At 37.6% G+C, this 288,358-nt stretch overlaps 1 long non-coding RNA gene across 1 annotated transcript; it reads left to right on the plus strand.

Moving 5' to 3' along the window:
• The first annotated feature begins 114,092 nt into the window (after nt 1-114,092).
• Nucleotides 114,093-193,090, plus strand: LOC143664551 (uncharacterized). The gene is made up of 3 exons (XR_013166473.1): nt 114,093-114,343; nt 114,833-114,941; nt 192,788-193,090. It is a non-coding gene; the product is annotated as an uncharacterized LOC143664551 (long non-coding RNA).
• Nucleotides 193,091-288,358: the final 95,268 nt, after the last annotated feature.

A 288,358-nucleotide genomic window follows, 5' to 3' on the forward strand; every position in this document is an offset into this window, starting at 1 on the left:
TTGGGATTCAAAGGAATTATTTTCTTACTTTTTTCTATGTATTTAAGTCAGTGTGGGTGAGTTTCTGTTGCTTGCAACCAATGGTTTATTAAAACATTTATCTTCATAGTGTAAATGAGTATATATATAGAAAATGAGAATGGAAAAAATATCATGGAAAATTAATAAAAAGACACAGGTACAACTTCTTGTTGCTTTGCTGGCCAAACACTATGGTTATTTATTTGTATTTAAGCATGTTATCTATATGTATCTCAATAGTTATTAGCTTTTAACCAGAGCTGTTAGACCAGTATCTAAGTCATTCCACTCGGAAATTAGAGATTTTTCTTAGCAACTGATTGAGATGGAATTTTGTCAGATACTGGAAAACTACTTTTTTCCACCTAAATTTTCAGAGCTAGAAAGTAGATGGAGAGAATAAATAAGCCAACATGCTGGCCCTTTGAATTGCAGCCTGCATCTTCTACTCTTCTAGATATTTTCTGTCTGAGGAATAAGCCTCCTTTGCGGGACTGGTGTCTTCTGCCATAAAGAAATGTATGTCGTGGGGAGATAAGTAGTTGTAGTTTTTACAGTTTCTTCTACACTTTTATCCCTAGGAAAGAAAACACCACTAAGTTTCCTCAAAAGTGACTACTTTAGGGCTCTGTAAGCCATGAAAAGGCTACTTTTTTTTATTATTCATACAAGATGAAGATATAGTAGGTATAGTAGGAAAAAATATCATCTCCCTGTTTATGAGTGCCTAATCAGAAAAAACAGAAACAACTCTATGTATTTCAAAAGACGGAATTTAACGGTAAAGGGAATTTATTACATAGGTGATGTAAAGTTGAAAGCAAAGCCAGAGGTAACAGACCACTCAGGGATTAGTAGGAAGCTGCTATCAAATGTAGACCTGAGGAGGCCACAGGAGAAGGGGGTATTATCAAAGCCAAAATCATCAAGCAGGAATGAGAAGCATGGGCTGGGCTGTTCTGACAGTTGGGAATCTGGAGAAAGGGGCTCTTAAGCAGGAAGTCAATCTATGAGGGAGATGCTGCTTCTGCCAGAGTAGAGACATTGCGGAAGGCATAGTAAGAGACAATTGAATGCCCTGACTTCTCCCATTAGCCCACTCTTTATTGCCTCTCATTGGGTGAACCTACCCAGAAGGTAATTGGCAAAGAAGACTGGGAGACGTAATTCCCTGCGATACAGAGCAGAACAGGAAAAGGATGGAGAATGGATCTGAGAGCAAACAAGCAAAATCTGCATGCAGTTCATGCATTTCTGGAAATCTCAGTCATTTCTGAGTGTTCTTATTTATACTTTCTCAAGGTCAAATCAGGAGGCACATATTTGCTTGTCAGTTTTAACAGGTGGTGGTATTACTCTTCCAGGGGATGTTGGAAATATATGAGGCATTTATTTTGCTACCACAGTGATGGGGAAGTGCTACTGTGATTTAGAGAATGGGATCCAGAGATGCTTCATGTCCTAAAAGGTGTGGAACAGCCTTGTGAAACAAAGAACTGCCAGTTCCAAAATGCCAGTGGTTTTCCATTGAGAAACATAGCATTTTATGTTTCAGAATCATCTGAAGTAAAAAGGATTGACTAAAAATCCAATAAGTTCATGATCATTGAAGGATTCCAAGTAAAGGCTGGAAAACTCTTGGCAGGGATATTGTAGAAGGGGTTCAGAATTCAGAGAGTGAGAATGGAGGGAAGGATTGAGATTCAACTTGACCCCCTAAAGTCTTTTCCATCCTCATGATGTTGTAATATTCTTGATAATGGTAAAAATAGCTGATAATTATTCAATACTTGGCCTCTGGAATGTTAATTTTCTGACATATGACCCTCCCTGCTGTTTCTGTGGCTGCCCTAGAGTTAATTTATTACTCATCCTGAACATAAATTGGCACTTATGACCAAGTGTCCTCTGTGCTGAACGATTGTGAAGCAGGGGTTTTAAACAGTCCTTCTCTTGGTTGAGCTTTTATTCCACATATTTCTCCATATGAATAGTGTAAATGGAAGTTAGCATAACCAAATTCCTGTATCTTCACTCATTCATGCAAGGGTTTATGAAACAAGAATGGTGTAGGAGGCATGTATATGAATGCAGACCTGGTGCTCAAATCCCATGAATTTTATGGTCTTGATGGTGCACTACCCAGTGGAACTCTCTACATGTCCAAATAGTAGTCACCAGGCACATTTGGCTATTGAACTCATGACATATGACCAGCACAACTGAAAAAGTGAATCTTAAATTATATGTATTTTTAATTGTCAATTTAAATGTTGTGCATGGCTGATTACTACTATATTGGACAATGCAGGTCTAGAAGGAAAAGTAGAACATATGATAAAGCATATATAGTCATTTAACACTTATGCCATGTCTTCAAAGGGCTAATAAAAGGACAGAAAGAGTAAGACTTGGCATTTCAGAGTTCACATACGAGGGAGGAGATAAGCAGTTAAGTTGATATTCATTGTATGTGTAGATTGCAGTGAGTGTTGAAACGGAGATGGTGAGGTAGTGGCTGATTGCCTAGAAGAATCAGTGACTGTTCCACAGAAGAGGAGACATTTGAGCTAGACCTTAAGAAGTGGGGAAACTGGTCAGATAGACAATATTCCTGGTAGAGCAGGGTTTTTCAATGAGGGTACTATTGATACTTGGGGCTGGATAATTTTCTATTGTGAAGGGCTGTCATGTGCATTGCAGATGTTTGATGTTTAACAGTATCTCTGGTGTCTACCCATTAGACGCCTACAGTATTCCTACTTCAACCTCAAATCGTGACAACCAAAAATCCTGCAGACACTGTGATAAGGTCCCTGGGGAGCAAACATACCCTCCAGTTTGAGAATTTCTGTGAGGGGAAATGCTACATGAAAGCCACAGCTGTTACATATGGAGTAATGGATGACTTGTGAGGCTGAGTGGCTAAGGAAGATGAAGCCAGCTACAAGTGGGAAGATTAGTAGGGGAAGATATCAAAGAATCTCAAACACCATCTATGGAATTCAAACTGTCCTGTAAGAAGCAGAAATCTGGTAGAGATTTTCACAGTAGGAGACTGACAAGATTAATGTTATTATTTTGAAAAGCAAACCGGAAGTGTAATTTTCTCCAGCACATTTCTCAAGGTTGGGAAAATACCAAACAAAACAAGACAGGGTAGGGAGAGGTTAAAAGCAGGCAGACAGGATAGGGGCTGGTGTCATGGGCCATGCCAGACAGATAGGTCTTCACCAAGGCTGGGACAAGATGAGGATGAGGTCTTCATAGCTAGACAACATTTAAGTGAATTGTATGTGTCCACTAATGTCTTGACTGTACAAACTGGCAAAGAAATCCTTGGAATGATACGCTTTGAAGAACTTTAGGTAGTTTAGTTTTTATTCTTTATTCTATCTGGCCACATACCCCTATACGACACTTCTAGAACAATTTTACATGTCTATTTGTTGAATTGATATTAGAAAATATTTTCTTACTTTCATGGTTAATACTTTATTGAGACAGGGGAGGAAAATATGATTTTCATCATCATTTACCATATGTCATCATGAGGAATTTGAATATATATATGTATAATATGCATGTACTTGTGTGTAGGGGTATGAGATAAAGAATTTTAGTTATTTTATGAATGGTTTGAATATTGGGAGTAAAACCACAAGAATTCAAATTGTGTTTTAATTCCCCTTAGGCACCAACTTGTGTTTTAAATAATCATTGTATTATGTAATAAATATACCTGTGAATGGGAAAAAATTTGCAGTAAAATAATAGAAACCCTGTGGTTTTTAATGCCATTGCCTCTTTTAGAAACATTTGTTCTTGAATTATTTTCACTTTTAAATCATATGACCGCTTCATGTAATTCATAACATCTGCATAGAATAATTAGCACAGAAGGGTTTGTAAATTGAGATTCTGAATATTCAGGACTAGATTGACCTCTAAGTCACAGATTATGTCACCACTGAGACCTTGACAGTGAATGAGTAAATAGATGTATAAGTAAAAACACATGTGCATAGTAATAGATACATGCATTATATAGAGAATTTTTTAAAAATTTAGTTGGTTTTCTTAAGTTATTGCTAAATGTTAAAAAGAAAAAGAAATGTCCCTATAAGTGTTTCTTTTTCTGGGGTTTAAGGGCTTGCTGGAATAAAGAGCAGCCTTTCCTGACTGAATTCCCATCAATTGCTCATTGGTCCTGGTGGTTTATTTCTTGCTTTTATTCTGTCCTGTCCGTTTAAATCCTTGTAAATAGTGAACTGGGGGTGCACTGGTGGGTCAGTGGTAGAATGCTCCCCTTCCATGAAGGAGACCTGGGTTCGATTCCTGGACCATGCATCTGAAATAAACAAACAAAAAAGTAAATATTTTTTTTTAGAATAGCATGTGAGAAATTGTATTTGAGATCATTATTTCATTCAACTGGTTTTTTGGTTTGTATTTTATTATAGCAGAATTTGTAGGTTAAAGAAAAATTATAGGTTTAAAGAAAAATCTTCATTTAGTTGGCTTTTGTCTCCACAGCAAGAGAATAAACTACCTGAAGACAGGAGCTATCTCCAGTATCTTCTTCTGTGAGGTTTTTAGATAACTACTTGGGATTCACTTGTGTTTTAATTGCCTTATGCACCAACTTGTGGTTGATATGTTTGAATGTCAGGTCAACCAGTGGATCGTGGGTTTAAAAACTAAAACCTAAAATGCCAAACTGGCAGTAAATTGTGTTGTTATGATAGAGCTATGATTCACTGTTTGGAATAAGTCCATAAACCCCATAAAACACTCGCCCCAAGCCTTTTTAGATTAGTTTGTTGAGCATAGCCTATAAAATATTTCTTGGACATTTCAAATATTTTTGTGAAATAAAGTTTCCATTGTTTTATGATATAAACATTTGGTATGTTTATGGGAAACTGGTGCTTATCTATTTGTTCATTTATAGTGGAATATAGTGGTTCAGAAAGTTTGGAATGTTACATGCCACTCAAAAGAAAAAAAAAAGCTTTGCACAGAGAGAGGATAGTTTTCTTTTTTCCCTTTTAGGTTGGTCTCAGTAGAGGTGAGACTGTGACATGCTCCACTGTTACATAATTAGGAAAGGAAGCTATTTATTAGTAGATTAAAAACAGTACCTTACAGTCATAAGAAGTTGGTGCTCTTGGATATATATTAACTGAAATTGCTTTCAGCAACTTATATAAAGATTCAGCTTTGGATGAAATGCACCAGCCTTTGGCAACTGAGGCCCCTTTAGCAGTTCTGAGGGCTTTGTTCTCCCTTTATCATTTCATCTCCCCGACTTGTTTACAGTCAGAACACACACCCTGTGAATCTCATTGTTTCCATTCAGAGCAAAACTGAGGGTTGACATCTTGGCTTTTTGATTTATCCTCACTTTTATGCCTTGTTTTGAGCATTTTTAAAATCTTCATTTCCAAATTCTGTTATTTCTGACCATTACAAAAGAACACCCACCAGGATGCTGTTTTAAAAGGTGCTTGTGTAGAATAAGCATGTGCTGGACGGCAAATCCATCTGGTTGCATTTTGTTCTTATTAAAATTCCATACCCACCCTTGTTGGACGAATGTAGAGGAGCAGTCATGAAGGGAGGGGCACAGAGGTACGGGTACTCCCTGCCATCAGGGAAGACGCCACAGTCTTCATACAGTAGGCACTTACTAACGTCTCTATCCCAGACTTTCTTCCTATTTGGGAAGATCCAAGGGCAATGAAATGGTAGGACAAACTATCCCATCTGCAGGAAATAGATCAAAACCAAAGCCAGCTACTTGAAATTGAAGGAAACTTTTAGAAATTATCTGCCAAGTGGTTGATGGTTTTGATTTTAGTAGAACGCCTGAGCAAGTAAAATCACTCATAAAGTAATAACATTTAAAACAGTAATGATTATGTGCGCATAAACATTTATTGAGTTTGTTCCACTCTGACATTCATCACAGAAGACACATGAGGATGGAAGTAATGTATGTGCTAAGCTCACAGTTATTGAGACAGAGCTGGGTCCAGGATGATGTTCTTGAGCCACTTGAACCAACCCAAAAACTCTCTACTTCTTGGTATATTAGAACATTAAATGCTTTCATTGCATAAGCTATTGTCAATTGGTTGTCTTATGATAGCTGAACACACCATAAAGAGTACTTGTGAGAGAAAACACAGGTCTACAACTGATAATCAGCCAATTATCTTTAAGTCTCTGAACTGTTTCTGAGGGCCAACCTGGCAAGGAGAAAATCCAGGCACGGTACTGGGAGTGTTGTCTCTGCCATTCTCAAGGAATTCATAGACTCATGCCAGAGATAGTACAATGCATAGAGGAATTAGAATGGTCACAGTTGGATATAAGAGAGAGAGAAAACATGTCTAAGCATTGTTTTTCATATCACTGCTAATTCAAACAGGACAAGAGCAGAGCTTATTCTGGTGGTCTGTTTAAAATTACTGAAATGAACCAAGAGATAATTTAAGGCTTGGCAGTGTAAAGGGTTATAGTTGTTTAATTTTATTTATTTTTTAATACTTTGAGGTTCTTTCTTTGACCAATTGCATATCTATATCAGTTGTCTTTAATTCAGCTACAATTAACCTTCCTAAGTTAAATAAAGATAAAAATGAAGAGTTGAGTATTGATAAAATCCAGCAAAAGTGTTTTGTGGAAAAACAGTCCCCCAATGAAAAGTACATATCTGAAAACTTGCAATAAAGAGTAGATAAAAAGATTTCTCTTAAAAAATATTCGTCATGTGATTTTGTGGTGCAGAGAGATTTTCTCTGATTAATTCTCCTTTAATGTCTGCTTTTCACTGATAAACTCCGTTCAATGCTAGATTGCCAGCCCCAAGAAACTACCAATAAATCGTTACATTTTCCAAGAAGGCTCTTTCCTGCTTGTCATTTACCTGATGCTGGATATACCAATATATACAATAGTGTAGCATGAGATGGCAGTTTCATGAAACTAAAAACAATTCTGAATAAAAACTTGCTCAAATCCTGAAACTAGCACCCACTGAAAAGTGGTAGACACTTAAAATGTAGTTGAGGAATAAAACTTGATTCCTATGAAGAGACATGCTCCTTGGAGAATAAATGTGGCCAAGAAAAAAGTATCAACCCACGGTCTACTATTCAAAACACTGCTTCATGCCAATGTCAGGCTGACCTCAACATGATAATTTCTTATTGAAGATGTGAAGCTAGAGACAAGCAACCTCAGAGTGTGGAAAACCAAATAAACCCCCATGAATTTGTATTCTAAAATTATTGTCATTTCTCAATTTCCTCAAAGAATTCCTGGTTGCCAAGAAACTAGATGTCCTGGTTTGAAAGTGTTGTGTAGCCCAGAAAAGCCACGTCATTTAATCCGGATTCAGTAGTGTAGAATGGAAACTCTTTAGATTACCTCCAGGGAGATGTAGCACTCCCAGTTGTGGGGGTGACCTTTGATGAGATTATCCCCATAAACATGTGGCATGCCCAATTGTGGGTGTGGTTTTTGGTTAGCTAGAGATGTGACTCCACCCATTCAAGGTGGGTCTTGATTAGTTTATTGGAGTCCTTTAAAAGGGGAAACATTTTGGAAAAAACTGCAGAGCCCACACAGCCAGAGACTTTTGGAGATGTGAGAGGAAAATGCCCCCAGTGAAGCCTAATGGAATGAGAAACTGGGAGAGAAAGCTGGCAGACACCAGCCATGTGACTTCCCAGCTGACAGAAGTGTTCTGAGTGGCATCAGCCTTTCTTGAGTGAAGGTAGCCTTTTGTTGATGTCTTCATTTGGACATTTTCATGGCCTCAGAACTGTAAACTTGCAAGTTATTAAATTCTCTTCTTAAAAGCTGTTCCATTCTGGTATATTGCTTTCCAGGAGCTTAACAAACTAATACATAGATATGTGGCTGAATTCTGCCTTCTGCATATCAGTAGAGAAATAAATTAATTAGAAGAGCAGGATTTCTAAAATATAGGAAGTTTACCCCAAAACTGCTAAACAAGATTTCTCTAAGTATCACCTTTTGGGCCACTTCACTAAAACACATCTATGATGCTAATTACAAATGCAGTTTCTCAGGTTCAATATAGACTGTTCAAATACAATATTTGGGAGCATGCACAGAAGTCTACATTTTTAACTAATTCCCTTTAAGGAGTTGTAAAGCTACTTAAAAAAAATCATCACTATGAAGTATCACTACCATGGCTTTAGTTGGGCAGTCATCCTGGGAATAAACCTGATGTCATCACAGTTCTGTTTTGTACAAGAAACTTTTTAAATGGGAGAACCTCTGATATTTGTTTTAGACAGTTAAGTTTCCTGTGTCTTTAGTCTGCAAGGTATTCTGTTTTAACTGGAGAACCAATTATCTGACAGTAGGTGAAGACAAAAAGGAAGAAAGAAGAAAAAGAAACAAATGGAGCTGATGTGTCTGTCTCTGAATCTGATAAGCAAGAGAGTGGCTTGATCACAGTGAACACTTGGGGTAGGTGGGGAGGGAAGGTGAGACAAGCATGTGGGGCAGGTGGGAAGTATGGCGTATTCCAATGCAAGCTTGAAAGTTTGTCTTTTATTCTATAGACGATGGTGAGCTACTGGAGGTGGAGCAGGGGAATGAGGTGATCAAAGTTTGTCTTCAAAAATTAAAGAAAGAAAGAAAAAGGTAGACTATCAAGTGGTATACAATGAAGAAGGCAATATGTTTGAAACCTTAGAAAATTTTTATTTGCATGTTAGAAAATAAAAGGCCTCTGCATGCATGAATTCCACTGAGGGAAAAGGACTAGCAACAAAGCACCCCCTGATCATAAAAACACCCTGGGAGCAGGTCCTAATCAAAGCACTAAATTTCGTCTCTGCACATCACCCTCCCAAGTCACTGTTGGAGGACAGCACTTTTCTTCTAGATATTGTCTGTGTTGTTAAGCTGGCATGCTGCTAGGGAAACTTCTGAAGGCTTATGCTGCTTGACTCTATAACCTCAAAACATTTGCTTATGGTTTGATAGTTGTCCAGGGAGGCTGTTGGGATCCTGTCCTGGCCAGACTTTTGCTTTGATTTTGGAGCAGTCTACTTTTCTGGCAACATCTTAATATTTTCCTTTGGACATTGGTTGTGATATATTAAGTTATTAATTATATATAAGTATACATATTTTATATTACATAGTACATATTTTATTGCCGCCATAAAACAGTAGTGGCTGTTGTAATCTTCCCTCTCCTACCCCCACTAAATCAGAGACCTGGGTTAATTCAGAATCTATTCTTTTGATGGAGAGAACAATTCTTCCTTCCTTCCATTTCTCCCTCCCTCCCTTCCTTTCTTCAAGCATTATTCAAGGTGCTAGGATGATGAAATAGGAATATTCACCATCAAACATGGAGGACCAGGCTTTATGCAGCTAATTATTGGTAACCTTTCCTCTTGGGACAAAATCACAAATCCTCAGTTTGGCATATCAGGTCCCATGCCTTCTAGCCCCTGCCCAGTTGCCAGGCGCATTTTGCCCCACTCTCCTCATTTTAGGTATGCTGGATGCAATGTTCTTTTTTCATAGCACCCTGCACATGCCAAGATCCCTTCCATCTTAGAGTTTTCTCATTTGCTCTTTCTGCTTCTGGGAACAAATGTTATCCCTCCCATTTGTCTGGCTAGCCTCCACTCAGCCATCAGAACTCACTTTTCCAAGAACACCTTCTTTGTTCTTTGGGGCTAGATTTTTCACCTCTTGCTATATAATCTCATAGCTCCTGTGTTTCCCTTTATATTAGAAGTATAATTGATTATTTCTAGAATTGTTTAATATCTATTTTCTTTTGTATGCTAAGCTTCATGGGGGTAGGGACAGTGGCTGAATCATTCACTGCAATGACCTTAGCACACTGCCTGACCCATAAATGGCCCATAGGAAACATTTTCATTGATACTTGGATGAATAAATATACAGTGTTGAATGCAATAATAGACTATGCATGGGGACATAAAAGGGACACACCCGAAGCCCTGTTACCTATGCTTTAAACCTCTTATTTATTCACGCCAAAAATAATGGCCTTCTATCTCTGCAGGATTCTAAATCATTAACCACAACTAAACCCTGTTGACAATACTTGCTAAAATATTGCTAAGATATGTTGTCTTTTAGGAAGAGTTTCAGAAAAGTTTGAAACAATATGATCTTGGGTGGAAGTGTTTTCTTTGTTGTTGTTTTTTTACTTTAATAGACACAATAATTTATTCAGTGCTTCTATTTAAAAATAAACTTTAAGGCCAAAATCACAATTGTGAACCTCTTACTAATGTCTTTCTGCTATTGTGGTAGCTTGACATTTGTAAAAAAATTTTTTGATTAGAGAATTTACAGAATAATGATTTAGAGAATTTACAGAATTAGAGGATTTACAGAATAATGATGCATAAAATACAGGGTTGCTATATACTCCCCTATTATTAATACCTTTTATTGGCATGGTACATTTGCTACAGATGATGAAAGCATATTTTTATAATTTTATTGTCAACTATAGTTTGTAGTTTCACTTAAGTTTAATGTTTGTTCATGGATTTTTTAAAAAAATTATATACTAGGAAATGTAAATCTCAGTTACAAGTAAATTAAAATATCCAAAAGTTTTCCAATCAAAGGAAATTTTCATTTATATATATAGTGCTTCATTCTACTATCTGATTTAATAATACATTTCTTAAGAACTCATATTATTTTCTTCCATTAGCCTCAATTTTGTGTTAGTACACCTGTTGTAAGTTATTTCTATCACTTATTTTTTTTATTTCAAACATACCTGCATCACTCTCCACCAGCTAAAATTGTATTCTAATCAGACTATATATTTCAGATTTCCGTATTCATTGAGCAAATTATATTCGAAATCTATGAAGCTGAGATTAATTTTCTACACTCACCATAAGGTTAGAATACAAAAGACTTACCTAGAATATTAGGTGGACAATGAATGAAAGCTTATACATGATGTATAGCAAAAACACATTCATTGGAACCATTATTCCAGCATGTCAGACATGTAGGTATATTAGCAGAAAGTATAAGCAAGTGTTAGGTCTGAAAAGCTAAAAGACAAGCCAAACGTATACTGGTTTTGCACACTGGAAAACATTTATTGGTGGTTGTATTTACAAGCAAAATGCAAGATATCTTGAGGCTAGAAAATTTAAGGGTCAATCCAATGAGCAAATTTACTACATATTCCCTTTATAAAAGCCATTGTACTTGGCTTAATTGGAAATGGTGATGAAAAAATAGAAGACGTTCTCTTGAGAGTTTGAGATCTGTTTAGGAAGAGAAGAACATGCATAATCTAACAACTGAAGAATGCTTCCAAGTGCTGTATAAACAAATAGAAATACATACATTAATTATTGAGCAGATAATGAACAATTGGGCCATCTGAATCTGTGAGAACCACTCATTGAAGGAAAGCTTCCCGGAGGAGGTGAGTTTTGAGCAAAACATGGAAAATTTTAGAGCATATGAATTTATAGGGATAAGGCAGGGCTGTAAGCTACTTAAACTTAATTTTAAAGTAATGAATAATTCATATACAAGTCCCTAAGCTTATTAGTTTAGTTAATGAGGGCACCACTGTAGAAAAACAAAGAAATTACGTGGATTCGTGAGAAAATGGCTGATGTAAAAATAGCTTGGATAATGAAAATGATGGTTTTCTAAGATGTTTTGAGAGCATTATACATTTAAAAAAAAAAAAACCCTTATTAGCTTGATGCCTGAACTCAGCTCCTGCATGTTTTCATTTTTATATATTGCTCTTGAATCTTTCACTGCATATGTATATTTTACTGTACTGTTTTGTATTTTGCATTTCTCATTTAACTGTACATCATAAACATTTTCTACATTCTATGCAGTTACAATAATTTTAACAGTATAAAATTCCATCATGTTGATCCATTGCAATTTACTAAATCATTGCCTTATTGTTGCATATTTAGATTGCTTCCTGGTTCAGTAATGCTGCAATGAATACTGCAGTAATACACTATTTTAGCCTCTGTTCAATTATTTTTGGAGGACATTCACAAAAATAGATTTATTGGATCTAAGGGTGAGAATATTTTTACAGTTTTTACTGTACTGCCATTCTGATTTTAGAAGGTTTCTGTCAATTTTACTCTGCAGCCAGCAATGTATATGGGAGCTGACTTTCTCATATCTGTGTCAACAATAGTTTTCATCTTAAGGAATGTTTTACTAATTTTATGGGCTTAGACTAGCACTTTAAGATTGCTTTAATTGGGATTTCTCTCTTCCTTGTGAGGATAACTTTTAAAATTTGTTTGCCTAGTGTTTGTATTTCTACTTTTATAAATTATATGCTCCTATCATTTGGCTGTTTAGGTAATGATCTCTTTTTTTCCCCAAAATAACAAAAATTATTTAAAATACATGCGGGTTTATATTGGACCAAGAGGGAAATATTAGCTAAAGAACAAAACAGGAGAAACTTTTTTATACTTTCCATATAATGGGAACTTGATAAATTTCAGCTTCTGTTTCTGGTTGAAATGGTGGGTAGTTAATCCACTTACTTTAACTCTTCCTTTCCATCCTGGCTGCTGAAGCACCTCGGTATAAGAAGCATTGCTATTATTTTACAGTAGGAGGTACATATACCTGAAAAATAGTCTATGACTGAGGCTCAAATAAGTTGAAGTAAAGCAAAAATCTCCCCTATGCTATTAGTATAGCAGGGGTGGTAAGATTTGGATAGAAGTAGCCATAAGATATAGGGCTACGGTAAAATTCTCATTGTTCTGGAGAATAAGTAAACTGGATTTGGATGTAGAGGATCAAGGGAATATTTTATTGGGGTATAGGGCAAGCAGGATATATCTCAAAGTATCGGTAGTGTCCTAATAGTCAGAATTCAGGGTTGAGGAGAAGGTACACAAGAAGAGAGAGCAAGAGGCAGGTCATGGCTTCAGGGGTAGGAGGGGAGATCGAAGGAGTGGACAGGGTTCAAATTTGCCTGGATATTGCTCAGATGAGAGTGCCAAGACTGGAACAGTCTTGGGAAAACAGAGGGAGGGAGGTCTGAGAGTTGTGGCTTAGGAATTTAGGTCCATGCTTTATGAATGGAGATGTTTGAGGAGATCGCCAGGATAAAAAAACATCTTTGTATGACTTTCAGCATTGGTTTTCATTTTGCAGCTTCTATTAATATACAATTTTTAAAGAATGTTTTGCAAAATTTTTGTAGGCATGAGAAATAACACAAAATTTGGTGTAAAGAGAATGAGGCTACCATTCATGATATTGGATTATAGACACAGAATTCTGGGTTATTTGGACTAAGTAACTCCATCTCTCTGGGTCTCAGCTTCCCCTCATGTGAAATGAGAAGAATGGACTGGTTTATTTCCAAAGTTCCTTCCAGCTCAAACATTCTAAGATCTCACGTGTACTCTAAGATTCCTTAAGGATCCTTTATGAAAATCTTCTCCATCAACCTCAAATTCTTCCTTGAGAATTCATTTCTTTGTGTTTCAGTTTGTAACTCTTTGGTAGTTGTCTCTCCTCAGGTAAATAACCTACGAATAATATGCCAAATCAATTGGTCATTCTAAGTTCTGCAGAATTTAGGTATACTAACCATATTCTCACTTGTCAGATGGGTGAATGGGAATGTGCCATGAGAAAAGTTACTTGATGGGATAGACTAAAAAAATAACAAAACCAAACATTTACCATGTGCTTTCACATGTATTAAGTCACCTGATCCTTACAACCGTACAGCATTAATACTAGTTCAGAGATAAGGATATTGAGGCTGCAGATTTATTGCTTGCTTAAGAGAAAAAAACACAGTTAATTAGTGGCAGAACCAGAATTTGAACCCAGGAAATATGATTCCCAGAATCCAGGTATTTAACCACTGCACAGTACTTTTTCTCAAGGGTCTGTGGAAAAAATCATCTGCACAACTGGGTTCTGTTCATGGAAAGCAAGAAGAGCTCAGTCTGCTTAGGAAAGAGTGGGGGACTTTGAAAGAAGATACAAGTGTGCCAGTGACACTCTAGTGACCTCAACATTTTGCTCAGGAGTCTAATTATAACTGATCAAAGCAATGTAAGTATTTCTCTTACTTGCAATTCATTTTAAAGCATGGAAATATAGTCATACAAGTGAGACATGCATCACTTTCAGAGGGATTTGAAGGTGGATGGATTTGGTTGTTATTTGGGGCTCTTATTATAAGATCAGTATAGCCCAGCACCATGGCTCTGAAAATGGACAGTACCAGTTGGTTTTCCAGTTCCTGGCCATGAATTTAGGAACCAACCCTCCTTTATGCATTTCCCAACACTGATCATTGAAAGGCCATGCTTCAATCAAAGTCCAAGTCTTTTGCTGCTTCCCTTTGAAAAACAGTTTTTCCATAGAACTTTGTTCTTTGTTTTCCTTGAGTTCGATTCTTGGACATATATCCAATGCAACGTGAAAAAGAAAGATCTAGTCTTCAGTAGAGGTGGAGGTGATTTGGTGATTAAAGTAACATATGTGGAAGTGCATTGTGAATAAATTACCAACAGATACAGAGTTATAGGTTTATTGACCTTAGCATAAATACTCCAAGTGACCACTCCTTGAGATTTCTCTCTGTTGAAAGGCAGCTGGAAGAGTGGTCAGCATCACAGCTCTGCATGAAAAGCAGACCAGGGCTTCGATGATTAGCTTTATGCTTAATGCTCTGTATGCCACAGACAAAATGAAATTAACACCCTCCTGACACCATAGGCTTTTGCAATAATTAAATGGGATAATGCGTGTGAATTTCTGAGCCCAGGCCTTGGGAAGTACTCTATAAATCTTAGCTTTTAATGCTAGTAGTAGTGATAGTAATAGAAAAATTATTCTAAAGTGTGAGCCAGAAAAAGAAATAGAACAATGCTGAGTAAATTATTCTGCATAAACTTGAAAACTTTTATCACTTTAAAGCAGAAGAAAAATTAAAGGGTAAATGTTAAGGGGGAAAAATGTTTATCTGGAGTCTTTAGAAGCTCCATTCTCTTTGACTCAGTTATTGTATATCTAGGAATCTATTCTAAGTTAATTATCAGGAATTAAGACAAAGGATTATTACAGGAATAGTTATTTTTAACAGTGAGAATTAGAAGGAGCCTAAATATCCAGCCAAAGGAGAACTTTTATATATTAGATCACAATTCTGATGCAATATAATATTTATTTTGCAAATTTTAATGTATGTATATATCAGAAGACTGTGTAGTGACAAGCACTATTTCTTGTTTCATATTTCAGGGAGATCGTACTATGATTTAATACTATTAAATATATCAAATAAGTACATATTTGAATTTCCTAAGCTAAAGAATGATGATAGAACTAATTATAATGCCTACCTTATGGGGTTTTGTGAGTTTATGAGGATTACTACAGGCTTGACATATAAATAGAGCTCGTTATATGTTAAATTTACAATTAAAAGTTGGTGTGCTGGTTTGAAAGGATGTATGGACCCTAGGAAAGATTTAATCAAAACCCATTTCATAAAGGCAGAGTAATCCCTATTCAATACTGTATGTTTGAAACTGTAACCAGATCATCTCCCTGAAGATGTGACTTAATCAAGAGTGGTTGTTAAGCTGGATTAGGTGATGACATGTCTCCATCCATTTGGGTGGGTCTTGATAAGTTTCTGGAGTCCTATAAAAAAGGAAACATTTTGGAGAATGAAGGAGATTCAGAGAGAGCAGAGAAGAACGACATAGCCATGAGAAGCAGAGTCCACTAGTCTTTGGAGATGAAGAAGGAAAATGCCTCCCATGGAGCTTCATGAAACAGGAAGCCAAGAGAAGAAGCTAGCAGATGATGCCGTGTTCACCATGTGCCCTTCCAGATGAGAGAGGAACCCTGACCATGTTCACCATGTGCCTTTCCAGATGAGAGAGAAACTGTGACTGTGTTTCGCCATGTGCCTTCCACTTGAGAAAGAAGCCCTGAACTTCATTGGCCTTCTTGAACCAAGGTATCTTTCCCTGGATGCCTTAGATTGGACATTTCTATAGACTTGTTTTAATTGGGACATTTTCTTGGCTTTAGAACTGTAAACTAGCAACTTATTAAATTCCACTTTTTAAAAGCCATTCTGTTTCTGGTATATTGCATTCCAGCAGCTGTAAACTAGAACAGTTGGCTAACTTTACCGTCCTTTACTGATCACCTATATTCCAGGCTTTGAGCTAGATGTTGGGGTTACAGAAAAGAGTGAATAGGTTCTGTGAGTAGATGAAGCTTCACATTCTGGTGGGGAAATAGGGGTAAATGGATAACTAAAGGAAGAGTGAACTTATATCTAAATACTTCATTTTTTAAGTCACCTACTAAGGCGAAAATCGCCTGTAATCAAAATAATCAGGGCAACGGTTATTCAATCTGGACCTTTTGTGAATTTTAAAAATGTGGCCCCTTTTTGGACAAATGAATGCAAAAAAGGTGACTCCGCCCCCTCCCAGCTGAGCTGGCTACACAGTAGGGCAGAGTCTGGGTTTCAGCCCCCATTACCTTCTCAGCCAGGCACATTCTTGCTGGATGCAACCTGCTCAGTTGTACACAGAGGCCCTGACAATACCCTTGAAATGTCCTGAAATTGACCATGAAGCACAGTAAATAAGATTTGGTGTCTTTAACCCTGGACAGTAATTATTTTGCACCTGAGAAATATGAACTAGATTAGATGATGGAACAAAAAGAAAAATCTATAGGCAGTTGTCTATATAATCCTTAGCATTGAGTGAGAGATGGATGGAGAAATCTAAACTGCTTCTCCTTGACATCAGGGCTCCATTACATTTAAATATTAAGCTTCTATAACTTGAATAGATGTTCATAGTTTTATTTGTTTTTATGAGTTGCATAAAATAATATGTGGGAACGTATCCAGAACAGGGATTGGCACATAATAGGGCATTTACTAAATATTAATTGATTTAAATTTCAACCTTGTTTGATCATAGTCACATACATATTGCACTTTGAAAAAGTATAGAGAGGTGTTTAACTCTTGCTTCCTGCATTTCCCAGTTGAGACCCCACTAAATCTCTCTAGTAGTTTTCACTCCCAATCTCCTGGGCATCTTTCTCCCCTTTTCGAAGCTCAGGAAATCAGCCCATGAGGTAAATGGCATATGATGTGGCTTCACTGGATTCTGGAAAAACTTTAAGGTGCTCTGAGGAGGAGCGAGCCAGATTAGTTTCTGGTGAGTAGCTGCACATCTACTCTTTTGCTGTAAATTAAAAATGTAAGCAGTGGCTATAAACGTTGGCTTCAGGATGTTGACGAAAGCATTACACAGTTCTTTGTCCCTTATGGTATCATTATCGACAGTTCGTCTGTATCTAACTTTCTCCTTCAGGGAGTTTGGAACTCTTCAGCTGCAAGTTCATGTTTGATGTTTCTGTACTAATCCCAGATTACCGCATGAAGACAGCAGGAACAGACCGACAGAGACGAACTCTTAGAGGGAAGGAAATCATTAGCCTGTCATGAGTCACCAGGACTGTCATGGTGAAAAGTCAGATTAGGAAGGGCTGAATCTGCTTTGGAAGGCCAGTGAAACACCCTCAAATATCAATCTTGAATGTTTCCATTCCACTAACACAGCACAGGAGTATTTTAACATTCACCAGAGAGGTTTTACCCTTCAAGAGATGATATTTTTCTGTAAAAAGAATAATGAATTATTTGAGAATTGATTTTCAGGATGGGTGTAGTCCTGCATCATAATTAAGGGGTAAGCTTGGGAGCAGAGCTGTTTGGATTTGCATCCTCATATTCAATTGACAAATTCTTCACCTCGCTATGCCCCTGTTTTCTCATCTATAAAAAGGGAATTATAGCTACATCTGCCCCCTCAGGGGTTTTGAAGAGTAAATGAGTTAACACTTCAAAGAGAATCTGGTAAAGGCTAAGCACTCAGTAAGTGTGAAATATTCTTATTATTATATTAATATATTATAAAAGTTGGTAGGTCTTGGTGGATTTATTCATTATTGAATATCTTTATTAATTACTTGAGAAAATAATTAATAAATGAGAAAATACTTATTCTTAAGAGGCAAATTGCTTATAGGCAAAATAAATTCAATTATTTTCCCCATCATTTACGTATTCAGGGTTTATTTCATTTCTTTAATTTATACTGATTAGTCATAAAATATAGTTTTTAGAATCCCTTCATTTGCATTGCTCTCCCCAAACTCCACAAGGGTGGTGAAGCTGAGGCTCTGAAAAATTGTGTTCTTTTATCCAGGGTCCCTGATTGCTGAGTGGTTGAGCTCAGACTTGAATCCACATCTTCAGACCCACATTCACCACTCTGCTGCTACAGTGAGCTTAGGGGAGTGTGACATAGAGGAAGTGCAGAGGCTTCGGAGTTGTTCCAACTGCAGCACCATCACTTATTGTAGGCCATTGTGGAAACATAGCCTGATTGTGTTGAATCTCAGTTTCCTCATCTGTAAATTGAGAAGGCAGTATGTTCTGTAGCCTTGCTGGGCAGATTAAATAAAAATGGAACACATGTAGGAAAGGAGCTAGCTGAGCTCCAGGTCCATGGTAGTACTCGGTTAAGGTAACTTCTTCCTTCAGTTTTCAGTGTTGTTAATGTGCCAGGCACAATGTAAAACTGTCATTTCCTACCAAGCAAACATTTTCAGACAATGAGAGCCTTGTGCCAGAGTTTGATTCAAGTTACCCCAAGGCCTCCTGTAATCCACATGATTCCATCCCAGACTTCTTTGTATTAATGCACTTTGCTGAAAAAGATGACATAAGGAAGGGAAAGAAGGTAATAAAAAGTAGGGAAAGGAGAACCAGCCTCGTCTAGACTTAGAGAGCTTGTCGACTTCATTGGCAGCTAAGCAGCAAGAGGAAAAGGCTCCCAAACAATTATTTCATCTCTACTCCTGTAACTAGGTATTCCAGATGTAAAATTAAGGGAAAGGTGAGAATATGCGTTAGAAGGTCAAGGTGCACTATTAGACCATTCTGATGATGTTTTATAATTTATGCAGAATTAACATTTTGATTATAAAACAACTGCTTGCTGTTGGGGGTTTTTGGATGAGGCTGTGTGCTCCTATTACTTCATTTCCACATGGTGCTAGGATTTTAAGGTGAAATGTTAGAAAATCAGGAAAATGATAAAGTTGTTAGGCATATGTCAGAGAGATGGAGGAATTTTTCCTGTCTGTAAAGTAAAGTTTATTTTGCACATTGATATTTTAATAGTCAGTCCAGGATCAAGGAATGCAAATAAGATATTTCCTTAGCCCCTTGACTCTTCAAGTAAGTTTCAAAGGAAGCCCCACTGAATAGGTGACTCCTGTTGCTGCTATAAAATGCAACCCAAGTCCAGCGACTCCAGCCCTAAGATTTGTACCAAATCTGCCCATTTCTCTCCAGTCCACTGCTACCACAGGATCCCCGCCACCATGGTATCTCATCTGGGTGACAATATTGGCCTCCTAAAACTGGCATCCCTGCAGCTCCTCTCTGAGTCTTCTAGTCCATTTTCTATCCAGCAGTCAGAGCAATCTGACTCTTACTTCCCTGCTTTAAAATCTTTTGGTGACTTCCCATGTCACTTATTCCATTTCTAATGAAATCTAAATGCATTATCATAGTCTACAAGTCGTAATAGAATCTGACCCTCCTTTCTCTCTGACTTTTTCTCTTATTATGCCCACTCTTACTCCATACATTCCATGCTTGCTAGCCTTCTTTCTGATTCTGGAATCAGCTAGAGTTCTTTCTGGCTCGTATCTTTTCATTTCCTGTTCTCTGTCTGAATGACTGCCTCCTTCTTGGAGTCAGCTCAAATGTCACCATTTCGAATAGATCTTCTCTTTCCCCCCCGTATGAAGGGCTTTATCTCAAAAACCCTAAGTGAAATTATTTTGTTCATTTATTCGCTTGCTTCTTTTTTGCTTCTCTCTCTCCCTCCACTATAGCATAAGCCCTATGAAAACAAGAATGATGCTTATTTATGCTGTAGTCTCAATAACTGCATCTATATTGCTAGAATTTTTTTTTTAATCCAAGAAACTGCATAACACAGTGGACCCTAAGGTAACCATGGACTATAGTTAATAGTACAGTCATAAAAATATGCCTTCATCAATTGTAAAAAAATGTAGCATACTAATGCAAGATGTTAATAATAGGGTGGTATATGGCAACGTTCTATTTTATGCAGATTTTTCTGTAAACCCACAATTTCTCTAATGAAAAAAGAATACAACGAGACTGTAAGATACTCGAGGTCAGGAGGTGTCCTTATCTCTGTGTCCTCCCTACTACCTGCATATAGGTACTTAGGCAATATCTGTTGAATTGTATTAAATCAAAGCATTATTTTCCATTACAGTGGGAAAAACTGTTCCTTATGTAAGATGAAATTGAAAATTATGTTTTAATAATCCTCTTCTGAGAAGAAGCATTTTGGGGCGTTGACTAAGTAACTCTGTTTGTTTTAAGATTAAGGAATTTCCATAGTAGGGGGGACAGTAAGTCTCCCTACATGCTTTCCAAGAAAGTCCTGATGTAGCAGTTAGGAACTGTATTTAGTTGCTAGTAACAGAGGCCAGAAGAAACAGCATTTCAAATACAAAATTTATTCCCTCACATAAAACAGGTCCAGAATTGGCACTCCCTATTTGTATGACAGCTCCAGGATCATTCCAGATGCTTCTTTCTCAGTGCTCCACCAGCCTCGGTATATGACTTTCATTCTCAGAGTAGCCTCATGTTCCAAAAAGGCAGCAGAAGCTCCTTCAGCCATCACACCTATATTTCAGAGAGGAACCTAAGGGATAAAGAGGGTAAAAAAAAGGCATATCAGCTGTCTGTCCTTCACTTAAGGAGAATCTGTATGTCCCATTTAAAATTTTCTGTAGCTAAAGAGAAGGCTAGATAATAAATGATAATCTGCTAGCTGAGCACATTGCCTCTTTGAATAATTCCAGTTTCTGCTACTAAGAAAGAGAAACTGAATATAGACACTTAGCATCTCCTGCCATATCTAGATTCACCACTTGTTGACTTAGGGGCATCAGGAGAGTTGCTTAATTTCTCTTCCCTTTTTTCTAAATCTCTTTTATGGGTATGAAATCAACAACATAATAGCAATAGTTATTTAATTTGCTTCTTCTATCTGTCAGTCATTTTATACATTACCAGTCATTTTCGCAATAACTCTGCAAGGAAGGCGGATATTATTAGCTTCATTTAGATGAGGAGAATGAGGCTTAGCTGGTGGTGGTAAAGCTGGAATTTAAACCCAGCAGAGCAGTTTGTGTCAACACCTATTCCTTCCATTTTATTTTGCTTAGTACCATATAGGTTATAAAGATTAAATGAGTAAAAAGAATATAAACTGCTAATTATATAAATTGTGAGGTAAATCAAAGCAGTTACCCTGTACAGAAAATATTGTTTTGAGTTTTCCAGTAGCAACCACAAAAATGCAAAGCACATATTAAATGTATATAGGAAATGTCTTGATGGCCTCTCTAAGTCCCAGCTAGGTCTGATGAACAAAGATCTCTCTCCCCAGCTCCCCACCCCTCCCCCAGTGCCTGCGTGTATTGAAGACGTCTCCCCACCAGGAATCCTCATGTTAGTTTGGCACAGATCACTTCTGGTTTATCTTTCTCTAGCCCTAACCCCTGCTGGCCACTATTTTTGAAATGCCACTTGAAGGCACTTCTCCCTCTTTCCTCTCTCAAAGTATTGGAAAGATGAAAAAAGATTTCCTTGGGATTATTCAAAGAAGAAAATTCCCTAAGGCTGGGAGTAGATCTTCCTTGGCATTTGGCAATAAAAGTTCTAGGTAGGACTGCTCATTCCTTTGGCATTTCTGTCTTCTTCATGAGTCTGTAGTCAAACAAACAGGACCCCGTTGTTCCAAGTTAAAGGGCATTAACTTTTTTGAAAATTCATGAAGTATTTAAAAGTCCCCTTTTTCAGAAACCTGCCACAGGTGTCATTCTCCCAAATAATGTCTTGAAAATAGCTAATGCCTGACTCCTGGAAGTTGCACTGGGCTCTTCCCTCCTCCCAAAACCTTTCAGGGGATTTTCTCCCAGACACGTTGAACCCCTTCTTAAAGGGAGAGAGCAGCACTTATTTCCAGGAAAGCAGGAAGAATATTCCCTTTCTCCTATTTCCAAGGAGGCTGCTAGTAGCTAAGTTCAGAATGCCTGGTTTCTATAAGATAGCTAGGAGCTTATTTGGGAACTGTTTTGGAGGATCTCAAACAGAAGATCAAGAAGTCAAAGTAGCAGTCCCTTTGCGTTTCATTGTTCATTGTTTTCTTTTCCTTAAATGTTCTTGTTTGGAAAAAATGTGAATGGCACATAATCTTGGAAGCTAAAATTTCATAGAAGTGTATTAGAGGACTGAGTGCAAAAATACCCTGGAATAAAGAGTCTCATGTTGCATTACTGATTCATATTCATAAAAATCATTATTGAAGTTAACATTTATCAAGGGCTTACTATGTGCCTCTCAGTCTGCTAAGATCCTTAAATGCAACCTCTTACTTAATTCTCCAAATAACCAAAACAAAGATGTGAAGTGGACAGTGCCATAATTTGTCTTTCATAGATGGGGGAATGGAGGTTCAAAGTGGGTTAATATTTAGCTCCAAGTGTCTCTATTAGAAAGTCGTTAAGATAGGATTTGGACCCACCTTTGCCTGCCTTTTGAGCTTATGAACTTAACCACTATTCTCAGCTCTTGCTCTGATGGTAGAACTTTGGGTTAAAATTGTCATAACTTTTCTGGCCCATAGTCTCTCATCAGTGAACAAAGGTATTGGGTTATTAAGTTTTTAAAGACTTTTCCCGCTACAAAAAATAAAATGAAAAATAATAAAATAACTCATCAACAGATTCAGTTATTAATGCTACACAAGTAAAATAGGGTCATTTAATGATTAGATATCATTAGTGATATCTTCCATGAAGATGAGAATGTATAGAGACTTTCTCTCTGGCCATGTCAGACTTTCATTCTGTACTGACGGTTTTCAGTGGTGTTATTGGCCACTGTTTTACCAAACACAAAAGAAAGCAATTTTTCTTCTTTCTTACAATTTTATCCAACAAACGATTATTCCATTTTTGATGTGTGTCAGGCATTTTTTTCTGAGCTTAAATTCATTGAATGCTTGTTCTGTGTTAGAGACTCTCTGAAGGCTATACATTCATTGTAACTGATTTAATCTTTCAATATGCCTATGAGATTGTGCTGATGGAGAAATTGAACATTTCTATTGTTAAATAATTTGCCCACGGCCAATTAACTAGAAGAGATAGAGCTGGTACTTGACTTCAGGTCTGTCTGATTCCCAGGCTTGGTTTCTTAGACCTTAAGCCACTGAGATGAATGTTTGCTACTGCTTGTGGAAAGACTATGCCTTTTCCAGTTTTTGCGGTTTCGATGTGTGTTCCCATTAGCTGCTGCTGCTTGGTGACTGTGCCCTTCCCTTTTTTCTTATTTCCCTGTCCTGGTTCATTTCATCTTGTGTGATGCATACAGTGTGAAAGAGGGAGATGTGCCTCTGTTTTTACTCTCGACTTTAATTGTTTTGCCTCTTTTGACCTCTTGCTGATTAAGTAGTGTCTAATGTGGAAATATGTGTCACATTTATAGAAGAAAACAAGCTGAGAGGTGCTCTTGCTTATTGAAGGATGCTTTCCTTTTTTGCTGACATTACCTGGACTTTTATATGCGATTGCTTTGTGCTTTCCATCATTTGTAATCTTACCTTGGAATTAGAGCTTGTGAATTGAATTGCTTTCTCTGAGGAGCTGCAATTTCTCTACTTGGCATGTGCCACTTGTACCCTCCTCTTGCTCAGCTGAAATTAATATGGTTGATTTTATTCTCTTGCACCGCGAACTGTCTGGTCAGTAGAATCATGATCACACTTAGTAATTGCTTCCACAGAGTTTGTAGGGAAAGTGAATGTAAGTGGTGCTTCAGACAATGAATCTTGGGGATTAAAGTGAGCTGTCCCTCTTCACTTGCACTCAGAAGTCTTCTGGTGTTTGTAGAAGTCTTAAGAACCTTGCTTTTGGATATGTTCTCTTTGGAGTTAGGATAAATCCAGATACTTGCTTATTTGTCATCTTTCCGAAATGCTGTGAAGGGACACATATAAACATTGGATATTTTAGCCTAACCCCAGATCAGTACTGGTTATCTTTATTAGTGAAATTTACAATAGCTAGCCAAGTTCTTTAGTTCCAGGTTTCATCTCAAAAAGTTAAATTTCTTTTAGTGCCACAAATGATAGTGGGATTAGCTTTGCATTTAAAGACCCAAGAGTACAAAATCAGTCAGCGTAACTGTATGGCTGGTGAATGTCAGGATGCCAGAGGAATTCAGAAATACAGACCTAAATGATGTCTAAGATCCTTTCTAAACTTGAGATGCAAGATTCAGCCTCCTCCAACCCCTAGCTTCCCCTCTCACTATTCTCCCATATGGCAGCCCCTTGTATCTCTGAAATATTGACAAACCTGGTGTCCTTACAATGCCCCAGTCTCTTTTATGCCTCTATGCCTTTGCACCTCCTCTTCCTTCTTTCTGGAAAACTATTTCTCTGGTCTTCTGTATGGCTAACTCCTACATATTCTTCAGTACCTAACCCAAGCATTAGTCCTTTCTAATAAATGCCCATCTTCAGGATTGAGCATTTAGAGAGAGCTCTGCTTCTCTCGAATGTAGCTTACCTCTGTGTGACACTATCATAATTGTTGTCTGACTTGTCCTTTTCCTGGTAAAGAGCAGTGGTGATGCTATATTCATTTTTTTAAAAATCACATGTCCATAATAGGCACGCAGTGTTTAATAGGTGAATAAATCAAAGTAGCAATTGATGAACTTTAAGTGTCATGCCATTGCTCTTGAGCACAGATGTCTACATTTTGAAAATATATTAGTTTGAGTAATAGTTTACATTTCAGTAAGACTATTTTTAAATCTTATGGTGCCTCATTTTCTCCTGTATGTCGTATTCCTTTTCAGCTCTGTTCCTCCTAGGAATCATGCATAGTTTTCATGGACTCTTGTCAATGAACATGTATATTAGTTTCTCGGAAAGGAAGAAGGGACTGAACTAAAGTCTAATATTTGATATAACGAAGCAATCATTATGTAATGCTTATTTCTTTTGTAAAAACATGTTTATTTGTAATATCAAATACAATGGATAGGAAAATTAATGAAATTTCACCAAATAGGGAATATACCATTTGAAGAAAGCTTTAATGAATGATATGATGCAAACTTTCATTTGGAAATTGGAAAGGTTTTTCTGGTAGTATTGGGCATTCAAGAGACTTCCTTTCCAGGAGAGGGTACTGCTGTTCTACAAACTGTGCTGGATCCCAACAGATGGAGACATCAAAAGAGTTGTATCACAACTGGCTACTTAGAATTATGATTTAAGTTCAGCTGGACCCCAGTTTTAAAACAAGGGAGAATAAGACTGCCTATTCATTTTGCAAGCTCCAGTCTTGTTACATGCTAGGTTTTAGGACTTCTCAGGTTCTCTTTAACTATAGTTAGTCTCAAGGAGCTTTGTTGTTAAAGCACCTCCTAAATTGCCCCTGCATGATGTATGAATGAATACCTTTGCTTTTCAAGGAAACTACATTTACCAAGTGCACTTCTATTTGACTTTCTCTTTCTAATAATTTCTCACTAGATCTACCTACATGGCCTCTGGCTACATGAGAAAAGTGAATATGGAATGTAAAATGATTAATAGTTTCAGTGAATGGTCTAGAGAATACATTTTCTTAGAGACCTGAAGCCAAGTTGTAGAAGAACCTCAGCATTCTTTTCATGCCTCCTTGATTTTGCTCATGATGTTCCCTTAGCCTTGACTGCCCTTACCATTTCTCTGCCTATTAAATTCTCATCGTTCCTTAGAGTCCAGTCCAAACACCCAGGCAGAATAAGTAACTCTTTCCCAAATACTCCCTCAACTCTTTTCTTATAATTTTTGATAGCATGTACCCTATTCTGGTTTATATAATTATTGTTTACATATTTCTCCCTTCTTTAAGACTGTAAATGCCCTAAGGTGGGAATTGTGTCTTATTAATGTTTTGTATTCCTCAAATACCAATAGAAAGTACATAATAGGTGTCCAGTAGACATTTATTGATCTGAAATGAGTGTTTCTTAGAACTGCGCTGCATTTAAATTTTGAACCTAGAATTATTTAACAGTCACTGCCCCATGGACACTTTAGAAATGAAGTTGTTTATAAGTGTTAAGAATAAAATAATAATAAATATATGACAGGTAAGATGCTACTAGTTTTGTGGTGAGGTTGGAGTTGGGGTTTCAGTTTAGGAGGTAGCATTTCATGGCAAGGTCTACAGAAGACTATGCAAGGGTTTTATTTATTATGGTTTTTTCCATCTTCATGAAAAATTAGTGTTTATGCTGTTGCAGAAAATATGGGCCTATAACGTGCTTTAATATGGTTCATGTCAGGTGCTTTTGATAATTCTTTAAAGTTTTTCAGAGTTACGTCTTTTTTTGTGTGACAAGAAAAGTCACCCAGACTTTCCCCATTATTCTTCCTTGACATCAAGTTTATGATGAGATTGTATTTACCATATAAATGCACTGTGACAAAGAGTGTGGCACCACCAGTCGTCTAGGGAATATTGTGTGAGAAACTTTGGTTTTAATCATTGTTTTTCATACAAACAAAATCCTTTATCACAAAAGGAATACGTGCTCAATGCGGAAAAAGGAAATGATCTTACCATAGTATAAAATGGCTTGAAAAATGAGATTCTTCCTTCATACATTCTCCAAATCCTACTCTGACCCCCAAATCCTCCAGAGAACCACTGTTTCTATGCATTAAAAAATGTGTCCCACATGCACCATTATTTCTTTATAATCACTATTTTGATCACCCACTTCACCAAATGGCAGAAAATGCAATTATAGTCAATCCTAGCAAAATTCTTTCAACTTTGAGTCCTGACTAATTATATTTCCCCTACCTGTCTATCTTTCCTGGGGATTATCTAATGCTGGAAATTGAGTGTTCTGGCTTGCGTGGGGCAGGGGTGTGAGGTGTGGAGACAGCTCACCCTCTCTGGGGTCTGCTAACAGAATTTGCTAGATGTGCATCATCCTGTCAGGTTCCAGGTATAGCCCCGTCTCTCGGCACCCAGTTAAGTATTGGCAGTGTTGTGTGGTGCTTGGTTATTCGTCTACGTCACCATCTGCTGGCGGTCACCATCCAAGATCCATTCAGGTGCACATGCTTTATTCCTTCTCTCTGCTAATGAGAAACAGTTCTTCAAGGATATGGGGAATTTGGTGGGGTACCTTGGAGCTGCTCCATCACTGCCCCCACCACCACCTTTCTAGCCATTCCTGTTCAACTTCCCTCATCCCATGGTAGAGCAAGGAATTCCTTTGTATGTACTCACTGCCAGGGTTCCAAGGGAAAATGGGCACTGGACGTAACTACTCTTAAACCCTGCACTTGTCAGAGGGTTCCGTCTCTTCCATCCCATTGAAGTTAACCTTGGGGGAAGAGGCAAGGTACAAGGCCTCTTTGCAGATATCATGACTAGCTTCTAATACTCTTGTTTCCCTTCTTAGTTGTTCTCCTGACCGGGGAAAGGTGTTTTCCCTTACTTCTTCTGGCATGGAAAACCAACAAACAGAAAGTGGTTTAGTAAATGGATTGTTTTACACATGGATCTCAGCTTTTAAAAATTGAAATGCCCAGAATTGGATGTCTTTTTCTAGCTCCATTTCTGCTATGACCTTAAAGGCAATGGAGTACCCAATGGGTTATAGAATAAAAGGGAGTTTGGAGAAAAACATATTCATCTATAACTCACAGAATCATCCAGATTCATGTGCACAAATGCATACATGCACACATGCGTATTGTTTCTATTGTCTTGTTTTTATCATCTGTTCTTCTTTGCATAAGTAGGCTCAGCTTAAAGAGCATGCTGTTTGCCCTTAAGTGATATGTGGTGGACATATTTTAATTGCTGTATGGTGTTACATAGTATCGAACATGATTAAATTATTTTTGTTATAGACGTCAACCCTTTATTGTAGAAGTTATAAATACTATTCCCCAATCTGTCACTTGATTTGAAAATTATTTATAGTATTTTCTATTACAAAGGATTTTTTTTTGTATATAACTTTTGATTTGACAGGTCCATCATAAAAAGTATTTATAACCCAGTGTTTCTTGAAATTTTACTTAGAGGAATAAAAGTCATGGCATCCAGTAGCCTTGCTGCCTGCCATGCCCTCTCAGTCCTGTGGTCCCTTTAACTTCCCAGCTCCTTGTATTAAAATGCAAAGCAGACATGCTTAGAAGGCCTATGGTTATAAAAACAGTCAGGATGCAAGCTCAATTAACATAATTCAGTCTGTTTTCCTTATGTAGAAATCAACAAAATCCCTTTCAAGTCTCCTTGCATAGTCATTTCTGAGTTGATAAGCAGTAGCCATCTTGTAGGGTTTTGAAACTGCCTTCTCGGCTTTCAAAATGTATTTAAGACCTGGGGAATTGCTTGGCCTGCTCGGCACCAAGTTCAAGAGGGAATAGTATCATTTTTTTCTTAATTTTTATCATGTACTCATTATGCAAACATTGAAACATATACAAAATTGGAGAAAATAGTGGGATGAGCTTTGTGACCCCATTGCCCCATCTTGACTTTCCCTTATGCCTCCCAATGGATTATTTTATAACAAATCCCAGATAACGTATCATTCATCTGTAAGCATTTCAGAGCAAGCGTATCTAAAAGATAAGCACTTTTTGATAAATGTGACCAAAATGTCATTATACCACTTAAAAGATTTTAACAATTTTTAAAATTATCAAATATCTAATCAGAGTTTAACTTTCACAATTGGGTCATAAATCAGTTCTTTTAATTGTTTTGTTCTTATCAGGATGCAAAAAAAGATCCTTTCATTGGATTTGACTGGTCTTTTAACCTATCATTTCTTCCCCCTCAATTTCCTCCTGATTTTTTTTGTTGAAGAAATTGAATCATTGTCTTGTAGGGTTTCCCATATTCTGATATTTGTTTATTGTTTCCCTATGGCACCATTTCATGTTTTTCTGTATATTCAGTAAATTGGCAGACAGATCTAGGACAGCAGTTTTCAAAGTGTGATCTGGACGGGCTGGCATCCTTGAGACACTTAAGAACCTCATGAAGTCAAGACAATTTTTTATAATAATAGTAAGATGTAATTTGCCTTTTTCATGCTCATTCTCTTACAAGTGTACAGTGGTATTTTCTAGAAACTATTTGACAGGTCATAACAGATTGAATGCGGGATAAGAGACTCAAGCTATATTTTATTAAGCCAAACATTAAAGGGTTTGCAAAAATGTAAAACAATCTACTTCTCATTAACTTTATTTAATTTTATAAAATGTAGCTACATTTCATAAAAATATGCCATTTAAGTTCATATGTAATAGACATGTTTTTGTTATTGATAAATGAATTAGTTAATACGTAATTTAGAACTTTTCATCTTAGTTTATAATATGGTAAATATAATGGATGTAATTATGTAAACAAAAGCTGCTTGATGACCTCAACGATTTTAAGAGCTTTAAGGAATCCTGAGACCAAATGTTGAAGAGCCGTTAGCTTAGAAGTTTGATCAAATTCAGGTGCAATTTGCTTTTTCATTTTGTATATGTGTGTGTAAAACCTCTTCGTTGGTGATACTCTTACTTTGTCTTGCACAGTAGGAAGCCTGTGGCGAAGTGACTGTTTTTTTCTTTTTGCAATGCTGACATTGGTTGGTGGTTTCAAATGTTGACAGCCTAGTCCATCCGATATCAAGTTTCCTCTTAGCTTTACACTCAAAGAATAATTGCCTACATCCATTCTTTCTTTAGGGGTTGAAAAGTGGCAATATTTTAAGTCTAACATTTGGCTTTTTTTATTAGTTGGAATTATTCTCAAAGAAAGATTTTTTTCTGCTAACTAGTTTCACTGAAGTACAATTCATAAGAAAAAGACAGGACAAATCCTTGATTCTTTTCCTTTATCAGTTTTCAGAATTATTGCTTACTTAGAATTCATAAAATATGAACAACAGGGTGGGCTTTTTTATGAGTATTTTGTAGTCATAGATTTTTAAATCTTCCATGTGTTTCAATCCATTGCAGATATTATTGTTTTTGGTGATTATGTTATCCTACCTTAAGCCACTAAATCCCCTTCAGTTTGGTTCTTGTGTCCTGTTGGCCCAACTCCAGTCATGTTTGATAGTTTCCTTGCTCTATCTAGTATGATAAAATGATCCAGGCTCATCTAAATTTCCTAGCCCAGACCTAGAACCAGCCATTACTCCAGAGAAGCCTGTTTATTTTTAGTGGGAATTGGTAATTAGATACCACAGTCTCAGGACCAGGATTGCTCATTGCTGCTGGATTGAGCTTTGGTGCTAGTTGTCCTCTGTGAACAGAGAAAAGAAAATCAGATTTAAAAAGACACATTAGGAGTGCATAGTGATATCTCCAATTCCAGTTTAGGTTCATACCATCCTTACGTAATTTCTCTGATTCCTGAAGTGTTTCTTTCTTCTTCTATGTCATAATTCTAACGCTCAAAAATACCAACATGTTCCCTTCTTGCTTATCCTAGAAGACAAATACAACAGTTCCAGAATAATAGAAGTGTTACCATTAAGAATATGATAACTGGGCGGGCCGCGGTGGCTCAGCGGGCAAAGTGCTTGCCTGCTATGCCGGAGGACCTCGGTTCGATTCCCGGCCCCAGCCCATGTAACAAACAAACAAAATACAATAAAAAACAAGAAAATGTTTAAAGATGTTTCCCTTTCTTCCTCCCTTCCTTCCTTCCTTCTCTCTGTCTTTCCTTCCCTTCCTCTCTCTTTAAAAAAAAAAAAAAAAAAAAAAAAAAAAGAATATGATAACTAAAAGCAATTTAAGTTGAATAAACAATTCTTTTTCTATAGCCTATATCCCACTAGAGATGTACTATCAATTCACTCTGTTCTAAAATCTGTGTGGTTATGCCCTGATGTTACTCCACAGGTACATTTGCTTCATTTTGCTCTATTTTTAAATATGACTTAAAAAAACATGGTCAAATATAAATTTATTTCAAATTGGAACCTACATCAGGATATGCCTTTTATATTCTAGTGAACGTTTTTACTTTGTATATTAAAGCTGCTCACAGTTGCTTTGAACTTTTTTTTTATTAATTAAAGAAAAAAAGAAATTAACACAACATTTAGAATTCATTCCATTCTACATATGCAATCACTAATTCTTAACATCATCACATAGATGCATGATCATCATTTCTTAGTACATTTGCATCGATTTAGGAAAAGAACTAGCAAAACAACAGAAAAAGATATAGAATGTTAATATAGAGAAAAAAAATAAAAATAATAATAGTAAAAAAAAAGACACAAACAAACAAGCAAATAGACAAACAAAAAAAAAACCTATAGCTCAGATGCAGCTTCATTCAGTGTTTTAACATGATTACTTTACAATTAGGTATTATTGTGCTGTCCATTTTTGAGTTTTTGTATCTAGTCCTGTTGCACAGTCTGTATCCCTTCAGCTCCAATTACCCATTATCTTACCCTGTTTCTAACTCCTGCTGGACTCTGTTACCAATGACATGTTCCAAGTTTATTCTTGAATGTCGGTTCACATCAGTGGGACCATACAGTATTTGTCCTTTAGTTTTTGGCTAGACTCACTCAGCATAATGTTCTCTAGATCCATCCATGTTATTACATGCTTCATAAGTTTATTCTGTCTTAAAGCTGCATAATATTCCATCGTATGTATATACCACAGTTTGTTTAGCCACTCGTCTGTTGATGGACATTTTGGCTGTTTCCATCTCTTTGCAATTGTAAATAACACTGCTATAAACATTGGTGTGCAAATGTCCATTTGTGTCTTTGCCCTTAAGTCCTTTGAGTAGATACCTAGCAATGATATTGCTGGGTCGTATGGCAATTCTATATTCAGCTTTTTGAGGAACCGCCAAACTGTCTTCCATAGTGGTTGCACCATTTGACATTCCCACCAACAGTGGATAAGTGTGCCTCTTTCTCCGCATCCTCTCCAGCACTTGTCATTTTCTGTTTTGTTGATAATGGCCATTCTGGTGGGTGTGAGATGATATCTCATTGTGGTTTGGATTTGCATTTCTCTAATGGCCAGGGACATTGAGCATCTCTTCATGTGCCTTTTGGCCATTTGTACTTCCTCTTCTGAGAGGTGTCTGTTCAAGTCGTTTTCCCATTTTGTAATTGGGTTGGCTGTCTTTTTGTTGTTGAGTTGGACAATCTCTTTATAAATTCTGGATACTAGACCTTTATCTGATATGTCGTTTCCAAATATTGTCTCCCATTGTGTAGGCTGTCTTTCTACTTTCTTGATGAAGTTCTTTGATGCACAAAAGTGTTTAATTTTGAGGAGCTCCCATTTATTTATTTCTTTCTTCAGTGCTCTTGCTTTAGGTTTAAGGTCCAGAAAACTGCCTCCAATTGTAAGTTTCATAAGATATCTCCCTACATTTTCCTCTAACTGTTTTATGGCCTTAGACCTAATGTTTAGATCTTTGATCCATTTTGAGTTAACTTTTGTATAGGATGTGAGATACGGGTCTTCTTTCATTCTTTTGCATATGGATATCCAGTTCTCTAGGCACCATTTATTGAAGAGACTGTTCTGTCCCAGGTGAGTTGGCTTGACTGCCTTATCAAAGATCAAATGTCCATAGATGAGAGGGTCTATATCTGAGCACTCTATTTGATTCCATTGGTCGATATATCTCTCTTTATGCCAATACCATGCTGTTTTGACACTGTGGCTTCACAGTGTAAAAAAGATTGATCCTTAAAGTCTGGCAGCGTGAGACCTCCAGCTTCGTTTTTTTTCCTCAAGATGTTTTTAGCAATTTGGGGCACCCTGCCCTTCCAGATAAATTTGCTTATTGGTTTTTCTATTTCTGAAAATAAGTTGTTGGGATTTTGATTGGTATTGCATTGAATCTGTAAATCAATTTAGGTAGGATTCACATCTTAACTATATTTAGTCTTCCAATCCATGAACACGGTATGCCCTTCCATCTATTTAGGTCTTCTGTGATTTCTTTTAACAGTTTTTTGTAGTTTTCTTTGTATAGGTTTTTTTGTCTCTTTAGTTAAAAGAATAAAATACCTAGGAATAAATTTAGTTGCCATTGTAAATGGGATTCGTTTCTTGATTTCCCCCTCAGCTTGTTCATTACTAGTGTATAGAAATGCTACAGATTTTTGAATGTTGATCTTGTAACCTGCTACTTTGCTGTACTCGTTTATTAGCTCTAGTAGTTTTGTTGTGGATTTTTCCGGGTTTTTGACGTATAGTATCATATCATCTGCAAACAGTGATAGTTTTACTTCTTCCTTTCCAATTTTGATTCCTTGTATTTCTTTTTCTTGTCTAATTGCTCTGGCTAGAACCTCCAACACAATGTTGAATAGTAGTGGTGATAATGGACATCCTTGTCTTGTTCCTGATATTAGGGGGAAAGTTTTCAATTTTTCCCCATTGAGGATGATATTAGCTGTGGGTTTTTCATATATTCCCTCTATCATTTTAAGGAAGTTCCCTTGTATTCCTATCTTTTGAAGTGTTTTCAACAGGAAAGGATGTTGAATCTTGTCAAATGCCTTCTCTGCATCAATTGAGATGATCATGTGATTTTTCTGTTTTGATTTGTTGATATGGTGTATTACATTAATTGATTTTCTTATGTTGAACCATCCTTGCATACCTGGGATGAATCCTACTTGGTCAAGATGTATAATTCTTTTAATGTGTTGTTGGATTTGATTTGCTAGAATTTTGTTGAGGATTTTTGTATCTATATTCATTAGAGAGATTGGTCTGTAGTTTTCTTTTTTTGTAATATCTTTGCCTGGTTTGGGTATGAGGGTGATGTTGGCTTCATAGAATGAATTAGGTAGCTTTCCCTCCGCTTCAATTTTTTTGAAGAGTTTGAGGAGAGTTGGTACTAATTCTTTCAGGAATGATTGATAGAATTCACATGTGAAGCTGTCTGGTCCTGGACTTTTCTTTTTAGGAAGCTTTTGTATGACTGATTCAATTTCTTTACTTGTGATTGGTTTGTTGAGGTCATCTGTTTCTTCTTGAGTCAAAGTTGGTTGTTCATGTCTTTCCAGGAACTCGTCCATTTCGTCTAAATTGTTGTATTTATTAGTGTAAAGTTGTTCATAGTATCCTGTTATTACCTCCTTTATTTCTGTGAGGTCAGTGGTTATGTCTCCTCTTCCATTTCTGATCTTATTTATTTGCATCCTCTCTCTTCTTCTTTTTGTCAATCTTGATAAGGGCCCATCAATCTTATTGATTTTCTCATAGAACCAACTTCTGGTCTTATTGATTTTCTCTATTGTTTTCATGTTTTCAATTTCATTTATTTCTGCTCTAATCTTTGTTATTTCTTTCCTTCTGCTTGCTTTGGGGTTAGTTTGCTGTTCTTTCTCCAGTTCTTCCAAGTGGACAGTTAATTCCTGCTTTTTTGCCTTTTCTTCTTTTCTGATAAAGGCATTTAGGGCAATAAATTTCCCTCTTAGCACTGCCTTTGCTGCATCCCATACGTTTTGATATGTTGTGTTTTCATTTTTATTTGCCTCGAGGTATTTACTAATTTCTCTTGCAATTTCTTCTTTGACCCACTCGTTGTTTAAGAGTGTGTTGTTGAGCCTCCATGTATTTGTGAATTTTCTGGCACTCCGTCTATTATTGATTTCCAACTTCATTCCTTTATGATCCGAGAAAGTGTTGTGTATGATTTCAATCTTTTTAAATTTGTTAAGACTTGCTTTGTGACCCAGCATATGGTCTATCTTTGAGAATGATCCATGAGCACTTGAGAAAAAGGTGTATCCTGCTGTTGTGGGATGTAATGTCCTATAAATGTCTGTTAAGTCTAGCTCATTTATAGTAATATTCAGATTCTCTATTTCTTTATTGATCCTCTGTCTAGATGTTATCCGTTATCTTCTGCTGGCGTCTAGGCATTTAATCAGATTTCCCTGGGTGTTGGACCCAACAGGTTGAAAGATTTTTCTGTGAAATCTCTGGGCTCTGTTTTTCTTATCCTGCCCAGTAGGTGGCGCTCATGGCGCTCATCTGTCTGCGGGTGCCACCAGTAAAAGATGCTGTGGCTCCTTTAACTTTGGAAAATTCTCACTGTAGGGGGGAGTCGCCAGCCGAAGCGGCTTGGGGGAGTGCCGATCCGAATCTCCCAGCCGGCCCGGGGATCCACGTGTGGGGAGGGTCGCCGGCGTCCGTGGCTTGGGGGAGTGCCTGTCCAAATTTCCCAGCCGGCCCGGGACATCAAGCGTGTTGGGGGGGCGCCAGCCACCGCGGCTTGGTGGAGTGTCTTTCCACCATTCCCAGCCAGATCGGGAAGCCATGTGTTTGGAAGGGACCCTGGTCGACGTTCTCCGCGGCTTTGGCATCTCCGATCCAAATCTCTCTGCTGGTCCGGGGGGCCGCTCGTGGGGTGGGGGGCGCCAGCCGCTGCGGCTTGAGGGGACTGCCTGTCCAATTCTCCCAGCCGGCCCAGGAAGGAAGGAGGGAGGGACTCCGGCCGCCTGCCGCCCTGGCCCAGGGAAGCCCGCGCCCGTCGGCGATCTCACCAGAGCGGGTTCTCCCAGCCAGTCAGCCATTCCAGAATGGGGTATGCTGTCTTCTTGGTCTCTGTCGTGGCCCCGGGAGCTGTTCTGTATCGTTTCTACTTCTCTAGTTGCTGTTCTGGAGGAGGAACTAAGACCCACGTGTCTTACTAAACCGCCATCTTCTCCGGAAGTGCTTTGAACTTTTTTTAATATAGACTTTTCTTTAGAACAGTTTTTTAGAAGTTTTTTTTAATAGATTATCTTTTAGAACAAAAAAATAAAGAAATAGTTAACAGTTCCCATATACCCTGACTCTGGTTTCTTCTCTTATTAGCATGTTTATATTAACATGTTACATGTTACAGTGTTCGGGTACATAGGTTGAAATTAATGAACCAGTAGCAATATATTATTTAGTAAAGTCCATTTTGCTCATATTTTCTTAGTTTTTACCAATGTCTCTTTTTCCATTCCAGAATCCCATCCAGATACTAGATAACATTTGTTGACATTTGTCCCTAGACATTTCTTGACTATGACAGATTCTCAGACTTTACTTGTTTCTGATGACCTTGCTAGTTTTGAGGAGTTCTGGCTGGATATTTCATAGAATATTCCTCAGTTGGAGTTCATCTGATGTTTTTCTCATCATTATACTGATGTTATAAGTTTGAGGAGGAAGACCACAGAGTGATATTTTCATTACAGCATCTCAATGGTACATACAGTCAATCGGAATTATCATGTTGATGCTGACCTTGACCACCTCACTGAGGTAGTGTTTTTTTTAGGTTTCTCCACTGTAAAGTTGCCTTCTGCCTCCCTATTAACCTACTTTTCCTCTTTGATGGATATTATGATATATAGCTGTGCTGGTTTGAAACCGTTATGTACCTAGAAAAGCCATGTTCTTTTCATTTTAATCCAATCTTGTGGAGGCAGACCTGTTGTTTGGGTGAGACCTTTTGATTAGATGAATATGTGACTCCACCCACTCATGGTGGGTCTCAGTCCTTTTCCTGGAGCCCTGTATGAGGAGAATTAAAGGTAAAAAACATCAAGAGAGCTCAGAGCCAGCACAAAAGGCAGAGACACGAAACCAAGATACAGTCACCTGGAGATGCAGAAGGAGCTGAGAGCTGTTTGAACCCAGAAGCTGGAAAAGAAGAACAGCAGATGTCACCATGTGCCTTTCCATGCAACAGAGTAACCCTGGACCTGATCAACCTTTCTTGAAAGGAGGGATCCTCATGGTACCTTGACTTGAATATTTTTGGGGCCTTAGAATTTTAATTCATAACTTAATAAATTCCCTTTATAAAAGCCAATCCATTTCTGGTATATTGCATTCCAGCAGCTTTAGCAAACTGAAAAAATGGCTTAATCTTAGAGATCAGGAATCATGTTCCACTTCCTTGAGGATAGAGTATCTGTATTTATATCAATATGGACTCATAGTTATACATTTTATACTCTGGATTTTAATTCAATGCTATTTCATATATTTTGTTCCTCAAATTGTTTTAGCTTTGGCTATTGGAGTCTTGCATTTGGGTCCTGTGCCCTTTTGACATTGCCCTGATGTGTGGGTGTCTGTTTGTTTTAGTGATTCCTTAATTTCTGGCACTACGAGATGCTCCAGGTGCTTAGATTCTTGTGCCCCAGTTCTAAAATCAGTCATTTCTCTAAGGAGCCCTGGCTTCTTTCATCAGAAGATGGTATTAAAACCAAGATCTGAGTACTAGGTGTGCTCTTTGCTACTCAGGTATTGTCTCTTTTAGTCCCTCTCAGCTAACAGAGTAAATAAATATGAATGTATACTAGCCCTTGTATATATATATATATATGTATAGAAATATTCCTATATGTGACCACCTGCATCTATATTAAGCTAAACATGAGTTACTACTGATGTCCCCAATTCTAATCTGTTATCACATGGCTCATGCTAGCCTCCTTCCCTTGCTTATCTGTAAATTTTAATTTTAACAGTGAGAAATCTGGCTCCCAATATTCACCATCTATGAATTTAATTATTCAATTCCAGTATACATGTGTAGCAGTACCAGTACCTCTTTGGAAAACAACTTTAACAATTAGAGTGAGTATTTATATGCAGTTCTTTTGTCCTTAGTCTCACAGGCTTCACTCATTTCCAGAGTCTATGCCTGTGTCATTCCATTTCTTTCAGTGAGATTGTTAAATACATTAGTAGTATATTTGGATTTTTTGCCATGGTCTGTGTTCCTTCATGGGAACCCTAGACTTCTAAATGATCTTATTTTAAATTTGCGCACTTTAAGATTCACTCTCTGGACTATAAAGTTCTGTGGCTTTTGACAAATGCATGTCATGTGTTCAGCACTGCAGTATTAAATAGATAGTTTCACTGCCATAAAATTCCCTGTGCTACACCTATTTAAATATCCTCACCTTCTCCTGAACTCCTAGCTACTACTATAGTTATTCCTTTTCCAGAATTTCATATAATTGGAATCATGCAGTATGTAGAAAATGTAGTACTTCCAGAATGGTTTCTTTCATTCAGTGCTACACATTTAAGATCCCTCCATGTATTTTTATGGCTTTATAACTCATTTCTTTTTATTATTGAAGAATATTCCATTGTATGGATGTATCATAGTTTGTTTATCCATCCAATATTGAAGGGCATCTTGTTTGTTTCCAATTTTTGGCAATTATGAATGAAGCTGCTATAAATATTTGCATGTGGGTTTTGTGTAGACTTAAGTTTTCATATCAATTGAGTAAATACCTAGGGGCACAATTGCTGGATTTTATGACAAGAATATGTTGAGCTTTGGGAGAAATGGCCAAACTGTCTTCCAAAGTGGCTGTACCACTTTGAATTCCCACTAGCAATGAATAAAATGTTCTTCTTGCTTCACATCTTTTTCTGCATTTGGTATTGTTAGTTTTGTTTTGTTGTGTTCTGAACTTTAGCCATTCTAATAGGTATGTAGTGCTTTTATCATTGTTATTTTAACTTTTAATCCCCTAATGATAAATAATGTTCAGCATCATTTCATATGTCTACTGACACCTATTTTCCATCTGTATTTCTTCTTTGGTGACGTGTCTATTCATATATTTTACCCATTTTTAAATTGGTTTGTTTTCTTATTCCTGAGTTTTAAGTTTCTTCGTATATTTTGGATACAGCCTTTATCAGATATGTGATTTGAAAATATTTTCTGCCAATGTGGCCTGTCTTTTGCTTCTATCAACAGTGTTTTTTACAGAGCAGAAGATTTTAATTTTAATAAAGCCTAACATATCTTATTTTTTGTTTTCTCTCATGGATTGTGCTTTTGGTGTTAAACCTAAATTCTCATTGCCAAACCCAAAAGCATACAGATTTTCTCCTTTGTTTTCTTCTAGAACATTTATAGCATTACATTTTATATTTGATGTATGATTCATTTTGAGTTTTTTTGTTTGTTTGTGAAAGGGATAAGATCTGTTTTACTTTTGTAATGCTACTGGAATCCAATACACCAGAAATGGACTGGCTTTTATAAAGGGGATTTATTTAGTTACAAATTTACAGTTCTTCTGAGGAAGGGAAGCTGGCTGTCCTCTGGCTTCCTCTGTCACATGGGAAGGTTCACAGCAAGGTCTGCTGAACTTCCCTCCTGGCTTCTGGGGTCAAACTGTTTTCTCTGGAGTGATTCCATTCATCTCTCCAAATATTGGGTCTGAGCTGCTCTGAGCCGAGGTGTGCTGGGCTGCTGAGCTCTTCTGAGCTCTCTTCTGATGTCTCTCTTTTAAGCCTCCGGTTAATTAAAATATCACTCATTGCAGAAGGCATTCCCCTTAGCTGACCACAGATATAATCAGCCATAGATGAATTTGACATGCTGCTGATTTAAGTCCCTAGCAACAGAACAGCTGGGCCCCATCACTTGGCCAAGTTGATACCTGAACTTAACCTACAAGGTCTGAGTCTAGATTTATTTTTTGCATATGTCCATACATTTTTCCAGCAGTATTGATTGAAAAGACTACCCTTTCTTCATTAAATTGATTTTGCTCTTTTGTCAAGATCAGTTGACAATAAATTTGTGGATCTATTTCTGTGCTTACCATTCTGTTCCATTAAACCTATGTATCTATTCTTTTACCAATACTGTGATGTCAGTATTGTAGCTTTATAGAAAGTCTCTGAGCTAGGTAGTGTGAGACCTCCACCTTTGTTATTCTTTAGTATTGTGTGGGCTATTTGGGAGTATTTTACCTTTCAATATAATCTTTACAATCAATTCATCATTAGTCACAAAATATTTACTATTTTGAGATAACACTTTTGTAAATTTGAAAAAATAATTTTGTAAAGCATTTTCATGGTTCAAAAGTCAAGGTTATAAAACATGGTAAATTCAAAGAAGTCTAGTTTCAATGCCTGTCCGCTCCATATTTTTACTTCCTCCTCTGAGTGGATGTACTTTAAATGTATGGTGTGTATGTGAGTGTGTGTGTGTATTGTCAGTGGCTGTTTCCCCACTTCTTTGCAAATAGCCTTATAAAACTTTCTGATTTTCCCATTTTGATGGGTGATAAAAAAGTTTCTCAGTATAGTTATAATTTGTATCTCTCTTATTATGAGCAAAGTTGAGCATCTTTCCAAATGTTTAAAGACCATGTGCATTTTATTTTCTGTGAATTCTATGTTCATGTCTGTCCATTTTTTCTGTGTTGTTGGTCTTTTTCTTCTCTACTTTGTAAGCAGAGATTTTAAATTAGTGATGCCAATAATTTGTCAATCAGATACGTTCCAAGTATTTTTTCCAGTGTGTCGTTTCTGAAAATTTATTTTGAGGCTTGTAACAGCTAGTATGTTTTTCCATTCTATAAGTTCTGCAGGGAAACTATCCCTTTATCATTTGATAACAATCCTGTCCAATCCGTATAGTTTGGGAGGATATGACTACCGCTTCAAACCCAAAGGAAAAAGAATAAACAAAGAAAACCCAGAGTTTGTTACCTTCTTTCTATGACTCACCCCCTTCCAGGCCTGACCGATCAGATTACACATCTTTCTAGACATAATGATTGGTCTGGAGTGGGAGGTAAAGGGCCTAGGGCACATGGTCCAACTAAGACCAAAAGCAACACTTTTGCAAAGAGTGGAATGGATGCTGAGAGGCGTATATGATTGTATTGCGATGAACCTTTGCTACCCCTTTGGAACAGTCTGCTTGAAAATATAGCCAACATGGAAGAAAGAATAGAAGAGAGACGGGGGAAGAAAAAAGGAAAGATACTTAAAGGCAGCATTTGAACTTTTGGATCTAGCTATGCATCCCTTGTGGATTGCCTTACCATATGATCCAGAAAATTCCTTACTTTTAATTAAACTAGTTTGAACTGAATTTTTTCTATAACAGAAAGACTACTGACTAAAACATAGTTCTGTTTTGTTTTTGTTTTTTGTTCTATTTCAAAGGATGCCTTTTGGTGTCTAGTGGTGTTGGATAATTTCTGTTCAAATGAGCAAGTATATAATCATGAAAAGTATCTGGCACTGAAGAATTTTAATAAAATTAAACAGGATCACACAATATTTTCCAATTAAGTAAAAGTAAAAGTATCCAAATGTGTTTGCTATTAATCCAAATTTTTTATAACTGTGAAAGTAAAACAACACAAACTAGAAGTATCCACAGAATTTGTGTGTTCTTCATTAAAAATAATTAATTATAAATATCAGTGTATCATTTTTTTCTGCCTTAGTTAACAACTTGATTTTAATGGTGACTGATGAATTGTTAAATGGATTTTTCTTCAACTTTACTCCAAGTTTATATACTCCATGTAGGATAGTCTAATTTCCCTAAATCCATACTCTTCATAGTCATCTTTAATGCTATGTCTTTATTCCATGTTCCATTTCTCAGTTAATCGATTGCCATTCTCAAGAATGGGTGCTGGTCAAGGAGACAAGAAATACAAAGGAAGGGCATCTTGTATGAGAATTATGTTAGAAAATCTATCTTAAAATGTCTTAATTCCCAGGCTGCTATTAAAAATACCAAACAGTTGGCTTAACAGCAGGAATTTATTGGCTCATGGTTTCAGAGACAAGAAGTCTTGCTTCTTCTTAGATTCAGTAGTATTTTGCTTGGTTGGAAATACTTAGGTTCCTGGATTTCTTGCCACACGCCAATGCATCTAGCAGTGTACTCTCATTTCTTTCCTTACTTCTGCTGACTTCTGGCTTCCAACTCGTTCTCATGGCTTTCCCTCACTATGTCTGAATTTCTTCTGCTTATAAAGGACTCCAATAATAAGATTAACTCACCTTCATTCAGTTGGGCCATACCCTAACTAAAATAATATCTTCCAGAGATCCCGTTTACAATGGGCTCACACCCACAGAATGCAAAGACCAAGAGCATATGTTTTTTGTTTGGTTTGGTGTTGAGATACATAATTCAACCTACCATATAAGGTAAAAAAGACATACAACTGAACTTGACCTTGAAAAGTTCAAAATCTTCCATTTTGAAAACTGACTTATTATCTCACTAAGTTGAGCACAACCAAATTTTCCTATAGTTGTGGGCCTTGTGGCTGTTTCTGTAATTGAGCACTAAAATACTTGGCTTGGGTCTAGGGGAATGTTATAGGACAAATACATATCTTTAAATTCTAGAACGATGCTCATCAAGCAGTGAGATGTTCATGCTGAGGTGAACTGAGATAACAGCTCATTTCTGTCTTCCAAATTGTGCATGAATTGGGATGTATGCTCACTGAGTAGATCAGCCAGCAAAGCTGTCCTCACTTTCAAAATGATTCCCTCTCTCTCTCTTTCTTCCTCTCTCTCTCTGTCACGTATGTACAGTTAAAGTCTCAATAATTACGTGTACAAGTGTTATGAATTAATTGGACTATGTGACCCTTTCCTTCACCCATGTCGAGAGCAGAATGGATCAGGAGGGGTGAGTTCTGACTCAAGACAAGACAATCTTATTTTATTTCCTTTAAATACAGAAGGAAATTAAGAAGCTGATGTTGAGTATGGGTGCTCCAGTTAGAATATGACATGGCCCCAAGGCTGGACCTGCACCCCTGACTGCTTGTGGCTTCCTAATTCTATGTCCCAGTCACTCACAAAGCACAGAAATACTTCTTTCTCTTGGATTCCACTAGACACTTGTATCCTTCTGGTAAATCCAGGGCTCATGCTCGTATTCTTGTACTAACAGTTTGGCTCAAGCTACTTGAAAGGTAAGTTTTTGGTATATCCAAAAGACCTTGAATAATACAGTGCTATGCTGTGAGTACAACCAATTATTCTTATGGTTGTATGAGTATCTTCTAATGGTGGAACTGGTGTTTTGAAACTCAAATTAATTTCTCCTGAAATTTAGAGTAAGTGGTAATATTATAAGAAAATAAACCACCCTCAGCTCATGAAGATCTTGCATTTATTAGGGGCTTGTTGTAGTTTGCATTATTCCTCTATTTAGTTTTCCCTGTTTGCACATAGTCTGCCCCTGCAGTTGACTGTTGTAGCCTCCTGACTTTTGGCTTTCCCTGGTTCCAAAGACATATTTTTGCAAGATTTATATTTTTCTAAAATTTCCCCCTTTATAGTAAACTCCCCATTTTTAAAATAAAGTTCTTTCTATACATATTGAGTAAAAACTAATCCTAAGTGAGCGTGTTAATTGCCAGAAGATGTTGCTAAGGTTTAGGATATGATTTTATTTTCATAAGCAAGGCTGTTTATAGCATGTGAGAAGACAGTTGTGACTCAGGGATACTGGAAAGTGGTGTGTGGTTCATTAATAAAAACCTTCTTGCAGTGTTAGAAGGAAAAAAGATTAAATAGTAGATGGAAGAGAGAAAAGGAAATGAATTGTACAGCAAGTGTTTTCCAGTCACTTCTTAATTGCTTTCCACCAAAATTTAGTTGAGGATGTCTGGTGCCATTGTCCTTACATTATAAATGCAAGTGACAGAACAGAATATAAGGAGATGAAGGTCAGAGACTCACTTTAAGCTATATGCTAATTTAAAACCAGCATTGTGAAGGAGCAATATACACACTGATTAATTCTGGGTCATCCGATCCATGACACTTACTGGGTGGTATTAGTTATTTCACATCTCAGTGCTTCAGTCACTTTATCTTTAAAATGAAGCTAGTAATAGTACCTTTCTGGCATTAGTGACATAATGCATATGAAACATTTGATACAGTTATTTTTAAATTTATAATGACTATTACCAATTTTAATATACAAATTCCTGATACTGTTATCTTCGATATCACATTTGTGATGTAGTAATTTAATTATTATAGTAGGAAGATGTGGTATATGTGCCTTCTTCTCAATTGATTTTGCAGAAAAATTAAGGAATCAAATTTTAAGGCACATGACTAGTTTTGCAGATTCCTTTCCCTTTCGTTTTCGTCTGCCAAAATATTCATTATAACACTGAACAACCTTAGTACAACCTGCCTTCTTTGAAAGTGTTGTAACCTTTCCATCTGCACTTAACCTTCAACTGGAGATAGAGCTTGGGAAATATTTCATAGTTGTAACCATAATGATAAGATGGAAGGTTTTTAGGCAAAATGTCAAATGGCTTTTCACGTTCCATACAACTTCTCCCAGAGGTGGAAGTTGGGGTAACCTGCAAAGCCAATGTATTATCTGCAGACCCACTTTCCTGTCAAGCCAGAGTTCACAGAGGATCAGGAAAGGCCCTATCTGAGTTATGCCATCTCTCTTTAATCTTTGATGCTCTTCTCTGCCATGTACATCTTTTCTTGGCCACTTGGCAATGTGCTATGGCCTGGGTAGATTTGCTTTTTTTATTCCACATATAAACCTGAGAAGAGCAGAACACATACTTCCCCAATAGGAAAACAATGAACCTTGTGGCCATCCATGGAAGATAATGCCTGTGGTTGGAACCAGTATTCTAAGATCATCTCCAGCATTGAGTAATAACTTGAAATTCTTATCCACGCTTGAAGGGTTTTATTAAAGATAATTTCTTTAAACTTGAGGAAAACACAGGAAAATTAACTCTACCATGGCATTTTCCATGAACATATGGATTTGGTGACATTAAAGCTATTATTATTGCTAACTCAATTTGAGAATGTACTAGATAATCTAAACTTATTGACCACTAATCCCCAAGTCAGTCTGAAAAGCATACATCTGTCACTTTGCATGAGTCTCCTTTAGATTTTCAGTAATTAGCTTTTAAAAATAAATATAGGGTTGTGTGACGGTGGCTCAGTGGCAGAATTCTCGCCTGCCAAGCTGGAGACCCAGATTCGCTTCCTGGTGCCTGCCCATGCCAAATATATATATATAATTCTGCAATGAAGGGTGTATGCCTTTCTCTTTTTTGTGTGTCTTATGTTTGCTTATTGTGCTATGTGGTTAGTAGATTGAGTCAAACAGCAGCTTTGCTGGTGTTCTAGTTTGCTAGCTGCTGGAATGCAATACACCAGGTATGGAATGGCTTTTTAAAGGGGGCAATTTACTAAGTTACAAGTTACAATTCTAAGACCATGAAAATGTTCCCATTAAAACAAGTCTGTAGAAATGTCCAATCTAAGGCATCCAGGGAAAGCTGCTTTGATTCAAGAAGGCCGATGAAGTTTCTCTCTCATGTAGACAGGCACATGGTGAACACAGTGTCATCTGCTAGCTTCTTCTCCAGGCTTCTTGCTTCATGAAGCTCCCTGGCAGCCTTCTAGTTCTTCATCTCCAAAGGTCACTGGCTGGTGGACTCTGTAGTTCTCTTGTCATTCTGTCGTGGTGCTGTGGCTCCCTCCTTGTTCTCAAAAGGAACTCTCTCCAAAACGTCTCCTCTTTTATAGGATTCCAGTAAGCTAATCAAAACTCATGTAGAATGGGTAGAGACACGTCTTCATCTAGTCAAGTTTAATACCCACAATTGATTGAGTCACATCTCCGGGAGATAACCTAATCAAGTTTCCAACCCATGGTACTGAATAGGGATTCGAAGAACCATTGCTCCCACAAGATTGATTAGAATTAAAACATAGCTTTTCTAGGGTACATAAATCCTTTCAAACCAGCAAAGCTAACTCTACAATCTCTGTATTTTACACATCATTATCATCTGTGCTTAACAAAGAACTTCTATTAATGTCCTGTAATATCATGATTCCCTATAAAAATTGAAAATGATTTTTAGAAACTCACCAGATTTCTCTATGGTTCTAGGGATTTATACTCACTTTACCCACAAACACACCATCGGCATCTTATGCCATTCCTTATCTTGAAGGGAAGCCACGTGTAATTCTCTGCTTAATACAGCTAGAGAAATATGGAAAATAATATTCTAATTTTAATGCTGCTGTCTGGTTATGTTTATTTTATATCTTTTAGAATGCTATCATGTGGGCTAATAATTATTTTTCTTCTCTCTTGTTTTCTTTTTTGTTTGTTTATATTCAACCTCTCAACCTCTCCCTCTTGAGCTGCTGTTTACTGAGTTTAATTTTTTGCTGAACAAGAATTTAAATTGCTACCACTCATCTCCATAGATATAAGAGTGTTCAAAAACGCTTATTTCTAGGTATGAAGTATAAAATTGTTGAGATATGGAAAAAACAATATTTACTCTATTTTTACCATTTTCAATGAGAAATTAGTATTTATTGTATTCACCAGGTGCCACTATCTAGGCTAGGTATGAGGTGTGTGTATGTTTGTGTGTGTGTGTGTGTGTGTGTGTGTGTGTGTGTAAAAACTGCCATTTAATTCTTAAAACAGCTCTATCAGGTTGAGTATAATTATTATCCCCTTTTAAAGATGAGGAAACAAAAATTCAGAGTGCTTAAGTGATATACCACATATCATATACTGCATAAGCAATGGTATCAGAATTAAAATCATGTCCATCATACAACCACATCTTGCTTTTGATGCCAGCACTGTTGCCTTAACAGTGTGTCTTATTCTGCCTCATGGTACAGGTAATGGGGACATGGTTAGCTGACTGTGGTGGATTAAACATGCTGCAAATTCTTTGACACTTCTCACTGAGATGGGTTCTATCGCCCTTTTCCTTTAATCTGTACTGGCCTGTGACTATTTGGACAAGTAGTGTACAGTTGCAATGATGTTAGGCCAGTTCTGGGACTAGCGTTTATGTAAGGATTAGCAGCTTCCACTTCCATCTCTTGGAGCCCTAAGTTGGTGAGTAAAAAGTCCACCTACCTTAAGGCTGCCTTGCTGTGAGGAAGTTCAAACTGGCCACGTGGAGAGGACTTGCGGAGAGAGAGAAAGCTGCCCAGCCAGCCCATAGTTGTCCCAGACCCCACTGTCCCAGACCCCAGCTGTTGAAGCCATTTTAGCTCAGGTCCAAGACATCACAGAGAAGAACTGAGCTAACCTCTGCTGTTCTCTGACCTAATTTGTGACCTATAGAATCATGCAGTATAATAATAATGTTTTGTGTCAAGCCACTGAGTCTTAGGGTAGTTTGTTACAGAGCAGTAGATAACCATAACACCCATTTTTGTGAGTGATAATCGCTCTGAAAATAGGGATGTTCTCTCATTCATCTTATGTATTTAGTTCCTAGCATGGTAATATACATGTAGTTGGGGCTTAATTAATTTAGTTGATTGATGAATGATTAAAAGTGTGACCGAATGAATGTAATGAAGCTTTTGGGAGGAGAAGAAACTAGTCTCATGGAGCTTCTGTTCTAGATGGAGCAGGGAGAGGCCGACAATAGACAGACACTCTCAGGTGATGCTGAGAACTATGAGGGAAAATAAAGCAGAAGGACAACTTCTGTGCAGAGATGGACTGAGGTAACTGGATGTGCCAGGCAGTGCATGTCTGCCACCAGGACTTTGGTGTTTGTACTTAAAAACCAAGAATGTAGCATCTTTGTTCTGTTTCTGAATATCCTTGGGTTAATGCAGTATCACATTTCAGTTCCTGGAAGAGGGCTGGTAACAGCAAATAGAAAGTCTGGGTAGGAAAGACATTAGTTAGGATACCCCTCAATAAAAGCTACCCCTGGAACATGTATACTTTCCTTTGCAATTGTTTTCCCCTCTGCAAGGAATCTTTGCTTCCAGAAGTCCTCTCATCTATTTTCCTGTCAAGTGTTCCATTCTCAGACAGAGAAATCTGGTACTCAACTGCTCTACAGATTTGATGTAGCAACACCTCTCTTTAATGCTTGCTCATCCTCTCTAATATAAAAGCTGTCCAAATGGCTTTTATATTATATTTTAAATAGCATCTATATTATGTTTTAATTCATATAGATTTCCCCCACTATTTACGAAATCACTGAGGGAAAGGCATAGGTGCCCCCATCATATATATACTGTTGCATTTAATGCAGTGTTTTGCTATAGATGATGCTTCATGTATGCTTGTTCAAAGCAAAAAACAAGAAAGTAATAAGTAACTTCATTTATGGAAAACCTGACTTCTAGAAAATATTCAATAAATAATTGATGAATGCGTGAATTAATTAATGCCTTACTACCTAGTGCCATTTTTAGTATTTTGGGTCGTAAACACGTTCATTTTTGTCATAAAATCCCCCCTACTAAATTCTCAAGGGCAAATATATTTCCGTAAGTAGTGAGTTGTTCTCATTAAAAATCTTTCATACTGGACAAAATGACCACATTTCCTAGTGCTGTAAAAAATGACCACCAGAGCATGTCCTCAAGTTCTGTACAATCAATTGAATTAATGTTATAACAGATAACTGATTCTTTCAATGTGAAAACTACTTCTGAGTAGTAGCTTAGGGATTTTTAGAAGCTACTGTTCTCAATCCCTCTATCTCCCTCACTCTTTTTCTCTCCCTCTCTCTTTCTCTATCAGGTCAAAACCTAACTATTAAAGTCCAATGCCTGAAATATTACTGAGCTGAAAAACCTACTGAAACTGGAAGTTCCCATTTATATCTAGGGAACAATTTAGGCATTAGAATGCATTAGATGCTATGATATGTAATATGTACATATAAATTTGATCATAAGTACATTTTAACTATTTAGTTAACTTAGTTTTAAGTAACAGTTCTACATAAAACTCTGCCTTCTTGGGTAAACTTTTGGAAATTTGTTGACTAATTAGTAGAATTAACTGTGCAATTCTTGTTTAAATAGCAGTTTGGATCACATAGTGTGAGATTTAGAGTATGTAAAATATGGCATCAGATATGTCGTCGTCACATTAAAATGGAAATGGATTCTGTTTATAACATTCCATTATGTCAGAGAGTATTGAGTAGCTTAGATTTATTAATAGATACACAAAATGCCATCTCTCCCTTTTAAATATCATATCTGGCAGAGGTACAAATGTTAGTGAAGGTGCAGAACTGATTCAATGAAAGAAAATGACCTTGAATGAGTTGACACAGTTAAAAAAATAATGTTCTAGTTCAATACACTTGAAGAATTAAGTCAGATACTTTTAACTGGGGCATTGGAATGAATGAGCATATCATTTGCTATATAAATACCAGAATTGAAGGCTTGTTTGTTATTTGCTGCTTATTTAATTGGTTGGTTTCTGGCTGTAAAGAGAACACTGGGCTCATTCTAATTGATTGTTTCCCCATATTCTTTAATTTTGGATTCAAAGCTTGTATGTAATCCATTTGATGGTTTTATTTGCTTTTTCTGTAATGCAACATTGCAGACTAGGAACTGGTTTACTCTTTCATGTCTGAAGGCTCTGATAAATTGAGGAGCTTAAGCAGATAGCTCTTTTATCCAAGCACCCTTACTGGACTGATGATAGTGCTGAAATCTGCCTAGACTTAAAATAAAATAAAATAAAATAAAAGACTCCAGGAAGGATAAGAGACTTGCAGGGAGGAAGAAACAAGGGAAATTTTGCAATGACCTCAGGAAAAAAAGAGTAATGAATTCACTCACACAGAGTCTGTACCAAAATAAGAGAATGGGAGTAGGTTTGTTCTGCCTTGGCTGATGAAAGGATGGTGAATTGAAAAAATGATCAAAAGTGACATTTTGGGCCAACCAAGAAATATCAAAGGAGACTGTACTGCTGATCAGTCACAGAATTCACCCATCTACCAGGGAGCAGCTCCGCGATGTTTGCTGAGTGATTATGCAGAAACTGTAGTAGGTGGTATGGCAGATGCAGTGATAATTCTTACTGGGTTGGATCTTCCTTTTCTCCTTCCCCTTTCCTCTTGACCTTCCCTCATCCACGGATGGAGCTGTATCAGGCACATTCTAGAGTTACACATGCCTGAGACACAACTGCTGTACTCAAGGAAATTTCAATCTGATCAGAAGTAGGCTTAGAAATATTTACCTGTAGTTTTGTTTTGCTTGAAAACAGATTCTGATGAAATTACAGGAAATCAATGAGGTGGGAAGGGTCTTTTTATCTTAATAAATAAGCTGTTATTTTTATTATTGTCAAAGTGTAGCTATAATATCTGATTTATTCTATTTTTAGAGTGTCAGCTAATTAGAAGCTTGATTAATTACAGTTCAAGCAGCTGGTATCTTTCTCTTTTTGAGAAATTCATTCTACATTTCATCTTTTGCCTCTCTCAGCCACACTGATCATCTTAAGGCTTTGGCTTGTAAGTTTGACATGAACATGGCACAACACAGTATGTTATTGGGACTAATCTGTAATGTTTTCAGGTGATCTGAACTTAAGAAAAGTTTGTCCCTTCCTAGAGTTATGGAGAAACAAGGAGTACCTGAGGAGTTCATTGCGTTCTTGGATGGAGGAGAATGGGGCTTGTTTGTGGGAGTAAAGCAAAGCAAGTTTCAATTGTGAACTGTCATCTTGGTGTTTTTTTGTTTTTGATTTTTTCCTGGCTGCCTTGAACCAATGCATCATCAGAAGCTCCAACAATGTCTTTGGTCTCTCACTTCCCAACACACATTAGTCAGTTAGTGGAGGAATACAATGTTAGTCCTTATCATCAGTGGAAACTTCTGGTAGTTTGGGGGTTCTGGTTGGTGAAACCTACCTGAGGTTGGTGAAAAGTGGCCCCAATATTACTACCCTGGAACAGCACAATTCATTATAAAGTGCTGTCCCTTTGTCTGGAAATCTCTTATCTACACATTTTCTGCATGAATAAATCATGCTGACTCCATGTACATCTGCTGTCCTTGCTCACTTAGAATCTATCTCTTCTTCTTCCTGTGACACCATTTCAATTTTTCTTTTGGAGCTCTTCTGCCTTAATCTGAATCTGTGAGAAATGGTGTAACACAGGGTTGAAATAGATGGTCTCTAGAGCTAAGCCTCTATCTCTACTAGCTTTTCTCCCATACCATCCTGTACACATTCCCATCTTTAACATAATAGGAGCTCAAGGGTATAGCATTTTACATATGCCATCCTCACTCATCAAAGTTGATTTAAAATTTGTTTTCACAAGTTGAAGTGTAAAAAATTATATCTCCTGCCACCACAAATATCCTATCATTACTCGTGTTACTTTTCCTTGTCATTTTTTTTCCAAATGTGCTATATAACATGGTATCGAGATCATTGAATGCTTGGAGAGTGGTTAAAATAGTGCAAGTCTTTGGAAATTGTTAAAAGACTTGAAGTTGTAGTAATATTGCCATACTATTACTAATTTAATGTTTTTATTCAATGTAGACAAAGTCTTTTGATGAGTTGAAAACTTATGAACAAAAAAATGCTTCTTGGTTTGTTTGTTTGGTTTGGTTTATGCCATTGTGATGAAGACTTCTTGAAAGTAATGGTATCCCTACTTCTCTATTGTAAATAAGATTATTGTAAGGAAGAATGTTTTTCTTCCCCAACTATTTACCACATGTTTAAAGAGGCAAGAGACTGGAACAAATTGAGATATGAATTTTATTTACAGTAGACACAACAGTTTATTAAAAGCTGCCTTGGTCAAATAAATGGTTATTGACATTTGGAAAAGGGAAAAATAAAGGAGAAAGGAATTTAGAAAACATATATAATTCATCTCTTTAATTGGTGTATTAATAAGCTTGTAACATGCTTCTTTCCATTGCTATTTTTAGGCCTTATTAGGTACTGATGTCTTACATCACAGATGCTAAATCATAGCTCAGTGTGTTTTTAAGTGCTCAAGAAAGAGTTGTCCAGGTAATAGAGGAAAAGTGCTCGCTTGTAGGGCCCGAGTCTTGAATTCTGAGTGACAGCTTTCTTCCACACCTCTTATTTGCACTTTGTATGAATTGAGGGAAGTTCCTAATAATCCTTTCTCTGACTGGAGTCAATTGATTTCATTCTGGATTTTGATATGTTAAACGTCCAAGCCCTAAGTCTGGAAGGATACCTGTTACAGTATAATGGATGGAAGCATCAGGAAAATCTCAACAACATTAGTTCTGTTATTTAAGAGTTGATTATTAGCGTATATTAATAGATATTTCATAGATTGAAAACTCAGAGCGCTTAGACACTTGGATCACATCTTTTTTAGCTTGTTTGGAGAAGAAAATGCGTTTTGAGCTCTTTAGTCTTGCTTCAACAGTGCTGTAACAAAGCAATCTTACTAGAAAAAAATGGATTTGAATCACAGTTTCTTCTTGAGATTTGTAGAATTTGTTGTTTAGGAAAAAAAAAATACCTTTCTGAAAATGTTTGCTTCTTTTCTTACATGTTCTAATCTCAGTTCTTTATGTTATTTGAACAGCTGTTGACATGCCTCCTTACCTTCCAGTAGTTAGGAGTACAAAACATTCATTCTCCAATTTTTATTTTGCTCTTGTGCCTTTAAAACTTGATTAAAAGTCAGCAGGTTGCTCAGAGTTCTAAGTGACTAGACATTGTCATTAGTCCTTTGATAATGTGTATGGTATTCTATAAACCGAGCAATCAGGTTTACCTTGTAGCTGTTGTATCAAAATTCCCAGAGGGTATAGTCATGGAAAGAAAAGGGAAATTTTTGTCATTGTAGTAAACCACTGTTTTGCTTAAAATAATCTGAAAATGAAAATTTTAGTCCCATGTTTTATAGTTCTGACCTTAGCTTCCTTCGGGTCCTCTCTGTCATCATTTTAGCTATTTCAAGTCAGGGAGAATTAACCAAGGTCATGTCTACTCCAGCATTTCAATTACCTGGCTTTGTTGATGATTTCTTGAAATTGCTTTCATCTGGTAGGATGAAATACAGTGAATTTATAGTAAGAACATCTACCTAGTATTCAGAGGTTTCTTGATATGCAGTTCCTTTCATAAGAAGACTATTTTTCTTAACATTTTAAAAATATAGTATTTTTTAGCTGATTAAAAAACAAAATCAACTTATACATCAAAAGGAGTTTTTAGGGCGACAGGTGGTTCAGTGGTAGAATGCTCACCTTCCATTCGGGAGACCCGGGTTCGATTCCTGAACCATGCACCACCACCACTCCCCCCAAAAAAAGAAATTTTTATTTTTTAGAGCCCCCAGTACCTATGTTATTATAACATATACTGTAAAATTAGGGTTCTTCAACCTCAGCACATTTGACACTTGGAGGTGGCTAATTCTTTGCTGTGAGGTACTGTCCCATGCATTGCAGAATGCTTAGCAGTATCCCTGGTCTTTGTCCACTAAATACCAGTAAGCACTTCCTCCCCTAAGTGTGACAATCAGAATATCTCCTGACAGTGCCAAATGTCTTCTGGGGGGCAAAATCACAGAATTCCTTCTTGTTGGGAACCATGGCTCTAAATTATAATTCTGTTCTTATTTTTTTTTGTTGTTATTATTTTGCCCTATTTATGTTACCATTTGGTATGTTTTTATGATATAGTCAAGTTTCATGTAGATTTTTCTTAAGAAGTTATTCTTTCTCTTGGGTGCACAAATAAGTTTTAATCTCTACTGATAATTTTCCTTGTATCACAACTTCCCATATTATTTCAGCTGGTTCAATTACAGATGGGTTATTCTAATTCAGCATTTTGGACAGGATGTTCCAACTATTAAAAACAAAGCAAAAATTATTTCTATACAGGAAATTTTTAGTTTAACACATTTAATAATGTTTGAATTGGGACCCAAAATAAATTTCCTCTGGTGAAGACTTTCCACACTGATATTCTGTGATCTAATATGAATATCATGTATCATGTAAATTTTACAAGTTTAAATATAGCAATAGTAGAAAGTATTGTAACAGTGGCTGATATTCACCAAGCATAAATAGGGCCATGCAATGTACCAAAGCTTTGCTTACACTGAGTCATTTAATACTTTTAAGTCCTCTGAGGCAAGTAGTATTGTCATTATTTTATACACAGTATGAAGAAGCTTAAGAAAAATTTAGGTACTTACCCAGAGTCAACAGTTGTTCAAAGTTAGTGTCAGGACTTGACATCAACAATTGTTCAGAGTTGGTGTCAGGACCATAACTTGAGTTATGGTTTCTGACTCTTTAAGATCCTGTACTCAACTCCTTTACTATTCTGCATACCACTCTCTTCTTCTCTCTAGCAAATGGTGTCCCACCCCCTCCCCTCAGGCTGTACTCTGGACTTAGCTGCCAACATCTGCACTTCTGTCTAAAGGTTTTCTTTAGCTGCAGAGACTGCCCAGTTCACACTCAAGGCAGGCCAGTTGTTCCACTGAATTAAGGCCTATCCCTGCTTTAGCATTTCTCACCTAAGGACTGTGTGAGAGTTATTGAATAATTACCCTAGCTCCCTTAAACCTAAGTAGAGATACCTCTGAAACATTTCTGCACTAGATCCCAGGGTTCCTCACTGATATTAAACTCCCTCTGACTATGACTCCAGGGAATGAGCCTGGCCCTGGCATGGTGGGAGTGAGAACGCCTTCTTGATCAAAAAAGGAAAGAGAATTGAAACAAAATAAAGTTTCAGAGGCAGAGAGATTTTAAATAAAGTTGAGAGGTCATTCTGGAGGTTGTTTTTATGTAGTATGAAGATAGCCCCTTTAAGATTTTTATGTATTGGAGTAGCTAGAGAGAAATATCTGAAACTGTTGAACTATAATCCAATAACTTTGATTCTTCAAAATGATTGATTCTGTAGAGCTTTTAAGGTATGTTCATGTGATTGTGAAAACCTTGTGACAGATAAAAATCCTTTATCCAATGTATGGAAAAATAAGGAAAAAAATGACAATAAATAAATAAATAATAGCAGGGAAGGGGGTTATGGTATGTTTTGGGTATTCTTTTTCACTTTTATTTCACTTTAAGAGCTCACTTTTTTCTCCCATAATTGATTGTAAGTTTCTTAAGCTCATTCTTACTCTTAAGTGATTGAAAAACAACACAAATAATAGCAACTTATAATTGTTCAGAGTTTTATTTACAAGGGACATTCACTTATAGTGTTAGGCAGAGTGTATAATGGAAGGACTTCTGGACAGAAAGGTAGGACACCCTGGTTGTGATCCCAGTTTGGTTATTAACAGGCTATATATGTTGCCTTGGGAAAATCCCTTAACTTCTCTGGGTTTCAGTTTCTTCATCTATAAAAAGAAAATGTAGGATGATAAATTCCTTCCCAACTCTGAGATCTTTTTCTTAATCTTCCTAACTACCTTGGTTTATGAATGGAAAAGTTAATGTTCTTGTTGTCTTACAAATTCATGCCCAGGGAAGTCATGACTTGGCTAAGGTCACAACAACTTCTTGATGGCAGATGGTGGTTTAGAAGCCAAGTTGTCTTACATCTAAACTTGCACTCTTTCTATAACAAGAAACTTTTCTACATGGAAATCTACTTTCAAGTGTTAATAATAGAAATATTAATAACTCTCTTTAGTGGGTACCTACTAAAATCTAGACTTAGGGATCTCAATTCTCAAGGTACATTTGAATCACCTGAGGAGCTTGTAAAACTACTAATGCTGGGCCCAAATGCCAGTGATTATGATTCAAGTTTTTTGAGGTAGGTCTCAGCATTAAACATTTTTTAAAAGTTCCCCAGGCTTCTTTCTATCTCTAAGCCAACTCTGCAGGTAAACTCACTGCCTCCCCCCAACATGGGATATGACTTCCAGGGGTGTAATTCTCCCTGGCAACATGGGACATGACTCCAGAGGACAAGCTTGGCCCTGGCATCATGGGAGTGAGAAAGCCTTCATGACCAAAAGAGAGAAGAGAATTGAAACTCAATGGCTGAGAAATTTCATTTAGAGTCAAGAGGCCATACTGTTGCTTATTTTTATGCAGTATGTGGATATCCCCTTTACGTTTTTGTTGTTTTGGAGATACTAGAGGGAAATAACTGATACTGTTGAATTGTAATCCAATAGCATTGATTCTTGAAAATGATTGACGATCTAGAGAGCTTTTAAGGTGTGTTCATGTGATTGTGAAAACCTTGTCACAGACAACCTTTATCCAATGTATGAATGGATGAGTAAGGAAAAAAATGACAAAAAATAAATAATAGGGAGAATGGGGGTTATGGTATGTTTTTGGGTGTTCTTTTTCCATTTTATTTTTGCTTTTATTCTTTTTTTTTTGGAGTAAAGAAAAATTTCAAAAATCTATTGTGATGAATGCACAGCTATATGTTGATACTGTGAACTATTGATCATACAATTTGAATGATCATATGGTGTGTGAAAATATAATATATCTCAGTAAAACTCATTTTAAAAAGTTGCCTAGATGGGCGGGCCACAGTGGCTCAGCAGGTAAGAATGCTTGCCTGCCATGCCCGAGGACCCAGGTTTGATTCCCGGTGCCTGCCCACATTAAAAAAAAAAAAAAGTTGCCTACAGGGTGCTAATGTGCAATAATGGTTGAAAACCACTCATCTAGACAATGTGCTAGATATTTTTATGTAAATTAGCTATAATCTTCACAACAATCTTCAAATATAAATTAAGTTGGAAATCTTTGATATGATCAAAAACAATTGATGAAATAATCAAGCATGCTCTATTGATACATTAAATATTTTAATTTAGCAAAGCATGTAAATGTGCATATACCTATCAATCTTTACTTAACTTTGTATTTTGAAATGATTTCCATCGTTGAAAAAAATACTGAAAATCCCAAATAGAGAAGTTCAAAAAACTCTCAGGTACTCAGATCCACCAACTTTCAATATTTTGCCACATTTTCCATATCATTCTTTTTATTGATCCATCTATGCATCTGCCCATCCATCCAACTGTATCCATTTACTAAACATACAATCGCTTGATGTACACAATATTTTGATGTATAATCAAGGCCCCCTTTTTTTTTTCAGGGTGTATCTGTCTATGAGGGATACAATGTTTTCTTTTTTGCAATACCAATCATCTGTGATTTTCATCTCTGGTTCTTAAAGTAGAAAAAGAAATTAAGAAAATCACAGAGGAGTTCTTCTGTTTTCCAGGACACAATAGCAAGTGTAAGGTTTACTATCCCATTTGAAATAGCTAAGAAAAATTGTAAAGCGTATGACATCAGACAGCAAATGACAATGATCCCAGAGACAGAAAACAAGTGAAGTGATTACTACAATCAACCCAACTCACCGTTTGGAGAAAATTTTCAGCTATAATTAGGGGAGAGAAAAATCAGTCAATAGTTTCCCTGAATCAAAGATATGGAGCTTGGAATTCAGTGAGGCAGATAGCCAACATTTTCAGGGTAGAATATTAGACAGGAGAGATGTTCACAGAGAGAACAACTCTGGACATATTTCATTGACGTACATTAAAACAGTTACACATTTATTCCATTTGTTCAAGAAACAAGAGGAAAGAGTGACCATGGAAAGTAGAGACATGGAAAACTAAATCCAAATCAAACTTTTATACATAAACATTAAAATATTGGAGATGAAAATTATGCTTTATAGGATTAATGACAGGCTAAATGCTGCAGAAAAAAAATAATATTAGTGAGTTGAAAATACAGCAATAAAAACTATCCAAAATGAAATAGACTAACAAAATAAAACATATACACCTACACACATACACACACACTCACAGCATCTGTGAGCTGTGAGATGATTTTAAATAGATTAATATACATATACTTAGAGTCCTTAAAGGAAGGGGGACAGAAAAAATACATAAAGAAATTATAGCTGAAATATTTTGAAATTTAATGAATCTGTAAACCCATATCTATTAGAAGCTTAGAAAATCACAAGACCAAGAGCCATAAAAAAAGTACCCCAAGGTACCATAATCAAATTGCTTAAAGCAAGTAATAAAGAATAAAAAATAAAATTAGCTACAGAAAAATATGTATTACATATAGAAAAACAAAATAAGGATGACAAGTAGATTTTACAAGAAATCTTACAAGTAGATTTCTTATAAAAAACAATGCAAGCCAGAAGAGAGTGGAGGAGCATCTTTGAAGTACTCAAAGAAAACCAAGTCAACCTACTATTTTATACCCAGCAAAAATGTCTTTAAACAATGAGGGCAAAATAAAGAATTTTTTCAGCACAAAATCTTAAGGAATCCATCAACATCAGACCTCCACTATAAGAAATTCTAAAGGAAGTTCTTCAGATCAAATAAAAATTATACCACATTGAAATCTGTTCCTACATAAAAGAATGAAGAACACTGGAAAAGGTAACTACTCCAGTAGATAGATATAAAATATATTTTTCCTATTATTTAAATCTCATTTTAAAAGTAATGTATTGTGTAAAGCAAAATAATGCTAATGCCATACACATAGTAACAGTAACCCAAGGCTGAGAGAGGAGATGGAAGTAAACTGTGATAAAGTTCTTATAATTCAATGGAAGTGGTATAATATCACTTGAACATAGACTTTGATGCATTAATGATATAGAATATAAACTTTAAAGAAACCAGTAAAATAACATAAGTTATAGTTAATAAGCCAACATAGGTGATTAAGCAGAATCATAAAAAACTCATTCCACACAAAAAAGGCTGAAAAGGAAGAAAAGAATAACAAAGAACAGAGGTACAAATAGCAAACAAATAGAAGATAGATTTAAACTCAGTCATATTGATAATCACATTAAATGTAAATTAACTAAAAACATCAATTCAAAGACACTCACTGTTAGTTTGAATAAAAGAAAAAAGACAGATCCAACTATATACTACCTACAAGAAAACCACTTTAAATAGAAACACCAAAAAGACTATCTAAAAAAGAAAGAAAATTATAAACTGGACTTTATTGAAATTAAGAACTGTTCTTTAAGATGCTGTTGAAAAATGTTAAAAAAAAAAAATCAGGTCAGAGAGGGGCTGCAAGGGTAGTTCAGTGGTCGAATTCTCACCTGCCATGTGAGAGACCTGGGTTTGATTCCCGGCCCATGCACTTCCCAAACAAACAAGCAAACAAAAAAGAGAAAAACCAAATAAACAAAAACTCAGCAAATGGTGCTGCAATAAGGGGATGCTCACATGGAAAAAGAATGAAATGTGACCCCTACCAAAATAATAGGCCAAAGATTTCAACAGACACTTCAGCTCAAATATTATATGGACAGCAAATAACACAAAAAGATGATTAACTTAATTGGTCATTAGAGAAATGCAATTAAAACCACAATTAGGTGCCACTACACACCCATTATAATGGGTAAAGTTAAAAAGAATGACCATATCAAGTTTGGTAAGGATGTGAAGCAACAGAAATTTTATTCACTGTTGGTGAGAAAGAAAAATAGTACAACTACTTGATAAAAAAAGTTATACATTTATCTGCCATGTGACTCAGGCATTCAATTCCTAAGTGTTTACTTAAAGAAACCAAAGTATATGTCAATACAAAGGCTTGTACATGGATGTTTGTAGCAGCTTTATTTGCTACAGGCAAAAATCAGAACCAACTCATATGTCCAATAGCAGGTGAATGAATAACAACTATGGTATATCCCTGCAATGGAATACTTTTGAACAAAAAGAAAGGAATGAACTCTTTTGACATCCCCCAAAAATGAATGAAACTCAAAATTGTTATGCTGAATGAAAAAAAGTCAGGCAAAAAATAGTACACATTGTATTAGTCTGTTTATATAAAATTCCATGTAACTACAAGCAAATCAGTAATTGCCTGGGGATGGAGGAGGTGGAGAGAGATAGGGAATGGGGTGAAGCTGGAGGGAGAGATAGAAAAGGGCACAAGGAAACTTTAGGATGTGATAAATAGGCTCATTATGTTGATAATGTTGATAGTTTCATGTGTATATGCATAAATCAAAACATTTCAAATCGAACGATTTAAATATCTGCAGTTTATTTTATGTCAGCTATAACTCAGTAAACCTGCTTTTTTATAAAACACAGTTATAAAGCAATCTGTGCACAAAACCTTTCTAATTTTTTTACAACTTTTATAGTCTTCTTGCCCATATTTAATTTAAAAGCATTTGCTTTATAAACTCGCCTTTATTGAGTCTTTACAAAATACTCAACTCGATTTTCATCAAACCAAATCTTTTTATACTCACAACTCATTGTTTTATGTAATATTTAATTACATTATCTAATTAAAATAATGCATAAAACTGACAAACTTTTTTGATGCATCGAAAGCAATCAAAGCCTCTTGAAGGAGAGGGTTTGAGTCTCAGTTTCTTTTTGTTGAAAGTGTATCTGTAGATCAGGAGCAGCAGCATGACTTGGGATCTTTTGCGAAATGCAGAATCTCAGACCCCATCCCAAATCTGTTGAATTGGATTCCCCAGATGATTCCAATGCCATTTAAAATTTGATAAATGTACTTGAGAATAACCTACCAGCTTTGAGCATTCAATATATTAGGGCTATCAGGCAATGCATTTGTTTTTTCTTGTGAAAATGGAGGACTTGAATTCCAAGCATCACTTTAAGAGGTTGTAATTTACATATTTTCTATTGCTATAATTCTCATTTTTCCCATACAGTTTTCATTGCAGTATAATCACATGCATTAAAATTCACCTTTCATGTGTACAAGTCAATGAGTTTTGACAAATATATATAGTAATGTATCTGCCATTTCCACAATCTGGATAGAGAACATTCCCATCTCCCCAAAATGTTTCCTAGTGGCCCTTGCAGTCAAATCCCTCACATTAATCTTTGGCCCCTGTGATCACTGATCTGCTTTCTGACACTGTACTTTTACCTTTCTGGAATTTCATGTAAATGAATTACCTTGTGTTTCATCTATTATGTTTCTTTCACTTAGCATGTGCTTTTGAGATCCACTCCTGATGCTGTATCAGTAATTTGTTCCTTTTTATTGCTGAATAATATATTCCACTGTATGAGTCTACCTTAGAATTAGGGGTGGGATGCCTGCCTGAGCATTGGGTTCAGAGAACCCAAGATAGCCATGCAACCCTATGTGGCTGCAGAGGCTGCTATGGCTGTGACCTTAATAACAGAGCAGATAGTTGTAATCGTGGGTTCCAGTAGTGAATGTAAGCATTTGCCCCTCCCTTAAAATCCAGATGATAGTCAACCTCACTGGTCATCAGAACAGGGTGCTGGTCCAGCCATTGCACAGTCGCAGTGCCTTGAAGATCCAGAGAATTTCCCTAAAGTTTTGAAAACCCCCTTGTCCCTTGCCATTAGGAGGCCACTAGAGGCACAGCCCTTCCCCATCATACATACAAATGCCATTTGAAAAGGAACATGAGTAGGGAGAGACAGAACAATTTATTTTGAAATGTTGAGCATTTACCTAAAGTTTTTTTTAAACATTATTGCATGGAGCAAAATCAGTTGTTTTCTTTTTCTCCAATACCAAGTATGTAGAGCTACATGAGGAAGGTCGGGTCAGTCAGTAGGAAAACAAAGATGTGGCATTTTCTTAGGAAGCCTACCATGCACTATAAATTTTGCTGCAATAGAATTTATTTTAGAAGGTTGCTAGAAAACTCCAAATGGTTATTTCATGCTTTTAAACTGACAATGCTAACATTAAACTTTCTTAAACTATTGGTACATTTCGACGTTTTAGAAAGTTTGTGTCAGGTTTTCATTGAAAAACTTGTTTAAAAGTCAGGTTTGATTATGGGCTTATTTAAAATTACCTTCCCTAAATACTCTCTTGTAGCGATAATAATTAGCTTCTGGACAACCGTATCAGTTAAGAGTCGGGTGCTGAAACAGGAAAGATGACAGTTATCAAGGAGGGTTCACAACTGATTACAATATTGAATTTCACCCCTGTCTTTGAAAGAGTCATTCCTGTTTCCAAGCTGTTGAAATCTCATTTTACTAGATACCTTGCAAAGTATTCTCGATGAAATGCATGCTTCGTGGAATCATTTTTTTCCATTAAATTTGGGTATACCTACTTGAGGTCTCTCAAAAGATTCACTTAAGATTTTCAAGACTTCTGCATTAGCTTTCTTAAAAGAGTAAAATAAAAACCCAGGGAATATAGCTTTTGAAGTGGAAAGTCTGAAACAAAAACAATTTGATGACTGTCACAGAAAAACACCTAGAGCCCTAAAGTGTAATTCAAGGTTTTTATAAACTCCAAGTTGCAGGTTACTGTTTGGCAAATAAAAAATGAGTTTTGAATCCAGAAGTGCTTTAGTCTGAAAACTTCAGTTGAATTCAAGAACAGAGAATTTGAAGGTAGAAAACAGCCAGTGTATATATTACACACATACACATACATATTAAACTGAGTTCATTTACTCAATTAATATTTATGAAGTACCTATGATGTGCCAAACATAGTCCTTGCTATTATGGAATTTACAATGTATCAGGGAAGACATAATAAATAAGTAATTAAAGCAAGTATGGTAAGTGGTGGTACTGAACGATGTATCAGGAGGAAATAGTTTAATTTAGGAGTCAATGAAGACCTCCCTGAAGAAGTTATGTTTAAACATAATATTCCTGCATAATGTCTTCCTATTATTCAACTTCCAGCGCATGTTAGGGATGAGGAGAGTTCAAGGCTCTATTTCTCATGCTTGTGGAATCTGTAGACCATGTGGAAGTCACCAACTCTCTCCATCTGTGCCCAGACCTTTCTGGCTTACTTTGAATTCCATGGAAAAAAGATCTTATACCCATAAGACTTTACCAGGCAGTAGGGGGATCTTGTTTAAATTAACTCAATGAAGCCATGGCTTCCCCCTTTCTCCTGGATGCCTCCTGGTCATTGTTTTGCCACTAGAAGCAAGTCACATTCAGACTTTCCATGAGTCTTTCTGTGACACCCCCTACAGCCTTACATTGTGTAGTTAAATAAACAAAAACAATAATTAATAACGATGGCTAACATTCGTTAAGATTTTGCTTTATACCAGTTGCTAAGGTGTGTAATTTATAGAAGAACCCTTTGTCCATACATTTAAATGTGTGTGTGTGTGTGTGTGTGTGTGTGTCTGTATATATATATTTAACTGTCCATACATTTAACTCTCCAGCTTTACTCCCCCCAACCACTATCACCAAAAATTAAATAGAGAGAGAAATAAAACTTAGCAGCCTTGGTATGCTGCTTGCAATTTCTCCCATTGAGCACCTGAAAGGTGTATCTTAGGAGACTTAACACATTCTCTATGGTGCTCCCATAGTTTGAACATCTTACTGAGAAGGGCTGTGTTTTGAGCTAGGGTGCAAGAGGTATTTTGACTCTATGCTAGTTTTTCACTTCATTTACTAACCTTAGAATGCAGCTCTGCATACTCACGTCCCACATGCTTACCTTATCTCAATTATTTCTTCCAGCATTTCTATAAGATAGAGACAAGTCTGGTCTTTAAGGGGAAGTGGAAGTGATGCCAAGAGGTAAATATCTTGTCCGTATCCTGTAGGTGGCAGAGTGAAGATTTAAACTCTAGGGCTCCCCTGTATGTGTTCCATGTGATTCTATCTACTTATTGGCAATTTATTGAGAAGCCCCAAGATTTTTGTTGGGACACTAACTAAAATTCTAAAACTGTTAAATTACAGAGAAGATACAGGAGGAAGGTGCCTCTTTGTACCGTTTTAGGAAATGTTATCAGGGAAGCAGTGAGCTCAATCTCTGTTGAGAGGAGCTTCAAAAGAATCTTGGAGAGCTCTGAATATATCTTAGAGTGGACGCTTGGGATGCTGTGGCTTGACTGAAGGGGATGGGTGCCAGCTATATCTAGAAGACAGATGAATTATAAAATCACCGAATCTGAGTCATTCTCCAAGGGCTTGGTGGCAGCATTAGATGCAGATGCAGAGTTATTGAGCAGTGTCTGCCCCTGACTCCTGGCTGCACACTTGGCCATATTTTGAAGAAGCAAATTCTCATTATGCTTTGCTCATTTTGTGTGTATGTTCTTGAAATTGAATTAAATTTGCTTCCTTCCTGGTGTGTAGATTTTTAAATGACTTCCTGGTGGGTTTTCTTCAAGATTCTCTCCCTGTTTAGGTACAATACAATGCAAAATGTTCTCAGGGTAAAAGTGAGGGATTCTATCTGAGCAGAAAACAACGGATGATTTTCTTTCCTTCAAGTTTAACCAAAGATGCAGCATTTTGCCCGATCATGTTCTTTATTTCCATGAGTGACTTTTCTTTCCTGACTGGGATGACTTAAGTCAATTACCACCCACTCCCTGAGATGCTGTTAGTCTTCATTTGCAGAACAACGAAATCATACCGTCCTCCACAAAAAGTGCCAATCAAATTATCGTGTTTTCCATAGCTACTGATGCACTCTCCATGGGAGGTTTGGAGAAGAGGGCCAAGATCTCCTTGTAAATGTATTCCAGGGATTGTGTTTGGGGAAAAACTCTTTCACTTAAGTCCTTGAGAAGGGATCTGAATTGGTAATGTCTAGATAGTTGTTCCTTTGCTTATTCATTCACCATCCTCTCTATATTAGTTTGGTTGAAGTTGAAGTATTTGATGAAAATCTATATAGCAGGAAAGAAAGGAGTATTTTAATTTCTTTTTCACATCATTGTGGACATGGTCTTTGATACTAAACTTTAAACTAAACTTAACAAGTGGCAGTTTCTAGAAAGTTACTTGTAACGTGGAGCCTGAAATATATTAATGAACTTCTCTTACTCTATTACTTTAACATCTATTAGGCACCATGCACTTTACCCATGCATAATGTTGTAACATCATATACTGATCATTAGGAAAATACTGGTTCACTGAATTATGCAGATCTTCCAAATGTTTACACGTCATTGTATAAAATCAGAAAAACTGTCACGCGTTATTCTCGCCAACAGTCACATCAGAAAAGCCCTTAAATTTTGAGAAGGCATCAAGCTCACAGTAGGAGATGCAAGTTTTGCAAAATTCTGTTTGCATTTGACACTTCCTTGAAGTGCTGGGCTTGATTCTTTCACTTTCAAGAACATATCTGCCAAATATCCAAATCCCAATAAACACAGTTTGTCTCAGCCATTCTTTCAAGGAAGTATGGTGTTCCCTGAAAAAGGCTGCTAATTCAACTCGCAATACAAGCAATTGAACAAAGGCTATTTCCTCAAGACAACCATCATCCTTCAGTGGCAGCAGAAACGTTTTATGCCTATTTCCCATTTTGCCACAGATATTATTTTTTTTTTATTTTTTATTTTTGTATTAACGGAAAGAAAGAAAAAAGAAAAAAAATAAAAATAAAAAAAAGAAATTAACACAACATTTAGAAATCATACCGTTCTACATATGCACTCAGTAATTCTTAACATCCTCACATAGATGCGTGATCATCGTTTCTTAGTACATTTGCATCGGTTTAGAGGAACTAGCAACACAACAGAAAAAGATATAAAATGTTAATATAGAGAAAAGAAATAAAAGTAGTAATGATAGTAAAACAACAACAACAAAAAAACCCTATAGCTCAGATGCAGCTTCATTCAGTGTTTTAACATGATTACTTTACAATTAGGTATTATTGTGCTGTCCATTTTTGAGTTTTTGTATCTAGTCCTGTTGCACAGTCTGTATCCCTTCAGCTCCAATTACCCATTATCTTACCCTGTTTCTAACTCCTGCTGGACTCTGTTACCAATGACATATTTCAAGTTTATTCTCGAATGTCCGTTCACATCAGTGGGACCATACAGTATTTGTCCTTTAGTTTTTGGCTGGACTCACTCAGCATAATGTTCTCTAGGTCCATCCATGTTATTACTAGCTTCATAAGTTTATCTTGTCTTAAAGCTGCATAATATTCCATCGTACGTATATACCACAGTTTATTTAGCCATTCTTCTGTTGATGGACATTTTGGCTGTTTCCATCTCTTTGCAATTGTAAATAACACTGCTATAAACATTGGTGTGCAAATGTCCGTTTGTGTCTTTGCCCTTAAGTCCTTTGAGTAGATACCTAGCAATGATATTGCTGGGTCGTATGGCAATTCTATATTCAGCTTTTTGAGGAACCGCCAAACTGCCTTCCACAGTGGTTGCACCATTTGACATTCCCACCAACAGTGGATAAGTGTGCCTCTTTCTCCGCATCCTCTCCAGCACTTGTCATTTTCTTTTTTGTTGATAATGGCCATTCTGGTGGGTGTGAGATGATATCTCATTGTGGTTTTGATTTGCATTTCTCTAATGGCCAGGGACATTGAGCATTTCTTCATGTGCCTCTTGGCCATCCGTATTTCCTCTTCTGGTAGGTGTCTGTTCAAGTCTTTTTCCCATTTTGTAATTGGGTTGGCTGTCTTTTTGTTGTTGAGTTGAACAATCCCTTTATATATTCTGGATACTAGACCTTTATCTGATATGTCATTTCCAAATATTATCTCCCATTGTGTAGGCTGTCTTTCTACTTTCTTGATGAAGTTCTTTGATGCACAAAAGTGTTTAATTTTGAGGAGCTCCCATTTATTTCTTTCTTTCTTCAGTGCTCTTGCTTTAGATTTTTTTTTTTTTTTTTTTTTTTTTTTTTTTTTTTTTTTTTTAGAGAGAGGGAGGAAAGGAAGGAAAGACAGAGAAGGAAGGAAGGATGGAAGAAAGGGAAACATTTTTAAACATTTTCTTGTTTTATTATATTTTGTTTGTTTGTTTGTTTTTTACATGGGCTGGGGCCGGGAATCGAACGGGGGTCCTCCGGCACGGCAGGCAAGCACTCTTGCCCGCTGAGCCACCGCGGCCCGCCCTGCTTTAGATTTAAGGTCCATAAAACCACCTCCAGTTGTAAGATTCATAAGATATCTCCCAACATTTTCCTCTAACTGTTTTATGGTCTTAGACCTAATGTTTAGATCTTTGATCCATTTTGAGTTAACTTTTGTATAAGGTGTGAGATGCAGGTCTTCTTTCATTCTTTTACATATGGATATCCAGTTCTCTAGGCACCATTTATTGAAGAGACTGTTCTGTCCCAGGTGAGTTGGCTTGACTGCCTTATCAAAGATCAAATGTCCATAGATGAGAGGGTCTATATCTGAGCACTCTATTCGATTCCATTGGTCAATATATCTATCTTTATGCCAATACCATGTTGTTTTGCCCACTGTGGCTTCATAATATGCCTTAAAGTCCGGCATCGCGAGACCTCCAGCTTTGTTTTTTTTCCTCAAGATGTTTTTAGCAATTCGGGGCACCCTGTCCTTCCAGATAAATTTGCTTATTGGTTTTTCTAATTCTGAAAAGTAAGTTGTTGGGATTTTGATTGGTATTGCATTGAATCTGTAGATCAGTTTAGGTAGGATTGACATCTTAATTATATTTAGTCTTCCAATCCATGAATACGGTATGCCCTTCCATCTATTTAGGTCTTCTGTGATTTCTTTTAGCAGTTTTTTGTAGTTTTCTTTATATAGGTTTTTTGTCTCTTTGGTTAAATTTATTCCTAGGTATTTTATTCTTTTAGTTGCGATTGTAAATGGGATTCGTTTCTTGATTTCCCCCTCAGCTTGTACATTACTAGTGTATAGAAAAGCTACAGATTTTTTAATCTTGATCTTGTAGCCTGCTACTTTGCTGTACTCATCTATTAGCTCTAGTAGTCTTGTGGATTTTTCCGGATTTTCGACGTATAGTATCATATCGTCTGCAAACAGTGATAGTTTTACTTCTTCCTTTCCAATTTTGATGCCTTGTATTTCTTTTTCTTGTCTAATTGCTTTGGCTAGAACTTCTAACACAATGTTGAATAATAGTGGTGATAGTGGACATCCTTGTCTTGTTCCTGATCTTAGGGGGAAAGTTTTCAATTTTTCCCCATTGAGGATGATTTTAGCTGTGGGTTTTTCATATATTCCCTCTATCATTTTAAGGAAGTTCCTTTGTATTCCTATCTTTTGAAGTGTTTTCAACAGGAAAGGATGTTGAATCTTGTCAAATGCCTTCTCTGCATCAATTGAGATGATCATGTGATTTTTCTGCTTTGATTTTTTGATGTGGTGTATTACATTAATTGATTTTCTTATGTTGAACCATCCTTGCATACCTGGGATGAATCCTACTTGGTCATGATGTATAGTTCTTTTAATGTGTTGTTGGATACGATTTGCTAGAATTTTATTGAGGATTTTTGCATCTATATTCATTAGAGAGATTGGTCTGTAGTTTTCTTTTTTTGTAATATCTTTGCCTGGTTTTGGTATGAGGGTGATGTTGGCTTCATAGAATGAATTAGGTAGTTTTCCCTCCACTTCGATTATTTTGAAGAGTTTGAGGAGAGTTGGTACTAATTCCTTCTGGAATGTTTGATAGAATTCACATGTGAAGCCGTCTGGTCCTGGACTTTTCTTTTTAGGGAGCTTTTGAATGACTAATTCATTCTCTTTACTTGTGATTGGTTTGTTGAGGTCATCTATGTTTTATTTAGTCAAAGTTGGTTGTTCATGTCTTTCCAGGAACCCGTCCATTTCATCTAAATTGTTGTATTTATTAGCGTAAAGTTGTTCATAGTATCCTGTTATTACCTCCTTTATTTCTGTGAGGTCAGTAGTTATGTCTCCTCTTCCATTTCTGATCTTATTTATTTGCATCCTCACTCTTCTTCTTTTTGTCAATCTTGCTAAGGGCCCATCAATCTTATTGATTTTCTCATAGAACCAACTTCTGGTCTTATTGATTTTCTCTATTGTTTTCATGTTTTCGATTTCATTTATTTCTGCTCTAATCTTTGTTATTTCTTTCCTTTTGCTTGCTTTGGGATTAGTTTGCTGTTCTTTCTCCAGTTCTTCCAAGTGGACAGTTAATTCCTGCATTTTTGCCTTTTCTTCTTTTCTGATAAAGGCATTTAGGGCAATAAATTTCCCTCTTAGCACTGCCTTTGCTGCGTCCCATAAGTTTTGATATGTTGTGTTTTCATTTTCATTCGCCTCTAGGTATTTACTAATTTCTCTTGCAATTTCTTCTTTGACCCACCTGTTGTTTAAGAGTGTGTTGTTGAGCCTCCACGTATTTGTGAATTTTCTGGCACTCTGCCTATTATTGATTTCCAACTTCATTCCTTTATGATCCGAGAAAGTGTTGTGTATGATTTCAATCTTTTTAAATTTGTTAAGACTTGCTTTGTGACCCAGCATATGGTCTATCTCTGAGAATGATCCTTGAGCACTTGAGAAAAAGTTGTATCCTGCTGTTGTGGGATGTAATGTCCTATAAATGTCTGTTAAGTCTAGCTCATTTATGGTAATATTCAGATTCTCTATTTCTTTATTGATCCTCTGTCTAGATGTTCTGTCCATTGATGAGAGTGGTGAATTGAAGTCTCCAACTATTGTAGTATATGTGTCTATTTCCCTTTTCAGTGTTTGCAGTGTATTCCTCACGTATTTTGGGGCATTCTGGTTCGGTGCATAAATATTTATGATTGTTATGTCTTCTTGTTTAATTGTTCCTTTTATTAGTATATAGTGTCCTTCTATGTCTCTTTTAACTGTTTTACATTTGAAGTCTAATTTGTTGGATATTAGTATAGCCACTCCTGCTCTTTTATGGTTGTTATTTGCATGAAATATCTTTTCCAAACCTCTCACTTTCAACCTATATTTATCTTTGGGTCTAAGATGCGTTTCCTGTAGACAGCATATAGAAGGATCCTGTTTTTTAATCCATTCTGCCAGTCTGTGTCTTTTGATTGGGGAATTCAGTCCATTAACATTTAGAGTTATTACTGTTTGGATAATATTTTCCTCTACCATTTTGTCTTTTGTATTATATATGTCATATCTGACTTTCCTTCTTTCTACACTCTTCTCCATATCTCTCTCTTCTGTCTTTTTGTATCTGACTCTAGTGCTCCCTTTAGTATTTCTTGCAGAGCTGGTCTCTGGGTCACAAATTCTCTCAGTGACTTTTTGTCTGAGAATGTTTTAATTTCTCCCTCATTTTTGAAGGACAATTTTGCTGGATATAGGAGTCTTGGTTGGCAGTTTTTCTCTTTTAGTAATTTAAATATATCATCCCACTGTCTTCTAGCTTCCATGGTTTCTGCTGAGAAATCTACACATAGTCTTATTGGGTTTCCCTTGTATGTGATGGATTGCTTCTCTCTCGCTGCTTTCAAGATCCTCTCTTTCTCTTTGACCTCTGACATTCTAACTAATAAGTGTCTTGGGGAACGCCTATTTGTGTCTAATCTCTTTGGGGTGCGCTGCACTTCTTGGATCTGTAATTTTAGGTCTTTCATAAGAGTTGGGAAATTTTCAGTGATAATTTCTTCCATTAGTTTTTCTCCTCCTTTTCCCTTCTCTTCTCCTTCTGGGACACCCACAACACGTATATTTGTGCGGTTCATATTGTCCTTGAGTTCCCTGATACCCTGTTCGAATTTTTCCATTCTTTTCCCTATAGTTTCTGTTTCTTTTTGGAATTCAGATGTTGTATCCTCCAAATCACTAATTCTATCTTCTTTCTCTTTAAATCTATCATTGTAGGTATCCATTGTTTTTTCCATCTTTTCTACTTTATCCTTCACTTCCATAAGCTCTGTGATTTGTTTTTTCAGTTTTTCTATTTCTTCTTTATGTTCAGCCCATGTCTTCTTCATGTCCTCCCTCAATTTATCGATTTCGTTTTTGAAGAGGTTTTCCATTTCTGTTCGTATATTCAGCATTAGTTGTTTCAGCTCCTGTATTTCATTTGAACTATTGGTTTGTTCCTTTGACTGGGCCATATTTTCAATTTTCTGAGCGTGATCCGTTATCTTCTGCTGGCGTCTGGGCATTTAGTCAGATTTCCCTGAGTGTTGGACCCACAGGTTGTAAGATTTTTCTGTGAAATCTCTGGGTTCTGTTTTTCTGATCCTGCCCAGTAGGTGGCGCTCGTGGCACACGTTTGTCTACAGGATCCACCAGTAAAAGTTGCTGTGGGTCCTTTAACTCTGGAAAACTCTCGCCGTAGGGGAGGTTTGGCAGCCGAAGCGTCTTGGAAGAGTGCCAGCCGGCCCGGGGGTCCGAATGCGGGGAGGGTCGCTGGCCGCCGCAGCACGTGAGAGCGCCCGACCAAATTTCCTAGTCGGCCCGGGGCGCCAAGCGTGGCGGAAGGGCGCCAGCTGTCGCAGCCCGGGAGAGTGCACTGTTCCCAGGCGGACCGGGGAGTCACGTGTTTGGAAGGGACTCCCTGGTCACCGTTCCCCACAGTCTGGGGATTTCTGACCCAACTCTTTCAGTTGGTCTGGGGGGCCTCGCGTGGTGGGGACGCCAGCCGCCACGGCCTGAGGGGACCGCCTGCCCAATTCTGCCAGCTGGCCTGGGAAGGAGGAAGGGAGGGACTCTGGCCGCTTGCCGTCCCGCCCAGGAAAGCCTGCGTCCCTCGGTGTTCTCACCGGAGCTGGTTCTCCCAGACAGTCAGCCATTCCAGGATGGGGTACACTGTCCCTTTGATCTCCGTCGTGGCTCCGGGAGCTGCTCTGTATTGTCTCCACTCCCCCAGTAGCTGTTCTGGAGGAGGAAAGGTGAGGGCGCCAAGGCTGTCGAGGCTGGTGGTGGAGGAGCCGGTGAAGGCGGGAGAAGAGGGCACTGTGGTGGTTGGAGAGCCACCGGAGCAGGAGGGGGAAGAGGGGAGAAGGAGGGCAGGCGGGTCGGCTGCTGCGGGGCGTGGGCGCCGCGCGGCGGGTCGGCAGAGAAAGAGAGCCACAGATATTATTTTAATATTCTCTGTGACAAAGTGAGGGTGAGAACTCATGGGGAGAGATTTTATATCATTGATCACTATCATGGTTGGGTTCATATGTCACCTTGGCCAGGTGGTGCCTGTCTGAATGGTTGGGCAAGTGCTGGCCTGTCTGTTACCATGAGGACATTTCATAGAATTGAATCATGATCATGTCGGCTGCATCCACAACTGATTCCATTTGTAATCAGCCAAGGGAAGTGTCTTCTGCAATGAGTAATGCTTAATCTAATAACCGGAAGCCTTTAAAGGAGAATTCAGAAGAGACAGGCTCTCTTCCTGCTTTGGCTGATGTGCCTCTCCTGTGGAGTTCATCCAGAACCCCCAATGGAGTCATCAGCTTTGCAGCCTGTCCTACGGATTTTGGACTCTATGTTCCCACGATTCCATGAGAAACTTTATAAATTTTATATCTATATATATTTCCTGCTGATTCTGTTTCTCTAGACAACCTTAGCTAATACAGTCACTCTTCCTGATTCATTGAGGGCATTCCTATGTATCTATAAACACTAACCACCCCCCCCCCCCCACACACACACACACTCTCACTCTAACTCTCACTTTCTTGCATTTGACACGTAGTTCTTCGTGAAGAATGTGATGGTTACTATTAAAGTTTGGTGCTACTTCTTCAATTCATGTCAAGATGCCATCAATTTTATTCACCATTGCTTCCACACAATCAGAGCAAATGCCAACCCAGTGAAAAAGGCAAGTAACATCTGAATGTTATTAGAGAAATATTTCTGATCTTGCAGACCCCTGGTAGGATCTAGAAAGGAGTTCTCTCCTTTCTTTCCCCTTGTGTTTGTGAACTACACTTTGCGAACTGTTGCTTGATGAAATCCATGTTTTACAAATGAAGAAAATGAGTCTTGAGAGGCTAGGCAACTTGCCTAAGATCACATGGCTTGTCAGAAACAGAGAAGAGACTGTGGAGCCAGACAGCCTGGGTTAGAACCCCATCTCTTTCCTTTTCTGCTGTGTGATCTTGGACAGGTTCCTTAATTTTCTGTGCCTCAAGCATCATCTGTAAAATATGGATAATTATAGCACCCAACTAACGAGTTATTGTGAAGACTAAACGAGGTAATATTTGTAAAGTGCTTAGAACAGTGCCTGATGCTTCTAAGTGGTGTTTATGCTAATAAATGGCATATGTTATAATTACTATATATATATTATTTTTTGCATAGGCAAGTACCGGGAATCAAACCCGGGTCTCCAGCATGGCAGGCAAGAATGTTATAATTATTAAAGTCACATTATCAGTAAATTGTCTCTGAATTTTTACTTGAACACCCTGATGGATCATGACTACCCAAATCTTACTTACATCATTTGTTTTTGCCTCATCCCTCATATACTTTTTTGTTTTTGTTTTTGTTTTTCTTCATACAACTTTTAAAGGACCTGCAAAAAATAAACTTTTACGTTCAGTGTTTTCTTGTCTTTTCTTTGTTTGCCAGAAAGGGCTGGAAAAAGTCTAATGCTAAGCAGAAAAAGAGGAAAAGCAAGGATTTTAATAATCTGATGGTTATCAGGATATAACCATATCACATTATATCACCTGCCCTGTCCCTGTGAAGGATACCTTAAAAAGAATATTACTTCTTAATAGCTCTTATTTAGATTCCTCTTTTGCCTACTCCACAATTCCTATTACTAAGAAACCCATCGTGCAAGTATTCTGCTCCTATTTCAAAATAAAAAACTGGTTTCAGAGTAGACAAATGAAAGTATCTTATTGAAATGCTCTCTAGACAATGTCTTTTTGGAGATGACCCTTGTTTGAGTTCCGTTGATTTGATTCAGAGGTTGCTGCACGAGATTATTATTTTAGCTTATTATTATCAGTGGAATGAACAGAGTCCATTTTTACAATTGTTGCTTTCAAAATAAACTACTTGAGGTGAAAATTTCTCTAGGGTCAAAAAACAGACAGACATCCTGAGCAGTTGATGAGTACAACACAATGTAGATTTATCTGTGTTTGTAAATTTTCAGGGAAGGAATCAGAACAAAAAGGTCCGGAGCCAGGGAGAAGCAGCAGCACAGGTATTTGTTGTGAATCCCACCTCTGTGGTGTAAGGGGCTGTTTATGCTCATCAGGGTGGAACACACTCCACTCAGCTCTTGATATTTGGAACCCTAGTTTATAGAATAATAAGTTTTTCTTCTGTTTTTAAATGTACATATATATATATATATCACAAAAATTCCCATTTTAATCAATGTTTGTTTATGTATTTATAAAGAGGAGGTTTACAGAAAGATCATACAGAAAAATATAGAGTGTATACCGCCCATCATGCACATGGTTTTCCCTATTTTGTTAGTACTACCCCTTAGGGTGGTATCTTTGATGAGACAATATATTATTAGCCACAGCCAATGGTTTACATAAGGGTTCGTTGTTTATGTTGTACAGTCCTATGGGTTCTTTTTAAAACATTTTTGTATTGTGAAATATGGCATATATACAAAAAAAGCAATAATTTTCAAAGTACACTTTAACAAGTAATTTCAGAACAGATTTCAAAGTTTGTTATGGATTACCATCCCACATTTTCAAGTTTTTCCTTCTAGCTGCTCCAAAACACTGGAAGCTAGGAGAAATATCAACGTAGTGATTCAGCAGTCATACTCATTTGTTAAATCCTATCTCCTCTCTATTATAATTCCTCTTTTTCCTTTGCTCCTATCCCCAATCTATATGGAATATTATGCAGCTACGAAAAAGAATGATATTATGGAATATTATGCAGCTACGAAAAAGAATGATATTATGAGGCATGCAACAAAATGAACAAAACTTGGGGACAATGTGTTATGCAAAAAAAGTTGGAAACAGAGGAACAAATATGCTATGGTCTCATTCAGAAAATACTTATAAGAAAATTGGAGCCTAGATTGTAAGCTCTTATAATAGCCACACTTAGTCCAAAATTATAAGTGTATTATTTCTAGATTCTGAGATACTGAGCTATATGTGTACAGGGTGGTATTTTCCTGGAACTTTGAGTACCTCTGTGACACCTAAGATTCAGAGCTGGAATTCTGTGGAAGTCAGCCTTGCTACATACCATAACAGTTAAAGTAATCGAAAAAGAGATCAGGCCTCAATTAGAGATAAAAACGAAGCTGATTTATTTAGGACTAAGGTAAATCCAAATACATGGCAAAAGATGAGAGTGTATATACTCTTTTTAGAGCTTCACATATTGTATGAGACCAAAGGCAAAGAAGTTTGTTGTGTCTAGAACCTAAGTTTTCTGTAACACTCCATCTAATCAACCTGTCTGGATAGCTCATAAAACAACATGGAGCCCAGATTGAGAATGAATCCTTGTAATCCTGTGTAGCTTAATGTAATACCTGGAGATATCCCAGACTATGGTGGGCTGAACATTAAAAAGTATTAGTAGAGCCCCTTGAGGTACTGGAAAAAAATATAGAATATTAAATTTTCTTATCTTGGAAACTCCTGCCAGTCTTTCAAACATTAGGGATTCCCAAGAAAAATAGGCCCTGCCCTTGATTTTGAGGCTTGCCCTTATGAAACTTATTTCATTAGTGGAGAAGCTAAGACTACTTATAATTATGCCTAAGAGCTGTTTCTAGGAAACCTCTTTGGCTGCTCAGATGTGGCCTCTCTCTCCCTGAGACCAATTCTTTAAGGAAAATTATTACCCTCGCCCTACATGGGATATGACATTCAGGGTTGAAAGTCTCCCTGACAGTGGAGGATATGACTCCCAGGGTAGAGCATGGCCATCCTACTGAGGAATCTACAATGCCTTCCAGACTAAAGGGGGAAAGGACATGTAACAAAATAAACTATCAGTGACTAAGCAAGTTCGTATGGAGTCAGATGCTACTCTGAAGCTATTCTTATGCAAGCTTCAGCTAGATATTGCCAATTGCCATGGTTTGTCATGCCCTTATAAACATCATTCCTGTTAAACCTAAAGAAGACCTAGGGCTCTGAGACTCTACAGAAGTTTTATGTACTTAGTTTACTTTCCTGAAACCTATCACCTCCAGAGGATTCCTAGGTCAGATATGTCCTGAAACTCAGAGGAGCCAGCCTCTCCAAAAGTATCAGCTAATTCCATCCCCCTATCCTATATTGTTGACACCCCTTTTCAACATGAAAAAGTTAGAATGAGCTGAGTCCTATGGGTTTTTTTTAATTTTTATTCCAGTAACATATATACAAACTAAAACCAATTTTAGTGCAAAATTCATTGATGTTAATTGCTCTCATGATGTTATACTACCATCACCACCATCCATTTCCCAAAATATTTCATCACCCCAAACAGAAAGGATACCAATTAAGCAATACCTCCCCATTTCTCCTTTCATAGCCCCCAGTAAGTGCTAATCCAATATCTGTCTTTGCAGATTTACTATTTCTAGGCATCTCATATGAGTGACACCATACAATATGTGTCCTTATGTGTCTTTGCTTATCCCATTGTGCATAATGATTTCAAGGTTATTCCATGTTGTAGCATGTCTCAGAACTTCATTATTTCTTACAGATGAATAATATTCCATTGTGCATATGTACCACATTTGGTTTATCCATTCATTTGTTGATGGATACTTAGTTTGTTTCTACCTTTTGGCTACTGTGAGTAGAGCTGCTATAAACATTGGTGAGCAAGTATTTGTTTCATCACCTGTTTCCCCATTCTCTGGTTATATACCTAGAAGTGAAATTGTTGGGTCATATGGTTATGCTGTATTTAATTGAGGAGCAAACATGTAGCTTTCTATCATGCTGTACCATTTTACATTCCTACCAATAATGAACTATAGTTCCATTTTCTCCACATATTCTCCAGTGCTTGTTTACTTTTTAAATTTTTTTATTTTTCTAATGACTAATGATATTGGGCATCTTTTATGTGATTATTAACCCTTTATGTATCTTCTTTGAAAAAAGTTCTACTCAAACCTTTTGCTCATTTTAAATTGTGTTGTTTTTGTATTTTTGTTGTTGTGGTATAAAATTCTGTATATATTCTAAATATTAAGCCTTATCCAGTATATGGTTTGCAGTTATTTGCTTTCTTTCTGTTTGTAGTCTATTCACTTTTTCAATGGTGACCTTTGATCTACAAAAGTTTTTAATTTTAATGAAGTCAAAATATCTGTTGTTTCTTCTGTTGATTGTGCTTTTACTGTCATATCTAAGTATACATTCTGAATCCTGGGTAGTGAAGATTTGCCCCTATATTATCTCCTAAGAGTTTTATAGTTATAGCTTTTATATTAGGCCCTTAGTGTATTTTGAGTTATATATGTAGCTCAGATTTGCATAGGAATATCCACTGTCCCCAGCCATATTTGTGGAAAAGACTACCCCTTCTCCATTGCATTTATCTAGTACTCTTGCCAAAATCAATTGGCCATTGATGTGTGGATCTATTTCTGAACTTTCAGTTCTGCTCCACTGGTCTATATGTCTATCTTTAGACCAGAAGTGCACTGTTTTGATTACTGTAGTCTTGTAATACAACTAGAAATTGAAAACTCTGATCCTGCAAATTTGTTCTTCTTTCTCAAATTTATTTTGGGCCTGTTGGTAGTTAGGTTCATATATCAACGTAGCCAGATGAAAATGCCTAGTTCTGTTGCTGTGGACATGAGCCAATGGCGTGTGAACTTCATCTGTTGCTAATTACATCTGCAGTTTGCTAGGAGGCGTGCCTGCTGCAATGAATGATATTTGATTTAATTGGCTGGTGCTTACATGAGAGGGTTTAACATAGCACAGTCAAACCAGCTCAGCATACCTCATCTCAGCACTCACAGCTCAGCTCATACCTTTGGAGATTCAGAAAGAAACCACCCCGGGGAAAGTTGTTGGAACCCAGAGGCCTGGAGAAAAGGCCAGCAGAGATCACCCTGTGCCTTCCCATGTAAGAAAGAACCTCAGTTGAAAGTTAGCTGCCTTTCCTCTGAAGAACTAATGAAATAAATCCCTTTTTATTAAAAGCCAATCCATCTCTGGTGTGTTGCATTCCAGCAGCTAGCAAACTGCAACAGGCCCCTTGCATTTACATATGAATTTAAGGATTGGATTTTCTAGTTCTACAAAAAAAAAAAAAAAAAAAAAAAAAAAAAAAAGGATTACTGGAATATTGACAGGGAATGCATTGAATTTTTAAATCACTTTGGGTAATATTGACATTTTAACAATATTGAGATTTCCAGTCCATGAACATGGGATGTTTTGCCATTTATTTAGGTCTTCTTTTGTTTCTTTCAATAGTGTTTTGTAGTTTTCAGTGTATAAATCTTCTATATAATTGGTTAAATTTATTCCTAGATATTTTATTATTTTAGATGCTTTTGTGAATAGAATTATTTTCTTAATTTCCTCCTTGGGTTGTTTTCCATATGATTTTTTTATGTATAAGATCATGTCATCTGCAAATAGATCTCAAGATCATGGACTGTCATGCCTTAAGGATTTAGTGAGGGTCCCTCCTATTTCTCTCAGTTTCCCAATCAGTAGTCATAAAACTTAAACTTCTTCAGGGGTCCATTTTAATCCAATATATTTATGATCTACTAATTTATTCTAAAATAAGGAAGCATATGAGGAAGACTTCCTTTCCTCTCTAGAGGAATTGGCCAAAGAGGGGCATAAACCATAGAAGGATAAACTACAATTTTGTCAAAGGACTGTATATTGTTTACATAATCTATCTCAGGAGGGAAAAAGATTAATTTCCAGTAGACTCAGCACCATTATAGAATTTCCAAGGCCAATCATGAAGAGGCAGATTAGGGGATTGTAAACTTAACTGGCTGTTGTCAGCACTAAACAGATCATTTCTTAGCTCTAGCAGCCTCATTCTTTGACCTTTCTAAAACTAGTATTCCAGAACCCCTTCCCTTGGACTAATGATGCAGAAAAGGCATTTATGCAACTAAAGACAGGTTTATCACAGTCACCTTCTCTGGGACTTCCAAATTATGATAAGAGTTTCTTCCTAATTGTACATAGAAGAGATGGACATGCTCTGGGAGTCCTAAGTCAAAAGCACAGAGACAAGCAGAGATCAATCACTTATTGTAATCTCAACCTTGACCCAATTGTCAAGGCCTGTCTACCTTGTTTTAGGGATGTTGCCACAGCCACCAAATTGTCTGAGAGTTCAACCTACATGGTTGTAGACTCTCTCCTACTTCTAATGGTTACCCCATGCACTAAAACTCTTCTTCTTCTAAATGTAAACACCTAACATTTTTCTGCTAGCAGTTGACCTCATATAAAATCCTTTTACTGACCCCAGATAACTGTCCATTAATGTAATACCCTCAATCCAGCCGTGCTTCTTCCTATTCTGGAGGCAGGCATGTCAAATGACTGCTTGGCCCTCATTCATGAAATTTCTACTCCTAAGCTGGATCTCAGAAACACAGTCCTCCAAAATCCTACGTAAGGACTGAAAATGGTAATTATCACGGAGTCTATGCAATAACTGCTTCATAGGAACCTCTTGAATATAAACCCTTACCTGAGGTTAAGTCCACAAAATAACTGAATTAATAGCTTTGGAGCTTGTAAATTGTCAGACTCTCAAAGAGTAAACATTTATACAGACAGTAGATATGTTTTTAGTGTAGTCCTGACTTTTAAATGCTTTGGAAAAAAAAGAGATTCATGACATCCTCAAGGACTCCCATAAAAAATGGCCTTCTTGAAATGACCTAAATAGCCAAGATAGGTTGCCACTATATAAATAGAAGCTCATTCAAGGAGTGACACTGAGAAACATGAAAGAGATGCTCTGGCTGATCTCTATGCTAAAAGGGCAGCGTAAACATCATCAGGTCAACAGCTTATAATTTTTTAAACTGCAGACATTTTAAGGAAGATTTTCAAGGGCCCCCTGAGTACAATTGAACAATTGGCTTCCAAAAATGAAACAAAAAATTAGTTTAGAGCTGGATATGCTGTCTGCTCTGATGGGCTCTCATGGTCCCAGGATGGCTGGCTGCTGAAGCACCTGAGTCTGTAAAATGGCTCATAGCCAAGACCTTATGTGAATACACCGACCGTGGTCCAGAAACCCTCATTTTGACTCTAAAACATCATTGCTGGGTGACTAAACAAGAAAGACAAGTATATGAGCTGTGTTCTACCTGTCAATTATATAACTGTGGAGATAGGGCAGGGTCAAATCCTTTGGCAAACAAGGCCTGGTGAACATCTTTAAATGGACTTATTAGCTAACACCTTTTATGGATATAAGTATTTCCTTGTTATTGTATGCTTATTTTCTGGATTGATACAGCTTTTCCTTGTCACAAGGCTCTGTGCTCACAGTAGCTACAATCTATTAGTCTTTGTTTTTCCCACCTGGGGAAGTCCTACTATTTTTCCCAAGCAACAGAAAATACCCGTTTCACTGGAACTGTAATCAAGGAACTTACCAAGGTCTCATCCATCAACAAAAACTGCTTCTGTTTTTAAAAATGATCTGGTTTTCCATGCTGCTTTTGGGGGTCCTGAATGTAATGCTGTACTATGCAAAACTGACTCCAATTTGTCTTTTGACATGTGAAAATGCTGCCCCCACAACTGGGCTCAGAATTATGTAGGATAACCAGTATAAATGTGGGGCTTAGCCACTTGGGCATGCCATTGAAGTTAAAGCATCAATTTACAGCAGCTAGAAAATGTGGTTGATACAAATGGGTTGTGGAATTTGGTTTGCTAGTATTTTGTTAAGGATTTTTGCATCTTTATTCATAAGAGAAATTGCTCTGTGATTTCCTTTTCTTGTAATGTCTTCATCAGGCTGGCCTCAGGATGTTGCTGGCCTCATAGAATGAATTAGGAAATGTTCTTTCCTTTCGATATCTTCGGAAGAGTTGAAAGATTCTTATGATTTCCTTTGATTCAAAACAGTTTTTACTTTTGATGAAATCCAAATTTTATATATTTTTTCTTTTGTTGCTTGTGCTTTTGGTGCCATATCTAAGAAATCATTGCCAAATCCAGGGTGTTGAGCATATTTCCCTCTGTAGAGTTTTATGGTTTTAACTTTTATATTTAGGTCCTTGATTCATTTTGAAATAATTTTTGTATACTGTGTGAGGCATCCAGATTAGAAAGGAAGAAGTCAAGCTATCTTCATCTTTTTTCATGTAGATGTCCAGTTTTCCCAGCACCATATGTTGAAGAGACTGTTCTTTCCCCATTAGTTGTCCTTGACACTCTTGTGAGAAACCAGTTGGCCATAAATGTGTGGGCTTATTTCTGGATTCTCAATTCTTTTCTATTGATCTGTTGTCTATTGTTCTGCCCATACCATACTGTTTCAGTTAGTGTAGTTTTGTAGTAAGTTTTGAAATCAGGAAGTAAAAGACCTCTGAATTTGTTCTTTTTCCAGACAGTTTGGACTATTTGGGACCCCTTGCAATTCCATGTGAATTTGAAGAGCAACTTTTCCATTTTTGCACAATGTCTGATGGCATTTTGATAGGGATTATGTTCCATTTTGTGTAGCATTGGCATTTTAACATGAACATGGATGTTTTACCAATTGTTTAGGTCTTTGATTTCTCCCAGCAGTGTTTTATAGTTTTCAGTGTACAAATCTTTCACCTCTTTGTTAAATTTATTCCTAGATATTTTATTATTTTCTATGTTCTTTTAAATGGCATTGTTTATTAATTTCCATTTGAGATAGTCCATGCTGGAATATAGGAATATACCAGAATTTTGCATGGTAATCTTGTACTCTAACTTTTCTGAATTTGTTTATTAGCTTTAGTAGTTTTCTTATGGATTCTTTATTGTTTTCTATACACAGGACCACATAATCAGCAAATAGAAATAGATTCAATTCTTCCTTTCAAATTTGGTTAGCTTTTAATTCTTTTTTCTTGTATAATATTTTGAAGCAAAAAGTTTTTAATGCAATCGATTGCCACTGTGTTGAGGAAGTGGTACGTTGTTAAGGACCATTGATGAAGTTTGGGAAATCCAGGTGTTTTCTGAAATCCAGGACCTGCTTTTATATCTTCAAGATTTCTTAGTTGCCTGTCAAAGTACTTATTTATTAAGAAAATCTTTATTGGAACTTGTGTTGTGCCAAACCTTGGCCCAGACAATGAGATGAATGCAATGCCTGGCTGAGCTTCTCAGTCAGTCTGAGGAGCCAGGTAAGGGAATAATTGTGGTTAAAAGATATGTCAATGGTATAAACAAAGTTTGTGGGACCACACAATGAAGATAAAATGAAGAAAACTGCCCCTTTTGAGTATTGATATGTGCCAGGAACTGTGCTTTGGAATCGGGGACTGAGAGAACAGAAAGTGGAGAATTGCACATTTTATAGGTAAATAGGTTATAGATGAGAATTTCCTACTCAAAAGGAAAATGTTGAAGGAATTGCTGGGCATAGCAATAGTGTAGAGGAAGAGAAGGCAGTGAAGGGCTGGAAGTAAATCTGAAAAGGTAGATTAGACCCTTTGGGAAGAACCTTAATACTATGACAAAGAATTTGGACATTTTTTTTTACCCACAAATGTTTGCCATCCAATGTTTAAATGCAGAGGACATGCATCCTTATATGTGCATTGTAAAAAGATAACTCTAATGATAGCTTGGAGGATGGGTTGGGGATAAGAAGCTAAAGAGTCAGAAAATCCATTTAGGAGAACATTATGGTGGTGAAGACAAAAAATCAGGAGAGCTTGGTGGTTGTGTTGGAGTGGATAAGAGGCAAGTGGACAGAGGATTGAAGGAACAGGACCTGAAAGCAGATTTGCAGTAGTCAGTAAGGGAGAGGAATGGCTTTCTAACTTGATATGTTGTTGGGTGATGATGTGGTTATCAAAGAAGGATGTGGCAGAGGAAGGAAAAAGCAGAAGTTAATAAATTACTATTTCCTGGAGGAATAGGGACCTACAGCCTTAGTTTTCATCCACACAGTGAGGATGAGAATGCCTACAGTCAGGTCGGTTGTGAGGATGAAATGAGATCATATGTGTGAAATCTCCCTGACAGTCTCTAGCACACAATGACACAATGCCTCATAATAGATGTTTATTATTTCCAAATTGACACGTATAAATGTTAGAACATTATGAAAATATATGTATTTTCACAGAAAACTCTGTAGATTCTTGACATCTTAAAATTCCTGTCCCAACATTTAAACTTATTTTTAATGTTCAGAGCATAATTTTAAAAGTCTAATAACTTAAATTTTAAATGTTAAAACATAGACGCAATCAACAGATAGTGACTTTGAATAGAATTCTTTCCCAGAATTGTGGATGAGAGCTGGAGAATGCCAGTATTTTGTAAGGAAACGGTAATGTACATCATGTACATTTCTTTTGCCAGCTATTGAGCAGTTTGGCTATTGTCTTGTTTGTCCTAATTTTTTTTATTAAGTACTTCTCTGAGTACCATATGATGCCAGATGCTGCAGCAAGAGAATTCACTGACATAGCTGTGAAATACTTCTCCTTGTCTGTTAGTGGACTAACATTAAAGTTGAAAATACAGCTTTTCTGGTGTGGGGAAGATTTAGGTTTATAGTCCAGTCCAGGAAAATGTTGGGATTTAGTATTTGTTGTTATTTGAAATGTTCTTATAATCAGGGCAACAAATCTATATCAAAACTTTATGGATAACAACAACGACAAAAAACTGTTGTGAAAAAGGCTTGGGCATCTTTTTCAAAACTAACTAGATATCCCCTTCACAAAAGCCAGTCTCTGGGCAGATCTCTACAAACTTGCAGCCTCATTAGGACTTGCAGCTTCATTAGAGCCTGCCTTACCCTGAACAAGAGCACAGTGTACTGATCAGCTCTTCAGGGAGCTGAGCAAATGCTACAGTGTCCCCAGGGCATCTTGCATCGTTTCAGCCATCCCAGGTAGACCCTTCACTCCTTGGTAGAAATCTGAGCTTCACTTGGTAGATGTCCAAGCCAGTTGCCACCATTCCAGCATGCCTCGTTAGCCAAGATTTCCATTAGCAGCCTTGTTTTCCCACTCAGAAGAGTTAATGCTAACTCCCTCTTCCCGTGGGACTTTTCTCTCAGATCCCCATATTGCCTGGGTAATCAGAATTTTGTAGAAACTGGAGTAGTGTCATGAGAAGAAATTCTTTAGGAGGCATAAAACTTGAATTCTAATGCTACTTATTAGCTTGTGACCTTGGGCAAGGTAAGCCCCTCTGAGCCTCATTTTCGTTACTTCTGCACTGTGGATTATGATGCTTAGTGTTCAAAATTATTGTGGCATTTAAATGAAGATAATGCATTTAAGGTCTCCTACAACAATGCCTGGCACATAGTAGTTACTCAACACATGTTAGATGAATTGGTTCACACAAAGTTAAGAGAACTTTATTTTCAGACCTGTCTGTTAGGGAATCAAGTTGAAAATCTTTACTGAGCCAATGAATGTCATATTTTTCCCTGAAACGAAACCTGAATTCAGAGTTTACAGATCAATTGAGTTAGAGACTTCTCAATATACACTCAGCGTTATCCTCTGGGCTTCAAGGATTTTAGTTTTGCAAAATATCATGATAGTAAGGCAAGATGCTTTATTATGGCAACAAATATAATAATGGAAATACCTTGCTGTTTTGGACAGTTTATCCATCGGTATAGGTTCTCAAAAATAACATGCACAAGAATTATGACAGATTCTATTTTAAGAGCTTTTTATGCTCCCAGCACTGTGCTGAACGCTACATGCAAATTTCTGCTTATTCCTCCCCACAGTACTGTGAGATGGGATTTCTTCTCACAACTCCCAATGTTATACTACCATCACCCGCACCCATTTCACAAAGTTTTTCATCACCTCAAACAAACTCAGTACCCCTTAGCAATAATTCCTCATCCCCAACTCCAACCAATCTACTGTCTCCATCAGTCTTGCTTCTCCCAGTTTAACAGATAAGGAACTTGAGGCTCAGAGAGATTAAGTGAATTTCCCAAGTTCTTACAAATGTTAATTCCAGGACTTGAACACAATGTCTGTCATCCAAGTACATGATCATTTCTTTGCCTACTTCTTATTTTCAAAGCTATGACTGATACAGGCTCAACAAAGGAGGGTTGCTGGTAGCTTGTTGATTAAAGCTTTCACTCAGCATGAAGAGAGTAGTACACAGAGAACAGTTTCTGAATCTCAGCCTGTGTTAAGTTGTAGATACTGTCCCTAGTCTAGGAAGGTTGGCAGAATGGAACCAGATGTTATAAAGGATTTGTGAAGGATGGTTGAAAGGAAGACATCTTTCAGTAGTGTAAATGTGTTCAGGGGTTGAGGGGTGCTGCATCCTGTCAGTACTCTCCTCTCTAGTCTGTGTACCTGCAATGCTGCAGCTACTGTTAGGAAGGGCACTATTTTCTAAATTGCATAAATGCACTGAAATGGTGTGCAGTGGCCCTGAATCAAGCTCGTTTTGCAGTCATGCCCTCCAGCACACTATCATATCCATGCCCCAAACAACATGATGAACCCACAGCCGTAAGGAGGGTAAAGGAAGAGTGCTGATGAGGAAGCCCAGACCCATTCTAAGGCAAATGGAGTTCAAAGCGTGGCCACACAAAATATTTAGCACAGAAAAATAAAAGGTAACTTTATGTCTTCAAGGACTGAAAACCTGCCAAATGAATACTCATCTAGTGTTTGAAAGGTCCTTGAAAAATATAGGGAAAAATTGCCCCTTACAGTAGAAACATGCCTATACATCCAGTAAATAGCTACCAGCATAAGAAGCATAAAAAACTGTAAATATTAATGAAGTGACAGGGAAAGCCTTTTAAAAGGACCTTTTTTCTCTGAATATCTTTTGTAGAAGGAAAACAAACAAGCAAAAAAGCTTTAAACTTTAGAAGGATGCTTTTTATCTTCTGTGTACTGGAGGTTTATAAAACACTGCCTTCTGCCAGAAGCTCTATAGTAGACTTTATATTCCTTTGGAGAAAAGCATTTGTAAATCTGTAAAGACAGATCGGGCCAAAGGTGTTATGAATTTACAGTAACAGAAGAAAGAAAGAAAGAAAGAGACAAACCCAGACAATACAAGAAGATGAGCTAAGATTACCTTATTTGGGGATATGATGAAATTAGGGAAACAATGGAAGAGTAGTAAGCTAGTTAAGCTGTGTTTTGGGAAATCTCAATAAATGGAAAGCATGGAGATGTAAATGAAGAGATGGTTAAAACAGTATGTGAATTCATGTTTTCACTTCTGATGCTTATTAAAAATAATCTGTACTTGAATGATTTTCTGCCCTTTAATGTAAATTCTTAAGAAATTTACGTTCTATATAATTAGCTTAATAAATCCCTATTTCTATCCACAATGTGTATGTATGTATGTATGTGTGTGTGTATGAAGAAATATATGGAAATCCCCAAAATATATATATATATATATATACCTCTTATGCTGGCCTCCTCATTAAATATTTTTAATGCTAGGATTGACAAAAAAACAGTCTCTGAGAACCACTGTTATATTTTATGTATTTATGTAAGGAGTTGTCTATTACAAACATTTCATATTAATGGAATCATATACTATATAGTCTTTTGGGACTAGTTTCTTTTATGTAGCATAATATTTTCAAGGTTTATTCAGGTTTTAACATGTATAGGAACTTAATTCCTTTTCTTGGCAGAATAATATTCTGTTACATTGTTTTGCAACTTTTCTTTATTCCTTTATCAGTTGGTGGACATTTGGATTGATTCTACTTTTCTATTATTATGAATACTGCTGCTATGAACATTTGTATACAACTTTTTTGGTGAACATGTGTTTTCATTTCTCTTGAATGTGTAATTAGAAGTGGAATTGCTGAGTCACATGGTAATTCTATGTTTAACTGTTTTGGTTCACTGTATCTTTGAATATAACTTTTGCCCCTTTCTCACTTTCTTATCCTTCTGTGGCTACCACAATGCATATATTGGTATGTCTGATGGTATTTCCTCAGGCCACTTGGGCTCTGTTTGTGTTCTTTAACTTTTTTTCCTGCTTCTTAGCCTGGATCATTTCAATCATCTTCTGAATTTTCAAGGTCACTGATATTGTCTTCTGCTGACTCTAATTAACTGTTACAACCTGTTGGGGAAATTTTCACTTCAGTTACGGTGGCTTTCAACTACAATATTTGTTTGGTTCCATTTTTAAATTTTCTGTCTCTTCATTGAGATTCTCATATTGTTCATTCATTGTTTCCTGATATACTTTAGTTCTTTCTCTGTATTTTCCTTTACTTATTTAAGCATATGGAGAATTTTGTTATTTTTTTAAATCTTTGTCTTATGTGTTATGTCTGGTCCTTTTTGTTTATGATGTTTGGATTTTATCTTATTTCTTTGAATGATTCATCATTTTCCTGTTCATTTGTCTTGTAATCTTTGTTGCACACTGTACCTTTTAGTATTTTAAAGTGCTAACTCTGGGATTTAGTACCATAACCGTCTATTCCTTAAGTTCATATCCACCTAGTGACATGAAAGAGATTTCCTTGAGTTCTAGGAACTAACACACAAAAATCAAACTAATGCAAAAACAAAAAACAAAAAAAAACAGTCAAACAAACAGTAAAGCACCTTTTATAGTCTGAAATTTGGCTCTGCTTTGGCTGACGTTGTCCTACAGAATTTAACCCTACTTTCAAGATCAGCCTGACCTGAATGTAAAGTATGGGACCCTTACTGTCTTTTATGAATTTCTATTGGGTTTGCACTTGTTCATGGCTTTTTAAATTTCCTGTCTGCTAAAAGAAATCTCATGTAGTGGGTTGGTTTATACAACAGAAATTTATTGGCTCATAAATTTGAGGCTAGGAGAAGTCTAAAATTTAGGCATCATCAGTGCAACGCTTTTTCCCAGAAGACTGTGGCATTCTGGGGCTCACTGCCAGTGTTTTCTCACCTCCCAGCTGTTCTATTATATGATTGAAAGCAGATAATCTTGTCCCAAGTTGTTTTGTCTTAATTGTTTATTACACTGCTTTAACTGTCCATGGTTGCTTTTGCCTGCATGGCAAGGTCTGGGAGGGCTAACCCAAGATGAGTTTCCTGCTCAGTCTTCCAGCTTGCCACTGATAGATTAACAACGGCATACAGGCATATGTGCCTTGGGGTTGCTCTATTCCCTTCAGATCAGTACCAGTGACTCACGGTGATATCCCAGCCTGGCTTCACACTGTGCCTATAAATGAAGTGGGGTAGGACTGGGAAGGGAGCCAGGGGCTTCTCCAAATGTTTGTTGTTTTTTTTAGAACAGTTTTATTTACACATGATATAATCCATCCTAAGTGTACAATCGTTGGCTTCTGGTATAATCCCATAGTTACACATTCACCACTGCAATCATTGTGAGAACATTCCCATTTCTTCTGAAAAAAATAAATCCCATACCTCTACATATATCCCCCTATTGTTGACATTTACTCTGGTGTAGTGTCTTTGTTACAATTAATGACAGAATATTATAATATTACTATTAACTAATAGACCTTAGCTTGCATTAATTGTAGTTTTTCCCATAAGCTACCTCATTATTAACATCTTGTAATAATTACGTACATTTGTTTTAGTTCACATGTAAACTTTATTATTCTCCATTCATTTTTTTTTGGAACACCACATTTATTAATTAAAATTACTAAGTGCCTTCATCAGATAAGGTTTTTCTTATTTATTGCATTCTATCAGAGAAAGATAATGTTTTTCTTTCTTATGTCTAGAATTAGTATTCACTGCCTCCAAGTGTCCTTAAGGGGCCAATGCACAAAAAAAGTAGAAAGAGCACTAGCCCAAAGTTGGAAATGCTAATTCTATTCCCTGGACTGCCGTTACCTGGCTGTGGGCACCTAAGGAAGTTGCATAATCTGTATTCTAGTCTGTGTAATGCAAGGATTAGACTATATGATTTCTAAAGTCTCCTTCAGTTCTCTAATTGAGATTTTTAAAAAAGCATTTGTATTGACACATCTTCACAAACATACATTCCATGGATGGTTTACAGTGGCTCACAATATCATCACATAGTTGTATATTCATCACCATGATCATTTTTTAGATCATTTGCATCACTCCAGAAAAAGAAATAAAAAGAAAAGAAAAAATTCATGCATACCATACTCTTTACCCTTCCGTCTAATTAGCCACTAGTATTTCCATCTACCAGTTTATTTTACCCCTTATCCCCCCTATTATTTATTTATTTTTTATCCATTTTTTTTTACTATTTTTTTTTGGTCCATACCCAGGATAAAAGGAGTATCAGACCCAAGATTTTCCTAATCACACAGTCACATTGTAAAAGCTTTATTTTTAAACAATCGTCTTTAAGAATCAAGACTACTGGAACACAGGTCAACAGTTTCAGGACTTCCTTCCAGCCACTCCAATACGCCATAAACTAAAAACGGATATCTATATATTGCATAAGAATAACCTCCAGGATAACCTCTCAACTCTGAAATCTCTCAGCCACTGAAACTTTATTTTGTCTCATTTCTCTGTTCTCCTTTTTGTGCAAGAAGGTTTTCTCAGTCCGTTGATGCCACTTCCTGGCTCATTCCGGGAATTCTTTCCCACATTGCCAGGGAGATTTACACCCCTGGGAGTCATGTCCCTCATGGGGCGGGGGGGGGGAAGGAGGGCAGTGAGTTCACTTGCTGAGTTGATTTAGAGAGAGGCCACATATGAGCAGCAAAAGAGGTTCTCTGGGAATGATTTTTAGGCCTAATTTTAAGTAAGCTTAGCCTATCCTTTGCAGGAATAAGTTTCACAGGAGTGAACCCCAAGATCGAGGGCTCAGCTTATTGATTTAGTTGTCCCCACTGCTTGAAAGAATATCAGAAATTCTCCAAATGGGGAAGTTGAATATTTCCTCCTTTCTCCCCAGTCCCCCAAGGGAACTTTACATATACTTCTTTATTCACTGCCCAATTACTCTGGGATATATTGGGGCATTACACTAACCTGTACAAATTAAGAAGATCCCACACCCTATTCAAGTTTCCATGTAGTTATGGCGATCGAATAAACTAATGAAACAAGTTAAATTAGATAATGCACTATCAAAAATATAAATTTTTCACCAAATGAACATCTCTCCCTTTGGTCTCACACAGAAGTTGAAGTTAGAAAATATGGATGATATCTTCCTTTACCCTGTATTCTGATTTACTGTAGTCCTATCCAGATCAGCTTCATTCATATGTCTACTCAAAGTCTGATTATTTTTTCAATTTTTTAAACAGTTCTTATATGAGGTATTGTTGACTTTCATAGCTTCAGTACTCTTACTCTGAGTCTCAGGTGTCACATAAATACCTGGAGTTTCTGGGAAGAACCAGGTTATATACAAAAGCTCAGTATCCCAGAATTTAGAAATAAGAGTTACAACTCCTAAATACATGTGACTGCTGAATACATGTGACTCCTTACAATCTAGGAGCCTTTACAATAAGCCCAAACCTGATAACCCATGTTCTCAACTTCAATTCACCAAGTTTTTATATTATAGTTAATCCATATGCATGAGGCATGATAATATTTGCCTTTTTGTTCCTGACATTTCATTCAACATATAGTCCTTAAGGTTCATATACCTAGTTGCATGCCTCACAAATTCATTATTTCTTGTGGCCGCTCAGTGGTCTATAGTGTATGCACACACCAAAATTACCCCTTATATTCCTTAATCATTATACCCTTAGCCCCCCTCCATCCACTGTGAATCATGAACACTGCTGCCATAAACACCAGTGTGCAGATGTCCATTTATGTCCCCACACTCAGTTCCTCCTGGTAATTACTTAGCAGTGGGGTTGCAGGAGCAAATGGCAACCCCACCCCTAGCCGCCTGTGGAACCACCAAACCATCCTCCAGGGGCTAGACCTCTCAGTTTCCCTACCGACAGTAAATAGGCAAACCTCTTCATCCACATTTTCTCTAGCACTTGTTTTCCAACCATTTTTAAGCTGTATTTTCGTTCAGCTCTCACTGAGTTTCTGCAACACTTTACCTGTTTTCTGGAGTTTTGAGGGAGATGTCTTTGCTAGTTTGTGCTAGTTATTCAAAGATTCTGTTGGGGATTTCACCCTGGAGCATCTTACACCAAAATCTTCATTAGCCTGAAACCCTCATTTTGGTTTTGACTTTCTTTTACAATTTTGCTATGTTAAGCATCTATTAATGTGTTTATTGTCCATTACACTACTTTTGAAATGTAATAACTTGTTAAAAGAACATAAAATAATATAAAAAGAATATCAAAAATTTCCCAGATGTATCTTCTATGTTTGTCAAGAATTGCTGATATTGTACTATTCGAGTTATCTATATCTTCTTGAATGAACTTTGATAACTTGTATCTTTCAAGGAAATTTTCCATTTCATCTTTTATGTCGAATTTATTGACATAAATGTGTTCATTAAAGTCTTTAATTATCATTTTAGTGTCTGTATGTTCTGTTGTGGTGTCACATCTCTCATTTATGATGCTCTTAATTTGTGTCTTCTCCCTTTTTACTTGAGCACTCTGACTAGAGATCTGCCAATTTTATTGATCTTTTTCACAAATCAGGTCTTGGTTTTAGTGTTTTTCTCTTTTTCTGCTTCACTGATTTATGCCTTTTATTTATTCCCTTATCTTGTTCTTTTTTCTGCTTATTTTGATTACATTTCCTCTTATTTTTCTAGTTTTCTGTGATGAAAACTGAGATAATTGTTCTGATACATTCTTCTTTTCTAATTAGGTGTTTAGTCCTATAGATTCCCCTCTAGCGTTTCTTTGGATGCACCCCACAAATCTTGATGTTTGTGTTTTCATTTTCATTCGGCTCAAAATACTTTTAAAATTTTTCTTTGAATCAAGGATTATGTAGAAGTATACCATTTTGTTTTTCCCTTTAGATTTATTGAGACTTATTTATGGCCCAGTATATAGTCTATCTTGGTAAGTATTATATGAGCATTTGAGAAAAATGAGTATTCTGCTATTGTTGGGTAGAGGTGTCAATTAAGTCAGATTGGTTGATAGTTTTGTTTATGTCTTCTATATCATTGGTAATTGTCTGACTCCTTGTTCTATCAGTTATTGAGAGAGTGTTGTTGGTCTCTCTGCCTATAGCTTTGGGTTGAACAATATTGTTCTTATACAGAGATCCCATTCATTTATTCATTCTTTCATAGTGTTAATTTCTGGAGATGGAAAGATGAATAAGGCATAAGTGGACCTGTGGTCATGGAACACATTGTCCAGCACAGAGATTATTCTTTATAATATCTCCGATTCAGTTGTTGGGGTCTTTTGTTTGTGTCCACTGGCTGTCCCTAGTCTGGACCCCTCTACTTTACATTCAAATTTCTGCAATGATGTCTCTACTTTATCCCTTCTTTTCTAATCCATTCTTTCTACCACTGGAGTATATGAATACTCTGTGCATATTTATCATCAATATCTTGCACCTATTCAAAAACTGTTTATTTTGTCTCTTTGTCTTCCTATAGTGCTTTTTGTCCAAGATTTTAGTTTTGAGATAATCCCTAAATTTAGCCATGTTTGATTGATCCTAATTTTCTGCCACTTTGTAATATTAAAGTTTTGCTCTATACACACCAGTTGTAAATCATCTATCCATTTCCTTACCTCTGCTTTAGATGTAGTCCATAAGAGGTGAAACTTCTTTTCTACTGATAGAACATCTGAAAGATGTTAATTATTTAACTGTGAGCTGTTTGAGGGCAGAACTTATGTGCCATTCATTTCTATATCTCTTCTGTGGCTACAGCTATTGCTTTGCACATCATTTGGTTCTGCACATAGTAAGAAATGAATAAAATTTTGTTGAATTGAATCAAAATATGATCTACTATTTTTCAGGCATCCACCACAGATTTCTCTTTGAAAAGTGATTAGCAAAAGCACAGACATATTTATATATTTAAAAGTATGCCTCACTATAAAGTTAAAATAGCACACTACTTTGTAGCTATACTTTTATGACCCACTTGAGGAAAAGTACTCGTAAAAGGAAGGCAGAGAGCAGTTTATCCAGAGTTTAAATTATTTAGTCTTCGGTTTAAACACCATTTCAGAAGATTTAACATGACATCTATTTTTAATGTTTAAAATCTTCCATCTTGTTAGTCAAGATATAGTTTGATCCAGTAACAACACTACAAGGAAACAGCTCCCTACCCCATAGACTTCTTTCAGCTTTCACATGACTGCTCCTATCAGCAGGAGACTGCTGGAATTCAGCAGTGATGTTAATAACCATACATGTCTTATACAATTTACACATTTTTCTTCTTTTTATATTGTGTTAGTTTTTCAAAAGAAGGAGCAAAAGGATCCCTCATCTCATAAAAACCAAACATTGCCCTCTAGGCTGACTTGGCTAGACTCACTCAGAACAAGTTTTCCTGGTTATGTGAAAGAACATAAAGAGCACTTTCTACAGTTTTATCACAGTGTGAGGATAGGTATGTATTATACATAGCAACAACAACAAACTATTGGGTTTCTAGAAACTTCTTGGAGAAAAATCTTAGTGACTGGTTTCGGCAAAGATTTTTTAATATGACACAAAAGCACAAACTATAAAATAAAAATAAATTTAGTCTTCAAAAAGTATTGGTTAATCTTTTGTTGCTCAGATGTGGCCTCTCTCTCTAAGACAACTCACTGTTCTCTCCCTTACATGGGACATGACTCCCAGGGGTGTAAATCTCCCTGACATGTGACACAGATTCCCAGGAATGAGCCTGGCTCTGGCATCATGGGATTGAGAAAGCCTTCCTGACCAAAAGAGGGCAGAGAGATGAAACAAAATAAAGTTTCAGTGGCTAAGAGATTTCAAATAGAGTCGAATGGTCATTCTGGAGTTTATTCCTAATGGATTATATAGATATTCCTTTTCAGTTTTTTATGTATTGAAGTAGGTAGAGGGAAATAGCTAAAACCATTGAACTGTAATCCAGTAGCCTTGATTCTTGAAGATGATTGTATAGCCATGTAGCTTTTATGGTGTGATCGTGTGGTTGTGAAAACCTTGTGACTGACACTCACTTTATCCAGTGTATGGACAGATGAGTAAGAAAATAAAGACAAAAATAAATAAATAATAGGGGAGCCTAAGGAGTCTGAGATGTTTTGAATGTTCTTTTTCATTTTTATTTTTATATTTTTGAGTAATGAAATGTTCAAAAATTGATGGTGGTTATGAATGCACAACTATATGATGATACTCGGAACCACTGATTGTATACTTTGGTTGATTATAGGGTATGTGAATATATCTCAATAAAATTGCATGTAAAAACAAAACATAAGTCATATTTAAGAAGATGAACAGGCAAGGCACAGGCTGGGAGGAAATACTTGCAAACGTACATCAGACGAAGGACTTGTATTTAGACTATATAAAGAAGGATTATAATTCATCAGTAAGAAAAGAAGGGCAAAACTTTGAAGAGACATCTCCCTAAAGAGCACATACAAATGGAAGCATGTGAAAAGATCACTGTCAGTCATTATATAAATACAAATTTAAACAGCACTTATATATTGATACACACTCTAGAAAAGTTAAGTTGTTCTTTTTTTTTTTTAATGAAAATACCAAGTTTGTTGAGTGTGTGGAACAACTGAAAATCTCCTACCTTATGGGTGGGAATGCAAAATAGTATAGCTGCTTTGGAAAAGAGTTCAACAGTTAACCAAAAAGTCAAACATTCATACAATTAACATTTGACCTAACAATTGCATGCCTAGATGGTTACCCAAGAGTAAAGAAAGTAAATGCCAACAGAAAGAACTATATATGAACATTTATTGCAGCTTTATTTTTAATAGCTCCAAATTAGAAACAACACAAATGTCCAGTAAGAAATGATGGATAGGAAATTTATGGTTAGCCCACACAATTGAAAACTACTTATCAATAAAATAAACTAGGGTGGTACAATGGCGACTCAGTGGCAGAATTCTTGCCTGCTATGCTAGAGACCCATGTTTGATTCCCAGAGCCTGCCCGTGAAAAAAAAAAAAAGAAGAAATATTGATACATACAACAACATGGAAGAATCTCAGATTGATTATGTTGACTGAAAGAGGACAAAAAGAGTGCATGTTGCATAATTCCGTTTAGATAAAACTTCAGAAAATGCGAACTAATCTGTACTGACATATAATTCATGTCAGTGATTGCCTGAGGGGGAGGGGGTGACAGGAGAGGGGTGGGATAGAGATATTGCAGAGGGACCTGAGGAAACTATTAAAATTGGATGGGTGTATTCATATTTGCCGTTGTAGAGATAGTTCAGCAGGTGTGGATAAGCATCGAAAATTATGAAATCATATCCTTGAAATCTGTGCAGTTTAATGTATGTCTCAATAAACACTTTTAAAAACCAAAATGACATAAATGAGGATGAGAGAAATGAGCATTTTGCAGAGCATTTTATTTAGGAAATTTATGTCAAGCCTAACAACCTGGTGCATTTGCTCTGAAGATCTCTTGCAAAACCTGGAATTTTTTTCAGAAACTCCATCTGTCTTCTACCAAGCTGTGACAATTTGAAAGCATTTCAGTATTCTCAGAAGCCAGTGTATTATTTTTAACCAGAACTCATATTTTTGAGACTGTCCAACCATTCTAAGTTGTTGTGGCCTCTTTGCTGTCCTCTATCATAGCAGTAATCTCAGGTCAGAGGGTGTCTGTCTGGGGTTCCTGTGTCAGCTCTACCTTAGTCTTCTGAGGTGTGGCCAAACTTTCTCAACACCCTCTGCTGTGAACAAACTTCTGTTATAAATTGACGCATTGGAGCCTGCTAGGATTGTAAAGATGTGAAAATGGACTGCACGTGATTGTAATATTTGAAGATTGATAGGCACATAAAAATGAAAGCATCTCAGCCACCATCTGCCAAATGGATCTTTAACCTCCACCCACCTTCCAGCCCCCACTTCAGTTTTCAGTGTTGTTCTGAGGCTTCCGTGGGATGAACAATTATATTTTGAATGGCATCAGTATGAGAACATCTGCATATCTTTCCATTTTAGGAAGAGCAGCACACTTTTAAAAAATAAAAAAAAAAAAAGCAAAACACATTGAAAGCACTGCATGAATGGAAGTGGTTGTGTTATATTTATGTGCAATTTACCTTCCTTCTAAAGTGATATAATACATCATTCTGTATGAAGGAGAAAGTTGGAATCTATTTTGATAAGTAATATTCTTTGTCAGAAAAAACTTTTGACTATAGAAACAAATTTTGTTTGTTTTTAAGCATCACAAGTACAGTTTTGTCATCTAAAACATAGCTTTCTCTCCTAATGTCCTCTATTTACCATAATACATGTGCATATACCTCTTATCATCATGGTATTTGGCTATATAGATTTATGCACACTATTAGAATGAATTTTAATTCCAGATTGCCAGTCAAATAACAAATAACAGACTATTCAAATATATGAAAGCATTATAAGGATACTGATAGTCTGCTTTTATTTGGTGGACTTCGCTGGCTTTCCTGGTATGTGCTAGTGACTTAACCTAAATGAGTTTCGAAGATCAGTGTGTATTTCTATGTCGCAATTATGTGAAAATGCTACATAAAGTATATACTACTAAAACACGGAGCCGGGTGCATGGGTGGTTCAGTTGTAGAATGCTCGTCTTTCATGCGAGAGACCTGGGCTCGATTCCCAGACCATGCACCACCACCACCACCCCCCAAAAAAGGATCAGTAGAAACCAACTGCAAAATATTTATATTTATTTTTATGCCCACTATATAGTCAGCATTTAGGAATGCATTTCCTGTCTTCAAGAAACATATAGTTTGTGTTGGGATGCTCAGAAACCTTTTAAATTTCAACTGTTTTTCCTTTCATTTGTGAAAGGCCTGCCCAGCTCTGATGGACTTTTAAAAATTCAAAGCTCAAACAATCCCAAAGGATCCCTACAAGTGCAAATGCTGGTAAGAGTTACTTGTGCCAGATTTAAATGAATACCACTGGTGTCTTTAAGTGTCTCCAAATCATACCAATACTGTACATCCCGAAGGACTCAATCCAGGTTTTAAGATGATCATTGACACAATTTCCATGCACAGTCTTCAGATAGGGTTTGCCAAGTTACTCATGGTCAAAGTAAATCAGTGTGAGTAAAGTGCATCTAGCCATAGGATTTGGCAGTTAGTTTTAAGTATACGATGAAGTTCTCCCTTTTCAAAACTGTGAATGGTGTGAACAGTGTAAATCAGAGGATAGGAGAACCTTTTACCTTTCTATGCCTCACCTTCCTCATCTGTGTCATGAGGTTCATAATAGTATCTTCAAATAATGAATTTAACTGTTTGTCACAGAGCCCAGCCCAGAGTAAGCATTCAGTAATTATTGGTTATTCTTAAACATTTGCTACAAATAGGAACGATTAAATGGTAAATTTCTTCAGTACCTTTTGTTTCAGTATACATAATTTGGAATTCTTATTGTACTTAATGTTTCTCCAGGTGTTTCAAGCAGTATTAATTCTAGATGAATTAATATGTTTCATGAGAAAAAAAGAATTCTATGTTAAAATACATTTGGGAAATTCTGATTAAGCAGAATAAAGTTAACCAGGTTCCTTTGTTGCAAGACTTCTCAGAGCCTTTGATATGCTCATATACGTTATGATTCTATAAAAGGATTTTGGTATGCATAACGTATGTGTTAAGGTCAAACCCATTTTAATACCATTTGTCCTTCTGATATTTTAATAAATCACCTTTTGTAAAGCAGACAAGGTAAAATTGCTAAAAGCACCATATTTGCTATGATCCCAATGTTTTCTTTGATTGTGTAACATAGAGGAAACCATTAGGGTGGATGACTTTCCATTGTTTGTTCACCATTGGGCTTATGGAAGACCCGGAGTTATTAAAGTGGAAGTTTGTATGAGTTAGGATGTTTTTGGCTACAAGTAACAGAAATCCTAACAAAATGATATAAATTCCAAGAATTTGCCTTGTCTAATCTAACAAGAAACTGAAAGCTAGGGCTGTTCCAAAGTTGGGTTAATCCAGTAATTTAGTGACTTGTATCATGGACCCTAGTTCTTTCCATCTTTCTTCTCTACCATCCTTTTCCTATTGGCTTGTCCTCTTTTGCCTGCTACCAAGACAGCTTATGCACTTTAAAGCAACTGGTTAGTAAAAGGGAGCATCCAACACTTTTCCTTTATTTAGAGTGAGAAGACTTGTCTGGCTATTCCCAGACTTTACTTTAGAGCTTCTTAGTGAAAATTGTATCATAAGACTATCCCTATAGCAATTTCTTTGCAAGGAGAATGAAAGCACCCTGATTGGTTTAGAATAATCAAGAGTCTACCCGACTGCTAGGTCGAAGCTGAGCCTTCCTGAAGGACATGGCTTCTTAGGAGTGTTACAAATTGGGTTTCTCTTAGCGAGGAAGGAAAGGAGGAGTGACCCACGGTGTCTGTCACACTGTTGCACAGGACTCAGATTTTGGTAACCTGCATACCATTGTTGGGGTCATTTTCAGATCCAAAAGAACTAAAATATTTATAACAGACAGAAAACTGGACTCTGTCACATTTGGAAAACTGGACTCTAGCCCCAATTTGGTATGGGGGCTAGAAGCAACTCAGTACTGAGCCTTATTTTATGAAGAACAAGTTAATTGTTACTACTTCTGTCTAGGTTTGATTCAGTTTTGGTTTATTAGTGACCCTTAGGAAATAAAACTTCTTTTGTCTTTTTAAGTTTTGGATTTCACACCAGAGTCAAACTCTGTCAATAATAATCGTAAGGAAATAACTATGATCAGGCATCACATCTGCTAAACCTAGAAAAAGTATTTGTGACTGGAGTCTAACAGACATGATTTAGTAATTTTTTTGTTCCTGCTACAGAAATTACCTGGCTCTTAGCCAAAATCTATATAGTTTTCATTCCAAGCATTAAATATCCTCTTATGTGTAAACTTCAAAGTAAAAACTCATGGCTGTGGCATATACTTAATGATATATATAAAACAGCAAAATGTATTTCCAAAACTGTAAAGTGCTCATTTTGTACACCAGAGTGGTTTTCCTTTTCATATAGCCAGGTTTGTCATGCTCTCTGGCCCCAAAGCGTGCTCTAATACTCACTGCTGTGTGCATTTGGCATTACTACTTGTTTCACCATCAGAGTAACAATGATGCTGATTGAACACATTCTTGACAACTTCTGCTTATATTATTTTCCCTTCCAAATTTTTCCCTCAAAGATGGGCTCTTGGAACAATTAAGCTATCAAACATTTTTCTTTGGCTGCAAATGCTCCTCGTGTAAAAAATAACAATCTTAAAAAAAGAAACCTTATATGTGACACAGTTTTGAAGGATGATATTCTTAAAATAAAATGCAAGGAGTAAAGGCATTTTTTTTCTTTTCCAACTTGCTACATTTAGTCTCTAAAGTAAGGTAGTTACTTTAACCAACTGATAGATTAGAAAAACAGGGTACAAAATGTTAATTGGCTTGCTTCCATTCTCAAAATCATTGCATATAGTTTGATTTAATTTAAATATTTGCATCTTATGTTTTCCTTTATAGTAAGAAAGACAAAGGGATTTTGTTGTCATTGTTTTGATTTTCATTTTCCAGCCATAAAAGCTGTGTTGTGGAAGTGCTGCAGTAACTTATTTGTATTTGTATCGTGGCTAAATGTAGAACGTCCAGAAGTCTGTGGAAACGGCAGCTATACAGGATTTAAGAGCTCTGAAGTTAACCACACCTAGTCAAAAGCCACAGGATTTAAGAGCTCTGAAGTTAACCACACCTTGTCAAAAGCCAGCCCACCTGATGAATATAGCTGTGACCTAAGGCAAATAACTTAACCTCTGACTTTCAGCTTGCTTATCTTTAAAGTGGGAATAGCTCCTATTTACTCCATAGAATGGTGGTGAGGATTTATAAACACATGCATATTTAGTGCTAACCATAATTCATGGCAAATGGGACTCACCATAAATGCTAGATAAATCTAAAGTTTTCACATGATACCATTGTTTTGAAAATGTTCAAAAAGATTATTCTGGAAATTAGAATTGCCTTTTAGTATGTTTTTTGTTTCTTTTTTGGCTTAATTATCGTTGTTTCCCATGGAGGTGGATTTGAGGATGGTAATATGTGCAAAAATTTTGAATCTTGCTGCTGTTAGAAAATTCACTTTGATACATTAACACATACCTTGCTTGGTGTCTATTCCAGAACACTACCTAAACCTGTCAATCAGTGATATCCAGATATATTTTAAATGCATAACCCCCCCACTCCACCTGACCCCCCCCCACACACACAAACATGCTTTCAAGAGGCCGTCTCATGGGAGAGGAAATGGTGAGATAACGAGATGTTTTTCCTTCTCATTATGTCAGAGTTTGCACCCACACAGTTTTAACAGCAGCTCTGACCTTGGTGACTCCACAGGCTTGAACTTGAGCCAACAAACCTGCATTTGCATTTGTATTCAACCAGGAAAGTTTTGGAAATGTTATTTCTGTTTCTCCCTGTAAAAATCCAGCTAGTACATTCCCACTGTGGATAAAGACATAGATTTGTTGGTATTGTCAGAACTATATCTATCATTTTGCTGTTTTTATTTCAGAATTTTACTTGCATTTGACTGCTAGGTAAACAGAAAATATTCCTTCTCTTAGAAGCAAAATTATCACCCGAGTTATTTCCTACACAAGTTGATAATGCAAGATTAAGAAAATATAGACTGCAAGGCCTCTATAACTAAAAGAGGCTTTGGAGACTATTTTATCAAACATATTTACTTTAGAGGTGTGTTTTAGTTCGTTAATGCTGCTGGAATGCAACATGGCAGGAATCAGTTGGCTTTTATAAAGGGAATTTATTAAGTTACAAGTTTACAGTTCTAAGACCTAAAAATGACCAAACTAAGGCATCCAGAGAAAGATTCCTTGACTCAAGAAAGGCTGATGGTGCCAAGAACACCTCTATCAGCTGGGAAGACACGTAGCTGGTGTCTGATGATCCTTTGGCTTTCTGGTTTCAAAAGCTTCCCTGCGGGTGTTTTCTTTCTGCATCTCCAGATGTCTCTGTCTGTGTCAGCTCTGAGATTTTTCCAAAATAGTTCCCTCATAAAGGGCTCCAGTAAACAACCCACCTTGAATGGGTGGAGACACATCTCCATGGAAACCACCTAATCAAAAGGTCCCATTCACAGTTGGGTGGGTCACGTCTCCAAGGAAACAAACTAATTGAAAGGTCCCACCTGAATCAATAAGTCTCCCTCCACAAGATTGGATTAGGAAAAAGAACATGGATTCTGGGGATATATAACAATTTCAAACCAGCACAGGTGGGGAAACAGAAGCTCAGAGAGAGAAGAGAATTTTTCAAGTGGTAAACCAGACTAGAATCCAAGTATTCTAACCTTCAGCCTACCAATAATTCCATAACCAACATGCTTCTCCTAAAATCAATGCCAGTTCAAAAAGCAGATGATTAAAAGGAGTTATCAGCCAACTGTCTTGGATAAGTGAAGAAAGTAAGGCCTAGAGAGATTAGCAAATCCTACAGAGTAGTTGAAAGCAGAACTGGGTCTAGAATTCAGGTTTCTAGACTCCCAATTCAGTGCTCTCTCTAGTCACAAAGCTTGTATAAACATGTCCATAAAGAAACTTTGCTCTCAGTAATAGCTTTTGGGTACTATTATTGCCCTATTCTTCTTGACCTCTTCCTTTTCTCTGTGTGAAATAAGCCATCTTGCACACAACTTAATGCCGCTATTATGACCCAGGTGACACCTAAAGATGATGAATCCTTTACCAAAGTGATTCACAGCTCTCGTGCCAAGTGAAGGAGCTTGCAATTCTCTGCTTTCATTTACTTTCAAGCAACTTGTTTGTCTTTCTGTGTGTCTGGGAGAGTCCAAAGTAATCACTCCTCTGATGTATGGTCTGATTACTGGTGCTGGGGGGCTTTTGCTCCCTCAGGAACCATAAATCCCACGCAAGGCTTGCCCCATTCTCTGCCGTGGTATCTGGGAGCCTTTCACTATAACCTCCTGCAGTACATTTAGCTCATTGTCAAGCTGTAAGTTACTATAGAAACTGTTTTGTATCGTTTCTTACAGACTTTTCTCTAGAAAAATTATTGAAAATGCTGTGATTTTATAATATTTGCCTTATGTCTCCGGCTTAGGTTGAAATACTCAGAGATCTGTCAGGATGTTTCTTTATCCTCTCTTTTATCATTTTCTGTCTTCTCTGAACTATTAGTCCTTTAGAGTTGGTATAATTTCCTTTGACATCAAGTTTGGCATTAACTGAAGAGATAGGAAGACTTGCATTTGGGACTCAGCTATGCCACTTATTAAACTGTTTGACCACTTAAACTTGGCAAACCTCAGTTTCTTCACCTGTCAAGTGAGAACAGAAATAGTGTCTAACCTCATAAGGGCTTGTAATAATTAAATAAAATAATTCATGCAAAGAACATAATGGTGCCTGATACATAGTAAACAATCAATAATTAGGCTTATAATGATTATGATGATGATAGCCATGGTATGTTCTGTGCAAATATTTTAAATAGTTTTCTCTGTAACCTTCATCAAAGTAAGAATAATTATCTTCTGACTTCTTTCAGTCCTTCTCCCCATAGCATTTCACACAAATGCATGTCATAACTAAGGATATGTTCTTAGTCAATAAACATAAATTGATATCACACAAATTCCAAGGCCCTTTGTCTCTGAGATAATTATATTATGTTTGGGTGGATACAACCTGCTGACTTTTTGTCATCCAGAAAACAGTTAATAATTGCTTGGGCACCAGCACTGTGCTAGGTTCTGAGAATACAGACAAAAAAGAGAGAGTTCATGCCTTCAACAAGTTCACAACCTGGTATGGCCAAACAGATATCAGTGCAGTATGATATTTATTGAGATAGAAACAAGCATAAAATAGCAGCTGTTATGATGAAATCCCAGAGAATGGGGGTGGGAGGCTCAGTTGGTGGGTAGAAAGCGACCACTTGAAAATATAACGTTATTCAGTTATGAGGTACAGAATTACGTCTAGGTATGTTCAAAGTAAAGATAATAGGATGCAGACATTCTTGTGTTCTTGTAAATATGCTATGGACATACTGTTTGCATATTAAATACCAACTCTGGTTGTTGAAAACATTAACAGCCATTCTTCAAAAGGAAAGCTTGAACATGTTTTTTTCAAACATAAGCAGATTCAGAAGCATTGAGCTTTTTGTTACCGTCAAAAAAAAAAAAAAAGCCTTTTCATAATCCATGATTCTTCAATCTCAAATAACACCACGAACTTCCAAATTATTTATTCTGAACATGTAGGAGTATAGGAGGAAGAGGCCCCAGTTGGGCCGGTTCAGGATATTTTTCTGTGCCTCAGTTTCACCATCTGCAAATAGATTCAGTAATGCCATTCCTTATTAAATAACATGAACTAGTAGGTGTGTTTCCAAAAGTTAAAAGTATAAATAATGATGCTTCTCATAATCATTTTTATTTTTGTCTCGAGAAAAACTGAGACTGGAAGGAACACATGATATTTACACATTTATTACAGAGAGAACGTGCTCACCTCTTCCTTATCTTGGGCTCCCTGAAAGTGCAATTTCCAGCAATATTTGCGTTTATATATAATTCCTTTAATGTTATGTCTGAGTTGAGATGGTTTAGTTTACAAGTTGCAGATACTGATTCTAACTAATTTAATCCAAAAGTGGTAAATTATTGGGAACATACGAGGTTATTTCATACGATTTTAAAGCAGAAAGTTAGGCTGGGCCTTAGAAGGTACCGAAACTAAGATCTGGAGCTCCCTGAACATCTGCTTCCTGCATCTGTCTTCCTGTGATCCAAGAGGCTTCCCAAAATGCTGGCCCTAGTCCTCAGCTCCTGTCTGCTCAAACCAGCCAGAGATTCCAAATTTCTGTATGAGAGAATATGAATAAATCTATCTGGAGTCATACGTCCATCCCTGGCCCAGTCAATTAGAAGCAGAGGAATGTGTTCACTTGGTACAAACTTGACTGCAGAGCCATGTGTTTTTGTGTGTGTGCATGTGTGTATAGCCTTAGGAGGGCTGAGGAAGTCATGGGATGAGCAGGTGATCTAGAAGTTGTCTTCTCTAGAGGAAAATATCCCAGGTACCAGGGGTATATGCAAGAGGATATTCCTGTGCCAAAAATTGAAGGAAAATGCTTGAGCATTAGAGAAGAGACAAACTCAGGATGGGGAGGGATTAAGCAGGCAGGCTTCTAGACTAGCAGCTACAAACCGCCTGTAGCCTTCTGTGGGTTCTCTCTCAGGGAGGATGTCCAGGACTCATTGATTCTGGCTGTTTCTCTCAGAAATGCTTGCCAAGTGAACCTTATTCTAAACCACTTAAGGCATGCTGGCTACAGATTTCCCAGAAGCTCCAGTTGAAGCCCTTGGTAGAAAGGTCATCTATTTCCTTTCCTTGCCACCTGAAATCTCCTGGTGGGCATCCCCTATAAGAAAATTCCTGGTGTTCCTTTTATTTCATTGAGACAGCACTACTTAAGGAACCAGACAAGGGCTCTGATCATTTATTTCACAATTTGGGGATAGCAATGTCAGGAGAATGGAGTAAAACAGATGTCTCTCCCCTTCACACATGGATCACCTCCTGAGAGATTGCACAGAAATCAAATTTGTATTATTCTGTTAGTATTTTCTGTCTGCCTTGCAACGTAATTTTTGAGACACTTTTGCATTTCTCAGTAATCTTCTAATAGCAATTGCTCCCCATGCTTTACTCTTTCAGGTTTTCTGTTCTCCATTCTCTTTTTGGAGTAGAAAAATGATTTACGAACATACCTGCATTCTCAACTGCCTCTACTGTACTCCATTTCAGTGTCTCTGAGCATGTTAAACCCGACCTAGTTAACAACACCTCTCTACTCTTATCAAGTTCAGTCCATCTTTTCTCTGAAATTTCTCTGTAATTATTTCCCTCTTCTCCATGATAGAGGGTTCTCTCTAAGACTTAAGGCAATTTCCTATCTGGTGTCCCCATGCCCAGCTTCTTAATCAAGCCAACCTCCAATCTCCCATCAGAATTGTTCTTCTAAAACATTCCATGGATTATAAGTTCTCCGTTGTTCCTCATTCCCAAAATTCCTCAGTCCTTCACAACCAATCTTCCTAGCCTCTACCCTGTTGTCCAGTCTTTGCCATTAGCCACTAATTCCTCTTATTTGCCCATGCTTCACTTTCATATCTTGCCACAGACTGAGTCTACCTTAAAATTTCCCAACTTTCTTTCCCAACTCCTCTAATCACAGAGTGGCTGCTTTTGCCCACCTCTATTCTCATAACACCACATTCATACATTCGTTTTATGGTTCTCTTGGTGTATTCTTAATTACTCTTTTTCCCATATCTGTCTCCACCTGGGAGTAAATCTCAGTTCATCTTGTGTCCCTAATCAAGAGTCTGGTCCATATTAGGCCTTAGTAAACAACGAATACAGAACAAAAACAATAAATGAATGCACACAGAGACTGTTTGAGTAAATTCCCACAGTAGGTTTATTGTGTAGTAGTTTTAAAATGATACATATTTTTGTACATTGTATACATCTTTGTAGGTTTGGAATTTTTTTTTTGTTTTGTAGTATGCTTACTTTAAAATGGGATTTACTTTCTTAACTTTAAGAACTAATATCTTTAATAGGGAATTGGGGCTCCCCATGAAAGCATAATCATTCTCCAGAGAGATAGGGTTCTTTGAGTTTTTGCTGAATAGAAGACTCAGGAGGTGGTAATTAAAGTGATTAACAAGAGATTATGGATGTTTAACTAATCAGCCTACCAATTACTCTTTCAAGGTCTGTACCTCCTGCATAGGAAAATTTTTAATTTAGACATATTTCATTAAATCCTGGATCTTATTTTCAAAGGATGAATTAAGTTAGGAAGACCTTTGATTTGGAGAGTAGTTGGGGAAAGTTGTGTGGGAAAGGTAGTCAGGAGACCTGCTTTCTTATTCAGGTGTTTAGCAGCATCAACTGCGTTGTCTCCCACGCATGCATTTTGTGAGAAAAATCATTCCACGGGCCCTACCGCAGAGCAGTTCCATGAGGACCATGTGACCCACACCTGTCTCATAGCCAGTCGGCCCATGGGTAGGTACCTGACCCTTTCCAGGCTGGTTTGGCCTCGCTTATGGAGAAGATTGGGCCAAACAGAGGGAATATGAACTAAGAAATAATGTTTTACCAAGGCAGTTAGCAGAATAGGAGCAAATGCTGAGAACTCATGATAGAGAGTAGAATATTTTAGAGACCACCTGTATCAGAATCAACTGGCATTCTGATTAAAATGCTGATTCTCAGGCACCATGTCCATATTTTTGATTCATGGGTGATGAAAATGAAAAGGGGTGTTTAACAAGCACCACTTTTTACTGTCATTAAGGTTTGATAATTGCAGCTATATAGTGAGGCTTGGAAAGCCAAGCTGAATGATGGACAACCTAAAGTTACCAGAAAACAAGCACAAGGAAGAAGCAGCAGTTTTGTGAAGGCAGGCGAAAATTCAAGACTTTATCGGTACAGGTTCTTTGGATACAAGAAAACAGTTATGGTCAAGCTTAAAAAGAAAGGTAATATATTGGAATATAATATAAAATAGCTCACAATATATAAGGGAAAGGTAGAGAATCAGGCTTGGAAGAAGACACAGGAAGCTGTGGAGTTACAAGAAAAAATGGACTTGCATCATTGTTGATATGAATGTGTTCCAACCTATGTTTCTCTATCTTTGTATCTCTAAGTCCAAGATTCATTATTAGGGTGGGAAGGTAGGAGTCCAGTTGGCCTAGCTTAGGTCATATGCCCATCCCTCTGAAAAGAGAGGGCAGAACAACTTAATTATCAGCCTCATGTGTCTGTATATTGTACAGAGGAATTCCCTAAAGAATATTGAGATATCCCAAACAGATGAGGAAATATATGCTCTATATCCCCCCAAATAATAAATATCCTCTGGAAGATCAAGAAGCATTTTGGAAGAGAAGAGAGAAAGGCCAATATGTGGAGAGTCATATTATTGATGAATGGTCTTTAGATTTCTAGTGGTAATGTTCCAAATTTCAGTTATTCAGCTTTTCCTTAGTTCCCAGGTATGTAGACACATATTAAGGTCAACTCTCATGCAACCCAGTGTAGGGCTTCTCATGGCCAAAAGTGAAATAGAACTTTTGAACCTTGTTTAAAGAGCTGAGTTGTAATGGGCAGTAAATAGATGTCTTCTTGGGCCTCAATTTTCCCATCTGTAAAATGAGGAGTTGAATTTACTAAGCGCCTCCCCATTTCATGGCAATAGTCCTCACCCTCCCTCTTTACATCCGATTCTTTGTGATGACTATAAATTTAGCAAAGGAGTTGCCAAATGCAAGATGAAAATAATTTTAAGATATTTTTTGGATGTTTTCTCAACTTTCCTGCTATTACTTGATCAGACTCTCAATATGTGCTATAAAATAGAAAAGAAAAAAATAAAATAAAATGATAATGCTCCCAGCCAAGCCATGGGTATCCTATGCATGTACCATGTCTGATAGATAAATGACATCCAAGTTGACTCAGGGAGTCTGAGAGGTCCCATATTGGAAAATCCCTAGAAATCTTAACCCCTATTAGTCACTATGATCATAAAACATGGTCTACTTCATGCAAGGCCTCCCTTAATATTTATTCTTTAAAAACCTTAAGCATGTTTACACCTGATTTAATAACTGAAAATCTGGCAACAGAACTGGGATCTAAATCTACTTTTTGAGTTTCTCTTGATAATTGTATAAGTAATCTGTGAAAATAAATAATACTAGGAAAAGGAATTTATTATTCTGTTTGCAGAAGGTATGTTCACTAGGAGACTAAAAGTGAGTTGACTTTTAAAGTCCCAGTGGCCTGGCTTTGAGTCCCAGCAGGCCATAAATTAGCTGGATGAATAGTGGTATACTTACCTGACTTCACTAATTTTTTTTTACTGTACCAGAAGTTGAAATAACCATATGCATAGATGTATTCATTTGTTAAGTGCTGCCAGTGTGCAATATAGAAGAAATGGAACTGCTTTTATTAAGGGAATTTAATAAATTACAAGTTTACAGTTCTAAGCTTATCAAAATGTCCAAACTAAGGCATCCAGGTAAAGATACCTTGATTCAAGGAAGGTCAATGGGTCAGGAATACCTCTGTTAGCTGAGAAGTCATATATATGGCTAGCATCTGCTGGTCCCTTGTTCCTGGGCTCTGTTGCTTTCAGCCTGTTCTTGTGGGAGTTTCTTACTTTACTTCTCCAGGACTGGCTTTCATCTTTTGGCTTCCCTTGGCTCTCTCCAGGTTCTGACTTGCTTACATCTCATGGAGACATCTGCTGGGCTCCATGTACCTCCAAACATCCATGTCTCTGTTCTCTGAAGCAACTGTTCTCTGAGAATCTCCCTCTGCTTTCTGTGTTGGCTCTGAAGTTTCTGCCAGCTCTGGGTCTCTCCAAAGTATTTCCTCTCTTAAAGGATTCCAGTAACTAATCAATATCTACATGAGATGGGTGGAATCACATTTCCATCTAATCAAAAGGTCACAACCACAATTGGGTGGGCTACATCTCCATGGAGATAATCTAATCAAAGTTTTACACCCTAAAATGCTGAATCAGGATGAAAAGAAATGGTTACCCCCACAAGATAGGATCAGGATTAAAACATGGCTTTTCTGGGGTACATAATAGCTTCAAACCAGCACAATTGATGAGTATTAAATAATATAGCATATGTGAAACTTGTATGACATGTGAGGATTCCTTGTCTTTCACCTGACCCTATTTCTAAGATCTGGACCAGCTCAGAAATTCCATCCCAGGATTTTCAAGCCTCACTCGTTTTCTTATTTCAACAATTCAGAGTTCTTCTGGCTTCTACCTCTTACACCTGCATGAGACCTTGACAGAGATCTTTATACATCCACTTTTCCATTGAAAATCCAATCACACTTAACATTCTTTGGATTGGTAACTTTGATAGCAATTCTTAGGGGTTCCATACCAAGGATCACATACATTTTCCAGTTCTTTCATCTCTCTTTTGTTCTCTATCTCAATCATTTCCCAAAGGATTCTATGTGCGTCACCTGCTCACCCTATAGACTCTGTGACGTATAATCCCATCTCTTCCTCTGCTTCCTACAAAGGATGTAGCCCTGTTGGATCAGTCTGCTTTCCCCAGCCCCTCTGGAATGCTGGTGATTAAAATGAATGTTCTTACCATTCAGACAACTTGATCTCTGAATACTCCCTTTTACACTGAGCCATGCCTGAATTTTTGCTGTCAGGTATGTTTCTACCTTAGGGCTTTTGTATTTGCTCTGCCCTCTTCCTACAATATTCTTCTCCTGATATCTGTATGGTTATCTCTCTCACCTTCAATTCTCTCTACATAGGATACCTTTCGCTGATGACTTCCTTGACCACACTGTTTAAAATTGCAACTTCTGTTCCTTACCGCATCATTCCTCACCCTTACCCTGATTTATTTTTTGTCATAGCATCATTTAGCATACCATATACTTACTCATGTTGTTACTGTCTTCTTCCAATAGAATCTAGTGAGGTTGAAATGTTTTTTCTATTTTCATCACTGCTGTCATTCCCAGCACCTGGAATAGAGTCTGTCACATAGTCAGTGATCAATCAATATTTGTTGAATGAATGAACATGAGAATTGCTTAACTGTTGGAGATTTTTGAGGACAGGAGTGGCAGGATCCCTCTGTCTGCAGTGTAGAAAATAGATTGCTGGGGTGGTGCATGGGGTCAAAATTGTACACAGAAAGAACAGTGAGAAAACTTTTACAAGAATCAAGGAAGGAGATGATGGCAGCTCAGAGAATATAAATATAAATTATTTGACCAACTCAATCGGAAGCATTGAGTTGTCATTGACTATTTTGCAGAAGACTGGGTAGAGCAAGGTTTTGTGAAAAAAATCATTGGTATGTTACATTTCAGGTGTTTATTATTAGACATAAAAATGGAGATGTTAAATAAGCAGTTGGATATACAGTTCTGGAGTTCAGGAGATGGGTTCAGGCTGGGGATCAAAACCAGGAGTCTTCATCAGGTAGGCTTGTCATTAAACTATGAAAATGGTGAGATGACTAAGGGAGAAAAGTAGATAGAGGGATGAGCAGGACCAAGGGTGACTAATAGGGGTTAAGAGCTCAGGGCCTTCCAACATTAAGAAAACATAAGAAAGAAGGAGCAGCCAGTGAGGGAGAAGGAAAACCAACACTATGATATCCTGGAAGACTTTTAAGGAAAGTATTTCCCATAAGATAGGATGTCATTAAGTGTCAAATGCTGCTGATAGGTCAGGTTATGTGAGAACTTAGACTTGACCTTTGGATTTAGCAATGTGAAAGCATTAACCAATGAGAATGGGATTAAAAGCATGATTGAATTTACAGAAAATGGACAGAGTAGAACTGGGAACAATAAATAGAGGCAACTTTTAAAGGAATTTTTGTAGTATATGGGGGCAGTAGCTAGAATGGGAAGTGGGCTCAAGCAATTAATTTTAGAGAGTGCTGATACACCAGCATGTTTATGTGTTTATGGAATTGGTCCAATAGCCAGGAAGAAATTGGAGAGAGAGGGGAGACTTGCTGGAGTTGAGTCCTTGAGTAGGTGAGAGAGGTACTTAGGGTGGTGAGCTAGACTTAGACTGAAGTATGTACAGTTTACCTATTGCAGTAGGAGGGAAAAGAGAGTAAAGGAAACAGATTAGGTTCATGTAATGTAAGGGTACAGTTTCATGGTTAAGTGACTGGCTTGCTGTGGCAATTCTCTTCTTACTGCTTGAGTTTTCGTAGTGAGTTGGGAGACAAGATCTATCAGCTGAAAGTGAAGATAGGGGAGGAGGCATTGAAGGTTTGAGGAGATAAGAACACTTTGGAATAATTAAATAGTTGTCTAGGAGAATTGGCAAGCAACAGAGTATGGAAATACAAAATGATTGCCTTGAAGTTTTGAGTGCCCCTTGAGATCTGTGTACATGAATTTAGTGAGACCATGGTTGTGCATTTTTCTCTGAACACAGACAGCTGCATGGTTACAGGCAAAGAGCAGGGAGAGAGCTGAATTTAACAAAGGTCTTTCCAAGTGAAAAATGTACTTGAAGCAGGGAAGGGAATTAAAGTTATATGGAAGGCAGTTATGGTGAATGAAACAATATAGGTTGGGTAAGGAAGGAAGAGAAAACATTTGGGTGTGGGTGAGGGACATGAGAAAAAGTGGCAGAGTGAATGGATTTTAAGTGAAATTAAGGATTGTTGGTGTTAGGAAATTCACAGAGTAAAGGAGACGTGTGGGAGGGGTTATTCAGAAGTGGAATGCAGGAAACTTAGATCAGGGAGGAGTTGCAATTATTGTATTGACAGGGCTTAGAGCTATGGATGGCAAAATATGGTCCATGGCCCAAATTTTATCACACTTATCTGTTTACATAATTTCTATGGCTTTTGCACCACTGTGGCAGAGATGAGTAATTATGACAGAGACCAAATGGCATGCAAAGTCAAAAATATTTGCTATCAGGCCCTTTGTAGAAAAGTTTGCTGACCTTTTCTCTAGAGTATGACCATTGCAGTGAGCAGCTGAGGTAGGGCAGAAGTCAAGGCTGCTGAAGAAAAGGAGTTAGAGGAACTGACTTTGATATTGAAAGAATGATTGATTCTCATGTAGTTCATATTGAAAACACTCAAATTAAGATTGGGGCAGTGTAGGAATGAATGTCAGTAAACCTGGAGCAAGAAAAAGAAAGGAACGTTCAAAGAAGTTGAGAGTTCTGCTGAAGTTGCACAGTGGAAGGAAACAGAAATAATGTAGAGTGGCTTATGTGTAGGGGATACTTTTGAGAGTGAAAGATGGTGCTAGGTATCTTCTGTCTTCCCTTTTAGATGCACCTTCTGTGGGAAAACAAGCATAAACTAGCCTTCTCCTGGGCAAACCAGTACATATGGTTGGATACACATAAATAATATATAATCCTCTAATCATGGGCATTCATATGCAGGACATGAGGAGCAACCTGGGAGTCAGAGGCTTCTTGTGATACTAGATATAAACAGAAATAAAAGGCACAATGAGATTAGTCTTGCCAAACAGAGGGTGGATCAGAGTATGATCATTGGGACTACAAAGGGGTGGTAGCCAGGGTACTTTGTGAACCAGCATCTTTTTTTTTTTCCTTCTTGATTCCTATTGGCAGTATAAAGGTCTTGGGGAGGTGTGATCTCATTCTTAGTGTGCTGGGGTCATCAAACAGAGAGAAGTAACTCAGAGACAATGGGACCTTATCTAAGCTGATGGATTTTCTCTTGATCACTCCTGCTGGAGGAAAACAAGGGTTCTACCCCCTTGATGCCTCAAAGAAAAAAAAATCAGTTTTTTCTTGCACTTGACAAAATAGGGTGCAAGAACAATGTGCCCAAAGAATTTCCATTTTCCACAACTAGGATTGACCTGTTAGGTTCACTTTTCTGGTAGGCAATACTCTGGTAGAGATTTTGAGATCTGATTAATTAAGTGCTGCCTGATCAGATCCTATTTCTTCAAATACATTTCAAAGCTTGTTCATAGCTAAAGTTTCCTTTTCTCTCTGAAATGTGATTGCTATGGGAATTAATGGCATTCTTTGAATAACGAGAGGGAGAGATCATAGTTGAAGACTCTCTTTAATGGGTTGATTGTTTGAATTTAAAGTATTTGAACTAGGGGTTCCATAGGCAGGGGTTCATGAAATAACAATAGTGCAGAAATCACTATCTGCTGACATCTTTCAGTCTCCACAAATGTTCCGGTGGTAAGTGAAACCTTGTATTTAAATAAATATATTTGGACCTAATTTCTTCTTTTCAAGCTGTGAAAGAACTGTCAAATTTGAAGTGTAATGACTGCATGATTTCTTATAGTGGTACCAAAAAATCCTGAAAAACAGATTTGAATGTCATCTAAGTAAATTCTCTGTGGGATGCAGACCATTTAGAGATTACTTTCCCTTTTGGCTTTTATACAACAAAGCAGGAGAACATTGCAAGGAAGCGAATATAAATTGGTATCTCAGGGAATAATAGGCAGAGCAAAGCCTCACAGAGCTCAGAAAATGAAAAATGTTGACATTATTTTAGTTAAACTTCCCCATTTCCATGAGAGAATTCACCTGCAGCTGTTGTCCGAGACATATGGCCTTTGACTTAAACACATTCTCGCTCTTATACTTTGTCTTGTCTGATGAGACAACCATAAATCTTGGATTTTACCCAATAGATTGGTGTTTGCACATTCTACTCTATTTTCCCCATGAAATATTAATATGTTCTAGAAATACCAATGTTTTAGCATGCGTACCTGGTCTTTAATCCTTTATCACCTCACTCTTGTTTTTCGGTTTGGATAAGCCACTTGATTATTGCATAGAGGACCATGTGCTGGAATGGAGAGGCAAGAAATCTGAGTTCTGGTTCTAGCACTTGATATGGTTATGGATGTTATCTTGAACTCTGGACTTTAAAGTCCTCCCTTTTTAAATGAAGACATGGAAATCAATTAATATTTTTCACATTATGCTATGTGAAGTCCCAAGTTCTGCAGAGATATCTCGAGGGTTATGGGTTGGCCTGCCTAGAAGATGGGCATCCCCCACCCCTATATATTTGCATTTGGGAATATAAGCAAACAAACAAATGAAGCTTAAACTTTAAAAATAAGTGTTTTATATATTGAAGAATTCCTTTCAGGTTGAAAATCCTGTTAATTGTGCAGTTCTTTATTTCATCATGAAATGATTTTCAGCACAACCACTTACTGGTATACAGTAATGGATTAAAGTGAAATATTGCTGTTGATGTATGGTGCATGACCTAAGAGGAGATGAGATCTTGACATGGCTTGCTCCCTCTGTACTGAAAATTCCATGACAACAAGGATTGTGACTCTCTGAATCATATGGAATCACTAGCATCTAGTATATAGCATAATACATAGTAGATGCTCAGTAAAGTAGGAATGAATGATTGAATAGGTGGATTAATGAACACATGATCCCCATCCAGACACTTTTGATTCAAACTCTTAAATTTAACTCTGACACCTCTTATTTTAACACTTTCTATCCCTTTTCCTTCTCTCTTCTTGGCTGGTGACTTCAAGGAGATTTGTGTCAGTGATGTTTTTCAGCAGTTACCTTATGGGCAAATTGTCTTTCTGTGCAGGTAAAAATCAAAAGACTTTGGAGCCACCACACTCTATAACTTGGAGAATATTTTTCTTTATTTACACACATGAAAATTTGAATAGAGTGGCTGAAAAAGTATGACCATCACCCCAAGATTTTCCTATGCCTCTATATTTGTTAATTAATTAATCAGTTCATTCATCCAACAGACATTTTATTATTTGCCCTGTGCTAGATCCTGTGCTAGGGGATGGGGAGCGCACAATCTCTTGAAAGAGGCAGGCATTTGAACGGGCGATGAGACTAACACAATATGAATTGAGGGCACGAGAGAGATGTATTTATAAGAATGATTTGTAAACCAGAGCAACTAGTGTTTTCTCCTGGTTAGGAATATTCATTAGATGCTTTTAGCTACAGTTAACCAATAGCGTTTAAACAATTCAGACCTTTATGGTAGGCAGTTACAGGGCTGGTGTGGTATCCAACAATGATAAAAAACATCTTTTGCCATGTTCCTTCTCAGCCATCCTGGCCATTTCAAGCAGTCTTCCCTCAAGGTTGCAACAAGACTCAGGAATCATACTTTCATGAGACTGCTTCCAAAAGCTGGAAGAAGACAGGCAGCCAGGGTGGTAAGAGAAGAGAGTTCTCTTCACATGTTTCTTCCCTTTTATTAAGGAGAAAAACTACTCCTAGATGCCTCCAAACATATATCTCCCATATTTCATTGACTAGAGCTGGGTCACATGGCTATCTCAAGTTACAGGGAAAACTGGGAAATAGAGTATCAATTTTTTAGCCTCCTATTTGATGAGCTTCTGAGCCAATCTCTAGCATGAACCAAGTTAGGATAGTCAGGAAAGACGTTAACAAAAGAGATAATCTTTGGTCTTGCTAGAGTTTTCCTGAAGGAGCAAACAGGGAGAGAATTCCAAGCAGAGAACCAGAGAGAGACATGTAAGGTCATGAAGTTAAGGAAATGTTCTATGCATTTGAGGACCAGAAGAAAGTTCAGAATACATGGCCTTAAACCCCTCAAGGAAGAGATACAAGTAGGTCTGTATGGCATGCTTATGATTCTGAAGTCCACTCTGATCATAATTTCAGAGTGAAAACTGTTCCTGTTAATAATCTAATCCCAGAAAACCTTTGGGAGAAATTATGTAAAAAAAGAAAAAACATCTTTCCCCTTTGAAATACTTTTTAATGAGAAATAAATGATAGAATTAGTTGAAATGAGAATGTGCATAAATGATATCTGTGTAACAGGTGATTTTATTTTAACCAATCAATAATGTATTTTAGCCCTAATCCTAGGGCTTTGAGAAAGTTAACTAACAGGAAAGAGCATTGTTTCAAAATCCTCTATTTTTAGAAATGCTATTAGCAGAAGCATCAGCTCTAACCTTTTCTTTGTTCTCTCTATGTCCTGTATATTAATTAACACTTCCACCCTAAAAGAATGTGTTTCTTCCTATGCTCCGGGAATGATATTTTAGAACCATGCTTTAGATTAGAAACCTCAAGAAAAAATAAATCAGGGTGATTTAAAAATTCTCTTTGCTACACATAGTTCTGTGTTTAGACATTTTTTCAGATCAGGTTCAGTTAGCATGTTACACTTTATGAAGGGCAGTGAGGTTGAAACTTAACTTTACTGGACTTTTAAAAGAATGACTCAGTAACCAATTAAATGGTACATACACAGTGGACTCTAGGAGGACTATTGTAAATACAAAAGTGTTTACCGTGGCAGTTCCCATTTGCAAACAGTTCACAATGATCATTGAAAGAATTCTTATCAGTTAATTAAAGTAAGATTATCAAAAAATAACCTAACAAGACAAATACAGCTTGGTTAAACTGATATTCATACTTAAAATGACAAAACTATATTTCTTTATAAAATTTATGGTTTAGTTGGCTTTCCCTACGTAGTAAAAAAAAAAAAATACCTCTTTGGATACTCATATACAATCTACTAGATGTAAATTTGCATAATTCATTTTGGATTTTCCAAGATAATAGAGGATATTTTCATTTGCTGTTCACATTCCAGAATAATGAAAATAAACTGAAAATCTTCTCCAATCTTTAAAAGCCAATAATTCAACTTTTCTAGAAGATTCTTGCAATTGGGATCTTATAGACAAACAAGCCAAAAAAAAACAGATCAGCTTAAAAGAATCAGAAAATAGAGTACTGAGAAAACTGATTGAAAGCAGCAGCAGTGAAAAAGATACCTACCACCTCTTCAGTCCCTCCCCCCAACACACAACTGCAAATAGCCTTCTAATAGCATTGGGACCTGCCCTAGTGAAAATTCTAGTTTAAAATGTAGAAATTGGATTTTCAAGAAGTCATTTTACAGAAGTAACTTAAATCCTTTGAAGAAACGAATAGTAAATAAGTGATAATTTTATTGTTCAGTAACACTTTTAAGGAAGTATTTAAAACTGTCCTTCATCACCAAATGCTGGCATTTGCAGATATCCCATGTTTCAAAACCTTGTGTAATAACATTTTGAACACAACTAACAGCACTGAAATATTTATCTGAATATGATTAAATGGGGAAATGTTAGATTGTGTCCATGGTAATAGGATAAAAAATGTTAAAAATCCATGGAACTGCATTATACAAACAGGGAACCCTAAGTGAAACCATGGATTTTAATTAAAGTACAATTATAAAAATGTGCTATCACCAATTCTAACAGCTATTCCACACCAATGCAAGGTGTTGATGGTGGGTTAGTATTTGGGAATCCTGTATTTTCTGCATTATTGTTCTGAAAACCCATAACTTCTTTGAAAAAGAAAAAATATCTTAGTGTAAAATACAAAGAAAACATCAAAATTGAGTGAGTTCTAAATTACCAGTTGGAGATGCCAAGCAAAAAGCAGCAATGTATATTAAAGTCCTGGTGTCTTTGAGATCCTTGGAATTGAAAGTCTGAGGTTGAATCAGAACTTTGAGGTCTGGAAGGAGGTGAGAGGCTCAGCTCCAAACTGAGAAAGCAAAGAAGTCTAGAGAAGCTTAGTAATTTGCCCACGTTCCTTGAATAGTAAATGGCAAATCTGGATTAAGGGCTGAGCATTTAAGAATTTCTTGAAAAAGTTAACTAAGCCCAGTGCTCTTTCTCTAAAACCACCTAGAAAGGGAATAAAGTCAAATTCAGGTTTTAAAATAAGCCTAACCTGACATGTAAAGCTTTGAGTCTGTGAAGTTCATCTTTGGCATCTAGCCAGAAAGATGAAACTTTTAAAACATTTAAAAAGTAACCTTTGCATTTGTATTACACGTTTACTCTCAAATGGCTTCCATGTCTACTTTAACATTTAACCTTCTTACTTATTAACTTTATTGTCTAACTGTAAGCTGAATAATTCCCACTTTATAGATCAGGAACAGAAATGCAGAGAAAGTAAATGGTTTTCTCAAGGCAGATAATCATCCAATAAAAAAAAACCTAAAATATAAGTTTCTCTTGATAATTATTTGTAGTTTTCCAAAAATCCATGCTTTCTCTCCATTTGTTTATAGGTTGGTATTTTTAAAAATAAATAGCATTAACAATTTAATTAACTTGAAATTATGGGGTCCCACAGTTCTGCGTTTTCTCAGTCAAGGTCCAGCATTCTGTATTGAGACATCTTGTGTTGAAGCTATTTCTAACATTTATTGTGTGCCTTTTAGGCAAGTTACTTTTCCCTCTCTGAGACTCAAATTTTGCATTTGTTAAGAGGAAATGTTTGAGTTTTAGAAGTCTGAGAATTAAAGAAGGTGATGCTAAACTAATAAGTTTAGCATATTTATGTATTCATTCAAAAATATTTATTGGACATCTACTATGTACCAAACTGTACACAGAATGAGAACTCATATAAATATTTGTTGGTTTTGTTAATAATGTCACCTCTTTAAATTCAAAACATATTTATTCATACCTTCAGTGTGTTCAAACTGAAAGCAATTGCAGTCATTACCTACTTCAGCACCCTTCAGAAGCTGAGGAAGCTCATGTCAGTTAATGGTTTCGTGCCGATTTGAATCTCTTGTGTACCCCAGAAAGGCCATGTCCTTTCATCCTTATTCAATATTGCTGGGTGGGAGCTTGTTAATTGTTCCCATGGAGATGTGACCCACCTAATTGTGGGTGGTAACTTTTGATTAGATGGTTTCCATGGAGATGTGTCCCCACCCATTCAAGGTGGGTTTGCTTACTGGAGCCCTTTAAGAGGGAATCATTTTGGAAAAAGCTTTAGAGCCCAGGTAGCCGGAGACTTTGGAGATGAAGAAGGGAAATGCCCCCAGGGGAGGTTCATGAAACAAGAAGCATGGAGAGAAAGCTAGCAGATGTCGCCATGTTTGCCTTTTGCCTTACCAGCTGAAAGAGAAACCCTGAATGTCAATGGTCTTCTTGAACCAAGGTATCCTTCCCTGGATGCCTTAGGTTGGCCATTTCTATAGCCTTGCTTTAATTTGGACATTTTCACAGCCTTGGAACATGTAAACTTGTAACTTAATAAATTCCCCTTTTAAAAGCCATTCTGGCAGCTTGCAAACTAGAACAGGTTTCTCAGGATCATATGGTAAATTATTGCCTGATGAAACTTGGCATTAGACTGTGGTCAATACACGTGGAAATTAGGTCAGGATTCCCTGCCTGGCCTCTTTGGGGATTCTATGATCTAGACTGGTAACTTTACCTTCTCAATTGCCAGTATCCTTCTCTGCACTTTGGAAATGATAATGGTATCCAATAGGATTACTATCAAGATTAAATTTGATAATACATTTAACATCATGCTTGACGCATAGACACTCAATAAGCCTTAACTATTTTGCTCTTCCCTTTTCTTCTTGAAATTAAAAATATTAAAATTGTTCAACACAAACCAGTGTAGCACTAGAATGCTGTGATTAGGTACCCCAGTCTATTTTGTTCTCCATCCTTATGCATGAGAAATCTCCATTTACTGTTGGGCTATTTGCTACACTTTATAGATATGAGTTACATACAGTCAATTTTTTTTCTCCTGAGCCCTGTGTCTGCACTTCAGATATTTTCAGCCATGTCCTTTGGGCTATGATTATGTATGTAGTTGAACTAGCTAAGCATTACTGGAACATGAAAAAAGAAGATCAAAATTTTTCTCACGATACGATTTTATTTAATGTGTTAGTTCATCCGTTTTAGGTTGCAAGCAACAGAAAATAGATTTCTGTAGGGACAGAATACCAAATCTTCCCAAGCCCTCTGTGGTCTGTGTTTCTGTGTGCTTCCCAGAAGCTCTGCTGGGGTCTTGGCCAGTCTCTCTCTCTCTCTCTCTCTCTCTCTCTCTCTCTCTCTCTCTCTCTCTCTCTCTCTCTCCTTTAATTTCTTTACTTTTTCTATTCTCCTTTTATTAACAACTGGCTCTACTTTCCATATATTCTTTTTTTTCCTTTGTGTGCTATATGGTGAGGGTCACGTCATTCTTTTTCCATGTGACTGTCCCATTATTGCAGCACCATTTATTGGATTTTTTTTAGTGGTCAGGCAGGGAAGGGTTGTATATAGGCCAGAAATCAAACCCAGGTCTCCTGCCTGGTGGCCAAGTATCCTACCACCGAACTACCCTTACACCCCATATATTCTTATAAAAACTACAAAATTACCTTTTTGGAACAAACAATTACTGCTGTTCTCATGGGCCAGAATATTTTTGTTGTCTGTTTGTTCTGTTATAAGCAAGGCCTCCTTATCAGTCTCTAAACTACCTGTCCATTGGCTAACCTTGAGTGAGGAAAACACTATTGGTTTACCCAGGTTTAAGGAGAATTCTGAATCCTTCTTCTACTAAGGAGCCTCTGGGGGAAGCAGCTCCTTGTTCCAGGGAACAAGGAGCTTGGTAAGGACTCTGACTGGCATGGTTACCATACTCACAAATAAAAAATAAAACTTTTTTGGACTAGTCAATAGACCATGAATTAACTCTAGTGATCAACAGTAGTATAATAGAATTTAATTTAAGAAATCATTCTTGTGGGACTATCTGTAAGGTTCAAAGCCAAAGAGAAAATGTAGAGAAATAAAAATCCTGGGCACAGTGTGTTTGTTTTCTCTAACTTAATTCAGATTCAGTTAAATCTCTAGTTTCTTCCTAGTATAAAAAGACAACCTTCATCTCATCTTAGAATCAAAGGCCTCTGGGGGTATAAAAGCAGGGCTTTGGGGCCTCAGCTTTTGTGTCAGGTCTTTTGTAGTTGACTTTCACACCGGCCTTCACTCACCAGCTCTCCAGAGGAAATATTCTGAGTATTCCCAGTGAATTTCTCACCCTGTTGCGTGTGCGTGCTAGTGTGCAACTATGCCTGTGTGTGAGAATTTGCGAAATTTGTATCTTTGTGCCTTCAGAAAGAATGTCTTTCTTTGTTTCACATGATTTGGCTTAAACCACAAGAAGAGAAGGTTTCCAGAAACATGCATGATATATTTCTGCAGCTGTTGGGAATCTTCTTTCAATGAGGAGCAGGTTTCCCTGGCAACCACATTGTAAGTCACTCTCTCCTGGCCTTGTCCAGTCTTCAGAGAATAGAACTTGCCACTAAGATGTGTAAAAGACTTCTTTGCAAACTTCAATCTCCTTTTCTCCTTTATTGTGGAAAAATACATGTGGCATGAAATTTACTATTTTAACCATACTTAAGTGTACAATTCAGTGTCATTGAGTATATATGCAATGCTATAGTACCATCACCCCTATAACTTCCTTTTAATTGTTAAAGGAACCACATTTTTAAAATATACCCTGTATTTGGCTGTTCATGTGTTTTATTTCCATATGCATAATAGAGTATTTTTTAAAACAGTAGTTATTTCACATATATTTATATAGGATGCATGTGAAGGGATTTTTCTGGATACATTTTTTAGAAAATAATATATTTACAATCTGTCAAGCCAAGAAAAAATAGAGTGAGTCATCTCTTGTCTCTGACCTCACTTTTTGACTTGAAATTTTTATAACTATATATTTTTAATAAAACCATCCTCTCAAAGAAAGAGTACAAAGTACTGTTTTTACCTTTTGACTCAATATGCATCACTGAATTATTGAATACCCCACTTTATTTTAATTAACTAGCATAGTATAGTAAAGATGCATGGCTGTAGTCTAGAAACTCTGTCACTTAACTAGCTGGACAACTTCTGTTTCTTCACCTATAAATTGAGTGGGATTGAGCCATTTAACAGAGTGCTTACTGTTGTCTTGGTGCTCTGTCGGAATATTGTGAAAAGAATAGCATCGTTGATGTCTTTCTCAAATCGTTGTAGGGAGAATTGTCTGTCATAGTGAAAGACTTTTTTCATGACATCTCACTATGCCAATGTAAGATATAACAATAATAGTTATTATTATTCCTTCTGTACGGTTCAAAGTAAAAAAGAAAACACTTTGCCCCAAGACAATTGAAATGACATTTTTCACGTGGGCCATCTAGAATCCCTTGTATAGGAAATGATGAATACAATAAGATGCCACTTCACATCCACTGAGATGGCTATAATAAAAAAGAAGGACAAAAAGAGTGTTGGTGAGGATGTGGAGAAATTGTAAATGTAAAGTTGTGCAGCCAATTTGGAAAATAATTTGGTGACCCCTCAATGTGTTACAAATGCAGTTAACATATAACTCAGATATTCCACTCCTGGGCATACACCCAAGAAATCTGAAGGTGCATTTTCATGTAAACACCTGTATACAAATGTTCATAGCAACATTATTCATAATAGCAAAACAATGGAATTAACCCAAATGCCTATCAACTCATGAATAGATAAACCAAATGTACTGTATTGATGTAATGGAATATTATTCAGTTGTAAAAAGGAATGAAGTACTGCTGCATGCTACCACATGAATGAAACTTGAGAACATTATGCTCAATGAAAGAAGCCAGTATCTAAAGGTCACATATTGTATAATTCCATTTGTACAGAATTGGATAATCTATTTTAAATAGATTATCGGTTGCTAGGAGCTGGAGAGAGAGGAGAATGGAGAGTGATTGCTTATGGAGACGGTTTCTGGGGGGGATTATGCTAATATTCTAGAACTAGATGCTGGTGATAGCTGTACAACGTTGTGAATCTACTAAAACCACTGTAGTATATACTTTACAGAGGTAAATTTTATGGAAGGTGAATTATATCTCAATCATGTTTTTTCCTAAAGGTTAGAGATTTATCACAGTGGTTTTACCCATCACTCATCTTCCAAGAGTCTTTGAAATAAGGGCAACTGCCTTTAGAGAAGTGTGTTTTAAAATTAACATTTTATCAGTCAGGTTCCATCAGAGAAGCAGAAACCATAGATGATATACATATCTATGTATGTATATCTATATCTATCTAATCTATCTATCTATCTATCTATCTATCTATCTATCTATCTATCTATCTATCTATATAATTTTTATAGGGATTTGACCTTCACAATTCTGGGTGCTGGTTAAATAGCATATGGGAGACTGTTGCTACTATGTCTTGAGCTTGAGCTTGGAGTCAGCCAGGCAGGCAATCAGGGAGGGAAGATAGGTGTGAAATGGAAGAGGCAAGTACAAACTGAAATTTGCCAGGGTGAGCTAGAAGGTACAAGGACAGATGGACCCATACCATTCTCTCACTACTTTGATGTTAGGAATGATCTACAGGGGAAACAGGTACTCTTCATCCAACAGCTAAACAGGCATGAGCTACAACCATGCCCTAAGCTTCTGACCATTAAAAGACAGTTGCTTCTTCACTTTTGCCTTCCAAATCTCAGACAAGATGTTGCATGTGACTAATGCTTACCCAATACTATACAGGTGTGCTGGTTTGAAAGGATGTATGTCCCTTAGAAAAGCCATGTTTTAATCTAAATCCCATTTCACAAAGGCAGAATAATCCCTATTCAATACTGTATGTTTGAAATTGTAATCAGATCATCTCCCTGGAGATGTGATTTAATCATGAGTGGATGTTAAACTGGATTAGGTGATGACATGTCTCCATCCATTTGGGTGGGTCTTGATAAGTTTCTGGAGTCCTACAAAAGAGGAAACATTTTGGAGAATGAAGGAGGAGATTCAGAGAGAGCAGAGCAGAACGACATAGCCACGAGAAGCAGAGTCCACCAGCCAGCAGCCTTTGGAGATGAAGAAGAAAAATGCTTCCCTGGGAGCTTTATGAAACAGGAAGCCAGGAGAAGAAGCTAGCAGATGATGCCGTGTTCACCATGTGCCCTTCCAGATGAGAAAGGAACCCTGACCGTGTTCACCATGTGCCCTTCCACTTGAGAGAGAAACCCTGAACTTCATCAGCCTTGTTGAACCAAGGTATCTTTCCCTGGATGCCTTAAATTGAACATTTCCATAGACTTGTTTTAATTGGGACATTTTCTTGGCCTTAGAACTGTAAACTAGCATCTGATTAAATTCCCCTTCTTAAAAGCCATTCCGTTTCTGGTATATTGCATTCTGGCCGCTATGCAAACTAGAGCGACAGGGATGGGGATTCTGGGAAGTGTAGTTCCAACTTAGTTATAGTGACACGTTATAAATCAACCACAAATACTAAAAAAACAGATGCAAAAATAACAGTAGGGAGAGAATCAACCCCCTAGCCAGAATAATATCATATTATCCAGCATGTGATACAAGCTCAGTAATGAGTAGCCAGTATTAGATTTTTGGAGAAGTATATCGAATGAAGTTGTCAATCATAAGGGACAATCAACAGCTAAGAATACTTAAAAGAGGATCACAGAAAAAACTTTGGCAGGACCCAACCAGTTCATCTAACGGGTAATAACCGTTCTGACTAGCTTGGCAATGTGAAGCACGCAGTTAGCTCCACAGGTTCCAGTGGATTCTCATCCATGATTTCATGACCATTGCCTCCAAAAAGCCATGAAGACTTTGTCTGATTTGTTCTTTGCTATATCCCAAGTGGTTAGTACAATGTCTAGAACATAGTAGGTGCTCAGGAAATATTTGTTGAATTAATGAGTGATGCACACTGTATAAAGGTAATTTCACTTAACCACAACTTTGTGGAGTAAGTTATGATTGCCGTTTTGCAGATGGGGACTTTTAAGGCTCTGAGAGTTTGTCTGACTTGTACAAATTCAGACAGCAAGTAACAATGAGACATTGAACTATTCCACATAACTGTACATGGGTTGTTAAAAAGCTGCCTGGTTCACATAGCAGTTATGTTTTCTCACTGGCTTACACATCAGTCTCTTTGTGAACATTGTTTTTTGTGACTCAGTGTCAACAAATCACATAGTTTCAATTTTGAACTTCTTTGGGACAAGAGCCAGCCCTCATAACATAACAGATTCACTAAATTAACCACCTGGTGGGGTCCTGTCTGTTTTGTAAGTGGCAGCCTCTGTCCATAAACTTCAAAAGGCCCAATCTACTTTGCATGATTGTAGATGCTCAATAAATACTTGTGAAATGAAGGAAGGAATGGATCGATAACATATTTTCTAAACGTACTTCAATAGAACACATTTCCTGCTGATAAACTGTAAGTTATTCTACAGGGTTGAATGGTACCCACCAAACAGTCATGTCCTCACAGGATCTGTGAATATGAGCTTACTTGGCAATAAGGTCTGTGCAGATGAATCAAGGTAAGATGAGGTCATACTGGAGCAGGGTGGGACATACACCCAATGACTGGTGTCCATATAAGGAGAGGAAGTTTGGAAAAGATTTAGAGATATGCACAGAGGGGAGATGACTGTGAAAACAAAGGCAGAACTTGGAATGATGAAGTTACAAGCCTGGGGATACAAAAGATTGCCAGCCACCACCAGAAGCCTGGAAGAGGCAAGGAAAGATTCTTCTCTAGAGCCTTTGAAGGGAGCCTGACCCTGTCAACACCTTGATCTTGAATTTCTAGTCTCCAGAATCGTGAGAGAGTTAAGGTTGTTTCAAGCCACCCAGCATGTGCTGCCACCTCCATACCACCCAGTATTTGGTACTATGTTAGGAAACTAAGACACTGGGCTTTTCATTCCTGAAGGACACAAGGAGCATGATTTCATTTTTTAAATCATTGATTAACTTGAGGCTAATCATCTGGTGAATGCTAGGCTCTGAGAAGGTGGGGAATAATCTGTCTGCAATTGTCTACAATTTTCTTACAGATGCTCCAAACAGGTCCCCTGCTGAACTCTTTTAAGGAACAAAATGTGTCTTTCTCTCCTATCTAAAAGAAAGTCTAGTTTCAGACTGTGAATCATTAAGTGTCAGTAATACCCATAGCTATTTTATTCTAATAAACTTTAAAAACAGTTGATTTGTTTAGTAACATTCAGAAGATAGAAACTGCATTTTCTGAGGGGATCTTCTTTAATACTTCATAGTAAATCAGATCCTGCTGGAACCATGCTGGAAATACTCTATAAATAACCATCATTTCCTCCTTTATCCACACACTATTCTACAATGTTTTTATGCAAAGAACATCCCTATGTTATTTAGGGAGAGCTTTATCTGGTGCTTAATTCCTATCTGTAGATCTTCAGAATGTTTCTTCTAGGATGGCATACATTTAAAAAATAAGATTATAAAAACCAAAGTGTAGATTATAGTCTTTTAGACTAGGCTGAATAAATAATAGCAATTACTTCCAACGGCACCAAAAGAGTCTCTTTTTTAGAGAGAGCACAAACTCTTCATCTTTAAAGAATCACTTCTCAATTCTTTCAGGTTTCTCAAAGGCATTAAAAAAGTTAGGGGCACCTGAAATTTATCTTAAATCTTTTGTGGTAGATCTAAGCCAAAAATATTAAAATGCTTATCAGTGTTGGACACATAGAATTTTCTAAAAAGCTTAACATATGAAAGCAAAGTTATTCCACATTTTAGCAATTCTAGGACTTTTTTCCCCCAGGAAATTCTAGTTAAAACCGTATAATTTACAAATTATTCCTAGAGAATGAATAATACTGGAATTAAATCAAAATATAATGTTTTCATCGTCTGTGAACACAGAAGCCTGTGTTGCTAATGTTAATAACAGATTGTTGATATCTGTATGCTCAGTTTTCAACAGAAAAATATGCAACAATTCTTTACAACAGGAAGCTGTATTATATTATGAGTTAGTGATTTTCAAATTTTGTTCTCCAGAAGGTATACATGTACATGCTTGGGGGAGTATGAGAAATATCCGCAGGTGGTGATCAGTACCCCCCACTACTACCTAGCAGCTCCTTTCCAGTCTCTTCACTAAACATAGTTCCCCAACCCCCGTCTTTTTTAAAAATTGTTTCTTAAGTTAGAATTCTGCCTAAAATGTCATTTTTTACTATTCAATAAGGAAGTTTAAAAAGCAGGTGATTGAGAGGATAATGCAAAGGACAAAAATCTTTGCTTTTTTTAAATAACGGAGTTGGAGGGTTCTAGTGACAGATTTTGGTAAAAGAAGCAGGTAAGGAATTCAGCAGAGAGAAGTTAGATGACAAGCAAGTGGAATTAGGGCAGAAAGCCAGTCCTGGGCTCTGGTCCCAAGAAGGTCATTCGATTGCTCAGCACAGGGACTTTTAGGCAAGACAGTAGCTTGGTGGTTGCACATCATGTCAATCCTGATAGGAGAACACATCCACAAAGGGCCATGAAACGGCACAACACTAGGATGACAAATTTGAGTGAGTCAGTGCGAAATAACAGACTAAAAGACTGGCTGCACTTTGCCTACTGATAGAATTGTTTTTCCCTCCTGGAGGAAAAAAGGGGAAAAAAATGGTAACTAAATTGTCACTTGGCAATAGGAGAAGGAGAGGAGAAAATGAATCATATGCACATAAAATTCCCAATTCTAGGGGAGTACGCTGTCAAAATGGAAGACGCCCCTCAACTCCGTGATTCATTTGTGTTCTGTTACTTCAGTTGCTTTCTGACTTTCTGCGCAAATATTTGGGCTTTTTTTTTTCTTTGCTCAGAAAGGGGAGCTGTACATCTTCTGCATGAAAATCATGAGGGCCTAACTTGGTACTTTGCTACTTATTCCATCAGAGAGCAGACATGGGTGGTTCACATTTCAAAGATAAGTAGGATGAATGTTGGCTGAATAGCAGTGCATTATCTGTAATTTCCTGTATTATCATGAATATGAAATTGCTATTTTTAGAAGGACTGTGGCTTATATCATTCTATAAAATCCAGGATTTATAAGGTCTCAAAATATGCAGGTGATTCTTGAATTTTGACTACCATCTTCAAATATTGCTTCTTGCATGTGGATTTCCAAATACTTCCAATTGCTTCATTTCTACATTTTATTTTTAAATTTTTCTTACTTAGGTGAGTATGCCAAACACATTACCCCATAGTTTTCCTTTACCAGGCCCACCATGTTATTCTCGAATAAAAATTAAAAATAAGTGGAATGAATTCGAAATATCCTCCTGACTTCAATAGCCCCTGGGTACAAACACATTCACAGTGGTATTTATATTTCATATATTCTGATTCTTGCTTATACTGTTCTTCTCTAAATCCTAACCACTGGAAAGACTTTTCCAGGGAAGCCTGAAAGTGCCACATCTACCGTGGCATGTTCTTCTCTTATTCTTGCCGCATTGTTGATGCCCTCAGCTTGTGAATTCAGTGGTGCAGCACTCAGGAGAACGCGAAGTGTTAGAAAAGTGGTATTTCCTGAAAGTCTGATAGTACCTATTTCCCAAGTGCTAGAATGGAGGCCTTCTAGCATGACCAAATAGAGAGAATGACCTGCCCTCTATGTGGTGTCACTTTTTGTAACCGGTGCTACATAGTTGTTCTGTTGTGCCGTGAGTTTCACAGTCTCTTATGAGAAACAGCCTTTTCTGCTATCACCTGCAGCACTCTCTCTTAGGGGTGGCCCAATTCTGGACACTGAACAGCCTTCTCCACACTGCCCACTTATCTCGGGTCCTAGGGATCTGTGCAGAAAAACCTTCCTTTTCCTAAGTGTTTTCTTCTCCATGATTAGACATGGATGGAGAAGGTGGTCAATGACCCATTCTCAGCATTTCCTGTTATTTCAGGAATTTCACAATTAATATTTGATTTGAAGGCCCTTGAGATAAGATTAAAATACATCATACCTAGGTGAAACCCCATGTGTTCTAAAGTGTCACACTACAGAGTGAGCGTGTAGAAAGAAATAGAAGAAACCTGTGAAACTTGAGGAAGGGCAGATGCATTAACAAGCACTACTAATGGTCATTACAGGGGTCCATTAGCTTTTGTTTATCTTCAGAGTATTCTTTGTGCTGGCAACAACATTGAGAAATTACACACCAATGTGGAAACTGCTTTCAACATTTTTCTTTTAATGATTTGTGCCTCCTATTGGGGCATTGAATACGTTGGGTCCTGTCCAAATGAAGTTCAGGATTCGTTTCTTCAGTCAGTGCCAAGCTAAGGCAGCACAGCTTGCTCGATGTGCAGCAACCAACACAGTAAGTTGTTTTGTTTTTATTCACATGGTTTTTGTGTCTGTATTTTAAGCACAACCTGGAAACCAGATTTTTGTGAGGAATATATATTTTTCTTCATTACATGTCCTTCATTTGTACACACTAATTTTCTGTGGAAGACAGTGGGATAGTCAATTCATCTTAATCTTGACTAGCCAGCGAGCCAACCTGCCTGCTTGCCTCCCCCCTTCCCTTCCTTCCTTCCTTCTTTTCTTCTTCTTTCCTTCCATTTCCTCCTTCCTTTCTTTCCTCCTTCCATCCATCCATCAATGCCCTTCTTTCCTAGCTTCCTTTCATCCAACTTTCTTCCTAACATTTTTAACACCCTTATTTCCTTAATTGCTTTCTTCCTTCCCAAATTCTTCATTTTCTAATTGTGATCCTCCCATCTCCCTTCCTTCTGGATACTTAAATAGTAATGAAAATAACTTACTAATAACTTTCTTTTAAGGACTTTTCAGTGTCTGAATCTATACTTTTTTTCGGAGTAAGCTTTTAGAAAATTTATTGAGAACACATTTGAGAGGACATGTAGGCACTCTCACAAGGACAGAAGTGAGAAAAGAGAGGGGCTTGAATCTATTCTTTTAAATCTTGAATTTCTTCATACTGTTGCATTGTGACTTTTTCTACAACAGTAATGTGGATAAAGTTTTTCTAACATCTTTTTCTTTTTAACATGATTCTTGACAATCTTTCCTACTCCTTGGTTACTCAACTTTGGGATTCTCAAATCAAGGAGACTCAGGAAAGAGGGCTACCATTTGAAAATGGACAAGGATGGTGAGGGGAGATGAGTTGAGATACAGACCAGAAAAATTCATGTGAGTATAATGGTAGAAACAACTAAGAATGATTATCCAGGTGAACAGACAAGTTGTGCCATGATCTCTGTCTGTAGATGACTTAAGAGATTCCATATGGAAGAAAGATTCCATTTGATCTGTGGGGTTCAAGAGAACAGAATAAGAAACTGGACGTTTAGAAGAAAATGATGAAAAGTCCATTTTAAGTCAACAAAAGGAAAACTTGGTATTATTAGGAGCTGATTGCGAAAAGAATGCATTCTCCATCTGTAGGAACATTCACCTAGAAACTGGATAGGATAAGAAGATGAACTATTATAAGGAGAATGGTTTAACTTAACTCTAAGGACCTTTACAGACCAGGATCCTATAATTTTTTTATTTTTTAAATTTGTTTTGTATTATCAAACCAATACAACAAACAAACATGAACATTCTTAACATACAGACATTCCATGTATGGTGCACAATCAATGGTTCACAATATCATTGCATAGTTGTATATTCATCACCATGTTCATTTTTTAGAACATTTGCATCACTCCAGAAAAAGGAATAAAAAAAAAAAACCTCATACATGCCATACCCTTTACCCCTCCTTCTCATTGACTACTAGTATTTCCATCTACTCAATAGATTTTAAGTTTTGTACCCCCTATTGTTTTTATATACCCCTTACCACTCCTTTTCATTGTTCACTAGTATTTCAATCTACTCAATTTATTTTAACATTTGTTCCCCCTATTATTTATTTATTTTTAATCCTTATTTTTTACTCATCTGTCAATATCATATATAAAAGGAGCATCAGACCCGAGGTTTTCACAATCACATAGCACATTAGAAAATCTATATCATTATACATTCATCTTCAAGAAACATGGCTATTGGAATACAGCTGTACAGTTTCTGACATACCCTCTAGCGTCTCTAATATACTTGTTCTAGTTTGCTAGCTGCTGGAATGCAATATACCAGAAACAGAATGGCTTTTAAAAAGGGGAATTTAATGAGTTGCTAGTTTACAGTTCTAAGGCCGAGAAAATGTCCCAATTAAAACACATCTAAAGAAATGTCCAATCAAAGGCATCTAGGGAAAGATACCTTGGTTCAAGAAGGCCGATGAAGTTCAGGGTTTCTCCCTCTGAGAAGTGAGAAGACACATGGTGAACACAGTCAGGGCTTCTCTCTCGGCTGGAAGGGCACATGGTGAATACGGCATCATCTGCTAGCATCTTCTCCTGGCTTCCTGTTTCATGAAGCTCCCCGGGAGGCATTTTCCTTCTTCATCTCCAAAGATTGCTGGCTCATGGACTCTCTGCATCTCATGGCTACATCGTTCTGCTCTCTCTGAGTCTCTCTGAATCTCTCATTCTCCAAAATGTTTCCTCTTTTATAGGACTTCAGAAACTAATCAAGACCCACTCAAATGGGTGGAGACATGTCATCCCCTAATCCAATTTAACAACCATTCTTAACTAAATCACTTCAACCAGGGAGATGATCTCATTACAGTTTCAAATATACAGTATTGAATAGGGATTATTCTACCTTTAAGAAATGGGATTTATATTAAAACATGGCTTTTCTTAGGGGACATACTTCCTTTCAAACCAGCACAATACCTTAAACTAAAAAGGGGATATCTATAAAATGCGTAAGAGTAACCAACAGGATAATCTTTTGACTCAGTTTGAAATCTTTCAGCCACTGACACTTTATTTTGTCTCATTTCTCTCTTCCCTCTTTTGGTCAAGAAGATGTTCTTAATCCCTTGGTGCTGTGTTCCAGTTCATTCGAGAATTTCTGTCCCATGTTGCCAGGGAGGTTTACACACCTGGGAGTCATGTCTCACGTACAGAGGGGGAGGATGGTGAGTTTGCTTGCCATTTTGGCTGAGAGAGAGATAGGCCACATCAGAGCAACAAAAGAGGTTCTCTGGGGATGACTCTTAGGCCTAATTTTAAGTAGGCTTAATATGTCTTTTGTGGGGATAAGTTTCATATGAATAAACCCCAAGACTGAGGGCTTGGCCTATTGATTTTGTTGTCCCCACTGCTTGCGAGAGTATCAGGAATTCTTCAAACGGGGAACTTGAATTTTCCCCCTTTCTTGCCATTCCCGCAAGGGGACTTTGCAAATACTTCTTTATTTACTGTTCAACTCACTCTGGGATTTATCAGGGCATCACACTGGGCAAACCTACAAAATCTCATGCCTTATTCAAGGTTCCATGTACTTATGATGTTCAATTAAATGGCCCATATAAATTATATTAGGAAATGCACTAGTCAAAATACAAATTTTGTACCAAATAAACATTTTTCTTTAAACGCACACATAAGTTTGAGTTTTAAAATATGAATTACCATTTTCAACATTCTGCAATATTGACATTCCTTTGTTTGTCTGCATGCTAAAACATTTTTTAATTTGTACATTTAGTCACCATCATTGTACAGTCTAGGCATTCCTAGATTATACTATCTCAGTCTTTATCATATATCTTTCCTTCTGGTTTCATGTGTTCCCCCAGCTCTCCTCCCTCTATCATTCTCACATTCATCTTCATTCAGTGTGCTAAAATTATTGTGCTACAATTAGGTAGTATTGTGCTATCCATTTCTGAATTTGTACAGTCAGTCCTGTTGCACAATCTGTATCCCTTCAGCTCCAATTACCCAATATCTACCCTATTTATATCTCCTGATGGCCTCTGTTCTTAACTGAAATTCTCCAAGTTCATTCGTTAGTGTTAGTTCATTATCAGTCAGACCCTACAGTAGTTGTTCTTTTGTTTCTGGCTAATCTCACTCAGTGTAATGTCCTCAAGGTCCATCCATGTTGTTATATGCTTTATGACTTTATTCTGTTTTACAGCTGCATAATATTCCATCATATGTATATACTACAGCTTGTTTAGCCACTCATCTATTGATGGACATTTGGGCTGTTTCCATCTCTTAGCAATTATAAATAATGCTGCTATAAACATTGGTATGCAAATGTCCTTTTGTATTCTTGCCTTCATGTCCTCTGAGTAGATACCTAGCAATGTTATTGCCAGATCATATGAAAATTCTATACTTAGCTTCCTGAGGAACCTCCAAATTGCATTCCACAGCGGTTTTACCATTTGACATTCCCACCAACAGTGGATAAGTGTGCCTCTTTCTCCATATCCTCTCCAGCACTTGCCGTTTTCTGTTTTATTGATAATGGCCATTCTGGTGGGTGTGAGATAGTATCTCCTTGTGGTTTTGATTTGCATTTCCCTAGTAGCCAGGGAAGTTGAACATCTTTTCATGTACCTTTTAGCCATTTGTATTTCCTACTTTGAGAAGTGTCTATTCATGTCTTTTGCCCATTTTATAATTGGGTTGTTTATCTTTTTGTTGAGTTGAACAATCTCTTTATGTATTCTGGATACTAGACCCTTATCTTATATATAGTTTGGAAATATTGTCTCCCATTGTGTAGACTGTCTTTTTTACTTTCTTGACAAAGTTCTTTGAGGCACAAAAGTTTAATCTTGAGGCGTTCCCATTTATCTATTTCTTTCCTCAATGCTTGTGCTTTAGGTATAAGATCTAGGAAATTGCCTCCTATTATAAGATATATAAGATATTTCCCTACATTTTCTTCTAAAAGTTTTATGGTCAAAGATCTAATGTTTAGTTCTTTGATCCATTTTGAGTCAATTTTTGGATAGGATGTGAGACGTGGCTCCTCTTTCATTCTTTTGCATGTGGATATCCACTTCTCCAAGCACCATTTATTGAAGAGACTATTCTGTCCCAGGTGAGTTGGCTTGACTGCCTTATCAAAGATCAATTGTCTATATATGAGAGGGTCTATATCTGAACACTCGATTCAATTCCATTGTACAGTATATCTATCTTTATGCTAGTACCATGCTGTTTTGACCACTGTAGCTTCATAATACACCTTAAAGTCAGGTAGTGTGAGACCTCTGATTTCTTTTTTCTTTCTCAGGATATTTTTAGCTATTTGGGGCACCCTACACTTCCAGATAAATTTGGTTATTGGTTTTTCTATTTCTGAAAAGTAAGGTTTTGGGATTTTAATTGGTATCATATTGAATCTATAAATCAATTTTGGTAGAATTGACATCTTAACTATATTTAGTCTTCTAATCCATGAACATGGTATGCCCTTCCATTTATTTGGTCTTCTGTGATTTCTTTTAGCAATTTCTTGTAGTTTTCTTTGTGTAGGTCTTTTGTATCCTTAATTAAGTTTATTCTAAATATTCTATTCTTTTGGTTGCAATTGTAAATGGAATTTTTTTCTTGATTTCCCCCTCAGGTTTCTCGTTATTAGTGTGTAGAAACACTAAGGATTTTTGAATGTTGATCTTATAACCTGCCACTTTGCTGTACTCATTTATTAGCTTTAGGAGTTTTGCTGTGGCTTTTTCAGGGTTTTCAACATACAGTATCATATCATTTGAAAACAGTGAGAGTTTTACTTCTTTCTTTCAAATTTTGATCCCTTGTATTTATTTTCTTGTCTAATTGCTCTAGCTAGAACTTCCAACACAATGTTGAATACCAGTGCTGGCAGTGGACATCTTGTCTTCTTCCTGATCTTGGGGGGGGGGGGGGGGCGGTTTCAGTTTTTCCCCATTGAGGATGATATTAGCTGTGGGTTTTTCATATATTCCCTTTATCATGTTGAGGAAGTTCCCTTCTATTCCTATCCTTTGAAGTGTTTTCAACAAGAAAGGATGTTGTATTTTGTCAAATGCCTTTTCTGCATCAATTGAGATGATCGTGTGGTTTTTCTGCTTTGATTTGTTGATATGGTTTATTACATTAATTGATTTTCTTCTACTGAACCATCCTTGCATTCCTGGAATGAATCCTACTTGATCACAATGTACAATTCTTTTAATGTGCCACTGGATTCAATTTGCAAGAATTTTGTTGAGGATTTTTACATCCATATTCATTAGAGAGATTGGTCTGTAATTTTCTTTCTTCTTTTTTTTTTTTGTAATATCTTTGTCTGGCTTTGGTATGAGGGTGATATTGGCTTCATAGAATGAGTTAGGTAGCCCTCTCTCCTCTTCAGTTTTTTTGAAGAATTTGAGCAGGATTGGTATTAATTCTTTCTTGTATGTTTGGTAGAATTCACATGTGAAGCCATCCGGTCTGGACTTTTCTTTTTTGGGAGCTACTTAATGACTAATTCAATGTCTTTACTTGTGATTGGTTTGTTGAGGTAGACTATTTTCTTCTTGAGTCAATGTTGGTTGCTCATGCCTTTTTAGGAAGTTATCCACTTCATCTACATTGTCTAGTTTATTAAAATAAAGTTGTTCATAGTATCCTCTCATTACCTCCTTTTTTTCTGCAGGGTCAGTGGTTATGTCTCCTCTTCCATTTTTTATTTTCTTTATTTGCATCCTCTCTCTTCTTTTCATCAACCTTGCTAACAGTCCATCAATCTTATTGATTTTCTCATAGAACCAGCTTCTGGTTTTGTTGATTTTCTTGATTGTTTTCATTTTCTCAGTTTCATTTATTTCTGCTCTAATCTTCATTATTTCTTTCCTTTTGCTTGCTTTTGGGTTAGTTTGCTGTTCTTTCTCTAGCTCTTCCAAGTGAACAGTTAATTCCTCAATTTTAGCTTTTTCTTCTTTTTTGATATAGACATTTAGGTCAGTCAGTTTCCCTCTTGGCACTGCCTTTGCTGCATCCCATAAATTTTGATATGTTGAGTTTTCATTTTCATTTGCCTCGAGATATTTACTGATTTCTCTTGTAATTTTTTCCTTGACCCACTTGTTGTTTTAAGAGTGTATGGCTGTGCCTCCAATATTTGTGAATTTTTTGGCGCTCTGACTATTACTGATTTCCAATTTCATTCCTTTATGATCTGAGAAAGTGTTTTGTATGATTTCAGTCTTTTTCAATGTATTGAGTCCTTTGCATGTTCTGTCCTTAAGAATGATCCATGAGCTCTTGAGAAAAGGTGTATCCTGCTGTTGTGGAGTGTAATGTTCTATAAATGTCTGTTAAATCTAGTTTGTTTATGTAATATTCAAATGATCTGTTTCTTTATAGATCCTCTGCCTAGATGTTCTGTCTGTTGATGGGAGTGGGTAATTGAAATCTCTAACTATTATGATAGATGTGTCTATTTCTCTTTTCGGTGTTTTCAGTGTTTACCTCATGTATTTTGGAGCACTCTGGCTCAGTGTATAAATATTTATGATTGTTATGTGTTCCTACTGAATTGTTCCTTTTATTAATTTGTAGTGTCCTTCTTTGTCTCTTTTAGTTGTTTTACATTTGAAGTTTAATTTGTTGGATATTATTATAACTACTCCTGCTCTTTTCTGATTGTTGTTTGCATGAAATATCTTTTCCCAACCTTTCACTTTCAACATATGTCTATCTTTGGGTTTAAAGTGCATCTCCTGTAGACAGCATACAGATGGGTCCTGTGTTAGGTCCTGTTTTTTTAATCCATTCTGCCATTCTATGTCTTTTGATTGGGGTGTTTAATTTAGTGTTATTACCATAAGGGCAGTATTTTCTTCTACTCTTTTGCCTTTTGGATTTTATATGTCTAATTTTTCTTCTTTTCACCTTTACTGATAGTCTTCATTTCTACACTCTTCTCACCACCTCTCTCTACTGTCTTTTCGCATCTATCTCTCTCTAGTGTCCCCTTTAGTATTTCTTGTAGAGCCAGTCTCTTGGTCACAAATTCTCTCAGTGATTTTTTTGTCTGAAAATGTCTTAATTTCCCCCTCATTTTTGAAAGATAATTTTGTTGGATATAGAATTCTTGGTTGGCAGTTTTTCTCTGTATGTATCTTAAATATATCATACCACTGTCTTCTTGCTTCCATGGTTTCTGCTCAGAAATCTATGCATAGTTTTATTGGGCTTCCCTTGTATATGATGGATTGCTTTTCTCTTGCTGCTTTCAAAATTCTTTCTTTCTCTTTGACATCTGACTTTCTGATTTGTACATGTCTTGGAGTACATCTATTTGAATCTATTCTGTTTGGGGTAGCTGCATTTTTTGGATCTGTAATTTTAAGTCTTTCATAAAAGTTGGGAAATTTTCAGTGATAATTTCCTCCATTAGTTTTCTCCTCCTTTTCCCTTCTCTTCTCCTTCTGGAACACCCACAACACCTGTATTCATGTACTTCATGTTGTCATGCAGTTCCCTGAGCCCTTGCTCATATTTTTCCATTCTTTTCCCTATATTTTCTTTTACTTCTCAGATTTCAGATGTCCCGCCCTTCAGTTTATTTATCCTATCTTCTACCACTTGAATTCTAACTTCGTAGGTTTCCATTGTTTTTCATCTTTTCTACTGTGCCTTTCATTCCCATAAGTTCTGGATTTGTTTTCTCAGACTTTCAATTTCTTCTTTTTGTTTGTCCCTTGCCTTCTGTATATCCTCCCTCAATTCACTGATTTGCTTTCTGATGAGATTTTCCATGTCTGTTCAAACATCCTGAATTAATTCTCATTTGAATTGTTGGTTTGTTCCTTTGACTGGGTCATATATTCAATTTTCCTAGTGTGATTCCTTATTTTTTGCTGGCATTCAGACATTTAATTTCCCTAATTAGTTTATTCTGGAAATTGTTTTCACTTTTTTACCTAGGATTTTCTTGCTGGATAACTTTGTTGTCTATCTTTTCTTTGACCTTCAGTTCAGCTTATTCTAGACCTCTCACTTAGGTTTTGTTTAACAGATCAGAATTTTTCAGTACTTGTTTTCTTGTTTCTTGCCCTGCCTGTATGGTTCCCTTTTTTGTTTTCCTTGAGGGTCTACTTAGGTACAATAGACCCCAGGCAGATTTTCACAGACCAGACTGGCCTCCTCTCAAGAGGGAAGAGTCACCTGCATCAGTTTCCTCTGAGGATGAGACCCAGCAGGTTGAAAGACTTTCCTATGAAGCCTCTAGACTCTGTGTTTTTCCTATCCTGCCCAATATGCGGCGCTTGTCTGTCTGTAGGCCCCACCAGCATAAAATGAGGCAGTACCTTTAACTTCAGCAGACTTTCCCTGCTGAGGCTTGGTGGAGACAGAGGAGAGGTTGTAGTTCTGGCTTTAATTCTTCAGTTTTCCAGACCCTGGGGTCTGAATTCCTTGAGGGAGGGATTCCACCTGAGCTGAGCCCCATCCCTCTTCTTGGGAAGGCACAGCCTCCAGGGTATTACTTCCTTTCACCTGACCAACCTCTTTGCCTCTCAGACAAACTTAATTCTACCCTTGCCTGGGGCATTTGGAGCCGGAGAAGCCTTGCAGTTGTATGCAAAGAGCAGTCAAGCTGTAGAAACACAGCCACAAGAAAGAAAAGAAAAAAAATCCTTTTCAGAGCAAGACCCTGGTTCCTCAGCTGCCAATAAAGAGCTTAAGTTGGTACATTGCTCTACTTATCTTCAGGTCCTATGTGCCCCCTCCTTTCCCTCAGGGCCCAGACCTTTTCAAGTATTTTGTACTGTCTGATCCAAAAGAAAGTCTGGGCTGTTTTTTTTTTTTTCCTTTTCGGTCAGTTCTGCTGTCTCCACAATTGGGCAAAAACCAGCAACATCAGCTTTCACTCACAGTTCAGCTGACCTGGGGGTCTATTTTTAGTAGTCAGAAATTTTAAATTAATTCTGCAATTGGAGCTTGGTTGAGCTCAGCCCCTTGCTGCTAGTAAAGTCCCTTTCCTTTCCCCTCTGGGACGGAGCCTGTGGGGGAGGGGTGCCAGCCATAGCAGCTTGGGGGACTCATGATTCTGGGTGGGATCGCAGCTGGTCCAGTTGTCCAGATTGGTGTACGTTGTGTGTTAGGTAACTGATGTGGCCCCAGCAGTTGTTCTGTACTGTTTCTGGCTATTTACTAGCTGCTCTGGAGGACAGACTAAATTCTACACCTCACTAAGCTGCCATCTTGGACCCCATTCACCAGTATCCTATAATTTTAAGACATCAATTCCTTCACTGCACCTCTTCTGGGAATTCCATTTAACATTGGCTAATTATCAATAATTTACCTCTTTGCTATTGAGTACATCAAATTAAATTTTTAAATCATAGAATTCTTGATTATTATGTAATTCTTTTATATTCCTAGTTTTTGTCTCTTCAGTAGTTACAAGCACCTTGACAGTCAAGAAATGGTCATTCATTTCTTCAGACTATGTCAGACAAAACACATTTGTTGTATTGGTATATATTTGAAGTAGGATTCTTTTTATTTTAATAGATCATAGCCAACAATATTTTGCAATTGCTACCAAATTTCTCAGGTGTATCCTGAAATGAGTTCAAGATTCCTGTACAGCTCTGTATTGCCCATGCAAAATACAAAAGCATAGATAGTAAAACAAATAATTCCCCTGATATTAAACTTTACTGTGCTCATCATTTAGAAATTCAAACTTAGGACTGATTATGATAGATTTATTGCTGATAAGATTTTTGGGAGCATAAAACCATAAAAGTTTATAGTTATAATGTTGATCCTTTGGGATCACTATTGCATGCCCTCATTTTTTTAGTGAAGAAATCAAGGACTAGAGACATAAGCAACATTTCCTAAAGTCCCAATATCAATGTGTGAGAGGAAACCCTGAATTTGTATCTTCTCATTCCTTTTCAAGCACTGTGCCTGGTATTCCTTGAAAGAGTTCATAGTGTGCTGGGAAAATTTCACAGGTATGCCACAAAATTTTGATGAAGCTGTGAATGCATGTCCCTATCAAATGGAAATATATTGATATCACTATAGGTCCTTGGTTGCTTTTCTGTATCTACTGCTACTGTATTTTTATGAACAACCATTTAACTCATTTAACAAATGCTTTATTTTCATGCAAATAATAGGCACTAACAGCAGGGCATTTGCATGACATTAAAGATCCTAGGTCAAAAAAAAGTCTCAATAAAATATATTGGAATCATACAATGTATCTTCTCCAACCACTATGGAATGAAGCTAGAAATTAATAATAGAGAGAGATATGAAATACGTGGAAATTAAGCAATGTACTCTGAAACAACCAATGAATTAAAAAAGAAATCACTAGGGAAATTAGGAAATATCTTGAGGCAAATGCAAATGAAAGTACAACATATCAAAACTCAAGAGATGCAGCAATGGCAGGGCTGAGAGGGAAATTTATAATTTTAAATGCTTATGTTGAAAAAGAAGAAAGATTTCAAATCAGAGACCTAACCCCAAATCTGGAAGAACTAGAAAAAGAACAGCAAACTAAACCCAAAGCAAGCAGAAGGAAGAAAATAACAAAGATTAGTGCAGTGATAAATGAAATAGAGTATTAAAAAGAGACAGAGACAGATAATCAGCAAAACCGAAAGTTGATCTTTTGAACGACCATAGGTTGGCACAGAAAAAAATGAGGACACAAATGATTAAATGATCCATGTGCACTCAAGAAGAATCTGTGTCGTATTATTTTTGGGTGAAGTGTTCTATATATGTCTGTTACATATAGTTGGTTTCAAGTATCATTCAAGTATTGCATTTCCTCATTGATCTTCTGTCTAGAGGTTCTAGCCATTATTGAAAGTGTGTTAAAATCTTTTACTGTTAATTTGGAACTGTCAGTTTCTCCCTTTAAATCAGTCAATACTCACTTCATAATTTGGGGCTCTGCTGTTAGGTACACATAAATTTATCATTTATAATTGTCCTGTCTGTTGAATTGACCCCTTTAATAATATATAATAACTGCCTTTGTCCCTCATAACATTTTTTTAATAAAGTGTATTTTATCTTACATTAGTATAGCTATACCAGCTTTCTTTTGATTACTGTTAGGTTCGAATAAGGCCTGGAGACAGACTAATCACAGGCAAAGAGATTTATTCAGGCATCAGCATGGTGGGGGTCTAAAGTCAGACTTCAGCCCATTTTTGTGGAGAGAACATGTACTATTTAAATTCAAGTAGGGGTATGTGGTAGGGGAGAGCTATTCTTGGTGGCTGGGAACTTCCATTTACAGAAAGTGTTGGACAGAGGGTGTTTGGGGTCAGAATCTCTGTTGTGACAAAGGGAGGATGAACTCTAGCTGCAGAATATTTTGTGAACTAAGGGAGTTTGAAGGATGGAAAAGAAGGCTTTATAGCAGTCACACTGCCCATTGTTCCAGCAGTTACTACTTGCATGACAATTATATTTGCCCAAATGGTCACCTTTACCAAATCTTTATTTGTTTATGCAACTTTGAACCACAGTCTAGTGCGCTCTCCTTTCAGTCTGATGAAGTCCCTTTCACATAGTGTGTAGGGCAGGTCCAGTGGTGAGGAACTCCCTCAGCTTTTGTTTATCTTGGAATGTCTTAATCTCATCCTCATTTTTGAAGAAAGTCTTGCCGGATATAAAATTCTTGGTTGGCAATTGTTTTCTTTCAGCACTTTAAGTAGTACAACCCACGCCTTTTTGCCTCCATGGTTTCTGAAGAGAAATCAGCACTTAATCTAAGTGGAACTCCTTTGTGCATAGCATGTTGATTTTCTCTTGCAGCTTTCAGAATACCCTCTTTATTTATCTATTTATCTAATTTTTACATTTGACAATCTGATCAGCATGTGATAAGGTATAGTTTCTTCATGTTTATCCTGTATGTTGTTCTCTTGGCTTCTTCAGTGTGCATTTCCAAGTCTTTTTCTCAATTTTGGAAGTTTTCTGTCATTTCTTTGACTAATCCTTCTGCCCCTTTCTTTCTTTATTCTCTTTCTGGAACTCCCATAATGCAAAGTATCAGTGTACTTAATGGTGTCCCATAGCTTCTTTAGACTATTTTCCATTTGTTTTAAATTCTTCCTTCTTTCTGTTCCTCTGCCTGACTCATTTCAATTGTCTTGTCTGAGTTCACTGATTCTTTCTGCTGCCAGCTCCAGTCTGCAGTTGAATCCCTACTGGGAGGCTTTCGTTCCAGTTATTGTGGTCTTAAACTCCAGTAGTTCTCTTTGGTTCCTTTTTAAAATTTTTATGTCTTTATTGAGAGTCTCATATTTTTCATTCATTGTTTTCCTAATATCTTTTAGTTCTTTCTCTGTGTTTTCCTTCATCTCCTTGAGCATATCATAGGTATATATATATATATATATATATTTAAGTCTTTGCCCTGTAGGCCTACAACGTCATCTTCTTTGTTGATATTTTCTAGATTTTTATCTTCTTCTTTTGGATGGACAGTGATTTTCTGTTTCTTTGTTTGTCTGGTAGTCATTTGTCACACATTGTACATTTTAATATTTTTAAATGTTAACTCTGGGTTTTGTCCCTGATCTGTTTCTTGTGTGTTTTTTTGTGTGTATGTGTTTTGTTTTTGTTGTTGTTTTTGTTGTTACTGTTGTTTTAGCTTTTATCCAGCTAGTGAAATGCCAAAGATTTTCTTGAGTATCAGGAGCTAAGAACCCTGCCCAAGTGAAAACAAATCTCTTACAGTCTTTGCAATGTAGCTCTGCATTGGCTGATGTTTTCCTTCACAGTTCAGTCCTCCTAGCAGGAAGATCAGCCCAAGCCAAATGCAAAACACAGGGTCCTCCTTGACTTTTCTGGACCTGGGCCTGTGTCTTTTCCTGGGTTGTCCTTGCTAGTGACCTTTGTAATTTCCCTATTTACAGGAGTTTGAATGCCCTCTATACTTCCCAGGAAACCAACCTTCTTGGTGTTCAACTGTCAGACTTAAACAGATAAGCCTTTGCCCCAGGCCTTCCACCTAAATTGTAGCATATAGTGCTTTCTTCTCAAGCTGCTCTTGCCTGGAGGGCACAAAAGGAAGAGTTTTCCAAGTCTGTCTTTCTCTACTGGAACAAAGCCAGCATCCTACTAAGGTTATGCTGGTCAACTCCAAACTGTTTTGGAGCAGGGATGAGAGAAGTGCCAGGAAGGGTGCCAGAAGTTTCTTCCACTGCTCTCTAATGCTATGCCTTCTGGACTTGGCTTTTGTCTAGTAAATGCAGACCTTCAACTGTCCTCTACCACTCTGAGGAAGTATACTGACTAAGTCTCCTCCACCATCTTTGTCTTAGATGGGTTGGAGCAATGCTGCCCTTAGAGCCAGAACCCCAGTGATCTGAAATAGCTAATCTAATATATTAATCAGCAATTGCCCTGTACCCTACCCTTAGATCATGGGGAAGTAGATTTTTATGAGTGTCTCTAGCACCAGTGAACTACGCAGGGGGCCAGACCTCACTACTGGCTGCCACAAGAGTTCGAGGTACTGTACGAGCTACAGTAACCACCAGGGAGAGATGGAGAGAGGCATTTACCATAATTTAGCAACCTCTTCTTCCCACTCTTCCCTGGATGCTGTATAGTATTCCACTGTATTCTGGAGTTTTGAAATAGTTGCTTCAGAAAGTTTTTGCCTGTTCAGTAGTTTGTTCTGATGGAAGGGTTGAATCCTTAAACTTACTACTCTACCATTTCCTACAATTCCCCCAGTGAAAGCTTTAACCTCAATAACAGGATCTAAAGAAAAATGAACACAATAATCTAATGATCAAAATATGCTCTGCTATATATTTATGCATTTTGATTAAACAGAAAGAACTTTTCAAACATCTCCAAACTTACTTTTTTTTTTTTTTTTTTTTTTTTTTTAAGGAAAGACAGAGAGAAGGAAGGAAGGATAGAAGGAAGGAAGGAAGGAAGAAAGGGAAACATTTTTAAACATTTTCTTGTTTTTATTGTATTCTGTTTCTCCGTTTTTGTTACATGGGCTGGGGCCGGGAATCGAACCGAGGTCCTCCGGCATAGCAGGCAAGCACTTTGCCCGCTGAGCCACCGCGGCCCACCCAACTTTTTAAATATATATATTCTTTAAATGTTAAATTCCTACAAGTCTACTTAATATATTACAAGAGATGACAATTTCATTTTATAGGAGAGAAGTGTTCCTAGAGACTTCACACAATTAAAAATTGTTCCGTACAAAAGATGGAAGGTATTTCTGTGCCTACAATGCTACCACTTGGAATTAAATGTGATTAACAATTCCTTGGGTTGCCAGGTTTGAAACCATGCAATTCTTGACAAATGTTTAGTTTGAGGCAATTTGCATTATTTCCGTTTTGAGCCCTGAATATTTATTATGACACTCTTTCAAATTTGCAAAATTCAAAGTTGCATAAAATTAGATGACGGTGTATTCCCAGGAGAGTGGCAAACAAAAAATATTGGGAACCTTTGACCAGCTGAGTATAAGAAAACATTAAGGAAAAGTAGATGTAGTCCCTGCTCATAAATAGCTTCAATTCAGTTGGGAAAACTAGACAAATATATTTAAAGCCAATGAAAACAATTTAAATCAGTGTTTCTCAATGTTTTTCTCATTATCACATCTCAATGGTGACTTTTTAAACATTTTTTTCTAATTCCTCCCTCTCCCCAATGAAATTCTAATAATACAGAGATACTGTTTTCACGTTTGTTTGTATACGGTATTTATATCTATGATTTAAACATAGAATAAGATTTTTTTGTTCCTTAAGAACTAATTTTTACCCCCTCAGGGGAGATATTTCCCCCACTGAGAATGCATGATTTAAAATAACCCATGATTATGATAATAAAAGGTAGAATTGCTCTATGCAAGGCCCAAAATGATTAGAAAAGTAGACATAGGACTTGAAGAAAAACATAAATCAGTGGCTACAGAATGCCTGATAAAATGTTCAAAATAAAAATTAATCAGTGATTAATTAAATGGCTACAAAACATAATATTGTATCAATTTCATTGCTTTTTCAATTTTAGGTTCCTCAAAATTGGATTACATTTGCAAACAGTTTGTGAGTTATACGTTATCATTTTTCAATAATCCCTCAGTCTGAATGATATTTGCAAGTAATCGTAGTCCATCATCAAATATCATATAATAAATGAGTTACTATACCAAGTTTGAAATTTAAATTATTTAAAAGATTTCAGTCTTTATAGCAAAAATATGTCTGAAGTGGAATATGAGTACATTTCAGTATGTGTGACATTATGTGGGGTGACATTTTCAAATTCATGCCTGGGAAGATTTCCTGATGAAAATGAAATTTGTTACATCTTCAGTGCCCAATGAGTACAATGTACAAGAATTGGTACATGAAAAGAGGGAAAAGTAGGAAGAAAGGCAAGGAGGTGGCACCTCCCTTTTTTGGTTTAAATAGTTGGTCTCCTTATAGAAATGTAAGGAAAAAATCCTTGACAAAATAAATTATCTTCACTTAAAAATCCCTGTTTACAAACCTCCAAAGTCCATATATTCATTGTACAAATTGAGTTCTTCTTAGCAAGTGTAAAACATTCAAATGTGCACACACAGAATCACAGCGTACACAAAGAAAATAAGTAACATATTATTGTTTCAAAAAAGAATAATGTCACTTCCTGGGAGTCATGTTTATGGGTGTGTTTCATTGGGGGGAAGGAGCAGAAGTGGAAATCTAATGGCCTAAAAGAAAGAATAGAACAGAGAAGTTGGATGAAATTTATTTCAGAAATAACTCTTGGGTTTATTTGTCTTATATTTTAGTGGATATGTTTAGTGATTGTTTTAGCCCCTGAAAGTCATAAATTACTTTTATTTTTATTTATTTTACTATAGTATGACTTGAGGTCTCTGATCTCATGTTTTCACCATAGGTTTCCCCACTGTCCTGGTTATCCTGGCCTGCGAATAATCTTGTTTTTGGCATTTGATAACAAGTGAAGCTGGGATATCATAGATAACAAGTGAAGCTGGGGTATCATAGACCCAAATTAAACTGAACTTTGGTATGAACATTGATCTTCATTTTTCCAGTCTAATTTCTTTTTTTTTTTCAAGTTGCTCCTGAGAGGACCATAATATTATAGCTAAGGTGCAAAGTATGCATTGTTTTCTTAGAAAAGTCTAGGAAATTTGTTGAGCTTTGCTTCAGTTGTTCCTTGTGTTTACATCCACAGAATCTCAAGGAAATGAAGTTAAACTAAATTAGAGTGACAGTAGCAGTAATAGCGTGCAGTTACGGAACATTTGAACTTTTTCAAAATTCTTTCAATGCTGTTATCTTATATGCTTCTGGTCAATATCTACTGGAGTAGAGAAGGCAAAGGGTAATACATACACTCTAGAACCAATGAAATCACAGAAAGAAGCGAGGTAAAGTGACTTGCTTCAAGTTACCTAGCTGCAGCAGCTCCTGACTTTCTTCTATTTGCTTTTGTTTGAGGTTGACATTCTCACTCTCCTATCGTCTCTCCATCTCCTATTTAAAAATAAATGGATAGTGATTATTTCCATATCTGACACCATGAAAGTAACATCAGTCGTAAAAGGCTGCTTGCATTTGAATTTCACATTTTGACACTAACTTGATCTTCTGACCCCCTAAAATGCACTACTTGAAGTTTCTAATGATCTTTGGCTGCACTTCTCATCTCTACTCCATTGGATCAGAGCCAAATGAAGAAATTTTTCACTCAAGAATCACTAAGAGGGGTGACGTTGACTGCCCTGTAGGCAAATAGTGCAATGTATGTGAGAGGGTCCTCATCAGTTGACTCCTGTGTTAAGTGAGGAGAGAGATAAGATATGCTAACCTCAAGGGTTGTGGTGAGGAGTGAATGAAAATTGCATTTAAAACACCTAATGAGGGGTCTGGCCACAGCAAGTAAGTAATCATAATAGTTAATGCTAACTATTATGATTAGAAATTATTGGCACTTTGAATAGTGTTATTGAACGGAGTTGACAGAATTAAAGAATGAGTTTTCAGTGGAAGCATCACCTGCATCCTAGCCAAATGGAAAGTGAACTTCTCCAGATCATAAACAAAATGCCCCTTGGAACTTTTCTTCTAGGAATATCAAGAGACAAGGCAGAGAAAGAGAGAGAGAGAGCTTGTTAGGGAGGACATACACAGTTCTCACAGCAGAAAGCCCAATCTAGTGGAAGCCTGGGAAAGAGTTAGTGCCCCTACAAAGGCGGACTGTGAAATGCAGTCTATGTCCAGAAATGGTCCATTTTCCTAACCTTCAAGTTTAGGCTTGTTCTAATTTAGACACTGACAAGATTTTTCAGACCCTGTTGGCTTTTATTGGTGGATATGGTCACAAGGGAGAATTCTCTCTAAGCAAGAGTTAAGGGTTTAATTTACCTTGTTAGAAGCAGCAGAAATTTCTGTTATATTTTTTGGCTACATTTCTTTTGATCTCTAACTCATACTGTGCTTCCTGAAATCTAATATCACAGGAAATAATCTGGATGGCCAAATATTACAAATGATTTAATTTTTTATACAAGTGTTTCCCTTTCTCATGTCAAATCTTCCTCAAAAGAATAGAAAATGCCTCAGCCCAAGGGATTAAAGGTTTCATATAAATGCTCCTCTCGTTTAAACAAGAGAAAGGGAAAATAACAATAATGGTCTCCTGAAGACTAAGCAATACATGATGACCAGAATATACCAGAATAGAGTATAATAATTGTAAAGTGACTTATACATCTAGGGAATTATGTGACCGCATACATCTAGAACACCATGTTTGCCTTCCTTATCTCATCATATGTTCAGGTTTTTTTTTTCCTAATAGGAACATGGTGGTGGGATAAAGAGGAAAATCATTGCATAGATCCAGTGATCCAGTGGATTTCCACTACTGATCCAGTTTCTTTCTGGGACTTGCCTTCTATGCAATCCCTTGCAGCCAACAGTAACTGGAATTTCCATGTTCGTCTTCTCCCTCTTCTTCCATAAATTGGCTTGATAAATAAGTATGTCATGTTTTTCCTGTTTGAAGCACATACTTTAAAAGGTAAAGAAAAATAATTCTGAAAATGGTTTTTGTAAAAGATTCCAGCCTGCTGTCTACACATTGTTTTCACAGTACAGCTTCCTGGTTCTTGTTTTAAAGTTTATTTTTAGCTAACTCTGTAATAAAACACTAGCCAGTTTGAATTCTTTTTCCAGTCTGCAGAAAGCAGTGGATTGACAGGCATTGAATGAGCTAAAAATAACAGGACAGAATCCAATACAATTTTAGAGCTAGAAGTGGTCAAGAACGTCATCTAGTCCAATCCTGTTCCAATTCTTCTTACAGGCAAAGACATCACATCAAAGTTCAAAGAAGTTAAATGCCTTCCCCCAAAGTCACACAGCTAAGACATGTTTGAGCTGGGACATGACCTCCTATTTTCCACTAGTTGGCCAGTGTTTTTCCACTATAGAAAATAATTATAATGGAACAGCCAAGGCCAATGGCATAAAATTTCCATTTTCCAGAGGGATTTGCCCCAGAAGAAGCCTATTTAACCATTCTAACTCTGTTGTCCTCCTACTTATTCCTCTGTAATTATTATCATTAATTAGTATGTATTGATTTCTCTCTGTTGGGTAAACTACTTCACTGCACAAACTGATATTGTAAGCCCTCTTGGAGATTACAAACTAAAAAAAAGAAAATGTGGCTATAATTGAAAACATTATTCTCCAGAACTTTACCAACATTTATCTTATCTTCTAAGACAGATCATATGTCATGGCAATCAAGTCAACACCAGGGACAAGACCCTTGAAAAGATGGAAACAGGTTTCCTTTGCTTTCCCTTTCTTCTTTTCATTATTGCCCTCCCAGCCTTTTGTCCTTTGATTTTTTTTTCTTTATTTTGAAGGATTGATTAACTTGTTAACTGATGCATTCAACAAATATTTGGTGAGTTCCTGCAATATGCCAGTCTTGGACTACACACTGGAAAATAGAAAGACAGAAAACAACACACCTGTCCTGAAGGAGCTTACCACCTGCCATTGGGGAGAGGAGACTTGCAGGATGGAGACCAGTTAGGACCGCTTGACAGTAGCAGTATGTATTAGCTAGGGTTCTCTAGAAAAACAGAATCAGCAGGAGATGTCTGTAAATGTAAAAATTTATAAAATTATCTCACATAATCATGGGGATGTAGGGTCCGAAATCTGTAGGGTAGGCTGTGAGCTGGCAGCTCCAATAAAGGCCTTCAGTGAACTCTCAGGAAAAGCTGTCTGGGCAACCGTGGACATGTTAGAGTCCAAGATCAGTAGGGCAGGCCACAAGCAATCAGCTTCAATGAAGGTCTTCAATAAGCTCTCAGGAAAGACTGGCTAGGCAACTGGGGGTTAGAAGAATCCAAGATCTGTAGGGCAGGCCACAAGCTGGCAGCTCCAATGAAGGTTCTCGGCCAACTTGCAGGAGAAACTGGCTGACTGAAGCAGAAAGAGTGGTTGTCTCTTCTGAATCTTCCTTAAAAGCATTTCCAGTGATTAGATTAAGCGTCACTCATTGCAGAAGACCTCCCCTTAACTGACTGCAAATGCAATCAGCCTTGAATGCTGCCAACATGGTCATGATTTAAGTCCATGAAACACCCTCATAGCAACATACAGGCTAGTGCTTGCCTAACCAGACAACTGGGCACTACCACCTGGTCAGGTTGATATATGAACCTGACCTTGCCACAGTGTTTCCAGCCTCTGTCATATACATAGGAAATTATAATATTGTGTAGCACATCACAGGTCACTGGTGGTAATTCAGAGCCCTGAATGAGGTTACTCTTGCTAGAGGAAAATGAAGATATGTCCTGGCTGCCCCAGATCCTACCAGGCAACTCCAGGGCTAAAGTGATCAACATCTAGCCCTGTCTAGCTGACTGGGATATACTAAATAGACTTGGGAGAGTAGATGTTTGCCTGAACCTATAATGTTATAGTAAAATTAGAGAAAATAAGATAAATCTGAAAGATATTTAGGAGACAGAATTGATGCTCTTGTGAGTGATATAGGAGGGGAAGAAATCAAGGATGACTCTCACGTTTGTGGCTTGAGTAAATAGGTGGATGATGTACCAAGACAGTGAATATTATAGAAGGAGGAAGAACAGGAAAAGGAAGTTTAGAGGGAGAATGGCAAGTTTTCTTTTGGAAATGTTTACTGTGGTTTCCTGGAAACAGACTCTGAGATGGACAGTTGAATATCTAAGTTTTATTGGGGAGTTCTCATAGGAGATATTATTTAGGATGAAGGTAGGAATTATCAGAGAGAAAAGCTGGCCCTACAATGCAGTTACAACTGAAAACTTAGCCAAACATACAGGGAGTTTTGGAGCTTGGATGGTCCTTCATAGGACCCAAAATGGAGGCAAGTGGGACCCATACAAATGCCGGTCCTACTTGCCTCCATTTTGACTCTGCACTGCCTGTAAGACTCCCTGCTATGGGCTGCTGCTTCATAATCTTGGATGGGCAGATCTTAAAAGAGAGAGATTTTCAATGAGGAACATAACTGTGAGGAGCCAGCAGCAGACACTTCAAGCAACTAGGTTAGAGTGAGATGATGGGCCAACCCCAAAGAATGGATCTGGGTGGAAAACCACATTATCTACCAGTCTGTGAAAAGTGAAGACGTCTAAGAGGCATCTTATACATTGTATACCAGAAGAAAGGTCAGTAATGACTGCCAAGTTGAAGTGTTGAAGATAAGTGACATCATGGGTGTGTACCAGGGAATGGAATGAAGGACTAGAGCAGAGCCTTAGCTAATGTCAAACTTAATAGAAAAGATGAATAACTGGGGCTCAGAATAAAGGTGAAGAAGGAATGTCTATGGATGATGGAAGCTTGAGGGAAATCACTCAGAGAACCTAAGGATGAAGAGCATATCAGCAGTGCCTAGTGTTTCAGGAAGGTTTCAAAGATGTCCACTGGATTTATAACCAAGATATTTGTTGGGAATTGAGAGAAAGAGAAGTTTCTGTAGGGGTATGGAGGCAGAAAGCAGATTGTAGTAGGTGAAGAGACAGCATAAAATGAGAAAACGTGACACATTGTGTGCAGATACCTTGATTAAGTTCAGTTCTTAAAGTGATACAGCAGGATGCAATAGAGGCAGTACATAGGATGGAAGTTATTTTTCTTCACTTTATTTTGCTTTCAGAAGGGAAAACTTTGGGTATGTGTAAGTGCTGGTGCAAAGTAATAGTTGCAGTGAAGAGAGCTGAGAGTCCATAAAGAGAAAGTAGTGAGATGACAATGCTGAAGAGGCAGGTGGGGTTCAGATTCAAAACACAAATGAATACACCAAAAAAATGAAGTTTGAAGGCTCTGATGATGTTAGCTGCCTAAAACCTGAACTTTACTCAGAAAGAAACCTGAACTTTACTCAAGTAAAAAGCAGCTCTTTTGAGAACTACATAATTAACATTTGATATAACCACATATGGGGTTTGATTCAAACTATACAAAATTACAAGGAATGCTGAAAAATATCCGCACAGCACACACATACAACTCCTCTGTGAAGCCATTTGAAAATATTACCAAATGCATTAGGTTTAGAGAGACAGTAAAGAGAATGCCCATCCATAGGAGCTCCTAAGATCTCCCTCAGCTAAAATAATGCAGCTCATTTAAATAACCATGTTTTAAGCACTTGATATGTGCTAAGAACTAGAGGCATATGCTGTGGAAAAGGCAGTAGACTTGTATTTGGGAAAGGAAGACCACTTCTTGATATGTTGAGGATTTTCCGAGAAAATTCATTTCTTTTGAGAAGCATTTTTTTCTCCTGAAATCAAAATGATCACTTCCAGTGTTTGAAAATATTCACTGTATGATTTGGGCAGGTAATTTGTCAACCTTTCTGGCCCTTTCCTTCCTCATCTTTAAAATATTGTATGATGATCAGTAGGCTCTTTTGAGTTCTAAAGCTGTTGGTTGATAAGATGAAATTTTTAAAGTGACCTAGAAGTAAGAGTGTTGGTAGGAAAACAATGTTCTCTTGATACCATTGTGTGGAAGTTAGAAAAGTGGAGTGAAGTGCCAAAGTCTCACAAATGGACAGTTAGCCACGTGGCCTGTACTCATTTGAGCCCTTACCTCCCAGTCCAGTCCCTGCCCTTTACTCTCGAGTTGTTCTAACCAGGTGAATTGAGCAAAATCCTGAGTGTCACAGGGATGCCTGCAGCAAAAGGAGAAGCATGGACTTTTTCCCTGAAGATACTGATTTATTTGGCATTTATTATTTTTAAATATTACTTGTGGATTAAAATTAAAAATGGCTTAGTAAAGACAGAATACAAAATTCATAGGAAATTGTTTAGGTAAGATGGAATTTTAAAGGAATTTTGCAAAAAGATTAGCTCAGGTTATAACACCGGGCTCTGTAGACACTTAATTTATTCTCCTATGCTCATGTAAATATTTTGGTGCAGACATAGGAGTCCTTTAAACTAAACCAATATTTTTTGGGCCCCCAAAAGAAGTAAATTGTAGAGAAAGAGGGGTTGTGAAATTGAGTATTTCATCTCAAAAAAACCAGTACATCACCAACAGCTTGAGCACAATCAATGCCCATTGAAAAATTTGCATGTCAGACAATGCCCCAATACTCCAATGGGTAATGAACAAATGTGTACGATGGTGAATACATTGATTTCTTGATGACTTCTATTAACATAACCATATAGCATGAAACATAGTAATTATCTGGGATAGAACAGGCCACAATCAGACAGTGCTCACCATTATTAACAGTTTATCTCCTTGATATCATAGAACTAAGATCTCCTATATTGGGTATTTGCACCTGGTGAAGCTGAGAAAGACTATTCATTAAAGCCCTGGAGGAAAACATTAAGAGCTGACTAATACATTTTAATTTCATCTTTTAAATTTTTGTATGTTAATGTGTAATGTATTAATACAATAGCACATATATTTACTCAAAAAATCACATGTGGGTATATATGTCTAAGCTTATTTTATTTATGGGGTCCACTATCAAAACATTTTAGAGATTCAAGCACCGAAACAGCTTTCTGTGTTTTGACAGTAGAGTCCCAGTCTTTTGTTCAGTATTAACATTTCAACTTAAAAGTTATCAGATTCTCAGCCATGAGTCATTACTTAAGCAAAGGGAACTGGAAAATTGCGAAGACGGACATCCGTAATTATGTTTTCCTTTCTCGACATAATAAGCTTTTTGTGAATGGACATTTCCACATAAGACCTTGGGAAAAAGCATCACTCAATCAATATTTTGATGTGACAGGCTTTGCAAACTGAAGAATGTCGGTGCATTTTCTGTTAGAGTTACCGAGAGGCAGGAAACGAAATCGAGGGAATTGGACAAATTTGACTAATGAAAACAGTATCTCCTTACCAGGAGAACTCAGTATTTTTTTACTGACATTTATTTTAATATTAAGTTTCTTCTCCTCACTCCCCAGGAGGAAGTTATTTAACTGTTTTAACTAAGGGGGTGATAGACTTTTCTACCCCACCCCCCACCCCCATATGTCTCCTTATAGTTTTTAGAGCACCTTTATAATCGGTGATCCCCACAAACAGCCTGTGGGGCAATAAAGTCCCCACGCTTTGGGTCTGGAAACTGAGCCAGAGAAATTAAGTGTCCTTGTTTAAATTTAATCATAGATCATCAGCGCCCTTAAGGAGGATGTTTTCTACCATGTCAAACTACAGAGAAAGAGCAAGACAAAGTAGGTGATTACAAAAGTGCTCTCTGGTAAAGTAAAAAAATAAATACTTGAACTTTTAGCCCAATATTTCATAGTATTCTTTTCTCCTGGACTTCTAGGGATGATCTTCCTTTTAATATAGAAAGAGAGCGTTATTGATTAAAGAGGTCCAGACAGCTTTACAATTTGTATCCAACGTAAACCTATGAAGCCATAGTAAATTTGAGAGAAATATTTTTCACTAAAGCACAAAAAAAGATAAAACAAGAGGGAAGCCACTGGAGGAGGAAAAGAGCCTGGGATGTGAAGAAGTAGCCTGATTTAACTGAACAGATTATTATAAAGGTGGAGGAAAGAGACTTCTTCCTTGTAGTAAAGGAAATTTCATCACAACTAATAGCTTCTTTGTGCCTATTTCATCCCTTTCACCTCTATTAAAGAGGCAGGCGTTGAGTGCTCAGCCAGAAAGTGGCCCATGGAATTATACCCAGTAAGTGGTCTTTGATCTTAAAAGTTAAGCATTATGTTTGGGGAGATGAAACATGAAAATGTGAAACTGGATGCAAAATCAACAAAGGCAAATTACAGTTGTAGAAAAAACAGTAAGTTTGGAATTAAAAGATAATGTTTTAAACAGAATCAGCTATTTTGTAGACCTTCCTAGCTGAGCATCCTGGATAGGTCTTTCAGCAACTTGGGTCTCATGTCTCTTTAGGTAAAAAGAAGAGTTTGGATTGGGGTCTCCAAATTCTATTTTGGTTCTAAATATTTATGATTTACTCTTCAATCAGCCTAAAATAATGGGTCATATTAAAATATTGAGGAAGGCATGTAAAATGCTGGTCTGTGCGCCCTGCCTACGCACAATGCAATGACTCACTGTAAAGAAGGCTTCTGAGGGCAGTTAAGTGTGTGAATAGGACAGAATTAGCAAAGATTTAATGAGCCAGGGGTGGAATCGTGCTGACCCATAACTGAATTCTTAGCAGTCTGTAGGAAAATGAGGAAATTAAGAAGTTATAAAAAGTAAATTTGAATTTCAGTATTATTTGGTGTTTATTTCCAATCTATATTTGTGCTAAAATAGCCTTTCGCCTATAAAATGATGGCAAAAGTAGATTATATATAAATAAATGAATTATATATAATTTATATAGTTATTTCTTGGAAAATAAAAATAAAAGAGGCGTCTCTGTGATACCCCAACCCCTTCTGATTACTGAAACCCCTTTTATTAACCTACGGAGAACTTCCTGATGTACTTCTTTGAGTGGCTTTTCATTGACAGTGTAAAGGCCAGACCCTTATCCCAGCATGGAAGATGCTTTACAACTTTACTGTTTACAATCTTTTTAGACTCATCTTCCAAACACTTCACCCTCTTTTCCCTGTATTTTTGCCACCTATGGTTTCTCAAGTGTGGTTGCAGGACTTCAGTTTTCAAATATGCTATACTCTGAATGTACCAAAATTTATATAATATATATATTCAGCTAAAATAATCATCATGAAACCTACTCAGGTCCTTCAGAAACTTGAAACAGGGACATACATGTTGTTTAAGTATGTTAGTGAAACAAATTAGTGAATAAAGTGAAAATAAAAGATGCATCGTCAATCTATAAAATAAAGATACCTTATGGTGTAATAGTTCCTTTTTCCAGTAATTAAGTCTAAGGAGCAAAATCAGATGAACAGAAAATAATAGGTAAGCGATGATGTCCTTGGAGAATTATTTGCAATAGCAAAAATTTGACTAAGGAAATATTCCATGATTTGGAGGTGTTTAAATCAATTAGTGTATATGTATTAATGTACTCATTAACATTTATGTTTCCAAATACATTATGTTTGAAAAAATATACTGATGATAGGAAAACACTTAAAATAGTATCTTAAATAAAGAAAATGAAAATAAAATTGTGTACAGTATGATCCCAATCATTTAAAAGATAAGCGGGATAATTTGCCCCTAGGGGACATTCACAATGTCTCAAGACATTTTTGGTAATCTCAGGTGGAGAGATTGCTAGTGGCATCTAGTAGAGACCAGGGATGCTGCCAAACACCCTCTAATGTACTGTGCAGCCATCTACAACAAAGAAGTACCTGGTCCAAAATGTCGCTATTTCCATAGTTGAGAATCTTATATTTGCATCTTTAAAATAAGATAATTGTATTCATTTCATAGGATTTTGTAAGGATTAAGTTAATTAAATATAAGGAAAGCACTTAGAGTGGTGACTAATGCATAGTTAATCATTCCGTAAATGTTAATTATTGTTAGCGATTATCTATATTATAGTGAAAGGAAAGAGAGGAAATACACCAGAATATATCCTGATCATATCATAGGCAATGCCTCCCACCCAAACCACCAGGAACATAGCTAAAGTTGAACAAGTTCCAGCAATGAGGACTGTTCTCCATAGAGAATTATGGCCATATTAGTAAGAGGGTTTTCCCGAGTTTTGGCTTTGGTAGGGTGATTTGTGGGAGGGTCTAATGAAACAGGGATTCTCTCTAGATTATTCACTGTCAAAAAGTGGGGGCAAGGCAGTGCGATGGTGGCTCAGTGGCAGAGTTCTTACCTGCCATGCCAGAGACCTGGGTTTGATTCCTGGTGCCTGCCCATGAGAAAAAAACGTGGGGGCTATTCTATGATTATCTTAATAAATCCTATCTATAAGGAGGGCAAATTTACCAGTAACAACTTTATCCTTGCTTTATAATTGGTCAAGAAGTGGCAGTCACACATTTTGGCCAAGAAAGCAGGGCTTTGATATTTTGTAAGTGGCCCAGTGACCTTGTTTTTCTTTGTACTTTGACAAAATTATGAAGGGAACTTGGTTTATCTTATTTTATCATGTTCCAGAGAAGGTTTGTCTGAGTTTAGTGTTCCATGAGATTGTTCCCATCCAACAGGAAAATAACATGGTCTAGTTGTGTCGGGCCTGCTTGTAAATATCCAGACCTGCTCTATTCTATTTCTCAGTACTTTTAATTTTCTTAATAGGTACTTATAGTTTCCAATTTTTCTACCTTGAATTTGCATTATGTTTGTAGTTTGAACAAAAATACATGTCAATTTGAAAAAGACTAATAGAAGGTATGTTCATGGAAAAAATTGAAAGTCAGGTGGCCAGGAGATAAAATAGGCATAAGGAAACAATTGTGAAATAATTTGTACTTTTTCCAAATAATATTTCATGACCCTGCTTATTGAGGACCCTGGGAAAAAGATGGAATGTAGCTATTTTTCATGCCCCAATCCCTAGGTGAGTCTTTTTATTTAAATAGTTGTACCAAAAGATTCTTAGTGGTAATGGCTTTTTAAATGAAATTAGGTTGCTTCCATAAGGGAGGATATCAAGTTTGGATGGCATTATGAATCCATCAATTGAATTTTGATTTATAAAAAGCCAAATGTAGTTTGCCTTTATTCTTTTAAAGAAAAGAAAGAAAATACATCAGACACATATTCAGTAAAATATGCATATCTTCAGGGTCTCACATTCAATAATAAGCAAAGAAAAACTCAATAATTGGATTTCCTCTTTTTCAAATTTTCCAGTAACACTATAGACCAATACATTAAATCAATCATATCTTGTGCAACAACCAAAAGCAAGCATCTTCAAGGACATCTTTAAAAATATTCATGAATTCACTTTATATTCTGAATCTTTTTGAAATTGGTTTGGTGTTCTATTGAAATTTGAATATACTTTTAATTACTATAGATTTTTAAATGTTAAAGGTAACATTAGCTGATTATAATAATTTCCAACAATACAAAGGAGTATAAAGTGAAAGGTAAAAAATTTTCCTCTTCTAATTCTAATCCCTAAAGTAATGACCTTCTAATTCTAATCTAATTATAATTACAAACTTTGTGGATTTCTTTTAATGGTATGAATACTTTTACATTCATACTTGAAATATCTATCTTCAGTTTGACATAATAAGACTGGGTGTTCCATGAAGCCAGAACCATGCCTGACTATGCTCCCCGCTGAATCATCTCCAGTACCTAGCATTATATGCACTTGCTCATTGGTTTGCATAAGAGGACACCTCCAACAGATCTGCAGCAATTCCTTATCTCAATGAACATATTTTCATGAATGAAATGATTCATAAAAAGGAAAAATGTTACTCTCTTTCTACATCTACCACATTCTTTCATAAATACTTTGCAATTTAACTTTGTAAATATCTTCAAAGCAACCCCTCCCCCCCTTTTTTGTTCCCTTTTTCTGGCACTGCTGTAGTTCATTTCCTCATCATATGTAGTCTCAACTCTTAAAGTTGCCCAGAAACTAATCTCTTCTCTCTAACCTCCCTGACTAATCTCATCTCCATTCACTGTCCTCTCCCACATCTTTTCCCAGGTTGTCTTTCTAAAACATAGGTCAGGGCTCCTCCTCTGCAACTCCTTTGCTTCCAAAATACAGGTCCTCAATTCTTACTCATGCATCTCAAAGCTCTTTCTCTCATACTCTCAATCTCTTTTCCTGGTTTCAACTACCCCCATTTACTGCTCCACAGCCTATACCCAAATAATCATTCATTTGACAAATACTATGGTGCCTGAATTAGGTACAATTTCCATTCCTCTTATATTTACTGTGCACTTGGTTTTATTGGTATTGTTACCTCTTCAGAATGCCCTTCTTTCCCTTCTCCATCAGGAGAAGTCTTTGTTTTCTTTGAGATCCAGATACATCTCTATGTAAAAACATCCACAGTCATCCAGATTGAACTCCTTGCTCGCTACTCTGCACTGAAAACATTTGGCTTACACCACCACTAAGTACTCTCCCTCTGTATTAGTGGTATGTGGTACAGGTCTTCCCCATCTCCTTTGCAAGCCCCCACCCCTCTTGCCAGAGTTAGAAAACTTCTTATTTGTCAGAGCGTATCTGTCTTTGTGCTTCTTATAGCATGTAGGAAGTGTCTATTACCTGGAAAACCCTCAATATAATTTGAAGAGTTCTTTGCAGAAGAGAATGATGACAAATTGTCCTTGGTTCGTGGGGTGTACTAATAGAAGGTGTTAGAGATGGCAAAGGTCTGAGATGAAAGGATTGAACAGCTTCAACAACCGAGTTTGCCTAATCTAATCAGCAAACTTCAAAGGAAAGATGTCATTTCCAATGCTAGAGAATAGGAAGGGAGAAAAAGGTGATATTAAATGGAAGTCACATTAGATTCTGTGTATTCTTTGAGTGCAATGGCCAGTATGAATGATTTTTTTTACTACTCCCTTCCCTGAATCAGTGCACTTCATCCTCAAAGAATGGGGTAGACCAAGGTGTTAAGGCACTTTGAGGAGGCCTGGGAGGTTGGTCTCACTTTAGCTGATGGATTTTAACAAGTTCTGTTCTACCTTTACTATGATGGTCTGAAATTTACATTCTTCCTAAGCATCATTTGGGAAACCAGAACAGATTATCTGAAGGGTCCCTTCCAGTGCAGATATTTTGTAATTAACAGATTCTATTTATACCAGTAACTATTGAAAGTGACTGAAAGCTGTAGGATTAAGATATTCTTGCCCTCATTATTTGGAGTTATTTTGAGGTGAAGGGTCTCGTTCAACTGAAAGATCATAGTACTCACAGTCCCTGACATTTTTGGCAGGTTTTATGTTAAGCTTAATATAATCTCGTTTGAAGTTAGGAGTTGGGAGTTACTCATTTATTTTCATTCCTTCTTGTCATTTATTGTTGTAAAAGTTCTCTGATCTTTCGTGGTGGTTCCAGTAGCTGAACATTTACAAATGGTTGTATGTGGATTTCTTTTGTTTAATGCACTGACAGAAGATGTTACTAAATAGAATAATCATATGATATTTAAAACACATGAAAGGTAAAATTACTAAACACTAAAGGAAATCTTCTCTCATTCTTTTTAGTTTCCTTAAAGCCTTATAAGAGCAAAAGGCTTTTTTTGGGTTATTTTCACTGGGCATCACTTACTATTATAGGCCTCTTATTCTGAGTTGCATGGTGGGATTGTAGGAAAATAGAGAGAAGTAAAAAATAGTTAAATTGTTATTTTTTTCAAAATTGCTTCAGCATCTTTATGGATTTTTTTCTATTTTAGTGTAACATCATAAACATTTGGCTGTGAATATATTTCAGCCTAAATTAACTAAGTTATCCATGCACCAGAGATATTGCAAATACTTTGTAGTTGTCTTCATTTAATGTCCTTATACAGTTATTTCTAGATGAGGATTAAAAGTTGTGGGGGTTTTGTCACTTAATTGTGTGGGAATTATTGAAGAAATTAAGCAAGGTGATCCAGCTGTGTTGAGCAGGTGCTTCTGGTATCCCACTAATAATACATTTTCTTAATTAACATAAGCAAGTATTGTTGGCATTTTGGCACTGAATAAATTCCAATTTAAATTAAGTCTGGAGATATGTAGATATTCTTAGCATTTCTTTGGACAAGATGATACATAGTTTCAGATTCAGAAAACCTGAGTTCAGATTTGCTTTTGGCCATTTACCTTCTGTCTGTCCTTATGTAAGTCACTTCTTCTCCAGGTTGCCTCACCCGTTGTTTCAATTTGCTGGGGTTGCTATGACAGATACCACCAACCAGTTGGCATAAACAACAGGAATTTATTGTGGCATAGTTTTGGAAGCTAGAAGTCCAAAATCAGGATATCTTTCTATAAAATCCGTAGTTTTCTGGTGATGGCTTCCTGTCAACCTTGACTGTCAAAGGAGTTTCCTTTGGTCTCCTCCCATCCCTTCTACTCCTGCTCAGTTGTCTGTCTCTGTTTAGATTTTCGATCCCTATAAGGACCTCAGTCATATTGGCCCACACTGAGTTTGGCCTCATCTAAATAATATCTTCAAAGAACCATTTACAAATGAGTGCACATCTACAGGACCACGGGCTAGGACTTGAACATGTCTTGGGGGGGCATGGTTCATTCCCCAAGAATGGTATAATAATTTTGCCAGCCTATCATATACTCCCATAATACTTTATAATTTTAATTTAGCAATTTGTATATTTTTAGATTCATGTATTTGTGTAATTATTTCCCACCTGTAGGCTTTCTCTGTAAAGTGGAAGTTCTTCAAGGGAAGGAACAGATTGTCTTAAATGGGCACACCTTAAGGAGTTGGTCAATCTCTGGATATTTTCTGTGCCTCCACCTATCAAACAGTCATCATCTAGACAGATTTCATATCACTAGGGACAATATATGAAACACATTTAGGTTGGCTTTATATTCTGTGTGTGACAACATTCCACATGTTATTTAGACTACCTTTTGTTAAAAAATTATTTGATACTCTCACCCCAAGAATAGCTCATACTAGGAACTATTTTTCTGCAAGCATCCAATGAAATAGGAGTGTCCAATAAACATCTCACTCTGAACATTCATCACATTGAAATGTTTTGGGCAGAGTGATGGGGCATTTTACTGAGTTTCAGAATGTTTTTAATTTCCTTTATATGAATGTCAGGGCCATTTTCTTTATCTCTTTGTGTTTAATGAATCATGGGGCAAGCATGGTTATCAGATGGGTGTACAATTTCTGGGAAGTGTAGTGTTATTTATAAACCCCCACGTTGGCACATACTAAAAAATATGGAGACATTCAAGGTGAACACTGTGAGAGGCTAGATTCGTTATTCAATGTTTTTCCTTGTCATCCATCATATTCTCTATCTCACTACAAAATATCAGGGCTAGGAAGGACCTTTCAGGTTACTTGCACCTACGTTCTCATTTTACAAATAAGGAAACAACATAGAGAAGTTAAGTGAGTTTCTACCAACAAACCACTGTTAGAGACAAGGCGAGAAGCAGAAGCCAAACTCCAAAGTTCCCATATTATTTGGCCTTTGCCTTTCATTTATTTCCTATCCGTCTTATCCTGTTTTGCCTCGCTTTAGCCACAGAGGCCTTTTTCTATCTCAAACCCATCAAGCTCATTCCTGTCCCAGGCATAACAATACTTGCCAGTTTGTCTCACTCAAATGCTTTGTTTCAGATATTTTCATGGGTCCTTGTTATTTTATCAAAAATTAATACCAATCTCCACATTCCACTCTATTCCCTTTTCCTTCAGTTATTTATCAGAGACTGTTTGTTTGTTCATTTACTTATCTATTGCTTGTCACTAACATTGGGATGTAACCCCACAAATACAGTGAATCTTATTCTTCTTACACCATTTCCCCAGCTTCTAAAAAAGAACATGGCGTAATATAAATGGTCAATCAATAATTATTGAATTATTCTTACAGCCTGGTGCATAGTGATCAAGTGCATGGGCTTTGGCTTTAGATGGAATTGAGAACTTGCCACTTCCACAGGTGTGTTGCTTGGACAGCCAGTTTAACCTTTCTAAGCTGCAACTCCTCAGTTGCAAAATGGATATAAAAGGAGTACCTTGAAGGTTTTGTGATGGTTAAATGGTATGATACCAATAAAGCATTTGCCAATGCCTGTTATGAAATAAGTATTTAAGTAAACTTTATCCATTAAATTATCCTTTTTTTTTTTTTACCCATTAATATTATCCTATCAGTCACCCTCAGGCTCAGGAAATTCTCACTGATTGTAAGTGATGGAACCCAACTGTGAAATCTCACAGAATTAAGGGAAAGCTGAAGAACCTTGCTTAAAATGAACAGGAATTGGAATGAAACCCTTCTAGGCACAAGGAACATTAGGGCATTGCCATCTGGAGGCATTATCATCTATTGCAGCCATCAAGGATCAAATTCCAGGGAGAGTGTATCTGATTGATCACGCTTTGTTAGGAGCGGGCAGGCTCCTTGCTTGAAAGTTCGACTAAGACAGAGCATCAGATGGGGACTGAGTGGTTGCCAAACGAAATCACCAATTCAGGTTAGAGACTGTTGCCAAGTGCAGAACCCCATTAAATCAGCAGCTGCCTTGGTGAAGAGTATTTGATACCTGCATTTCTGGAAAGCTGCTGAGAATTTATTTTCCATGGTGAGCAGAAAGCCATGAAAATGGCCTGGCTTCTTTGGCATCGAGCTCGCATCCCCAGAGCTGTGTCGGCAAGAGGCCTCTTTAATGATCTTTTTTTTTTTTTTTTGCACGTAGCACTGAACTATGGAGGAAAAAAGTTCCCTCAAATCAATACACAAACACATTTAATATCCAGCTAGTTGACAAACTGAATAACTCATGAAAAGTTGTAAAAATCTGTATTTCCAACTTGGTAAGGCTTTAAAAAATTAAACAGCTCTTGTTTGTTTCTTCCTTTCTTGACAGTCAGTTGCTTTGCAAAGGAGAAACTGTTGGTAATTGGGTTGTTTTGTGATCAATAGTTATTCAGCATTGTAGTGAAAAATTGCCATTATTTTCGGTGATTCAGCATCTGAACTTTATTCCCATGTTTGGAAAACTCCTCACTCGATGATTCGGGATGGAGGTTATAGCCTTTCTCCCAGTATAGTCACAGAAGCTGAAATGTTGGCAACTTGTTTTCCCATTGCAATAGGATGGGCATTTGGCCACAGTCTATCATTGGTTGCTTGGTTGCTTGGTTGGTTGGTTATTCCTGCCCCAGACTTGGACCATGGGCTAATGACACCATGAAGCTGGGGCCTAGAGCAATGTATATAGAGGCATCGTTTGCAGGAAAATAGGGTTCCTGGGGCAGAAGCATCAGCACCCAATGTTCATGGTTAGATGTATTTGTGGTTTAAACCACCATACCTTGGGGATGTCATCACCACATTTTCTGTAACTGAATTTGGGGCTATATACCTAGTCCATGGCCCCTAGCAGTTTATAGAATCCTCCTGCCAATTCTGTGAGCCAACCAATACCCTTTGAATGAATCATTTTTCTGTTTAATTTAGTCAGAATTGTTTTCTGTTGCTTGCAAACAGAAATCTTTTCTGATATAAAGCATGTTTTTACATACGTTTTCTTACTTACGCCTTATGACACTCGAATGACTTTGTTCATTTTTTTATTCATTCTTGCCTTCAAAAAATTAACTTATTTAATTTATTCAAGATATGTTTACTGAAAGGCTAATCCTTACCAGGCACTGTCATTGGGACTGAGCCACTTTGGTGAACAAAACAAACTTCACTTTTGTGGGAGGAGACTGCTGATAAACAAGTAAATGAATGAGATGATGTCAGCCAGAAATAAAATGTAATGGAAATGGAAGAAGAATGAGAGAGGGAGAGTGATGGGATGGACTTCATGAATCTGTTGAAGCAGGGAAGGAAGAAAAAGCCCAGCGTGGGGAAGAGTTTTTGGAGAAAGAACTTTGGGGAGTCTGGAGCACTTGAGATGGGCCTTTTGGGGTGACTGCTGTGTAGGGATGAGCAGACTTGGGAAGAAGGATGTACAGGGCACAGGGGAACAGTTTTGCTAAAACAGGTACAGTCCCTGCCTTCATGTTGCAATTTATTGTGGAAGATGAACAAGTAGATAAGTCTCACTCATCTAATGACAGTTGTGATATGGGGCTGCATTACAAGGAGATCAAATCTTGTCTGGGGATGGGGGTGGTCGGGAAAGTTTTGCCTGAGGGAGTTTAGGTGCTGAGAATAAAGGAGATGAGAAAGGAGCAAGCTGAGCTTTACAAGTTTGATGGTGTGTTAGTGTCCGAGTCAGGATTTGAACTGGGCTCTCCTGTGCACCAGACCCAGTGCTCTTCCTTGGTACCACAACGATGGAAACAATCTCTAGTTACACACAAACACACACATCCACGCACAGAGACACTCAGGGGCTACATTTTTTGTTGCCTTCTTGGCTGCTGGGGTGCCTTATGTAGGGGAAGCAGTGATTGCTAATGACATTCCTCTGGCCTGTGATACTTAGATCACTTTATCAATCAAATGTGGCATTTGGTGGCAACCCTGCCACCTGTCTCTTTTCATCAATGTCAGAGTGTATTTCACTGCAGGCCACAGGTGCCAGCTGTCAGCCTGAAATAAACTGGGGTCTGCCCCAGGATAAGTGTGCTTAGGAAATTGCTACAGATTGAATTTCTCATGTGACAGCCCCTTCTGATTTCCTCAAAAAGGAAAAATAAACAAATTATATATGAGTAAACAAACATGCGACTGTTTACGAGGCATCAGTCTGGCTGTTACTGGAGCATCATTAATCACCCTGCCTTTTTCTTCCCTGGTCTACCCCTCTCCTCTATTGGTCTTGATGCTATGTATGGTCTATGAAATTCAGATGAACTTAATCGGCATTTGGTTAATTGAGCCACTTACCAAAGTGCTAATACTATGGCAGTGGTTTTTCCTATAAGGCAGTAGCTGTTTCCTGCAAGGTGTGCTTTGATTTGATAGTTTAAGAAGGAAGGACAGGGAAACAGGAAGGAAACTGAACTAATAGATTCTGGTGCCCCATGATGACAAGTTCTATGTTATGTACTTTACAATACCAGTTCATATACCTTTTCCTTTAATCCTATCCATATATCCGTGTAGTACATTATCCCCAGACATCGTTATCCCCATTATACAGATGCCATGACTGTCACACTAAGTGTTTAAATAATTTGTCGAAGGATCCAACTAGTTAGTGTCAAAGTTGGGATTAAAACACCAAGTCCTACATTTTCTCCCCCTTGTCACTATACCCCATACCCCTCACTATCTCTCCTTAGAGTCATCATCACCATTATCATCCATCTGAAGCTGCCTGTCCACTGACAGACAGCCAATGTCAGTATGGTGTCACCTTTAGTAGAGACCAAGAAGTCCTATGTCCCCAAACTAAAAAGAGTTAAAACACAATTGAAATCTTTACACAGTTCTTAGATATACTCATAAAGCCTGTTGTGCATGACCGTATTTACAAACTGTTCCTTCATCCATCCTTTCCAAGTCTGCTTCTCCTGGCACAAGCAGCCACCCCACATATCTCATCTCAAGGGCTCTGGACTCCCCACCGCTCTCTCTCCCCGAATTGATCCCTTTCTGGAGAAGCAAAACCAACAAATCTTTGGGAGAGTATAACAGAACCCAAAATCTCTAGAAAGTATCATGTGCAGTGTCTGAGATACTGTCTGTGTTGTTCGAAACTGTTAGGTACCCCAGAAAAGCCATGTTCTTCTACCCCATTCTTGTGGGTACAGACCTTTTGGGGGCAGGACCTTTTGATTAGGTTGTTTCCATGGAGATGTGACCTACCCAATTCAAGGTGGGTCTTAACCCTCTAGTAGAGTCCTTTAAGCAAGCTTATGAGAGAGAGAGCTGAGGGAAAAAATACCTGGGAGAAGCTAAGAGAGAAAGAAACACCAGAGACATTTTAGAGATAGCCATTGAGACCAGAAACCCAGAGAGAAGGGCGAGCAGATGTTATGTGCCTTCCCTTGTAATAGAAGAACCCCGGACACCATCAGCCTTTCTTTAGTAAAAGTATCCTCGTGCTGATGCCTTAGTTTGGACGTTTTTTATGTCCTCAGAACAGTCAATTTGTAACCTAATAAATCCCCTTTGAAAAAGCCACCCTATTTCTGGCATATTGCTGCCCGGCGGCTTTGGCAAACTGAAACACTATCCAAAATTATTAGCCATAGACATACAAATGAATAGTAAAATGTAAGTTGACTCAAGGCAATAAACAGAGATGACCCTAGTATTATCCATATGTTGGAATTAGCAGACAAGGATTTTAAACCAATATTATAATTATGTTCAAGGATGTACAGAAAAATATGCTTGCAGTGACTAGGCAAAGTCCGCATTCTTTATCATCATGCCACGCTGCCTCCCAACGTAGTAGAATGTTTCCCAGATAACATATTTGAAAAGAAAGGGACAGACAAGTACCTAGCCTAAATTCACAAGGGATGACAGTGTTGAGACCAAAGTCCAGATCATGTTATTCCCGAAGGAGAATTTTACTCAGAGGTTAGGAGTTCAGATGCTGTAGTGTGCCCGCGTTTGAATCCCAGTTCTAGCACTTACTAGCTGAACAACCTTAATAAGTTATTTAATTAATCTAAGCTCCATTTTCCTTAAATAGCTGCAATAAAAATTATTCATGCTACTGCGTATAAAAATGCTTAGAAAAGTGCTTGGCACATAGTAAGTATTCAATAACATTTTAATTAACATCATTATTATCATTATCATTGTGCCATCACCCATTCTGATATGGAATCACGCTTTACTGATATAATTACTACATCAAGCCATAAAAAAGGGAAAAATCTATCTATCACAGGAGTTTATTCCTTCATGTATTCATTCATTTATTGAGCATCTATTTTGACAAGAAGCAGTGCTTGATCTGGAGGAAATACAGCCCTATATAAGAATTAGTAATAACTAATTCATAAAATTAAAGAATTTTCAGAGAGGAGGACCAATAGGCTCCAGAACTACCCCCCCCCCCTTTTTTTTTCTAGTTTCTAATATTTGGGGCAGATGAGATAATTAACATTTTAAGGGTTTGTGAATCCCCTTGGAGTCATCAAATCCCTATTAGGCCTCCTTTGTTTTATTTCATCCTATAGAAAGCTGAAGCGAGTTTGCAGCCCCTCCCCTGGAAAATGTATACACTAACACAATTTTGAACCCAATCTTAGGGGTTCACTGACACCTGAAATCTATTCATAAACTGTATTGCAGAGACCTCTACTTCCCTGGATATAAAAGGAGCTGCTTCAAAGTAGCCCATTTCACTGCTGAATAGCTCAAAGGTGAGAAAGTGCTTTTCCTCACTTTGAACTGAAATTTGAATACTTAAAACTTTTGGGCATTAATTAAGTGGTCCCAATTCTGCCCTGTAGAGGGCAGCCTGCCGCACTCTGCATGACAACACCCTTGAAGCATCTGAAGACAGTTACTAAATCTGTTCTGCCTTGGCCCTCTCTACTTGACTGCCTCGGTTTCTTTCAGTGGTTACCCACTTCTCCTGGTATCCGGGTCCTTCACCAGCCTGATTGCTTTCTTCTCATTTTGCACTAGCCTTGGGGTTGTTTCTTTCATCACAAAAGTAATGTATACTATTGCAAATTAAACCAGATCAGAATACAAACAAATCAAAACCTATGGCATAAAAAAAGTAAATGAGTCTATATTCTCTGCTTAGGCAAATCACATTCCTAAGAAGAATAGCTATTAAAATCTGCAGGGGTCCTACCACACTGTGTCTAGGCATATATTGTGCACTTATCAGCACACATACACATATGATATTGTCTTTCTCAAATTAAATAACACTGTGTACTCTTCTAGAACTTTGACTCTATTTATTATAAGCACTTTTCTATTGCAGAATATAGATTACTTCATTCAACTACATGGTCTCAAAAGGATGCAGTCCAGAACTGAACACCAAGTGCTAATTAACATTGTTATATTTTTATTAATATATCAATTGGTAATTATAATAGTATTAATTGCTAATATATTGATAAGTTATTAACATCATTTGATATTTTAATTAAACAATAAAGTAATAATAATCGTATTATTATTATTAGTGTTAACTTAGAATGGGGGCTATGTTTGCCGTCATTATTATATCCTTCACTCAAAAAATATGTATTGAGAACCTATTGCACAAACTGCTGGGTTAAAGACATTTACTATAAAGATATGAAACTTACGCTCAAAAAACTTGTGGCCTAATGGGAAAGACAGATCGTCTACCCTAAAATTACAAGGAAGTCAGATCATCTACCAAAAAAAGATTAGACTGAATGTGTACCGAACTTTCAGTTATATTTGCTTCCTCTTCATTCCTGTCTTTTAAAATGATGTTTACCATATTCTTTTGAGGTTAGGCGAATTTTTAAACAGTTAAATTATGTTTTATCTGCCCATGGGCATGCTATTAAAGATTTGGGGACCATGTGGAGTCTCTGTAAATCTCACCACATAGATAGTGACCTAACTTACCACATATCAAGGGTTTTTGTGAATACCATTGGTTTTATTCACTCCAATTTTAGATGCCACAAATAAATTACATCTACAAATGAAAAGTTACATGGATATAAATTTCAGTTTGTTTTGGAAAAGAACTAATATCATTTAGAACTTTCTGTAAATGAGGATTTTTGGGAAAAATGACTTCTGTGTCGTTGGGAAAGTTCAAACAAAGTTTAGCAAGTAATGTTTTTACTACCAAATACAGGAACTCTCTGAATACAGTTAGTATTCAGAATGTCTGGAAGGAAGGAAAGAAAGGCAGACAGGAGGCAAAGAAAGGACCAAGGGGGGAGAGAGAGGTAGGGAGGGAGTCATCTTTAATTCATTCAAAAATATTTATCGAACCCTATAATGTGACAAAATTTGATCAGATTAGAACATGACTTTTCGTGGGTACATAGTAATTTCAAGCTGGCATAATAGGTATTAAGAGACATGCATTTTTTCCTAACTTCTGCCTTTGACTTGGGAAGTCTCCCAATACTCCGCATGTATCTGCTGAATACCTGTTGTATGACAAATCTCACCCTAAGAACTTTGTCTTATGAAATCCTTATAACTACTCTGGAAAGCAGTTCTCATTTTCCCAGTTTTGTAGATAATAAAAGTGAGGCTGAGAGAGATTATTTTTCTCACCCAAGTTCACAGAGCTTGTAAGAATGCCTCTTTTCAAAGACTGTATTTTCAACCTTCATCTCTCTTGCCCTTCTTCTTTGCCCCTTCATGGATTCAGAGTACCTGAAGGAGATCTTTTTGCTCTGTACCAACCTGTGCTTCATGGGCATAATGGGTGGAGAGTCAAATGAGACGTCTTCATTCTCTTGCCCACCTCCATTTCCTCCGTGCTGATACTTTATCTTGATAGCATTGCTTTTCAAAAGTATTTCTTCAGAATGTTTTTTTTGCCTTGGGGAGACAGACATGTTTATACTTATTATAGAGATGAGGGAACTGAGCCCAGGAGAAGTTAAAAGAACTTGCTCAAGATCCTCAAACCAGAGGATGGATGAGCCCTATTCCAAACTAGATATTGGTCCAAAGATCATAGTATCTCTACAGCTTGGAGGAAAGTCAGTAAGGTTTCCTCTGCAATCTTGTTCCTAATCAAGAAAGTTCCATCTTTTCCAGAAACAACTGTATAAAAACTAACACAAATTATAAGTGATTTCCAAGATCATTTATATATATAATTTAGGTATTTGACTATGCTAATATTGAACTAATAATCTGAGCCTCAGTTATTTCCTCTGCTATATGTGGCTAATAATACTAATGATTGGTGTAAGAATTAAATAAGAAAATTCAAGTCAAGCATCTACACTATAGTAGTAATAAAAGGGAAAATATCTATCTATCTTTCCATATATATCTATTCATCCTTGATTAAGAACAGAATTGATTAAGACCATTTTTGATTAAGAACGTGATTGATCTCTATTGATCAATCATACATGTTTGCTGATAGAATGGAAAGGGTATTGGACTGGAAACCTGGGTTCCTGACCTGTTTCCATTACATTCTTTAATGTTCTTGTCATCTCTCCTGCCAGGTTCTGTGACCCCATCTGCGAAATGATGGGTTTTGGCTGTATCACCTCTAAAATGTCCAATATTGTCAGAGTCCATAAAGGTCCCTCCTAATTATAGTACACTGTCACACTATGTGACAACTATGTTCTGTTTCCCAGAGCAACCAGCCAGAGGGTGAAATTATGTGTAGTTATGTGTTAATGAGCCAGCTGGTTTGGTTGGCCACAACATTTTGAAGATATGTTCTGACTAGTCTGTTTGATGCCTGATGAATTTCACAAGATGATTTTATTGTGGTTATACAAACAATAACTTTCCAACTACTGCAGCTATATAGTTTTGGCATGAATACTTGTTTTGCTTAAACTGGGACTATCAATCTCTGACTATTTACATCTCTAGAAAGATTGAGAAGGAACAGATCAGGGAGTTCACAATCCTATTTGCATTAAAATATTGCTATTTTTCTTAAGGCTTCAAAATACCACTAGGAAAAGGGCTTTCATACTTATCAACACACAACTATTTGGAAAACATTTGATTTAACTCTTGCAAGAAAAATATAGTAGAAATAGCAGAGACTTAGAAGTCAGCCAGATCTAGCTTTAATTCTGTGCTCTACCCTAACCAGCTGTGTGACCTCAGGCTGTTCTTTTTCCCACCCTTAAACAGGGATGAGTGCCTGTATTCCTCTCCATATTTAATTTATATGATAAAGTGGTAGGTGGAGAGAGTCTGAACCTTGACTGTCATGTGTTCTGCTGTTGACCTGTGGCCACACTAAAGTTTACCTCTAAAGTTGCAGACATCATTATTCTTAAATTGCCCGTGCACTCCTTAGTACAGGAGTGGAAATGCATTCTCTGTATACTGGCCTCGAATGCTAAGTAAGGTTGAGTCTCTACATCCTCTTACTGACATCTGAACAGCAGTTTCTGAAGGTTGACAAATATTCTTCAGAATCTTCAGTTCAAGGCAAAATGTCTCAGTTCTTTTAAATACTTTTAAGAAGCTGATAATTTTCTTGATTTTATCCAGATTACCTATCTTTTTGGAATACTTTTAGTGAAGCAAGCTACTAGAGTTTTGACTTGGCATGGCAAGACACAACAGTGGAGTCTATGAATGAAAACAAACCTTATTTTGTATTGAAAGCCTTTATTACTAAGCCTTTTTATTACTAAGCCTTTTTACTACTAAAAATTGGCAATCAAAATGTATTACTTGAAGGTAAAAAAAGTTCAACCATAACGTGAAAATGATATCTAACTTTCAAGATGATTGAGAATTAAATGAAATTATTTATGCAAAGCATCTAATACAGTGCCTATGACACAAAGCATCTGAAAATTAACACACCCCAAACAGAAATCAGAATTTTTCTCCTAGAAACCTGTAGCTTGATAGCCAGTGTTTCTTGACCATGTGAATCCTACATTATGCCATTGTACCACCCAGAAACTTAACAGTCATCCTTGACACCTTCCCACTACTTATTACCTCCCTTTCTTACCTAGTTCATCACAATGCCCTGGCCATTTACCTCCTAAATCTTTCAAATCCATCCACCTCACTTCCTCTCCATCATCACCATTTCCTTCATGCTCCCAGCCCATTTCATCTGCACTGTTGCCACAACCCCCAGTTGGCTTCCTCATATTCACCCCTGCCATTCCAGATGACTCTCTAGACAGCACTTAATGTGAGCTTTTAAAAAGCAAATCTCAGCATGTCTTTCCCCTGCCTTTAAACCCTTCAGGATTCCCTAATACTCCTGGAATGAGACCAGATCCTTGGCGTGGCCTTCAAGGCTTGGCCTGAGCTAGCCCTAACCACATCTCCAGCCTCCATTGGGTTTCAGTAACACTGGTCTTTGTTGTATTCCTTTATGTTTCCTGGCACCCTCCAGCCACACAATCTTCACTGGTACTTAAACACTCCACCTACCAGCTCCCATTTGACTTTCCTCAAATCTTGAGAAAAGTCATCCCTTACATTTTAGTCTAGTTCTGTCCTCTGTACAATTTTCATGGCCCCAGAAGCTCTCCTTTCTTGGCACTTGCCATTGTAGTCAGATGTTTGTATAATTCTTTGTGTAGTATTTGCTCCTCCATTACCCTGTAAATCCTATAGACGGTGAGGCAGAGGCAATGTGGGGCCATGCCTATTGTTTAAAGGTGAGAAACTTTGATTAGATGGTTTCCATGGAGATGCGACATGCCCAGTTGTGGATGTGATCTTTTGATTGGATGGAGGCTTTAAAAGGGAAAAACAAAACAATCTCCCTAACTTTTGCTCTTTTATTTTTTTTAAACACTGTGTGCTGCACTAAAATGAGAAGCAAGATACTAAAAAAAATCTGAGTGTCTAAGCAATATGGATGACACATATTAGGTCAATTTAAATAGTTACCTCTCTTCCAATCTGTCCTTCCAACAGATGCCTTTTTAAACTTCCAAAGGCACAGCTCTAACTGTGTAAATCTTCTTAGAAAACATTATTGGCTTTCTACTATCAAGAGAAGTTCAAACTCCTGGTATCAAAGGATCTTCACGATCATAAGAAAGATCACTAGTCTTTTTTGAGTGCCTTGTTTCAGACACCTTGGAAACATTTTTGTATAGATTCAATTATTTAATTCTCAGGACAAAAATATGAGTTACACACTATTTTGACTTTTCTCTAGCAATAAAGTAACCAATGTTTAGAGAAGTTAAGTGATTTGCCCAATGATATGTAACTAGAATATGGAGGGGTAGGCTTTGAATCTAGGAAATTTATGTTCAGCTTTGTGAGGGGTTGGGCTAGCACACACCAACCACATGGGTAGGAAATTTGGGGTATGATTAAAAAGGAAGAATGAGAGCATAGTTGCTAGGAAGGTCCCGAAAATGTCCTCTACTTCTTTCCTCTCCAAAGCCTTCTAGATCTTCATATACCTATACCTGCTTCTGGCATAATTGATCTCTTTCCAGTCTACTCATAGTATTTCCTACCTGGTGGCTTGAATTATAATGAATGGAATATATGTTCCCTTAACAACCACTACCACTTGATACTCTTCAAATGGCAAGACTCTGTTATAATTATTGATTACTGAGCTAGGGGCAGGAAACCCTCTTGTCTAAAATTCCCTTTTAAGGAATCTTTATGTGGCTTTACAAGCATATTTTGGTGTCTCTTTCAGCAGTGCAATTAGTATTACATGTTCTCTTTCAGACTTCCCTAATGTGCTATTCATTTCTCCCCATTCCCAGTCTCTTGAACTAGAAGGGAAGAGAAGGGACCCCAGAGGTGAGGATGACGGGAGGGGATGAGGCCATTAACCAGAGAAGTCATAAATTCCTAGCTAAGGCAAACAAAGGACCCTCTAGGCAAGTGCACCTTCCTAAGCACAACAGCTGTCTGTTCTAGACCCACTCCTACTACATATAAGGAACTTCAAAGAAATATGTTTACAATCTTGCAAATCCTGACTTGGCTCTAGTTCATCCTCGTTTTACCCTGTATAACCCCATGTAAACTCCTGGGTGACATAGAGCTCTACTGTAAACATCCTGCACTGCCCAGGACCAGCTCCCAGTTTGTACCCTAATAAACTCTTAGTATTGTGTTGTATGGAGGGACCTGCTTTGTTTTTCAGTCTTAAGTACCCATCGTACTTTGGCAGAGCCTATTCTGTAGGTTCATGGCCAAACAGAAGGTCAGAGATAATGTGTAAATAGGGAAGTCTCTTTTCTACATTACTTCAGGAAAAATATGTGATTTCATATTAACGTGGTGAATTTAACACATCCATATCAAAATGCCGCACCGTAATTTTTCTCACATGGAAGTGGCATAATCAAAACATCTGCCATGCTGACAAAAAGACATGGTAGTTTGGAGCTATTATGTACCCCAGAAAAGGCTATCTTCTTTTTTTATGAATTAAAGTTAAATATATTTATTTGCTTCAAGAGTTTTTGGAGCCTGTAGATGATGATAATAATAATAATAATAATAATAATAATAATAATAATAATAATAATAAAAACAGAAACTGAGCACTTACTATATTCCATGCATTGTGATTTCAATGTGTTAACTAGTTTAATTCACACAACTCTATGTGGTAGGTACTATTATGATCATGCCTTTTTTTAAATGCAGTTTTATTGAGATATATTCACATACCATGCAATCATCTTAAGTATACAATCAGTGGTTTGCATATCATCATATAACTGTACATTCATCATCACAATAAATTTTGAACATTTTCATTACTCCAAAAACAATAAAAATAAGAACAAGAATGAAAGAGTAAGAAAGACCACTCAAAATATCCCATACCCCTTTTCCCCCCTATTATTTATTTATTTTTGTCTTTATTTTCTTGTTCACCTATCCATACACTGAATAAAGGAAGTGTCAGTCACAAGGTATTCACAACCACTTGGTCACACCGTAAAAGCTATATAGTTACGCAGTCATCTTCAAGAATCAAGGTACTGTAATCACGATCACAGTTCAACAATTTCAGGCATTTTCCTCTAGCTACTCCAATACACCAAAAACTGAAAAGGGTTATCTATATATTGTGCAAGAAATAACCTCCAGAAGGACTTCTCAACTCTGTTTGAAATCTCTTGGCCACTGAAATTTTATTTTGCTTCATTTCTTTTCCTGCTTTTGGTCAAGAAGTCTTCCTCAATCCCATGATGCCAGTGCCAGGTTCATCCCAGGAGTCTTGTCCCACATTGCCAGGGAGATTTACACCACTGGGAGTCATGTCCCACATAGTGGGGAGGGCATTGATTTCACTTGCCAAGTTGGCTTAGAGAGAGAGGCCACATCTGAGCAACAAAAGGGTTTCTCTGGGGGTTACTCTTAGGCATAATGATAAGTATTCTTAGCTTCTCCTTTTGCAGGAATAAGTTTCATAAGGGTCGACCCTAGAATCAAGAGCTTGGCTTATGAAAGTGGCAGTCCCCAAATGCTTGCAAGAATATCAGACCTTCCCCAGATGGGGAAGTTTAATATCTCCATATTTTTCCCCAGTCCCTCAAGGGAACATTGCAAATACTTTTTTATTTTCTGACCAGATTGTCTAGGATGTATTGGGACATCACTCTAACCTGTACAAACCAACAAAGTCTCACTCCGTATTCAAGTTTCCATGCAATTATGGCATTTGAATAAATTGACCATACACGTTCTGCTGCAGAACATATAAATTTTGCACATCTCTTCCTTTGGTCTCACTCGGAAGTTGAAGTCTTAAAATGCAGTCAGTATCATCCTTTACCCTGTATTCTGATTTACCTTAGTTCTAATCAGATCGCCTTCATTTATATCTCTAAAGACTGGTCTCTTTTTCAGCTCTTTAAACAGTTGCTATATGAGATAATGACTTTCATAACTGCAGAAGTCTAGCTCTGAGTTTCAAGCGTCACACAGATACCCAAAGTTCCAGGGAACAACCAAGTTATACGCAAAGAACTCAACATCTCAGAATTTAGAAATAATTGTTACAACTCAGGAATAGATGTGACTGCTGTATAAGAGCTTACAATCTAGGAACCTTTGCAATAAGCATTCCCCTGATAACTTATGCTCTTGAATTCAATTCTCAGAACTTGCACAATGTAGTTAGTTTATTTTAGTGTGGAATTATTACATCTGTCCTTTCATTTCTGGCTTATTGCAACATATTGTGCTTAAGGTTCATTCACCTAGTTGCATACCTCACAACTTCATTCCTTCTTGCAACCTCTCAATATTCATTGTATGTATATACCGCAGTTCACCCTTCCAATGATTAATTAATGTACCCTTAGGCCCCCTCCTTAAATTGCAAATTGTGACTATTGCCACAATAAACACAAGTGTGCAAATGTCCATTTGTGCCCCTGCTTTCAGTTCTTCCAAGTATATACCTAATAAGGGAATTGCAGGATCATATGGCGAACGTATATTCCTGAGTAACCACTGCACTGCCCTCCAAAGGGGTTGCACCCTTCTCCTTCCCTACAAACAGTGAATAGATACATCTCTCTGTTTCTCCACATTTTCTCCAGCACCTGTGTCTTTCTGTTTATTTTTAAACAATTTTATTCACACATCATACAATCTATCCTAAGTAAACAATCAATGGTTCCTGGTATAATCATATAGTTATGCATTCACCACCAAAATTTATGTGAGGACATTTCCATTTTTGCTGCAAAGAAAGAAAAGGGGAAAATGAAGAACAGAAAATGAAATAAAATAAAAAGGAGAGACAACCACCACCTCCAAGAATTCCATACCCCTCCCTTATATCCCCCTCTTACTTAGCTTTGGTATATTGCCTTTGTTACATTTAATAGAAGCATATTTACAATATTACTGACAACTATAGAACCTAGTTTGCATTGATTTTGTTTTTATTTATACTATCCCATTTTCAACACTTTGCACCATTGATATTCTTTCATTTTCCCTCATGTAAAACATTCTTATATTTGTACATTTAATCAGTATCACTGTCCACTCTGGGTTTTGCCAAGTTATATAGTCCTAGTCTTTATCTTCTTTCTTTCCTTCTAGTGTCATGCATGCCCCTAGCCTTCCTCTTTTAACGATTCTTACACTCAGCTTTGTTCGGAGTACTTACAGTATTGTGCTACTGTCGGGAGAATTGTCTTATCTGTTTTTGGATCTTTACAATCAATCTTGTTGAACATTCTGTACTCCTTCAACAGCCAATTCCCAATCTCTACCCTCTTTCTACTTCCTGATAACCTGTGTTCCCTACATTAACTCCAAAGTTCGTTCATGAATGTTAGTTCATATTAGTGAGACCAAACAGTATTTGTCCGTTTCTGGCTAATTTTATTCAACATGATGTCCTCAAGGTACATCCATGTTGTTGCAAGCATCATGACTTTATTCTTATATAGCATATCTTATTTTTTTCTCTCTTTTTTTTTTTTTACCCTTAGTGATATTATTCATTTCTACACTCTATTCCAGACCTTGTTCTCCTGTCTTTTCCTATCTCCCTTTAGGATTTCTTATAGAGCTGGTCTCTTGTTCAAAAACTCTCTCAGCATTGTCTGAAAATATTTTAAACTCTCCCTCATACACACACGTGCATGTGCATGCACATACACACACACACACATATACATATATATATATATATATATATTTTTTTTTTTTTTTCATGGGCAAGCATGAGAAATCAAACCTGGGCCTCTGGCATGGCAGGCAAGAACTCTGCCTGCTGAGCCGCTGTGGCCCACCCTTTCCATCTTTTTTGCAGAACAGTTTTGCCAGATACCAAATTATTGGTTGGCAGTTTTTCCCTTTCATTATCTTAAATATATCATACCACTGCCTTTTCACCTCCATGGTTTCTGCTGAGAAGCCTGCACATAGTCTTATTGAGCTTCCCTTTCATGTGATGGATTGCTTTTCTCTTGCTGCTTTCAGAATTCTCTCATTATCTTTTACATTTGACATTGTATTGGAGTAGTTCTATTCATATCCATTCTGTTTTTCATATACTGCGCTTCTCGGAGCTGCAATTTTATGTCTTTTATAACAGATAGGAAGTTTTCACTGATTATTTCCTCCATTTTTATTTCTGCCCCTTTTCCCTTCTCTTCTCCTTCTGGGGCACCCATGGCATATATTCATATGCTTCATGTTGCCAGTAAATTCCCTGAAACTCTACTCAAATTATTCCATTATTTTCCCTATCTGTTCTTCTGTGTGTAGGGTTTCAGATGTCCCATCCTCTAGTTCACTAATCCTTTCTTTTGTCTCTTCAAATCTGCTGTTGTAAGTCTCCATTATTTTTCATCTCTTCTGTTGTGCCTTTCATTCTCATAAGTTCTGCCATTTGTTTTTCACATTTTCTAAATCTCCTTTATATCCTTCATCTCTTTTGCCATACCTTCCCTCAATTTGTTGATTTGATTTAGCATGCTTGTTTGAACATTGTGATTTAGTTGTTTTTGATTCCTTTATCTTGTTTAAATTGTTAATTTGTTCCTTTGACTGGGCCTATCTTTGCTTTTCCTAGTGTAACTCATAATAGTTTGCTGGTGTCTAAGCATGTGATTTTCTTGATTAGTCTTTCTGGAGGTCATTTTCACTTTTTTACCTAGGGCTTTCTGGCTGGTTGGCCTTGTTCTGTCCATGTTCTTTGGCATTCAGTTCAACTTATTCTAGGCCTCTACATAGCTTCTTTTTAACTGACCAGAATTTTTCAGCTTGTCTTTTTCTGCTTCTTCCCCTTTCTATATGGAACTTTTTTTGAGAAGGGTCTCCTCTGATATGATCATTTCAATCATATTTTCCCAGACAAGGCATGCCCAGGTCCCAGGAAAAGGGTAAAATCTGTATCAATTTTCCCTGATGATGAGACCCAGCAGGTTGTCTGACTTTCCTATTGAGCCTCTAGACTCTATGATTTTCCTATCCTGCCCAGCAGATATTACTACTCAGCTTCCAGTACCCCAACAGCATAATTAAAGGTGTGGTGCCTTTAATTCTCAGCATCTCCTCTCCCTGCTTGGGAGAAGTGGAAGGCAAGTTTAGACTGTTTCTGATTTTTGTCACCTGGTTTCTGAATTATCTGAAGGAGAGCCCCCACTTGATTTGGGCCCTGCTGCCCCTTTTCTTGGGGAAGATATGCCCTTTAGGGAATTATCTCCTTCACTTGGTTTGTCACTTTGTCTGTCAGACCTGTCTTAAATCTGCCCTTCCCTGGGTCAGTGCTGACAGTTGAAAATGCCTGCATTTTCTCTAATAAGCTGCTTAGAATTATTAGAATATCTTTTTAAAAAAGGCAAGAGAGAGAGAGAGAAAGAGGGAGAGGGAGGAAATGAATTTAAAAATAAAACAAAATCCCTTTCAGAGCACGTTCCCATCCTCCAGGTTTCACCAGTCAAAAACCAAAGTTGATACCTGTCTCTAGGTGCCCCTTTTCTTAGGGCACAGCCCTTTTCCACTATTCTGAGCCCAACCCATTCCAAAAACCGCCTTTTTTTTTCTTCATCAGCCCCTTCTACTCTCTGTTGAAGAGACCACAGGGTTACTTAACTGCTTTTTCTGGATTTATCCATGCTCAGAGCTTATATTCAGCAGTCCACATTCGTTCATTAAAGCCACAGTTGGAGTTTGGTTGAGCTGCCTCCCCTTGCTCCTAGTAGAGATGACTTCTTTTCCCTATGGGAAAGTGTCTCCAACAGCCTGCCATACCAATGAAGGATGACCGAGCCTCCATAGTTTGGGGGCTTTACTTAAAGTTCTGTGCTGTGATCGTAGCCCTTCCACCTATTCCAGACTGGTGTATCACATGTGTCCAGTCACGGATGTTCCCCAAACAGTTGTTCAGACAGTTAGTTCCTGGCTATTTACTAGCTGCTCTAGAGGGCCTAATAAATTCCACACCTCCCTACACTGCCATCTTGTCCTACCTCCTCTCGCCATGTTCTTTTAATCCATCCCTGTGGGGGCAGACCTATTGTGTATAGGACCTTTTGATTAGGTTGTTTCAAGTGAGAAGTGACCCAGCCCATTCAAAGTCAGTCTTAATCCTTTACTGAAGTCCTTTATGAGAGTATAAAAGACAGAGAAGCTGACAGAGCACGAGAGAGAGAAACTCCCAGAAATGTAAGCAAGGACCCACAGAAACTGAAAGAGCCAGAACCTGAAAGCAATGAAACTTTGGAGAGAAGCATTAGCAGTCACCACCCATGTGCCTTCATATGTGATAGAGTAACACCAGTGCCATTGGCCTTTCTTCAGAGAAGGTATCATCCTGTTAATGCCTTAATTGGGACAATTGCATAGGCTTCAAGATATAAATTTGCAAACTACTAAATCCCCACTGTAAAAGCCAACCCATTTCTGGAATATTGCGATCCAGCAGCTTTAGCAAACTGAAACAATCTGCATAGCAGTGCTATTTTTGATAGCCTAAAGGTCCAAATAACACAAGTGGCCATCAACAGTAGAATAGATGAATAAATTGTGATATAGTCACATAATGGAACTCTGTACAACAATGAGAAGAAACAATTTTCAACTATACCCAACAATATAGATAAAACCAAGAAATGTAACGTTGGCCCAAATAATCCAGGTACAAAGACTATATTGTATGATTCCATTTATATAAAATGGGAACCTGGCAAAACCACTGAATGTTGTTAGAAGCCTAGACAATGGTTATCCTAAATAAGAGTATGAGGGAAGCTTCTGGATACTGGTAATGTTATATGTGGGGGAGGTAGTTTGTTTGTTTTTTTGCCTAATTATTGGTTACACAAGTATGTATGAAAATTCACCAAGCTGTACACTTATGATATGCACACTTTTTGTATGCATAATGTATTTCAATATTCTGTAAAATTGCAAAGCAATGTCAGATAGGCTATGTCAAAATGACCTACTGTGTATCAGTTTTTCCCCATGTCTCTGAGGTGAGGTGGTGCTCTGAACTGAATGCCCATTTGGGCTAGGATCTACCCTGCCTCAATCCGAAGGTGGGCTCACCAGGCTGAGAATCCTTTCTGTGAAGGAAAGGAACAAAGTCTTTAACTTACATTAGTCTGAGGCCTTATCTGAGCTAACCAGTCATGATTCAAGTACTAGTGATTTTCCTGCTCAGAAGCCCTTATTTGAAATGCAAGTAGGTAACCTGTTTTCTGGCTGCAAATTCAAACAGTCCACCCTGTCTTACCTTGTCTGAGACTCTCAGCCTCACCATGGATGCTGCTGTTCCAGCCACTGGTGTTCCTTCCACAGAATGAAAGGATTTGTCTGAGTTCCTGAAGCTCAGCTGTTCTTCTCTTCCTAATGATAGATAATAAATGAACAGATGTTCATTTTATATCACTGTCTCCCCTTTGGACTAATTGTTTCTGATTTCAGGGTCTGTAGATTCATAAAATTCATGCTGCAGTTTTATCTTTCAAAGTGAACGACACAAGTAATTGGGGTGCAGCACTTCTGAGAGTTTCCACAAACTGAGTAGGAAGATGCTGATTACATTGCTAACATCTCTTTCATGCCTTTATCGTGAATATTGTAGGCATGCAGTATACTGCCTCAAAGTGGACATTTCCTTACTCTTGAGAATGTTTTTTAATGCATTTAAATTTGCTATTAATGCTTCCTATTAATTGTCCTTTAGGTATCCTGTCATTGAGTAGGTCACTTCCTCTTAGCTTCTCATCATTTTCTTGACCACCCCATAAGTACCCTCCATTTATCAATGTCTTCCTTGGTCTTGTGCACCCTGTTTCAAAATTTGGTTTCAACGATGCTGAAGCAGGAGACAAAGGATGACTGTTGCTTTCTGGCTTTGATATTTCACTTCTGTTTGTGTTCCAGTGCTGTAATAAAATATCATGTAGAGTTCCTATAGGGCTGATAAGCCATCCTGGGCCCCTAAAGATAGCTCTGTCTGCGCATTACTGCTTTCCAAGAAAATCCCTGTCATTATGCAGAGCGTTATGCATTTCCTTTCAAACCTATTCATTTGCATTTTTCGCCTTTCAAAAGGCAAATTTGCTTTGAAAAGTGTAATGAAATGTGCCTAAATGAAAAATGGGCCCTGAGGATGGCTGGTGCCAGCATGGGGCTTTAATTAAATGATTAGATGGCAATTTGATATGACCAGCTTTTGAACTGCATCATGTTATCATTTAGCTTTGGGAGGGGAAATGCAGCTCGACCTTTAGCAATACTGAAAGATAATATTGAACCTTTCTTCTGACTGCCACACAGCTATGTACAAAAAGTCCTTCTCTAATTCTCTGTTCATTTCTCTACAGTCTCCCAGTTCTCATCGTTCCTCATTCTTCTTGAACAAACTGTGTCTTTAGTGCCTCCATGACTTTGCACTGGCTGTTGTTTCTGCTTGGTGTTTCCTTTTTGCTTCTTACCTTTCTAGACAATTCTTCAAAGTAAAGCTCACTTAGAACCCCCTTGTTTCTACTGAAGTCCTTCTTATTTTCCATAAACTGGGTTCTCGTTGCTCATTCCATTATGCAGAGTTCGGCAAACCACAGCCTTCTTTTTTTGTAAATGAAATTTTATTGCAACACAGCCATGATCATTCATTTAAATATTGTCTATGGCTATTGCTGTGTTACAAGGGCTACACTGAGTAGTTGCAATAGAGACCATTGCCCACGAAGACTAAAATATTTACTATTTGGCCCTTTATAGAAAAAAGGTGGCCCCTGTCCTAGCTTGCTAGCTGCCAGAATGCGCTATACCAGAAACAGAATGGCTTTTAAAAGGGGAATTTAATAAGTTGCTACCAACAGTTCTAAGACCGAAAAAGTGTCCCAATTAAACAATTCTATAGAAATGTCCAATCTAAGGCATTCAGGGAAAGATACCTTGGTTCAAGAAGGCTGATGAAGTTCAGGGTTTCTCTCTCAAATGGAAGAGGGCACATGGCGAACACAGTCAGGACTTCTCTCTCAGCTGGAAGGGCACATGGCAAATATGGTGTCATCTGCTAGCTTTCTCTCCTGGTTTCCAGTTTCATGAAGCTCCCAGGTTTGCCTTTCCTTCAATCAGTCATCACCAGCTAGTTAGTGATTCCTAATCTTATTCAGGCCGGACAAACAGAAGCTTCTTTAAAAATATCAACAGCACATCATGGCTTTGAGAATTCGATGAGCTGACTGAACTGTGCTGTCTCTTAAGTACCTGGTAACAATTAGGCAGTTAGGTAAATGTTCATTTGCTTTAGCTTTGCCCTTTCTCCCTCAAACCTGGGCAACCAAGTCATCTGTTATTTCCCCTAACAAATGTGTTACCTTCTTGTCTTCCAGACCTACTATTTCATTTGCAGATATGCGTTGAAATATGAAATTTATCCTGAAATTTAACCTAAAGATCTTTATTAATTATTTTTAGCTAACACCTAATGAGCACTTAATATGTTTCCAGGTACCATGCTCAAGGCTATACATCCATCACCTGATCAAATACTTTGTGCCACCCTATGGAGGCAGGTGCTATTCTTGTCCCCATTGTACAGATCAGAAATGGAGGCAGAGTTATATTAAATAAATAGGCCAGTTTCAGAAGTCCAATCAAACTGAGACTTAAAATCATGTCTTCAGCTTTCAAAACCTTTGCTCTTCTCCACCATATGGACTAAAGTCTCCTGTACCATTTTTTTTTATTTGTAAAAGAAATCAAAACAAAACTTAGATTAACACTGCCAAATGTATTATGTTTATATAATAGCAGTTTGGATCCATTTGATTTGTGAACTGAGCTGGGGTTAAAGCAATTCTTAGTGCCCCATCTGTAAAATAAGGACCAGTAACTTCTTTATGGATAGTATATGGGTTTGTTTTCAGGATTAAATGACTGTAATGTAAAAGCTCCCAGACAGAGACTTTTGGTTCCTTCTGTTTCCAACAGTAGCCCCAGGACTTGGTGCCATACCATGTTGGCACTCTATACTTCTTTGATGAATTAATAAGTAAGTACATACAATGAATGTAAAGCATTTACAACAGTGGCTGGACTATGATAAGTAAATGTTATTATTGGATTTTCCCAAAAGTATTTGGTTTATTCTTAAACCAGAGTTGGCTTATATCTAATCATATATAGCACAGTACATAACATGTCAGATTTGGGCATTTGACAGAATCCTTTTGGTTCTAATATTTTCTACCCAAACACTCCATTGCAAGCATGTTGAAGATATTTTCAGCTTTCTCATTCTGCTGTGTGAAAAATATTTTCCTATTATTAGATTTCTCAAATATGATTATAGTTATGTCCAGATTGATTTAGGGTTAATAGTTCTGCTGCATGTTACTGGAAGGGAGGGTAGGAGTTTTCCAGAAACACATATATGAACATGTTGCCTACATATTTTTTAAAACTGCTCTTATATTGACATACCAATATTTCAGTATGTATTAGTCATAATATAAGGGTGAATATTTTTGAACAGGAAAACAAAGACAAGTCAATCAGTAATTATCTCTTAATGTTTTACTCTCTACTCAGCCCTGAAAAGAAATTGGGGGCATAAGAAAAGAAAATTTGAGATATCCCAACCCTCAAGCAGCTTTCTGAATTAGCTGTAAGAATAGCCACATAAAAATTAACTAGCAATGCAGAACTTTAGTGAATTAAGGGTTAAAATGTGTAAACTTGACAATAAGCACAAATGTCATTCAAACTGTGGAATAATTGAGTTTCTACTCTAAAAATTTGGAATGCTAATTTTGTGTCCCATTGAAAGTGCCTCTTTGCTCTTCTGAGTTCGCCTTCCCCAACACAGCCTCGGAATTCCCTCTGGCTCTTCTGGGGTGGGCGTGATGCAGGTTGAAGATTTCATGCTCATGATTTAGACCCTTCTTGCTATTTCTTATATATCTTCCACAGAGATCACTAGCTTATGAGAGGCAATTTTATAGACTTGGCAGCTGCCTTGTTAAAGCTAAATTATTTTTGAAGTTAGGGACGTTTATGAACACTGAGTTTAAAAAAAATAACTCGGACTAAAATTTAATCAGCTCCATGAAGGAGAAATTAAAAGTAAAAATGCATGAAGGATTCTTCTCTGAGGGATGGTAGCTGCTCGTGCTTTGAGCTGGCGTGGAAGATATTGAAGGTGGAGCTGTTTACTTTTCATCATGTCAGCATACTTACTCCACCCACATCTTGGTCCATTCGGACTGAAGGGAGTTGCTGAGACATTGCACACACCCCAATGCTGAGACCTAAAAGCTGAACTGCTTATTTGGGATGAAATACAAATGACAAGACTGAGTAATTTTCAGAGAATGTTTACAAAATTTCATGTTAATGACTGTTCCATGTGCGGGAAGCCTCTGTATAAAGACCACACTGAGACTGAGATGCAAAGTATTTTCTTGTATTTTATTAATTGAAATCAATCTGTTAACTTGATATTATTTTCAGTATGTTCAGTGTTTTGTTTTTTTTTTTGCCAAAATGCTAGTTTTCTTCATTTCTTCAGACATTACCTGGAAACTGAGTTGTGAAATGTACTTTTTTCACCATCATGTCTGAAGAAGTTTTATTTCAGACAAGTAGCATTTTTCCATTTGATACATATACATTTTAGTGCCTAATTGTGTTTTACAGACTGACGCTATCAGAGTCCAGGAGGTGACAGACATACCTGTCTTGTTCCAACTTTACCCCAGGAGCCCAGGGCAAGGCCTGGCATTTAGAAGGCATTTAATACCTTTCTTGGATGAATAAAATTCCATGAAGATCATGTTTTCAGTAGATTAAATGCTGTATTTTGAGGTCAAAATATGGCCGAACAGTCATTACTAATTTTGTTCCAGTATTATCTCTCCTTCCCCACCTCTCCCTATTTCTCTTATTTAGGTATAGCAGTGTCATTTTGATCATCACTTCATATTTAGTTTTCTTTTCTAGTTATAGCATATGAAGAGAGGTCAGGAAGAGTACCAATTGCTTGGGAAATCTTGGAGCACTGGACTTAGAGTCCAAACTATTAAATCCAGAATCCCCAAATTTTTTTTGCACTGATGTTATGACTCTGGGCAAGTACTCAACTTCTCTAATCCTCTGGCTTCTCATATATCATTTATCTGAGGAATGTTTATCAAGTATTTACTAGATACCAGGTGCTGTTTTAAGTGTGGGAGATAAAGCAGTGAACAATATAAAGAGATTGCAATACTCAGATATTGCAATCTAGTGTAGGGAGAGAGAAAGTATTAATATCATGACAATCAAAACTTAAACTGTATTAGATGCATGTTATAAGGAAAAGTAAACCAGGGAAGGGGACAGGGAGTGCCGGGGTCGGGAAGTGATGTGGTTTTGAATAATGCAGTCAGGGAAGGCCTTACTGAGTAGTGATATTTGATAAAGATCTGAAGGAGTTGAGAAATAGGACTTGCATGTATGTATCTGGGGGAAGAGCATTCGAGATGGAGGAAAGAGAAGATACAGAGTCTATGAAGTGGGTACTGTGATGTGCTGTTCAGATACCCCTTTCATTTCTGAGGCACGCGTTCCCTCAGCTGCTGTGAGTGAGAGCACATACTCTCACCGGAATCCCTCTCTGGCAGTCACACTCAGCTGAAGAGGGTTGCATCCTTTTCAGTCCATCTGTACCTGGGATAAGTCCAATCAATGACTAGTCCGTGTGGAGGAAGAAAGCATAATACCTTTGCCTAGGACCAAGATGACTCCAAAGACCACCCCAGCTCCAGAGCTCTTTGTGTTTTCAGAGTTAAACTCCCCCTTCTGTCCGGTCTTGCTTCCTTCACTGCCCCCCACAGGTATTGATCCCGAGGACACTTACCAAATAAACTCCTGGACTCAGATCTCCATCTCGGGGTTTATTTCCTTGGAAATTCATCTAAGACATTCTCTAAGGCAAGACAGCCAATATGGTTGGAAGTGAGTTAAGGAGACAGTAGTTTACTAAAGATGAAGTCAGAGAGGGAACAAGGAGTTGGACCACGTAGGGTAAATCACTGTGAGACTTGGACTTTGACTCGCCGTGAGATGGACAGTCATTGAAAATGTCTCAGCAGAAGTAACATGACATGGGATACATTTTAAAAGTAAGGGGGGATGCCCAATGACTGTGTGTTTCAGTGAGAATGGGGTGGGAGGTAGGAATCAGACCCAGCAAGTTTCTTATTAAAAATAGGTTTCTTATTATTAAGAGATTTTCTATAAAGGGAGGACACAATGGAGTAGTATCTGGAGAAGTAGGTAGCTTCAAAAGACTACTTTTTTCCATAATTTAATTGATGGTATAAGCAACAATATGTTTGGTGGAAAGGAGAAAATTTTCAATGCAAGAGAGGGGGAGATGTGCTGGAGACATGAGCTTCATTAGGGTAAGGAGGTTGGGATGTGGAGGGTTGATCTTGGATGGTGTATTAGTTTCCTGTTGCTGCTATAACAATTTATGACAAATTTAAGGCCTTAGAGTGGCTTAAAACAACACAAATTTATTATCTTAGAGTTCTAAAGGTTATAAATCCAAAATGGGTCTTACTGGACTAAGACCAAGCTGTCAGCACAGATGCATTCCTTTCTGGAGGCCCTCGCAACCTTTTTCAGCTACTAATGGCTGCCCACTTTCCTTGGTTCATGGTTCCCTTCTTTCATCTTCAAAGGACCCCTGTGTTTATATTGGGCCCATTCATGTAAGCCAAGATTGTCTCCCTATTTTAAAGTCAGCTGAGTAGCAACCTCAATTCTATCTCCTACCTTAATTCCCTTGTCATATAGTGTAGCATAGTCACAGGTTCCAGGGATCAGGACATGAGCGCCTTTGGGAGGCCATTATTCTGTCCACCATGGAAGACATGGACTCTTCATCCAAAGGCTCACGGGAGGCGGGCTGGGTGCAGATGCAGGAAGGAGATAGACAGGGTATTGGGAACTTGTAGAAGTTCTTTTCTAATTATTTCATTTTTCTCAGAAAAGCAGAAAGGAAGGTCAATGTCTGGAGGTGCCAAGGGCTTGAAAAGAGAAAAAAAAATTGACTTTTTTTTTTAAAAACAGTCCAAAAGATATTTTTTCAGTATTATTGTGTGTCCAATGATTATATATCATTTATTTTATTATTTTTTAAAACAGTTTTATTCACACTTAGGAAGGATTGTATGGAATTCTTTTAAGAGAGTGGAGGGTGAGTTTGCCAAGACAATGTAAAGTTGCCAGGCAAAACTGAATGTTCCACCTGCCCTAGCTGCCTTCCAGGGTTGTTGTGAGGATTGTAACAGATAATGTACACTTACAGGTAGTTTTTAAACTCTGAAGTAGTCTATTAATAAAAGTTGACTTTCATTGCTTACCTTCTGCTAGTCCCTGTTCTATGTATTTTATGAACTAAATACTATATAAAGTGTGCATTTATTATGAACTAAATTGATCCTAACACAGTCCTAGGTGAGAGGTATCATTGTCATCATCCCCATTTTACAGATGAATAAATTGAGATCTAAATAGGTTCAACAGCAAGGTCCCCCAGCTGAGGATGGGTAGAGCTGGTATGTAAATCCAGGCAGACAGCCCAGACTTGCACTCTTCAGTGTCATGTTCTTCCACCATCTCTTCCATATATCAAATTCCCAGGCAGACTCTGTGTTCCTTGAGGTTTGAGACCAATGTCTTCTACATGTAAGATAAAAAAAATCACTCACTGCATCTAATCTAGGTAGACGATGAATGTCCATTGAATGACTATAAGCATGGTGGCAATATAAGAAAGTAATTAAAAACATGAATCAGAGCATCATCTGAGTCCTAGCACAACCTTGTACCAGAAGTGTTGTGACATTCAACAAAGTCCAAGTCTCAGTTTCTCATTTGGGAGACAGAGATAATAATAACACCTGCCTCAGATGATTGCTGTGAGGATTAGTTCAAATAATATACATTGGAATCCCCTTGTCTATGGCACACTAAATGTAAGTGGCTGTGTTGATTAATAAACACTGCCTTAGGGGTTCAGGAAGATTTTTCAACCCAAGCCCAAGTAAAACTCTTTGCATAATTCTATACAAGAGATTTGCTTTCCCCAATGCCCCCCAAATTCAGGAAATTTGTCTTCTCCAAAGACACACCTTCATTTTTTCTTCTCTCTGTCCCTCATTTTCCATGATAGGGCTCCAGTGAATGTAACTCAAGGTGAGTCAAGCTACAAAAGTTTACTACAAAACTGTGGAGGCCTTATTGTACCATTTAGCTACAGTGAGATCATTTATGGGTCCCTGGCCTCACTGCTCAGTTTAATGTGACATAGTTTAGCACATTAATCAGCCTTTCACAGTCACCTGCAGTTTTTCTTCCTATTGCTTTATTCATTCATTTATTTCACTTATATTTAGAGCCAGGCTCTATGCCAGGTGTCCTGGGGCCAATACTGAACTGTCTCTTTCATCAGCCCTGTTCAGGTGCTTCCCCTATGGTTTCTTCAATTCTTAATCTTGAGTTCAATCTGGAGAACATGCCAAGTGGCATTTCTTAATAGTCCCCAATTTCATATTGCTTATAATAGAGGGAGTCTGGTACTTCTCTTTGTAGGGTCTGATTCTTCTCTTTTTATTTTTTGCATGCACAGGCAATGAGAATTGAACCCGGGTCTCAGACATGGCAGGTGAGAACTTTGCCTCCTGAGCCACCGTGGCCCACCCCTGATTCTTCTCTATTTGTAAGCCCTTTCTCTTTGAGTAGTTTTTAGCCTCTTGTCCTGAGACCATAAATTTTATTTTGGAAAACCTTTAATTTTTCTTTGTTTTCTTATTGGTGGGTTTGTAAAGGATTTGTTGAGTTTCCTTCAGAGAACTTTGGGTGGCTAAATTTAAATAAATCAGCTGGATTAGCATTTCATACATACAGTCAATGTTTGAAGAGATTTTTCAATGTTATTTGAAAGTGTTAGTGGTACTTTATAATATAGGTATTTTAGTAATACATTTAGCAATCATGCTTTAATCATATATTAGACAGTATACTGAGTATCATACATATTAATTTATTTAACTCTCATAACAGCTCCAAGAAAGATGGCTTTATAATGACTCTTTGTTTTTCCATTTTAGAAAACCAAACTCCGGAGAGATTATCTAATGATCTCAAGGCCATGAAGCTAATCAGTTTCAGAAGACCCTATTCTGGGCTTTCAAACTTTGGCTGCTGGCTCCAAAGTCCTTATCTTAACCTCAGGGCTGGAGAGACAGTGACCTATTTTTAGTAGAAAGCAAACAAGCAAGCTAATAGATGTTACAGATTCCTTATTTGAAAACAATGAGCTCGTAGTACATAGCATTTGCCAGTACAGAATACAAGGTTGACTTACTCCCTCCCCTTCCTATCCCCTCCCCTCTCTTTTTCTTTCTCTCACTTTGTCTTCTCACTCTCCTCTGATGCTCCCTGGTAACTGACAGTAGTGACATCCATTTCCTGCAGGGGATACCCAACCCTTGACCACTGTGTTGACTTGGCTTGCCCAGGCTCAGGGGAGGCACTCACAGCAGCTGACAGAACACTCACCTATCGGTGTTAAGTGCCCACATCGTGGGTAGGGCACCGACACCCCTGTCTCTAGTCAGCACCAAGCGCGGGCCACATGTGCTTCAAGACTCTTCTCCAGCATGAGCTGAGTGTTCAGGCCTCAATGGCTCTCCCTGGTCTGGTCCAGCCCCAGATCTCTCTGGGCAAATACCTTTAGACAAAAACAGTTAAAACCTGCACACATCCTTCCACTTTACCCCAAGCAATAGTTTACAGGATAACCCATTTTAAATCCATATTTAGAAAAGAAAAATTAAAAGCACCTGAAAGGGTTGAGTCTTGATAAAGATAAACCCATTTTACCAGTCTAAGCTAAAAGCCTGACATTTTAGAAGCAGCTGCGTATTGGTTGCTTCTCTTCTGTGGGTCTTCCTCAAGAATAGCCAAGTACTTGCTTCATGTCTGCTTGTCTAAATGAGCTCCCACAAGAGCTTCCTTAAAGGACAGAGTTAGTACCTACCTGTGGACAAAGTCCAGCTTCTTTCCCAGAATGCTGAATATAAACTCACTCTCCACCCCACACACCCACGGAACAAGTAGTAGTTTTCAATTTCCACTTGCAGTCCTGAATCCTTGTTGTACTGTTACTGTGACCTGAAATTCCACATCTCACTGTCAAGCACTCAAGCATTTTGATTATGTGGTGATGACAAAATTATGGTGGTGGCTAAGCAAGGTTTAGAAGAACAGAGAACAGTGAATTCAATAATTAGAACTTGTAGAAGCACTATTATTAGCTATAACTTCTTTTTCTCCGTTTCAGTGACAAGTTTCCGATATCCTGTCAATGTGTCAGAAGTATAAGTTACCCTAACTCTCCATTTGTTTCCTCTGTATACTACTGTTATAGAACAGTATTTTCAGAATTATGCCTTGCTTAAAGGACAGGAATATTTATGCTCCCTTTTATTTGTGTTAAAATTTATCTTAGTTTTACATTTTGTTATTCAGTATATTTTATTTTGATTTTTGAGCAATTACATCTCAATTAGTCTTCAAAAATAATCTTCCTTTGCTGATGAGTATTTACATTTCTCATTTTAGTTCAACTGCCACTTTAATTTGTCTATTTTAGATGGGAAATAATTTTAAATGTTTCCCTGAAAATGAAATATGACTCACTAGAAATATCAAGGTAACCAGTTGCTCCCTTTGGCATTTAATTGGCTGGCAATTTAACATTTCATCCGACAAACAAACATTGGGTGTATTCTTTATGAAGACTAATGAAGATTACAAATCCAGTTAGCCATGTTATATGTTGTTCACTTATTACCACCTGGCAAGGCTTAATCTCTATTTGACAGAAATTAACATTGAAAGTTATCAGTTACTTCAGAAAGTAGGGGCCTCAGACATTTATTGGTTTTTTTTACTTGAACTGTTGCAGAATCATTTTTTTCTTAACCTAACTTTGATTCAAACCTTTACGGATTAAGTTTTCATTAAAAAGAGTAGTTTTTGAAACAAACAAAGACACAATGGGATTTTGAATGGAAGAGGCTTCGTGCATATATATTTGCGGATTACATAATTCTTGTGGAGGAAAATGCATGCAGTTGTTTAACAAGTTGGCAGAATGAGATAAGCAAATAACTATGCTCTGAAGATTTTCTAATTAATAATGATGAGCATAACTACAAATATTTGTTAAATGCTTACTATGCATTAAATGCTTTTTAATGCATTGAATTGTCATAACATTTAATGAGTTAGGAACTATCACAACCTCTATATTATGGATTAGGAAATTACCAATTTGAGAGGTTACATAATCTATGTATAGTCACATAGTTAGCAGGGGGTAGAGTCAGAATTTGCACTAAAATTTGTCTAAATTAGAGCTTATTTTCTTAATCACTACACTTTACTGAATGGAAATCCATGGTGCCCTATTGAACTTAGGAAAATACTTCTATCACATGTTTGTGAGCAACCTTAAAGCATGTATTTACCTGGCAAATTGTTTGAATCATACTTGGAGAACCCCATTTTAGGTTCTAGTATAGGGAGTATTTGGGCTTTGGCGTTGAAATGGCACTAACTGGGCTGTTCTGCCCTTCCACTAACTAGCTCATGGAGAGGACTCTCATTGCCCTCTACTAGATACCCTCCCTATGGGCTTTTTGTACCGACTGTGCCTGCTAGGAGCCTTGCAAGCTTTTGCATTCTGAGAAACATTTGGAGGTATTGATGGGAGTAGTAGAAATACAGTTTTAGCAGAAATCAACAGGGTATGCTCCATTTGTGTGTAGCAAGATTGAAATGAGAAAGGGTCCTGAACCATCAGAGGGATTATGAGGGCTAAGGCATGGGTTTCTACCTGGGGTAATCTCTCACAGGCAGTAGAAAAGGTGCTTGTTTGAGCATGCACCGTGCACTGTGTGCTCCAGATTGCACCAAGTTACACAGGAAGAAACAAAGGGAACAGAAAAAATCTGATCTCTGCTACAGGGGAATGTTTTATGAGACTGACTCAAAAGCAGCAGACCTGATATCCATGCACACAAGGGCATGCACACACATATACAAATCGTAGACGTGGTCTTCTTCAAAATAGTGACCTTAGTGATTCATGCACTTACTTTTCTCAGCAACCCTTCCAGTGCTCAGAGCATTTGCAAATATCCTTTGAAAATGGCTTTCAGAATTATTTGGAAGCACACAGGGCAACACATCCCATTCAGGATGGATCTCAGTTTTGATGTCCAGCCTAGTTACCTGCCCGAGCTGGCTCTGAACTCATTTGAACTGTTTCCAATAATCAATTTTAACATTCAAGGACAGAGATTTTTCTGTCACTGTGAACATTGACAAGAGAACTTTATGCGCTGCAAAAGCTATACCTAAGCTTATCTTGTATCCCCCATTATGCCCAGCTCATCAGCTAGCTCATCATACATGTTCAATAAGTTTATTGACATGACTTGAGAAAGCAAAACAGACAAACGTTCCAAACACTGACAGTACCTCTCAAGTGTGTCTGACATCTTAAAGTGATTACTTTTCATCAAGTTTTGAAAGCACTGAGTATAAAAGAAGTGGTGGTGGTATATATAATTTCATCAAATCAATGATTTGATATTTCCCTGCAGCTCTACCTAGCTGGAACACTGGAGTTAAAACAAGTCAGAACGTCATTAAATCCCTTACACTTGCATGAGCCCTCCTGAGTCTTCTCAGCTTGCTTGATGTTGCTTTCACTGGCCCAGAAGAAGATCTAGAAAGTAACGGTGGTGATGATGATGACCACGTTTCTTGAGAACGTACTCCATAGCAGGCATTGTTCTAATTATATTTCAAGTATCTACTTGTTTCATCCTCATGACAACCTATGAATAAGAACTATCATTTTTATCAACCCATTTTGAAGATAAGAAAACTGAGACTTGGGGATTGGCCTGTACAAAATTCTATGACTAATAAAGGTGATCTATTACCTGATTCTCTTTGCCATTGCAATGATGTATTCAGTAGGCACTTTGTTATTTAAAAAAAAAATGTTTTAGAACAATTTCACAAAAAAATAATATTCTTTGTTTTAAAAATGAGCAAATAATCAGGAAACTAAAGAATGACCTAGAATTGAAGCACCGAAAAGTTGATGTGTTGGTGCATGTGATTGCAGATACTTCGTTTTTGTACAAATTTCATACCTACACAACTTCCACTGTATTTGGCCTGATTTCCTTAGAAGCTGTTTGTGAAGATGCCTACAAAAATGAACGGCTGCTTTCTCTTAAAGTTTCTTATTGCCACAGCCAGAGAAAAACCTTTTGCTCACATTCTAGATTTGTTTGGCTTTTCTATGGTCTTACGATAAGGGTGGTATCTCCTCATGGCCTCAACATGTTTCGTCTTCTTTTCCCTCGTGAAAGAGGGAAGAGAAGCAAAGAAGAGAATTATCTGTGATAGGCTGGCATTTGTGTTCACCAATAAACATGGTTTTGCTCATTTGATCCATAAACACTCTATTATGGGTCCTCGTTAGACTGACAGGGATGCCACGCCTCCAAAAGGGAATCTGAGGATTAAGTCAGTATGTGGCAGAGATTGGATGCCAGGGCTATGACTCCAAAGCCCACTCTGTCCCCTATAGCTTGTCGCCTGAACTCACACGTTCCTGCTCTGTTGGGTCAGAAGCCAGAGTGTGTGCCAGCTCTGCTACGGAAAGGCCGTTCAGCCCCTGCCTGTGGGCTGAACTCACCCCAGCAACTCACACTGGTAAGTGGCAATGTAGATTTAGCGTTCGTCCTAGGCCCTGTAAGACCCAGCCTTGGGCCACTGCAGCACATTTCTCTGGCTGAGTGCAAGGGCCTGAAGACAGCTGAAAGCAACTTTCAGAGCCTGGGCCCCGAGTCCCCATGACCCACCCTGACAAAGATTACTTTGTCTCGGTAAACATGCATGGTAAATGTTGTTGGCATCCACCACACATCTCAAAGTTCCCTCTTCTAATGCCTAATAGCCCCAGCCAACTTCATCAGCATCAGAGACACTTCCATGTCCCTGGCCCCTCTCAGCAGAAGAAGGAGCCCTTGCCAGGTACCATCTCTGTTTCATGCCTGTCCTAGTTCAGATCTTCCCTAAGGCTAATGCTGCACAACTGGTAATCTCCCAGCCGTGAAAATAGGAAAGTTCTCTCTTAGGTCTCACTTATTTCTCTCTATTGCTACACCTGTCAGCTAATTTTCATACATATGGGTGGGAGGATTTGAGGAAAAGGGAATATCCCTGCTGGGTGCACTTTTTGTGAAATGACAGATCTGTTCCTTTGAGTTAAGCCAAAATTTTTGAGTTGTTAGATGTTTGCAAATCTGAAAAATCTCTTAAAACTGCAAGCACTCAAAACACAGAAGGCTCAAACATCTTGATGCCAAGAAGAGGATCCAGATGCCCTGCATTAAATATTCTCCTCAAATCCAAATAAAACCACCCTTAATAAGTGCCCACCCAGTCAGTGTGAACCCATGCAGCTTAATTTAGGCAATTTCAGAGCTACAGAAAGAGCAAACCTTGGTATCAAGCTCTGGATTCAAGTTTTGTGTATCCTCTTACCACTTGTGACAATTTGGATAAATCTCTTGGCTTCACGGAGTCACAGTTTCCTTGTATATAAAATGAAGCTAATAATAATACTTTTCTCACTAACTGGATTGATAAAATAAATTGATAAGGTAATGTGTGAGATAGCACTTTATAAATGCTAGACAAAAGTCAAATACTTTTCACAACAGAATTCTGCCAACATTCTTCTTGACCCAAGTCAACAAGTTGCAGAGGTCTGTGGGATACAGAAGCTCTGGGTCACTCTGCCAGAGTATAAATCCTTGGCAAAGCCTCTTACCAGTGTGTGACCTTGGTTGAGTGGTAGAATCTCTTTGAACCAGCTGTGTGACCTTGGGAGAGTGGTAGAATCTCTCTGAACCAGCTGTGTGACTTTGGGTGAGTGGTAGAATCTCTCTGATCCTCATTTCTCTCATGTCTAAATGGGAGGAAAAATAAGTGCCTGACTTCTTTGAGTTGTGAGAATTCATTGAAGTTGCTTAACATGGGCCTAAGGGGCCACTAGGTTTAGCTAACATTAACGCTTATTTGTTTCAGGGAGCAGGCAGTCATCCAGTGCTAATTAGCTTCTTATTATGCCCTTATGCCATTCCGCCAATCATATTTTAGGCATCTGATGCTATTAACTATGTTGTGTTATATTTTCAGTTATTATATAGAGGCCCATTTAGGTTTCCTAATTACATTATTTTTTCATGTGATTCCTTCATTATTGTCTTCCATATTTGAGATTTGCTGTGATAATGGGCCGATATTTTTTTCCCTGGAGCACTTCTTTCTTCTAGCAGCCCTCACTGATTCATAGTCAGAGTCGGGAGAGTTTAATAGTTCCCTCCAGTCTGGGCAACTAATGGATCTTGAGCTGCCTGGGGAATGAAGCTGACTTACAACTTATCTTTGATGAGTGTCTCTGTCCAGTTGAGGTTCACTTATCGTCTTGAGCACTTAGCACAGCGAGAGAAGAGTTGTTACACTTGGAGGGAAGTTTCCCATGTCATAAGAGGAGGTACAGGAGAATGTTGTGAAACCAGCTGCCATGAAATTGAATTACAGGTGTTGTATTCTTCCAGCCTTAAATTGCTCCATTATACCAGGCCCTTCTGTCTGTTTGGAACAAATAACCGCAATTTACTAGGATGCTAAAAGATGAGGGTATAAGCAGCCAGAGGTTGTTTAAGTGTTCCCTAATGACAGCAAATTACTCCTATCCATTGCAAATATGGGTTCCCTCCCAAGCCACCACATTTAAATGTGAAGGGGGGAAATGCCTCACTTTTCAATACTCTTCTTTCTCTCTCTATCTCTGCCTCTCAGCACAACTCTCTCAAAAGGTACTCTGGGTTTCTTTAATGTTCTTAATCATGTGCTCAATCAGCTTTATTTATTATCCTGCATAATATGTTCAATAATGACTTACGAAGCAGCCAGGGGTGAATGGACAATTTGCTTTCACTGCCTTGAGCTCCTCAACCCCTTTCCTCTTAATTTGGTGGAAATAGTGTAGGGATTCTGGAAATAGGAGCCAAAGAGTTGCCTTAACTCTGGAGGAAAGCTCCAAGGTATCCTTTTTGCTTCCTCATAATTGTATATTGTTGGAAGAGAGCTCTGTGTCACCCTCTTTTCGATACATTCTGGCTTGCTGAGGAGAACTATTGTTTTCCTTTCAAAAAGAAGAGCACATAATTATGATTTTTTTTTCTGGGATCATTCACAAGCTGACAAACTGCTTCAGCATTCCAGAGAGATTGGGGAGAGTGATCATTCATTTTTATATAAAGCAGGCATTAAAAGTGATCATAATTTTCTCAGAGTCAGGCAAATAATTGTAGGAAGTTGACTGAAACGTGTTTTGTATGTGGAGTTCTAATTTTAAAAATGAATTGCTGGTTTTCCTAAATGAAAACTGTCTATCAATAGCACTTGAGACATTTCTCATGAAAGGAAATTTGGATTTAGGTGGGGGATTTACTTAAATTGCACATGGCACATGGATGCTTTTAGACTTTTATTCTTAAAATATTTATGGTTTTAGTCCATTTTTATTACACATGTATATATGGATATAATCTTTTCTGAAAAATTCCGTAATGAAAAAGGACAGAGGAATTTTACAATTATAACCCCCCCAACCTGTTTCCTGCCACATCAATAGTAGTTTGGTGTGTCTGTATCATCCAGATTCTTTTCCATGATTATATACATAAGAACTGGTACATAGAGAAATAGGCAGTTTTGTTTTGTGACCATTTTGAGGAAATGGAATCATATTTTATTATGTTTCTCCATAGCTTACTTTTCTTTTATATTTTGTACATATGTCCATAAAAGTACATACAGATCTAGCTCATTCTTTTTAACGGCTGATTATTATTCCATGATGTGGGTGTTCCATAATTATTTGGCATATTGATGGACATTTAAGTTGTATTTTTTTTAGTATTTACAGAACAAGTACTGCTGTGAATATCCATATGTATGTATTTTTATGTTGTGAAGTGGACATCCAGGTTCGTTGCAACACTACATTATTGGAATCTGCTGACTTGTCATCCTCATGATGGACTAATGATAGCATATGTAGGTAGTACTAGTTGATACATATTTACAAGAGTATATGAGTTTTGACCCATGGGGCTGTGTTGGGAAGAGATGCTAAATTAAAATGAAAACAGCAGTGATTTATAAAGGTTTGTTTACCTCTAAGATACCCTGCAGAGCTGAACATGCACACTTCAAAATGTGAGAGAACTGAGAAAATTAAAAATATAAAACAATTTATGGTAATCAGCTTTCAGATTGTTTCACATAAAAGGAGAAACGAGTGTGTATTCCAGAATGGCTGTGGAACATTGAGTTTGCAGTGACTTATGATATTGGACAGAGGCCATGTGGTGTGATGATGACAGGCATCATATAGGAGAATAGTATCAAGTACTCAGACTTACTTGGGTTTGAACCCTGCTTCTGACCTGGGTGGGTTTGAGGTCTACAGGAGCTCACTAAATCTAAGGCTCTGTAAAACAGGGTTCACCATAACATGGCTCCTAGAGTTGTCTTGGGGATTGAATGACTAGTGAGTGCAAAATATCTAGCACAGCACTTGCCACCTAATGAGTCATTACATTACATTGTTTAGAAAATGTTATTACTATAAACCATCTCATTCACTGTCCTTATGATGCTGGACAAATCACCTTCATCTCACTAAGTCTGCTGTTTGCTCCTTCAAACAGGTGGCTGAATTGGATCATCTCCAAGATCCCTTGCAATATTTCCATTTTGACAAGTGTTTCTTCCTCTTGAAAAACAGAAGTTTCATTCATTGTCTTTGTAAGCCTTTTTGTTTACAGGGTAGGCACACACACGATGAGGTTAGGTTGACAGTTCCAGAGGCCACAGGCCTCCATGAATGGAGATCCCGCCATTTCTAATATGCAGCCTCAACTTAGTCAAGGAGTAACAGTCCCAATTAAGAGAAATCTAATTGTGGAGAGCCCTTTTACCTAGGACAAAGGTTGATCCACAAACAGAGCTTCCTGGTCTCTTCTAGCCTTCAGCCCCTACCACCTATCAGCTCACTCATCGTCTGCCAGGAAGGTCACATTCTCCTACTTTCCCTTGAGCACTGTCTGTCCCAGTGAGTGTTGCTTGTGCAATAACCATCACTCTAACAACTGCTACCTATATTAAGGCAAACTTATATGATGAACATTTTACATACATTGAATTATTCACTCATTAGTTGATAAGTGTTGAATGTGGATTATGTTAATCATAATTCTAAGTGCTAGAGTTATAGAAAGGAGCATAAAGTTTCTGGCTTTCTGGAGAATCCATTTTAGTGGAGTGTCTCAGACAACAAACAAATAAATAACTGATATTGTATTTTTAATACAAGTTAGTACGAATAAAAATATAGTTCAGAGAGAATGATGGGGAATACAAATTATATAGAGTTGTCAGGTAGGTCTCTCTGAGACTTGTTATTTGAACAGTATTTTGAAAGATGTGAATACAATGTATCATTGATTATATACGTGTGTGTGTGTGTGTGTGTGTGTGTGTGTGTGTGTTTGGTGTGGCAAGAAAGACATGACCATCTCCATTGTACCTATTAGTAAGTTGATGCTAAGGAAGTTTATGTAATATATAAAGAGTGTTTCTCAGTAGCAAGTAACAGAACATCCAACTAACAGTGACCTAACCAAACAGGAGTCCATTTTTATAACATAACGAGAACTTTGGAAGGAGGCAACAGCTTGCTCCAATTTAGAAGTTCAGTGATGTCAAGGCCAGATCTCTGTGATTGTCTCACTCTTCTCCTCATGATCTCAGGGAAGCTGCCCTGGGCAGCATTTCTGCATTCCATGCAGGAGGAACAAGGAGGAAAGGCACCTGTTCCATCTGCTTCACTTATTAGGAAAAAAAAAAAAATTACTGCTTTCCTCAGTATTCTTACTGGGAAGATCAATGTCCCTTGGCTACCCCTAACTTCAAGGAAAACTGAAGAAATGAATATTCTAGTTTTTACAACTCCCTAGTGAAAAAAAAGTTAGAAAGTTAGAGAGGAAACTTTGGAAATGAGTATTGGGTTAGTGTTTGCCACATATTACATGCCCCAAAATTGCACACCTGGGAAGCCAAGTCTGTATAGCAGCAAAGCTCTACTCGTCGGCTTTAGCAAAGCTCTTCTCATCCACTTTAGCTTTATCTGCTTCACCTGAGACAGTCATCTCTTACAGGGTCCAGACACGGTGACTGATGTCAGTACCAGCTCCATTGAAATACTAAGAGCAGTACCCTATCTGCAGTTACAGCAAACTTTTGGTTGCTATATTGCTGAGATTGGTGATATCACTTTCTATCTTTTAAGTATAATTTCCAGGCATTAAGATTTGTCTGGCCCAACTTTCACTCTGATTAGCCCATTGTTTCATAAGAGCCTGTGGAAGATGGATACATGATTTTTTACAAATCCAGAGACCAGAAGCCTTCTTGCAGATGTAGTTTAGATACTGGGTAACAGAAAATGCTGAAGTAAATGATTTATCTTCTGAAGAAATACTGATATCATTTCATTTGGGAGTCAACCAGAATTACAGAATCCTTCATGTCTGCTGAGTGCCCTTCAGTTTATAAACTGCTTTCATTTGCATAGCTATTCTGGGAAATAAGGCAGGAATCACTGTTGCTGGTTTACTGGCTGATAACCTGATGCTAAATAAAAACAAAATGACAATGTATTAAAACAAAACTTAATCTTTCAAAATTAGGGTTTCCTTAATCTTTTGAAAATACTTTCCTAAAGCAGGTTCAATTATTCCCTTTCAAATGCATGACTGCCCCAAGTTCCCTCCTAATTAGAAATGCAGAGCTGCCATTAGTTAGATGTAGAACAATTATTCCTAGTATAAACATCTATTCCCCTGCTTTAGCATTTTCTAAAAGCCTTTCAAAGTGAAATGATTAGATCATCAAGTCTTTTAAAAATAACTTCTGGCCATTTTTCAAATTGGAATAAAAGACTAATACATGCTAATTGTTAAAGATCCAAATTCTATATAAATGCTTACACTAAATAGTCCATTTTTTTCTTTAATAGCAACTCCAAAAACAAATTAACAAATTAGTTTATTTCCTTTCAGGCATTTTATATATATTTGCAATCATTATTATTTTATTTTATTTTTTATTATTATTTTTAATAATAGTTACTATTGTCATTATTAAGTGGATATGATTATAATGCTTTACTCTTGTTGCTTAATAATACATTACGAACATCATTCTATGCCAGTACTTAGAGATATAAGTAGGGTTATTGACATATGTAGACATATATCAATCTTTTTTCCCCACTTTGTGCTTTGTCTTTTAACTGTCTTAGTATCTTTGTCCATACAAACTTTTAAACTTTTAAGTAGTAAACTTTTCCTTTTTTAGTTTCTGGCCTTATGGCAATGCAAAGAAAAGCCAGAAACAGTCAGATTATACAGTATTTCAAGTTGGAAATGTAGTCTGGGTGGAGCTTTGGCAGTATGGAATCTCAGACTTGAGTAATTATCATAGTGAGCTGATATTTACCCACACCCATTTGCACTGTAGTCCAAACCAGGATTTAATAACCCCTAGCATATTTGCACAGACTTTCTCATTTTCTAACCATTTAAAATTAGTTCCAGAAGATGAATGACTCACTTTTAAATATGGTTCCCTTTGAATCTAGCTGTACACTTAGAAAGTTTTTGACAAGAGTCAGTGATTTGATCAAAACAACACAGTCATGACTTAGCTTACTGGAAAGTTCCATGTGTTTGTTTTGCCCCAAACACTCTCTCCAGCAAATACAATTTTAGGTTAAATCTGAACTTATCAATGGTGATGGATTTTCTAAATGAAGGCGTTAGAATGAAAAAATGATCAGGTGCTTGAGAAAAGAAAATGCCTAGGTGTTTGGCCATTCAACTAAATCTGCACGTAGGAATATAAATGATACAAGAAGTAAAATTTATAGAATCTGTACTTGTGTATGCCCTGCTTGAAAGAGTGAACTTTGGAAACCTGTCTTAGCTTTCAATTGTGGCTTCTCCACTTAATAATTATGTGAGACAAACTATTTAACTTTTCAAAGCCTCGACTTCCTATCTGTAAAATAGGTATATGGTCTACATCTACCGTTACCTAAACATCCTTTATTTTGACATATCTGACATTCATAGCACTGCCGATTATAAAAATCTTGGTGATCTGTTGAAGTCCCTCTGTGCGGGCACTATTTAAAAATCACAGCAGATGAAAGTAATGAGAGTTAATAAAAGCTGACTAAAACTGCCATTAATTTGGCATTTTTATAAGCAAATTCTCTCTCACAATCAATCCATGCTGTTAAAGTAGCCCAACTTTTCATTTTTATTTTATTTTTTATCTCTCAATCTTTCATCACTTCAAACTGATGACGCCTGAATATTTCTCAAGCAGTTACTACATATTCATGAAGAGCAGTTAACCTGTGGAAAGGTAGAGAAAGAAATCATAAAACTTTAGAGCTCAGTGCATTTCAGGCTCCTGTTATCCAACCTGCCAGTAGCACACTTGAGGAAATTGAGACCCAGCCAAGTCACATTACCTGCCCCAAACCAAATATTAGTAATAACGATAAAAAGCAACTACTACAAAAAATGATAATGCCTCAGGGGAGGCACTGGGCTTCTTTCATTCTGTCCCATCTGAAGATGAGACGCTCTTCCACAGGCTTTCTTTCCTCAGGGTGTCCAGGACCATCTGGTATCCAGGAAGGGAAGGTGTGTTCCTTCAGGCCACAGTAAACTGTGACAATAATTTGATACAATGTAATAAATTTGAAACAATAATTTGAGGCAATACAATAAATGCAATAAATTGTATCAAGCAATAAATAATAAATTGTATCAATAATACATTGTATCAAACAATAAACAAACAATATATTGTATCAAACAATGTCCAGGGCACTTAGTGCGGCTCCCCCTGGACAGCTGACAGTGGAAGTGCTGCAGAGGGCCTCAATACACGTGATATGCATGTTCGCTCCAGCAGAGGAGATAATGGGTAGGCGTTTGCCTGCTTCCCAGGGGTATCAGAGATGGGCAGTGGACCCTGGACAAGATGATCCCAAGCAAGGAGGGAAGTCTCTGGAGGGGGTCTGCTCCCCCCCTTGGCAAGCCCCTCCAGGTCTGTCCCTCCCATCCTGGGTTTCTAGGACCTCTCATCCTCCCAGCAGCACCCCTATCTCTCCTTCTCACCTTGGCCCATGTTATCTGTTCTAGCCCAAAATGGAGCTTTTAATTTATTTGTTTGCTAAATTCCCACAAATCTATTTTCTGGGCCCGTGAGACCACCTATTCCCTAGGCCGACAGTTGCCTCCTCTTGGTCTCTGTGCATTTCTGATGTTATACCTTCCTGGAGGAGATGCTTACAGAATAGCTTGATGATAAATGCGGAGGGGCCCAGAGAGAGAAGGGAGTCCCAAGGACAAACACGTGGTTGGTTGTATTTTAAAAATACCATCCCGCCCTCATCAGCATCGTCACTGTGACCATCATAGTCCCTGCACCAGCCCCCACTGTCAAGCAGGGACACTTACGAGGCTTATTGAGATCTTCCAGCACAGATCCTAAGTAGCTTATATCATTTGATTTTACAGATTCCCTATAACACTGGTTATAGGGTCCTATTGAATTGGCCCTATTCTTGTCTCCATTTTTTGAAGTGATAAAACTGAGACTTATAGTGACAAAAATAACTTGCCTAACAGAATAGTTCTCGAGCAAGGGCTATTTGGCCACCAGAGCATATTTGTCAATGTTTAGAAACATTTTTGATGGCCATGAACGAAAGTGTGCTACTATCTAAACATCCTAAAATGTGCAGAATAGCCACTACCCAAACAAGAATTATTTGGCCCAAAATGTCAGTAGTGTCGAGGCTGAGAAACTCTGGCCTCACATGATTTATTAGCAAATTGAAGAGAGTTGTTGTTATCATGAATGACTTTTGGTTTCTTATCAAATCCCTTTACTATATTCAGATAATCCTGTGCTTATTCTGTTTATGTGATAAATTCTAGCAATAGATTTTTAAATGTTAAAACCATTCTTTCATTACTAGGATAAATTTTACTTAGTCACAGTATGATACCGTTTATATGAAAACTGTATATATACAGAACAGTACTATATATTATTATGGGCATTTACATAGGTAGTAAAAGTATAAAAAAACTATAGGGGAGAAACCACCAATTTTTAAAAAATGGTTACCTCTATTAGAGAAAGGACAGGAATTTAATGAGGAGAGTTATTTAATGGGGTCTTGCATCATTTCTTTAAAAATAAGTCTGAAGCACAAAGTAAACACTTGTTTAACCTGGGGGTATGTATATGGATGCTGGTTATATTATTTTCCATACTTTTGTCTATTCACAATATTTCATATTTGGAAAGGAAAACAAAAAAAATCAAGCTAAAGTGATGTAAATGTTTAAATAGTAATTAAATGCCAGATGTAGATTCCCAAATCAGATACGACTATCACTAGAGCCAAAGCCCTTTGCCACATGACACTGCTCCACCATAACGTGTCATTGACAGGCTGAGGTAACAGCAGTGAGAGCGTGCTGTGAGCCAGGCACTTTTCTTACCAGCTGAAGCATATTAGCTCATTTAATCTTCCCAACAGCCCCACACGGTAAATACTTTTATTTTCTTCATTTTCTAAGTGAAGACATTGAAATACCAGAAGAGCACATCATTTGTTAACTTAATGTCATTTGTTTTCCTTTTCCCCAGAGCAGTGACCATGAATTGAGGTCCACGTGGACCGAGCAGAAAGCAACGTGTTCACTCTCTGGGAGTCACCCTGACACTACCTTCTCCCTCGTCCAACATTGGCATCGGTGTTCCCAAGTACCAAATCACCTCTCCCCATCTCCACTACCATTGTCCTTGTCTTAGCATTAGCTTGCACTTGAAATTGCCTCTTAACAACTCTCCCTTCCTGTTGTTGATTTTGTCCTCTTCTAGTCATCTTCTACCCACCAGCAGGAAAACTGAAATGGAGATTGGCTCCCATGGCTCCCTTTCACAAAAGTTTCACGTTGTTTTTGGATCAGAATAAAATTTTTAATGTAATTTTAAGGGCAGGCCTGAGTTAGTGAACAAACTGTTCTAGCCAGTCTTCCCTTTCCTTTCCCCTCTCTAGCCACTTGGCCAAGCTCATTTGTACCCCAGGGCCTTTGCACTTGTTTGTTATCCAGGGAAACAGCTCACCATCACCCTGGCCCCACTTTCATCCACGTCTCACTTCTGTAGCCAAGTTGTTGATTCTACCCACCATTATTTCCTCAGGAAAACTTTCTTGTCTCTTCTAAACTCAACTAGATCTGCCAAAATACACCTTCATAGAAGTTCATAATCATTCTTCATAATACCCACAATTATAATTAAATAATTAATTATGTAGTTATTTTAATGATTGCTAGAATATAAACACCCTAACACGAACACCAGGCCAATTTTCTTTATTGTTATTCTCAAGGCATAGTACAGTTCCTGGCACATAATACATATTCAGTAAACATATGAATGAATGAATGATTTATTTTTTTGTCTATTAATGTGATGAATGTACAGGAAGAGGGCACAGCTATTTCATTTCTTGTGGCCTAAGTATGTCTCTTACTTGAGTCATGGTGACTGGATCTGAAGGATGAAAGGCATAGTCCAGAATGGTCTCCGGGTTGTGAGCCAAAGGGCCAGGGACTAAGTACAGAATAAGGAACTGTAGGTCACAGAGAATGTTTTGTGGGTGGGGCAGTTCCATTTAAAGTGTCAGAATGGACACATCTGTGGAAAGGACTGGAACATGGCATAGTTCGTCTGTACTTGGGTTTCCATTTATGATTTCGACATGTCAAAACTATTGATTCCAAAGCTTAATTGTGCATAAAAAAATCACATTATGCTAGCTCAGAATGCTGATCCCAGAGCAACTCTGTAGAAGATTCCAAATCAGGAGATTTGGGTCAAGGCCCAAGAATCTGGATTATAATATAGGAGTGGAAACAGGGAAGGAAAGAAAGTAGTCAACCAGGAAAACAGTTTGAATATCCCTGTAATAATACACCTTCTGAATGAATGAAAACACAAATCGAAGTGAACATCTAAATGACAGTGTGTCAAATATGTCAATGGATTACTTTTAGTCAAGAAGGATTTTGCATTATTATTATGCCAGTGAAATATGTTAACTAATCTGTACTGCCTGGTGGCTTTTGTCTCTAACTTATCGATGACAAAGGTGAATGTTGGTTCTATTTCCCTTGTCTAAACTCAGCCTTCACCAGGTATAAATTCCAACTGTGGCCTTTCATGCTATGATTCCTTCTTATTTAAGCTCTGAAACAATAGAAATTATTGGCCACCAAGCCTTTAAATATATGCATTTTGTGTTATTTTTAAAAAATTAATTTTTAGGAACAGAAATATTTCTTTAGAGAAAAGAGAGGGGAAAAGTGTTTGAGTTAAAAAAAATGTTATGGTGAAAAATGATGATGCTACATAACTACCCTAGAAAGGGAGTCTATTTACAATGAGAAAATCACTATTTAAAGAGCTGACTAAAAAAAAATACACACTGGCCTCTCAGATGACCAATTAGGTCAAAAAGCTGGTCTCATCTGATTTCATTAGCTTGTGGCACAGGGTGCCTCATCTGGGACTTGTATTTTCTTAATCATGCAGTGCTTCACAGCTGGGCTGAAAATGCTGCCACATTATTTTTGAATGCAAGATATTTGTGATTCCAGACTCTCCCAGGATTTTAACTCTCTTGCCTAAATAGTTTGACACAACAACAGATGGTCCACATTGGATCATTGCAACTACCTTGGCTATTAAGGTAGTCCTTGGAATAACAACTAACACTTTAGGCTTCATAGTCTGATGTTTAATGTGCACACACCTACGAGAAACACTCATTGAGATCTCTGTTAGGGCTACAAGCTTCTGAAGGGAACACAATGCCTGGCACCCAGATGTACTCATTAAGTGCCTGAGGCATAAGATGAATTAATTGTGTGAAGTCATACTACCTCCTATTCCTCCAGTCCCTGGAGGGTAGCTGTCAGTCCCTAGGAACCAGCCTGAGGTGGAGATTAGCATGCAAGACTCCTAGGAGGGAGGGCTGATGGGATCCGTACCAGTGGGAAGGAAGGGAAAGAAGGATTGAGCAGAGGCAGAAGTTGGGCAGCCATGGAATTTCTGCAGAGCCTTTACTAGCCCCATAGGGAGCTTTGAAACTGGGATCCCTCTTTAGAGTTGCCCCTAGTTGAAGCAAAGAAGTTGAGGTTTTACAGTTCTGCCTGGACCAGTCCTTGGGTATAGAGGAGTGAAAGTTGAGGGCTTCTGCTGGCAGTACCCCTGTAAGTTGGGGGAATCAGCTCTTCATTCCATACGGGGGTCTGGGTAGTGCATTATGATGAGCTCTATGCTGGTGCTGGGGAATTCATTGGGTCTGGCTCAGATAAGAGTGTAGATGGCCATGACATCACGTACTAGTATACATAGTCCTGGAAATTTCTTACCAACTGCAGATACCTCTTCAATGCCATTTAGTGCATGCACATGTGGTGATTAGGATCACTATTTTAGTAACGGTTTTTAGCCTTTATTTTTAATTTGATATTAAAATTCTTCTAGCACATGGATGAACCTTGAAGATATCGTGTTAAGTGAGATACGTTAGATACAAAAGGACATATAGTGTACGATTTCACCTACGTGAAATGACTAGAGTAAGAAACTTCTTCTTAGGGACAAAAAAATAGGTTACAGGTTACCAGGAGCAGAAAGGAGGAATGCTTAATGAGTGCAGAGTTTTTGTTTGGGGTGATGCAAAAGTTTTGGTAATGGATGATGGTGACGGTGGCACAACACTGTGAATGTAATGAAGTCACTGAATTGTATTCTTGAAAGTGGTTAAGATGGGAAGTTTTATGCTGCATATATGTTACCACATTTAAAAAAATGATACCAAAGTAATTCATCTTTGGAGGGGGGTTGCAAAAATAATTCTCCCAAAGAAACACACAAACAAACTAATCATTTTTCTCAGAAAATTTCAGTAACCTGCTGGGCATACTGGGATACACATGGTCTCTTGGGTGAGGAAGAATGGCCAGTTGCAGGGAACCCCCCCCATAAGGAGGGGCACCATATGGGAAAGAGTGATCCAACTGACAAGATTCAAAGGACATCGCAAGCTAGGCTCAATCCAGACCCTTGTCAGTGCCTGGAAGATTCTGTCTGGCTCCTAAGAGAGAGGTTGCAGAACGGGAGGTGCTCGCAATGATCCAGTAGGTGGAGGAGCTGGGAATTTGGCTTGAAATAGCCCTTCCCACTGATGGGAGCAGGGGTGGAAAGGACTTGAGTCTGAGTCAGGTGACTGGCAGGAGCAAAGGAGGGGCTGAGTGCCCAGGCCAGAAGGGAAACCAGCTGGAGTTTGGGCTTCTCAGTGGGGACCTGGAGAACACTTAGAAGGGCACCCAGAATCCCAGGCTTGGGGCCACAAGACTGAGCCCAGATGCACCTTCCATAGAGCTGGAGCTCAAGACATTCCATCAAATGTGAGGATAATTGATTAAACTGCAAACTGATAGTTTATAGAGTCTATAACTAGGTAGGACTGAGGAAGGCGAGGACTCAAGAGCTGGTTTGATTCATGCAATTCCTATTTCCCTCTGGCCTTTGCTTATATTTATACATGACAATTATCATTTCCTCTTTTCACACCAAGTTTTTTCTGTCCTACTGTTACTCACTGTGGTCACCCTTTATCCACCTAAGCTTTTTCTCAGTGCCTCCTGAGCCCCAACTTCTGCTCTAGCTAGCCTCGCCTCCTTAGCATTTCCCTTCTCCAAACATGTTTAGCCCCTGCCCTGCCTAAGCTGTTTCCCCACTCCTGAAATGAATGTGACCCGTATCTCTGACTCCCTGAGCCCCACCTATCCTAGAGACCCACCTCAAGCCTCTCCTGCTCATACTACTCTCCTGCCTCCTCACGTTCCAAACCCCTTTGGGGCCTGCATTCGTGCTGTTGATTTGGTGCTCTAGCCTATACGACTTGGCACTGTTTGTCATTGTGTCACACACACATAAGCCTTATTGCCCTAACTATCATGATTTGTGATTATCCATTTGCTTGGGAGTTGTTCAGTGTGACTCCTGTTTCCCTTAATAATTGACTAGCCTATTGGAACAGGAACTTTGTTTTTCCATGTCAAATATTGTGTCTGATGCATGTCCATGCTCAACAAATGCTGTGTGAATGAATGAACGAAAGCAAATGAGCACCGTGTGCAAAAAAATTTCTTGTGTTTGTAAGTAAATCAAACATTAGAAAGTTTTCAGTTGCCGCCTTTGTAGTTTATTTAAGCTTTCTGTGAATTAACCCAACATAAATCCACATGGACACTGAAATCGTTCATTTCCAATCCCAATTGACTGGTTTATAACTGTTGGGGCTAGAAGGGTTTAGAATTCACAGAAACCAGATCCAAACACTGCCATTCCCTGCCCTTCCTCTAGCTATCTCTCTCTCCAGGTTATCATTTGTCTCCCAGCATGTCTGCCCTGTCATTTTATGTGTAATTAATGCTGCCCATGATAAGAATTTCTTTGACAGGTTTCCCAGCCAGTAGAGTAAATTTAGAGACCTAATTACCACATGCCTGAACTCTGGGTTTCCTTCTGAGGCCTCAGCTATGATACTGCAGATGAATTACTTGTTCTGTGCTACTTTCTGGGGATAAGGCTCTTTTGAAATTGTGATATCTATCTCCACAATATTCCAAATGCCAGCAATTGACACTGGGCTCTGAAACAGAGCATGTGTGGCTTTCTGTACTTAACACAACCCTGTTTTGCTGCTTCATTTCTGCCTTAGATGGACAATCTCTAGGAAGACAAATAGCTCAGCTTAGAAATCTTTTGTAGACAGGCTTCAGTTCATTTTCTTTTCCCTTTTTAGTAATGGGGGAGGGAGGAAGATATAGGTGAGATATTGCTTGCATCTTAAAGTAATTTGAGCTTTCAGGTGCACACAGGAAGTATGGATCAATAACAGCAGTGATGATAATAGTATTTGCCAAACATCTATGAGTTCAGCATTGCACAAGAAACAACCATGTATATTGGTTTCTCTTACATATTCCTATTTTAGAGATGATTTGAAATTGAGTCTTGGCATTTAAGTAACTTTCCTATTAGCTGGCAGAGATGGGACTCAAACGCAGGTCTCTTGGACTCCAAAGCTCAGACTCTCCACAATACAATATGGTAATCTGTCAATGATACTAAATTCCTTGGCTGTAAATCTTGGCTAGATTTATGACATCAGGAAGAGAGTACCCACAGAACAGCATTTTCTGAGGGTTTTAAGCAAGAGTGACAAAAACTCAAAAATTATGTTTTAAAAGAATGTCAAAGTATATTGATTGCAACTTTGGGCATATTTTAAGTCAAATGACAACCTAAGTATTGAGTTAGTAATTTCAGAGATTGTAGTTACTGTGTTGTTCTAGTCAGAGCAAGTTTTCATAGCAATGCAGGGCTTAATATGTCTTGTCTAGTCTAAGCCCTTGTCCCTCAGCTGGCATCCACCTAATCTGTCCATGGCAGGTGGCTTCTGCTGCTCCAGTGAGAAGTGTACCCATGGATGAAATTTCATGAACTGTTCACTGACTTCTTCCAGTCCATTTGTCAGAATCATTAGAATGACTCTTGTTGCTGGCTTCAGAAACATTAAGCCATCTCCCCCTTCTGAAGACGTTTGTTAGCTTAATAACAATAATGATGATGATTTATATCTGTAAAGCATTTTCTACTTTATAAAGCACATTTTACATCCTGAATTAAATGAAAGCGCATTTTAGTTAAGTAAGGCAGGGATTTATTATCTGTTTACTCCGCAAATGTTTATTTGCATTAAAATATCAATTCCATTTTGTTGGTGAGTAAACTGAGTCACGGGGAGAACAAATTACCTATTACATGTCTCTCAGTCTTATAAAGCCAAGTTTAGGACGTTTTCTACAATTCCAAGTGGTCTGATGTTTCAAGGGTAAGCCATGTGCTTCTTTTCCTAAACGATGGAAAATTATGAAAGCTTGCAATACACAATGCAAGCTTTCATTTCATATATGTATTTGTTTGTTTTCTAGGCTGCTTAAAGCAGATAACATGAAATGAATTGGTGTTAAGTAATGGGAACTTTTTAGTTTATAATTTGAGGCCATGAGAATGTGCAAATCAAGGCATCATCAAGGCAATGCTTTCCTCCTGAAGACCAGCTGCCAGTCATCCTAGGCTCCTCTGCCATATGGCAAGTCACATGGCTGCATCTGCTGGTCCATCCCGTCTCTTCCAGGTTCCATTAATTTCAGCTTCTTTCCATTCCATTCTCTCTCTCTCTCTGTCTCTCTCTCTCTGTCTCTCTCTCTCTGTCTCTCTCTCTCTGTCTCTCTCTCTCTCTCTCTCTGTCTCTCTCTCTCTGTCTCTCTCTGTCTCTCTCTCTGTCTCTCTCTCTCTCTGTCTCTCTCTCTCTCTCTCTCTCTCTCTCTCTCTCTCTCTCTCTCCCACCTTCTCTCTCCCTCTCTCTCCCTCTCTCTCTCTGTATTCATTCTGTTTCTAAAGGGCTATAACAAAACAAAAGGTCCTACTTACAATGGGTTTACACACACAGGAATGGATTAAATTTAAGAACATGTTTTTCTAGGGTACATCCAGCTTCAGCCCACTGTACTATGTATGACAGTTTCTATGCCATCTTGCATTAATCAGCAAATAATTCCTTTCCTTTGAAGCATGATGTATGTTTGTTTTCTTTATTAAAATGAGGGTACAGAGTTCTTGCCTCCCATGCCAGAGACCCAGGTTCAATTCCTGTTGCCTGCCCACGTAAAAAAAGAAAATGAGGGTAACTGCTTAAACAGGAGAGCTTTTGGTTGAAAAACTAAACCCTGAAAGTAATGGGTACTTAAAATATGAGTTAAAAATTATATATAGCTTATAATTAGCAATGTAAAGCACTTCTCCAAAGGTTCTTGTTTAAAAAATTCAGGGACTTTGACTGCATTTGGTTTTGTAAAGAGGTTAAGGATTCTCAAAGATAAGTAATTCAGCATTTGTCTTGCCTGATTTCTGGGGTCTAGGATAAACAGACTCCATGGAGATTCTCAATGATCCTTCCTACTGGCATTCACACTTGTATGTGGCCCCCTCCTAAAATAAATAGGATCAACTTGGATGTTACAAAAACAACGACAGGGTGACTTCCAAGGTGTGCTGGTTTGAAATTGTTACGTACCCCAGAAAAGCTGTGTTCTTCTAATCCAGTCTTGCGAAACAGACCTATTTTAGGGTGGGGCACTTTGATTAGGTTGTTCCCATGGAGATGTGACCCAGCCCATTCAGGGTGTGACTCCAGTCCTCTTACTGGAGTCCTAGAAGAGGGAGACCTTTCGGAGAAACCACAGCTGCTTGGAGAGTTGACACAGAGAACAGAGAAATGAAACCACATGACAGACATTTGGAGAATGCTTGGAGACAAGACCCTCAGAGAGGAAGCCAGTAGAACCAGGAACTGAAAGCACTGAAACTTGGGAGCAAAGGACCAGAAGACATTGCCATGTGCTTTCCCTTGTGGCAGAGAAACCTCGGACGTGATCAGCCTTTCTTTAGTGAGGGTATCCTCTTGTTGTAGTCTTAATTTGGACATTTTCATGGCCTTAGAACTGTAAATTTGTAAACTAATAAAAGCCCTTTGTAAAAGCCAGTCCATTTTTGGTATATTGTATTCCAGCAGCATTAGCAATTCGAAATTCAAGGCTAGGTCCAAAAGACACATGTGGCTTCTCTCTTATGTTTTTGGATCTTGCACTCTGGGAGAAGCCACCTGCAATGACGTGGACATTTAAGCAACCCTGCAGAAAAGCCCCTATAACAAGGAACTAAGGCTTCCTTCTAATAGTCATGTCAGTGGGCCATCTTGGAAGTGAACCCTCTAGCCCCAGTCAGGCACCTTCAGATGACTGCTGTCCTGGGCAACAATTTGAGTGCAAGCTCATAATGTGCTCCAAGCCAGAAGCACTTAGCTAAACTCCTCCCGATTTTCTGGTGCACAGTAATTACAAGATGATGTATCTGTTATTTTAAACCATTGCATTTTGGGGCCATTTGTTATGTGGCAATGAATACCAGATACAAAAGCAAATATCATAGGCAACTTTTGATCCTCATCTCACTTGAACTCTTAACAGCTTTCAACTTGGTTGGTCATGCCTTCTTCCCTGAAATATCTTCTTGTTCTCCTTTCTTTCTAGTCACCCCCTTTCTGTTTCTTTTACACAATCATCCTTCTCTACCTAGTGATTAAATGTTGCCATTATTTAAGGCCCTGCCTTAGCCCATGTTCTCTTCTCATCTGGACATCTTTAACTTTTCTTATAGAACTATTACTGAATATTTTCCTGTTTATTTGCTTATTCATTTCATTAACCTTTCTTTGCCCCTACTAGAATTTGTGATCCATGAAGAGTCATCTTATCTGTTTGACACTGTATATCCCAGTACCTACAATAGTTGTAGGCAGCCTACAAGCACCTACTAAGTATCTGTGGTGAGTGAATGAATGTTCTCTTTTTGAGCAATCTTGTCTACATCCATGGCTTTAATTTCCAGTTATATGATGATATCTCTGAAATTTATATCTATAGCACAAACCTGTGTTCTGAACCCAGGAATGTTTCTAATAGGAATTATTTGACATATCCACTTGGATGTTTCAAAGGCATCTCAAATTTAATATACCAAAAGCTGAATCTAGACTCCTCTTGAAATAGGGTTACAATCCCAGGTATTCTGGTTATATAATCCTAAGTAACAGATCATGCCAAAAGTTGGTGGCTCAGAATAATAAGAACCTTTTTTTTTTTAATTATTTCTTGTGTTTTCTGTGGGTCGGAAATTGGGTAAGGGTTCAGCTGGGTGGTTCTCTCTTGGGGTCTCTCATGTGGTACAGACAGGCACTAACTGGAGCTGTAACAGTTGGAACTTTGATATTCTGGGCTAAACAAATCCACTATTAGTTTTCTATTGCTGTTACAAATTGCCATGAACTTAGAGGCTGAAAACAACACTTCTTTATTATCTCATTCTTTTCCTGAATCAGAAGTCTGGGTGCAGGGTAGCTTAGTTGTGTTCTCTGATTAGGTCTTACAAAGCCAAAGTCAAGGGGTTGACAAGCCGGTCCTTATCTGGGGAAAACTCTTCCAGGTTCATTCAGCTTGGTGGCAGAATTCCATTCTGTGTCATTTGCTGGCTTTTGACCAGGTGCAACTGATCTCTCAGCGCCTAGAGGCCACCTGCATTCCTTGCTCTCTGGACTCAAATTCTTCTTGTGCTTTGAGTTACTTTGCATTTCTGCCTCTTCTTCCTGCTCTTTTGATCTTTAAGGGCTCATTTGATTAGATTAGGCTGGCCAGGAAAACCCAGGATAATTCAGAGGCTCAATATTCTGCTGTCACAAGTCTTAGGCACCAGTACAGTAGTATATGGTTTGTCTTGATGCAGGTAGTGGTAGAGTCGCATTTGTGTGAATTTCTCCCCATTTCTACCCCAGAATTTGGTAGATGAAGCTAATGAATTTGGAACTACAGGGTCTCAAATTATTTTAAATAATGGCATTCTCACTCTATTACTGAAGGCTGGCAGAAGTTCACATTAAAGCACTAGTTCCCTGAGCATCCAAGAGGGCTGACTGAATCAGTTTCACAAAATGGGGAGAGGAGAGAAGTATGTTTCCTGGCAGACAGCTGCCAGCCTCAATAGACAGCTGTCCCTTTGGAGTTGTCCCTCATTTACTTGTGAATGCTTTTCCTCTTTCACTGGAAGGCTGCCTCTTGGGTGTTTTATAGGCCAATAGGTTTTCTCTAAAAAGGAGTCTCCTTATTTGGGACTCTGGAATTTTCCCCTTGTGTTCTCAAGCCTCTGGTGCTCTTCCTTTCCTTTAGATGTGGCCAGGAAGAGACTGTGATGCCACCTACAGGAACGGTAATAATTTCAGAGAAAAAAATAGAGGTAATTCTTTTATTCATTTCATTTAGTTTTTTTTTATTTCATTCATTCACTCATTCTTTCATTAGTTCTCTTCCTCTTATGACCAAAGACTTGGAAGCACTCTTTGAGACTTGTATTTAGGTCAATTTTCCCTTTGTTTACTCATCCTGGAAATGCTGTGGTCACTTTAAAAATCCATTTTCAGATAAGTGTGGGAAATATTATGAAGATTCTTTAGTTCCTGAGCATTTTTCAGTTCATGTTTGCATAGGAAAAGATCAATTCTTTACCAGCTTATCTCACTTTGACCGCACACTCTCAACGCATTTGATCCCTGATTAATGTGCATGGAAAGCATGCATGCTAGAGGACACACTGGGAAATGGTGGGTGAGAGCACAGAACAAAAATGGAGGTTAAGGCTGCTGAAGGAGTACAATTAAGCAGATTCCTGGAGCGCCAAAGGATTAATGCATTGGAGTCAGTGCCCTGGAACAACTGTGAAACTAATGCACCATTTTGAGGAGTGGGACGGATGCAAGTTGTGAAGAGAATGTAAGGCTGGGTCAAGGGTAGAGGATGATCATGGATAGAAACACTGAGGAAAGTAAACATTGAGGAAAATATGGCAATAGAATGCCATATTTTATATCTATGAGAGAGTAGACAAATCCCCTAGAGCCTAGATTTGTGCAAATACCTTCACATCTATTTCATCTGAGATCTCTCTGAAGCTGTCTCTTCAGAATTTACACAATAGCTACTGGTGACTATAAAGTTTACCCTCAAGAAGTTCAATTTTGTCTGTTCAAAATAAAAACCATTTGTTGAGGGCTAACTGACAGGTCGCAGGGGACGGAACTCAGGCCCCAACCCCCTCTCCCCCTGCAGCAACAGTGAAACTCTCCATCCCCCGCTGACTCGTGACCCTTTCCCTTCCCCCTCTTCCTTACCACAACTCATGACTGCCTCTTGCTAAATGCTGCCCGGGGCAAGAAGTCACATCAAAGAAGGACTTATAGCACAAACCCCACCAATAAAAAGCAAACAGGTCAGGACAGGCACAAAAAGAAGGAAGCAAAAATACTAGCCAAAGGCAATCAGACCAGTCACCAAATGCAGAGTTCAGGACCAATAAGAGACGGCAAACTTCAGAGTATAAAAGGAGAAACACATCACAATGCAGGTGGACCTTTTCTTCAGGCTCTTGAAGTAAGTGTTCCTTTACCCTTTTTCCCTCCCCCCTCCCCCCTCCCCCCTCCCCCGCCTCTTCCCCCTCCCCCCTCTTCTTCCCCCCTCCCCCATCCTCTTCCCCCTCCCTCCCACCTCTTCCCCCTCCCCCCTCTATAATAAACCCCTTTCAACCTCAGCTCCCTGCTGGGTTATGAGTGTTAGATCAAACCACCCAAATTTGTTCTTACATTTATCATTTGCAAGGTCCACTAGGGGGAGTAGATAATAGTGACTATGAGCCACATTCTCAGCAAAACTCATGTAGAATTGCTGATAAGGACTGGGAATACCATTTTGTGTTCAGTTACATTCACCTTAAATGATATCAAGGCATATGATGTTTTATTAAAAACAGAATGTGATCATTCCTTATTCACCTCCACCAATGTTATAGGAAGAAGCGGGTTTGAAGGCATTTGAGGAGAATTAGGTGAGACTTTAGAGAAGACTTGACATAAGTAGCTAACCTCCAAAAAAGGTGTATATGCCCATATTTTGAGCTTCCATTTATTAATGTACCTCTTGAACATTCCTATCTCAGGTAATGACATTTAATAGCCACTCACCCATACAATTGGATGACTCAGAGTCAATTCTGAGTTTCCTATTTTCTTAACATTTCAAAACCTGCTGGTCTCTAAGTCTTATCTTTCTACTTCTAAAATGTATCTAAAATCCATCTCCCACCTTCTACTATCATTGTCCTAGATCGGTTTTCTCATTATTCTTTGGCTGGCCTATAGCAATAACCTCCTAATGGCTCTTATTACTGTCAATTTCTACCAAATGCAGCCCCTCTCCTATTCTGCTAACAATTATCCATCTAAAATAGAGAGCTGGTTATACCACCTCCTTGTTGCCATGTCAGACGTTCTTGTTGCTTATAGGATGAAGCCCCAAACTCAACCTGGCATTGATAGGGTCTTTCATGATCTGACCCCAGCCTGGCTTTTCAATTTACATGCCTGCCTGTTCCAACAGCCCACACTAGTCTTTTCTTCTGCCACATCTGCCAAGCATCTTCCCTCTAAGGCAATTATCTCTGCCCCAGCACTCCATTCTCCCTCTTTTTCATCAAGCAAATTCCCATTCATCTTTCCACCTCTCTCTCTCCAGGCAGCCTTCTCTGGTTCATATCTGTCTTCTTCGACCCCAACCCCTGTTCCTCATTTATATCCTGGTATGATGATAACAGTGATTATAATGACAACCTCCATTAACTGACTAAGTACCAGCCTGGGCACCACAATTGCACCGTTTCACTTAATTGCCCAGTGACTGTATGAGTTAGATATTATTCCCACATCACAGGTGAAGAAAAAGGCCCGTAAAGAAGTTAAGTGGCTTTCATAACTTTTCCAGGTGATATGTGGCAGCATACATGTTCAAACCCAAATCTTTATGACTCCAGAGTAGAAACTAAACTATTTATTTTTACTTTCTGTGGCCTTCTTCAAAGGATAATAACAGGAATGATCCCAGAAAAGTAGACTTTCTGGTGCAACTATCTCTCTCCCTCCCTATGAATTCTGAGGCCTTCTTTTCTAAAACAGTGCCTGATTCACAGCTATTTCCTAATGTTTTTTTTTTTTTATATATAGTGAAAGAATGAAAGAACAAATGAATGCCTGTCAGATTTTAATAAAGTCTTGGCTGGGTTGAGTACAGAGTTTATATATGTATATATATATTCATTATTATGAAATATCATAATAGTTTGATTTTTTATGTTGGGAAAAATTCATCCAGGTAACAGAGATAGGAAAGATTGAAGGTAGAAATGAGTTAGATTTTTATTGCTTTGTTGTATATCTATATCAGGAATAGCTGCAGATAACAACCTAAACAAAGAGCTCTGGAAATGGCAATTGCTGTCATTGGTTTAGTACCAGCATCTCATAATTCTCTTTTGTCTCCTCATGATTACAAAATGACTGCTATAACTCCAGACATCACACTCACTTTTAAGGCGTGAAGAAGGAGGAAACAGTCATTTCAGCCATATCTTTTCCTTGTTAGTAGGATAATATATTTTCCAAGAGTCCCCCAAAACCTCCACCTATTGTAGCATGAAAATCAGGAACGAGGCCACAGACCTCCAGGAATGTTCCGTGAAGTTAGAACAGGCTGAGACTAAGGATCCGTAGTTTTGGGAAGCAGGTTTTATTTGCTATGGCCATAGGGCTCAGTGAGTAACCTCTGAAAGTCTGAGCCCCGAACAAAAGGCAACCTTAGCTTTTATAGACTCTTTGACATGTTAAAGACAAGGTAAAAATTGGCTGATTTAAGTTGAGAATGGCCCGGAGCTGAACCACTGAGGGGCCCCCACCCAGGAATGTCTTCTTTTGCCTACGTGCATCTTCACCAGTTCCTGAAAGCTAGGGGAAGGGATTTCTATACCAGGAAATGTGCCTTATCTTGCTTACCTGCAAGGAGAGGGGGTTTGGGGATTTTCCACAGAGAGCACAGCTAAACCAGAAAGAGGAGAAGGCCTGCCTGCTACACTATAGCAGGTGAGAACCAAGTCCCATGGTCACTCTAGCTGTCAGGGAATCTGGAAAGTATATCTTTTACCTGGGATTAGGCACAGATCCAGCCTGAATGAGGGCAGGTTCTGTTAACAAGGGAGGGGGGTAGGGAAATGAAAGTAGGCAACTAGCAGCACCAGTCAAGGCACATATGTTGGTCTTAATTGGTCAAGCTGACTTTATGCTTTGGTCATCATTACATTGTCCTTCAAAATTTCTGGGTTCCAACAAGAAGAGGAGACATTCAAAATGCTGAGAGATATTTAAAGATTAACTAAATGATAATTGGGGGTGTAGGAGAGAGCCCTAATCATTAACCATGCAAGTTCTTTAAGTTCTTTAAGCTTCAGTTTTCTCCTCTCTAAAATGGGAATAATAATAGTGACATCACAGGATTAACGTGAGGATAAAATGAAATAATGTGCATTTGTTCAGAATATCGGAAATGCAGCAAAAGCTAGATATTGCTATTATTGTAATTATTATTGTTTTTGAAGGACTGGTGTTTCTCTCAATTGACAGAGGAAGTTGGGAGATGGGACCAATGGACCTATCTCTTTCTTCTTGTTATTAAAGATGTAAGAATATCAAATACTTATCCATTGCTCCTTTACTTTCTCCACTCTGCTCTTGAAATTTGTCAGTTGTGTTGATTCACTAATCCTAAGCAACAAAATCCGTTTGTGGATTTGTAACTCAAGTAAAACCCTTTGAAGTCAGTAGCTATTCAATCAATTCAGGAGCTGCAAACTTTTTCTATAAAGGGCCTAATAGTATCTATTGTAGGCTCTGTGGGCCATCTGGTCTCAATTGACATTACTCAATTCTGTCATTGTAGCACCAAAGCAGCCATACATAAATGAATAAGCATGGCTGTGTCCCAGAATAACTTTATTTATGGACGCTGAGATTTGAATTTCATGCAATTCTCTCAAGTAACAAACTATTGTTTTTCTTAGATCCTTTTCGACCATTTTAAAGTATGGAAACCATTCTTAGCCTGTGAGCTGTATAAAAACAGTGGGTAAGTAGTTGGTGGGCTGGAGGTGGGCCATGAACCATAGTTTGCAACTTAATGTCATTGTCATCTTTTCTAGCACACTAGGCTAAAGTTGTCATTAGCTCCCTTACCCCTGGCATCTGCTTCCCTTATCAAAAACTGTAGATTTCAATATTGCAAAGTGGTATTTTAAAGTGCAAATTACTAATTCCTATTACTGGACTAAAAGTACAGGATTCTAAAGCACAGGAATTTATTTCACATCCTGTGACTAAATAATGTATCTTTAGATAAATATAATTCAAATAGAAAGAAGAAAGTTCTCAAGCTATGAGAAGAGAAGAAATCATAGCATGCCCTAAGGAAGTAGTGAGCAAAATTCACCCTGATAAGCCTTGCTTGTATGTCTGTCTCATCTCTGAGCATATATAATACAGGACTAAAATACCTTCGCCTATTTTGCAACATGAAAAACAGTGGTTTGACTTGCAGAATTCCTCCAGGAGTAAATAAATGCCAAACTGATAGCTCAAGAACAAAAAATGAGACCATGTTTGTTCCTTCCTCTTTGTTCAATTTCTTCCCTCTTCCAAACCAATTACCCAGGCCTCACCACCACTTCTGGACAGCAGTCTTGAAGGCTTGAAACTCATTATGTCAGGTTGAAAATGAGAGACAACAGCTGTCAGAGCCAGCATTTGATACCTTTGACTTGTTTCCATGTAGTGAAAAAAGCATGCTTGCAAGCTGTACAATTGAGAGGATTCACTGTGTTTTCTAAACTAAGGGTTCTGAACAGCTCTGAGATAGCTGTTTTGTACAGAGACGTACCTGTTAGGTTTTTTTTCTTCCTGACAATACAGCAACATATTTGATGTCATTAATGTTCCCCTGAAACAAGGCAGCCATACAATTTCTGTATAACATATATAGATTAGAAAAATTTGCAGTGCTTTATTTATTTTTTTTAATCACAGTGCTTTTATAAAGATGTAAGAATGTATCAAATTTTGCTCATTCTTCCTCCATCTATATTGCATATAGGAAACATAGGTGTGTCCTTATATGATATCTCTGCAGATAATAATGTTTCTGAGGCAGGGTGGGATTTCCATATGATTTGAGTATGAAAATAAGACTTAAGATTACACGAATGCATGCTTTATTTTATTTATGTGTTGGTTCCTACCCTTTTCCATATATAGGCATTTTAAAGTTTTTCTACCTTCTTAACCCCAAAGCCTTTTCCACTTTCTGGTCTCTGTATTGTAATTGACATGAGCCATTCAATAATTGTTAGCGTTTATTGAATGGTTATTAAACCAAACACTCTTGCATTATATCATTTAATTCTTACAACAACCTTTGTGTTGGGTAATGTTATTGTTCCCATTTTGAGATAAAGAGATGAAGGAAAGGACAGCGGATACCTTGCTGATGAAAATGGTTTCAATTCCCAGTTTTAGCGACCATCTGCCCTTCTTTCTCAAAGCCAACAGTGTTGAGCAGGTCTCGGAATCACTTGAAAGGCTTGTAAAACCTGTGTTTAGGGTGTTTAGTTCAGCAGATACAAGTGGGACCTAAGAATGTGCATTTCTAATAAGCTCCCAGATGATGCTGGCTCTAGGACCACATTTTGACCAACCTGACCCAGTGACATTATCCTGTCTATCTAATTGTTTAATATCTGTGCAAAGTCTTTGAAGGTATAAAACACTGCCTAAATGTAAAGCATGGTGCTCTTTAAAACATAATTTGAGTCAAGCAATTACCATTTCATGGGCACACAGTATAAACACACATACACACATATACACAGATGGATGCAGGAGTAAATGTATGGTACTTCAAGGTTCCATTTAAAGCCCTTCACTGCTTTGCACAGCTTGGTTGTGCCCGGGGAGTATGAGGCATCTTCCCATGTTTGGCAAGTTAATCTCTTAGGGACCAAACTGCTTTTCTTAAACAGCATCGCGAGATGCATGGCACTGAGTGTGAATTCAGACTCAACGAGATCCCACTGAACAGAGTTAGCAGACAGCAGTAGGTAGCCACCAAAAGAGATTGTTATTTGATAGATATATCCCCAAGCTCAGGAGGGGGCAGTAAGTGAGATCAAGGTATTTTAAAAAGATAACATGGTATGCTAAAGGAGACAGGGAGAAATGCCTGGGAAGAAACTTTTGAATAAACATTTTTCACAGGTGATACTCAATGTGTGATGATAAGCTTTCTTTTGAACTCTGTTCATTTATAGCTATCATCTGCCTTCCTTTGGAAACTTTCTGTGTTTTTTTTTTTTTTCATATCCAGTTATAGAATGCTGAAAATACCTCTGAGATGTTTTAAAAAATGATTATATACTTCATTGCTATTCTTTGTCTTAGTTCTTGCTGCATGCATTGAAAATGTTAGCAGTCTTAGCCAAGACAAACAAATATTTTGAATTTTGACACTCTACATAGTAATGTTAAAAAATCAGCCATGGCTCCTCAATGTCTGTAGGAAAAACATCCAAACTGTTGAGCTAGGTGCACCAAAACTTTATTGCACTCTTTCCAAAGTACCACAGACTGTGACAGGCATCGACTTTAAAGAGGTATATTAGATTCTTTTCTTGCCCACACGGGTTTCAATGTAGAAGTCTGAAATCTCAAGTGGGGAATTCTTAAGAAAAGCTTTCCAAAGATGGTAGAATTTGCACGAGATCTTGTAAAATAAATGAAATTTGATTTGACACATAATGAAGGAATTTTGCCATTCCTTACCCTTTTCCATACCAGCCATTCAACGGATAAATATTGAGCATTTGTTAGGTGGTGGTTTATGCTTTGGGCTGAGTGGTGAGTCAGTCATGGTGTCTGCCATCTTGGAGTTCAGAGTTTGTTGGAGACATATATCAAACAAAAGATTGCCACAAATATTTATTCCATTCCTGTCAGGATAGAAGATGGATGTAGTGGAATCCAGAGCTCTTAAGACATAGCCTGGGAAGATCATCTATGTTTACTAACATGAACTTCATATTCTAGTGTCTTGGATTTACTGGTGCTCAAAAAATTTCATTGAATGGTATTGCGGGTATGAACAGACTCATAAAAACTTTGCGCTCATCTCTCATTCGTGTTTTTTTGTTTGTTTGTTTTTGTTCTGGACATGGAGGAATGTATTGAATTCTGTGATCAAAGCTATCAGGTTAACAAAGCTAACATATTATTGGAATAAAATGGAAGTTGTACAGCAGGGTAGATTTGTCCTCACTTTCTACTGGAGCCTTGGCAATCTGTGACTATTATTACTCAGGGTAAAGTTCACAAGGAAGTTTAATTCATATCATTTAAAATTACCTTCTTAAAAGGGGATTTTATTCTGAACTCTCCAGAGGCAATCCTTTTTGAAAATGTTGGAAGGTAAGAATTCAACTTTTGCCTTAACTTATTTTTCTACCTTTCCTTATTTCTTCACATATATTAGCATGGAGATTGTTGTACCTCTTTTCTATCTACCTTGCAGTTGAATTTTCAAAGCTTTTAGATTCTCTTTTCAAATTGACAAATGCCACTGAATTTTAATTTTCATCATCTTCACACAAAATATGTATTTTTTCCTCATCTGAATGGGTTGCTACTTTTGAAGTAAGAACAAAGTTTTGTCATCATGAAAAACAAACTGAATTAGATAGAAATAGACCTCTTGAAACCTTCCCACTTTCGAACTGCTCTGCGTACACTCTGGAGAATTTGTCCTTTTGGTTTGGTACAAGTTATATAATCAACTGCAACTCTACTCTTTGTGCTAAGGAAGGTTAGGAGACATGTTTGTCACTAGGGCTGCCTCGGGTGCACATTTAGAAATTGCAGCTTGTCTCTTCTCTTTTTAATAAGGGGAAATTTCATGATAGTATTGAAAAATTAACATCACTAATCCATGAGCACTCTATCTACAGGCACGGGGAAAAAATAACCTAAACACATTTTTATATCATTCATGAGCACTTAATTGGTGAAAATGTAATGCCAAGAGGAATAACATAATCAGGATTCCCCAGGGAAGATCAAATAGAGCTGATCAGCATTATCATCTCTCAACCCAAAAGCTTTGTATTTGTTATCTCGCACTGACTGCATACCAAACTGCTCTAAAGTTTAGTGGCACAAAACAACCAGCTTATTATGCTCATGGTTTTGTTGGCCAGGAATTCAGACAAGGCACCACAAGGGTGGATTTTCTGTGCTCTACTATATCTGGGGCTTCAGCTGGGAATGCTAGAAATCTGGTATTGATTTGATTTCTGAAATCATCTGAATTTGTCACCATTCACACGTCCAGTGGTTGATATTGGCCATCGGCCAGAATGTCATACCCACGGACTCCCTGTGTATTTGCTATGCATGAACTAATTTGGGATTCCTTGCAGCATGCTGGCTGGGTTCCAAGAGGGAGAGCTTCCTCAGACAGCAAGCTAGGAGTGCCTGGCATTTTTATCATCTAGCCATGGAAGCCATATAGTGTCACTTCTGTCATACTCTATTGGTTGAAGCAGTCACAAAGGGCCACCTAAGTTCAAGGGGAGGGGACCTAGGCTCCTCCACTAGATGGGAAAAGTATCAAGGTCACATTGTAAGAACATGTGGAATGATAGATATTGTGATAACTATTTTTGGAAAATACAATCTGCCCCATAGTTTCACTCCATGAATATTCTGAGGGGTCATAGAGATTATCCTAGAAGAAAGAACATAGAAGGGACTGTCACACATTAGAGGCATGAAAACCTAAAGTGTTTTGGTAAAAATTCTAGAGTCTAGTAAGATTTTTGTTTAAATTCTGACTTTTCTGACTGTGTCATTGGGGAACTCATTGACCTCCTGAGCCTCAGTTTTCTCACTTAGAAAACGGGCTGTCAGTAGCATCTATCTCATTGGATGTTTTCCAGGCTAAATGTGGTCTCATTAAGCATAATGACTAACAAATACAAGTGTCTATTATTATTATTATTAATTGATGTTGCATCTATATTTCACCCCTAGTAGAACTTGAACTTTGAAGGACAATGAGTCATCATTCTCACCACTAATAGCAGGAAACCCAGTCATGTTTGATGAGGATGTGATAAGTTATAGATTATATTAAGTGAAAGTTATACTGACTAGAAACCTGGTCACAAGGTTCGGAATTGAATTCTGGCCCTACTGTTTGCTAGTTTATAATCTCAGGAAGTCAACTCCCTGGGTTTCCTTATCTATAAGACATGATCAATTATTGCTTCCCTGTCCTCCTATATTCAAATGAACTGTGACTCTAGAAACAATTTATAAATGGGCCTACAATTGTTTCATAATTTTACTGATGCTGTTTGTAAGGAATCCTTGTACAACAGGGTTAACAAAGCTTAAACAACTTAGGTAAGACATCATAACTCATACTGACACTCCTCAGTTTGAAGCACATGATGCAATTCAGGTTGAATCCTCCTGAGATCCCTGTAGTTGCCATTCCTAACCACAGCTATTTTAGATGGGAGAACTAGGGCATAGAGAGTTTACATGGCTTATCAAAGGTCATACAGTTGTTGAAGGATAGAGACTAGATTTGAACTCAAGCCCCTTGACTCAATACCCCAACCCTTATCTCCTAAACTGCAGCCTCTGGTCCTGAAAAGCCACGCTGGCTCCAGTCCTCAGCCAGACTTCTTATACATGCATTCATTTGCAAGAATTGGACTTTGTCCATGGAGCCCATCCCTGTTATCTAAAAGCAAAAAAGCAGCACTGAGAGGAAGGAGAATGCTTCCTTCCCAAAGAAAAGACTTAAGAATGCCATTTTAGTTTCACAAAGAGAAGTCAGAAGCACATTCCTTTTCAGAGGGCAGGAAGATGGCAGGGTCTGATGCTTTCTGGAACTCATATTATAGACAGGACAGCCAGCCATGCTCTGTCCTCTGAATTAGCATTCAGTGATGAAACAGCTCCAAAAAGATTTAAAGCCAACAGTGTGTCCTGTCTTCTGCATTGGTTTGTTTAATTGGTTGGTTTGATTTAGCTTTACTTATTGGGAATTTGAAAATCAAAGGCTGCCGAACTGTAAAGTTAAATATATTAGATATATTTTTCTCAAGGTTGTGTTTCATATTTCTAATAGCATGTGAAGTGATTCTATCCATGATTTTAGATGGAGTTAAAATTTGTACTTCCTCCCTCTATCTTTTTTTGTTCATAAACTGAATGAGGAAACTGCTTATGCAGTTGCTTATCACTAAATGCAGTAATATTTGTTGAGCCATTATCTCACGCGGATGATGTGCTGGGATTATTTTAAGCACATTAGATGTAATAATTTAATTCTCACAATAATCCAAAGAGGTAAATACTATTATTAATCCCATTTCACAGATAAGAAAGCTAAAGGTCACACACCTAACAAGGGGTGCATCTGGAGGTTCTTGTTCCTTTCCTCCATTCTTTGCTGTCTTTCAATGCCGTGAATGATCAAGGCTATTGATCCATCAAATCCTTGAAAGCTAGCTATATACTGCATCTGAATGTTAAGTTTAGGAGATTTGCATAGTGATTTCTACTATCCCTTAGATTTTTATCATAACCCTATTTGGGAGCGACAAGAGTTAGAAGAATGATCCTGAAAGTGAATTTTCCATCATGATGCATACTGTTCAGGGCAGCATATACTTCAACAACAACAACAGAGTAAAACTTATGGGAATGTGTCCCTCTCTTCATTTTAAATAAATCCTTCACTCTTTCCAGAGAATGTGTTCTTCCTGACCCACAGACAGTGACCTATACTTCACAGACAAATCTGAACATCACTAGAGCTTGCCTTTAGCTGGCAAATTACGAATGTACTGTGTCCCCAAAGATACATTATAAGTCATTTGGTTGAATCTCAGAGACATTTCCCCATGGTTAGGGTGGGGAGGAGTATATTAAAATTTCTAATCAGGAACATCAAGAAGGCATCTCCACATTATGGAGAAGTGCTCTTAAGACTACCATATTCTTGTTGACTCTTAAAGTTCCGTTATAGTCTTTCTTTTTGCTCAGTCATTCCACAGCATCTTGCATTGGATTTGAACTTTCCCATTGTCTATTTACAGCATAGATTACATTAAAATCTAAAATTTTAGAATATGAGGTTTGGAATGAAACTTCAAAGTGTTGAGTGTGCATAAGTCAGGAGCTGCTTCTAGGTAGGATTAGACTGACCTGCATTACAGCAACAGTCATCACCTCCGGCATTGAAGATGCTGGTTGTGGTTTAATAAAAATAAAGATCTGTGTAGCATAACAATTTTACAAAATGATGAAAGCATTGCAGTTTAACAGAATAATCAAATTTCATAAAAATGATTTCTTCTGTCCTTAAAAAATAATAAGGATTTGCCAAATGTCTGATACTAAAGTCAGCCAATACATTGTATAATCTGGGGTAATCTGCACATAATCTGATTTAAAATAAATAAATAAATCTTTTATTTTCAGACAAGGAAATAATTTAAGAAAGACAATTTTTAGTTCAGTTCAGAGCCTATTTAGAATTCTGTGTGGGTGATTCCCCAGAAAATTGCTGACTAGTACAGTTTCCCTCTGCTTGCTGGGTCCTTCCGTTGGTTTACATTGTAATCAGAGAAATGTGAAGAATTTTCATTGATGACCTCATTATAAAATTGATCCACTTATTTCTTTATCCATTGGTGGCACATATTCCTGTATAGAGTAGGCCTGTCCTATCTACCTTAGATTTCATGTCTGACAGTTTGGAAAGTGGCACCTTGTAGGGTTATGCAAGAAAATACTTGTGATGTACAAACCAGCATGTATAAAATGTCTTTCTACCCTAGAAGGCTTGTTAAGCAGAAGGCTTAGTAAAAACACCTGCTCACACTGTTCATGGTTTATTTGCTGGGATCCCCTGAAGACAGACATACAATGGAAAATGACTCTAAAATGCTCATGGTGTGGACATTCTTTGTTCCTTTTTTCTTGATAATTTCATTAGAAGTAAATATCCAAGCTGTGACCTTGTCCTATTTGCAGTTATGGGATCATGCTTCTGAGAGTGCTTATTGTTTCCAGGGAAGGCCACAGAAAGCCAACATAAAGGGATGTGGTTTTTCTGCTTTTATGAGATGCTCACCTGCAAACCTAACCCCCCACCAACCTCCCATGTCTACCCCATGATTCAGATTGAGCAAATTAGCCCAGGTTTCTGCTGGATAAAGAGAAACCTTCTAATCTTTATGACTAGTTGCCAACAGCTGGGGTCCTACCCCTGTAGTCTCTCTGGAGATGTTACCTCAGGGTTTTCAGTAAATAGTAAAGAGTAACACTCTGATAAATAGCTGCCTCTGACAGACAAGATAAATAGCCACAGATCCTGCGGAAATCATCTATTCATGTGTTTCTCCCCTACTAAGCATTCAATGGCTCATGGATAGGTTTGATGTCCAATCCATCTTAGTATGCCCTGTCTGGCACACAACAGGGGATCAATAAATGTTTGTTAAGGTGAACTCAATATAATTTTGGAAATTTGATCCCTTTAAACTGGTTCATTCATTCACTTGTTTTCTTTTATTTATTTAACAATCATTTACTAAGAACTTAGTCTTTTCTGGGATGTTGACTAGGCCCTAAGTTTATAGTGATAAGCAAGACAGACAAGTTCCCTAACCTGGTAATAGAATTACAGGGCTCATCTGAAAAACTGGCTGCCTTACTAGAACTTAAATGTATATCCTTAGCAACACTAAAGGGTTTTTATTTTCTTTAGAAATACATTGGCAGGGGCAGAGTGCAGAAATATTTTCATTTCTTCTGGATACTCCCCCTTGCAGAAAGATATTTTGCTACTTCATAAAGTAAAAAAAAAAAAAAAAACAGAATAAAATAAAAGGCACCATAAGCAAACAACAAAGACACACTACGTTTTCATACCCTGTGTGCTAGTTTGAGGTTATTATGTACCCCGGAAAAGCCATGTTCTTTGCCCTAATCCAGTCTTGTGGGGCAGACATTTTGATTAGGTTGTTTCCCAGGAGTTGTAACCCACTAATTGTAGGTGGGATCTTCTCGATTATCTGTTTCCATGGAGATGTGACCTACCCAAGTGTGGGTGGGACCTTTTGATTAGATGATTTCCCTGGGGATGTATCTCCACCCATCCAAGGTGGTCTTACTGGAGTCCTTTAAGAGGGAACCATTTTGAAAAAAGCTTCAAAGCCGACACAAACAGAGATATTTGGAGATGCAGAAAGAAAATGCCCCAGGGAAGCCATTTGAAATGAGAAGCCAAGAGAGAAAGCTAGCAGATGTCCCCATGTGCTTTCCCAGCTGAAAGAGAAGCCCTGATTGTCATAAGCCCTTTCTTAAGTCAAGGTGTCTTTCTTTGGATGCCTTAGTTTGGCCTTAGCTCTGTAAAATTGCAACTTAATAAATTCCCTTTATAAAAGCCACCCTATTTTTGGCAGCATTAACAAATGAAAACACCCTGTAACCAGTTCTCCCCTAAACCTTGAGGTGCTTGAGGAGAGAGTACAAATGGAGACCCACCTACTATATATGTATAAAGATTTAAAAGTTATAAATACAAACTTTTAAGTCAAAATGTTAACTGAAGTAGATTTCATATTCCTACTGTGACAAATATACCTTCCTAAGGACTTGAAGGGCTAGATCTAAATTTTGAATTCTTGAACTCCTTATAGATGGGAACTTGAAAATAGAAGTTCTTGCTTCAGCCCCAGGGCACAGCTGCCCCTTTCACTTTCCAAATTGGCTGAACCCATAACCATGAGGGACCTTGTGTGCCCAGCCCCCATTTCTAGGATCTGTAACCCTCCACAGCTGCCACTTGGTGACCCCTTTGGGCCAGGGTACACACAGGTGACACAGTCTATCCTTAGGAAGATTACCCTGGACAAGAGACCAGCATGAGCCCAGGAAATGGAGTTGGCCATATTTGGGCAGGGAGTTCTGTGACTCCATACTTATATTATAATCTAGAAGAACTGGGGCCTCTGGTGAGCATGTCCCTTGGCCAAATAGGGATGGGTGTGCTCAGAGGGTGGTCAGAACGGAGGACCTAGAAAGGACAAGGCACCTGTTTTCCAGTCTAGTGGAAGTTCTAACAATAATGAGGATTGTCAAACTTTTTAAAAAATTAGCAGATGTAACTTTTTCAAACACAGTCTTGTATGAATCCCTAATCTATAAAATATATAAAAGTAAGATGCTAATGTCAGTACATGAGTACTGCTGATGTCAGTGCATAAGATGATGTCAGTACATGAAGCCTAAAATAGATTCTGAATAGATTCCTCCCTAGGTCCACATTCTACCAGCTCTCTCCCTTGCTACAGCTTTCCCTACTCTCCCTTCCCCTCATCCTCCACTTAAAGTCAGATGCACTTTTGAGGACTCTTAGAACTCTGAGTTTGAACTAGACCAGGTGTCAGAATCTCCTGGGAGGCTTGTTAGAACAAGGAAGATGGCTTTCTTCCTTCATCTAAACTCCCTCTGCTTCAAGAGTTTCTGTTTTAGCATGTCTGATACGGGACCTAAGAATTTGCATCTCCAAAATGTTTCCAGGTAATGCTGATGCTGCTGATTTAGAAACCTTGATATCCACTAGATTTGAGGATGATGCCTAAGAATCCAGCCCATGCTAACTCCCAAGTAAACTTCCAGAGCTTATTGACTTTCACTGGAACAATCCAGGTGATGTTTATCAATTAAATGCTATGTAGAAACTGTAAAAGAGGGAAGAACTTTGTTGGACAAACTCTGGGGTCTGCTGCTTTTTTGTTACATCATTTTGTTCCCATGATCTTGTTTCTGGATGCCAGTCGCATGCTCTGTGTTTTAGTTTCCTGATGCTCAAAGTAGATGCCATGAAATGGGTTGACTTAAACAATGTGAATTTGTTAGTTTAGAGATTGAGGCCAAGAAAATATCTGGATCAAGACTTCATAAAGGTCATGATTTCTTCCCAAAGACTGGATGCTGGCAATCCTGGCTCCTTTGCCATATGGTAAGGCATATGGCAAGACACATGGCTGTGTCTGCTGGTATCTCTTTTCCATGTTTCGTTGATTCCAGCCTTTTGCTTCTGTGGCTTTCTCTCTGTCTATCTGTATTCATTCCCTTTATGAAGGATTCCAGTAATAGGATTAGGTCACATCCTGAATGAGGTGGGTTACATCTTAACTGAAGTGACTTCATTAAAAAATCCTATCCTCTATGGATTTTCACCACAGGAATGAATTAAAGAACATGTTTTTCTGGGTACACACAAGTTCAAACCACCACAGTCCACCCCCTGGATCCCAAAAAGACATGGTTTTTTATATGCAAAATATGTTCATTTCATAACAGTATCCCCAAAACCTCAAATCAATTCAGTAACAATACTATGTACAAAGTCTCATCAAAATTACGGGTGCGGTCTGTCCTGGGGCAGAATTCCCCTTCATCTGCAGACCTGTGAAACCAAAAAGAACAAGTTATCTGCTTCTGATAAACAATAGGATAAACATTCCCATTCCCACTGGAAGAAATTGGAAGAGAAGCAGGGCTCACGCATCCCAAACAATTTTGAAACCCCACGGGAAATACTCCATTCGATTTCAAAATCTGAGTCATCTACAGAATAATATTTCATCCTTTGGGCCTGATGGAGCACCAGCCCAACCCAGGTGTTCGGGTAAAGGCCACACTCTTGATAATTCCTGGGGCCTCAGGGAACACTGGGGTGGTAGCACTCTTCCTTAATCATGGGGTAGAAGGCCCTCCCTCTCCAAGTTCCAGTACAGACTCAACCTTTCAACATAACAGGTAGGCCCACTCTCTTGACTCGATACAATGTCTTTGGTCCAGACCTCAGCTTCCATTGGCCTGCCCTTGAAGTGATTTTTCCTTCAATCTGTCCCTTTTCTGTCCCTTTTAGTTCAGGCTGGCAGTGGCCCCTTTCATATAGATTTCGTAAAAAGCTTATTGGTTTTGCATCTAGTGCACAGAGTTTCAGTCTGTCAGACAGTAGGACTTTCTACAGATCTTTCCTGTATAACTGCACCTCCAATCCTGACTTATATTGAAATAACTGACTGGATCCATGTTCAGTTAAACCCTCACATGGAGCATTACTATCTTGGAATTTGCTTTCCAGCAACTCAGAATTTTCCAAACCACCAATTTCTGTTTTCTGTGTGCCTGGGAGTCCATTTCTTAACTAATCCCTTTCCTCTCACATTTTACTACAAGCTACAAGGAGAAACCAGGCTGCACTGTCCACATTTACCTTGGAAATCTCTTCAGCCAAATATCCAAGTTCATTTCTCTCAAATTCTGCCTTCCACACAACTTCAGAACTCAATCTTGCCAAGTTTTCTGCCACTTTAAAACAAGATGGCCTTTCTTCCAGTTTCCAATAACACATTCATCATTTCTGTCTAAGATCTCATCAGAAGTATCTTTAGCATCATTTCTACCAACAGTCTCCTCAAAACAATTGAGGCCTTTTTTAATCAAGCATCTCGCAGTTCTTCCAGCCTCTAACCATTACTGAATTCTAAAGCCATTTCCACAGTTTTGGTATTTGCAATAACAACACCTCACTCTCCTGGTACCAAATTCAGTTTTAGTTTCCTAGGCTACTCAAAGCAGAGCCATGAAATGGGTTGGCTTAAACAATGGGAATTTATTAGCGTATAGTTTGAGGTTGAGAAAATGTCCAAATCAAGGTATCATGGAGGCAATGCTTTCTTCCCGAAGACCGCTTGTCCATGATCCTTGGCTCTTTGGCCACATGGTTTCATGACTTTCAGCTTCTTGCTTCCAAGGTTTTTCCTGTCTCTCCCTTTCTCCGTATTCATTCCATTTCTGAGGGACTCTAGCAATAGAATTAAGATCCATTCTGAATGAGGTGGGTCAGACCTTAACTAAAGTAACCTCATCAAACAGTCCTACTAACAGTGAGTTTATATCCACAGGAGTGGATTAGATTTAAGAACATATTGTTCTGGGGTCCGTAAAGCTTCACCACCACACTCTTGGAGATGATGTACAGCTGGGCAAGGACTGCAGTTGAGGAAGTCTACCACATTCTCCCACACCCTGGAATCTTGTAATTAGATCTGAAATAGCTGTGTAGGAGTTTTTCTTTTAATTCTTCAAAACAAAACGAAATTATAGGGGTAGAAATGCTTTTTTTTTTTGCATGGGCAGGCACTGGGAATCGAATGTCATTACTTTTTGAGTTACAAAATTAAGCCTAATATGTGTTGTTGTGAACTGACTGGGTGAATTTCAAAGTCTTGTCAATGATTCATTAGAATTTTATTTTTAGTTAGAAAAGTGTTTTATATTTCATTGATTTGTTGAAAAATGGTATAATAATATTTTACTCATATATTGTTGAGAACAACCTTGGGTCTGAATAGAATACCTCTGCCTCACATTCACAATTTTGAACTGTTAATGTTTTCCATTTTGAAAATATTTTTGTTAATTCACAACCCAATTTCCAAATGCTTGTGTTCTGTCAGAGGTATTACTGAACATCTAATTTGTATGAGCTGAGTATTATTAGTCTATTAGATAAGTGCATTATTTTGGCCAGCAATTACAATTTTAAGTGACTATATTAAAATGAGGAACAAATGGTTAGGTATAAAGAAATAGCAGGAAAGTGAGTTATTTACAAGGATTAAAATGAAAAATAAGTATAACATGCTAAGACTCAAGCCGAGCCCACACCCTTGAGGCTGACCCAAAAGGGTCACTAAATTTGCTGACAAGGAAGCACCCCAGTCAGTCTGTCAGGCCCTCTGAAACTATATGCTTCCTAGGAGCCCCAAGATAAGTCAGAAGATGTGACTGGTTTACCTCATACTGAGATCCAACATCAAAATTGACAGAGGTGATTCTCCTGCTGGATGGAGGCTAAACCTGAAATGAAGTGAAATTAGATGGGTGCTAGAGAGGTTGTGCTTTCGAATGCCACAAAGCTCTGTGGAAGAGAGCTGTCCCTCTACCATTCAATGTCTACTTAAACTCTGCCCACCTGGTTTCCGTCACCCCTGTGATGCCAGTCTGCTTTGATTATGCCCTGCCTCACTCTGACTCGCCTCTGTCTAGCCCATGGTACACTGCTGGGTCCATGTCATTTTAGAGCATGTTGGAACCAGTCAGAGTGCTACTTTGAAAAGTATTCCTAAGCTCCATACCAACAGATTCCAATTCAATAGGTCTGCAGTGCAGTTCTGTATTTTTAACAACTACTATCTTATCTAAAGGACCCTTTGATACAAACTGCCATAGACCATCCAGCTCGGGAAAAACCTAGCATTCTAGAGACTTGCCAGAAATGAATCCAGTAGGACATTTTGTTCCCCCCATTAGGTTTTTATTGTCTATTTTACTCATATTTCCTCCTTGCTTATAATCATTCCCACTGCAACTAGAATAAGTTCTACAATATTTGTCATGGCCAAGGAAACTTTGAAGAGAAGTCTTCACCCAAACACTTTCATCTTGAGATGATTCCATCCCTTGGAAATCACTCATGCCACTCTCTCCCAACTTGTATAATTTTCTGCCATATAGGTGCCCTCTGGATGGTATGCTTTTCCTCTCTAGCCAAATCCCATTTACCCTATAGTTTACCTTAAATTTCATTTCCTCTGAAAAGCCTACCTCCATCTCATCACTTTTCCTATTAATTTCTCTACTAGTACCCTATTATTTTCCTCCATGTCAGGAGTTATAATTTAAAATTATGTATTTATTTGTCCAATTAGTGTAGACTTCCTAAAGTTTACAACTAAACTTTAGAAAGTTCTAAAATAAGTTTAGTAAATAAAGTTTCTGCCTGCTCTTTATGCTCTGTAAAGGTTTTATCTCTTATTTATTATTTTGCTTTGTATTGGTTCACTTTATTCCCAGCAGCTAGCAGTTTCCCTGGCATGTAGTAAAAGCTAGATGAGCATTTATTGAATAAATGAAGGAAGGGGTATGTATTGATAGATCCTGAGAGTGTGAACATGTGTTTTAGAGCTCATCACATTGCTTAAAATGGAATATAATTCCCACCCCACCTGTGCTGGTTTGAAATGGTTCTGTACCCTAGAAAAGCCATGTTCTTCTAATCCGTTCTTGTGGCTGCAGACCTTCTATTGGGTGGGACCTTTTGTTTCCATGGAGATATGACCCACCCAATTCAAGGTGGGTTTTAATCCTTTCCTGGAGCCTTTTCTGAAAGAGAACCAGAGATGTTTAGAGAAACAGGGAGAGAAAACACCCTGGAAAAACCTAAGAGAGAAAAGAAATGCCCAGAGACATTTTGGAGAGACCCAGACAGAGCTGATACAGAGAGCAGAGAGAGGAAACCAAGGGAAGGGTACAGAGGGTGAGAGGAGACCCGCAAGACACAGAGAGCTCAGAGAGGTATCCCTGGAGAAGCAAGGACCTACAATCAGAGAAAAGCCACTGGAAACAGAGGTTGAGAGCAATAGAGCCCAGGAGCAAGGGGCCAGCTTATGTCACCATGTGACTTCCCATGTAATATAGGAAACCTGGATGCCAGCGGCTTTTCTTCAGAGTCAAGGTGTCTTGATGCCTTAATTTGGACAACTCCATGGCCTTAGAGCTGTAAATTTGTAACCTGATAAATCCCCTTTGTAAAAGCCAATCCATTTCTGGGATATTGCATTCTGACAGCTTTAGCAAAAGGAAACAAATTTTGATTACAGAGAAGTGGAGTGCTGCAGTTTGCAAATACCAAAAATGCTGGAATGACTTTATAAATGGATAAGGGGAAGATTCTGGAAGACCTGTGAGGAGTTTGATTGAAAGGCCTTTCTTTGTTCTGAAGAGACTGTTGGTAGAAATATGGTGTCTGAAGATACTTCTGATTAGGCTTTAGAAATGATGAATATGTCATTGCAAACTGGAAGGAAGGAGACTTGTTTTAAAGTGGCTGAGAATTTGGCCAAATTGAATCCTGTGCTGGATGGAAGGGAGAATTTAAAAATAATGAACTGGGACATGTAGTTGAGGAAATTTCCAAATGTAGCCTGGTTGCTCCTTACAGCTTATAGTAAAATGCAAGAGGAAAGGGATAATCTGAGATGTGAACACTTGGGCACAAAGAAATCGGAAACTGATAGTTTGGAAAAATCTGAGCTTTTAAAAATGAGTCCCCAAAGAATACTGCCCCACGAGAGGATTTAACCAAACATGGAATCTGCTCAGAGCTCCTTGATCCGGGCTGAAGCTGCCTGACAGGTTGTATGGGAAGTCAGTTGCCCTTTGGAAACAGGAACTACAGCTAGCCTCCTCCAGAAGTTTGATGCTTCTGGGCATGTGCCAAGATTTTTGACAAGATAAATGACTTAATGATTTCCAAGTCAGGGGGATTGATAAAGAGGTGGTCAAAGCAGCTTTTGAACTGAAATCAATAGTCTTCAATATCTAAATTTCATTTAGTAATATGACTAAGAATAAGATCATAGATTTTTGTCGGTGGTAAAATTATTTTGAAAGTAATAGTTCTCAGAGTCTACATAGATTTTCTAATTACTGTTATAAGGGGGGAAGTCCTGCTGTGGATGACTCTACAAGCTCTTGCCTTGATTTCCATAATAAAGATATTTTGATATTTTTCAAGTGGGAGATCAAAGTGTCATGGCTCCATTAGTCACTATATTAGAAAAATAGATAGAAACATAGATTTTGTTTTAATTTAAAAGAAAGTGGCCTTGCCTACTATCATCGTATCTAGGTCTCAGAGAAATCCACTTGTGTTTTGCATGGTTAAATAGACTGAAAAGAAAATTAAGCAATTCTCCTGAATTAGTGTCTTCAAAGAATAAATAAATGGAAAGCATCTTAATTGATTATGTCAGGCCTTACTTTAAGATGCTACTTGAAATTCGTAGCTAGAGGCAAAGCATATTTTAAAAATCTACAGATTTGTGTAGTTCTTAAACATATTTGTGTTTGGGGGATAACTATTACTCAAATGTACCCAACAAACTTGTACCTTGCTCCTTTCTATACCACCAGTACCACCAGTACTAACAATGTACTTTAATGATAATGCTAATAATGATCCCTCTCATTTAAGGACTGAAATGTCCCTACCACTCTGTGAGGTGCTTTACATATATTATCTCATTGAATTAACATGTCAATAGGTAAGATAGCTTCTATTATTGTTCCCCTTGCAAACCAGGAAACCAACACTTAGAAGTAGTAACTTATCCAAGGTCACTCAGCTGGAAAGTGGTGTATCCTAAATTCAAACCCAGATCAGTTTCACTTAAAAGCCTGATCTCTTTCAACTCTACCACTCTGTATCTTGAAGAAGAAAGAAATATAACAGATAAAGCAAACTTTGATGCTTGATCTTCTTTCATAGGTTTCCATCCTGCTGTCTTTTCAAAGGATTTCAAATCAGTTTCTTTTTTTGCAGCAAAATGCTCTGCAAACTGGGTGAATGAACCTACCCTCTTAAAATAAATACACACATGAATATTTGACTCCAACCAAGTTGAATTAATCCCCGTTTCCCAAATTGTGTATATCCCTTCCTTTGGTTCTGTGACACAGGGCTGGGAAGGCAGTTGTGGCACAAGCCTAAGTATAAATAAAAGAATGACCTTTGCTTTTCAATAGTGCAATGACCAGGGAGTCAGGGGACCTACAGCCTGGTTAGCTGACCTTCCGTCAGTGCTAAGTGGGAGGAGGGAGCAGAAAGCCAGACTTATGGTAGGTGGATATGGGAGCCACTTTGGGAATAAAACTTCAAAGGCTTTAAGATAAATCTGCTGAGTGGGAAATTCACAGGTGGATAATGGGAAACTTACTCTAGAGTTACAACATTTCAGGAAGCTACTGACACTGAAAACATCTGAAACACTTGAGAAGGATGCCAATAGGCTTTTGGCATTTGTTGCATTCAGCCACTTCCCCCCTTATCCTTCTCCTAATGGGCTTCTGATTGATCTTGCTTTCCAGCTTGCATTAGGACAGCTGTGGCCAAGTCTGAATTTCAATGAAGATATTCTAACAGAATTAAGAAAGATCTCCAGGAAAGAAATCAAATCATACTATAATGAAATTTAGGAATAATGAAAATTAGGAGGCTTCCAAGATTGGTCTTCAGCTTTTTTTTTTTTTCATTGTAAGGGTTGTTTTAAACTATACGGGTAGCCTCTTCCTCAGCTCACTTAGACTCTTGGGCTTTCAGTCCTAATTAATTTCATCATTTAGGTGGCATCCCCTGATTTTTCTCCAGCTGTTCAATAACATGGTGGGCAACATCTCAAACACTGGTTGAGAGCATGGACTCTAGTGTCAGGTGGGCCTGAGTTTGTATTCTATTCTTCATTTACTATCTGCAAATTACAAAACCCCTTTTATCTGACTTTTCCTCTTCTATAAAACTGGGATGCTAATGATGTCTACTTCAGGTGGCTGTAGCGCAGACAAAATGAGAGAGTGCAGAGTTAGCCCTTAGCACAATTTCTGGCACAGAGTAGACATTCAATAAGTCTGCCATCATTATTATCATATTGTTATAGGTGTGGGTTAAATGAATTGACTCTTTATAGGACCCATTTCATTCAGTTACTGCTTATATTTCACCCCATTTTCTAAAGAAGGTCATCAATAGCATTTATATGCATTATGGTGTTTTCTGTCTTGGTATTGATTTTGAATTCAGAACCAAAGTGAAAATGACAAATCTCTTATATATAGTTTTTTAACTTGAGGTCAAAAGTGTTTCTTTTATTCACTAACCTGCTCAAGCGAGTGAGATAGTGATTGCATTCTCCCAAGCACCTGTAAGTCTGTTACAAATGAGTTGTCTGTTGTATTTAAACCTCTATTCCTCCCAGGAAGTGAAACTGCACTACTTTACTGAGCCGTGTCTTGTCTCCAATCATTTACCATAGCTTAGAATCAGAAAACTGTGATTCTGTTCACTTGATATTGAAAAGGAGAAATAATTCTTCCTCACTTCCAGCTCTCTGAAGATAAAATATAGAAATGTATTCCCATATTTTCACCCTTCAATTTGTATTGTACCACTGAGTGAGACGATTTTTAATAAAAGATAAATAAGTAGATTCTACTTCATTTTAAACTTTACATGTAAATCTACTTGTTATGGTATCACTTAACACTGTTCTAGCTGACAGGTTCTCAAGCTTAGACAATCCAACCTGGAAAGTTCATGTGGTGGGAAGTTCCAACCTACACCCTCTCCTGGAGCCTAGGGCCCCATGCACTTCTCTTGGTTGCACTGAGGGAATCCAAGGAAGTCCTTCCTTCTCCTTTGTTCGTTACACTAAGTTAATTCTTTTTCTGTTTCAGCTCAAACTTTATCTTTTCCAGCATTGGTACTTAGCAGGTACATGCTGGTTGACCTGTACACTGAGAATCTATTCAAATTGTTTCACCTTGGTTAATCGGGATGCTCTATTCCAACTCCACCTCCTCCAAGTGCCCCTCTGCTGCTCTGGTCCCTTCCCCAGGGTCCTCTGAATTTCCCCCCGATCCTTCAACTCAAAGGTTGACCCCTGGCCCAGCAGGAGACCTTCAGATCCTAGGTTCAATCCTATAGCAGCGGCATCCATTCTGACTGGTAACTACCCTTGCCACACTGGGTGGTCTATTTGTTGGATCTACCCCATTCCTTCTTGTTCTTTTATGTCAGACCTTTTTTTGTTTATTAAACTTTGAACCCAAATCCTGAGCAAAAATTGGATCCCTGTCTCCTTTCTTGGAAGGCAGAATAGGCCTAAAGTTCCAATTCTTCTAGGAGGTGAGGAAAAATATTTCATCTTCCTAATGAATTAAAGAAAAACAAAGCAGTTAAGTTTTTGTATTAACATTGGCTGAACTTCCGGATTTCATCATAGGGCATTGCTTGTTTAGCAGCTGAAATGAGCTGCATCTTACAAAGCCTCCTGTTTAGCTCTCTAGCCGAAACAGAATTGTTAAAAAGCTGTCTGTATTAAAATAGGAGGAGCTAGATCATTACCAGGACGGGACCAGAATAGAATCCTGGGAGTGGTGGACAGGCTGACAAACTTCACCTGCAAGATTTTAGAAAGAAGGTGGTTGTCCAGGTTAGCACACCGGTTGTAGTGGGTTGAAGCTGTATGTACTCCAGAAAAGCGTGTTCTTAAATTCCATGAATTCTTATGCATATGAACCTATTCTAAGTGGGAACTTTTGATGAAATTGGTTCAGTTAAAGTGTGTATGTGGCCCAGCTCAGTCAGGTTGTGTCCTAATCCTATTACTGGAGTCCTGAATAGGTGGAATACATTCAGACGTGAGAAGGAGAAAGCCCCAGAGATAGCAGCCAGAAGCTGAAAACGACAAAACCTGGAAGAAAATGGAGAGACCAGGAGACAATGTGCACTGCCATTTCACAAGCTAAGGAGCAAGAGTCACCAGCAGCCAGCCAGCCCTAGAATGCCACAGGATTCTTAGGGAGAAAGGATTGTCTTTGGACATTTACCTGCCTCAAAACTGTGAGCAAATAAATATCCATTGTCTAAGCCAACACATCTCATGGCATTGTTTAAATACCAGTAAACCCCAATTCCAAGTGAAACAGGTATGTGAGTAAGGGAATTATCAAAAATGCATCCAAATCTTGGGAATAAGGTTTAGCTAAGTCACTAGGGGTAGGGTAGGGGGAAAAGTCCCTTAGTGTCATATCGGTACATTATTTAACAGGCCTACATGTGGATTATTTCATTATCTAAGGAAAATATACTTTTGTTTGCGTTGCCGTTCACTATTGATTAAAAGCCCAGGCTTTGCAAAATTACGTGTTAACTTGTAGATATTTGTCCACTAGAAATATAAATGAGTTTTCTCCCCTAAGTCAATGGTTTCACTGCCCTGTAAGGGGACAAAAATCAGTTTTGTATGTATAACAGTGTTGTTTCAAGATTCCTTTTTTTCCCAAAATGCCAGTAAATACACTGTTCCTCAAATGTTCTTTGAGCCAACTTTATCATCATACTTGTTCTCTCATTAATGAGTTAAATAAAAATGTTGGCATGTGTTCATTCTATGTTTATATGAAGGTCATGTTTGTAACTTTTGAAATTATTGAAAATTATCCTTTGACCATTTTTAGAGTTATCTGAGACTAGAAAAGCAGCTGGGATGGAGGAGGGAGAAGGAGTGAGATTGGCCTGAAAGTCTTAGGGATATTGAACTAGTGAGAAGGAAGGGGCATCTCCAGTTCCACTGCTAGTTCCATTTGGTGGGGGATGAAGATGTGTCCCATGGTATCCCATACACCCTCACTGGTTAGATATGCTCCTGGCCTGACTTGGCAACCTAATTAGCATGTGTAACATTGTTTCATGGGTAAAATGTACCTTCCAAACAACCAAGTTTACAAATTGTGATGCCTTGTCCAAGTCCCTCTCTCAACTCTCCAATCCCCATTGGATAGCTGGGGATACAAACTTAGCTTGGCCTCTGTCATCTACTTATACTACTCAGGACATTGGCGGAGTGACTCAGGTTTATTTCCTTACTACTGGGCAGCACTTCTCATGACTACAGGTTTAGTCCTTGACCTCCTGTATCAAATCTTTTGGGATGTTAATTCTAGTATTCTTTGAATCATAGTCTCCTTGACTTGGTTCCCAAATTCTCTGCTGCCAGACCTCCTCGATGTTATCTGCTATTACAATGTTCAGCACACATTAGACAGGCAATAAATACTTGAATAAACAAGCATGTTATGACTGACCCAGATGGTTCCAACAATCCAGTTGCTTTTTCAGACACATCTTTTGCTCAGGTCTTTAAGAATTGCCTGCTCTTCCCTAGAAGATCTTTACAGCTCTCTGGAATTGGTCCAATCTATTCTCTGAGTGGTTCTGATACCACTGAACTTTTGAACTGTAGTCTAGTCATGGGCTACCTCAAATAGTGTTAATCCACTACGCCATTGAAATGCACATCCTTAGGCCTCCATAAACAGGAATGCTTAATTGCAGAAAGCTAAGAATCAGCATTTGGCAAAAAAAGGCTAGTTCTCTCATAGATTCAAAGAAAATTTGGCAAATTTTGGCCAAACTTAACATGTCAATAGTTATTTAGTAAAACGTACAAAGAGTCCTCCTGGACTGAATAAATTAATATTATAAATAGTCCCATGTTGATTCAGGTTAGGTGTTACAATGGATGAACTCACATGATCCGCTCAAGTTGGCTACAAAGTAAATTCTGAAAGTTCTCAGTTCTCAGAGCTCTTTTATTTCAGAATTGTTGACTATGGATTGTGGATTTGTATTATCCTGATGTTAAAGATCAGGAAACTGTAGCTCAGACAGCTTAACTGATTCCCCTAAACTTAGGTCACACAACTCATGAATTGTGGAATAAGGATTTGAACCTAGAACTTGGTCAAGTGGAGGAGGAGGAGCTCACTTGAAAGGACTCCCATCTGTTTTTCATTAGTCTCTTTGGGGCCTTTAGGATACTGATGGGAGCATTGGCAGCTTCCTCTATTTCTATGCATCTTTGGCCCTGCGATGGAACCTACCCAGTTGATAGTGATGTGAGCACATGGTCATATTACACAGGGTCTTGATTACCTTCCCTCTGGTCCTGCTGATGACCTGACATCACACCAAGTGCTCTGTACCTTTCTTGCCAGCATGCCAACCCTGCAAGGATACCTAGATGTGCAAGTGTGAATCAATAATATTCACCGACTTGCCAATGCATGCTAGACCCTGTGGGATGAAAGGAATGATATGCCTAAAAATTCAACCAAAAATGCAATTCAAATGTCTAAATGAAATATGTTATTTTGTCAATCACTAATGTAGCCTTTATCTAGAGCCTTGACTCACTGGTTAGTTGGGAAAAATGAACTAAATGTCAACTCATTCCTGTCCTGTAGCGTGTGCATTTTGTCCAGCTGTTGTTGTTTAACTGAGAGTCCATTCCACTAAAGAACTGAGGGTGGATTGAGTCAATAAACTAAACCTTTGTTCTAAGCATATTGAACCACCACATTCAATGTGATGCAATGACATTCTAGGATTTTGCAGATTACTTGCAAGGTTCCCCTTCCACATGTCCCATATGAGTAGGAATAGAAAAGCTCCCTGCCTCCAACATAGACCTTAACTTATCCAAAACAACTCCCCACCTCAAGGCTAAAATCCAGCCAGAGAAAATGAAAGTTCTCTTGTTCTTCAATCATATTTTCTCTCATCATCCTCATCCTATAATTCCTTGGAAAAGGGTTGTTTTTTCTCTTACTTCTCTGAGGCCATATGATGCTACTTCTAGGGTATAGATTTCACTCTCATAGGCAAAAGGGGCTTTCTCTATAGTACCTGGCCCATTGCCTGTTTTTGTAAATAAAATTTTATTGGAACATAGCCTTGCCTATTCTTTTATGTATTGACTATGGCTACAATTGCAGAATTGAATAGCTGTGAAAGGGACCATATGTCCCATAAAGCTTAAAATATTTACTCTGTAGAATTTTAAAGAAAAAGTTTGCTGTGTCTTGGTTTATATAATGGGAGATGTATTCAGGTTGGGTTCTCTGGATTTGGTCCTTGATCCACTAAATGAGAAATCATTTGCATAATTCTTTATGAGTATAAAAATCTGAATAAAATATAACTCCTTCACTGCATTTTCTTCTGTAAATTCAGATATTTCACAAAGCATATGGATGTTCTGCGAAGACTAGTATGAAGATCGTGTACACAAAATGCCACAGTAAAAGCTTTTAAAATACTATGCTGCTTATAATAGACTCTAGTTCTAACCCCAAGCAAGTTCCATTCTAATTGCAGATTTAAAAACATAAACTCAATAAAATATATTTAACCTTCCAGAATATGCATCTCAATTATTGACTAATTACTGAGTACCACATTAAGAATTTGAGGGAGAAAAGATAAGTCACTGACAACTATGCATATTATAAAAACTGTGTATATATTTAATACATTTTGTTTATGTATTTGTCTCTAATTTCTGTTGACCTTTATTACTATAGATCTCTAGCTGTCACATATTTTTTTTAGCAGATAATCATTTTTTTTTAAAAGCAAAAGGACAACATAGTACCAAAATTACAGGCAATTGAGAAAAATATATACCCTATCAAAAGTTCCACTTAAACTTTTGTATATTTGCCTTCATATTTTGTTCCACATTCACAAGTATGTTAAAGGATGGTAATCAAAAGAGTATATATGCTACTTTTAATGCTATGTTTGAAAATGCATCATGGAATTTTTCTGTTTTATGATAATTGTCACTTTAATGGTCACGACATTTTGCATAATAATATTTAGTTTCTTACCCAATATATCCTATTAAAAATACCATCTTTAAAACAGAAATGACTAGACACTGCTTTTTACTGTAGTAATTACGTGGTTTAATAACATTTGTCTTTTTGGTGATAAAAGTCACAAATATGTAGGTAATTTGAAAGATATAAAATTGTGTGGAGAAGAAAATATAAATGACTCATAATCTCACCACCTACTGAAAGTCAATAATATTTCAGTAATTATCTTCGTATATCCTTCAGAGTGTGCATATATTTGTGTATATATACATCTGTGTCAATTCCCTAGAGTTATAGATCTTTACTAAATTGTAATCAATATATGTATAGTTTTATAGTTGGATTAGTGGACGATATTTTATGAACCTTTTCCATAATATTCAAAATTTGTCGATGCTTGATTCTTAATAGCATTCCATCATCTGTGGAGCCTTGCTTTTCCATTCCTCTTAGCTGGACATTTAGGTGTTTTTAAAATAGAGTGATGAGTTTCTTTCTTTATTAATATTTGGGAATATCTTTGAGGTGTTCCTTCAGATTTAATGGAAGTAGAATCTCAAATCAAAGTGAGATTAGAAAATTTTGAGGCACTTGATACATATTGTCAAATTTTACTCAAGAGAGTTTGTGTCAACTTATCCATCCATTAGTGATTTTAGAATGCTTATTTTCATATGACTATATGAACATGGACAGCTTTTTCTTAAAAATTTTGCCAATTTAATAATAAAAGCTCATATCATCATTTAAATTTTATTTCTTCGACTACCATAGTGTTTAAACATATTTTCAGGGATTTGTTGGCTACTGGTATTCCTTTATGAACTGATTCAATATGACTTTTGCCCATTTTTATGTTGAAGAAACCAAAGGAAGAGAATCAAAGACCCCAGCAGAGACAATATAATTACATGCATTAAAGCTGGGATGTCTTTTCCTGGACAAAAGATTCATATTTTCAATAATTCTGGAACAATTTCTTAACTATTTGAGGGAAAAAGTCAAGTTAGATCCCTATCTCATAAAATGCACCAAAACATATTTCAGGTAAAAATAAGCGAACATATACAAATAAACCCATACATACAGACAGAAGAAAAATGCCGAAAAAAATAGAAATCTAACCTAAGAATGAGGCATGTCTTTTAAAGAATAAAAACTAATGATAGGAGGGTAGGCGATGGTGGCACAGTGGTCGAGTTCTTGCCTGCCATGCCAGAGACCTGGGTTCAGTTCCTAGTGCTTGCCCAGGCAAAAAATTTAAAAAATGATGGGGTCCCAAGTTAGATTCCTAGAGCCTTTCCTTGTAAAAGAAAAAACCTAAATGATAGGGTGGTACATTGTGGCTCAGTGGCAGAATTCTTGCCTGCCATGCCGGACACCCAGGTTTGATTCCTGGAGCCTGCCTATGCAAAAAGAAAAAAAAACTAATCAAAAAACTGTCAAAGAAAAAATAGAGTTATTTTGACATAGAAATGGGAAGTTGCTGCATGTAAAAAATACTATATAAAATTAAAGGCAAATAAAATTTGAAAGAAAATTAATAGGTTATGGCAGATAAAGGTTTAACCTCAACATCTCTGTTAGGCCTTTGAGTCTCTTCCTTTGATTTCTTCATCAATTCTCAGAGTAGCACAAAACATGATTTTTAAAAACTTTATAATGAGATTCAGTATCCAGTAGAGCATGTCTCTCTTGTTAACTCTGTTCTTTCAACGTTTCCTTAGATTCTCTATTTTATCCAAAGAATTATAGAATACATCTTCACTGTAATTTTGAAATAATTTTAAACTTACAGAAAAATGGCTAGAATAATAAAAAGAGCTCCTTTATATCCTTTACTCAGATTCACTTTTCAAAAATATTCCCCACATTTGCTTTATCATCACACATATACACTGTTTATTTTTTCATTTGAGAAAATGATGTTATGATTTATTTTTATTAGCATATTTTTTCATTTGAGAACAGATTGTATATGTCACATACCTTAGTACTTCGATGCTTATTTTCTAAGAACAAAAATATTATCTTATATGATCATAGTGTATATATCGATTTCAGAAAATTTAATAATGATAGAATTTTTAAAATCTAAATTCCAATCCATATTTCAATTTTGTCAGTTTGTCCTAATAATATCCTTTATGTAATTTTTCCCTCCAGTACAAGATATAGTCCAAGATCACATATTTTATTTTTCCTGACTATTTAGTCTCCTTTAACCTAGAACACAGCTTTTCAACGTTTCTTTGGCTTTCATGATATTGACATTTTTGACACATAGAAGCCAGTTATTTTATATAATATTCCTTGCTTAGGTTTGAAGATGTTTCTTCATAATAAGGATTCCGATTATGCATTTCCAAGTAGTATACTACATAAGTTGTGTCCTTCCCAGGGTGTCATTTCCAAAGGTACGTGGTGACTGTCTTTCCATCGTAGGTAATGTTGCTGTGACACCAATCAGGGTATTATCAGGTTTCTCCACTGGATGGTTAGTACTTTTCCACATGCAACTAAGAAGCCATTTTTGAGGAGACATGTTAGACTGTGCACATATCCTGCTCCTTGTAAATCTCTCCTATCTCATCAAATTGGGAATCCATGATTATTCTAGACAGAACCAACCTTCAGTTTGTTGCAAAATGGTGATTTTCACTAGCTCCACCATTGCCTTCACATTTTTCAGTAGATAGTCTAAAATAAGGAAGAGAGCCCTCTTTTCTATTTGTCTATCAATTTATTTATTACCAATCTATCTATCCATCCATTTATTTTCAGTATGGACCCATGAATTCTTAATATGTTAAAATCCCTTAGAGACTTTTATTATTTTGATTCTGCATTTGTCCCAGACTTGGCAAGTAGTCCTTTCAAGCCCCATGCAGTTCACAGACATCTTCCTCATTGTTTTTTATAGCTACAGGGTTCCTTATAGCTGCAGGGTTCCCATTGTGTGTATGTACCACAATTTATTCAACTACTCTTCCATGCTTAAACATTTAAGATCATTTTTAATATTTTGCAATTGCACCTGATACTATAATGAATGGCCTTGTACATAAAAAGCTTTGTATTGCTATAAGCATTTGTTTGGGTATATTATTAGATATGTGATTGCTGGATCTAAGAAAAAAGATGAAGTTTTGTTAGACATGGGCACATCCTCTTCATTGGGGTTTTACCTTTGAATTTCCACCAGCTTATGAGTGCCTATTTTTCCATAGCTTTGCCAAGGAAGTAACTTGTTTAGAATTTTTGCCACTCTTATGGGTAGAAATTTGTATTTCTCTTACTGTGAGTGAAATTGAACATCTTTTCACATGCTTAAGAACCGCAGTGAAAACTTTTGCCTGTTTTCTATATGATTATGGGATTCTCCCTCAATGTTTAAAAACTCTTCTTTTTGTAAGAGTATTATAGCAAAATATCTCGTTCTAAATTCTCATTTATGCTTGATGTTGATTACAGTGATTTTCTTACCTTACAAAAACTTTTTTGCTTAACATTTTTATGTAGTCAAAGGCACCAATCTATTCTTTCATTGTTTTGAGTCATAGATAGAAGCCCGTTTTCTACCCTTAACTTATAGAGGAATTCATCCACGTTTTCCTCTGTAAACTGTATACTTTATTTTTTACAATTTATTCCAGTGTCCTAATTTTTACCACAGAGTCCCCACATATTTCTTTTAAGGACATTGTTAAATATTTTGTACCTTTTAGTCATTATACTTAGAATACTTATTCTATTTAATTTTCTTATTCATTATTTATGATATATAGGAGATTCATTGACTTTTTTATATTAGAGAAGTTTTAGGTTTACAGAAATGACTTGCAGAAAGTACTGTTACCAAATACTCCCCTCAAACACAGTTTTCACTATTCTTTGCATTAGGGTGACATATAGCTACAGTTGATGAAATATTATTATAATGGACTATTATTATACTCTATAATTTAAATGAGTATTCACTGAACAGTTATATGGTTGTTTTAATTTTTTATTCTGGTTATATATGCACACACACACACACACACACACACACACATATATACAAGCAAAAATCCCTATTCACATTTAGTCATAAATGTGAGAATTTTTTTTATGAATTTAGTTTCATTCCTAATGATCTGGATGTCTTTCTTTATGCCAGTACCACGATGTTTTGCTTACTGTCGCACTAATGAGTTTCAAAATAAGGAAGAATGAGTCCTCCAACTTCATTATTCTTTTTCAAGAGGATTTTAAGTAGTTGGAGTCACTTATCCTTCCCTATAGATTTGATTATTTGCTTTTCCATTTCTGCAAAGAAGGCTGCTGAAATTTTGATTGGGATAACACTGAATCTGTAAATCTCTTCAGGTACAATTTACAGCTTAACAATATTGTGTCCTTCCATTTATTTAGACCTTTTTTTGCTTTCTTTCAGCAATATTTTTGAGTTTCTATATACATAGAAATCCTATATATCCTTGGCTGAATTTATTCCTAGGCATTTGATTCATTTAGTTGTAATTGTAAATGTAATTTTTTCTCGATTTTCTCCTCAGATTGTTCATTATAGGTGTATAGAAAACTAATGACTTTTGCATGTTAATTTTATACCCTACCAGTTTGGTGAGTTAATTTATTAGCTCTAGTAGCTTTCTTGTGGATTTTTCAGTATTTTCTATATATAGGATTATGACATCTGCAAACAGAGAAAAAATTAGTTCTTCTTTTCCGATTTGGATGCCTTTCATTTCTACTTTTGCCTAATTTCTCTGGCTATAACTTCTAATACAATGTTAGCTAGCAATAGTGACAGTGAGAATCCTTGTCTTGTTCTTGAACTTAGGGGAAAACATTCAGTTTTTCACCCAGGAATATGATGTTAACAGTGAATATATCACCTGTGCCCTTCATCATGTTGAGGAAGTTTCCTTCTCTCCCTAGTTTTCTGGAAGTTTTATCAAGAAGGGTTGCTTACATCAATTCCGATGATCTTGTGTATTTTTTCCTTTGTTCTATTAATAAAGAACATAACTTGTTCCTAGTCTGTTAAGATCTTCTATTTCTTCTTGAGTCAGTGTATTTCTAGGAATTTGTCTATTTCATCTAGCTTATCTAACTTGTTGGCATATAATTGTGCAAAGTATCACCTTATAATCCTTTTCATCTCTGTGGAATCAGTAGTAATACCGCCCCCTTTCATTTCTAATTTTAGTTATGTGCAGCCTCTCTCTTTTTTTCTTTGCCAGTCTAGTTAAAGGTTTGCTTTCAAAGAACCAACTTTTTGTTTTATTGATTCTCTCTATTGGTTTTTTATTCTTTAATTAATTTAGCTCTACTCTCATTTTTATTATTTACTTCCTCTCACTAGCTTTGGGTTTAGTTTGCTCTTCCATTTCTAGTTCCTCTAAGTGTGAGGTTACATCTCTGATTTGAGATCTTTCTTCATTTTTAAAATAAATATTTGGAGCTATAAATTTACCTCTCAACACTGCCTTTACTGATCCCATAAGTTTTTGTATGTTGTGTTTTGTTTTCATCTGCCTCAAATATTTGCTAGTTTCCCTTGTGATTTATTTTCTAAGCCATTGTTTACTTTAAACCATGTTCTTTAATTTGAATATATTTGTGAATTTTCCATTTCTCCTGCTGTAACAGTCACATTTGATTTCTAACCAACTTAATTTCATTATCATAAACAAACTATTCCTATACCCCATCTGATTGTTGTACTTATTATAAATGGTATCTTTATTCATCATTTGTTGAAACCATAGTTTTATCACTACATCTTGTATATATGCATTTTAGAACCTATAAGAAGTAAAAATATTGTTATTTATAAAAATACAAGAAAATAGTAATGACATTTATAATATTCCATATGTAATCTTTACTGTAATCTTTATTCCTTTATGGCACTTCAATTCTCCATCTAGTTTCCTTTCCTGCCAGTCTGAAGAACTGCTTAGTTTTTGGAGCAGGTCTCGTAGTAACCAACTTTCTCGGGTTTTGTTTACCTAGGAGTGTCTTACTCTCTCCCTCATTCTTGAAAAACCAGTTAGGAAATCCTTGATTGGCAATTGTGTTCTTTCAGTCCTTAAAATGTTTTGTCCCTCTGCTTCTTCCCTCCAATTTTCCTGATGAGAAATTGGAACTTAATCTTATTGGGACTCACTTGTCCATAACAAATCGCTTTTCTTTTGCAGCTTTCAGAACTTTCTCCTGGTCCTCGGCATTCAGCAGTTTGACTGCAACATGTCTGAGCATGGGTGTCTTCAAGTTTATCCTTTTAAGGTTTGTTGGGCTTTTTAAATGTATATATTCATTTCCTTCATTAAATTTAGGGAGATTTCTGTTATTGTTTCTTTGACTAAAACTCTTTCTTCCTTTCATATCCTTATAGGACTCCTGTAAAGTATATCTACTTCATCATGTCCCACAGGTCTCTTGGGCTCTCTGTTCACTGGTTTCATTCTGCTCCTTACAATGAATCATTTCAATTGCCTTATCTTTAAATTCAATGATTCTTTTTTCTGACAACTCTAATCTGTTGTACGAACCCTCCAGGAGCTTTGAATTTCAGTTATTGTGGTGTTCAATTCTGATATTTCTGTTTGGTAGCTTTTCAAAATTTCTATCTCTTTCCTGAGATTCTCATGTTGTTTATTCACAGTTTTCTGATATCCTTCAGTACTTTCCCTGTGTTTTCCTTTATCTTCTCGTATATATAAAAGATGATAAAAAAAAATTCTAGGTCTGGTATTTCCAAATTCTTTGGACAATGTTTTTTTCTTTGATGGTTTCTGATTTGCTCTTGTCCCTTTGAATGGACCGTCATTTTTTGTTTCTTTATTTGTCTTGTCATCTTTTGCTTCACATTGTACATTTTTTTTATTTTAATGTGATATCCCTGGAATTTGGTCCCTGAGCTGCCCGTTACTTAAATTTGTATCCAGCTATTAGTATGACAGAGATTTCCTTGACTGCCAGAAGCTGAGGCAAACAGAGTAACTGATGCAAAACAAACAAATAAACAAAAAGCAACCACCACCTTTGGACTGGCTCTGCTTTGGCTGATGATCTCCTTCAGATCTTTGCCCTTCTATCAAGATCAGCCTGAGGCAAAAGCATGGGGTCCTCTCTGCTTTTCTGAGTCTGCATCCTGTCCTGAGCTTGAGCTCGGGGCCTTAGGAATTCTCCCATTTACAAGAATCCCAGGATCCCTTTTACTCTTTAGGAAATAGACTTTCCCTTCCGCTTGTGTGCTTTATTATATGTCTTAGCAGCAATAATCCTTTGCCTCTAAATACTTCAATTTGATTTTTTCTTACATGGTTATAGTGGTCTGCAGGATGCTTCTGCATGCAAGGCAAGTTCTAGATAGAGTGAGCCAGAGGGGAGTTTCTTGGTGCAGTCTAGGCACCAGGCCTACTCATGCAATTTTTAAATTGTGTCTTCTGATTCAGCACTCTCCCAGCCACTGCAATTCTTAAACTATTTTCCAGAGTTTTGAGGAGGATGGCTCTGCCAGTTTTTATTAATGTTCAAAGATTTCATGGGGGAGTCCTGGAAAGTCTTATGCTGACATCCTGGTCCCCACTGATTTTTATATTGTAATTGTGACCATCTATCTTACTACATTCTTGTTATTTCAGTAACACTTCAAAACCGACATGATTAGTAGGAACGTAATCATATTATTCTTTCTTATTTTTACACCTTGTATTTCTTTTTTCATTTATTGAATTAGCAATAATACAATTATATAATATTTATTGTATTGAAGAAAACCAAACAAGTGAAACATAATCTCCTCTCTGGACTTTCATGTTGACATTTAAATAATGTGACATCCTTCTTATGAAAATGGAAATTTGTATCTTTTTCCTGACCTTAGTGGAAATGCTTATAATACTTCATAATTTAAGGATGTCAATATCAGATAATTTTTCTTAAAATTAAAAATCAAATTTCATATCTATGCTATCCTATATTGTGTATCACAGTTGGTATTTATATATTATTAAAAAGATGATCTCTTACTCAGCTTTTTTAAAATGAACATAGTAATAACTATAAATGAAGGTATTTAATATGTGTGTATTTAAAGATAGAAAGATAGACTAGCTTGACAGATGTTATATAAAATATCATGTGGGTTTAACATAGAAACTATAAATATTTATGTAAAGTATATCATACTTTTATATGATATATTTATGTACATGAATGTTGGTGAAATTTGGTTAATGTGGATGAAGACCACAGAATGGACCAGACCCATTCATTTATCCATCATCCTTCATCTATCAATCCAGTAAATATCTCCTGTTCAACTATTAAGTGTTATTCACTAGGGCTAGGTTCTGAATCCAAAGACCTTTTAAAATAATTTAACCTCTGGAGGTTTGGAACATGGAAGGTTGGAACACAGGCATTTACTTTTTTTCCTCAACAAAGCACTGATGGCAATGTGTCAAGTAATAACAAATAAATAGAAAGCATAAATCTTAACCATTGAAGATGTGTATTTTCTCCATGAGTTTCATAGTGATTTTTTTTATTGTATAATATAACATATATACAAAGCAAAGAAATAAAAAAGCAATAGTTTTCAAAGCACTCTTCAAAAAGTAGTTACAGGACAGATCCCAGAGTTTTTCATGGGCTACCATACCATCCTCTCAGATTTTCCCTTCTAGCTGCCCCACAATATAGGAGGCTGGAGGGCTTAAATACCTTTTTATTATCACAATTGACATTTTTTCCTTCTTTTTTTTTTTGAACAATAACATATGTACAAAAACACTATAAATGTCAAAGCACAGCACCGCAAATAGTTGTAGAACATATTTCAGAGTTGACATGGGTTACAATTTCACAATTTTAGGTTTTTACTTCTAGCTGTTCTAAAATGCTGGAGACTAAGAAATATCAATTTAGTGATTCAATATTCATATTCATTTTTTAAGTCCTGTCTTCTATGTATTATTCCACCATCACCTTTGGTCTTTCCATACCTCTCTTGAGAGTTGTTTTGGCTATGGTAATTCTAAATTTTTGATATTGGAAGGGTCTGTCACTAATATGGGGTAGGGAGATGGAGCTATCTAATGTTCTGGAGAGGCTGGGCTAGGTTTCAGAATTTATCTGGTCCAAGGACCCATCTGGAAGTTGTAGGTTTCTGGAAAGTTACTCTAGTGCCTGGAACCCTTGTGGGATCTTATATATTGCCCTAGGTGTTCTTTTAGAATTGACCAGAATGGTCCTGGTTGGTGTTTGGCAGGTGTGCCAGTTTGAAAGGATGAATGTACCCTAGAAAAGCTATGTTTTAATCCTAATCCCATTTTGTAAAGGCAGCTGCTTCTTCTAATCCCTATTCAGTACTGCATGTTGGAAACTTTCATTAGATTATCTCCATGGAGATGTGACTCACTCAAGAGTGGGTTTTAAACTGGATTAGATGGAGATGTGTCTCCATCCATTCTAGGTGGGTCTTGATTACTTTACTGGAATCCTATGGAAGAGGAAACATTTTGGAGAAAGTGGATGATTCAAAGAGAGCAGAGAAGAATGACATAAGCCACGAGAAGCAGAGAATTCACCAGCCAGCAACCTTTGGAGATGAAGAAGGAAAATGCCTCCAGGGGCGCTTCATGAAACAGGAAGCCAGGAGGGAAAGCTAGCAGATGACGCCATGTTTGCCAAGTGCCTTTCCAGATGAGAGAGAAACCCTGACCATGTACGTCATGTACCTTCTCATTTGAGAGAGAAACCCTGAACTTCATCGGCCTTCTTGAACCAAGGTATCTTTCTCTAGATTCCTTAGATTGGACATTTCTATAGGCTTGTTTTAATTGAGACATTTCCATGGTCAGAAAACTGTTAACTTGCAACTTATTAAATCCCCCTTTTAAAACTTTCCACTTCTGATATATTGCATTCCAGTAGCTAGCAAACTAGAAGAGCAATGATACGATATGATATGATATGATATGATATGATATGATATGATATATGATATGTATAATGTCTAACTGAAGATTGTAAAAGAGTAACCTCCAGAGTAGCCTCTCGACTCTATTTGAACTCTCTCTGCCACTGATTCTTTATTAGTTACACTTCTTTTCCCCATTTTGGTCAGGATGGAATTGTTGATCCCATGATGCCAGGACCAGATTCATCCCTGGGAGTGATCCCTCACATTGCCAGGGAGACTTCCACCCCTGGATGTCTTGTCCCATGAAGAGGGGGAGGGCAATGATTTCACATGCAGAGTTGGGCTTAGAGAGAGTGAGGCCACATCTGCGCAACAAAAGAGGTCCTCCAGAAATAACTGTTAGGTATACCTATAGGTAGGCTAAGCTTCTCCACTACCTACATAAGCTTCACAAGAGTCAGCCTCAAGATCAAGGACATAGCCTATTGATTTGGGTCTTTGACACAGTATCAGGATTTCCTGATGGTAAAGTTTAATAGTTCCATATTTTTTCTCCCATCCTTCAAAGGACTTTGCCAATATTTTTTTATTATCTGCTTAATATATTCTAGGATGTATCCAGGCATTACTTTAAACTATACAGGATTAAAGGACCTCTTTCATATTCTGGGCTCCCTGTGTTTCAATTGCTCAAAAGAGCTATATGGCTAGGTTGAATTATATTATGTGTTACAGAAAATTTTGGTTCCAGACCAAATAAACCTTTCTTCCTTTGGTCTCAAAGAGTATGTGTGGTTCTAAATTATAGACATTGTCTTCCTTACCCCTGTGTTCTGAATTGCTTTAACCCCAACCTGATTGGCTTCATTCTTTTCTCTAAATATCAGGTTTTATATATATTTATATTAATAATCTATAGGCGACTTACAGATACATCAAAAATAATAATTTATATTAATAAATTTATATGTATAAATATAGATATAGATATCTACATATATATATATATATATATATATATAATTATTATTATATATTATAATTACCACTCTGGACTAAATATGTCTGCTATAAAAGTTTACAATCTAGGTCCCAGATAAAATAACCGTTGTTATTTTGCTTCTGGCTTATTTTACCTCATCAATGTCCCACACATTCATTCACATCGTTACCTGCCTCATGACTTTGTTCCTTTTTTGTAGCAGCACAACATTCATTTATAAGTATACATCATCGTTCACCAATCTACTTCTCCGTCAGTGCATCCTTCAGCCACCTGCAGTCATCAGGGATCATGTATAGTGCCCAAGTCCACAGTCTGTCACCACTCTCAATTGTAGATAATTTCATTGTTTGCCCTCACCAAATAGGAAGTCTAAATTTCCTCTTAACTCTTGTCTCTCCTCTCATTATTTACCTCTGCCATTGCTTTCTTAGTGCTGATGTTTTCCTTTTAAACATAGCCCATAGCATGCAATAGCTGTTTTGCCCTGTACCTTGGACTTAAACACTCTTTGTACACAAATCATACTTTGAAGTAGTTCTTGCAAGAATTAATTTATATTTCTATTGTTAATCAGTGGGACGCATAGGTCTATGCAACCTCCTTCAAGTTTGTTCATCTTCAATATGGTAATATTACTTATAGACCCACTAGAGAGCCGCCTTCACATCTGTCTATTCCTTTACATTGGAGTTCAACCTCATTAGCTAATCGTTCAGCCATCTCTAGCTTCTCTGTATCTCTAAGTCGCCTATAGTTTGTATTATAAGTCTCTGATTTTACCTTTTCCAAGTCATAAAACTGGAATCATACAGTATTTATCCTTTTGTGACTGGCTTATTTTACTCAGCATTATGTCCTCAAGGCTCATCCATCTTGTCATGGGCTTCAGGGTGTCATTTCATCTTACTGCTGCATAATATTCCATTGTGTGTATATATCACATTTTGTTAATCCACTCATCTGCTGATGAGCATTTGGTTTGTTTCCATCTTTTGGTGGTTGTGGATAATGTTGCTATGAATATCAGTGTGCAACTGTCTGTTTGTGTCATTACTTTCACCCCTTCTGAGTATATACCAAGTAGTACTATTGCTGAATCATAAGGCAACTCAATATTTAGTTTTCTGAAGGAACTGCCAAGCAGTCTTCCATAGTGGCTGCACCATTATACCAGGAGTGCATAAGTATCCTAATTTCTCCACCACCTCTCCAACATTTATTGTTTATCATGTGATTTTTCCCTTTCTATTTGCTAATGTGCTGTATTACGTTAATTAATTTTCTTGTGTTGAACCATCCTTGCATTCCTGGTATAAACCCCACTTGGTCATGGTGTATAATCTTTTAATGTGTTGTTATTCAATTTGCTAATATTTTGTTGAACATTGTTGCATCTATGTTCATTAGGAAGATTGGCCTGTAGTTTTCCTTTCTTATAGCATCTTTATCCAGTTTTGGTATTAAAATAATATTAGCTTCATAAAATGAGTTAAGTAGAGTTCCTTTTTCCTCAATTTCTTGGAAAAGTTCAAGCAGGATTGGTGTTAGTTTTGGGAGGTTTGATAAAATTCCCCTGTGAAGCCATCTGGCCCTGGGCTTTTCTTTGTAGGAAGATTTTCAATGGCTGATTGAATCTATTTACATCTATTGGTTAGTTGAGATCTTCTATTTCTTCCTGAATCAGTGTAGCTTGTTTTTGTGTCTCCAGGAATTCGTCCATTTCATCTAAGTTGTCTAGTTTGTTGGCATGTAGTTGTTCATAGTATCCTTTTATGATTTCTTTTATATTTTCAGGGTCTGTGGTAATGCATCCCTTCTCATTTATGATTTTGTTTATTTGCATCATCTCTCTTTTTTTGCCAGTCTGGCTAGTGGCCCATCAATTTTATTGATTTTGCTAAAAGAACCAACTTTTGGCTGTATTGGTTCTTCCTATTGTTCTTTTGTGCTCTCATTCATTCTTTAATCTTTGTTATTTTTCTTTTTCCATTTGCTTTAGGGTTAGTTTGCTGTTCTTTCTTAAGTTCTTCCAGCTGAGCAATTAAGTCCTTGAGTTTTGCTTTTTCTTGTTTTTTAATATAAGCATTTAGGGCAATAAATTTCTCTCTCAGCACAGCCTTTGACACATCCCATAAGTTCTAATAAGTTGTATTCTCATTTTCACTCATCTCCAGGCAGCTACTGATTTCTCTAGCAATTTCTTCTTTGACCCACTGATTGTTTAAGATTGTGTTATTTAATCTCCATATATTTGTGAATGTTCTCATTCTTTGGTGGTTATTGAGATCCAGCTTCATTCCATTGTGATCAGAGAAAGTGCTTTGAATAATTTCAGTGTTTTTAAATTTATAAAGACTTGTTTTGTGCACATGTATATGATCTATCCAGGAGAATGTCCCATGAGAACTAGAGAAGAATGTGTATCCTCATGTTTTGGGGTATAATGACCTATATATGTCTGTTGGGTCTAATTCATTTATCAAGTTGTTTAACTTCTCTGTTTCCTTGTTGATCTTCTGTCTTGTATTTCTATCTATAGAGGAGAGTGGTGTATTAAAGTCTCCTACTATTATTGTTGAAACATCTATCACTCCCTTCAGTTTTGCCAATGTCTATCTCATATACTTTGGAGCTCCCTGATCGGGAGCATATACATTTATCATTGTTGTATCTTCTTAGTGAATTGCCCCTTTTATTAATATATAGTATCCTTCTTTGTCTCTTATGATATTTTTACATTTAAAGTCTGTTTTGTCCAATATTAGTATAGCTACTTCTGTTGTCTTTTGGTTACAACTTCTGTGGAAAATCTTTTTCCATCCTTTCACTTTCAATCTATTTGTATTCTTGTGTCTAAAATGAGTCTCTTATAAGCAGCATATTGCTGGATTATCTTTCTTAATCTGTTCTTCTAATCTGTATCTTTTAGTTGTTATGTTTAGTACATTAACATTCAAAGTTATTACTGAAAAGTCATTTCTTGAATCCACCATCTTATCTTTTTTATTTTATTTGTCATATCTATATAATCTTTTCCCTCTTTCTCTTTTTATCTTCACTGGTAGTCTTAAATTCTGTGTCCTCCTCCAGACCTCCCTCTCCTGTCTTTTTCTGCCCAATTGGCAGAACTCCCTGTAGTATTTCTTGTAGGGCTAATCTCTTGTTGACAAATTCTTTCAGGATTTGTTTGTCTGAAAATTTTAACCTCTTCTTCAGTTTTAAAAGACAATTTGGGTACAGAATTCTTTGCTGGAAGTCTTTCTCTTTCAGGATCTTAAATATATCATATTGAGTAGTCTGAACTCAGTCTTATGGTTTCCCCTGTTTGTAGAAGATTGTTTTTCTCTTGCCACTTTCAGAATTTTCTGCTTCTCTTCAACATTTGACAGCTGATTAGCGTGTGTCTTCAGGAAGGCCTATTTGGATTTATTCTGTTTGCAGTTCATTGGGATTCTTTGACTTGTATATTTATGTCCTTTATAAGGGCTGGGATGTTTTCCCCCATTATATCTTCTACTACCCTTCCAAGCCCTTTATTCCTCTCTTGTCTTTCTGGGACACCAGTCATTCTTATATTTGTGCACTTTGTTTTGTCTGTCTTTTCCCTGAGATCCAATTCAAATTTTTCCATCTTTTTTGCCATTTGCTGTTTTGAATGTTCAAAATCAGTCATCCTGTCCTCTGTATCACTTATTCTTTCTTCTGTCTCTTCAAATCTGCTGTAGTGTACCTCTAGTATGTTTTTTATTTGGCCCACAGAGTCTTTAATCTCTGTGATATCTGCTATTTTTCTATTTACTCTTTCAAATTCCTCTTTATGCTCTTCTACTATCTTCTTGATTTCCTTTATGCCATTAGCCATCCCATATATTTTATTAAGTAGAGCCATGTGAACATCTTTGATTAGTTGTTCCAGCATCTATGTCTCCTCTGGTGTTTTATTTGGGTCATTAGGCTGGGCTCTATCTGTCTGTAGTGTTATATGCTTAGTGATCTTCTGTTGTTTTTGTCGCATGTAAATATCTTGATTGATTTACTTTGTTAGTTGATTTCCTTCAGTAGTCTAAGGCCTTGTGTTTGCAGTGTGAGTGTGTAACTGGATGTAGGGTACAGGGTGGGGCACAGCAATGTGGTGATGTTTTGCAGCCAGATGTAGGTGCAGGTGGAAATGTTACACTGGTACTTGTGGACGCCCAGCAGCTAGGGAGGATGTAGCTGTGCAGGTGCACAGGACTGAGGGGCACAACCCTGGTGTGCACTGGTCTAAGGCTTGTGACCCTTTGTATACATGCGCAGAGCTATGGCAGTAGGTTGGCATCATGCCTTCATGAGCTGTGGGTGGATGTGAGCTGACTGTGCAGGTCAGCACTTTCTCAGAGCTGGGAAGTGTGGCTAAGGGCCATGCACATGCGCAGGACTAGGAGTGCCATAAATTTATATTCCCAGATCTGGGGACGTGACTGGGGGCTGAGCACATGCACAGGTCTAGGAGGGCATCAACTGATGCGCAGAGCTCAGGGGTGGGTGGGGTGAGGCTGTACAACACTATGGGTGGGGGGCAGGTATTGCCTGGGTATGGAGGTTTATGCATGCAGCCTTTATGTGCCTACAGGGAGCAGGCAGGGGGAGGCAGTGCTCAGAAGGGGTGCAGGAGAGGTGGGCTTGGGGTGTGGGGTGCTTATGTGCACTGGGGGTTGGTGGAGTGGGGGCACTTGGAGTGCGGGGAGTGGGGTTGGGTGACAGGGTTTAGGAGTATGGGGTTTAGGGTGAGTTGTGGGTTGCGGGGCTGCACTGATGAGGGTAGTACGTTGAAGGAACACAGTTTAGCCTAATCCCTAATCCTGTCTCCCCAACTGTTGACTCCTGTGGGCTCCGAACTTCCATGCTAGACTCCGGTTTTCTGCTTCTCAGTTCCTCAGCTGCAGCAACCAGAGCCACCCTATGTGGTGCCGAATGCTCTCCCAGGTCAGTTGCACTCTTGAATCACCATCTCAATCGCCCTCCCATCCCTTCTTTAACTTTTCTTTGGAACATGACTAAACTCGATCTACCCTATTTGGCCATCTTCCCAGAACTTCTCATTGTGTTTTTACCATGTAGCTTCACTTACTTATTGTTCGAAAAGTTTGTTGTCTATTTTATGGAAAATATCCAACAGATAGGAATATATCTGGAGTCTATAGAGAGACATTAAATTTGTCACTGTAAAGACAAAGTTACTACATATTACTCAATCAGCTATTTCCATAACTCATCCTCACTTGACACATTTGACAATCATTGATCTTTATAAGAAAACAGAGAAGTTATAATACTTGCATATATTTCATATTGAAAGGGTGATGAAAACGTCACTTGAGACTTTTATTTCATTATTTTTAGTATATAGTTAAAACTATAGCTAAGGAACAGTAAATCATAATATGCTATCTTATATCTAGGCTTGGATTCAGAACCTTGAATATTGACAGAATTAATGTCTTAATTTGAGCTTCCCTGGATGTTTGATTCAGTTTAACTTCTGATATTTCTTCCAAAAGCTTAAAAAAAAGACTTTCATTTCAAATGCATTACTTAGGGAACTGTCTTAATGGTTTAACGTCTTTTCATTTAAGATGCAAAGTAATTTTTCTTTGAAAAATGGTATCTGCCAAGAATTTGAATATTGGACAGTTATCTGTAAACTGAGAGGTGCATCAGTCAGGAATTTTGGAAAGGAATCTCCAACTCCAATGAAATCTATGAAGTCAGTAAACATATCCCGTCAGGACATAAAACTGAAGTTGTATCCACATGGCAATTGCACAGCTCAGAGTGAAGGACCAGGTAATTTATGGTAGCTTCATTTTTGCCCCCTCCATTCTCCACTACAAAGATCCCTCCACATGGCCATACCTAAGATTCAACTACAATCATTATTCACTTCTTTCCAAAACTTCCACAATTTCCAAGGCCTACTGTACAAGTTTGAAAATATCCTGTACCCCAGAAAAGCCATGTTTTAATCCTAATTCCATTTTGTGGAGGCAGCCATTTCTTTTAATCCTGATTCAATAATGTAGGTTGAACTCTCTTGATTAGATTATATCCATAGAAATGTGACACACCCAATTGTGGGTACTAACCTTTGATCAGAAGGAGATGTGACTCCACCCATTCCAGGTGGGGCTCGATTAGTTTACTGGAATCCTTTAAAAGAAGAAACATTTTGGAGAAGCTTCAGAAACGTTTTGGAGAAACAACAGGAGCCACAGAGCCAACAGAACAGACAGAGCACTGAGGAAGTGGTTGAAAAGCGTGAAGGGAAAGCTAACAGACATCACCATGTGCCTTTCTAGCTGAGAGAGAAATCATCGACCTTCCTTGAGTTAAGACATCTTTCCCTTGATGCCATAGTTGGACATTTTTATAAGCTTAGAACTGCAAACTTGTAACTTACTAAATTCCCCCTTTTAAAAGCCATTCCAATTCTAGTATATTACATTCTAGCAGCTTTCAAGCTAAAATACCTACTAAATAAAAGTACGGATGCCTGGATCTAACATTCAAAGTCCTAGACAACTACCCCAACTTTTGTTTTCAAACTCAACTCCCACTATCCATGCTCCTACCTGGACCCTCTGTGTCTCCTTCTCCCTGTGCGTGTTCACAACCTATTCCACCTCCAAGCCCCTGCACATGCTGTCTGCTCAGCCTGGAATTCCCTTCACAAATGTCTCCATTTCCAATTGTACAAATCCATTGTAAAATATCCTTTGCTCCTTACAACTGAATATTACTTACTATGTATACGTATTTTCGTATACATGAGAGGGTTAATGCAACACATATTTCTCTATTCCTTTTCCTTGAATCATAGATCTATAAGATATTTAAATAGCAACTGGACACTTAAATGTCCTCTTCACTTTTTACATAAATGTCCTCATTGAGCTGCCTTAAAGAAAAACAAGTCATTGTTTCTTTAATTAAAGAGAAAACCAGAAGCCTGGTTTCATTGAGGAGGTTGAGAACAGAGAGGGTTTCACTGTTACACAGATCTTAAACAGTCCACTTCATATTTTTACCAGTTGATATTTTTCCATCATATGGACACACCATAATTCAATAAACCCATCCCATCTTAATAAATATTTCAATTGTCCCTAGCTGGTTATTTTTATAAACTATGATGTTTTTGATAGAAAACACTCGAATGTTTATATGGTGGAACTATTTCAAGAATTTTCAGTAGGACACTTTCTTGGCAATGAGATTGTTTTCTACCTTGAATTATTCTTATGCATCACAGTGTCTTCTCACTGTTCTCCCTACCAATGTCCTGGAAAGTAGAATGAATTACCCTCTTCTCTTCCTGAAGGTAGAATGTGTTATTATCAGCATCACTAGCATGCACAGATCAATCCCTCTTCTGACTGCTTTACAAGTGGTATCATTTTCAGAACAACGTCATGGAGCTTCACAGATGTGAAAATTGAGGCTTAAAAAGCCACACAACTTGCAAGTGATGTAGTAAAGCAAGTAAAAGCAGCCTTTGAATCCAGTTTATTTGACAGCAAAACCCTGACTCCGAACCAGCTGTGCTCTGTCTGCACACATTAGCACTTAAGATATATTTGCTGAGTTTTTGTGCCTAGAATAAAACAAAAGGGGAACTTGCACAGAAAACACTGTTCATATATATTTTTTTTAATTCTTCCTTTTGTCACATTGTGTCATTTGTTTATTTTAGGGTATTCATTTTCTGGAAAAAAAAATCACTGAATGAAAATACAATCTGTATTTTATACCTGGTTCCAGAATAACCAGTTTATTTCCAAGTTTAAACAAAAATCCTAGTATATTTCTTTGATAGGAAGACAGAGAGACAGAGAGGAGGGACATGGAGGTTTTTATGATGAAAAAAATAAAGATTTACTAAGTATTTTTTGAGCATCTATTGAATGCTAAGTGTCATGCTACCAATTGCAGGAAGAAGGTAAGCCAAAGCAGAAACATCTTCAACAATTAAAGCCTAAATAAATGTCTGTCTCTATGGATTGGCCTATTCTGGATACTTTATATAAATCAAACCAGACAGCAAATGGCATCTTGTGACTGGCTTCTTTCACTTAGCATGATGTTTTAAGGTTCATCCACATTGTAGTAGGAATCACTGCTTCTTTCTTTTTCATTGCCAAATAATGTTGGTGATGTTTTATCCTTATTGTATAGTGATCAGCAGTTTCCAAAAATATCTCACAGACTTTATTTAATTTCTAAGATGAGCTCACCTTTAAGGCAGTAGAATCATGAAACTGTATCCTGGCTATAAATTGTTATTCTTAAAACACAAATGTCATGCTATGGGATTATTATAAATGCCCTACTGTGACCTTTAAAACAGGGTTTTACGTATTTTTGGCTTTGAAGAAATAATAACTCCAGCATTTTTTCAAGGCTTTTTTTGGGGGGGGGCAATGATATCATGGTGTGTAAACATGTTTTATAACTCTAATTATGGAACAAAACAGCTGAAGGTATATATAATGAAGGTATATACATTCATTATACCTTCCCTGTAAAGAATAAAAATTGGTTTTAGTTAAGGTCGGTAGGGATTTTTTTGTTGAAAACATTTGGATCAATTTCTATAGAAAAGGGAAATATGAGGCAAAATTACCTTCCAGTATATATCTTTAATTGCTTTAAAACATAAAACTCAGTATATATCACCTTCTCTTTTTTATTTATTTATTTTTTCATTTTCTCTTTCCTTTTATTTTTTATCATTACAAAATAAGTGATAGGAGTAGAATATGATGGGAAATACTTTGCTTTTCTTGCTATATGTAGAACTCACTCTGCTGTCACTTCTGCTGTCAGGTTATTATGAACTGTACAAAGTGATAATATGGTACAAGAGTGTGCTTTTCCATTCCCACTGTCATATCCTTGTTTCCTGGCCAAAAAGCTCATCTTTTCCCCCCTCTAATTATAGTACACTGGGAGGAATACAAACATAGAGTTAGAAAGAGCCCGGTTTGAACTATGACTCTGTGACCCACAGACTGTGGGGCTATGGGTGAGTTATTTAAACTCTCAGGTGCTATTTCTTTACCTGTGATATAGGAATGATGGCATCTCTTCTTGGGATTCTTGGAAAAATAAATTAGATAGCATATTTGAGCACCCAACAGTGTGCCCAGCACTTAGTAGCAGCTTGCTAAATGGTAGTTAAGATTTAGATTTTGACTCCATGGCACAAATCCTTCTTTTAGGTGCTTTATATCTTGTAGCCACATTAAAATAGTGTCCCCATGTCACCAAGAACTGGGCTTAATATTCCCCTCACCCAACCAAGCATGTATTATTGTTCAAATTGCGATTAGAATATGAACTCCAAGAGTCCAGGAACTTGTGAAATGTGGTTCTGCTTTGTGAAATGCCGTGATTAATTACATGCTGCGATAAATGTTTCTTAAATTAATTAATTGTGCAACTACCATGTATAAAGCTCTGTGACTAGCACTTTAGGGGGATTAAAAATGACTAGCACCCAATCACTGTTCTCAAGCAACATAGAATATGAGTTTGATGAGTATTGAAGAGCACTTTTAGATGTCAGACAACAGAGATGGGCCCAGGTTACCCTAGAAAAAGTGTGAGAACATCCAGGCAACTGTCTCAGTGATGTCAGATCAAGAAGCCATGGAGACTTGGAGCAGCTTCAAGATGCACAGCAGCTTTATTGGTTCAGTACCCCTTCCACTGTTTAGCAAGCTGGCCTGGTCATTTCCTAGCAATCCACCTTTGCTTTCTTTTCAAGAGGCCATAGGTATGTCTCTTATCTTGATATCCACTTCTGTTTTGACTAGAGCTGTTTCCTCTATTGCTCCCATATGTCTGGCTATTTTTCCAAATTTTAAGTTTCACCAGTTCTGCATAGTTCTCTAGGAAAACAGAACTGACAGAAGATGTGTACTGACAGAAATATGTAAATATTATGAGGTTTATGTATGTAAATATTATGAGATTTATATTAGGAATTGGCTCACATGACTGTGGGTATTAGCAAGTCCAAATATTCGTTAGGGTAGCAAACTGGGAACTCCAGTGAAGGTTTTGATGAATTCCCCAGGAGTGGCGGGCTGAAACAGAGATTGAAATTCTTCTTTCTGACTGCTAAAATCATCAGTTCTCCCTTTAAGGCCTTCAACTGATTGGACGAGACTTTGCTAATTTCTGAAGGCAATTGCTATTGTTGATTGTAGATGTAATCAGCTTTAAATGCCATCAGCTGACCAACGATTTACCTCCATGAAATTAATTCACAGTAGCAATTAGGCCAGTGCTCATTTGACTCCACAACTGGACACCATGATCTAGCCAAGTTGACATGTGAACTTAACCATCACAGTCTAGTTAGGTTTCTGGAGGGAATCCAGTATAGAGCATGCATTTTGGAAAGGATCTTGAGACGAGTCACCACATGCCTCCAGTTGCTCTGTGGTTTTCTGCTGTTACCATTGTCTTACACAATGATCATGATTCACTAAGCTATGGCCAGGGTTAGGAATTGTGGAGTTGCAAGCATAGTGGCCCAAGTATTGGGAGGAAAGGGAACCATGTCATTTCAAGCCTTTCCTCTGCAGAAGTGAATGGATAACCATCAATGCAGAGTTTCTTGGGCTAAATGCCAAGTAAATGAGTAAGACAATGCATAATACAGTGGAGAAGTCAGCCCATCAGGGTGGATAATCATGGAAAAAGGCTATGGCATACAAATCACAAATTATGTCTCTTACCATGTGGTGTGCTCAGGATGCATTCAAAAAATTGCTTACTAAGTAGGTTCTTGAGAAAGAGACAACATTTATTTTACAATATTGAGAAAGTTGGTGGGCATGACAGAAACAAAAAGAACTCTGGTTGGGCTCTCCAACCCAGTTGTCAGGTTTCCTGTATTTCTCTTTCACTTTTCTCAAAAAGAGAATTGGTTCTCTAGATTCTCTGCCCCCAATCCTCCATTCTGGGTTGGATCATGTTTTAGTCAGAGTTCTTTAGAGAAACAGAACCATCAGGAGATATCTGTAAATATGAGATTTATAAAGGTGTCTCACACAACTGTGGGAAAGGAAGAGTCCCAAATCCTCAGGGCAGGCTATGAAGCTGGCAGCTCTAATGGAAGATCTGGACAGACTCCACAGGAGAGGCTTACTGGCTGAAGAAGCAGCAAAAAAGTTGCTCTTCTTCTTTGAAGTCTTCAACTTTTAAGTTGATTGGATTGTCTCATTTCTGGGAGACACGCCCTTGTTGATCACAGATGTAATCAGCTGCAGATTCAATCAACTGACTGATGATTTAATACACCAGCCTTCCATTTTGTCATCCAGCCACAAAATAACCTTGCAGCAATGGTCAGGCCAGTTCTTGCCTGACCAGACAATTGGGCATCATCACTTGGTGAAGTTGACACCAGAACCTAACCATCACAGATCATATTTGCTTTGTGTAAACAATCATTATGGCTGAGAATTAAAAATGCTATAGCCATGGTTCCTGGGAAAACTTTATTTTATGTAGCATGATTGTTCTTAGAAGTATTTCCCTTTAATAATTTTTCTGTGAAATGTTAATTTTGGGGGTGAATCAAGAATTCTGTGGCCAAATTAGTTTAAGGAACAGTGAGTATATTAGAATAGGCTATGCTATCATAACAAACTAATTCCAAAATCTTAGTGGCTTAACTTGGGAACAATTTGTTTCCTGTTTATGTAAAGTCTTAAGGCAGTTTCTATGCAGCAACTGAGTGACCCACACTGCTTCTATCTTGTGGCTGTGCCATCTTAACAGCATGGCTGCCATGATCTCCTAATAGGGGATGACAGAGCTGAACGTTCACTGTCTCTGCCTGGAAGTGACACCTGCCACATCCATTTGCATTTCATTAGTTAGAACTACTCATAGGGCCTTGCCTTATGGCAAGGGTTGAGAGTATTCCCTTTGCACAGGATAGAGAGGAAAACTCCAGACGAGCAATAACAATCTCTATCTCCCTGAGTCAAATGAAACTTTTTTTTTTAATTGCAAGACTTTTTTTGAGTCATTGACATAGTAATGTCAGTCTTTAAGGTAGGCCCATTCTTGCAGCTTTTCCCAAATGCATTTGCTCATAGAACTCTTTTTTTCATGGAGCATCATATAGCCCTACTATTACATAGGAGCCATTTTGTAAAACACAGAGATTATTTCTACATTTCCTTTCTTACGACTGCTATATGTATTAATGCTTCTAATCTCCCTTGTGATGGCCCAACATTGTAAACTCTTATTATCATGGAAATTGCTATAAATGTACTGTTTGCCACTGTAATTCTTAGACTAATCTCAATGTCTGCAAAGAGCACATTCAGAAAAGCAAAGCAAACAGTCTTTGGAATACGGCAGAAGTGATTACTGGGTGACAAGAACTGCTATCTGGTGGCAGTGGTGTTCGTGCTGTATTAACAGTGCACTGGCCCTTTATTTTGGAAAGATAGGAGATGAAAATGTTAACACCCCTGTGAAATAACAGCTGTCACCAAATTTCTTTGAACTGCTTGGTGACATCATCATCATCTATAAAATAATTAGCAGAAATGGTGGCTCTACTCAACTGTTGTTAGACAAACTTGGTGAGTTTTCAATTTATCAAAAATCTGCCGCTGAATTTAATGCAAAGCCCATTGTTGGGCTGTAAGGAAGGCCCAAGTAAATATGCAACTTAGCATTGTGCGTGGTAAGCAGCAATAAATACTTGTTCTGGATTGAATGTTCTTTTTCTGCTCAGTCAACAGGTATTTATTGAGGATCTGCTAAGTGCCCAAACTGTCTTAAGCTTTGGGAATACATTAGGGAGCAACATTGGATATCGTAACAATTCTTGTAGAGGTTTAACTTTATTGGACACAAACATTATTCAGATAATCATAGATATAATCAGGTTGCACAAAAATATATGAATTAATATTCTAAGGTAACATTTTTTTTTTGAGGGGGGATCCCCTAGCAGGGAGTTTAAGTGGCCTGGGGATATGATACTTAGTCTGAGCTCCCAGGATGAGGGGGAATCAGCAATCTCAGAGTGGCAGGAACCAGACCCAGGATTTGACATTATTTCTGCATGACCCTATGCAGTTTTAATTTTATAAATCTGTCTTTTCACATGAAAGATTTCTTTGAGCCAAAACTAGTCAAGGATTCAGCTACCTGGTGGTATCAAGCCCAAGTCACAGTTGATTTCAAGAACAACAACACCTTGTTCTCCCTATAACCTGGGATCTGTTAGAGTTCTCCAGATAACCACTCTGAAGAGGTAGTTGCAAGAGAGTCCAAAGATACTGGGGCATTTGCTCTTTGGAAAGAACCTGACTGGAAGCTTAGATCACCCGTTGGCATATAGATGTTGTATGTGTATGTGGAGGGCCACATAGCAAATATTTCACTTTGCCAGCCATATGGTCTCTGCTGCAATGACTCAACTTTACCATTGTAGCACAAAGGTAGCCAAAGACAATATGAAAATGATTTGTGTGGCTGTGCTCCAATAAAATCTTATTTACAATATCAAGTGGTGGAAAGATTAAACCTACCCATAGTTTGCTGACTTCTGGCTTAGTCCACAATCCTTGCACGTCTGGTTTTACCTGCTATTAACCAGTGGGAATTTTTTCTCAAATGAAGAAAGGCATTTCAATGACATCTCTTTGGTATTTCAAACAGGGTCAGCAAACACAATGCAGTTTTAGGACTATCAGAAAAGCTTTGGGACCCTTTCCATTAAAAACCACCTTTATTCATTCCTATTTGTTGTTTCAAACTCCCCTTTTGGTACATTATTTATTTTCAGTATTTAAATCTAATTAAACACCACATTTTCCAGAAAGGGAGGTACTTTAAGACATTTCAGCATTAACACTCTGGAAGGAAGAAAGGCTGTGAGAATGAGCTTTGAATGAATGGAAAGGCTCTCTGAGGACCTGCCCACCTGGGGATGAATGTAAGGGAATGGGCTAATAAAAGTATGTCTCTGGGTCCACGGTGGCTCAGCAGGCAAGAATGCTTGCCTGCCATGCCAGAGGACCCAGGTTCGATTCCCAGTGCCTGCCCATGTTAAAAAAAAAAAAAAAAAAAGTATGTCTCTGACTCCACAACACATGTGTGTCTGACCATAATTCCAATTTTATTAGAACGTGATGAAGATTGAATAGTAAATATCATGGTAACATTGTTCCAACTTTCTTTCCTTTAGATGCCAAGGTCACATTTTAAAATGTTAGGTATTCCCATAAAACTTTATAAATGGTAGGTGCTCGATAAGTGCTGAATTTAAATCTTTTAAAATGAGTGAATGAATTAAAGGAAGGCTGAGGCTGATGTTACTGTTTTTGTTTTTTGGGTTTTTTGTATTCATCAGTCAATATTCAAAATCCAGGTAAAGAGAAATAGTTGTCATGGTGGCTAATAACATCTTGACATATATGTGTAGAGAGACAGAAAAAGAGAGGGGGCGGAGAATGTGTTATTACTTCAATAATTTCAAAATCTTATACGGTTTCTGAATTCAGTGACAGTTGTTGGTGGCAGCCATGGTGATGGCATTGAAAATGGGTGGAGTGTGCACTCAACCCAGAAATAGCAACTGAATGTTGCTCTGGGTCTGATTATTGTTTTCCTAAAGTCAGCTGATTTTCTTATGGTTTCCCTTTTTCAATTCAAAGATGAGTACAGAATGATTTAGCAAATAGCATATAAGTTCTAGAGTCAGTAAGAGCTGAATTAAAATCTGATGCCTCAACTTGCTAGCTGTGTAATCTTGGGCAAGGTATTTATCCTCTTTTATTTCCGTTTCCTTCATCTAAAATGATAGTTAACATAATTTTGATTCATAGCATATTTGATGATTAAATTAGAGAACTCAGTGCTCAGCTTTAATGAGTCCTGCAAACTTTGCCTCCTATATAGGAATTATTTAATAAATATTTGCTATAATGGTGATGGTCAGTTCCATCGATCATATTATTTTTTCTTTTCTGAAGCTTCCATCCATAATGAAGGCAAGGTAATATATGAGTTATTGAAATGTGTGTACCACATATTATGAGAAGATCGGAGAAAGTGATGGATAACTTTTTCCTTGAAAGAAATGTAATATTTCATCTGAATCATAAAATAAAAATTTAATAATTCTCCCTCACAAGAGAATAAAGCACGGTTCTGTCCCAAGCCTGTTGTTGCTTGTTAATGCTGCCAATTAGAAGGACATACCATTCAGCACAAAATCACAAATTGTGTATACTGCATGTATAATGCTGGATCAAAATTTATCAAACATTTGCCACTTGGTTTTTAAACTTTTCTAATCTCTTTTATATACAATTTAAGAATCAATCTATTAAGTTCACATTTTCATCATCATCATCTGCTTTGAATTTGAATATAAGCAGTCTGCATTATGATAGCCTGTTATATTTAATGTTGATCAAGTAAAGTGCTATGCTCAGCTGAATATAAAACAGAAATAAGCACAGGCTCTGTCTAATGGAGTAATAATATAAACAAGTTGGAGACTAAGCAACTAAAAATGGAGTTAAATAAGCAATTTACAGTTTAGAAACCCATGGTAATGTAGTAATACCGTAGTAAATAACGTAAATTGTTATTTTCCAGTGAGCAGGAAGCTGTAGCAACCAGGGTGGAATGGCCACTGATTTTATACACACACGCACACACACACACACACATATGCATGCATACATACCTACACACACATACATAAGTGCATTCCTACAATTGTCTTGTTATTCATTCACCATTCATTCATTTGGAATGTCTGTGTTGAGCCTGTTCTATAAGGCAAGCACTGGAGATGCTACAGGAGTCAAGACAGACATGGTCTTTATCCTCACCCTCTAGTTTACTCTCGAGCACATGAGAGCAATTAGTGTCAGGAGAATGGAAGCCCAGCATTCTACACGCACATTTGTCTGCCAACTCAATTATCTTCTCTAAGAAACAGAATTTAGAAGCCAGCCAGGGAGCAATAAACTAGCGGGGAAAATAGAGAAGAAACCAAACAATGACCATTGAACTAAAAAGAAGAATGAGCAGTGGATCCTTTCCCATGTCTTCCCAATATCTGCCATCCACTCCAGATGTACTCACTGGGGCTCTGTTCTCCCAACACAGATTTTTAAAAATTTTCCAGTCTTTGATTCACACTGTTTCCCTAACCTTAAAGTTCTATCCCCTTGACTCTCTTCTCCAAGTCCTGCCCATTCATTAGGAAACCTTTTCCTCCACAAAGCCTTCTTTAAGCACTCCAACCCTCTCAGATCTCTGCAATCTCCCAGTTTCCCACAACTGAATGGATTACAATGTACTACTTAGTCACATCTGTCTCATGTCCTTAGATTTCCATTCATTAAACAGTAGTATTTTAAAGGAGTTCCTTTTCTGAATTGGGAAGGTTGGGTTGGGAGTAAACACGAGGAAGAAAAAATAGGAATGAGCTAGAAGATTTGCCTTTAAGGAGTTCATTATCAATTAAGGGCAATATGTCATAGATGTGAGTTATCACAGGTGCTACCAAGGTAGACCATGAGAGAAAGGGCCAGTTGAGTATTTGGAATGTTCTGAGGAGGAAACATTCCTCTCTATAGGGAGTTGCTGGTGAACCGAGAAGTTTGATAGGTAAGCCTTGGGTCTTGGGGATTGACAGGATATGAACATTTAACATAGGGAGAAAGAAGAAATTACATTTCAGTTTTAGAAATTAGGATGTGCATAGTAACATCATAGTATGGATTATGTCCAGGGAGCATTAGCTTCTTCAATTTTACTGGGGTATTTTGTGAGTGTAAAGTACAGTGTAACATGAGACCATGGAAAGGGAGATTGAGGCTAGAACATAGAGGGAAGACCTTCAGTAGCAGCATAAGTATATCAGTTATAATTTACTCCATAGCCAGAGCAAATTGGAATGACAAAAATATATGTTGGGGGAAGACTGATCTGACAGTATTGTGTAGAGCGTAGGTTCTCAAGCTTGAGTGTGCACTAAAATCATCTGGAAGGTTTGTTGTAACAGATTGCGGGGGGATCATCCTTTGAGTTTCTGATTCTGTAATTTTCACGTGGAAACCAAGAATTGGCATTTGTGGTGCGTTCCCAGGGAATGCTGATGCTGCAGGTCTGTCTGGGGACTGCACTTTGAGAACCACTGGTTAGGGGCATGATAACTTTAAACATGAAGCCAGGAAATCCTTTGATGCTTAATTGCAGTGAGCAGGCTGAAGATAAGCCATGAGTTGAGGCGGTTGGCAATAGGCATGAAAATGGAGCAAGAGCTTCAGAGCATGTAGAACTTAGATCTATCATATGCAAAGGCTCAGAGAGAGGGAAACGGTACAAATCATTCCAAATCCTTGTTCTGAGTAGTAACTGTAATGTTTTCTTTTGTTTCTTATGTGTTAGTCTAATTATTTTTACCGAATTAAAAACTCCCTAGGGATAATAACTATATCATTTGGAAAGGTTTTGTTGTTGTTGTTTCATCATCTTTGTATGTGGCACAAGCTAACATTTATCAAGTATACAGTGTGTGCTAGACACTTTGCATGGTTTACCTAGGTTAAACTTCAGCATCTGTGCATTGCGTATTATTGTTGTTGTTTTTTTATACAGGGGAAAACTAAAGTTAAGAAAGATGGGGTAACTCACCTGAGGTCACATAGTTACTCAGTGGCTTATCTAGGATTTGAACAAGCCTTCTGATTTCCAGGGCCCACGCCCTAACGCCTATATTATACATTTTACCAGTGAAAAGCTAGTTGTGTCATAGATGTTAGTTCATTGTATCAATGTATATTGGATGACAATACAAAGTAACAGAGGAAAATTGGACATCTATTAAAAAATTAAACCCACTTTTAAATCCATGACCCAGTGATATTCACTGCTCACATGCTAGTGCACATCAGTTTCAGATTTTTCTCTAAGCCTGCATATTTATACAAATATGGATCACACTATACTGTGCATGATGTTTTATAACTTGTTTTTCAAATTAATGATACCATAAGCACTGTTAATGGAAATTTATTTTTTTCTTTTGTGTGACTATCCCATAATTTGTTTAAACCTTCTCTGGTTGGGCATGTATAAATACTTCCTGCTTCTGAGAATCATCTTGTTAATGGAGGGGACCCAACCCAAGATGCACACCCTGGAGATAGAACTTTGTAATTGCTGGGAAGGATAAAAATCAGCCAGTGAAATCTTCCCATTTCATAGATGCAAAAACCAAAGCTTAGGGACATAGAATAACTTTCCCATGTTCACAAATTAGAAACTAGGACAGTTGTCTCATTCACCAACTCATTCATTTATTCATCCATTCAGTCAGCAAGTGTTACTGACCATCTCCTATGTGGAAAGCACCATGCAGTATACAGGAAACACAACAGTATCCAAATGAACAAAGACCCTGCCATCATTGTAGTTAATGTATGACAGGGGAATTCCAATGCAGTCTCTGTTCGCTGCCCCATATTGGCAATTTTCAAGGCCACTTGGTTTCTTAACTCTTATTGATGATGTCAGCCAAATCAAGCTGCTCGATGCAGCTCAATACACAACTCTTCCCTCACTGTGATTTTACCAGGCAAAAACTGTGGCTTACTAACCAAAACGAGCTGGTGTCTTCTGCTGAAAGACCCTGGAAGGACATTTTTCACCCTCTGCCCAGAGATTATTGCAGTATGCACTGCCAATTTTTAACAGTCCCTCTCTTCTACTCCACTCCTCACACTTAAAGAAACACTGTCCCTCTCCCACAAAAGACTCCTGTCAAGCTGAAAAATGCTTCCATTTGTTTGGCTGTGAGCTAACCACAGCTGAAAGATGGTGACGGCAGAGGGTATGCAGGTGTTGCTTTTTTTCATGGATTTTGAGCAGGAAAGAGCCACATTCAGGATCCAGGCCCAAGGGATTTGCTCTGTACTCTCTTTCCTTATACTATAGCACATCCCCCCACCAAACCTTTTGGAAGCATTTCATTGATTAGAACAGGTTTAGATTTGGGCTGTTAAGTGTAAAGTGTGAGAAGGTATCTTATCTATATGCTAATGGAATCAGGTCATGTGATTGCAAGTCAGAGCAACCGAGTTCACATCCCTCCCTCACTGCAAGGAACAGGAGTTTAGTAACTTTCCTAAATCTCAATTTCATCTTCTATAAAAGAGGACTAATCATCCATAATTCATGTAACTGTGCACTTTATAGTGGCTTTTACTATTATTTACTTTTTATGCAATTTTGCTAGCTGATCAACTGTCCCCTTCTGCTGTGTGACTGAGTGTGCAGGTTCCCCTGATAACAAGACTTTCAATGCTTAAAACCAGGAAAGTCCCAGGCAAACTGGGAAAAGTTGGTCATCCTAAATTATGCAGTGGACTTTGAAACATCACAACATATTGTAAATGCTTAATGCAAGCAAGTTTTGCTATTCTTCACTGTGAGCACCCTCTAATCTCACATATTTTGTTGGCAATGTTTCTTTGATGTAACTGCTGCTACATGTTTCCAATGTAAGTTTCATAAGGTAATTATAATTAGCGGGGCATCATGGATAAAGCTAGATAACCATTCTTTTATTTCAGGAAATAAGGCTCTTCAAAGGAATTCCATCAAAAGGTGTTTCTTAAACGTTTCTTTTGTGAGTCTTTCTGTTTGCACTGCTAGTTTGAAATGCTAATATCACCGTTCAGTTTTCACTTGTGTCTTTTAATTTGAAATTGAATTCTACCATCTACCATATAACTTCACCCTTCTGTCATAGCTTTAACTGAGTGGTTAAGGAAAGAACTTTAAAAGCCTACAAAGTGGCTATTTTGACGGTTGTGCAAGGGCAGAACAAAATGCAATGTGCACTTTTAAAATGATTCTTGGTTTCCTGTGGAATTTCACTGGACACATGTGTTCCCTGGAATGTTTGTCGTCATTCTAGAAACAGTATCATGGATGGAACCCAAAGTGAGCACCTTCATGAACAGGACTTTCAGAGAACAAAATGTCAAGATGGTGTTTAGGAATAATGAAATCCTTAGCCAGGGAAATGGTCTGTCAAATTACTAGCACTCTAAGAAATAGTGTTAAAAAAAGAATAGGGCAGCTGTTATTTACTTAGCATATAATATATACCAGACACTATCATGTGATCTCACATATAAAACCTCATTGAATTCTCTTAAAGGTTCTCTTCAGTATGATATCATTGTCTCATGGACAATGAGGGTGAATGGATGATGGTGCAGAGACTAGGAGAAGGTAAACAAGTTGCCAGGAGAGCTAGCCAATCACAGAATTGAGATGACCCAGGACAGACGTATTTCATTTAGAAGCATATGCTTTTTCTGCTATGTTGTGCTGTGGTCATTTGTTTAATAAATATGTAAGAAGCATCTTTCCCATGCCAGACACTGTGTCAGACACTACTGATTCCAAGTAGAGCAAAATAGACAACCTGTCCGCATGTCACTTACAGTCTAATCAAATGCCAGACAAAGTCAACTTCTTATTTAACCTCTCTTGCATCAAGGTTTCCCAGAATTCTGTTGTGATTAATGATTGAGGGGTATAGTGCTTGGTCTCTAGGAGTACTCTACAATTATTAGCTGCCATTATTGATTCTGAATTGCAACACAGATAATGATGATTAATTTTAAGTGTTTTGAAAAAAAAATCACTTGAAAATATGAAAGCATGTCAAAGAGGACCTGATCTGGGATAAAGACTTCTCTGAGGATGGGAAGCAACATGTGCAAAGCCCTGACACAGGAGGGAATACCAGGTGTTCAAGGAAGTGAAAGCAAGTGTGATGGAGATTATAAAATAGTTGCAATCTTTTTCTCTTCAGTATTTCCCCATACTCCAGGCAATGCTCAAAGTCTTTGAATTCTTCTGATTGCATCTATACAGTTCTCAGATCCCAACTCCCTAAAGTGTAAGTGGGTAATTCTGTCCATCAAATTTACCTAAAAATAAATGTTGCCTATACAAACTTTCTTAGAGGCTTATCTTAGGGTAAGAGAAATAGTGTTTCTAGGGTGTCCCATTTTTACAGATTCCATCCATAGATTAAGCAGCTTGTAGATGGATGAGATTTAAATGCTGGGAGACAGCTGTGTCTTTAAGAGAAAAGATAATTGGAATGAGTCATTGTCTTTTTAAAGAGGAAATAGTGAGGTCTACAAAACTTGCAGACACAGGTCTTACATGTGTCAGTTCCTTGCCAGAGTAGATAGACTAGGCAACCTAGTAAGAGATTTCCTGTGGGGAACAGGGAGAGGACAGTAGAGACCAAAATTAATTACGTTAAAAAGAAAACTCTTCTAAGAAACATAATACTTATCTTGCTAATGTAGACATATTGCCTCTGCAGTAGCTTCAGGGTACAGAAGGAAGGAAAAAAAAAAAACAATATGAAATTAGTAGAAAAAAATAATATTTTAGTAGGGTTGAGGATTAATCAGCCTACTTAAAGAGAATTCAGTAGGTCACAGGACTTCACTTGATGGTCCTATTTCAAGCTTCTTTCAAGTACAGATTATTTTGTACCTGGTGGACAAAGATAGAGACCAGGGAAATGAATCCTCTTGTAAAGTTTAGAGTTGGTAGGGAGCTCAAAATCATACGGCCAATAAGAAGGACGTAATACCTCTGTGGTGTTCTTCAAAACCATATACCTAATGTAATCATGAGAAAAGATCAGCCAGGCACCAAAGTGAGAGGCCTGCTACAAAATATCTGACCTGTATCAATCAAGGGTCGACATCATGAAAAACAAGGAAAGATGTAGACCTTCCTGCAGATAGTAGAAAATGAAAGGTGGACACTGATAAATGCAGTGGCTACCCTGAATTGGAGCCTGCAACCCAAAAGGAACATCAATAGGGAAACTGATTAAATGAAATCTGAATAAAGTTTGCAGTTCAGCAAATAATATCATATTGTTAACTTCTGTTTTGATAAATGTGCCATGGCTATGTGAGATGTTGACTGCTGGGAAAGCTTGGTGAGGTATATAATGAGAATTCTGTACTGTATTTATAACTATTCTGTATATCTAAAATTATTTAAAAAAAAATATATATATATATATATATTTCTACATGCACTGAAAAGGATACAGCCCAGAGGTTTCACTTTATAGGTAAAGAAACCACAATTCAGAGATGTGCATGCCAACCAAAGTTTTGCTTTGTAACTTACTCTGTTAAGCACAGAAACTGTGGATATGAAAAAACATTTCCCAGCCTCGAGGGTCTTTTCTCTGGGTTTCTTGCAAAAAGTTTGGGGGTATCTACAAAGGGCTCTTTCTACCATATCACACATTAAGGCTGTTTTAATTTTTCTTTTCTACTTAGGTGGTATCTAAATCATTAGCAAGACCTATAAAACTCTGCATGGTTGAGCTTCTGCTTTTCTACAATTCAGCCATCCTGGCCTTCTTTCCTTCCCCCAGTGTGACATGCACTTTTCTGCTTCAGGACCTTTTTATCTACTTGGAGGGTGGTATCCCCCCCCTTCACACGTACAGAAACTTGAATTATCCATCTTCAGGTCTTATTTCCTTTTTGGTCCATTCACCACCTACTCCTAAGAATCAATGTGTCCTTTGATTTTTTTGCTCATTTAGTAGTGAAATAATCAGCACGCATAGGCATACTTGTCCACTGATTATCTTCTACACTACACTATTAACAGTTGTGTTTGTAAATGACAATATTTATTCCCCATTTTCAAAGAGCATCTCAAAACACTTTTTCTTATTTTTAATCCCTGTATCATCCCATCCCCATCCCTCAGCATCCTGTCACCGAAAATAGATGCCATGTACTTATACTGACAAGGTGAGTTGTATGTTTTTTGTGGCAGTTTTCTTGTTGCATGATGATTTTTACGCACGTACCCTGTCCTGCATATTCATGACTAGATTCCCAGATCTAACAGCAGACCATGTACATGGTAGATATTTAATCTATTTGTTGAATAAATATGTTTGTGCTGAAAAATAGACAAGACGGTTTGCTGAAAATCAACGGGACAGTGAAGGAAAAGCTACATTTGGAAAATCTGACTTAATAAGATAGAAATAATCATATTGTCACATTTATTTTCTCTTTGCAGCCTTTATACCTTGCAGGGTATACACTAAAGATCCTTTTTCTGCCGATCGTGTCATTTTCTTTTTCTGTTCCAGGATCATGAAAGAGAGAGCAGTAACATATCACAGGAGTTATATTTGTAGAAAAGCCTCAGTTAGGTCTTGTCATGACTCCTGTAAAAAAGAAAAAAAAATCTTCTAAACTGCTCTAGAAAGGAAAGAGATTGATGTGCAGTCCCTTCAAATTCTTCTGAATGGTGTACTGTGAAGATAAGTTAGAGTGAGTGTCATGCCATTTGTAGAAGCAGCAGGTTCCAGACAAGGGGTTATATGTGGGAGAGAGTTGCAGCGAGAGGAGCTACGAGACAAAGGAGTTAGGAGCAGACTGTCATCTAGGCTTCCGAAATGGGTTTCAGGTAGCCGACGGCAAAGGCATCAAGTGACATGGAAGGACGCCCTTTGTAAATCACCACCCTCATCGTCATCATCATCAATATTTGTTTTTCACCACTTGGATCATGGTCATTTTGCAAACACTGAGCAGGCCATTAACTAGAAGATTTTATTATAAGCATTGCTGTACTATAACCAGAGGATGTATTGTGATACTGATGAAGCTTAAGCTTCTGACTTGCAAAAGCCCCTTCCAAGGAGGTTCATTTAATTTTCTATTAATAATATTGTATTGTTATTCTTAAAAAGGACCCCCTCTCCAACTTGTATAAACTTCAGGTGCTCAATACCTGGATCTGCCCCTGATTATAATGAACCAGTAGAGGAACCCAAAGAAAAATACTAACACTGAGTACACAACAAGCTAGATGCATGTTTTTATGCCTCAGGAGAGCCTGTGTTACCAGCATGCTGAATACCAAGTAGTAACTTATAAGACCTTTGTTGAATTAAAATCAGCAACGGTGAAAAGCTACCACTTTACACTCTTCTGTTTCTCCTGTTGGGGCAAATGAATTCAAAGAGTTAGGTCTGTGTTGTCATGTCTAGGATCTCTCATCCAGCTGTTTATAACTTTCCCCTGAGTGCGGACAGATGCATGCCCTCATTTCCATTTAGATAACATTTTTAATCTCTTATAGTGGGGTATCTACTAGCAAGTCTTACATCAAATTATTTTGGGGCTTTTAGCAACCTCAACTGAATCTAGAGTCATCCTGATGGAGCTTATTCCAATGATGTGTGAGCCTCTAATTTAGGAAATGCACTGGCTTGAGGCCCATTTTGATTTCATAGTTACCTATTAATAAAACATCATCAGATTTAGAATCTCAGTTCCAAGAAGACTATAGCTTCTTGGGATTTCTCTCATTGCCCTGATATATAAACTGCAAGAGTATTCTATATTTCTGTATTTCCTTTTGAAGTATCTTATTTTGAAATATTGTTTCTTTCTGCTATCCTTTGTTGCATCAAAAGTATTATCCATCAAAAGTATTATATATAGGGGCAGAGCCCTCTGTAAATTATAAATAAATTAAAGAATAGACGCAGGACTTGCAAATAAGCTTGGCTAGAAAAAGTGGCCCAAGACCTCTGAGTCAGACTGACCTAGCCACATGGTGGCATGGAGCCCCTGGAATGGGTCGAGCTTCTCATGCCTGGGTCTTGTCTTACCTTATTGGTGAAATGAGTCTGTCGTTCTCATTTGGGGATGCATAAGTAAGGAGGGGTAGGAAGACAGGCAGGAGAAGTTTTCTTACCCTTACTTCCAAAAGGACAGATGCTGCTCTTTTACAGGGAAGGGTAGAGATACCAAGAAAGAAGGTGGGGTTGGGAAGGATTTGCTTCTCAATGTATCAATCAAGTTCTTTAATTGACTCGAGCAAAGGGTTGATATTATTCATTTGTTCATTTATCATCAGTCATTTATTGAATATCTGTTATGTACAAAGCTCTGCATTTTTTTTCACACTTTCTTGGTGTGACAGATACATACTTGAAGAGAGTATGCTCACTTAAAAAAAAAAGATAAAACCTAAAAAATAAAATGAGGCCTTTGCAGCTAGGGATGAAAGAGAGTGACTATGGAATGCCTAACTTCATAAAGGCAGTGACCTTTGGACTAGGGCTTGAAGAATGATGGGATTCTGCTAGATTGAGAATGGCAGACAAGGGTATGCTAGGAATAGGGAACAACCAAATGACAAATCAAAGGTATAATGGGCCTGACCAAAATGAAGAACAGTGACCAATCTGGAGCACTTGGATAATGGAACTGGGTAAGTGCCAAGAGCCTTGGATGTGACCATTCTAATGATTCTGACTGGTCTGGTCTTATCTAGAACTGCCCCAGGCAGACCATTTCCTCCAAAGTGAAAATTAGCTATCCTTGGAATTTTGAATTTGCAAGTAATTATGGGAGTTTTCTTGGTGATACAAGGATAAAACAATTGACCTCCATTTTCCAAGGAGTTAGTGTCAAATACCCTAAAAGCATTATTTGCCTTATCTCATCATCACAATAATTTTTGCAGTAACTACTATTATATTGCCCTTGTCACAGAGAAAGAGAGGTTAAGACACTTGCCCAAGTGTCACACGGCTAATGGTGAGCCAGGAATTTAAAGCAAATCTATTTGCTTCCACAGTCCATGTCTTAATTGTGACCAGTTTTCACTGCACAGTAGAATAGGTCAAAGGTTAACATAATCTGTGTGTCTTTTTGAGGAACAAGAATCAAGACATGAACTTTCCATGTTTCTAATTGCATCCTCAGACTGTGGAACAGAGCCATCTTGTTGCTAAGATCCATTGCCTTAAGAATGAAAATTGGATGGCACCTGCTTCTAGCTCAGTCACACAAATCTGGGTCCAACCATTTCACCTTGATTTTTTTTCTTCCTCAACCAGATGGAAAATTGGGCAATTTCTCAATTAAATGTCACCAATCCTCTTGCGTTCCCAGCAGCAAATGCCTCATTTCTCAGGGGTTTGGCAAAATTTCACCTTTCCAGTATCTTATTTCTCTGGCTCAGCACTGGAAAAGTGGGGGCGAAGAAACAACTTTCAACCTGGCTGTTTCTTGTTTTTTAAGGCATTTTCTCTGAACGAAAAAACAGTTTTACTGCTTGGTAAAAAGCTTCTTTCTTGTCGCTTGGTGCATGACTGTGGAAACCTCCAGTTCTCATTCAGTATTTTAACCCATCTAGTACCAGCTGGAAAGAAGGGATTTCTTCTTTTTATTGTAACTTAACAAACGAGCCCTGTCATTTTTGGAGCCAGTTAGAAAATAGTAAGATCCAAGACTCTTTAAGAAGGCTCATCACCATGTTTAGAGATCAGGAATTGGCATCCATTTCAATGGATAATAATATTAATTATTAATATGATTATAACATTAATAGCATATTTGCAATTTTGTACTACAGTTTTGGACCAAGACAAAGGCAAATCCCAGATCAATCAACACACATTTATTCAGTGTCTATTAGGTATAAAACTTGAAGAATTAGGAGAACTTTTTTTTTTTTTTAATTTCTACCCTTTAGGGCCCTAGGGTCTATCTAGGAGAAGTTGAGCATTCTTAAATAACTGAGAGCACAGTGTATATATCTGCTGAGGAATCAAAGATATTTAACTCCCTGTACTTTTAGAGGGAGGAGCTATTTTCTATGAATTGGAAAAAAATAAGATAAGACTTCTTGAAGGGACTTTAAGAATAGTTAAGATTCAGATAACTGGTAGAGAAAGAAGAATAAAATATTTCAGGTAAGAGAGAGTAGTGTTCCACCCTAGAGCTTTGAGCACTTAGATGCTCAATAAAGGCGTTGGAATGAAATAAAATCCAAAACTACTTCTACTACTGTGTCTGATGGTTTTCTGAATACTTCTGTGTCAGACTAGAAGATGGTTTTCCTTAAAGTATGTATTCTTAATGAATATAGATTAATTTAACCAACTAGTTTCATTTGAATTAGGTAGATTGATCATGAGTTGCTTCCACTATACATGAAGGGATGCTTGGGACCCAGTAGACAAATGATGCTGCTTGACTTTCCCTTGTCATGAGGCAGAATATCCATTAGCAACTTTTCTTACTGACAGCAATTTGATGCTAATTGTAGTCAGTTCAATGGGAAAACGGAGGGACAATGGAAATGGTTCAGGGTAAGGTATTAAGGAAGATCTGAAGCATTCTATAAATTGACAGATTTTATTCCTAAAGAAGGATCGACATCAGTTTTTTCCAAATAATATATCATTTTTTTAGGAGCAATACATGGGCATTATAGAAAAATACAAATAAGCAAAATTGAATCACATTTCTACCACCAAAATATTCACATGGGAGCATATTAGAGTATATATTTCTGTATATATGTGTATTTATATATGTACAGATATACACACTTGCATTTTTTACCCCATGAGACAGTGGTAGTCTTAGCTGTTTGTTACGTGTTCGTTTTCAGTCCATAATCTTCATTTTTGCCATTTCAGTACACTTTCATCTTATCTAACACCCTGATCACACTCAGGTTTCCCTGAGTGATTAAAAAATGACCTTTAAAATTGGTTTGCCTAATTTAGTATCCAATCCCGGACCACACGTATGTCTGGTGGTCTGGGCATTAAGTCACATTTGATCTAGCTTGACTTCCCTTCCCTCCTTTATTATCACACTGAGTCATTAAAGCTTCTTAATCTTTTAAAAACTTAAAATTATGCTCTAAGCCCTATAAAGTATTTATAAGGCTCCTTTCACATTTGGTATAAAAGAAAGTCTGTTCCATAGCTCACTGTGGAACAGTACCCTTGGAACTATGGGTTGTCGGTTTCGTTCCAGCCCTGCTATTGACTATCTTAGCAGCCTTGGGTTCATCCTCTCAATTCTTGAGCTTTGTTTCCTATATTGGACCAGAATTCTTGAATCAGAATATTTAAAGAAAGGGCATGGGGCATCCGTATTTTCAATAAATTTCCTGTGTGCCTCTGAACACTAGTTTAGAAGATAGCACAGTAGTTCATATTTATTGGCTTTTTTCATCTATGCTTCTGTTCTATATGCTGTGCCTAGGAGCATAAACTATCCAACTCTCCTTAATTATAAATTGTGTTAGTTTCCTATGGCTGCTGTAACAAATTACCATTAACTTGGTAGCTTAAAACAACGTACATTTATCCTCTTACTGTTCTGAAGTTCAGAAGTCCTAAAATCAAGGTGCAGGGGCAATACGACGGTGACTTAGCAGCAGAATTCTCTCTTGTCATGCCGGAGGCCCGGGTTCGATTCCCAGTGTCTGCCCCTGCCAAAATAAAGAAATAATAATAATAATAAAATCAAGGTGCAGGCAAGGCTGTGTTCTTTCTGAAGGCTCCAGGGGAAAATTCGTTTCATTGCTTTTTCCGTCTTCTAGAAACAGCCTGCATTCCTTGGCTTATATCCCCCTTCTCTATCTTTAAAACCAGCAGCAAAGCATCTTCCAATCTCTCTTTTGACTCTGCCCTTCCAGCCTCCCTCCTTATGATTACATTAGACCCACCCAGATAATCCAGGATAATCTTTTCATCTCAAAATACTCGATCACATCTGCCAAATCCCTTTGCCATATAAAGTAAAGTATTCCCACGTTCTAGGGATTAGGACATCTTTGGAGATGGGGCATTATTCAGCCTATCACATAAAACTTTACTAGAAACTGAAATAATATCCAAAATAAGTATTAGGCATTTTATTTTAAAAACAGTTTTGTTGTCTATTATGAGACCTGAGGGCTGGCTATTAACTGTTATGAAAGGAAGACATGGAGGGAAGGATGAGAGGATGAAAATTTGCCGGGGAAGTTTTATTTTATGAGTTTATCCCTCTAGATAATTTCCCATTCATCTCAAAATCTGCCTTACTTTTTTTTAAAATCACACTGCATTTCCCTTATTCCATGAAAATAAGCCCCTACGGGCAGCCCTGTGTACAGTCCCTTCATCGGGTCAAGACTTGATATACATATTTGTATTTGACTACATCAGAAGAGGTAGGAGCCATTTGTTTTTGTGGCAAAGTAACTTTCCATAATACATCCATCTTTCCAACTTTCAAAGACTCCAAAGCGATATGAAATGCAATCCACCAAACAAAACAACTGGAATTGATATATTTTGATTTAATAATAAGTGAGCACTCTGTTAGATTGGTTAAGAAAATAGGCCTGTTCTCATGAAGCTATAACCTAGAGGAGGAGACAGAAAACAATAAAATAAACAAACATAGAAATCAGAATAGGCGGCAGGGACAACCAGCACAGTGCAGTAAGCAGGCTTGGGAAGATCAGGGAGGTTGTATTTGAGGAGAGACCTGAAGAATGGGACATGGCCAGCAGCACCTGCTGCGTCTGGCATACCATGCGTGTTGGGGTGGGGAGGGTGGGGAGGGAGGATTGCAGGGAATAGAGGGATAGGACGTGAAATGCTGGCAAGGAATGAGGACCACAGCAGCGGGTGGAGAGTTTGCTGTGTTAAAGTAACAGAAGGGAAGCTGGTCTGACTGGGAGGTTTGGGGTACAAGCAGAGAGGTTGGCGGGACAGTGGTTCAGAGGGCACTGTAGGTCCTGAGAAGGACTTCGAATTTCATTCTTACTGCGATGGGAAGCTTTTGAGGCTTTAAAACAACTTTAGGTCCTCAAAAGATTACTCTGGTATTGGAGGAGAGTTCATTGAAGGGGCAAAGTGAGTTGAGAGGTTAATGAAGTAGTAGAGGCGAGAGATACAGCCAAGCAGAGTCAGTATATTTTGGTGGCAGAAATAATAGGACTTGCAGATAGAGACTACATGGGGGTGCGAGCGATGAGTGCTGGCAGGGCTGGGTCATACCTCATGGGAGTCCAACGTAAAATGAACACATTCGAAAAGCTGGAAAAGTGCCATTAAAGGTATTAGTAGTTGCTTTCTCCCTCCCTCAATTATATAGCAAATTAAATATTATTTGCTATATAATGGCATGCTCCCTCTGGCATGGGGTTGCTTGCAGGGCCAGCGCAATCCCTCACGAGCCCCCGGGGGGTGCCCGGCCTCTCCGGTGCCTAGTCACCAGCTGCCTTACTCTCCAGCCCGTGTGGGATCCATGTGCGGTGCCCACACACGCTGGAGTTCCCAACCCAGGGCAGACAGGCCAAACCCAGTGTTACAGCGACCTCTGCACCAGGACACACTCAGTATCTGAATCAGATGGGGAAAGAGGCTTGGCCCTGCCAAATAGCGCAGCAAATGCTTTAGGGCGCTGCCAGCCCGGGGCAGTTAGGGCTACTGGCCATGTCCTACCAGAGATGCTATGGGGCGCATGTGCCCAACCTCCTCCCCACCCCCAGACACATGCAGACTCCCTCGGGGCGGAAGATACCCCAGAATGCAGGCTTCCCCTCCCAAAGTGACCGGTCACCCCAGGCTGAGGGGACAGCTGTTGAAGGGCAGTGGCTGAAGTTGAGTGGGGCTGAGGACAGCAGGCAGCATGAGGCTGAAAGGGGACAGGGAGGTGGTGGCAAGCAAGACCACAGATGAACCAAAGTCTGACCGTGTCAAGCGATGGGTACGTGTTCCAATGTCCCATTGCTTATAGAACACTTCACTTATAGAACACAAATTCACACATAAAATTAAGAGTTTCAGGAGGGCAGCTGCAGAGCAATGAACTCCAAATGCAGTGCCCCCCTGAGCCGGACTCTGTGTGGCTGCCGTGATCTCATGCCAGAAGCAGGCCCTTGATTCCTGCCTTTCTGATTTAAGCATCTTGATCAGTGTTGGTGCTATTGAGGGAAGTCTGAAAAGAGCCCAGTTTGCAAGGAAAATTTCGGTTTGACTATGCCAAGTTCCATATGCCTTTGATATGTCTGGGAGAAGATGTCAAGTAGGAAATTGGAACTACCAGTCTACAGCTAAGAGAAATAATGAAGGCTTTGAAACCTTTGAGATCATAATATGATATTCTATTAGTTCTTTATTCACAAAACTAAAGAGCCACTCCAAATATCTGCAGATTTATATTCTAAATAAATAAGAATTATCTGTATTCAAATATCTCAAAACATTTTTTGCAAACCTTTGTATTTATTTGAGTGCAACATTAATACATTTTCTAAGTTCTTCCTTTTTCATATATGTGCCTGAGGAACGATATTCATCATTCCATTTCTTCTCAGTTTTCTGACTTTCAAATAGTATTTTGTTTGTCAAACTAATGCTAACTATTAAATTATACTGAATTACAGTGTAGTGTTCTACATTGTGTTATGAATACACAGATGGGGACACCGAGCATTTCTTTTTCTTGAAATAGACTCAAAGTATGGAGCGTGGCCAGATTCCTTTACCTTGAATAAAGTTAAACTGGAAAATTCTGACCAGCCTGCCTGCTATTCACTTTTTTTCTCACATACTCAGTTTATAGGTACGGTTCAAAATGAAGCTATTTCAACTACTCTCCCCCTTTCCCTGTTATAAGTGATGGGGAGCCAAGAATAATTTAAAACAGAGTTTCATACTCAAAGGAGTTACAAGATGTTTGCCTTTAGGTGATATATGAGAAAAACTTTTCTCCCCTGCTTTCCGTTTAGCAGTATGCTAACTTCCATTTATCTCTCTTTTCCTCATAGAATGATTCATCCCCTACAGCTATTGCTTTATTTTCCTTTCTCTTCTTTTTTCCTTAAAGGACAAAATAAGGTAATGTCTGATGGACATGTATTATAAGGATGGCTTCTCATTTAGGCATAATTTCTATCTTTGTCATCTCTGAGTGCTTTTCTGCAGAGCACTTCTAAATTGGACCCCTTCCAAAGGATATCAGAGGAAACTAGAAACATGCTTAGTGAATACCCCAGATTATTATTCTGTTGCCCCTTCCAGCTAGTGCTGCAGGTAACCCACTGAGAGTAGGGACCTAATTCAAAATTATAGTAAAAGTAAATCTTTCCTTGTAGGTGAATATGAACTTGAAGACTGTGTTCAACCAGTCACCGAGACTTGATATTAAAGAAATACATCTCTCTCTCGTCCCTTTACCATTTTTAGATGGAAAAGAAAGAATGCAATGTAGAACTTTTTTTTTTACTTAGAAAAAGTGCTAGGTTTACAGAAAAATCATGCAGTAAATCCAGGGTTCCCATATAACACCCCTGACATATGCAAGTTTCCCTGTTATTAACAGTTTGCATCAGTGTGGTGACTTCGTTATAATTAGTGAGACTCTATTATTATAATTTTACTCTTCAGTGTAGTCGATAATTTACATTAGGGTTCACTGTGTTATAAGTCTTATGGATTTTGTGAACATTTTTATTCTAGTAACATGTAATCAACCTAAATTTTTCTCCTTTGACCACATTCAAATTTATAATTCAGTGGTGTAAACTGTATTTACAGCATTGTGCTGTTATCACCACTATCCATTACCAAATTTTCCCATCACCCCAAATAGAAATTCTACACCAATTAAGCATTAACTCCTCATCCTCTACCCACACCCCAATCCCTCGTAATCTGTATTCTAGTCTCTCACTCCATAACTTTGCTGCTTTTAATCATTTCATATCAGTGAGACCATATACTATTTGTCCTTTCATTCTGCTTAGTTCAGTCAATGTGACATCTTCAAGGTTTGTTCATGTTGTCACATGTATCAGAACTTCATTCCCTTTTATGACTGAATAATACTCTATTGCATGTATTTTTTTAGTAGTAGCCATTGTAATGGCTCATTGTGGTTTTGAGTTATCATTTCTCCCAAGATTTTATATAAAAGCCAAAAACCACATGAAAAGACTCAACATTATTAGGCTACTAGGGAAATGCAAATCAAAACACAAGATACCATTTCACACCCACTAGAATGACTATAATTCAAGATGAAAATAACAAGTGTTGGAGATGATGTGGAGAAACAGGAACACTCCTTCATTTTTGATGGGAATTTAAAATGGGCCAGCTGCTGGGGAAAACAGTTTGGTGGTTCTGAACGTTAAGAATAGAATTACCTTAAGACCCAGCAATCCCACTTGTAGGTTGTAAACAATGGACAATAATAAATAGTACAATTATAAAAGTGTGCTTTCATCATTTATTATTTACATAATAAATAGTACAGTTATAAAATGTGTACAAATGTACCACATTAATTCAGGGTATTAATAAGAGGGTAGTATATGGGAACTCTGCATTTTATGCATGATTTTTCTGTACATCTACAACTTTTCTAGTAAAAATTTAAATATAAAGAAATCATTAGTCACCTTTGAAGTTGGGAACCAACTCATTATTTTCAAAACTGTTATATAAAGGGAAAGTATCAAGCATTCATCGTGTCTTTTTTATACAGACTGTACCTTAGAGGAATCAAATAACTGATATGGAAGAGAAGCTCTTTTTTAGAAATATTCGAGCTAATTAATAAGGACAGAAAATAGGTGAGAATATCACAATTTTATGACTCCTAATAAAATAATGGACCAATGGAATGAGAGAGGAGCATATTAAACAATACCATGAGGAGAAAACCATCAATATCCACACTGTGGGAAACTCTCGGAGACAAACAACCTGGTTTCTTCCAAAAATATTTTAGGAAGAGAAAAAGCTGAAGTAAGAGGGAATAGGAGACTGTAGATTACAAGACGCTTACGTCTACGGCTCTTCACACTATAATGTGTGTGGGAACCAC

Source organism: Tamandua tetradactyla, chromosome 20 (genome assembly GCF_023851605.1).
Source record: "Tamandua tetradactyla isolate mTamTet1 chromosome 20, mTamTet1.pri, whole genome shotgun sequence".
Classification (NCBI taxonomy): Eukaryota; Metazoa; Chordata; class Mammalia; order Pilosa; family Myrmecophagidae; genus Tamandua; species Tamandua tetradactyla.